Source organism: Indicator indicator, chromosome 5 (assembly GCF_027791375.1).
Source record: "Indicator indicator isolate 239-I01 chromosome 5, UM_Iind_1.1, whole genome shotgun sequence".
Classification (NCBI taxonomy): Eukaryota; Metazoa; Chordata; class Aves; order Piciformes; family Indicatoridae; genus Indicator; species Indicator indicator.
This window is the reverse complement of record NC_072014.1, coordinates 20835587-21112998: the sequence shown is the minus strand read 5'-3', so window position 1 is coordinate 21112998 and position 277412 is coordinate 20835587. Positions and strand designations below refer to the sequence as shown.

Below are 277412 nucleotides of genomic sequence, written 5' to 3'. Positions count from 1 at the left end.
TTAAATGGAGATTACCTGCTTCCCATAATAACAGTCCTTCATTAGAGGACATATTCCATCAGGAACTGCACAATATTCTACCCAAGTCCCCAGTGGGAGTTGTACTTTGGATAATAAATCTCAATTCTTTGTTCCATACAGATTTTGGGCCAGTTCTATCTCCTTTTCACTTATTCTAGTCGCTATTTTGATCTTTTTCTATGATAGTACCACAGTATGCTCAAATTCATATTGCCTAGTTATTAAAAGGTAAAAAAAAAATCCTATAAAATATCCTGCAGAACTTGTTCCACATCAAATTTTTTAACCCTCAGGGGTAGAAGATGATCCATGGGGTCAGTTGCACATATTTATTTATAACAGGACCTTTTTGAACATTAGCTTCTATTTTTTATGCTATTTTCAATGTGGTTTTTTTTTTTTTTTTTTGTTCCCTGACTGTTTCAGAGACACCTGAAGCAACACCGTGGCTACCTATGCAGTTCTAAGATTTTTGTCTGCATGGAGCTGGGAAGTAGCAAGTCAGCTTTCTTTCTTTTACACACACATGCACACAAAGACAGGTACTCTGGCGGAACACACAGCATTAAAGAAATGTTCCTTTTCTGTAGCTTCTGAGACAGTGCTGAACCATTTCCAATGAAAATTCTGTTCTCACATGGCCAAGCTTTCCTATTACTGTGGAAAGATTGTTTGTTCTAGATGACCCATGTTTTATTTCTGAGCTTTAGTGGATCCTTAAATACCCCAAAGCTCATTCTTGGAGAGCCTAGAGAAAACAGAGCAGGATATCGATGCTTATTTACTATTACTTGGAACAAGCAGAGCAAGGAAGAGAAGACAAATGGACAGGATCCTCCATCCCTCAGAACACACAGCATTATTCTACACAAGCTGCAAGTCTTAAGTATCAAAGTTACTGCTACCCATGTTATTGTATCGCCATCACTCTAACGCAACCATAAACTGACAATGACATACATGAGATTATTATTCAGCAGTGTGGGACTATTTCTTAGACAGCCTCACAACCAATTACAGTTAAGCTAGCTGTACCTAACTCCAGGACGGCAGCCAGGCCCATTTTGCGAAGTGACAGGTACAAAGTATCCAGGCTGTTTGTGAATCCTTTGTTTACATGTGGTATTTGTGGTGTTTTATGGTGGTGGTTATTCATGGCTCTTGTTACTTGGTCCTGATGGCCAGCAATGACAAACTGTTCACTGGATAGTTTCTTGGGGTGGGATTCAATAACCTGAAAGCAAAATCTACCTAAGTTTGTTCAAGAAAAAAGTTGCAATTTCTCTTTAATAGAAGCTTTCACTTTTCAGTACTGTCATTCCAAACTCTAGGCCTTTTACCTTCATATGTTAAAGGGTAAAAGTAACCCTTCTGTCAAGGAATGCTGTAGGGCAGTGGAATAAAAAAATCTATACAGGAACCAGGATGCCAATAACTGAGTCTAACACATTCAGAATTACTCAGGAGATCCCAGACTCTGGCTCAAAAGAGCAATTGCACTGTTATTGCAAAGTTCCCATAAAGAGAGTGCAGAGTTCACAACGACATTAGCTTTTTCCTGTTTTTCAGGATCAGAACTAAACTGTCACCCTGCCTTAATGCAAGTACTTAGTTATTGCTATGAATAAACTCAGAAATGCTACTTACAATCTTGTGTCCAATGTTGGGTATATTAAGTAGAATATTCAATCCCTAATCCCTGTTAGTGGTGATGGGTATTTTTCCACACAGAACTTCCTGACTGTAATTCACAAACTAGATTCATGTCTGATTTAAATATGATTTTGCTTTTGCATAAAAATCACACACAATCCCAAAACATGACAGGTCTCAAAAACCTCGTTATCTATGTCATATGTTATCCATAAATACTTTGTACAAGATACCTGAGAGATCTACACAAAACTGATGAAATGGAAAGGCACTGAAATAGCCCTATTATATAGACTTTCTACATACAGAGAAAGATTTCTCTTAGACTTCTGAAACAGTTTTCTGTCTGACCCTCAAGGCAAAACTTATGACCACTATCTGCAAGAATAATTTACTGTCAACATATACTGTACAGTAGAGGGAAAAAAATGAGCTCAGACCATTTTCACACCAACCTCACAGCTCCTTAAGACACTCATTTTCAAAATATTTTTGTCCAGTAACATGAGCTTTGTTTCAAGTTTCTTTATGGCGGGTCAGTAGAAACAAAATGAAGGCAGGCTTGCTAACCACTTGCCTTCTTTTTAATTTCTCCTGGGAATGAAAAGTATATTCAGCTTTTCCTCCTTTGGCACCACACTGCCCTCATGGAAGATTACTGAAACATGAATTTCTGAAGGCTGTTTTAAGCAGAAGCATGTCTGTATGTATAGGAATGATGTTAATTCCTGTCACTCTGAACATCCGAGCGAGATTGTTGTCAAAGCTGCTTCTAAAGGACCAAGTGAATTTGTGCCGTTCAGTTCAATGACTTTCATCACCTCTATTAGACTAAACATAAATGTAATATAGCCAAGCCAGATTCCAAAGGTTAGTCTTTCATTTAGGCGAAGTACTGGAGATGCAAAAGCTGTGCAGCATTTACAGGAATCTAACACGGATTCAATAAACCAATTGAACACGAAAGGAACATCCTTTCTAAATGTAAATTGTTCAGGTGTGATTTGAGTTCCTTAAAGGTTACTCTTCAGTTCTCTCACTCCGTTTAATAAATGAGAACACAGAACAGCTTCCTTTTTCAAAATTCTTTGTATTAAGTCATCCTGCTGCTTTTATTACAGGCTTTTTCTATAAGGAGCAGATACAGACTCTGGACTGCTTCTGCCCTGTGATTGCTGAACACTAACATTAATATTTTACTAAAGCACTTCTGAGAAGAACTGAGAAACTAATTTTAAAAAGTGAGTCTGACAATGCAGCAATGCACAGACATACCCAAGCTACAGAATTTTCTCTTTCCTTTCTTGCCAAAAGATTCTGTATTTTCCTATCCAGGAGAGTAAAATCACAAGCAGCCTAGAAATACTTGATATTAAACTTATTGAAATGTCAACAGATCTACCTGAACAGGTATGTACAATAGCTGCAGATCTGACTGTGAAATTTCTCTATGATGTGACCTTGTCTTGAGTGAAGTTGGTTCCTGTGGGTCAGAACAATATTTGTTATATCAATTTTGTGCTAGAGTTCTAGAAATTGTGTGAAGTAAATCTATTATATAATTTTTTAAATGTCAGATTAGAGATGCTCTCTACAAGGAGAACTATAATTGTGCTTAAACACCGAATAATAGCTGCCACTGACTAGGAAGCTGTTGTGAACTCTTCATGGCACTGGCATATCAATAGAGAAATCTGCAAGCATAGTTTAAACACAGAAGTTGCATTCTGTACAGAAATTTCACCACAACTGATGTAGCAGCATCTTCAGCATTAACTGGGATGACTGAAACTTCAGGGCTTTCAGATGAAGAAAAAGACTGAATATAAATGACATTGAGTTCTACAAGAAAACAAAACTGTTGGCAATTACTGATACCTAACTGGGTATACCACACTGTCAAAAACACGGGGAGGTCAATTCCACCAGAGGAAAAAAGCTCTAGCAGTTTTGTGGATACAGGAAGTATTTTTACATTTTCAATGCTTTATTTCATACAAGACTCAAATTAAATGCAGCAAACATTGGCCACGCAATGTTTGATTTTAAGCTTGAGACATGGCTATATTTTAGACAATTACTAAGATGGATTTCATATGTCTGTCTCAGCTGCATTTTGTATTTTTTCATGACACCATGCTCTCATCTATTATATACTAATGGTAGCATGCATGAAGTAGCTAGTGTTTTGAAAATTGTAGGTATAAAATAGACAAATAACAATAAGAAGTTCAATTAAGAAAAACAAACATTCCAGTTTTAATCCTGTGCAAAGAAATATCCATAATAAAGAGAAATTTATAATAAAGACTGGTAATGAAGTCACAAGTTAGTATCTTTAGCATACCATGCATAACTGAAAGCAGGATTCAGTTCTCTCCAACAAACACTTTAGAAAGTCCCACATAAAGGGCTGGATAATGTAACATTTACTGATTTTCCTCATAGTGGAACAAACCAGGACTTCCTTATTTTCTTTATACCTAGTACAGGCAACAGAAGTACACTTGTAGGTCATATATTAAGCATTTATCTTCTAGAGCCCAGAGATCTTGACTCCTATCTATATGCTGCTGAGAAACTCCAAGAACTCAGCATATGTTGCAGAGTAACAGACAAGAAGCCCACGACTCGAGGCAGGCTAGTAATAGTACCTTTCAAGTATTGGTGCAGTATTCCACCCTAGTTTAATCAGAAACATATTCTTCTCATCATCCTGCTGTAATATTGTCCAAAAATCCCCTTTTGTTGTGAAAAGGTCTGTCTTAGTTTTACACAGGTTGGAAGGAAACTGATAAAAGTGGTTTTGAGCTAGAAACAAATGAAAGAATACTAATTTCAAATTTTAACGTAAGTTGCTAACTTGATGTGGTTTTGTAACTTACACATGGCTGACTAACTTTTAAAACCTCAAACTTTGCATGTTTTAAGTTCTCATAGAAAACTGGGGCACAGTCTCACTTTGAAGCTTACATCTTATAGCAATGACTTTTTTTTTTGGAGTAACTGCATATGAACTGCCACTGTACAAAAGCAATGTATATTGGATGCAATGGCCAATGGCAAGTACTTTGTTGCTTAATGTAGCTACAGGGGTTTTGCACCCTGTTAAGAAGTTCTTTTTTCAGCTATTTCACCTACACACACACACCAAAAAAAAACAAACAAACAAAAAAAAGAGTAGATCTTGAAACACACTGTATAAAAATCTATTTTCCCTCAAAAATCTTTCCTCTGCTGCTATCCACTTACCCTTCCATTAATCCAAAAATCACCTGGAATGTAATCAATCTAAATAAAGAAGCATTTACTCCATTTAAACAGAGCCAGGCACTGGCACACCCCTGGGCTGGACCTGGCCTGACAGAACAATAAGCATCAGACCTCACAGCTTGTCCAAGGGCTCACTTTCCTGGAAGACCACGGGGAGATGGCATCTACGCTGCACATGCTCTGCAGCAGCAGATCCATGCAAAGAGATCAGGGATTGCGCCACAGCACTTTGGTGGCACCCAACAGGCACCACGGCTAAGGCCTGCCCGAGCACCACCACTGCCAGCAACGTGCACATTTAGTCAAACTGACACAACTGTTGACCAGACAGGATTTCTCACTTGCCGCCCCACATTTTTGGGTGGCAAAGCACTCAGCAAGCGTTTCTTCAGTTAGCATCTATGCAGAAGGCACAGAATGCTGTCCAAAATAAACCACTAAACCACCAATGCAAAACATCACTTTTTAAAGAAGGAGCTTGTACTATATAATACTGAATTATATAAATTTATCTGCAGTGAAAGTACAAATGCCTTTTTTTGACATTCAATATCCTGATCAGAATTACAAAAGTGACCTTTTTATCAAAGTTCCCAAACAAACCAAAGTGGGCAGAAATTAATCAGAAATAATAACCCTGTGTACTGAATGTTGTTACAATAAACCAATTGCAAAGGTAAAGTTAGTCAAATCTTCTCTGATAATTTTTATTTGGAGAACTGACGATTTCCAGGCAGACTCTCACAATCTCATGTTCCTTACTCCCTGAACACAATAGAGAAATCCCAATTGAAGAGCCAAAATTCACCCATCCAAAGGCTTCATTCTAAGCTTCCTTCCTTGGATTAGGTTTCTCTCCGGTTCCCTCCCACAAAGTCTGTTTTTTCCATGTCCTCTGCATACAGTACGAGCACATGAGCTATCTTGAAAGCTATCTTTGATGCTTAGCAGAAACTCAAATCTGTCATTCTTCTACATTTCATGTAATAATTTTTTAATTTAATTAACTAATTTTTGTCACAAGAGCAACAGTTTTCAGTAGTATGTGTAATACAGGCACAGCTTTGGTTCTGATATGAGCACTGATAAGGATGAAATCATTCAGGTCACCAAAGCTCTGAACGAGTGTACACTGTTCCCAGATTAGGACTTTAAATGTTCACCTCTATATTTAGAAATCTAAAACCAAATGGCCAACTTTCCTGATGACTCAGCACCCATACTGACTGCAGAAGAATGTGGATCCCCAGGAGGCCCCTTGTATAAAAGTGCTTAGAAAGTCCAGACATAAAAGTTACAGCTTATACACTTTTCCAGACCAAAAACTGAAAGTCCATTAATAACTTTTATTTCTCATGCTATACTACCACTGGGTTTATGAATAACTTCTAAGCATATAACCTTTCTTTTCTACCTTATGTTAAATGCCTCTTTAAACAATTTCTTTTTCCTTATGCCTGCACTTTTTTAACTTGGATGCCAGCCAATTTCCATTTTTCTACCTCCAAGACTTGCTGATGTTCTGTATGTGCTCCTTTTATTTTTATACACACATACACATATGTATGTATGTATATAATCTAAGCCCTTTAGGCTTCTGTTTGGCAATAACTGCTTTGTTGTGGTGTTTTTAAAAAAATAAATAATAATCAGGGAGCACTGAAATACTTTGCAGCACTCTCAGAGAGATAAAAAGATTGCTCTAGGCTCCTCTGGGGAAAGTGTGCACACTCATTGCTAACTCGTCTGGTAAGCTGGGGATGAAAACCAAGACACCTTCAGCTGTCACTGTTGATGCAGTTATACTTAGAGATTTATGTTAAACTTTGTGTTTATTCATTTTATGAATACAAATAGTAATACTTAGATACTGTAAGTAGTATGTAAGTAATACTTACATGGCACTTAGGAATCTCCAAAAGCTTTATTAACTTAAATCAGAAGGTAGGGTAGCTGGAAACAAGACCATTAAAATTATATGAAGCACTATGAACATACATATAGTACACCTCCACTAAAAAAATGATGGTAAAATAGCAGATAAAACTGGGCCATTCTTGATCTCACAGATTGCAGGAAAATCCACTGGTAACAACACTTAGTTAATAATTACCTATATTATCATCAACAATTTACGGGTTTTGAAGAGTGTTATCGTGTTTGTTGTCTTTATCTGATGGACTGATTTGGGAAAATAGGAATAAGCAATTGTGGAAAAAAACCGGAAGCCCAAAGCATAATGTAAGCTTAAATTATACTGCCTTCCTGGTATTTCCTTAGAAATGCATACCAATCTGCAAAGTCTTAGTCTAGGGAATGGAAAATTATAAGGAAACATTCATATGCACTTTGACTTCCTCACAGTGCATTGAAAAAGCCATTTTTTCCTTTATTGTCTTATTTTTCAATGTTATCTTCACAATATTTGTCTTTTGGATTGTTACATTTAAGAATAGACAATGCTTTCTCACAGGTACTTTCTCAAGTATTTGAGAGAGAAACATAGCAAAAATTAATGTCTTAAGCATTGTATTGTAAATCGCTTATTTTAATCAACCATTCCTATTTGGTTGTCAAGTTTCATAATACTTACTGTTAAAGAATGTTGTAGGATAAAACTTTCTGAATATCCTACACTAAAAAATAAACACAGATATGTGAACATCTTAGTCCCAAACCAAATTTCAACCTTTAAACAAAGAGTAGTGAACAAAGTTCTTGCCTCTGTGCAATTGATTTTGAGCTAAATTTTTAAATAATCAACATAGATGCTCTTATGGACAGAACATTTTTGTACTACTCTGCATTTTTATTTTTACATGGAATGCCAGGCACCAGTTAGAGTCTGGATTCTAATTGCAAGCAACTAGTTGGATCTTGAAGTAACTCCACAGACTTTAAGAATCTTCTGGAATTACACTGACATCAATGACATTGGGAATCTAGGTCAAAGATTCAAAGTTATTTTTTTCTTTCAGATTTAACCCTGAAACCAGACTTTTTATTAATATTGTTTCAAAGTAAAATAAATATTTACTGTTTCTGATACTTTGCCTCAAGCCAATTAATGCAAGAGTGTGGTTTAGTAGTTAAATATCCTTTGCAGGCTGTGTGTCATGCAGTTTCCTTTTTCATCTCCTTTCATGTGTTATTAAGTACCTGCAAAATAAAAAGAAACTAAACCCAAGGAACTTGTTGATTGTATTGATTCCTTGTAAACCTCAGTAAAATAAACCATATACATACTGCCGGTGTGATTTTGCTCTTCTCTCTTTGCATAAGTTAGCTCAGACTGTTTCCGATTTCAAAAATAGACCTTATTGCAGATTTTGGTAACTATCACTTAGAACTTATTCAACTCACTAATATTCACTCTTGAAGAACTTGATGAAATATTTGTCTAAAATATGAGTGTGTCTGTGATAATTTTTATCTCAAAGCAAGTCCTGCTCACTGACAATCACAACTTTGTCATACCAGCTTTTTTGAACACAAATGTCTTTGGTTTGTAGAACACAAAAATGTAAAAAAAGATTAAATGATTGATTTTGAACAGCATTGTGCATCATCTTTGGGTTTAGCTCAGCCCCTGTGTAAACAGGCTTAGTGTTATCATTGAGAATTACACCCATTTATGCCAGCGATTAACATGCCAGGTTCTCTCTCCATGAAATCACAGCTCCATTCTGAAGATGCACCTTCTTGCTGCAATTTTTCTCTTCATTTTGAGTAAACACACATTCAGCTACAGACTGCACTGGTAGTTTGTGGGGAAGGAGATTAAACCTGAAGTGAGCATAGAAGATTCAACTCTGCCCCACCTTAGAATAAAAACTGTTTCTCAGAGGGATTGTCACCCACATGCAAATGCCACAGTGCAAACCTCCTCCCTGAAATGCCTCACACTGTCTTTTCACTTCTCCACCCACCACTCTTTCTCATCCTCTCACTGCTGAGCATAATCAGTGTCACTGGAAACTAAGCTGCCTGATTCCTCAGAATGACATCTGACTACCAAGCAAAATAAGCCATGTAGCAGAGCCATTAAAAATGGCAAAGCTTTTCCTAGTGTAGAATAAAAGACTAGTGGTAGGTTCTGATTCTCAAAGTCCATCTGCTAAACCCTGTGCTGCACAACCCTTTTATTCAAGTTCAAAGATGCAGTTCCTCCATTTAAAGCACACTTGTTATTTGGGAGGAAATGAAGGCTAGTGTGCCTGACACTAAAGAAGCTGAAACTGCAGTGAAACCCTCCAATACCACCAATGTGACCTAAGCATAATTAATCAATTGTATGCTCTTTTGACAAACCAATCTCTTTTTATTTTGGGTCTCGGCCTGTCCAAATGTCAGTTTATAGTGATATTGTCATAAGTGATAAGAAAGTGCAGTAAGACTGATGTCTCTCTCAGGCCCTGTACTGAATTTATCATTCTATATAAAAATCACAAAAGCTGCATGATTGCTACAGACTAGATGTCATGCCAATTAGTATGCTCTCTTTTTTTCTTCTACATTTTCCCCCCCTCTGTTTTTTCTTAACTCAGTGAACTATACCTGCTAGACCATTTTATACTCAGGTTTATTCTCCAGCTATGCTTCTGAGAAACATTAGGATTTCTCAAAAGGTAATGAGAAAGACTGTAGCATGGGGGAGGGGGGTGTTGTGTTTGGGGGTGGGGGAAGTGTTTGGGTTTGGTTTTTTTACTGGAGGCACTTCAAAAATCTTAAAAGGTAAATAGGCAGATTTTCCCTTTCACACATATAAAAATGGAAAAATCCAATATAATCCATTTTTTGGTAACTCATCTAACTTTTAGTTTTATGAACACTGTGACTCCTTGTGTTTTTATAGTGCATACTGTATATATTTGCCAACTTGACTAATTTACCTTCTTCTTTGTATCATGTAAAAGAATAAAATAGACTTTCTAAATACTAAACCATGACAGTATGAGGATGGCATATGTTATTTCCCTAACCTGCCTTCCTGTCAAACTTTTTCATGTCTCTAGGAATTTTCACTGCTGATTTCCGCTGCATCTTTTTTCTAGATGAAAAGACATACAGCAGAGAAGACTATACACTGGGTTTATGCAGTAGCTACAGAGCATTCTAGTCTTACATCTCATTTATAAATAAATAGCATTCTATTTTTACATTACATTTACAAATTTTAACATTTTGGTTGCTTTTATAGCAGCATACACCAAGTCTCTTCTTTTAATTTTTAGTTTCTTTTAGTTTTTTTAGTATCAATACACAGGAATGCTCAGATTATTCTTTGAGCATTTATTAAATTGCATATGTTAACAGTAGGTTTTAGCCATCATTAAACTAACTCGCTCTCTTAATCTTTTGTGCTCCCTTCAAAACCACAGTAACATGATCAATGAAATATCCTCTGAAATGGGACTACCGTGTTGTCAGCTTCTGTTTCACAGTACCAACTCACAACCTAATTTTGGCTTACATTAAGTATATGAAGCTTTGTAATACAGATATTAGGTTTAATATTCTTGATGATGTACATTACACCTCAAACAACATAGATTTTCAGCCTCTTGGATGAGTGCTCCCCTGCAACCATATTCCCTTTCTAAATTGTTGTAATCCCAGATAAAACCTAAAGATCATTCTGCTATTTTCAAGTTATATTTCTATCTTATATAAATCCATTTAAGTTCTGTTGAACAGATGCAAATATAACAGAAACTGAGATTGGGAAGCACTTCAAGGTGATAACCTGCAGAAATAGTCTTGATTTAAATATGACAACACCAGAATATATGGAGTAAATTTAATTGTCCTACCTTAACTGAACACAATCAGGATGCAGACACTTCTGTTACTCTTTGGTATTTGCATTGCAGGAGGTAAGAAGTGTAGTTTCTGTCACTATAGAGTTCTACTTGAAAGAAGGTAAAAACATTGTTCCCTAAGGAAAAAACAAAAGCAGGTGTATCATAACCCTGCCTGCACTGTTGCAAACAAGTGCATAGCACATATAAACTGCAACAAATGGAACATTCCATCTTTGTAATAAATCAAAATACATTGTGCACATATGGATGAAAAACAAAGCCTATAATATTCCACTAAGATGTGAAAACACATTACCACTTGGGAGGAAAAGACTGAAGATAGGTCTCTCCACCTCAAATCCCTAGTCCCATTTGTTTGTTTAGCTGGGTTTCATCCTGCTTCTGTGACAGATCAGTCTGCTTCTTCCTCTTGCTACCTCTATTTCATTTCAGTTCTCACCCTGCCACATTGTCTTCTGTTATACATCTCCCTATACGATGCCCATGGTGTTCTGTTCCTCAGTTCCCTGTTCTGCATCTCCTTCTTGTTGCTTTTTTCAGTCCAACCAAGCCTTGTTTTTACCTTAGTTCCCAGAAAAAACACTCATTACTCTTGTCTGCCTTTGTGCTGCATCTTCATCTTCCTCCCCCTCCTGCCTGTATGGCTCTTGCTTTCAAATCAGGCAAGTCCTTTTTGTTGCTTGGTAATAACAAATGGTGGAGAACGATCACTGGACAGGGAAGTTCCCTTCTTGGCTCAAAGCTCAGTCTATGCATGATATGCCCGGACCAGCAGGCACTGCAAAGAGACTATTAAGATGCCCAGGGCAAACTATGTATTTCTTACTGAGTATATACTAACTGCAATTGCATTTAGCAGACAGATTTGTCCAATTTCTGGCTGATTCTTGAGGAGGGCAACTGGCACATAACTGATAGAAAAAAAACCCTCTCATGTCCAATCTTTGTTCCAAACATGAAGAGAAGTTTACAAACACTGAAAGGCAGTGACCTGTATTATTTAACAATAGCAATGATTAATATTATTATGTATTCATGGTTTATTTCCAAGGTTGTTCAACCACTCCTTATGAGAATGCTGTCTATTATCATTGCCATTAAAAACAGCATACCCTGAAATATATTTGGTTTAAAATAATAAAAAAATACAGCAAATAACACTGTATTAATTTAGAATCTATATAATTCATTTCATTCCCACAAAAAAAAAAAAAAAAAGGCAATCTGTTCTGTACAGAAGGAAATAAAACCCTCTTGCTTCAACCCTAGACATAACCCAGCCAAACTTCACTGCAAATGCCATGTATATAGCTCCTGTGGAAACTGCTTAATTGCTTACTGGGGAAATGGGTGTATGTCAACCGTTCAAAAAGCAGTGAATAAAGATCACACCACAAACCAAAAAGGAGTAGCAGTATTTATGGTAAGTGGTTTCCACTGGTGTTTAATATGAATTTCAAGATGGCTTATTAGAAATATTTAGTCATTAATAAACAGCAGAATCTGCCGATTAGCTGACTGGTGAGCAAACAAAACAGTATCACAGAAACATTCAGGTTGGAATAGACCCTCAGGATCACCAAGTCCTACTCTACAACGTAGCATTCCAATGCTTCATTGGCTATTTCTCATACAAGAAACTTTTCCCTAGTGTCACTAAGAGTCCCTGCTGTCTCTCCGTCTGCCCTGCATTTCAGTGGTCCTCTTCAGATTCAGTGGACTTGTAGATACGGCACAAGCACTTGCTTTGGTTTTGCTGGGGAACAAAAAAAACACAACACATTTTTAATAAGAGTTAATTGTTATGGACTACATTCTTAGCAATTAGCATAGGAAGAAAGGTTGGTTGCTTTCTATAATTTACGTCTGTCTTGTACTTGCTTAAAAACTAAGCAAGGTCTAAACCAGTAAGTACCATTTTCGTGTATAGGTATACATAAAAGCAAAGCAATACAAGCGTAGATGGGCAAAAATTATACACTATTAATAAGGCAAGCCAAAGCCAATGAAGCCAAAGCTCAATTCTAACAAGATTACCTAATTGCTAAGAATGTTTATCAATATGGTGATAGGCCATTTGTATACTTTCACAATTCTGCTTCAACAGCATAGAATGCTATGCTGAACCAAAATAAAAATTTAAAAAATAATCTGCAACTACCAATAAAAATGTTTAGTAGTTACATATTGTGTTTTTCTATAAATGTATACAGTTAGATATTTCAAATATATATCTGATTAAAGGAGTAACTTCAGATTTCAAAAGTGAAATTTCCAACCTTCTTCTATGCTGGAAACACTTTGTTTGACATATCCTAAATTTTCTTTCCCCCAGAAATTAATTAACGGTAAGCCACTTTAAACTGCACTTCCTCTATAGTTGTCTATGTCTGTCTTCTTTCATTTCAGTAGTTCTACTAGCCTTTCTTTTGCCATGTCTGTAATATGAGTTTTCCCAACTAATACAGATAATTAAAAAGTATGTTAAAAACATGTAATTGATTAAGATTTTTGAAAACTCAAAGGTCATGAAGCCAAAATACAGAAAGTTCTACTCAAATTCAAAAGTTCTTATTGGCAACCATGCTTTTGTGCGTTTCCCCTTCTATCAATCTTACAAGTATTCAGGCTAGTTACAGTTCACTTTACAGTGGATATGCTACAATTAAAAATAGTAGCTGATCTTATTGCTTCTAAACCAGACACCATTATTCTAAAAGCAGCAGCCAATACTTATGCTGCAAGGTATGGAAGAGATGTAGCCAGTTTTGCTCAAGGTCATACTGAATTCAGGGTTTGGTTTCTTTCGATGTCACATTTTTGTTAAATTAACAACATGGCATATTAAAATCTTGCCAGAATCAACATATCAGTGTAAAAGTCAAAGCAAACATTTCATTAGCCTCTACACATGGAAAATCTACATCACACACATGAATAAGACTGCATGATGCTCTAAAGCTTGTCATCACTATCACTCCCCTGGAAAATTCTACAACTGAAAACGCTTTGTACTTAAAGGTATTACACACTCAGAAGTCACCATTAATAGCACAGGGTAGCAACCTAGTTAAGACATAAGCAGGTATTTATTCACATTTCCCATGCAGATGCTACAGTATCTTAAGACTTGGGGGTTGAAAAAACACAGCAAAGATTGATACCATAACAGTTTTATTGCACGTTCAAGTAATACCATTGCTAACTGAAGTTTCCCAAGTCATTTAATTCATAAAACAGTATCTTACTCTAACAGGAGTTTAGAATATCCCACAAATGAAGGATCAGGCCTTAACTTCAAAGACCCCTTGTTGCATCTCTTACTTGAAACAGATCTAGGTTTATGGAAATTAAGCAGGTTCCTCATCTGTCAAAGGGGATGAAGATACCTACCATCTAAATGTAGATTTTTTTTTCCTAGAGGCCAATCAGTTCTACTTAGCTTAGCAGCTAACAACTTGCAAAAAATAAGTTGTCAATTGTGACATGCTTAACCTTCAGACTAAAACAAAAGCAAGAGACTTTGAGCGTCACTATATTAATGGTACTCAAAATTGCAGCCATGTTATGTGTTACATGCATCCTCTATCCTTACTGGAAAGATTTGGTTTATTAATTCACCCATTTCTTGTCCTTTCCTCCTTCTCACCAAGTGATTGTACAATTATATTTAATTAGCAGAAGTGGTATCTTAAAAATACTACCTCAACAGCCTACATCTGAAAAGAGTGTTTCCATTTTGGATTTCTTCTTAAAAGCACTTGATATCCTAGTGTAGCCCTGTCCTTTTACTGTCTCTCCACAGGGTCCATGCAAAAACACTGTTATTTTTTCTAAGCCCTAAGAAAGCAACCTCTCTCTGTAAAATTACCTTATAACAATACTAATAAAAGGTACTCTGTACTACTCTTTTTTGATCCTCCATCTAGCATAACTGATGTATCATAAAAATGATGCTTGTATTTATCCAGGTAAATGTTCACTATTTGGCTTCAGCACTAGTTTGGCATTTTAGTAGCTCTTTTATACATGATGTTCAGTTCACAATCTATGGCACTTTAAATATATGTCAGTAAGCTGCTACAGAAACTTGAGTTTGGCCTGCTTCTGATGAGCACGTAGATGGAATACAGAGACTTCAGAGCAGTAAGTCAATCACAGTGGAGGACACAATCATTGACTAATCTGATACCTATGCATATCACATGTGGTTAGTACGAAATGACAATTTCAAACCAGAAAGAGACTTTGTCTTCATTATTTATGCACTAAGCAATTTCCCCTCAAAGCCGAAATACAGTTGTGTATATCACTTTTTTGCCTATAAAGCATGTCAGAAACGCCTTTTTTATTTCCACACACACATACATTTAAAAAAAGAAAAAGAAAAAAACAGGGAAAGATTTTTAGTTCAATGTATTTCTCCTTTCAGTGGCTAGCACAAGATTTATAGGAACTATACATACTCAAACTTTCTTCAGTTTCTGGAGTTCATTGTACAATTATCTGTAAGTGTGCCTTTGGTGGTTTCTTCAGAATTATTCAGAGACAGCAGCAATGGTTTCTGGAATTTGCTTTGTATCCAAACTCGCTGCATTTTCACTTTTTTCTTCCTGTTTACTTGCAATCGCCGATCAACTAAATTCTGTACTTCAGTTAATCCAGCCAAGCTGAACATGTTCCATACCTCATCTATTTTCTCATATGAAAAATCATTGTAATAAAAAAAAAAAGGAAAGAAAAAAGAAAAAAAAGACATTTGTAGAATGCAGTAATTAACAACCTGCAGTCAACCAAAGATGGAATTGAATATATTGATTTTAAAGATCAAGGAAACTGCCTGTAAGACTTTTGTTAGAGATTCACTTTCTCAGCTCTTGGTTTACATTACACTAAAAAACATTATGTTGAGGTCCACTTTGGTTATTACTCATGGCATCCATAGAACCTTTCTTCAGAGGGTTCAGTATGCCACAGTTGAGGAAAACAAATGCATGCTATTTGGTCACTGTTCTCATATTATTGAGATAAAGTGCTTTCACGTCTGAAAATGACAATCCACACATTTATGCCATTATTTCTCTAGTCAGTACCTCTTGAAAAGTTTCCTTGTCATAAGTAAGTACAAAACAATAGATTCAAAAATTGAGAAGGCTCTTTGAGTTCAAGTGATTTCCCATATATAATCCCAGATTCTCTCTTTCTCACTTAAAAATTACTCAGGCTGGGATAAATCCTGATCCATCTCTACTGCTTGTAAATCTAGGCAGCAGAGGGTAAAAGAAAAAATAAAACATTAAAATGAGAAAAAAAAGTATTGTGATGCTCACTTTCACAATTCCCAGTAGCTGGGCTGAAATATACCAGTCTAAGCTTACTGCCAACAGAACCAAGGGAGTGGACAGGCAAAGTGCAATAGTATCCATAATCAGGAATATAAATTTAGCTCCTGCAGAAAGAGCAGCCTCATAGCTCATATATACCAACACTGCAGAGCAAAGTATCAGAGCACTGCTACAAACTGTCCTTCCAAGCACATTTATTTCAATTTTAAGAAAGAAATCAAGTACATCTCTAAATAGCAAAATGGAAGCATCCCATTAAGCACAAGATACTTAGACAAATTTCCAGTAATGTCTGCAAGCAATTTTGCAGGCCCCAGATGCAACGAGTGTACACATAAAGGCGATTTTTCCTTTCAGTAGTTATCTTTGGGCTTTGTAAAAGCAGAAAAAGAAAAGTAAAAGCCAGTAAAACCTTCCTTAAATTTCTAAGATGAGTTTTCATAATTCAAATAATCTTGAGAGGCACTTAACCCTTTCTACAAAAATATGCCATTTCTTACCTTTAGTAAAGAAATATACTCTGGTTCCATCTCCTCGTACATAAAAATTGTCTGACAAGCAGTGACCTAAGAGATCAGAGCAGTAATGAAAATGGACATGTAACTTTTTGATTAAAAAGTTAAAATGAACAACGAACTACAAAAACATTCAGAAATTACCTTTTTTAAAACGAAGTTGTGCTGTATCATATCTTCCATAGTCTCGAAATAACAACATTCCTCCAGGTTTCAGTAGTTTAGCCAACCTATTTACAACCCCTTGCATCCTTAGAAGATAGAGAGGATACTGGTGAAATTTGCAAACAAAACTGATTTTTTTTTCTAGATGCTTAGAATATACATTCATTTTGAAAACTACAGCTAGAAGTGCCTATATTTACTATAGAAATCCAGGCACTAGTGAACAGGAAGAACTCTTTACCAAAAATCCTATTCACCTAATTGTTGAGGTTGGAAAGAGGAATCCAGTCTGGGAGAACTGGAGATATTGCTGGTTAGAGGAAAGTCTGCATCCTCCAAAACGCTTCCAAGTTTGTGAATCTTAGTGGTGTATAACACCAGTTATTCGTCACCAAGATACACCAGCCTGCAGTATGTATGACAGGAGTAGGTACCATACAGAGTAATCTTTCTCCTTCGCTAGAACACAGAATCTTCATTCTCACTTTTTAACCTTACCTTGGAGCTTCTTATAAAATACATTTGCATTACTTTGCCAAATGTTGCTAATGAGTAATGGGTTGGCTTTGCCTCACTCTTTCAGAATAAACTGAAGGTTTTCCACATTCATGAAAGACCACAAAAGGCAGTCTGCACCTGGCAGGCTGCAAGGTAGAAAAGTTCACTTCCCCAATTCAACATGTTCTCCCACAAGGAAGCAGACAAACCATGTAGAAGATGTGGAGCCAGAGAGAATGCTAAATGAATGGAAAAGAAAGGCAGGGTGCTGTATCTGAAAAGAGTGAAGAAGGTCAAGTCCTTCTTAACTATACAAAATCAGCATACCATTATGTGTACCAAGAGAGCACCTTTATACATCACTGTTTCTCAGGTGGCCTTGCCACAAGAGTATCAGAACTCAAGCAATAATGCAATTTGGTCCTTATGCAGCACCAGTGCAGGCATCTCACCTACACTTAAGCAACAGAATTACGAGGTAGTTCAGCAGAAAAGATTGTCATATTTCCAAACAATCAAACCTAAAAAGCAGTATAGACTTTTTAAGCATGGAATTCCTTTAGAGGAAGCTAAGTGCTTTAAAAGTTGTCCTTTTCACTAATGCTCAACACAAGCAATCAAGTGTGTTGCCAGACAGAAAAGGCAGAACCACCTGAAAATAAGAGACTGTTCAAGATTTAGAGACAGATTTAGAGACTTCACCTATGTAAATAAGTTCTGTGCACACAACAAAAATGTACATTCAGAAAAAAAAAACCCACTAGAAATCTCATCCTGTAGGACTAGAGCATGTTAATTATATAGCTCGAAGAAAGCTTAATACCTTTCAAATTTTGCTACCAACTTTTAAGAGGGAACTTCTAACAGAACTGAAGTGTGTTAAAAATGGGGTATAAAAGTAGCAATTATTAAAAACTAAACACAATAGCCTGAAGAGAAAGCACTAAGTAACCATTGTTCTGAATACAAATGTGTTCCTCATGTATTTGTCAAGTCTCTCAAGTGCATAAGTTCTGCATCATCATTCTCTTGGTTTGCTTTTTAATTTCCCAAAGTTTCCAGAAAAGAATGTATACTGAGCAAGATATATCTGGATTACATTTGCTTTTATGCAGTTGTTTTAATTCTACAAGATGACAGTAATAACTAACAAATCTTTGGAAAGTAGGTCTTACAACACAGGTAATTACATGGAAATTTTTATGGGGATACACACATACACAAGCATCCATGCCAGCCTTTAGATGCTGACATGGGGAAAGAAAGAGATAAAAACATTCTCAAATGACTAATAGGAAAAGACTCAACAAAATTCTGACAAGACATCTGAATATAAATGCATTAACAACAAAAGGAGGACTTAGGAGAATCTCCATCCTTTATTGGATGAGGTGGGAAACACAGGGACCAAGGATGACAAAAAGGCCTTCTTTAATTCAGTCTTTAGTAGCAGGACCAGTTATTGGAGAACCCAGCTGACTGGACAGTGGGGACAAGGAGCAGAATAGAATCCCCATAATTCAAGAAACAATGGCCAGTGATGTACTACACCACTTAGACACCCACCAGTCTATGGAGCTGGATGGACTCTACCCAAGGGTACTGAAGGAGCGGGCAGAAGTGCTCCTTTACATCATTAATCAGCAGCCATGATCTAAGCAGGGAGGTCCCAGTTGAGGTTAGCAAAAGTGACACCCATCCACAAGAATGGGGGAAGGTTATGGAGCAGATCATCTTGAGTGCCATCATGCAGTACATACAGGACCATAAGGCAATCAGACTCAGCCAGCATGGGTTTATGAAAGGCAGGTGTTGCCTGATGAACCTGATGTCCTTCTATGACCTGTTTAGTGGATGAGGGAAAGGCTGTGCACATTAGGGCTGTGCACACCCAGACTTTAGAAAAGTTTTTGACACTGTTTCCCACACTATTCTCCTAGAGAAACTGTCTGCAGCGAAAGGAGTCACAAGCAGTGTTCTCAAGGCTCAGTATTGGGGTCAATTCAGTTTAATATCTTTATATCAATGATCTGGACACGGGAATCAAATGCACCAGCAGGAAGTTTGCAGATGACACCAAGTTAGGTGGAAGTGTTGACCTGCTTGAGAGTAGGGAGACTCTACAGAGGGACCTGGACAGGCTGGATTGATGAACTGAGGTCACTTGTATGAGGTTCAACAAGACCAAGTGCCAGGTTCTGCACTTAGGTCACAAAAACCCCATGCAATGCCACAGGCTTGGGGCAGAACAGCTAGAAAGCTGCCCAGCAGAAAAGGACCTGGGGATGCTGGTTGATAGATGGTTGAATATGAACCAGCAATGTGCCAAGGTGGCCCAGAATGACCACAGCATCATGGCTTGTATCAAAAATAGTGTGGCCACCAGGGCAGTGACTGTCCTACTGTACTCATCAATGGTGGGTCCAAATCTTGAATAATATGAACAAGTCCTCTGAAGAGTGGCTGAGGGAACTGCAGCTGTTTGGCCTGGAGAAAAGGAAGCTGACTGGAGACCTCACTCTTTAAAACTACCTGTAAGGAGGTTGGAGCAAGGTGGACGTTGGCCTCTTCTCTTAAGTAACAAGCAAAAGAATAAGAAAAAGTGGCCTCAATTTGTGCCAGAGGAAGTTTTGATTCAATATTAGGAAAATTTTCTTCACTGAAATGGTTGTGAGGCACTAGAACAGGCTGCCCACAGAAGTGGTGGGGTCAACATCCCTGGAAGCATTTATAAGACATGTAGATGTGGTGTTGAGGAATGTGATGACTTGGTAGTGCTAGATTAATGCTTAGACTTGATCCAAAAGGTCTCTCCCAACCAAAATGGTCCTATGATGCCTGCTTCTACAAAGAAATTGAATTAATGCATCTCTACTGTCCAATTTCTTCCAGGCAGCATCACTGCAATTACAGAGATCTGAAATCTACTGCTTGAATTGTTTTTGAAATCTGGACTCAGGCTTTGCATGACTCATGGGATCATCTCTGAACAAACAGGAAGGAGAATATCCTATATGGGGAAAGATTTTTCTGAAAAGCTAATCATTAATAACCTGGGCAGCAAGGCAGGGAAACAGTTCTCAGACTCAGGCAAATACTGTTCTGTTTCCAAGCCGATTTTAATGACATTCTTAAAGTAATAAATCTATTACCACACATACAGCATGTATTTCCCTTCATAAAATCTAGTTAAAGGAAGAGTTAAGGAGTTTAACTTGCATGCCCTATTTTGCATTTTTCCCCATTAAAAAAAAAAGAACATTTGCACAATCAGTCAGCCTTAAGAGTCATAAAGTGTGCTTCATTAGACATTGAGATGCATTAGTAGCAAGGCTTACAGCACTCAGCATAAGACTGCATAAAAATTAGATCAAGTTTTCTTAATCCAAACAAGTTACAAAATTCCTGATGCATTTTGGTTTAAAAGGCCTGCATGTAAGTATTTGCATGTGGCTAAATCAGCAACCTAAGTCTTTATGGACAAATTGTGAAGTGTTAAATCATGAATGTTTGGGTTTGATCACTAATTTCCTTCTAGATTTTTTTTTAATTTTATTGAATCACTATCACTTCTAATTCTTTTAATAGTTACATTACAACCTTTGTATTTTGATGGAGGCAGGAGGCTCACTAATGAATTAGCCTTATCAGCTTTTCTCTTGAAGTCTGAAAATGGGAAACAGCATTTAAAATACCTTGGTTTGTATTTAACAGCATTTAAAATACCTTGGTTTGTATTTATCATAGCTTACTAAATAATAAAGTAAATATTCAACATCATCTTTTGCTATTCTTGAAAACCTCCAGTAACCCAGTTGCTCTGCCCTTTAGTCTCCATTTACCTGTCAGGATGAATAGTAGAGAGCACAAAGACAAGGAGAATGACATCCAGGGTCTCATCTGGAAAAGGATAGCGTGAAGTATCATCACACACATCATGAACAAAGGCAGAACACCAGGCTGAATTGTAGGACGAATGTGACTGTCAAGAAAAAGATAAAAACAGGTATAGAGAGAACACTAGCAGTTAATACGTTTACTGTGACTCAAGAAACTTTTTTTCTTCCATTATTCAGCATTGTAAAACATCTCATATAAAAGCCTATTCTGTCCAGTATCTTACTCAAGCTGAGAAGCAAAGCTCAGTGATGGCATTCATTCCTCTCTGCATAGAGTAAGACTTTGTTCTTTGGAATATTGAAAACTTCACTTAAAAGTTGTCAAAGCAATCACATTCTTTTTCATGAAGATGGCTTCCTGGCAGCCTCCTGAATTACAGCTTATAATGTAGTCTAAAGCAAGCATATGAATTACCTTTACCAGCTCCACTGCTCCTGAAGCAAAATCACAACAGTACAGAAAGGTTCCAGGTGTACTGCTAGAAAACAAAACCAATGTTAAAAAAATTACTATTATAAAAGATGAAAGTCTACATCAGTGTTCATGAAACTACAGAGGGCCCTTTGGGGCTCTCCACAGGTTTGATCAAGCATACCCTATTGATGTCTAGCACATGGAAAGCCACATAGGTTGTAATGAACCAATAGGGCAGACAAATTCATACGAAAACCAAAAGGCACTTAGTATAAAAAGGAGAATTATAGCATTGTTGGGGAGGAAGTGAAAAGGAAAAGAAGGTCACACAGGGCTGTCAGGACTGATGAGAATGTCCTGGTGTTGCATTACATAAATTCACATTAATAGGTCACATTTTCTTACAGAAGCACTGCAGTAAGTCTCTATCATTAACCCATGTATGCAATTTAATTAGCAATATGATTTGGGCAGGCATGGAGTATTGCAAAAATCATCCACAGCTCTGGTGGTTCAGGTTCCCATGTGTCACCTTGCTGTGCCTTTGATTAGATGCAGTATTGGTTGTCTCCCTCCATAATTCCCTTTGTTTTGTAAGCCAAGATGAGTAACAATTTATCCTTCCTTTCCCATTCAAGAATAAGGCAGTTGCAAATTTCCTTATACCTTTCATCAGACACTAGTAACTAGGGAGAAATTTTTCTCACCCCCAAAATATTCATTTAAACAAAGTTGAGAAACGTACCAAGATTTTGATCAATTAATCTCTCTTCAGAAAATATTTGAAATCTTGAACAGAGTGCCCGTAGTATCTTGCACTATTATACACAGCTGTCCTACCAGCTTTTTCTAAAACTGGAAGCCAAGTGGATTAAAATGTTTCAGAGATTTAAATAATGCAATACAGGACTTGTGCCTTCCTTGACACTAAAACCTGACAAAATGCATCATTCAGATTCAGAAGTAACATTTCTGGTAAAAAAGTAACTTCTTACCAGTAGATCCCATGCCATTATCTACCCTCTCTGACAGTGATCTTCTGAAGAGATACCTGGTAGCTTTATGATGACAGATAAAACAAGAGCATAGTTCACCTGCCTCAGATTAACTACAAGAAATCAGTCTGAATGCACCTGAAGACAAACCTTCCCTTCAAGACTAGGGTTGATGAGCATGAGAAGTATCCTGTACTGATGCTACTAACATCTGAGATCTGCAAGGAATTCAGAATTTCAGTAAACCAGTACACTCAACACTTCCTGTAGCACTGGCCTACTAATAATATTTGAAAAAAATGAACAAGATCAGAATAGAACTTTTGCAGTTGAAAACCAAGCATACATACCACAGAACTTTCAATATAGGAAAGACACTGTTTCCAGCACCACAACCAACCTAAAATCAAAAGGAAAAAAAAATTTTGTCTCACATTATTTGGTAGGTAAAACCAATTACACTTAAGGTCTGTTGGGGCAGAAATGGGATAAACAGCTCACATCACAATTCTCAAATCACTTCTATGACCACATTTCACCTCAGTGCCTTTCTAAGGTTAAGAAAGAATCTCTTTCAAACTGCATATGAAAAATGCAATATTTTTATCCACTTTCACCATTTGGTAAGAACACATCAAGCATTTGTACTTCAAGACAGAATTTTCCTTAGGAAATCAGAAACCCAACTCCTAGTGAAAATGGAATCTGACAATCTAGCCCTAAACTCTGGTTTGGGAGAAACTGTAAAGGGAAAACAAAGCCCATATCAAAGGTTTCCCTGAAACTTTCTGCCATAAGTGAATGTAGCACATCAAATTCTAAATTTTTACTTTCTAAATGCATACTAAGCCTCTTTATCAGCTTTTGAGAAATTTGAGTTGTATCTGATGGGTAGAATATTTGTAGTGCATTACCTCTAATATTCTGTAAGTGGCATTGCTACCAGGAAAGGATTCTAGCCTACCAACTTTCTCTTCACAGTTTTTGCCCTGAGGATTGTCCGTAAGAGATTTTGCTTGGGTTTTATTACATATGTATTCTTGTACAGAAGTAGAACCACTTCCATAATTTTTCTTCTGATATTTTTCTCCTTCTTCAAGCATTCCATTTTTGTGTGAAAAACTCTTGATACTACTTATTTTTGTTTCTTCTGGAGATCTTTCTTCTGTTTTCAACTCTTCTCTCTTTTTTTCAGGAAGAATTTCTGGAAACTCCAGAAACAGCCAATTGCGATCCTTGAAAAAGTTATTTTTGTGTGTCTTGTAAAATTCATTCCAATATTGACTGGCTTCTCTCTCATATTTATCTGAAATTAAAACAAAACAAAAACTTGGTGAATATGAGTGTCTTGGTTTGAGTTAGAACAGAATGAACTCTCTTTGGTGATTTTACTTTTCAGCTCAGTCTCTTCTAAGTAACTGCACTTTCTGGAATTAACAGCACATTTTCACAGATGGTGTCTGCTTCCAGTAGTGATAACACTCAATCTCTCTACTTACTACCAAGGACTGGTGTGCAGGCCAAGGTCACTGCTAGACCTGCTGTACTGCTTTGCGGGGCAGAGCAAAAGGCTGCAACTGCAGGGAGGAGCAAACAGGACCCTAAACTGGCCAGCAAGGTATTCCATTCCATATATGTCACATGCAGTATAAAGCTGAGGGATCACAAGGGTCTAACTCTCTTCTTCAGCGGCCAGTGCCAAGGACTACTCTATCCACTATGCCTTCAATCCTGATCCATGAATACCTGAATCAAGTTCCAGAATCCAGATGCTATCTGCTGCTGAATTCAGCCTGGGACTTCTGCCACAGCATTACTGGTGATGGTGATGTAACTGCCATCCAGGGGGCTGGATTTGATAAGGGGTTTGCATATACTTAATTTTATAGTTGTAATTAAAGTAGTTCTAGCTTTCTTTTCCAATCTGTAAGTCTCTCTCTCTCTCTCTTATTCTCTTTCTTAAACAAGTTTTCCCATCTCAAATTGTAAAAGCAACTCATTTAATCAATCATAGAATCATAGAATTGTTAGGCTTGGAAGGGACCTCAAGGATCACCTAGCTGCAACCCCCCTGCCATGGGCAGGGGCACCTCACACTAGATCAGGTTGCCCAGAGCCACAACCAGCCTGGCCTTAAAAACCTCCAGAAATGGGGCTTCTACCACCTCCCTGGGCAAATTGTCCCAGTATCTCACCAATCAAAAGGTATCAATCTTTTTCCTATTTAAGAAACATTAAACTGAAATTAATTTCATGATTTATGAAACTATGAACAACTGCAGATTTGTTACTTGCTAGTCATATTTAAAAAAAAACACCATCAATTAGAAGTCCAGTTCTGTGAACTGGAGTGGTAAATGCTGCTGCATAGTCAATAGACTGTAATTCACTCTTAACATTTAATAATACAGTTTTGACAGAAAAGAACACAGTCAGAAGCAGCATATTGGCTTTCTTACTTTCAAAACACTTCAGAGAGTCTTACAATACAACTTTGTGTTAACTCTTAGTTCATAAAACATTATAAGTGAATGCTATAATGTCAAACAATAGGACTGGAAGGGATTTCACCCAGTCAGGGAATTCATGCCCTTTCTCCACAGAAAGTGTCCAACTTGTTCTTAAAATACCACCTTCATACAGATTTGACAACTTTCTTCAGTAACATATTACAGTCCTTCACCATCTGTACAGTTAGAAACCTTTTCCACTACCTAACCTGAAATTTCCCCATTTCAATTTAAGTTCAGTCATTCTTGTCACATTAACCAAGTAGATAAAGCAAAGATTATTCAATCCTCTTTGTAACACCTATATACTTATTATATGATAGTTATATACTTATTTGAAGACTTTTACTTTGCCTTCCTAAGCAATCTTTTTTCTAGATTGCCTAAATCTCTCCTTTTTTACACATAAGTCATGATTTTCAGACTTCTGAGCATTTTCATTTTTCTTCTCTAGATTCTCTCCAATTGATTTACTATTTTTTGGTGATGTATTCTGGTAAAGGCATTATCACTGCAGAGCAAAAGGAGTATTTTATGAGGCTTACAGGCTGTAATCCTGTTTATAACTCCCAGCTTGCCATTTTGCAACAGCATGACACTGCTGATTCAGCTAGTGATTCACCACAACCCTCAGATCTTCTGCAAAATGACTACCAAGTCAATTGTTCCAGAACCTACTATTTTTTCAAGGAATTATTCTAAGCAAAGCATTCTGCACTTATTTTTGGCAAACTTGCATCTTTTGGCTCCTTTTTTTTTTTTTTTTTTGCCAGAATCCTATTCTTCACCATACTTGAAACACCACTTAATATCAAGTCTCCCATTTCCTGAGGTCACTAAAGAAAATACTAAACAGAACTGGACATAGAACAAAATGTTTTTCTATCCAGCACAGCTTTCCATTCTAAAATGATCTCTAGGAATATTCATTCACCTGGAAGCAGATTCATTAGCTCTAAGCTTTCCTAACTTGCTTATGAAAATGTCACATAAAGCAAGTTAGAAGCTTCACAAGAGATAAATTTCAAGATGCCTGCTAGTTTTTCCCTATCCCCAGGGCTTGTAACCTTCATCAAGAAAAAAATGAGTTTGATTTTACAGGATTTATTCCTGAAAAATATTTGTTGGCTGCTATTCATCTCTCCTTTCTTTTTCCAAACTGCGTGTCTGCAAGCTCTGGATTATCTCTTCCAATATTTTTCCAGGAACTGAAACTAATTCTCTGATTCTTTTCCGATTTCCCCTTTTATAAACAGTAAATATTCCCTTTTCTGCTTTCCCAGTCATCCACATACTCTATGGATGTACTTTCTAGCCTGTTCTTTCTCAGTACAAGAACAAGATCTTTCGTCCTTCTCACTAGCACTGATTATGCTAGCCACTGGACTGCAGTTAACCCTTGCAAATGAAGGCTGACAAAAAAAGTTCTTACAGCTTTTTCGATGTCTCCATTCCTCCTCCCTCTTAAGTATCAAACCAAATCTTTTTCTTGGCTTTTTTTTCCTCCCTTCATTCTGAAAGCATTTACAGAACTGATGTCTCTTGCTGAGTGTAGATCATATAGTGTGTTGCCTTTTTCATTTTATCCCTACTCACTTATATTGACCCATTAATTTTTTTAATAAAATGCACAGAGTAAATATATGCTGCATTTCTCCCACTCCCATTTAAAACTTAATATACTATTTCCTAATTCACTACAGCTTTTCAGAAATAAATAAGGCTGAGAATTATCATTAGAGGCACAGACAGGCAGTGGGAAGTAGCAAGAAAGTGGCAGAATGCCTTGTCCTAGAAATCTGCATAATTTTTAAAATTCAACATTTAATACATCCAGCTGTATCATTAAAGGGCAAGACCCAGCCAAGCAGAGTAATTGTACAGACCTGTTTCATAATGCAAGTGCAGAGTTCATTGAGGTCATATACACCAGATTTCAATAGCATAAGTTACACCTTCATAGATTGCTCAGCTTCAGTATAAACCCCAAATCTTCTATTCAGAGGTTCTTAAATCATTAGAACTCCTTGTTATAGTCACTACTTTTCTACAAGTCTGCTCAGTTTTCCAGATTTCAGAACTGAAGGAAAGCAATTGCTAAAGTCTTACATAGATTCAAGCAACAGAACACTTTTTACTTTCCAGTCTTTTCACTGGTCACTCCTGCACCACTGTGCAATAATTATGCTTGCATTATTATTAGCCTTTTGTTTCCATTTTGTATATTTAAGTAGCCTGATTGCTAAATTTTCCAAAGCACGTAAAAATGACAAAACTAATAAGCGTATAACCTTTTGAGATAAAAACATCCCTTAGTCAACTGATTTTTCTCCTTAACAGAATCTTTCATACATCAGCATGTACGCCAAGAAGAAAATGGACACATTCCTAAGTAAATCAAATTCCTAAAGGCTGTATCATGAGTTCATTCAGTTTAACATCTCTTGTTTTAACAAGGCTCACCAGAACTATGCTGTTTTACTGGTATAATAGTATCATTTAAAAGTGTCTTGTCTTTTTCCCTTTACTGTAGTTTCTACAGCCCCAAAATAACCTGCTCATTAGCTTCAGCCTAGTTCATTGTTTACACAAATAGGCCAAAATGTACTTCCATTTGCAGAATGAAGCTGAAGCTTTCTGAAGGAACACTATCAGCAGTGCTCACCTATTCAAGTCCTAAACAGAGGGGCATTCACAGGGAATGTTCTTGGATTCTTGTATTTCTTGGCAAAAGACAAATGCCTGATTATTCCATTTCTCACCAGCACAAACTAAGTTCTAATTGATTGTAGATGAAGAATAAAAGGTTCCATGAGCCACATGGTTACACAGCTTACTTTTCAATCATGAGCCCTTTTTCAACTTCTTACACAAACCAAATGAAAATACTAGATGTCATTTTTGAAAAGCAAACATTGTACTCCCGCATTTAGATAAGGACTGTGAGAGGTAACAGAAAAGGGCAGGATGACAATCCCAGAACATTCGAAGTGCCACACATTCAAAGGGCACACGATCCAAGACACATTCAGAGGCAATTCCAATAAACTCCATGAGCTCTAGTTTCATCAGTGAAACTGAGTGCCGTATCACAGTGACACGATCTAAATTGAAAGGTTCAAGACACATTAAGTAAACTGAGGGACAAGACATCCAAGAATTGTTTCAGAGTATCTTTTTAATAAGGGAACAAATTAAAAATCCAGTCTTCTGTTACTATCAAGTTGATACTTCTTTAGCAGAGCTTGGGGTTTAATTTGCCAGTGTGAACTTAGTTATCATTTTTCAGAAATGCAGAATACATTAAGTTTTCCTTTTGAAGACACACATAAAATTCCTGTATGGTTTACAGAGCAGACTCTGCATGATGTAGCACTCCCAGCTCAATGTGCCCAAGGCAGTAAGTTGGGACCAGCTGGGATCAGTGCAACTTTCATGGCAGTTAACTGAAATACGGTGCAAAGTACAAACACTAGCTCTCTAAACAGTCCACAAATCATTAGAAAGCATTTGAATATTGTATGTGGGAGCTTTTATCCCCAGCACCCTAGCTGGCTGCAAATTCATTGCCTTTGATGAAGTAACAGTTCTGTGTAGCAGGAGTTTTATCCTGAAGAACTGCAAAAGGAGGAAGAACTCACAACAGCATCATAATGATGTACTGATTTTACATCAAGCCTATTACCCCCTACAAATACAAAATTGCTCAAATAAGTAACTGGATTGCTAGGAAAAAAAACAAACCAAACCAAACCACAAACTAAGACAATCTTTTGCGGCAACAAAGGTAAAAAACAAACAAACAAACAAACAAACAAAACCAACACCACAAAAAGCCCAACCAACAAATTTAGACAAAAGAATGCAGAAATAAAAAGATCATTCCTGCATTTCAGTGCATCTTAATATGCTTTAATAAACAGCATTAAAATAGGAATTTTTATGCTGTTATAAATTTGTTACCTTGGTCATCCCACTGGACTTTCACAAGTGAGTTCTCTGCTGCCTTTTGCTTGGCATTCTCCTCTTCTTCTTGTGACCACTGCATGTGGTCCCTGCAAAAGGCAATTGAAGAACAAGCCTTTAAATAGGATTTTCCATAATCTCTTTTTCCCAGGGAAAACAATCACAAATTAGCTACACTTTTTCAAATACATCTGAATGCAAACAAATGACCAGAAGGAGACTGACATTTTAAAACTAAGTTTCAGTGTACAATAGATAAAAATTAATTATTTGTTAGGCAAAAAATTCAAGTGATTAGGAAAAATCTTCCAGCTGCAAAGAGGCTGAAGTAGTATGCATTTTTTTCCTTAATAGTAGGATTAACTCATATCTTGTAAATTGAAGGTATTTATAGGAATGTAGTTTGTGTGTCCCATTAGAACTGATTTTGGATTGATATAGTACTAGATCTATTAACAAACACCCTGATGCAAGAAACTTTTCATATTACTAATGTTTATGATGAGGACGAAGGTCATTTAGCAAAGGAATGAGCTGTTCCTGAAACAAGGAATATAATCTACCTATTCAAGTGGAGCAGGTAGAACTGATTAACAGGCCTTTACTTATTTGGGTAATAGAGAAAGGAAACATATAAAAAAAGAACAAGACATTTCTTAAGGAAAACCCAAGCAGTGCTGCAATGGCTGCAGAGTCTAGGTTACCTATATTTGCTTGAAGTGGTTAACTAAACGCTTTATTATTACATTAAATGGTTACAGAACCAAGCCAGGATCTGACCCTGATGACAGAATTGCCTTCCCACAGATTCTGTTTGGATCAGGCCCCAATGGGGAGTGCCCAAAAACACTCTACTGGCAGCTTTTAACACATATCAGTTGTCCCTCCAAATTGCCCAGTCTGAACAGTTTTAGAAATCTGATTAATTTAGTAACATAATTCAAGTAATCTATTAGATCCTAATCCTACTGAAACCAATTAAGTAAAAGCCCATGACTTAAATTCCATTGGCTTATGGGAAAAGGAACAAGGTGCCAACCTGAGAAGAGTTGATTGATCTGAAAGCTAACGAGCATCTTCCTGTTCCATGCTTGGTGACATAGGTAATTTAATTGTTAGACCTTCACTGTTCCTCTTTTGTTAATTGTGGGAGACTAATTGCTACGTATTTGCTTGCCACGGACTTGATTTCCTCATCTCTACTGAAATATTTCTCATTATTGTCCCCAGGAGGTTGCCTCTCCCCTTCCTGTATTTGTTCCTATACCAAATGTTCCTGTGCAGTGTCAACGCTCTGACAGACATACTGTAGAAGAATAAAACTGAACAACCAAAGCACTACTGGAGGCAGCCATTATCTTGGAAAGACCTGCTGCCCTAGCTGCTGTTTTGACCTTGACCACTCTAGCCAGCTGAAACCAATGACTATTCTAATGGCAATACTATCTGTCAGAAGGGCTGACTCTATGATTTGCTCTGTTACAAGCTTTATCTGATCATTTTGAATCCATTATTGTGTGTTGGTCAGAATCCTTAAGGGTTCTACAGGCTATACTACAGGTGCCTTAAGTCCTCCATCTTCATCAATAACTTTTTTTCTTTTTTCCATTTTGTCCCTCCTTGGAAATTCATAAAGCTGAAGAAAGATCTCTTGGCTCCTTTCTAAAATTTTCCATATGGAAGACCCCAAACAGGAGTGCAGCAGCACTTACTGATTGAAGTCTGCAAAAGAGGGGACATAGCACAGTTTTTACACAAACAACATACACAGTTTGCATGCCTCAAGTGAAACAGCTCCTTCAGTAATATAGGCTAGATGGAACACAAAACACAGAATTCTAAGCACAGAAGTGTTTAAACACAGAAGTGTTTAAAGATCAACATTGACAGCAGCAAAGCAAGCTATCAGTCCTAACCACACCAGGAACTGTTATCATGAGTAGGCCTGACATTAGGTCAAGCAATGTTACTTTCAGTTCAACTTATTCAAGCTATCCCTTTTCCGTTAACTTGTTTGCTAACATAAGTTTTAATTATTTCAGAAAACTAACATGTTAAAACCATGCCAATTACTAACCTGAAGAGACTCACACATTTTTTGCTCCAATGTTTAGCATCATTTATTATTTCTCCCTCAAAAGGGCAGAAAAGCACCCCAGCAAATATCTAAAGCATTAGCACCCAAATTTAATTCACTCAGTATTCCTAGCAGCAATGGTAGTGGCTCTTGGCTCCCTGCCAAGTCACCCAGGCAAAAAGAAGGATGCCACTTTATAAAGTATCACAGATGAGTGGAAAACAAAAGGACACAAATCCTGATACATCAATGCTAGGGAAAATGGATCTCTTATGATCACCCTACATGATCTGCTTAGCTCAATCACCAGTCATCCTGATCCTCCTTACAGCCCTAGTGAGAATCCTGCTGATTCAGCCATCTTAAGATCCAAGAACCTATGCACTCCACCCTCCCACTTCATATCCAGGTTCTTGATTTATTAAGATCTTCACAACTTGCATGCAACCTTGCATGCTCCAACTTAAAAAAAAAAAACAAAAAAAAACCAATACAAAACCAAAAAATTGTTTCCTCTGCTTTCCCTTCTGAGCTACATAGATTAATCTGCAAATCCACCCTTGTTCCTTTCAATCCCAACTTTCAATACCAACCACCTGCATCATAACTCAGTGACTCTCTATTAGACCAAATGCTAGCAAGAAAACTGAAACTACACATCATCAGTTATTTGGAAGGAAATGAACAAATGAAGCCAAATTTGGATTTTATAGAAGTACAATGCTACAGATGGAGGGTGGGCCTTTTTCTTAAAATCTTTTTCTACTTACATTGGATAAACTACCTTTGAACCAACATTCACAGAAGTAGAAGATTTTTCCAACTACCTGGAGGCCCTGGTCTGGAATATGCTTAAAAAATACACCACGTATAGATTTCTGAAACATGGGGATAAACTTTACACTCTTCTAATATAATAACCAGCCATCTTCCAGCCTACTTGATCAAGGAACTTAAAGAAATATAGGTAACTTCAGATTTGGCCTTAGGTAATATGTGATGGGGAGCCCATGGTCCTCCCCTGGGAACGTCTAGTTTAGAGAACAGTAATAGGTGACACCTATTTGCTTATCTTGCCTCATAAAGTAAAGTCCCAATTTAAAGACTAAAATGAAAAAAATAATTTATTAACCAGAAGACAATCCTGTGTGTCACATTCTTCTTTTAAGATCTTTATATTTGTCATAAATACGCTAGCCAAAAAATGTCTTTTAAGACATTTAAGCGTATTTATGACATATTCATCAGAATTTTACTAAAATAAACTTTTGAAATAATTTAGATTAAAAAGTAACACGGATCAATTGACAAATATTACTAAAACGAGTAACATTTTTAACATACAGCAAGTTGGAAATTCCATTTTAGAATAAAAGCTTGTCCTGTAACTTCTTGGACCGTTGACAGCAGGGGACACTTCTGAGGAAAGTGTAAGTGCACATAACTTTCATGAAGTAAACTTAAGCCATGAAACTTCTCATCTGTTACTCCTATGTTATGTTACTGATTGGTTATCATCAGCCACATCTACCTGCTTTTCTAATTTTACTAAATCCTTGATCTCAAAAATGGTGTGTGGCAGAATTAAAAATATATTTTAAAATTATGTAGCAAATAATTTCTGATATAGCTTCTAAATTACCCATTTCTCTTTCAATCAAATATTCCTTGTTCTTCAGTTATGAACTACAGGAACAAGAATTCCCAGTTTACAAACATATTACATAGATATTCTTCTGCTTTCTGGATAGATTTAGATATTCTTCTACCCTCCTAACATTTCCTGTATCACTTACTGCTTTGTATTCATCTCCACTCCATGGACAAAAATCCTAGCCTTTTCAATCTCAGTTTCCCTGCTGTCTTGACTAGCATTCACACTCTCTTCTGAGCCCCTATTAATCATAAAAATATCTTTCAGAGATGGAGATGTACTGCTGCAAATCAGGGCAAATCCTATTCTTGCTAACATTTACATGCTAATGTTTTTTCTGTTATTATATTGCTTATTTATATTAAGATTCTATTTACTTTTTATGACAATTGTGCATGAAATGGAAATCTCAGCTGCACTATCTGTAATGTCTTCAATACGCTTTTAGAAGAACATAAGTAATTTACATCTTGTTTTTGAAATGGTGTCAATTTTATAATACAGCTCTAATTCAGGATGGTACTTAACTAGTAACTTTCTGCCATGATAACATGGACTGCTTATCCTCAACTCTTACTGATCTATAATATTTTGCCTTAGCTAACTACTTGCTCAGCAGCTTTTTCTCCAAATCACTAAGAACTCATAAATGTAACCTCACTTGTGACAGTCTCAAATTCTCTCTACCACGACCTTTCAACATCTATTCTGGTATATATATACACCTACCCCATCATTCATCACAGCAAGTAATAAACAAAAAAACATGAAAATCAGCCTTAAAGAAACATCTCACCACATGTTATGCTCAAAAACCTTAGCAGGATCAGCTAAAATCCGTGATCCAAGTGGAACAGCTGGTCTTCTACTACTTTGGTGCCTCTGCTGCATCTTGCCTTTCCTCAGACAAAAAGCAGAAAGCCTTGTAATGAAATTCATTTTGTTCAGAGACCTGAAAACACAATTAACTCAAATTACAGTTTTGCTGTAACTTAATTGTTCATGTCACTTACATGAGAAACCAGTCAAATCATCAGACACCAATATCAACTTTAGTAATAATTTTTTACTATAATACCAATCTCAATGCTTTTGAGAAAACAGCAATATCCCTTCAGTGTGCTGAAAGACCAAGTAATCCCAAAGTAGACAGGGAAATTAAACCAGCTGAAAGATAAATTACTTATTACTTGGTATCATCTCAAGCAAGGAGGGGAAAAAAATACATACTAAAACAATAAACCAAGTTTAACACTGTACCTTTAAAGAAGAGGAGTGAAAAAGTGAAGAGGAAAGAAAACAACTGCTCTAGCGGGTATTATAATGTCATTGAGATTGACATTTTTCATCCCTCTCACCAGGTAACCATCTTCACAAGATATTGTTTCTTTCAAAGTGTAAACATTACACACCAGAAAGCCTTCCAAAACATCTGCCGTGTATTCTCCTGATCCGTGTTTAATGCCCTCTTTGAAATGAATGGTATTCAATGTTGAATTTCCACTAATCAAAATTATAAAGCACTTGAGATTTTTCTATTACATGCAAAATTCTCTCTTGTATTTCTGTATTCCAATTTTCTTGGTATCTCTTTATACAGTATTAATAATAAAAGATAACAAGTGTGTGTAGCCAGCACCAACATTTTGTCTTGGGCTTTTTTGCATATTCTTGTTAATGTAGGCTTTTTAGGATATGAGTAAAACAAAACAAAATACCCCTCCTCTTCCTTTTACCCTAATGTGCCTTTCTTTTCTCCTTCAAGTGCTCTGCATATGACTAGAAGTTACTCTTGGTCCTATTTTTTCCCTGCTGCTTCTATAGAAATCACACATACAGATTTAATGCACCGGAAATACAAAATGTAGTTACAAAAGAACAGGTACAGTTTAAATACAGACATTATTATAAAACACTATTTGCAATTTGGTTACAAAATGAAGATTTTTATCTTGAGGAAAATAGTACTACTTGATCACAAGTCTTGTACTGTAAATAAAGGTTATTTTGTACACATCAATACAAAGCCTGGCAAAGGAATCACAATTAAATGAACAATTCCTCATTTAAGGTGTACTTCTGAATGAGTCATGCTTTAGAAAGGGCATTGTTTATTCATTTTAAGCCTACAGGAAGGAAAAAAGAAAGGAGGACAAAAAAATACAAAATATAAAAATTTCTTTCTAGTTGTCAAAGATTAAATAAAATGGGGTTTGGCTTTTGGCTGTTTATGCCAAATAGAAACACTGACACTGCAACATTACCAGGATATGGGGCATCGCTGAGGTGAAAATGTAACATTTAATCATATTAAAGAAGTAAACGCTCTTCTAATGTTAATGAGTTTATTACAACTCTTTTTTTAAAATGTGGCTCAGCAACTAAAACCATTCCAGTTTATACCTCGATTGCTACAAACCCTTCATATGCTTTGATTTTGAAAATATGTATTTTTCACAACATAATGCATAATTACTAAGATACACAGAACGTTATAAAATAATAATTATGCAACATGAAAATAAACACACCATGACAACTTCTGCAAAATACGTGATCTACATAAAGGCAATGTTCTTGAAAACAAAAGCAAACAGAAAATCCTCCAAAAGTCCAAACCACAATCTGATCTAAAATTATGATTATCAAATTATAGAAATGCCTGGATAAAGATTCCATGATTGTGTTGCAAACTATTTACAAATCCTCTTTCTCCTTCAATCATTCAAAAAGACCTAAGACAGTATCTTGCATATCCTGTGCCAATACTGATATTCAAGACAAAATACATTGAATTCAGCTGCTAGGCTAGCCACGTAATTTTTCTTGGCTTTCTAAATATCTCAGTAAGAACACGAAAAGATGCACAGATGGGAATTATAATGAGAAGACTAAGTTGATCTTACATGTGTAATATCCAGCCATGAAGCTCTTTTATGAGAATGTGATCCTCTGAGCGATAATGACACAATTTTAGCTGATAAATTCTGAAACATCAAGAGAGTGAATGGAGAGTGGGGTTGGCTGAGTTTACTGTTGCATCCGGTGTTAAATGTGAAGGAACTCCTTGGGGACACACATGTATACCCCTGAGAGTCAGAGTGATCCACAGATCATGAGATTAATGGGCAACCTGCCTACCAAAGTTCAAAAAGCATCTAAATAACTTAGAAGCATAACTTGAAGGCTTGAATCTTTCTCTAATTCATTTTGTTGACGAAATAGGGAAAACCCCCTTTCTCTTTCACAGATAAAATGATCATACCATCAAGCCATGACAGCAAGAAATGTTGTCCAAAAGAATTACAAAGTATTTCTTTGTGCGGAGCCAGGGTCGGGAAGGCTTAAATCTGATGATTAATCAAAACAATGAAACATTCATCTTTAAGGATATTACAATGATTCTCAATTACATTAAAAATGCCTATATTTTGTGGCAGAATGACTATTTTTTTCATGAAAGGAAATTTAAACAAATAATGCATGTGGTGACCACATTCAAGAGAAACATGGAAGATATTTTTTTTCTCCTTGTGGAGCACTGCCTTTTTGTCTTTACAATTTTGTCGTTATTACACATAGAGATCAGGTCCTCAGTTTAGTAACTTTAAGAGAACAGCCTTATAACTCCTCCCCTCTCCAAACAATCTAACAGTGCCTTCGGCACAGCTTTTGAAGGCAGGCATGCAGAAGTGATGCACATCAACTGCCACCTAGACCTAAAATAATACATTTCTAATTGATTTTGGCATTACAGTCCCTGAGCTGTCACATCAACAGAGGAAAAACTACAGATGTGTGAGAAAAAAATTGTTCTAATCTTGTTTCTTAAAGAGTGAATTACACACCAAAACATACATAAAGCACTTCATTGGTGAGCAAAATCCTTAAGAATTATCAGTTCTGAAACAGATGTGAGAGGAAAAAAAAACAAACCATACACCAAACCAAAATAAAATAAATAAATGAAAACCACAAACAAATCTAAAGAAACAAAAAGTAAACCAAAACAAAAACAACAAACCACAAAACAGAATAGCAATAACCTGTCATTTTGGTCCAAAAACCTAGTTCAATGAACTTACTGGATGAAGGAAACTGGTATCTCAGAAACACATTATTTACTGATTCTTTAATCCATTAATGTGAACAGAAACTAACAAAAGTGTTTTATTTTAATTGTATGGATAATATGTGGAGTCCAGTTGTTACAGGTAGCTAATATAATTGGTTCTGTATTAAACTAAACCTGAGCTCCTATTTTTTAACACTTGCAAAGCCAGGCAATAAAACATTCTGACAGAACCTTGTCCAAAAATGGTGATTGAAGAAAATCACAGTATTTTAAAGAAATGTAGAAATTCTGTTGACATTTCATATATTCAAACTTTTTTGGGTTTTTTTGAATGTTGAAATATTTTGGTCAAGTGTTTTGCTGAAATTGCATTATTTCAATTTATAGTAGAGATTTTCCAACTTCACTATCAAAGACTGTTTTATCTTTAAAATGAAACTTCAATAAAGTATTTTAATGGAACTCAAAATACTTCAACTTGTGAAGAATTTATTCTAACTGAAGCTAAAATTGTATTTTGATATCCTGCAATCATTCTTGGAATGGAATTTCTGCTTCTGTACTGCATCTATTTACAGTAGCATTTTCAGTTTTAATTTTTCCACTGTTCTGTGCTTGCAACACTTAATAATGGCACACTCAGGAAGCATTAATTTGAATACTTACTAAAATAATTTTAATAGATACCCATCATTATTAATACAAGTTTCTTAAATACTGGATAATGTAAAGATGCAAAATCACAAATAATTCTTTAGGCTACTATCCTGCAAACACCTGCACAATTTGTTTACAGACAACCTGTCTTCTCACACACCAATGGGTGTTTGTATGATGTGGGATTTAAACACGTAAGTATTCTGTGTAGTCCTTCCCCCCCGCTTATTTTTCTGCCTTTTCCATGAGGTAATTAATGTCTTTTCCTATTGTTTATATAGCAGATTACAGCATGCAACTGATTTACTAAATTAATCTATTCACAAGTTCAACATAAAGAGGAAGCCATCAATGGTAAACATAGATCAGAAATAAGGTTTCTTGGCTAACCTGTGCACCCTCTGCTGGCTGGTGCTTAGGTAGGAAGAAAGAAAAAAAAACGTTAAAAAAAGAGTAGGGGAAAAAAAAGCTGTGTTGACTTTATGTGTATATACATACACCTAAGTCTCCAAATACATCTTTCCATCAAATTGGATCATACTGAGGACTCTCGGCAGAAACTTCAATCACCGTGTTTGTGTGTTCAGCTCACTTCATCCAAGTAACAGCAAGGCACCAGAAAAAAATCACAAGAATTTGTCTTGTGTTATAGTATCAGCAGAAATTAAAGGTTCCACTCAGAGATCCTAAGAACAGACCCGGAAACACATAAAAGATTACTCGATTTGGGCGCCTGGTCTCTGGCAAGGAAGAGAAAACAGTTCATCCACAGACTTCAGCTGCTCTGCTAGCAAGTAGCTGTTGATGACAGCGACAACTTTGGGGACATAGCTCTAAAAATAGAAAAATTAAGTGTCTTACACCTCAAGAAGTTGCTGTTGGCCCTAGAGTTTTAAAGTTCTGAACAAAACCTTTAAAATCACATACACACACACCCGCCAAATCCGGGTACGTTGTGTCGGTGTGAGCTGAAATTCCCCCCCACCAACAATAACCAGGCTAGCTCAGTCTGGAAGCAAATGAAAAGCTGTATTTACAAGCAGAGTCTAAAATCTACAATGAAATGCAATGAATATGTACAAATATACAAAATTCACAACATTCACAAATATATACAATCAACAGAAAAAGCACAACCGATCTCCCTTTGCTTCCCCCCAAGGGGACCCTCCCAAAGGGGCCTCTCTCTCCCAGGAGCTTCCCCCCAGACCCCCCTGGACAGAGAAGCAGAGTTAGTTAAGCAGAAAGTTGTTAACTTAGCTGCCAAGGTCAGTGTGTTATCTTCAGCCAGAAGAGAAGAAGAAACAGCAGCCAGACAGCCCAGCAACTGCCCCCACTGCAGAACGCAGAATGTGCAGAGTGCCTACTTTGTTTTGGGTAATAGTTCTTAAACATTTCTATCTATCCAATGGAAGTGTTTAGAACAATCGTTATTTTGCTTTCTTACACCCAATAGTGACTTATTTACATTCTTTCACTTTCTCTGTTCTGAACTTTGCAAGGAAAAATTAAAAAGACAGTTTCAAACCATCACATACGTTCCATCCCATAGGGCAGGATCCAAACCCACCCGTGGGCGATGCCCTAAGCACGCTGCACGTCCGGCCGCCGCTAGCAGATGCCAGCCCGAGAGGGTGCTCACACCTGGGAGAGCCCCGCTGGCTCAGCCGCGCCGCGTCCCGCCGCCCAGCTCCGGGGGCCTTTCCTCTCCAGGAGAAAGACCCTGAAAGGAGATACAAGTAGTTTCTCTTCCTTAACTGAACTATCACTAATAGAACTTTCTTGCTTTTATTTAGAAACAGAACGCAGAAAATGCTGTTTACACCCCCACATGACAACCCGCGCTGCGTTTATTTCAGTCCCTTGGCGTAAGATAAAACAGAGCAGCCCAGAAGAGGCGGGGTCCCGGCTCTGCGGGTACCAGTGGATAAGCCACTGTAGGCGGCTCTCACCAACCTCTGCGCAGCGACCCTCCTCCTACCCCGCGGTCCTCCGCGCAGCGTTTCACCCGCGGCAACGCCGCAGCACTCCCAGCTCCCGCCCGCTGGCACCCACGCGACCTGAAGCTCGACTCGGCCCGGCCGCCCCAGAACAGCCCCCGCCCGTCCCTGCCGCGGAGCTTCATGGGAGATGTGGTCCAGCGGCGCCGCAGAATGCAGCCCACGGAAACTACAGTACCCAGCGGGCCAGGGAGGCAACGGAGGTTTGGTGTCGCTGGGCATTTGCGGTAATTCATCTCTCTTGTGGCGGGGGAGACGGGGTGCGCACCCAGTCCAGTGGGTGTCTGTCTGCGCTACGGAGCACGGTGTACTGGTCCCGCCTCGCGACGGCGGGGCTGTGGTGCCGTGGTCCCTGCGGTTTGGGTCTCTTTGGAGTCAGTAAAGGACTGCTCCCAGACATGTACCCGCAGGCAGCCGCCCCAGCCGACTCTCGGGCCCTAAGGGATCACAACGTCTTTCGGTTCCTTACCCGCAGGGCCCACGGCTTTTTTGCCAGGGACGCTGGTGTCAGCTACAGGAAAAACCTGGGACTCCTGAGGAAGCTAATATGTCAGGTAATGCTTTCTGGCGCTGGCTGAACTTCTGTGTGTGCCGGCTTTCAGCCGGAGTGACGTGAAAGCCAGTCCTCAACCCAGGCCGTGGTCACGCTGACCAAGTTTGGCGAGAAAAAAAAAGCAGCTCTGTTGTAGAGACTTAAAAATGGTTACATTTATTTCAGAGGCTATGCTGTGGAAAAACTGTGAAGCACCTGTAAGTCTAATAATTGTGCTAGAAACAGCCTATTATGAAATTTTATATCACTTACTTAGCCTAAGTTAATAACCAATATTCATAGTGTTTTAGGGAGTATCACTTAAATTTGATTGGAGTTTTCACAATAAATAATCAGCAGAGGTCCTCAGATAAACATGCCCTTAATGTGTCAGTGAAATCTATGTTATGGAAAAAATAGGAATTAAACCAATTACTGACTAAAGTGAACTTGATTTTTTTTTTTATCACAACTGTTAGCACTCTCATGCAGTAGTTGATAGAAATGCATTGAAACAATGTGTGGAGGAGTATGGACTGTTACATTAAAAATAAATTTAGTGGAAGTCAGCTAATGTGTTTTAGTATACCACTTTGATTTTTTGTTTTTGGTAAGACTGAAACCTTGGTTAATGGTGTAGAGCTCCTGATGTCTCCAGTGTATGCAAGAAACTTTGATTAGTTCACCCCATTAACATTTAAAGCACGTGTTGCAAATAACAGTAAACATTTTTCTGCCTTTCACACAAAAACACCACCAACAGAGTGGAGTCAGATGTGCAGTAAATTCGATTTGTTGCGTATAAAAGAGTTGTGTACATATTAACACTGGAGAATTTTCTCCTTGATTTTAAAAGTTGTCATTAAAGTTTAGTTGCTAGTTTCTATTACAATGCAGGCAAGTTAATGACAAAACAGTCGTTACTTACAATGTTCATAATAGTTAATATATCTTTGTAAGTGTTTTCTTTATGTATTCAACAGCAAAGATTCAATTAAGTGCTATGGTGCAGGAGCAAAATAAAATATTTCCCAAAAGCAAGAATTGTTACAAAAGCTGTCACCATTACCATCGTTGTCTGTTTTAGGAAAGTACTAAATTCAAGAATGTTTGGACTACTCATTCTGCATCTCCTATTGCATATGAAAGAGGAAGAATTTACTTAGACAATTACCAGTGCTGTATTAGCAGGTAATAAATTAATAATTTAAACTTACCCTGGCTTATAGTTTTAAGAGTGTGATTCTGGTTTAGATATGTCACTAATTTTACTCATCAAAATACCTCCTGTGAAGTGCCTGGAATTTGTGAACAAAAAATACTCAGGTGCATAAATCTTTGTTAAATTACACTTAGATGCCATTGTGTCTTAGCATGACACCTGCTTTGGTGAAAGGAAGCGTGATGTTTCTGGTGCTGTGTAATTTCAGCTGTCAGAGCACTTTAATGGGAGTGAAAGATTATCACCATTTTGTAATTTTGCACTAACAAGCCAAATGAACAGTAGTTCTTTGTGATCTTGTAACTAGCAGTGTGCTAAAGAATGTGTCACAAAATCAGTCTATGTAACAAGCTTGATACTATGTGAATTCTGTGTTAAAGCAATAAATCATGGTTCACATAGACGTACAGCATATAGCTGGGTTTTGTTAACGTATTTTGCAGATCAGTTCTCTAATCTGATGTACTCTTCTATTTCATGATTGGCTGCAGAGACACAGTTTAGGAGGCAGCACAGGGCAGGGTAGAGGTTGGTAAGTCCTGGGTACACCAGACCTTACCCTTGTCCTTGCCCATTCCTCTTGTGGGAAGTATCAGGGACTTGGAAAACTGTATTGCTAAATAAATTGTGGTCAGAACAGTTTTGAGACAGTGTCATAATGTACATGAAAGACAAATTAATCTGTCAGTGCGAACCACTGAGAGTTAATTAAATTAATGTATCACTTACAGCAGAGATCTAAATCTACTTAGCCATGTTTTATTCCTACATTGAATACTTTCGAGTACTGGGTTAAACTGTCTAACATATTTCAGGTTTATTTTTGACTTAACCTTTTCCTGACAGGAAAACCTTTTGCACAGTATGAAGCTTTTATTGTAGTAGTAGGGGTTGGTTGGTTTGTTTTCAAAATATCTGTACATAATGCTGCACCTTTATATTCTGAAAGGCAACAGGAAAAGAGCTTGAGGGGAAGGTTCCAGAATGATTGTCAGTTTCTGAAATAGGGGTTCATTTTAATATCTTATCACCGAAGTACGAATGTTACTGTTAGGTTTGTAGTTTAAAAACAGTAGCACCACCCAAAAAAACCCCACAAAACCAACCAACCAAAACCAAAAAACCCACAACATCAAACCACAAAATATAGCAAAGTTTAGCTTCTAAATCTTATGTTATACAAACTGTTGTTTATTAGGCCTTATTTTGTGAGCAATTTCAGTTTATATTTACAAAGTAAAAATAAGATATTTGGATTTCTGACCTGCCATGAAACTATATGGAATGACTTGTTGATAGAAAGTAGTTTGTAAATTTGACTAATGATTGACTATCATTTTTCTCCAGCATTGCACAAGAACCAAGAATACTTTATCAAAAGCCAAAGTGTTCTAAGTCAGAAAAAATAGAAGATGCTTTATTATTGGAATGCCCATTGGTAAGATTATTTATTACTAGACTTTTGTGTGCAAAAAACCTGAGGACTCAACAAACCAACTCTGCCCAAAAGCTGTTCTGTTTTCCCTCCTCCTTGTGGAGTTTTTCTTTTATCCACTATCCACAGATCTTAGGAATATTAGTCCTATCCTTGAGACGTCTAAAAATAAGGTAGTGTGAATACCATTCTTAGAAATTACTGTTGAGTTGCCACTGAATGTCTTATTCTGCAACACTTTGTCTCTTCAAGACTGATATCAATTAGACAGATAAACAGCTACATTTCATTTTTGGAAGGCAAGGAAGTTCTAAAAGATCTCTTTTCTAGAAGAAGTGACTGTCTTGCAAAAAGTGTGACAAGAGATTATTTATGTAGTGGCCAAATGACTACTTAGCACAGACAAGAGCTTAAGAAATTCTTACGTGATTGGTGGGCAGCTTTCCACTTACAGCCTTCGAGGAATGTACGTTAACTTCTGTTTTCTTCTTACTGTATCAAAACGTTATGTATCTTCCTTGTACAAACTTTTTTCTGATAATCTTTTGTTATATAGGGGGAAATGCTGCCAAGTCCATCAGACTATAAATCTTCCCTTATAGTCTTGACAGTGCGGAACTGGCTTCTACGTCTCTCTGCTGATAGTGGAGAAATACTGGAAAAAATATACCTTGCTGATTCCTATTGCAAATTCAGGTATAAAACTTTGACTAGGCTTTATCTAATTAGCAATCATTAGTACTATATTGCAGAAAAAATCGTGTTTATTTTAGTACTATCTTATGGCTGACTTAAGATTTGTTAGCCTAGCACATTACCTGGAGTCCTCTTCCTGCATGCTGTTTTCTACAGAAGAATTTCAGCAGCTTAAATATTACAGTCTCAAATTTGCTATGGAGTTCCACAAAACCCACAAAAACTAGGCTGCTATTGGTTTCTCTAACAATTTTGCAGCCTTTAATATTGTGATAGCAGCCTATTAGGAGAGGACCTTGTGAAACAAAGCTCATAAACCAGAAATACATCTAAGCCATTTTTAATTTGCAAACATTTCATAGGGTAGCCATTTTGCTCTTTAAAAGCAGAGCAGTTACTGCTTCTAGGAAACTGTTGGGTTTTTTTCAGTTCTCAGAACATATTACTTCGTTTAAACTGAGGGATAAGAAAGCAGTGATTTGTAAAGGGAAGGAGAAAATTAAGATAATGAGTGTTCCTGCTTTCTGGACTTTTATCACTATCCAGTATGAATTAAGCCATTCCTAGTTCTCTAGGGTTTGTGTTATTGCAAACAGCAATAACACCTCCCAATCAGATACTTAAAAGTTTGCCTGAACACAGATTTGTTTAGTTATAGTAGATTGTAATTTATGTGAAGTATTTATTATTAACTTATTTTGAAATGATCAAAATAAGCCTTTCTTGTCACATACAGGTATCTGAGCTGGGATACTCCGCAAGAGGTAATGGTTGTAAAGTCAGCTCAGAATAAGCTCCCTGCAGCAGCACGGCAGGTAAGTTTGTTAAAGCACTGCCATTCTTAAACTTTTACAAAATTGATGAAAAACAAATTTACAGGGGCAGAGATGGGGATACTGCACTTTGTTATTATGGTAGATTATCATATCTTACTTTCAATAAATACCTCGAGTATAATAAGTATATTCAGTATTGTTGTTTCTTCCCAGGCAGGTATCCAAGAGTCTGTATTGTTCTATCTCGCTGTATTCCAAGTTTTGCCTCTTTCTTTCATTGGAATGCTAGAAATAAACAAAAAGGTGAGTTAATTCCTCTGTTAGTCATGATCTGTACTGTAGTTGCATGAGAGGCATAGTTCACACAGGCTTGTCCCAAGATTTCAGGAGTCAAAGTTAGAGCTTGTAAAAGCATAGCGCCCTGAAACTTTAGTTAGTAGTAGTGTTCTTGTGTCTAATAGAAGTCCTGAGGAGAGGATTCTTAATTCAAATGCCCAGAAGAGAAAATACAAATGCATTCTGCTATTCAATTAGTCTTCAACTTCAGCTTTTACCTATAGCAACAGTAAGAATTAGGTAATCCTAAAGCGTTTGAAGATTTCTTTTCACCTCTAAAAAAAGACAGATGTACTTCTGACCAACCACTAGTAATAGTCATGTATTATCACTGATAATACATTTTGAACAGCAAAATGTAGATACATATCTTGCTTTATCAGTCATGAGCAAACAACCTTTCAGAGGTTGTTTTGTGATCTGTAAGTTAGTATTTATCTATTAAGAAGCCTCAAGCCAGATGTCAGGTTTTGCTATTCTGGTGAAAAAAAAAGTGTCTGTTTTAAGGCAAGAGAGCTCTGGATACAACTTATAAATGGAACAGTAGAAACATGCAAACTGTGAGGTACAGTCTCATTTGGGGTTGAGAGCTATTAGTGGGTTTTAGCTGGTGTTGGGTTGGGTTGGGTTGAGGCTGTAATCGAGATTGAGCTGACAAGTGAAGGAGTGAAGCTAAACATTTTTCATTTAGGATTGTTAAAGTTTAGGGCTACTGTGTATTGTTCTGTTCAAAATTAGTATTTAGGACTGGAAAAATATTACCAGTATCAAAGATATTCTCAGTGTAGTTAGGAATGGTATGCCAGATTCATCATGGTCATAGCAGATGAAAAATCTAAAAAAGTACTTTGTCAGTTGGGCCTGTACTGAGTACTTGCCATAGTAATTGTTACAGCTAGGAATGATGTCAGGGCAGAATTTGGGATTTGAGAATACACCCCCCAGAGGAAGCAAGAAGTGAATGCAGTGCTAAGCCTGATATAGATCAGTGGAATCATAGAATGTTTTAGGTTGGAAGGGATCTTTAAAAGTCATCTAGTTCAACCTGCCTCTGCAGTGAGCAGGAACATCTTTAACTAGATCAGGTTGCTCAGATCCCTGTCCAACCTGATCTGGAATGTTTTCTGAGATGGGGCATCTACCACCTCGCTGTTTAACCTGTTATAGTGTTTCTCTACTCTCATTGTCAAAGAGGTCTGTCTTGTATCTTGTCTAAATTTCCCCTCTTAGTATAAAACCATTACCCCTTGTCCTGTTGCAACTGGCCTTGCTAAAAAGATTGTCCCCATCTTTCATATAGGCCCCCTTTAAGTACTGAAAGGCTGCAGTAAGGTCCTCCTGCAGCCTTCTTTTCTCCAGGCTGAACAGCCACAACTCCCTCAACTTGTCTTCATAGGAGAGGTGCTCCAGACATCAGGTCATTTTTGTGACCTCCTCTGGACCTAGCTTCAACAGGTTAATGTCCTTCTTGTGCTGAGGACTCCAGAGATGGATGCAGTACTCCAGGCAAAGTCTCAATAGAGCGGAGCAGAGCAGAGGAGCAGAATCACCTCCCTAGACCTGCTGGCCACACTTCATTTGATGCAGCCCAGGACGTGATTTGCCTTCTAGGCTGCAAGGCTGCAAACACACGTCTGGCTTTTCATCTACCCTATTTTAATTGCTTTTTCACTTAGTGATTCAGACTAAAGAAATGAAAACTCTACATTTCCAAGCATCTTTATTTTAAAAAGTCTATATACTCAGCATGCTGTTCATTAAATATGAAAAATTAGTTTGTTGAGTTTTTCTCAGTGGAGACAGTGTTAAACAATGGCACAAATGACTGCTGCACAATTTGGATTCAGAGAGAGTTCTGTACTGTGACAGCTGGATAATGCAATTCAAGTACAGCTGTACTCAGTCATAGAGCCATGATTAGACTAGTATTTTACTCTGGTGATGAAAAAAGAACAGAAGATCTGAAATCAGTACTTCTACATTGAGTTGTTAGCTTAGCTAACATTCCTTTAGGACGCTGGGTAGTATAATCTATTCATGTATGATAATAACTGGGTAACATGATATCCTGATAGACTGAGACTTGACTAAAGAATCACTCTGCTTGTAGAATACGACTTACCTAACCTCAGGTGTTCCTGCAGCGCAAAGTAGTACAGAAAACTTCAGGAACCAAACCATTGATCATAGAATTTGGTCAGAATTAAAAATTAAAGCATTGCAAAATTAAGGATGCACTATCAGTATTTTACATGGTCTCTCAATTATTTCTTTTCTAATAGAGTATTTTTTTTCCAGATATTTGGTAATAGTGTGACAGATGTTGCTGTCTCTAATGGAATCCTGATTGTAATGTATAGCATGGGTCTGGTTAGGCTCTATAATTTCCAGACGATCTTGGAACAGGTAATAAAAAAATTTTTCACACAATCCATGTTCTTTTGGTGCAACAAATCATAAATGCCACATAGGCATACACAGAATATGTCAAAGGATAGAGTTCTTGCCTAGATCTGTTTACAGTGGGAAGATGCAAATAGGTACACCAGTAGAAAATTCTACCCACACCAGTTACAGGTAGTAAAACAGAAGAGACAGAAGGTCAGACAGGCATTTCAGTGCATTCAGGGAGGAGCTATGTAAATATTAGACCAGGGCATGCTCTGCTTTACATACCTTGTCTGTCGTTATAGGCGAGTGTTAAGGCAAAACACTGATGAGCACTGAAAACTGATCTGAGACACAACCACAGTAAGATTTTTGAGTTTCTGTCCTTCCAGTTAAAAATCAGATGTTAATTCAAAACTAATGCTTCAAGCAGTATCTAACAAGATAAAGGATGCAGTAGGAAGAGAGCAATAAAACTAAACAGCAAGTAAATAAGCATCAATAAAGCTATTTTTTTTCCACTGTTATTTTAGTTCATGGAACAGCCATTTGATTTGGGACATGAATTCAACTGGAATGGTCAAGCAGGAGTTGTAGGAAAGTATCCTTTTGGTCTTCCACGTAACATAAAAATAACAGGTATTTATGATCTTTGTATTATCTTGGTGGCTTTTATGGATTAATTATGACATATTTCACACCAAGAAAACCTTAAAAATTACTGTATTGTGCTACAGCTGTATTATTTCTGGTTTTACCTCACTGCAAAAATGTGCTTTGATTTACAAGAAATAATTACATAGGCTCTACCTAGAGAACTAGTATAGCAACTAAGCTATCTGAAAAACTTTATAAGCATATAGTGGAACCCCCTTCCTTGTTTTTTGAGACACAACTGCTCTTGGGAAAGAGGAAGGGCTACGACAGATGTTAATAACAACTCCGAAACAGCATATAGTATTTAAGCAAAAGATGTTAGAACATTTAATCTAACTTGCAGAGGGACTTCAAAGAGACTGAATACAACTTGTCCAAATTGCGTTTTGATATGTTGTCAGAAATATGCCTCAATATGTCTCAATAAAATTAATTCCTGATGAGGAAAAAAATATCTATTAAAAATAGTTTTTATCCTGAAATCATTAGCTTAAGAATGTTCTGCTTCATATAATATCTTTAATTTCTCTGAAACCAAACAATAATTTCTGTTGGTGCATTTGCTGCTAAGCATCTTAATGAATGACCAAAGCCTGAGGCTTTTTTCATTTTTTTTTTTTAATTTAAGAATACAGTCTCACAAGTTCACACTTGAGGCATTGAAAAAAAAAGTAGGTTTCAGCAATATCAAATAATTAATGCTTTGATTTCTTTTATTTTGAATGTTTTCGTATTAAATGGCTTTTACTGTCCACATAAAAAATGCTTCTGATCTTTAAGTTTGCAAACAGTGTCAGATAATAACAGACAAACTAAACCACATTTACATAAATGAAGGAAATACCCAAAGATAAAATACAGACTTATGTGGTGAATGGGATCAGTTCTAATGCAATGTTTTATCAAAATGAAGTGATAGGCTGCTATAATTAATATCTCAGAAATTGGTATTTCTGCACAGGGAAATTTCTCCTAATTTTCCTCACTGTCTCAGTCTGCAAAACCACAGCTTAATGGTAAGGGCCCCCTGGAAAACATGCTGAGGGAGCTTTAATAGGAAGCCTGTACCAGATTTGTTCTCATATCTTATGTATCATTGTAGTTCTGAGATTTAAAACCAATGTACTGGAGAAAACATTTTTCATCTTGAATCATATTCAAGAATTTGTGGTTTGGAAGTTCGGAACTCATGTCAGACGTTTGCCATGGCTGCTCTTTGCAGATAGTTGCATTCCTGTGGGTTTAGAGCTTGTTTTTTTCCAAGAAGCAGATGGCTGACTGACTATTCAGTGAGTGAGATTTCAACAGAGTTTAAGCCTGTGTCTCCTATAATCTAGCTGTGTCATTTTCTTACTTGTTTAGTCCTAGCTTTCCTACAGAAATTGCCTGAAGGGATGGCAGGTAGTGCAGTGCCAGCTTTATAGTGTACTAGGTACCTAAGTGGAACTTGGCAATCAAAACTTACATGCTGCCATGTATCTGCAACATCATTTACAGCTATTGACTGGTGAGGAGAGAAACTGGAAGATACTTTCTTGAGATTTTGGTTTGGGTTTTTTTATTTCTATTTTTCTACTTTTAGTAAAAATAGTTATTAGTGCTGAAGGCTGGAGAGCTTAGTAAATGTACAAAAAAGATCACTTGGACATTGAAAACCAACAATGCTAGAGAAAGGACTTAGAAACAATGAGAACAGAGGGGATTGGACGTGGCACTTGGTGCCATGGTTTAGATAGGCATGAGGTGTAGGGTGACAGGTTGGACTCGATGATCCTTGAAGTCTCTTCCAACCTTCTTGATTCTTGATTCTTGAACAGGAGGTGCTGAGCAAGAAGAGCAGGTGACATAGCAGGGAAGAGAGAGTTGAAGCAGTCATTCTATCTCTGGTCTTGCAATTTTTTCCAAATGAAAGTAAAAAGAAAGGCATGTTTTATCAGCAGCATGTACTGCTTAGGGCTTTTGCATTTTTGAAAGGCATTTAACTCTTTTTAGTCCATTTACCAGAATGGCTATGTATGCTTTATTTAAAAAGTTGATAGGCTAAAATTTTAACAAATTTTCTTGCTCATTTTTAATTTTTTGAGAGATTTTAGTATCAATAGATCCTCTGCTTATGCTTCCATCCTCAATATTCTCTACATTTACAGCAAATGTGCTGGGTTTTACAATCTGTACTTTGTTAAATCTTGTGCAGATACTCCCATTTCTTATGTTAGTCCAAAACACAATTAGAAGACAGCTGCTTTCCAGCCGTGGAAAGACTTTATTTCCATGGGCAGTGAACTTATTTATTTCAATCTAAATGGCTAAGTCATTGTAAACATAAATGAAGAAAAGAGAAGCACATGTAATCATAATTTCTGATGTCATGTGACATCTTAGCCCTGTTGGCTAGGATCTGGATCAGGACAAGAATAAGTCAAGATTTGGATGAGACCTTTGGGATGCAGAAGTCCAGCTAAGAACTTTTTTCTTCTCACAGTGCTTCAGCTTGAAGGGAAACCTACATAGCTTTTGCCATTAATTACAAAAAACTCCTAGATTTTAATTGGTTTTTATGAAGTCAGCTGTGGTCCACACTGTTTTGCTGTATTACATAAAAGGAGAAGGAATATTTAGATTTGAGCATCTTTATGCACTTAATTCTGTTATTTGAAATTCCTGTTGTTAGCTCGTTTCCAGCTATTTATCACTATTTTCCCAAAAAGAATAATGACCCCTTTGATAAGTTTTTTGATATATTTATATGTACATTCTCTCTTATTCAGGTGGGCTGGATTAATTTTAATTGTTTGCTGTGCCTTTGCTTATCCAGCTCATTTGAAATGAAGTAAGTTGAAAGAACAGCAGTTCAGCATGAAGATCTGAGAAGGCGGTAACCTTCCATGGGGAATTGCAAATGTGTGTCTGGACACTCGGACAGGTAGCATAGCTGGTGCTAGAAAAAGATCACAGACAACATATTTGTACCAGTTCTCAAAGGTTCTGAAGAATGAATAGCTTTATTGGAATCTGGAACTGTAGGGATCAATGGTATTATGAATGTCTGCTACTAATGGTGTTAATGGATATTTGCAGATACCCCACCTTTGCTATTTGAAGCATCTTCTCTGGAGAATGCATTTCAAATTGGAGGTTACCCTTGGCATTATATCATCACACCTAACAAGAAAAAACATAAAGGAATCTTCCATATTTGTTCTCTGAAAGACAATGCTTTGGTAATATATTCAGATAGCAGCCTCTCTGAAATGCATGTGTAACACGTTTGTATTTATCACTTCTGAGCTGTTGTGCAGTGTGGTCCTCTCACAGGGATAAACCCTGCAGTGTTAAATCTGCTGTCAGTGGAGTCGTCTAAATGTGTTCTCCTGAGTTAGAACTGCTTCTGATATATCCTCATTCCAATATAACTGTGGCACTCTCACTGCTGCACAGAAATGTATTCCCACCTTAAAGGTTAAGGTTCAAGCAGAATCTCATTACTTAACTCCTTGCACTCTAACATCTTAATGTACTCCTGATTAGCCAGCCTACCACATGGCATGAATAAAGTAATGTTTTAAGTTTTTAAAAAACTGCAGAATAAGTTTCACTAATGTTTAGTTTATCCCTGATTTGTACATTCTCTCTCCCTAGAAAGTGTTTATTGCTCAGTTTAACCTAGCATCCCTAATTATTTCTATTTATGTACCATTCATCCTACAATCATAAAGTGTGAACTCTTCATCTCAGCTTTTATTTTGGATCTGGATTTGGCCCAAAGACACTTCTGTAATACAGGCAATTTGTAGGCCTGTTAGTTCAGGGTTCTTCACTAAAAAACTTCTTTTCTCTAAAAGTCCTTTTTTCTTTTATTAGCCTGATAAAATCAATGATCCCACTCCTATCTGGTATTTTCAAAACAATCTTTCACAACTGTAGCTGAAGATCAATTTTGATTCAAAGGGACTTGTACAACCCTTTCTCACCTCTATTTTTTTATATGGATTCATACATTTGAAAATTTTACTGGCCAGGGTCTGCTAAATCTGACAAGAAGAAGCCACTGCCGAAATCCCAAGATTTTGACCAGCTTGCAGCCACAATCAAAAGCTATAGCAGGCTTACACACTCCACAAATATTTGCACAAAATAAGCTAAGCCTGAGATTTGAACCTGAAGTCAAATTTCATGCTAATGCTTTTCTTTTTGTCTTGACACACCTCATATCTTTTACAAATTGCTGGAATTGCTGAAGTGTTTGCAGTTTGTAGGCTAATTCTTTGCTTAGTTTAAGGAGAGAGAGAACCATGTATAGCTACGGTACAGGGTCATTGCTTTTTCATATTAAAAGAGCTGAAACTGTTCCATGGAATATCTTGAGAACGGAAACTCTGCAGTAGTAGTATCTTAAGAATTGGAACTGCTTATTATTGTTGTTCCACTGCCATTCTTTCTGGTTATGATTATGAGCAATACTTAAACACCTTCAAAGGTATGTGGAGAGGAGCTCTGTATTTCTTCTTTAAATAGATATTTCAAAATACAAATATTTTAATCTTTTCCTTCCTTCTTCAGGCAAAAAATGGCATACAGGAGATGAAATGCTGTTCACTGGAACCAGACTGGATATACTTCCATCCAGACATGTCAGGCAGAATAATCCATGTTGGACCAAATTTGATAAAGTATGAGCCTTTTTTTCTCAAATTTTATTGTCGTTAGAGAAAAAGTTGCATGACTGCATAAATTCAGCACTTTTTTAGTTTGCAGGACAAAACACTCAGCAAGCTATAGCAACTGTAAAATTTATTAATTTGTCAGAATCAGAAATTCTGGTAGAAATATCTTTGGATTTCTATGTGATGAATATGATTGCTGGCAGGCAACACTAGATTTTAATACAAAAAGTGTTAAAGACCACTGTGCTAAATTTTCAGTCATAACCATAAATTACAAAAATATTTTATTTCCATTTCAGTTATTTCTGATATTTTAATATAACTGATGTTTTATAAATATAGAAGTGTTGTAATAGGTAGATTTGAATACATGATAGACTTTGTAATTTCTGTTTCTTTTGTAGAGTGTTGAAGCTTAAGGAAGATAAAAATAACACAGAACAAATGGAGGTTGCAGAAGATTTTACAATAGTGACTAACAGAGAAAACTGTGTGAGTTTAGTGTCAGATCACAATGTGTGATTGTGGGCAGTTCATGGGGTTTTATGGGCTTAATTCAAAGTTTATATAAGGACATTGCACATTTTCATTGGAATATGAGCTGTATAAAAAAATGTTGAAAACAATTACACTTTCAGGATAACTTTCTGAAACCTCCAGTCTTTTCTTTAGATTTCAGCATTCTTTATGATGTGCAGTGTAACTATGTATCACTGATACAAAGCATAATTATAAGATGGTGATAGATTTCCTTCAAAAGAAGGTGCCTCCAAGTGATAATTGTGTGCATCTCTAATGTTAAGGTAAGTTGAACATACAAATGCTAAAAATATTTCAAGTCTCTCATAACTTAGAGACTTTGTTTATAAGGCAACAAAGACAATATCTTGCTTCCAACAGTCTGTTTATTTTCCTGGCTGTGCACATCTGTCACTCCCTTGTGACAGATTCATCTAACCAAATCAGAGTCAAATCAGTGCACTAAAATAACAGAATAATAACCCAGCAGCAAATGTGACTTCTCATATATTTGCTTGGAGAGCTGAACTAGAACTGGAACAGAACAGAACTGAATCATCAGTGGGTCAGAAGAATGCAGGAAGGTTGAAACAAGAGGTGAGGGGATGATCTAAACCTCACGGTTTAGTGTGCTGTTAAAATACCTTGGTTGTTTCATGATGTCTTTTGTGATAGAAAATCACAAAGACAATTTAAATGTCAAAGAAATTAAAGACCACACTCATGAAGAAAGTCTTTTGGCAGTGCCTGGAACTGTAGTTTTGCTTCAGTATAAAAGTTATGTCTTACATAAAAGCAAATTTTAATAATTTATGAATATAGTGAAGTCCCTGGAAATCTGCAATTCTAATTCTGAAGCTTCTGCAACAGGAAAGTTTGTTTATCAATAATCTACATTAACTCAGGAATAAAATTTCCATTGAAGGGATGAGCTTTGTCATCTAATGACATACAATTTCTTCTAAGGGTTTGTTTAGGTGACTTCTGCTGTGATTAGAGCAAATAAATAGGAGTTCTAATCCTGTTGGTGCTGTGCCTTTTCCTTTTGACTTAATCATTTAGACACTGATACCCCAGTTTTGAATGTTTCTGCTTGAGGGTTGGAAGGCTCTACAGCGAGTCCTGGACAGGCTGAATTGATGGGCTGAGGTCAGTTGTAAGATGTTCAACAAAGCCAAGTGTCGTTTCTTGCACCTGTGTGACAACAATCCCATGCAGACTTGGGGCAGAGTAGCTGGAAAGCTGCCTAGCAGAAAGGGATCTGGGTGCTGGTCAACAACTGGCTGAGTTGTGACCCAGCAGTGTGCCACGATAGCTAAGGTGGCCAACAAGATCCTGGCCTGTAACAAAAACAGTGCAGCCAGCAGGACTAGGGCCGTCACTGTCTACGGAGCGATGTGAAAGACTTGTGCTGAGGGACATGGTTTAGTGGTGGGCTTGGCAGTGTTTGGTTAGTGGTTGGACTTGATGGAAAGGTCTCTTTCAACAGAAGTGATTGTATGATTCTGTGGTAAGTTCAGTGAAAACAGCTGCAGCAGTTTTAAGATGGATCTTCCGCAAGTAAGAGTTTAAGAAACAAATTGGTGGTGACTTGGCTGTCTTAATTCTCATTCCAGTGTTTTGGCTTCTGTCACTTTGGTTCTAAAAATTATGGTGGCGGAGAACCTTTGCCACTCCTACAGGACTGAATATGAGTAAACATCAATAATATCTCATCTAAAGATCCCGAGTTCATGAACCCTCATAAAGAAGAGATGGCAGTACTAAGGCCATGCGTAGCTGTCTTGGGTTTGAGTGGACAGAAACTCTCTTACTCCTCCCCAGAGGAGTAAAAGAAACACACTCCACATAGGATTGGAAGGAACTGGAAATTTAAGGGGAAGTACTATTCACAACTATATACAAGAGTACAAAAACATACAAAATACATAAAAATTCATAATCAGCCTCAGGCCTGTTCTCTCCAACCTGGGCTTTTTCCAAAATTTCTCTAGGCTGAAACCTTCCAAGTCTTCAATCCCCCCTCAATACCTCCCTGCTTCCCCCCACAAACCAAGCCTGAACTATGCAGCAAAAATATTAGCCAGGCCGCTCAAGGCTGAGAGCCTCAACTCCCCCAAGAAAATACCAGAGAGAGAAGAGCTTGGCGTGCTCAGAAGACAGCAGAGACAAGAAAAAGGCAGAACAGATAGAAATGCCCATTTATAAAGGGGTTGGGAATGAAAGAACGTAGATTACACTGTCCAGTCCACCTCCTGGGCTATCTAGTGTCTGGAGGATCATACTCTATGGTTCTTAAGCCCGTAACAGTAGCTAATGAGTAAAATAAGGTCAGAGGTATTAAAACAAGGTCAGAAAGCAAAAGACATCACATAAATATATTGTCAAATAGCTAAGAGGAAACTAAAATGCTCCAAAGTCTACAGTAACATTTTTCCTTTTTCTCCAAAGGTGAGCAATACTGTTACTGTAACAGCTTCTGGTCGAGTGGTGAAAAAGCGTTTTAACTTGCTGGATGATGACCCGGAGCAAGAGGTAACTGATGTAGTTGAGGAAGAGAAGTTCATGGATTAAGATGTAGCCGGAAGTCATGCTCGTTTCAGGTTCAGTGGCTGTAACAATTAGCTGTGTTAATCTTTGAGCTGTTTATTCCTCTTCTGTGGCTTTGTCTTGTAATTAATTTCCCCTCACTGTTATTTCTTCTTAGTTGATATATTTCCTTTGGATATTCTTTTAAGAACTGATCTTATGCCCCATGATACTTCAGTGGCAAAGAAATGAGATGTTAATGTGACAAGCTATTCTCTCCAAACATCTCCTTTATTTCATAAAATGCTTTATAAGTATCAAAGAAACATATTTTTAAAAATCTGCTTCAAATTTCTCTAGTCTTTAATATATTTATATTTTTGTCTCTCAATTACTTTGATTAGATTGCAGGATAAGGTATTTAAAACTTCAAGTAACTGCTTCTTGAGAGTAAAAACGCCACATTATTTTGTATTCAGTTTTCAGAAGGTTATGAAGATTATTTTTTAGCTCTCTGTATAGAGCTGGAGCTGTAATTTGCATAAGCACAACAGTTAAAATTCATCAGTTTCTGGCAGTCATTTCTATATTTCTATTCTTTTTTCTAAGGAAATAGGTTTTACTAGGGTAAAAATACAGGACAGACCCTTAACATCTGCAGTTCATTTCTAGCCACTTAAAAAAAAGTTTTCCTTTTCTTTTTCTTTTTTTTTTTTCTTCTTTCTTTTTTGTTTTTTTTTTCTGCTGCTATACTTGATTTGAAATTCCAATACATATTTTTCCATCATGGAAGAAAAAGACTGCCTTGAACTTAAAGAGTATGTTACCAGGCTCATGCCAGTGAGACAGAGGCAGTCTTCACTGTTTGGTCTCAGTCCTTTACTCTTACATACTTTGGGGAGTGAGAGGGAGCTCTGAACAGAGCATACAGGTATTTGTGTGAATGGAACTGCCATAACATACCCATCCCCTCAAAACCAGTAATGGCTTGAAGCTATACTCTCTTTATCATGTTTTCTTCAAGAGAGAGTATGGAGTTTAATTGTTTTTTCTGCCACTTTTTGAAGTACTTCATTCATTTTCTATGTGATATTTGTAAAATATATCTAACTTGCATGTTAGGATTGCTTAGCATATCATTTTCTTTTGTCTCAAGGAACTTTGCTGAAATACATGGGACAACTTGTGTTGAAAAATAGGCTTGTTGGGTATCAGGCTGAAAAGACTTAGAAATACAATTTTTATTATTTTGCTTTTAACTGAAAGAAAAAGAGCTATGCAGTTTAGGTAGAGAAGAATGTGAATTTGTTTGATATGTAAACCTGAGGTTTTGTTTTTCCTTAGACATTCAAAATCGTGGATTATGAAGATGAATTGGATTTGTTATCCACTGTGGCAGTTACTCAAATAGGATCTGATGGAAGAGCTCACCTTGACATTCATTGTAATGAACATGGGATTCTACTTAAGAGTATTCCATTACTGGAGTCCTGGGACGTGGTGAGAATTCCTGTCTTTTGTTTACACTAAGACTTTCCCATGCCCATTTACCTACTGTTTTTGTTCAGATTTGAAGCACATACATAAATAGTGTTGCCAAGTGGATGAGATTTGTACAAAATAATAGTAACAAAAAAATTTAGTATTCCGTCACACAGTAGTTCTGAAAATCTCCATGATTTGAAATTAAGTTTAGTTTTTTGTTGGTGGTTGATTTGTTTGGGGTTTGGCTGGGGGAGGAGTTGTCCTTAGGTATTTCTGCAATATTTATGAACTTGATATTCAATCTCTGACTAGTTACAGCTTAACTTTACAGCCTGTAAGTAGTCTCACTAGCTTAACTTGCACAGCTCATGCATAGAATTAGGCATGGACCTCACTGCATGTATTTAGAGAGATGGACTGGACTGTTCATATGGTTCAAGTTTAGGTGGGCATCCAATTTAGATAATCTGAAACATGCAGCACCTTTTGGCACCTTTTTTATAATTGACTGTGTGGGCAACATAGGATCTTAAACCAGATGTTCTTAATTGCACTTAGATTCCTAAAACAGGCCTGTGGGAAACCTCTCAAAAGTTTTAAAATTCTGTCCTTTATCTGGAAAAAGCAGTCTGTGTGTATCTACACAAAATTCCTCTCTGATCACGGAGGTCACCAATGTTAAATACTTTTTTTTCTCTTAAGGAAAATGGTATAGGTACTATCAAGTTGTGAAAATGGAGACTGCAATCAGATTTTTTTTTTCTTCATTTCAGACTTACAGTCATGAAGTTTACTTTGACAAAGACCTTGTATTACATATAGAACAGAAGCCTAACAGGAGGTTCAGTTGTTATGTTTACCAAATGGTCTGCGATACTGCAAAAGATGATGAATGTTCAAGCCATGAAAAAACAGAGAGAGTGTTTTGTAAAAAAGGAGGAAGAATTTTTGAATGTATTTAAGACCTAACAACTACAGAGATTTCAATTTGGGTGTTACTTAGGGACTTCACGCATATGAATTAGTCAACTACTGTTTTTCAGGCAGGATTTAATATTTATATTTTGTACTACTACATGAGGTTTTATTTCGTTTTTACGCTGTAACATTGTACACTTGTCTGTAGTCCATAATAGATTTTCATGTATTCACCATTTTATCACTAATGCTAAATGCAGCATTTATTGCTTCTCTTCAGCAGCTGGATTTAAGTACTGGACATCAAGGAGAAAGATGTGAACCTAATCATTTGCCATATGCTGCAGTCTGTCTTACGTAGTTTTTCCCATGCAACTTTAATACAGACTGTTATTAAACAAAGTATTTAAAACTGTATAGAATAAATTTTTATATGTAGTATGAAAATGGCACCACTTAACAAAATCCTTCTATTGGTTTTGTGTGAGAAATAAAAATCATTTAAGTTTTCTTGATGTGTGTGTTTGGGTTTAAAGTATTAATAGATTACATATTTTTATCACATTTATAAAATCAAGCACCTGTACTGTCAGGATTTGTTCAGCCTGAGCCAAAGCTACTGGATGCACAGCCAGATCACTCTATTTAGCCTGCATGATGCATGGGAATTCCATGTGGTATATTCAGATCCTGCGTAATTCAAGCCGCCTTTTCAATTAAACCCCACCTACAGCAACAAAACACAGGCTGTAAGCTTCATAGTGACAATGTTTCCAAATATAAGCCAAAGGTGGGATCAGAAGAGTAGCTTTGGGACTGCCACCACCACCATTGTCATGAGTATGTTAATTGTAAACACAAATATTTTCACTGCAAGCTTTACTCAGGAAGCATGGATCATTCTAGGTGATGCAACAGTGATGAGTTGTAGAACTATAAAATTACCTATTGTGAGTTTTTGGGAAAAGTGTAGTGCATAAGAGAAATACAATTGTGGAAAGAGAAAACACAACAAGGAGCTCTAAGATGGTAATGAAACAACAGTAGAAATGAAGAGCAGCAGCAGCAGTCTACTTCCACCCTCACTTCCCTACGTTTTCACTTAGTATCCAGGAAAGGGCACCTATCCATTATCTGCTGCTGTATAAGTAATTATGTAAGAAAGATATGAGGATGAAAACCAACACGAGTTTATCCTGTTGGGCAGAAGATCCAGCTCTTTAGCAGATACTCTTGCTAATTTCTATTTGCATTATTAAAGCATTTCCTCCTAGAGCAAGACATTTAAACTTCATTGTTTATTAAACAGCGTAAGGACTGCTCATCATGCTTTCAAGTGACTGCTTTTAAGTTACTGCAGAGTTTTGCAGTGATATTCTGCTAAATCAACAATTGTATCCATCTTGAAAAACGCAACAATTTGTAACAACAAAGGCAGCCCAGAATTTAATGAAGATGATTATGGATATCATGTAAGAAGTTCTGTCACTTTAAATACACGTGTTGCTGCACTGCAGGTAAGGGCAGATGTTCCATGGAAGGTCACGCATGGACGTTTTCATTCAGAAACAGGAGAGAGGTTTCTGTTTAATTTAAAACACCTTGAAAGAAAGCTGTTTAAGCAGAGCAAATCCGGAATGACTAGCCCTGAACACTTCTACGAGTATATTCTCAACCCTAATTATGAACAGGCTACAATCTACCAGGGAAGCAGAGTCACTACATGCTTATGGGTTGTGCTTTTCCAGCTGTGAACAGTGATGTAGCCTCCTGTACTTAGCAGAGCCACAGAAAATTCTAAAAATAAGCTTCTGTTTGAACAGGAGGAAAGTCTGACCACAAACCAGTAGTTTTTTTACATTTTTTAAAATAATCCTTTATCTGAACCAAGCACAAGTGACATGCTTGGTGGCAGCTCACCTGAATCAACAGCTGTGATTTCCAAGTTAAATTTTGAAACAAAACCCATCCACCAGAAAAACACCATACTTTACTTTGCCAGGAGATTTTATATGTAAGTGTTTTTTGGTAACTGTTGCTGGCAGGGCTGTACTACTGTGCAGTATCAAATTGAAATTAAATTTGAATAAATGCATTAGATCTGGTCTGTTGACCTACAGTTTAATGTCCATGTGTGATGATTCTAGAGGACTTATTCTTCTCTTTATTAGAATGCAAATTAGGTACTTGAAAATATCTTACCCAAAGTGAGTAATTCCATAAACTAAAGAATAACAGTATTTGTAAAGTGAAGAAATTATGATGATATTCATATGGTTTCCATTATAGAAGAAAAAATATTCTTGTGCACATGCCCAGCATAATTATCACTGCAAGCACCTAAGTGTGACGTTAGTACAAGAAAAGAAAAACAAAATTGCTTTGAAAAAAACAGAAGTAACTTCTTCAAATGTAGTTTATTTCACATCTGTAAATTCAGAGATTAAGATGAATAAAATACAGAAGACAAAGATATTCTCCACTTTCCATAGAGAAGGGCTAACTGCTTTATGATCAGGAAATCCATTTACTGATGGTTTTCTGTTTTACAAAAATCAGACCAAGGAACTGTTAGTGTGAATTATGAATTCTTTCCTGTGTATTTGAGGAGGTGCTTACTGCTCCTACTGTGGCTTCCAAAGTCTGCAGATAAAGCCTCAAGTAATTAGATCAAATGCAGTGTCAAGTAACTGGACCAAGTGCATACTTTAAAAGATTAGGGCTGAAAAGCTTAGGCTTCCATTATTTTCACTAGCACTAGATGCCCAAGGAAAAATACAACTATATACCACTTATATATAAAAGTAAATATGTGTGTGTGTGTCTGTGTGTGTATATATATATATATATATATATATACATGAACTGTTAACATGAGTAAAGGTCCTCAATTTTGTATTTCAAACATAGGATAGAAGGGATTTTATCCACTTCTGCCAACATTGCCAGCTAGATAACTTTATCTAAACTTTCTGCATTTTCAGTGTGGAAAAATGTTTCTTAGTCTTTTTTTTTTTTTCCCAGCTATGTCTCATGACTTAAACAGGACAGTTGGTTTTTAATTTTATTCTCATTTGTCTTTTATTTTCTGCTTGTTATTGAGAAAAATACCATTTATATTACTTAACAGTAACTGAAGACTGCCAAATCTTAACAGCAAGAAACATTTTTTCCTTATGGAACTGTGACAGCTATCCCACGTGATGGAAGAGCTAATGAGCAAATTGATTTACTTCCCAGTTATGAAAAAGATTGGTATTGGGAGTATCTGCTAGAAAGGACACGCAGGGTGCATGTATACTGGGTGTTTTCTTAAAGAATAGTTTTGAGAAACTGCTCCTAGATGCCTCAGGCAAAGTCTCTGGGCACTCTGCCTGCAAAACAGAAAAATTTTGTCTAGTGAGTAGAGAGGTCATGGACAAGTGACTTCATGTTGGGTTTCACCTAAGGTTGTTTGATACAAGCTTCTGCTGTTGCCAGAATATACAAAACCTAAAGGACAGGAGCAAAAAAAGGGGAAGAAGGAGTCAAAATGTGGTTTCTAAGGCTGAACCACAAAAGAATCAACTGAGTTCTTTCATAACTGCCACTTATTGCCACGGTCACCAATACAAAACCTTTAAAGAGCTTTTTTTTTCTGGAAAGTGTGTGAATTGATCTGACATGTATGTAGCAGTACCTCACTAATAACAATTGGATGGCATATCTGAACTTTTATTTATCTCCATGAAATGGAGGAATTTAATTAGTCCCTGATAAAACAGAGGATTTGGATACTTCCTGCAAAAATGAATTAATAGTACAGTAACGGTCAACTAGTCCTATTTGTACTTAATAGAAGTTTCTGTGTATCAACATGAGTTCCAGGTGTCTCTGCTGATATGTAGATGGAATAGGTTATGAGTACTAAAGGAAAGAAACAAGTATTCCAGTATTTAAAATAATGTCAGAGACAGTTAATGGAACATCTTTGTTTTGCAGCTATTTTGCAATCTTAGATTTTCAGAGGGGACCGCTTGAAGCTTTCTGGTTGCTAGACTTGGCATTTACGCAACTGTAATTTTAGTATTATTTCTGCTCTACTGAAGTTACAAAACAATGGCCAAGATAACCTTCAGGAGCTCAAAAGGAATATTCTGTCAACACATTCTAATATTCATAGATTAAATAAATTTAAAGTAGTCAAACTGCTTGCTTTGGATAATAAAAGATTAACTGCAAAAAAGGGCTGGGGATTTTTTTAATTTAAAAAAAAAGGGAAAAATAAGTAATTAGGTATCCTAGCAGAGTGAGAGTTAGGATGGTACAATTGTAAAGAACTGCTTTGGTTGATGTAGTTTAACAACTTATCTAGTAAACTGGGAGTACAAATGCCTTATTCCTGCTTGAGTGGGGAAGGAATATTGTGTTCTTACGAGTATTATGTTTTTAGGGAAGAGTTAAGCACACATTCTTCTCAGGATGAGATAAAGTAATCACAGAAGGGGAAGCTAAAATCCACTGGAATTACTCCTCAGAGTGATCAAGAGCTCTGACTAAATAGAGATGCTGGAGGAGAAACAATGCACTCCAACATGATCCATAGGATTGCAGGCTCATCAGCCAGTCTCCAGTAACAGCTGCTTAATCAGCAGCCAGATGGGAAAACTACTCTCTAATATGTCTACTTGGATGCTCCACATTCAGACTCATACATTGGCAGCTAGACTATCTTCTGAATATGCAGTTATCTTCAACTTTGGTTATGTATATGTGCTGCCTCTTACATGCAACTTGCCGCATGGTTGCAGCACATTTCCATGCTCTAGGGCAGAGATCTAGGAAACTCCCAGCTGTTGACACCACACTTCCTATTTTACCCTTTCATAATGCCACTGCCCCTTCTTTCTACTGCCAGGAACCTGGCTTCATTTTATAACTGTCCTATAAATGTTTGTTTTGTGGACCAAAGCAGCATACCTCCAGCATTTTCTACTTAAAAAAAAAAAAACACCTTTTTTAATTTTTATTTTTTTCCTCCCTTCACTGTGACACCTCAATGATCAGCTATCTGGGTGGAGAAGCAAAAATGGGGTCCCAGAAGTGCTACCCCTTATCTTTGATAAATGTAGGAGGAATTTCCCGGTCAGTGCCTAAGGACTGAAAAGATAGGAAGGACTGTCTTCTCTTGATAAGGCTTGCATTGGGCATAAAGAGAGCTCACATCCTGTCTTTCTTTTGTCATGGAGTACATAGTCACTGACAAAGCTGCTGAGCAATGGGGAAGAGAATGAGAAAGCACAGGCCAAATAAAAAGTGCAAGCAACACAATTTTATAATCTCCCTTTGGCAGTTCTAACTTCTGCACCACACTTCCAAGATTTTCGAAAATTGTTATGAAATATTTTATTATAAAAATATTTTACAACTCACAGAAGGAAAATGTCTATGGATTGAAGTACAATAAACAGTTTTATTGCACAGATAATAAGGACTGGCCTATAACCAGTACCATATTCTCTCTCAGTGAAAGCTCACTCCAGGGTGGAGAATGAGTAAAGATTATTTCTAGTAAACAGGGTCCCATTCAATAGTAACAATTTTTGCAAAGATAAATTAGTGATGCCCTCAATAGCAAATTTCAAACTGTTCTGCTTCTCAGAGATGGAACTTAGTACCAACAAGGGTAAAAGGATCATTCTGATTTGTTAGTACCATTCAAACACTAATTACTTATACTCATTTGTCAGTATTACTCCTAGTAAGATAACTTCTGAGGAAGTATTTCTAAAGCTTCTACAAGAGACAGTTGATGAAAGCAGATGTTCCTTGATCCAACAAACTTGAAAGCCCTGTACAGGCTACTTTCATTTTTATGCTGGTGGGAGTTTATGTTCCAGGCAGACTATCAAATTAATAATTCATCCATCAACAGTCAGCTATAAGGTGTCACATTCCCATCCCCATGTAAATGTGCAATTCCCTCAGACATTGTAGCTGTGCTAATCAATCTGAGAGATGTATCAAGTGGGGCAAGAAGAGGTAGATGAATGGGAAACGAGAGATACAGGTGGAAGTTACTAAGTGTGCTCTCTGAAATACCTTCTCCATTACAGATGTTCCATAAAGTATATTTAGCAATGTCCAGCAATTTATTTTGCACCTTGTTCAGGTTAGATTTATTTAACTCTGTAAGATTTCATATTTCTTCAATTTTTAAAACAATTTGTTCATGGTTAACCGTCAAAACTGGGCTTCAGTTTTCAGTTCAATAAAATTCTATGTTTGCTCTTGTTATTGGCAGCTTTAACAGGGTAAACCAATTTGAGCTATAGGAATTCATGAAGGTCTTCTGAGAAGTACAGTTTTAGGCATAAGTAAAATCCACGTGGGTAGAAGGTTCTTATATGGGGCTATCAGGGTACCTGGAAGTAACCAAAGCTTGTTGAAATCAGTGGGAATGGAAGTATTTTGTAACTTGGAGATTTAGGTTCATAAAAGACACCTTAAAACAAGGTGTCTTTATGTTTGTTTGTAGGCTTTACAAAGGCAAAAGACATTTTATTAGACCAGCTCATGCAACTGGAAAGAATGGACACATTTGGGAGCCTATTATTACATGCAATAATTTAATGATTCCCTGTATGGAACTGACAAGCACTATGAAACTGATGCTTTGTGAGTTGTAACATTTCAAAATAAATCTGAAGGTTTTACGTCAGTGGCCCAGAGTCAACTTGGAGGCCTGTGGCAAGTGGTGTTGCCCAGGAATCAGTACTGGGTCCAGTTTTGTTCAATATCTTTATTAACAGCTTGGATGAGGGGACTGAGAGTACCCTCAGCAAGTTTGCTGATGATACAAAACTGGGAGGGTTGGCTCACACCCCGTCAGGCTGTGCAGCCATCCAATGTGACCTGGACAGGCTGGAGAGCTGGGAGCAGGCAAACCTCATGAAGTTTAGTAAGCACAAGTGCAAGGTCCTACATCTGTGGAGAAATAACAACAGGCACCAGTACAGGTTAGGGGCTGCCCTGCTGGAAAGAAACTCCACAGAGAAAGACCTTGGAGTGCTGGTGGACAGCAAGTTCTCCATGGAACAACAATGTGCTCTTGTGGCCAAGAGAGCCAATGGGATCCTGGGATGCATCAAGAAAGGTGTGTCCAGCAGGTCGAGGGAAGTTCTTCTACCTCTCTACTCTGCCCTGGTGAGACCACACCTGGAATACTGTGTCCAGTTTTGGGCTCCCCAGTTCAAGAGAGACAGAAAACTGCTGGAGAGAATCCAACAGAGAGCCACAAGGATGATTAGGGGACTTGAGCATCTCCCCTGTGAAGAGAGACTGAGATCCCTGGGGCTGTTCAGTCTGGAGAAGAGAAGCCTGAGAGGGGATCTGATCAATGTGTATAAATATCTGAGGAGTGGGTGTCAAGTGGAGGGGGCCAGGCTCTTTTTGGTGGTTCACAGTGATAAGACAAGGTACAATGGGTTCAAACTAGAACATAGAAGATTTCACCTCAACATGAGGAGAAACTTCTTTACAGTGAGGGTGACGGTGCACTGGAAAAGGCTCCCCAAGGGGGTTGAGGAGTCTCCTTCACTGGAGACTTTTAAAACCCACCTGGATGGATTCCTGTGCAGACTACCCTAAGTGATCCTGCTCTGGCAGGGGGGTTGGACCTGGCGATCTCGAGGTCCCTTCCAACCTCTGATACACCATGATACTGTGATACAATACTCTTTAACTAAGCACTAAATTTTTGAAAATGTAAGAGAGAAAACAAACAAAGGATTCCAGAGAAATAAAGATATTTTTAACAGGTAAAAATACCCCCAAAACTGATCAAGTGTAAATACTCTGCTGTTTAAGCCACATGACATTTATTGTGCATAAGGTGGCAGATGCTTGGTTCTATTATATGCTGTTTTTCAAGTAAAGAATAGAAAGATTCACTTAATTTAATCAATCCACATAAAACTTACTAAAATTTTTATGAACATAATATTGAGATGGCCTGCTTGCTTCATAAAGCAATGACAAACCAATGTCCTTGGAAGTTCATGCATGAATGCATTCATCAAAAGATTCAGGGCTTAGACTTTCACTTCTAGATGCTATGGCTTGTGAAACTTGATGCTATCAGTGTTCTTGTTACCATTGTGACTAGAATGAGCAACCACTTAAATCCTGACAGCAGGTCATACCAAACCTATGCAAATTAAAGTTAAACATCATTATACACGTGATGCTCAAGTTTTCCTTTAAAATGCCAGAGCCCAACATTTATTTTTAGGAGATTAGAGAGAACAATGAAGCATATTTACATCCCATTCCAATCTGTCTTGGCCTTCACATCTCTATGTAGGTGTTTCAAGAATCAAGAAGAATCAAGAATCAAGAATCAAGAATCAAGAATCAAGAAGGTTGGAAGAGACCTCAAAGATCATCGAGTCCAACCTGTTACCCTACACCTCATGACTATCTAAACCATGGCACCAAGTGCCACGTCCAATCCCCTCTTGAACACCTCCAGGGATGGTGACTCCACCACCTCCCTGGGCAGCACATTCCAATGGCCAACCACTCTCTCTGTGAAGAACTTTCTCCTCACCTCCAGCCTAAACCTCCCCTGGCGCAGCTTGAGACTGTGTCCTCTTGTTCTGGTGCTGGTTGCCTGGGAGAAGAGACCAAACCCCTCCTGCCTACAACCTCCCTTCAGGTAGTTGTAGACAGCAATGAGGTCACCCCTGAGCCTCCTCTTCTCCAGGCTAAACAGTCCCAGCTCCCGCAGCCTCTCCTCATAGGGCTTGTGCTCAAGGCCTCTCACCAGCCTCGGTGCCCTTCTCTGGACATGTTCCAGCAATTCAACATCTTTCCTAAACTGAGGGGCCCAGAACTGGACACAGTACTCAAGGTGTGGCCTAACCAGTGCTGTGTACAGGGGTACAATGACCTCCCTGCTCCTGCTGGCCAAACTATGCCTGATGCAGGCCAGGATGCCATTGGCTCTCTTGGCCACCTGGGCACACTGCTGGCTCATGTTCAGGTGCCTGTCAACCAGTACCCCCAGGTCCCTTTCCACCTGGCTGCTCTCCAGCCACTCTGACCCCAGCCTGTAGCTCTGCATGGGGTTGTTGTGGCCGAAGTGCAGCACCCGGCACTTGGACTTGTTGAATGCCATCCTGTTGGACTCTGCCCATCTGTCCAGCCTGTCAAGGTCCCTCTGCAGAGCCCTTCTACCTTCTAACAGATCAACACCTGCTCCCAGCTTGGTGTCATCTGCAAAAGTGTTTCCAACACTTTAGCAAGTATTGGATTTAAATTGGCAGATACTCTACTGAAACTATTTAAGTTCCACAAAACTGTTTCCTTTTATTCATTTAAGCATCAGCATGAGCTCAAAGACTAGTCAGAGTGAATAGTATTTTTTTCTCTCCATCAGTTAATAAATTTCTAATTCATCTGTATTTTGACAGTATATATATATTGTGACAGTAAGCTAATCAAACACCAGAAAAGCAGTATTAAATATATGCTTCGGCATACTGCTACATTGACAGGCTTCAGAGATAGCTGAATGTTCTACAGCAAAGAAAAAAGCAACCGAGTATATGACTTGACAAAACCGGTCTAATCTATTGCAATGGTCCTTTCCATGCCTATGGGAATTCTCTTGAGGTTTGCATTCTCCCTTTCTTTGCTAGTGGACATTCGATATATTTGATGCTACTCAACAGAATAATGCTGAAAGACTCTTGCACACTTAGGCCACAGTCCATATATGAAACTGGTTAGTATCTGTTCTACATTTACGGCACTTCGTGAATCAAATGGGAAGAGCATGGTCATGACAGAAGCCTGCCAAAGTGTCTTTAAGCATGCTCCAGCTCTCCACTTTCTCTGCGTTGTCTACCTCTCTATCACAGCCGCATTCCTGCTTTATCAGACCGTGTTTATGGCTATTATAGCTTATCTTTACGGCAGGTCTGTAAACTCCTATCGCCCGTCCTTGCTCCACTACAACCATGTGCACTAAACCCTCAAGCACCCGCTCCCTCCCCGCGGTGCCGGGAGCGCGGGCAGACCTGTGGGTCCGTCGCCCGGCAGGGGCCCGGTCACACCGAACCGGCTTCTCTCCGGCGCAGTTCTGAATGCGAGAGCAAGAAACTCTCCGCAAACTCCTAAAAACTGCCTGGGGAAAAGCAAAGCAGCCCCTTCCCCTGAGAAACTGGTGCTGAGATCGCCAGCAGACTCCGGTCCACGGCCGGGCAGGGCAAAGGGGCGCGGAGCACCGCCCTCCTCCCGCCCCGTCGGGTGAGGAATGGCACCACCCGCCGCTCCGCCGGCCCGCGCCCCTCCTTTGCAGAGTTCGCCACAGTGCGCGGAGCTCGGAAGATGGAGGGCTATGTGGAATTCTTGGCGCTGCTGGTCTCGGCGCTGCTGGTCGGCTTCGTGTCGGTAATCTTCGCCCTCGTCTGGGTCTTCCAATACCGTGGAGGGCTGAGCTGGGACGGCAGCGCGCAGGAGTTCAACTGGCACCCCGTCCTCATCATCACGGGCTTCGTCTTCATCCAGGGCATCGGTGCGTCGGGGGTCCGGGCCCGAGGTTGACAAGGAGCAGACCGTGGCGGGGCCGTTTGCGGCTGAGCGCGGGGAAGCCGGGGCTGCGTGGGGCCGGGGCAGTGGGGAGCTGGGGGCGGCGGGAAGCAGGGTGTGCCGACCCGGAGCGGGTGACAGCAGGAGCGCAGCGGTCCGGCGAGGGACGGCTGGAGTGGTCTAAGGAAAGCCAGCACTCGCCGAGAAGGGACAAAGAGTGCCTTGTAAGAAGCTGAAACGGCTACATATGATGGAGGGGATTTTTGTGCAAGCACTGTTTACCCTGGCCTGAGATTGCCTCGCACTTGGGAGTCATGAATGCTTGCGAGCTGTGTTTTCCTAGTCAGGCTGAATTTATGCAACTTGAGAATCGAAACGCCAGAAATGCCGCCCTAGGAAAGTTCTCTATTTTGGCTCCCTCTTTTGGCTTGCTCGTTTGTCCCAAGAGAAGAAAGGAAAGTTCAGTACCACTGAAGCTAGATCCAGGAACAAGGTTCGTGCCAGAGAAAGTGTAGCACCGTAAGCTTTCCTCTGCCCAGACTTAGGAGTAAATTATTTTGTAAAATATGTCTTAAAATCAATTCTGAATTCTGTTGCATAAACAGCACATGGTTATTATGAGGCAGTGCTGTATTTTTGGTTTGTTTGGACTTTATTTTGTTTTTATGGAGTGCATTAACTGTTGAGTACATAGAATTCAGCCATGGGCTGACTTTCAAATGTTTCCCTTTCCATTTCCAACATGAAGGTAACTTTCTTTTTTTTCTTTTATCCCATCCCACACAATTAGTATGTTAGGTCTTAAGTGCAGGTGTTATTCCTTGGGGACTTTAAACTAGCACTTTAAACTAGTGCTAAATATTGCAAAAAAAAAGGGTGCTGGATTGTACCTTAAATATCCTGCCATTTGGGAGTCTCAGTTTAGGCTAATGGCATTCTAACTAATGAGGAAATCTGATACAGATAACAACTTCCAACAGTTATTTTTAATAATCAACAAAATTCTTCCTAATTTCAACATGAAAGTGAACTATTAATAAAGTCTCCAAGAAGGGCAAATAAATACTACAAAATAATACAACAGTGGAAATTCTCCGAACAGTTTTACCACTGATTTTTAGGGGGAGAGGATAGGAAAGATTTTACTGTTGTTAAGTAATGAGGAACTTCTGGAGACTTACAGTATAAGTGTAAGCAGAAGTATTTTTTCTTTGTAATGGAAGACAAACTAGAATTTTGTCTAGACAAACTTAGAATTTAATTTTTAATAAACATGTTTATATTTTCTTCACTGCTGAAAAAAAAGCCAGAAAACTTGTCCAGCACATCCAGACATTCATTCCAGTGGAAAATGTTTACATCACATACATGCTCGCTTGCTCTTTGGCAGGAGCTTAGCCAGTCAGAGCTTGGAAGACGCAGGAGGAGAGGGTGGCTGTCTGTGTCTGTCTATGAAGAAAATGTGATTTGAACATATGCTGCAAATGTAATGTTTTTCTTCAGTGGGAGTGGGGCGTGTTCTCAGCTTTGTGGCTTCAAGTTACAAATTACCATTGAGCAATAAACAGTATTTTGAAGTTGTTTTTTTATATAATATTGCTCAATAGGTCATGGGAAGTGCAATTTCAGGCTATAAAGAAGCAATGAGAAACACCTCTTGACTTCACTAAGATATATAGCACTTACTATGCTCAAACTGTTGTATTTCATGCAGGCATAGACTTTTTGGAAGAAAGTAGGGCAAGGTTTTCTGCAGCTTTTTCCTACATGTATTTTCTCTCCATCTCAGAGACAAGGATGTTGTGGGCAACTGTTTCAAAGGCTTTACAGAAGTCCAGATAGATCATAGAATCACAGGATATTAGAAGTTGGAAGGGACCTCCAGAGATCATTGAGTCCAACCCCCCTGCCAAAAGCAGGATCACCTAGGGTAGTCTGCGCAGGTGGGTTTTGAAAGTCTCCAGAGAAGGAAACTCCACAACCTCTCTGGGCAGCCTGTTCCAGTGCTCCGTCATCTTCACTGTAAAGAAGTTTGTCCTCATGTTGAGGTGAAACCTTCTATGTTCAAGTTTGTATCCATTGCTCCTTGTCTTAATACTCTGTGCTGCTGAAAAGAGATTGGCCCCCTCCACTTGACACCCACCCTGCAGATATTTATAGACATCCATTGGTCTTGTTGTCCACTGAAGTAGTTACACCACTGTAGAAAGCCACTAGGTTGGTCAGGCAGGGCTTGCCCTTGGCAAAGCTATGCTGGCTGTCACCTCCCTGTCCTCCATGTGTTCCTGTATAGCTTCCAGGAGCATCTGTTCCATGATCTTCCCAGTCACAGAGGTGAGGCTGCCTCAAACATAACAAAACATCTGTTCAAGGGAAAAGTAGCTAATTCCTGTCATTTCTAACATCCAGTGGGTTGTGGAAGTTGCAAGAATGTGAAGAGCAAATGACTGCTGAACTCTAAGGCTCTCATCACAGGCTACTTGTGAAAAGGCAATTCTCTTTAGTTTTAGTTCCTTTGAAATCATAGATGGGCACCTGTCCATTATGTGTTACAGCAGTTTCCAAAGAAACTAGTGGGCATTCAGAACTTGCCAAAGGTAGACAACAGGACCATCCAAGGAGAAAGAGAGGAAACAGGAGGGGTGAAGAACATTCCTTCTCAGCAGCTGTGAGGTACTTTGCAGTACACCCCCAGTGCACTCAAAACCATCATCTCAGGATGATGACACCTCCCTACAGCCTGTGCAGCTGTGCCAGTCAGAAATACTAGAAAGCTAACTCTAGTTATAACTCGAGTTAGCTTTCTTTGTACATTTAGCAAAGAAGAGGTATCCCCATACATAAAGGTATTGCAAGATAGCTCAGCCCTACGTGATGCTCTTTAAAATCAGAGCTCAAAACAGCAGTGAAATCTTAGTTAAGAAACTGTTTGAGCATGCCTTGACAGTCAAGTCTCTTAATAGTAGTAGAATAGTATACCTAGAGAAAGTTCTTCATTTAGCTTTAGCTTCTCACCAGTAAAAATTCTATAATTGTGTATGTGCTTTTAACCCAGCCTGTTTTAATGAAATTACACATCACATCTGAGTCAGTTTTTAAGAGCTTGTACCACTGAAAACAGAATTTTTCTCCTCCTCTCCCCTTTGTTCCCTAGATAGTCTTGCTTCCTCCTGCTGATCAGAAAAACACCAGTAGTGACAAAGACAGGGGGAATGTAGTTTGGCTCTGGCTAGGGGCCAGATGCCCACCAAGCTGCTCTATCACTCCTCTTCTTTGAGTGGACGAGGGAGACGGAAAATATAACAAAAAGGCCTGTGAGTCAAGATAGAAACAATCTAATAGGATGAAAAGTAAAGGCTGCACACAGAAGCAAGTGCAAACAAAGATGTTATTTTCTACTTCCCATCAGCAAACAATCTGTCACTTCCTGGGAAGCAGGGCTTCAATACATGTAGCAGTTGCTCTGGAGGACAGACACCAGACAATGAATGTCCTCACACTTCCTTCTTTTGCTTAGCTTTTATATCCGAGCTGACATCATGTGGCATGGAATACTCCTTTGGTCCTTTTGAGTCAGCTGGCCTGGCTGGGTCCCCTCCCAAGATCTTGCCCTCCCTCAGCCTACTGTTGGGAGAGAAAGTACCAGAAAAGCATAGCCTTGGTACTTGGCTCAGCAGTAGCCAAAACACTGCCGTATAATCAACAGCAAGCTACATCACTGCAGAACACTACTAGAAAGATGCTCTGGGGAGAATTAACTTCATCTCAGCCAAACCCAATACAAGGAAGTACACAGAAGTGGGGAAAAAAGTGGTGATGGGGAAATGGGATTGTGTCTTTTCATAATGGTAAACAGATCTGCTCATGTTGCAATGCATAACTTATATAGGCCTCACAGAAGGAAGATTAAACTGAATTGTACTATCATGTGTCACGTCCTGGGCTGTGGCACATAACATGCTAATGCATGGTATTGTTAACATGTGTCCAAGCCATTAGTCTTTATTCCTTGCTATTCTATCATACTCGTTATGGGAAATAGCCCAGGGAACTCATGGCGCAGATAGAGATCTGAAACTATGTGGATGAGTGAGTAGGGAGTTTGATAGCAATTTTGGAAGTTAAATCAACTAGATGACAGCATCTTATGCACTAAAGAAAAGTGTTATACAGTAATTTTAGACTGGATTTGACCTTCTGAGATCAAAGATTGAAAACTGAGATCAGGATCAATGCACATCAAGTTTGCTTCAAGATATAGAGAGTTCACTACCCTGATGCACTTGGAGTAAATTATTCACAATACCGGGGGCCATATTGTAAGATGGAGCAAGGAGGATTTACTGGGAATATTCTCACTGAGGCTTGTTTGGGGCCTTTCGCTATATCTGCTTTACAAAATTAGAAGTCATCATTATTATGAAGTTTATTAATTGTCTGATACAGGCAATTGTTTCAATATTAACAAGACATAAGACTCACATAATTTTTGGGGAACTGTTGGAGGTGATCTGAATCCTACCTATGTCATACAGATTAATTACTGTCAAACTGTCTTTAAAAAAAAGGCTTCTGTCTTCCTCATTTTGTAGGATTCACTACTGTCACTTTTAAAAGTAGAAAGCTGAGAAGAACCTAACTGCTATATATTTTTAAATTCCAAGGGACGCTTTCGTTCCATTATTATATTTTCAAACAGTATGTGAAAGCATACATTGATTTAAAATTTGATCAGTTGGAAATTTCACTTGTGAACAGGCTTTTCTTTGTGAATTATTTAGTGCAGTATTGTTTCCTGGCATGCATCCAAGTAAACAGAAACATGTAAACAGAACTTTGAAATTAATTTGTCATTTATTATGATTTGTTAAAACATACAGAATTAATATCTAAATATTTTCCATAACCTATGCTTTTTTTTTTTTTTGCATAAAAAGATAGGCTTATGGAGAAGTAATGAAAATGACTGAAGTAATGAGAATCACTCGTGTAAATTCTTAACCTTTGCATTTATCGGGTAGTGTGGTTTTTTGTGTTTGTGGTTTGTTTTTTTTCTTTTGTTCCTAAAATCTATGTGTAAGTCTCAGTTGTATATTTAGAATACGCTACACTATGTGCAGGAGAAAAAGCCTTTGAATAAACTTTTTTAGAGGATTTTGGTATTTTCATGTAAATTACAATGAAACTATGTGAATGGTGCATGATCATTAAAACCTGAGAGAAGTTATCCTACAAGGCATAACATCTTGTTTCTGTTCTTTCTTCAGCTATTATTGTGTACAGGTTGCCCTGGACATGGAAGTGCAGCAAACTCCTAATGAAGTCCATACATGCTGGATTAAACACCATAGCTATGATTCTTGCAATCATTTCTGTGGTAGCTGCGTTTGATTTCCACAATGCCAGCAGCATTTCTAATATGTACAGTCTGCACAGCTGGATTGGCTTGGCTGCTGTTATATTTTATGCTATCCAGGTCAGAATCTAAGTGTATTTCTAAATAGCGTATAAATTTGAAGAATGTGTTGAGTGGTTCAGGCACAATAGGCTCTCACTAATATGCTCTTAACTAGTGGGATACCCATTTTACATTCTGTGATTTGGCAAATTAGGATGTAAATGTGCAAGTACTGAATCCTTGACTTCAACAAAAAAATTATTTTAAAGCATGTTTTGTTTATTTGCTGGGATAATAAAAGTTTGTTTAATACTCAGTTATATGGTAGTATGTTTCTAAGCTCTATAAGCTTCTGAAGTTAAAACAAGTGATTTGGTTTGTTGGCAGCAGTTAGAGCATTTGTTAAGGAAGTCTAAAATTAAGTGATTATTTTTATTTTATTCCAGCTAGCATAATTTCAAGTAGGCACTTATGTTTATCAGCAGAGCAAGTGCTGTGGGGTGCAGTGCAGATCTAAAGGCTCTGACATCTGACTAAGCTGCTACTACTACTGGCTAACCAGTTTTTCTGAATTAGCAAAAATTTGATAAATGTTGGTATGCGTGCTTTTAACTGCTCCTATCAGCAGACAATTAGAGTTACCATAATCTAAAATGAGCCAACTTAGTACATTTTGCATTTGACATAGGAAAGAAGGCATGCCCTCACATTCAATGTACATTTATTTCTTCCCAATGTGATTGTTAATTTTTTTTTTGCCAAAACACTAAAAGGAATGAATTACCTGATGATCAAGCATATGGACAAAAACCCCAACCAAACAAAAACACCCAAACAGCTGAGGAATTTGGTTTCTGGACTTTTATCCTTCACTTCTTGGGCTAGGAGCATACAGGAAAGAGAACTGAAGTAGTGTTTTTAACACTGAGAAAAAAGAAAGTATATGAAGAGACCATAAAAATTCAGTATATCACTGAATTAGTGACATTGAAAACTTATGTTTCCAGTAATTAGTTTAGTTGCAGTTTTAGCATTACCAATAAGTTTAGACAATGATTTTAGGTGGGATTGTTTATAAAATATCCTGTCTGTTTCCCAGATGCTAATCCTGCATTATTTTGGTTTTGAAAGGAAGCACATTCAGAAATAAAATTTACAGTTCTTTTCAAATTGGTACCTGAAGACATCTCTAAATGGAATTTTTGTGATGATTTTTATTGTACTTGGGAACTGTTTCCCACATAGCTTTAACTATGAATCTCTTTTGTGTTTAGCTTTTCTTGGGTTTCGCTGTCTTTCTGCTCCCTTTCGCTCCGGTTTCCCTCAGAGCAGCTGTCATGCCAATCCATGTTTTTTCTGGTCTTACCATCTTCGCAACAGTGATTGCAACAGCTCTCATGGGAATCACAGAAAAGCTTCTCTTTTCATTGTAAGTATTTTTTTTTCACTTGTTTATTAAGGTTATTCATTGCAAACTGTATTTCCATTTGCACAGAATAATAACCATCTAGTACTGGGACATTATTTTTTTAAAAAGACCTCCTACCTAGCAGGAGACTGCTGTTTCTAGACCATGACTGTCTTTAAAACAACTGACTTTTTTTTTTTTTCCCCTTTGAAAGGCAAAATCCTTCATATTCTGCATCCCCACCAGAAGCAACTTTTGTCAACTGTCTTGGTCTTTTGCTTGTAATATTTGGTGCACTGATTTTATGGATGGCAAGCAGGCCCTATTGGAAGCGTCCCCCAGAAGAGAATATTAAAGTTCTACAGCCCATTGGAGGGACTCCTGAAGGCACAGAAGCAGAATCCACAGTGACAGATGGTAGTAATGCAAATAAATCTGAGCTTAAGATGAATAGTGAAGCAGCCAGAAAACAAAACTTCAAACTTGATGAAGCAGGCCAAAGATCAACTATGTAAAAAAATGCACACAGTAACAGTACTGTTATAGTGCCAAACTCCCCTTGTTCCTTCCAGTTTAATTATATTGATATATAAATAGGTTAGGGCTTTATTTTCAGTATAGCTTGCTCAATTATACTAATATTTTCTGCATAGGAATTTAAATTCCAGTAAGTCCTGAACATGTTCTATTGATTCATGTTCAGTTCTCATTTCAAAAATGAGAGCATGTATGAAATCACATCACAGAAAAGTCACATATTAATTTAATGTTTACATATATATCTCCTGTAGTCATGAAAAGTTAACAAGACTGAGAATAAATTTTGCTCTGGGTGATTTTGCAGGCTAATCAGAGTAATGAAGTATACCAGACAGCAGAATCTGGTTTGTTCCACATAATTTTTCTGGTAATGTTCACTTTTTTAAAGTCCTGATTACTCAAGCTGATTAACACCCTCACTAGCTGCAAAGATCTGTGGGATTTGAGGTAATTCAGCACTTTGTAGAGTTGCACCACATAAATTGCTAATCTAAAATTTCAAATTTGGTGAAAGAAACTTTGGCTGGAATTTTTATTAAATGTTTCCTTTAAAAACTTCTGGGTTTTATTTCTAATTTTAAAAATCTGAATGTATCTGCTGACTTTTTAACCAGCTCTACCAAATATACTGTAAACAGGCAACATTTGGCTATAGATTATGTGCAATCATTACTGGAATCTAAGGAAATTGTAAGACATCCAAATACAGAATTTGCCTTATTTGGAAAGCTACAGATACGCACTTAGAAAAATAATGTATCACTTAAACCAAGTCTTCCTTTTATCCCAGAAGGCAGAATTTTAGTGATTGCTCATTTATACTGATTTATGGCACTAGACTAGAAATTAGGAGGTTAGGAACCAGAGAAGACTGCTAGCAGTGTCACAGAAGAAAGGAGCTTGGAGTGATAAATGCTTCCTCCAAGAAACAGCTGATCTTTGCTGATTTGATTAAAATGCTACCCATTAACTGAAAGCCAGTTTTGGTATCTGTTGATGAAAGTATTATTTAATTTATAAATGATATAGCAAATATTAATAAAAATATTAATAACCTTTTATTAATATGAAAAAAATGCCAAAATGTATTCAATAGGTTCGATGTACGGTTAGAATGTATGTTTAGGGTGGGAATGTATGGTATTTAAGCAGCTATAACACTTTTAACGATTCTATGCAAACCGGTAGGAACATCAGAAAGAGAAAATCCCCAGGAACGAAATGGCACTCAACCACAGCAGCGGGGAGAGACTCAACAAGAACCATTAAGGCAAAGAGGCAATGAATTAATTACTCCCAGCTGATTTCATGCAAGTGTGGAGTGCTGCTGCTGTGTATTAGCTGTTGAGGCTTTGGGGTGCTCTCGTGCGGCGCTGGCATGGCAGACTGCTGGCAAGGAAGCCATGCGGTCTCAAGCTGGTCTGGCTGCAGCGGATGGCAGGCAGTTTACGACGCTTCTCACAACGGGCACTTGCTTTGTCTTGGGTAAACTGAGGCACGGCAATATTCTGGTTCCAAGGGGAAGCAGGCTTGGCTCTGGCTCCTAGGCTTGTGGCTTCTCTGGCTTGCTGTGTATAGGCTTGTGGCTTTTATCCCAAGCTCTGGACCAGGTAACTTGAGAGGCAGGGCAGGGCAACTCGAAATCAGCCTCGGCCTGTATATGTATACATCTTGCCTGAGATTCAATTGGGCCAATAGGGCAACTGAAGCCAATACATAGTTACGCAATAAAAAGAGGTTCTGCCAGGCTGTGGCCATAAAAGGCAGAAACATAGGCCTGGTCAGGGAGGAGCGGTGGCCAGTACATGTGCTTTTGCCCCAGAAGTAAAGTTGTTTACCAGACACGCATGGTCCTGTCCCCTTTGTTCCTTTTCCCGCGTTCCCCTACTTTCTGCAGGAAGGAGTGGGGAGAGGGGGACCATGTCTAGACACAGGGTCTGTCTGGGTTTTGTGCTGGGCCTGTTTGGCCCTACCATGACAGTATCTCCCCACTGGTGTCAAAATTGTTGTCATGGGCATGAAGATATACTTCAGTCTATAAACAAACTATATAAACTCTAAGCCTTTTTAAATCAAATTTTAAAATAATGCAGTTTGACTCTACTGGCACTTTACTTTTTATAGCTCTTTCTAGTAATCAGACTATTAATGCATTATGCTCATTCATCATTTTCACAGATATAAGCAACACTTATTTTTTACTATTACAGAGGAAGAATTATAGATTATTTTGATTGCACTTTCCAAAATGATGAGCTTCTCTATTATAATATCTTGTAAAACCTGCAAAGCCCACTACAAGTCCAAATTTACCACTGTTCATAGGCCATTTCACATAGCATATTATTTCCAATTTTTTTAAAGACTACATAAATTTTCACCTACTTGAGCTTTTTTTAATGTTTAAACACATTAAACTTCAGCACATACGTGGTATTGTAGTTCAGTGTCGTGTTAGTACAAACAGTTTTGGCCATGAGTTATTTCAGGTCTTCTCTGGCACGAAGAACCTTAGTTGTTTGATTTGTAATAGCATTTAATAATTTGGTGAATGCAGTACAGAAAGCTAGCACAGGAAATTATTTCAAAAACTTTGCTGCTGTACCATTTGGTACTCAAGGACTACATCTCATAGTTCTATATTTTCACTTATATTTGGTTGTGGGTGACTGGGACCCACCTAGCATTGGTGTATTGTTTCATCTGAGAAAATACCTTCTTTTAAATTCCTCAATGTATAATTCAGGTATGACAGAAGGAATATTAACCTCTAGCGTTAGCACTCCTCTAGTGTCACTATGTACAATGGATTGATCAGATCTTTCCCTGTTTCAAGTTCCACATCTGTCTTTCCTCAAACTGTTCTGCACAGCTTCAGCATAAAATCCAAACAGGACTAACAGTAGCTACTGAGAATGACAGAATCACTGAACATTAGGGGCTGGAATGGACCTCTGGAGATCATCAAGTCCAAGCCACCAGCCAAAACAGGATCACCTAGCGCAGGTCACACAGGAATGCATCCAGGTGGGTTTTGAAAGTCTCCAGAGGAGACTCCACAACCTCTCTGAGCAGCCTCTTCCAGTGCTCCAGAAGCCTCACCATAAAGAAGGTCTCCTCCTGTTGAGGTGGAACCTCTTGTGTTTCAGCTTGCACCTGTTGTTCCCTGTCCTATCACTGGCCACCACTGAAAAGAGACTGGCACCTTCACCTTGACACCCACCCCTCAGATATTTATATAGACATTGATAAGATTCCATTTCAGCCTTCTCTTCTCAAGACTAAAAGCCCCAGTTCTCTCAGTCTTTCTTCATAGGGGAGATGTTCAAGTTCCACAGTCATCCTTGTAGCTCTCTGTTGGACTCTTACCTGGCAGACCCCTGTCTCTTGAATTTGGGAACCCAAAACTGGACAGTGTGGTCTCAACATGGCAGAGTACAGGGGGAGGAAAACCTCCCTAGACCTGCTGAACACACTTTTCTTGATGCAACCTGGATGCTCTGGCCCTCTTGGCCACAAGGGCACATTGCTGTCCCATGGATAACTTGCTGTCCACTAGGCCTCCAAGGTCTTTCTCCATGGAGCCATTTTCCAGCAGGACAAGTCCTAGTCAGTACTGGTGCCTAGTGTTACCAATCCCCTCATCCAGGTCATTGGTGAAGATATTGAACAATACTGGACCCAGTACTGATCCCTGAGGAACACCACTGGCCACAGGCTTCCAACTGGACTATGCACCACTGATCACAACAAATGAGCACTTTTTTTACATGACATTGGTTCTCAGCTGACACAACATGATTATTTTATGCATCCTATCACGAATTTGTATATTGAACATTATGCAGGAAGAAGGATTCGCAGTAGCTTGTGGAGAACATTAAACTCTGCTATCTTCTGATCTCATTGTGGTCCACTCAAGTCTGCTTTTTTGAAGAAATCAGTAAGCATCTTACAGCAGGTAGCTACATGTTTAGTTTTTGTGAGACATGCTCTATTAATGTTTTTGAAGTATAGTAAGTGAAGTTAATAAATGAACTCAACTGCTCCAGTAATTTACTATGTTAGCTTTCTTTATGACACTCACACAGGCAAGAGCATTTTAAGTTGGTATGTATCGGCCTGTTTCTGCATCTCATCCACCTGTGAAAATGAGCTCATTCAAACCTTCCATAGTACTAAGTTACCTAATAAATGCATGTATTCATGTGGAAGGTAGTCAACTGTTTAAGCATTGTTCTGGAATAAACTCGTAACTGTACAGTAGATTTGGAAAAACACCACAAAATCTGTGATTTCTTTTGTTACAACACTGAACTGGATGTATTGAAACCAACAGCTTTTAGGTGAATGCTTATGTACCATTAAGCTTTAGTAAGCAGTATGCCTTCTGTTTTCCGTTTTATCCTATGTACTGTTCAGGGGTAATGACACTTGAAAAGCAATGGTGGCATTTCTTTGTATTACCAAGAATAGGGAAGTAAAACTAATCGAAAATCAAGGATTAGCAACCTTTAGAGGGTAGTCTGCCAGACTATATTTTTGGTTTTCAACTTTGAGGTTAAATGTGATAGAAGCTCAGTGGGGTCTGGAAAATTCCACTCTGGGAAATTATCATAATTGGTGATATCTATTGTGGATGGACTGTGGGCTTCTGGTTGCCTTGGTCTTTGAAATGTCCCCATGAGATTCAGTAGCTGCGAGCTCCTAAACTGTGTTCAGCCTTCGTGTGTGCCATTTGAAACAGAGAGAACATGCTAAAGACTTTTGATTTCTGTTCTAAACGGATTAAAAAGGTCTTTAAGTATCCTTGCAATACATAAGATTAGTTCAAATGCTAAATAAAAATATATAGGACTTTGGAGGATAATTTTACGAGGGGAAAAAAAAAACATTCCTAAAGCTGCTTCTTAAAGTGGCCTTCTATTAACTTACCTATCATGCAGCTTTTCTTGCCTCTATTTATGTGTAATAGTAGTGGATATAGGAAATAAAAAGGTGTATTTTCAAATATATAAATGGAAGTTAGAACTCTGGCTTTCTAATCAGAATTTTTCTGCACATTTGGAAATCTTCTACATTGTTATTTCTACAGGGGCATAATTGTAGAGCTTACATACCAAGTTTGAATTCCTATAAAAACATAAGAAGTTACGAAACCTAACAAGTGCTTTTTTTTAAGATGCCTGGAAAAAAAATGTTTTTAATGGCATTTACACACTGTCACGCAGTACTGCACACAGTAGCAGAACAGTGTTTTTTCCAACAAACTGAGAAATGATGGCACAAATTAGATTTTAAAATTGAATGTACATTAATTATATGTACAATTCTTAATACAAGTAACCAATAAGATTACATATGCTATTCTAAATAGGGATTACTTGTTTACATGTATATTTTATTGTGAGACTAAAAGATGCTGCCAAATATTTTCTATTTTATAAAACTTTAGCTTCTGTTTCATAAAATTCCTTTCTGTTTTTAAATGTTCACAAGAACTTAAAGAATTATTTTATTGTTTTATTACTTGCAGTAAATATTTCTAGATGAAAGCACATGTTTAATTACAATGTCTATTTTCCTTATTCTTTTTTGTATGTTAATAAAAATGATTTTTCAAGCTTATGATATCACTGAATACAGATTTATACTATAGTACTAACACCCAAGTTTATAAATTTGGCAAAAGATCAAATTATCTTTACAGTTACTTTTTTAAAAGCAGGAGGACAGTTGTACAAAAAGTATTTCCTAATTCCAAGTATTCCTGATGATCTTCCTGATGAAATTCATATACTCTGTACTGTTAGGAGGATAATCAGTATATTATAGAAAGTGAAGGAATTCGCTGTACAAAGAAATTGTATTTCACATTCTGACCATAATGCAAATTCCCAAGAGCAGTTGTTAGAGAAGGAAAACAAATTAATTTATCCTCAGTTGTGAGACTGTCATAGCAAATAAATGGAGATGATAAATTCTGAAGGTCACATAATGTGGTATAAGATCGAGGTACCCTCAGATAAGTAACAGCCAAACTGAATGCAGAGCAAAGGTTTTGACTCCATGGAATCTTCTGACCCAGATTTAACATCTGCACATCAATTTACTCATCAACAGGTAACTGAACATAATATGCTTTAAATGGCAAAACCATCTCTATGAATGTATCTGTAACAACAATTAAGGTACGTTCTTGAGATCAATTGAAAACCTTCCAAAATGTAAGGCATACACTGATAATTCCTGAACTTTCCAACATCATCATAATGAAAAAGTAAAACATACCATTACAATCAGTATAGCAGAAAAATTGCTGTATTCAAACTCAACAATTGCCTGTGGCTGATAGCTGCTCCTAAATGTTTCCAGTAGACTGGATTTTTTTGGCAAAGTTCTGGTAAAAGAGTTCACATTTCTTCAATACCTTGATTACTACAAAGTTCAATTGTGATAGTTTTAAGGCTGTGCCTTTAATTTTTTTCTCACAGAGTTCAAGCAGAAAGGTGAAAGAATGTAAATACATCACAACTGGGTGTAAGAAAGCAAAATAATTATTATTCTAAACACTTCCATTGGAGAGAGAGAAATGTTTAAGAGTCAGTACTCAAAACAAGGTATGGGCAGCCTCTCTCAGTTGGTCTGTTCTGCATTTCTCTTCTGCAGATAACATACGCCAATTATATTCACACTGCAAAAAGGGGACTCAAAAATTTGGCAGGAGGACTGCATTTGTGTGAAGTGGTCTTTTTGTAATTATTTGACGGAACCTTTGAAACTTACGTACAGATTCTTGCATCGTGTTACAGTATGAGCAACACTTGATCTGAGACAAGTGAGCAGTTACATGGTGTAAATACTACACAGGAAGAGAAGTCTAGGTCAGAAAATGGATAGGCAGCCAGCAGAAGAGGTAAAGTTGGGAAAATCCAGGTATTACTGTATCCGTATCAGAACCCTTCCAGCTCAAGCCATATTACGATTCTATGATCCCATGCTCAAACAAATGGAAGCTGCCAGATAAAACAGGCAGCCAGCCATTCCCACTCCAACAGGCATTCAAATCTTCCACAGTAGTGTTACTTCACTTTGAAAAAGGTATCTTCAAGTAAGAGCTGCCTCCAGAGTTTTTAGTGAATTTCAGAGACAGTGGAGTTAAGTGTTACTCAAGTCTCTGATTGTACCTGTACTCTATTTGTACATGCTTTTTCTACCAAGTCAAATATTCTGACAAAGAGCTACACACAGTACTTATTATGATTTCTTCCTTTGTAGGACTATATCAGTGATCAGGAGTCTTGAGTACTCTGAGCTTCTTTGCAATTTTTAGTTGTAACTCAGGTACTAATGCAGAAATGGATACAGGAACCTCTGTTGGGGTATCTACACATGGTTGGAGCTCTTCATAGCAATGTTCAGGTCTCCTTCCTAAGCTGAGAGGTGATTACAATCCCATGAGAGAGCAAATGTTTCTTGACATTTTCTCTACACATTTCACTATTTTGCACTTACTAACATTAAGTTTTCAAAGTCACTGAGTTACATGAGCTCCATTCAACAAATAACATTTCTTTCTTAATCCAAGGTCCCTTCTCCAGTTCCAAGGTTCCTTCTCCAGTTCTAAGGACATTCATTTCTTAACTCTGTATTCCCTGAACCTCTGCTCTGGCAAACAAAATCCTTCTATCTGTGAGGTAATCATTGTCTCATTGTGGGGAGGGCAAGTCAATTTAGTATAATGAAACAGTTTCTCCTAATGCCTTAAGGGACTGATTCACTCTGAAAAAAAGCTCCTCCAGAATGTAATAACCAGATACAAGGATATTTTGTACATCAGTCAAGAATCAAGAAGGTTGGAAGAGACCTCAAGGATCATCGAGTCCAACCTGTCACCCTACACCTCATGCCTATCTAAACCATGGCACCAAGTGCCACGTCCAATCCCCTCTTGAACACCTCCAGGGATGGTGACTCCACCACCTCCCTGGGCAGCACATTCCAATGGCCAACCACTCTCTCTGTGAAGAACTTTCTCCTCACCTCCAGCCTAAACCTCCCCTGGCGCAGCTTGAGACTGTGTCCTCTTGTTCTGGTGCTGGTTGCCTGGGAGAAGAGACCAAACCCCTCCTGGCTACAACCTCCCTTCAGGTAGTTGTAGACAGCAATGAGGTCTCCCCTGCGCCTTCTCTTCTCCAGGCTAAACAGTCCCAGCTCCCTCAGCCTCTCCTCATAGGGCTTGTGCTCAAGGCCTCTCACCAGCCTCGTTGCCCTTCTCTGGACATGCTCCAGCAATTCAACATCTTTCCTAAACTGAGGGGCCCAGAACTGGACACAGTACTCAAGGTGTGGCCTAACCAGTGCTGTGTACAGGGGTACAATGACCTCCCTGCTCCTGCTGGCCAAACTATGCCTGATGCAGGCCAGGATGCCATTGGCTCTCTTGGCCACCTGGGCACACTGCTGGCTCATGTTCAGGTGCCTGTCAACCAGTACCCCCAGGTCCCTTTCCACCTGGCTGCTCTCCAGCCACTCTGACCCCAGCCTGTAGCTCTGCATGGGGTTGTTGTGGCCGAAGTGCAGCACCCGGCACTTGGATTTGTTGAATGCCATCCTGTTGGACTCTGCCCATCTGTCCAGCCTGTCAAGGTCCCTCTGCAGAGCCCTTCTACCTTCTAACAGATCAACACCTGCTCCCAGCTTGGTGTCATCTGCAAATTTACTGATGATGGACTCAATCCCCTCATCCAGATCATCAATAAAGATATTGAACAGGATGGGGCCCAGCACTGATCCCTGGGGGACACCACTAGTGACAGGCTGCCAGTCCAATAGGTACAAACTCAGACTATATTACAAACCACATTTTTAGTTTTATCATGTTGTCAAAATATTTATATGATAGTTATTGTTATTGACTAGCTCTAAACATTTAAAACACCCCTAATTAAAGTACTAGTAATATTTTCTAATATGTAGAAGTGTAATAGTAAAGAATACCTTGGGGTTTTGATGCAACATACTGAATTTCCAACTGAAAAAAGTTTTTGGCTTTAGAATCAGTCTGTATGTAAAATATAAAATTCATTCCATCAGCTACATCCAACCATTTTTGGTTCTTTTTAATCTGCAATTTGAGGTCTGCCTCACTTTGAGAGAAGACAGCTTGTGTAGAGAGAAGACAGCCTCGATGCAAAACACTAAGAAAAGCAGAAACTTTATTTTCATAGATTTGCTTTTTCAGAAAGAAGCTTTTAAATAAAAGGCTTTGAAAAACTAGCAAGTTTGCTGAATAATGAGCTGTTATTCTTTGAAAGCACATCATCTTAAAAGTTACAAGAAAACAGCATTTCTAACAAATAAAAGTCTTATTTTTGAGAGAAATGAAAGAGTTTGAAAGGATACTTTTTTGACAGGGGGGATTGGTGGGTTTTTTGTTTGTTTGGTTGTTTTTTTGTTTTATTTTTAATCCTGGGGCTGCCTGTTGCTCTTATGTGGAAGTTTCCTGCTGATTTGATTTTTTTATTCTGCTGTGAGACTGATGCCAAGATTTACATGATTGCTGTGGATAGGAACTGGATTTAGCATAAGCAAGATAACCGCTTTTCCCCTAGGGAGAAACACAAAAAGGGAAGACAGTGGGACACACAGACATTATCTGGAGCTATATTCTTGGTCAATTATTTTATTCAGCTTCTATTTTATAGTATGCTGCAACTAATAAAAGGCAGGAAAGCTACTGGTCTCAACCTAGGAACACAAATAAGCAAAGGAACTACTTGTGTTTTAATGCAAATGTCCAGCTACAAAGAAAGCAATATACTGGTTTTATACAGAGCTGATTATAGTGCATCTTGTAACATGAGTAATTAACAAAACCAAATTTGCCAGGTAGAGATTTGCCTTATATGTAGGGTCTTCCAGCAGGGAAAAAAAAGGGTGACTGTAGAACTGTGTGTCATTACAGTTTCAGCAGTTCATTGTCTATAGCTTTTTGCATATTCTTTGTTTTGGGATTACATGCTCAACCTTAAAAGTCAGACTAAGATTTTTGCTTATAAACAAACTTGTGCAACATGCAATAATTTACAGCCAGCTGTCAGACTGTCGTTAACTGACAGTACCTACGGCAAATGCAGTGTTTTGAGATACTGAAATATGTTTACATCACAATGCAGGGAACAAGCAAAGCAAGGCTCTACAGTAAGCAGACAATAAATGCTGAAGGCAACTTTCAGAGAGTTTAGCACTGAGTACAGGTTTTCAAATGTAATTATTAACAGCTCATTTAACAAAATTTAAGTAATTTTTCTAATTAAAGCATATTCACTGAATAAATACAATTAAATTCCATCATTAGTAATAAATCAGAAATAAATATTATCTATTTGATCAGTATCATATTACTGAGGTAAATATTTTTGAGTTCTGTAGGTATATAATAGAAAAATGGATGAGAATTCCTATCATTCCCTTTTCCTTCAGTTAGTTGCATGGACAAGAGAGGTGATTCTTCCCCTTTACCTTGCCCTTGTGAGACCCCACCTCAAATACTGCATCCAGTTCTGGTGTCCCCATCATAAGAAGGACATCCTACATGTATTGCATATGTCTTAACTTTCAGGACACCATACTACATCACTTCACAGCAAGGAAATTATCCATGGATAATGAATTGAAGAGAAAAATATATTTTTATACATCTTTATTAATATGGTATAGAAAATATGAAGAACTGCTGAACAATGTAATATTAACAATGTAATGACAAATTGGACATTTTTGTCAATATATTCTAGCACCATCATTTTGGCAGGTCCGTCAATGCAAAATCAAATTTGATTTATAACTAACACTGCTATGGTGCAGCCTCAGAAACTTCTTTCTCCACGTCCTTAGTCTTTGGACAATCTCTTTTCCACTTCAGACTAAATCAAGAATCTAGTATTTCTCCTTTCTCTTCTCCTGTTGCTACTATTCTGTTGCAAGCTTGCACACTTGGTAGTGTTTTAGAACCTTCTATTTACCTTTCAATATTTTTCTTCTTATTTTAGAACATTTGGAAAATCATAACTTCTTTCTTGCATTCAAATGCAAAGCAACAGCAAAGGGAACTTAGCTGTACTTTTAAAAACTCAAAACATCGAGGTCTGATTAATATGCTGAAAGAAGTCCTTTAAAAAAGGAAATCTGGGGAATGTGCACTACACTGCAGAGATGTGTACTCAGAATCTGCAGATTCACTTTTAGCTCTCTAGGGAGTCCTACAAATTTCAGATGTAGTAGTCCATGGTTCAACTTCTTGCTGGAAGGGATTCTTCACAAATAGGGATAATCTTTCATTTGATGTTTACTCACTTGGATATATTCTGTATTCCATGTTGGCCATATCAGGCTTTTCAATGCTTATTTTTTCTTTCCAGAATGCACTCCTGCATTACCTGACTTTATTACACTTTCTTTTCATTAGCTTAAAATAACTTTTCCAAGCAGTTACCTCTAGGTCAATACTTCTGATACTTCTTCTCAGACAAATAGTGACATTTTTATCATTTTTAGTTTGAAGAGAATACATTCATAAGTTTTCCAGGATCAGAGTTTCAAATACATACAGATACAGTTGTTTTTATTAAATATTTACCAACTACAATAGTTCCTTTTTTCCATTTAATTGTTGTTGGGTTTGGGGATTTTTTTGTTTGTTTGTTGTCTTTGGTTGGTTGGTTGGTTTGGTTTTTTGCCCCCCTTTTTAAAAATTTTTGTTCCTCCCCCTAGTTATAAATAAGTAATATATATTAAATAACTCCTCAAACACCAATTTCAAAAATGTTTTGTCTGGAAATTCTTCCTGGAGTTTGTGTTCTCTCTGGTTCTGTTAAGGTTGTAAGATATTTAGAGCATCTTTTGACTTGATTCACTTCTGAACTAATTAAATAAAACTAATAATAACCTCAATGTATTTATTGGATGAATTATGTGTGAGTTAATATATGTGCTATATGCATGTATTGATATATTACCTACATTACATAATTTTTAATTTATATAATCATAAATACACTGTATTATAATATCTCAGTTCATATGTCTCTTAATTACACAAAATAGATGTTAACACTGAAAATTTTAATCTATAGAAGCTATATAACTAGCTAAAATCTCAAAAGACTATGCTGTTCTCTAGGTAAATACAGCACAGTGTAACATAATACATAACACACCATTATATAATCTCATGGTCAACATAACATTTAGCAATAATGCAGTTTAAGGAAACAAGATTACTGAGCCTGAAAGACAGCAGATGAAGATGGGAGAAATGGAAAAATTAGTTTTATGCAAACCTTATGCTGTACCACCTGCCAGCTTGTGTCACATACTCTTCAGCCATCACTGAATCTCCTGTGAACAACAGAATATTAACAATCAATTCAAGTCTGAGCAAGCCATGGTTTTTACATAAAAATTACTTAGTTTTCCTTAATGCTTATATTTTGGGTTAGTCACTATTACTGAGCAAGCAAATTTAACATTGGTTAAGAAACTTCTAAAAGCATTTCCAACATTTTCTTAGCAGACATTGAATTGGAATTTTCAATTGTCACAGTAGCATATCAAAAGTCTATTTAAAATGTATTTCAGCCCAATGCCTGACATTGCAATTTCCCATCTCTCAGCTTGCTAGTACCAGCACTATTCATCGCAGTGCAGAAGCAATTCAAATACAGAGATTCACATCAGCATTCTGTTGAGTCCTGTATGTTTCAGCAAATAAAACAAGGCGAGTTGACCAATCCATCTTTTTGGATAAATAAAAAGCCATTATAGTAAACCATTTCCTTTCATTTTACACAATATCACAGAATTTATTTTAATAAAACAAACTCCAATGTCACATTGATTGGTTTCCAACAGTAATTTAAAGACAGATTTTCAAATGCATGAAAGCCTATTAAGAATGCATGTAACTGATTTTCTGAGAGAGTTGAGGACTTGATCCTGCATTCTCTGCAGCTGTCAGTGAAATTTCCATCAATTTAAATAAGAGCAGGTTCATACCTGCAGAGACTAGCTGCTATTTGTGACTTTCACATTATCCTTTACATAGCTAGAGATCTCTTCCCATTCTTTTGCAAATAATCTACACACTTTATGTGAAGTGAAAATGCTAAGAGCAATATTCATATCAAAACAAAAGAGGAAAAAAATCACCTATTTTTACATATACTCATTATAATTATCTTATAAACAAAATAATAAGCCAGTTTTGCAAAGTAAGGTAACGAAAGTTTTAACCCTGCAGATGAGTGAACACACTGCAGCTGCTACTGTTTTATAATTCCTGTCTTCATTGAAGTCAGCAGGGTTGTTTATGAGAAAAACAAGCAGAATATTGAATACATAGTTTAGTTTCTAGGTATTTTGAAATAAATAAGCTTACTCAAATTGGTTTATGTAATTATATATAGAACTATTGCTTTACTGCTGCATAACTGAGGAAAACGTTATCAAATACTCATTTACATGAAATGATCAATTATACTACCAATAAATGGAATACTGTGATCTTATTCTGTTATGTTGTAGGATTTTTTAATAAAAAAATGCAACTGAATATTTTAAACCTAGGGAGTAACTGGCTTTTAAAAGAACTGCCACAATGATACATGCAAAGCTCACAAAATGGCAGTAGTGTTAGCATTCTAAATTCATCAAGATGAAACAATAAGATAATTAGGTGTAAAAACTCAGTTTTGTGTGTGTTCAACACAGTGAAGGATCAATTTCATTTAAAGGCAAGTGGAATGTACACTGTATCATTTGATCCAAAGTAGTGACCTTGATTCAAATGCAAAATGCCTATTCCTATTGCAGATGGAATTTACCAGGACAAAATGTTCAATAGAAAGATTACATCTCCAGTGGGGCAGAAAGGTATTTGTCAGTGTCTTATTACAGCTTTGATACAAACATCTTGGATTTCAATTAGCTTTGAGATGCAATGGCAATAAATCAGCATTGAGATTACAGATAGATCTTTGTTTCTTATACCCTTACATGTGGATTTTTGTTTCATTTGCAGTAAGATACTGTAAGATTTCCAAAAGAAAAGCAATAGAAGGAAATGATGCTCCAGTCATTTTAATGTCAGAGATATCACTTAGTGATGTCTGTCTGATAACTTTGCACTAGGAGACAGGGGTGATGTCATTTACATTTTTTCCAGCACAAAGGAAAACTGCTGAATTCCTTGAACCGTAAGTGTCCTATCAGTTCCTCTACCCTCACTGTCCTACCTCCTATGATTAACATACCATCCACTTTAATGCTTTTGATCCCTTTACATGAAAAGTAATTTGCCTTCTCAATGGAAATAAATATGAAATCTGCTTTAGTACATTTCAAGAGTTCAACAAATGACCCATAGAAATTTCCACCCTATAGAGATCATCTTTTAAATTTACAAATTTAAAATGTTTACCTCAAAATATTATTTAAGAAAACTAGTATGTAGATATGAGCTGATCATGGAACTACAAGTTGGAAGGGCAATTTTTAGCTGTTGAATATACTTGTGACTGATTTTGGGTTAACTCCTGTAAAACTCTGGATAATATTTGTCACCCTTACTTTATACCTGTATCATGAGGATTACAGCCTGTGAAATGTAGGAGGAGGAAAATATCAGAAATCATGCACATATGATTCAGTTGTTGATTTCTTTGTTAGTCAAGTTAGTCTATGCCATACAGATATGAGCTTAATGACAGTCAAAATTATATATGGTGCCTTCCTTTCAAAACCTTCCTTTCAAGCATCAAGTTGCCTTATCTCTAAGAAATATTGTTACAAAAATAAATATGGTTAATCTGACACATTAAGAAACTGAAACTAAAAGAAAATTAATTGTAAACTAAGAACCAGTGGCAAAACCTACTCCACTTTTCCTCCTTTGATATCAGAACATGACTTATGTTACTTGTCCTCACAATTCCAGGGCATCTATGTATTTTAGAGAAATTCTACAAAATGATTGATTTCTCAGTAAACATAAAAATTATAAACATAAGATTATAAAATTTCACTGAACTGTATTTTTTACTTTATAGTGATCTCTAAACATTACAACAGCTGGTGGGTAACTGTCTGTTTACATATACAATGAATTAAGCTAGTATCTATAATTTTTTCCCTCACTCCTGAATAGCAGCCACATTTAGGGTAATGTATAGCAAGAAAAGACATAATATTTTATAACTACCGTGAAATGAAAAGTAATTGTCCTGACTGGTGAGAGTATCACTTAAATATCACATACTTCCACAGACTTCAAAAACAGTTGTAAGTAAATATATGTAGCATCCACCATACTAAGAAAAATTTAAAAAATAAATCTTCCTTTGATGAATACACAAAACTTCCACAAAGGTTAATGGGAGACAGGTGCACAAACTGAGGGTAGAATATAACCTGGCACACAACATATCTGAAGAGAGTTTCTTTTGACTGATCACTTGGCAGTTTTCATACTCTCTTAAAACCATTACACTTAGTGCAGGTTTTGGTGTGTTACAAGACCCCTTAAGGAGCTTTCATTATCTTCTCCCTTCTTAACCATGTAATAGAAAAAAACCTGAGACTACTGTACAAAGATCACAACGAGTAAGGAGAACTTGCCTTGAAATTTTTCCACTGGTAAACCCATTTTCCATAATGTTTAGTAGTCAATCACTCTGAAGTGCTGGATCATTCACTACTGTATGTGTTTTGTGACAAAGGTTATCAGATTGCAAAGGTGTTCTCATCACAGAAAGGACCATCAGCTTATTCTGACACAACAACAACAACAAAACATCTGTCTAGCATAAATTTGAAAAGTGGGAGAAGGAGAGAGAGAAACCTGTATGACCAATGCAGCACCTTTTTTAAGGGAAAAGTGCAGACTACTAAATGATACTAAACAAGTTCTATCTTTATATCGTGCAATGAGATTTTCCTGCTTATTTTAATTCCAGTAAGTCTGTAAGATGGACTTTTAATTTTCCTGAAATATGAGAGAAAAAGAAAACTAAAATGGAGCCTTGAAAGAGGAAGGTAGGCCAGATGCCTTTTCCTGGTTGCTCACACTGCTAAAGAGGACAGTGCAGCAATGGCAGTTACTTGAGGAGGGAACCACTCTCCAGAACAGATCTTGGGCTCATGTTCCAGAGCAAATCACTGTTCTACAGTAGCATAGGTGAGTGCCTACTTGCCTTTGCTATCTACCTTTCTTCCAATTCAGGCAGGACAGAAGTCTAATGATATCCAAAATTAGAGGCTCTGTCTTTTGGCATTTAGTCTGGATTCCTGCCCATTTGCAACAGAAACATGATTTGTCTTTATCATTCCTTTACATGCCTCAAAATAACTTCTGTAATAATACTAATTGTGTTTCACAGGCACAATCAGTGTTAAAGTTGATGTTCACACTGAAACCAAACCATGCTCATCCTAGATCAAATACACAGGATGGACGCATAAATCTACATGCTGTCTTCCCAGTCCTAGATAGAGGAAGGGTCCACCTCACAGTGTAACTTCTCCACATTCTTATAGAATACTATGAAACTGGGGTTCACTATACCAAAAGATACTGTCATGAGAAAGCTGAGGCTGTAATACCTGCTTGTAAACATCTGCAAACAATATGCTTTCTCAAACCTGTCATCCCACCGTATACCTCATGAGCCTTTAAAATATTACTTTGACTGCTAAAAAAAAAAAAAAAAATCACGAATGTATTTTTATAGTCAGCATTCTGCCAGTGTTTGTGTCACTGACAAACTGACACAAATAGAACTCTTTGAAAACTATAACTATCTTTTACTATGGAAAAGAGGGATGTCAGTACCGCAAAAATTAGCTATTGTAGTTGCTATGTTCTAAAATTAAGGACTAATGTGAAAAAGAATATCATAACTTTCAGCAGATGTAGGTAGGTTCAGGGCCAAGAAATATACTTCAGTGTTGAATATAAATGATAAAAAAAAATCAACTGGCTAAATTAATTACAAAAATGACATTTCTGGTTCCTGCATTCATAATTTTAAATGCAAACTTGAAAAATATTACTGGAAAGCTTCAAATACAAAATTACAAAAGACAAATACAAAAACAAGAATGTAGATAAAATACAGAACTCAAAACACATTCCTGTTCTTAGGTGCACACATTATTGTAAGTGATTTTAGAAGATTCTGGCAAATAAATTCAAAGACAACAGCTGTTTGTGGAAGTTCATTACTATGATCTTCCTATTTCCATCTCTGAAGAAAAATGCAACCCCTTGTCTAGCACATGATACAATTTTCTCTGACAGTTTCACTTATAGTTTTTCTGAATGGTAACACCCATACTCTTGTGAAATGTATGGGGGTTATTCAATCATCAGAAGCTGTCTAGACAACAGATAGTTTTTCTAATTTTTCTTAAGAAATGGTATGAACCCTGACTCACATGGAAGACTACAGCGGAGTAAATAATCAACACTGATTCCTACAGCAAAGGAAGTTGTCCTGGAAGCTAACCCAGCAAACTACCAACCAACCTGTTCAGTTTATGATGCAGAACAGAATTGCATTCTGACAGAGCCTGACCTCAAACAATCTTTTCCAGTGCTTTTCAGCAGGAGTTCCCAGATATACTTACCAGACATAAATGTTTGTAGATCCAGTGGTTTTAAATATATCATTCCAATTTGTAGTAGCAGAAAATTTAACCCTCTCTGGGACTGACAGTTATTGCCTCTAAATTTTTCATTTGTAGATTGTTGTGAACACACACTCCACTTGACCTATGTGAGTCGTCCATATTAATTCTCCTTTGGTAAGCGCAGTTTGGGAAGATCAGCAGCCTGAGGAGTCAAGCACTTCATTTAGATAGTCTGTAGCACTAGCTCGGCAGTTAGGAAAAAAAAAAAGGAAGAAAACTTGAAACATGTTTTCACAGTATACAAACGGCAAGATATATATATATTGATTTAGGAAGACGGAGGATCAGCAAGGCCACTTACTACCGATTGGTATCGGTATCAAAATGATCTGTGTGACTTCAGTGGCGCTCACTGACGCAGTTTGGTTTTGACACAGCGCCATCCTGTACAGCACACACGGTGAAGCAGTCTCCTAACGTGTAATGCCGTTATCAACCTCGCAGTCTCACTCTGCTTGCTGACATCCCCGAAAAGCAGGTTTAGCATGGGTAATTTTGTCCCTAGCCTGACACTCATAACAAATCAGGCTTTTATACATTTTATCGCCGGGTCACTGAAGTGATTATGGCTATGAGCTTATGACTAAAATCACACAGTTCAATCAGTGCCTGGCATCGGACTGACTCGTTTCACTGCTGGCACGGTGGTGCCTGGCACGGATCCCCGGTCCCCGGGAAGTCAAAGCGAGGGAGAAGGCGAAAGCCCGCGCAGGCCCCTCTGGGCCTGCTCTCAGAGCCGGCCGCTGCCCTGGCCGCGCGGCGCAGCGAGACACCCACACGACCCTGAGCGATCCCGTCAGGGCCACCGCCCGCGCGCTCCCGCTGCCAGCTCACCACCGCACAGCGCGCATGCGCGCGCACCCTCTGGCCCCGCGCCCCAGCACGCGGTGGCGCTCGCTGCCCTAACTGCGGCAGCTGGACGCTACCCGTATGCTCCCCAAAAGACTACCGCTCCCATCATGCAACGCGAGGCAACGCTACACTCACGCAGCGGGGCGCTGAAGCCGAGGATTGCCTATCTGGGCGCGTTGCACGCTGGGCCTCGTTGTCCTGAAAGCTGTATAACTAGCACCCTGCAGGAGAGGTTCGATGGTAGGGCCCTGGAAGTGCCCCATTCCTACGTCGCTTAATTCCTGTTCCCCATATGAATTCTTTTCAAATCACTGCCCTGACGGTGAGAACGGGTGGGGCATTGGTGTCTGAGCGCACAACCGTCCTTGCACAGGTCTCCGTGTCCTGCAGTTCCCGGAACTTCCCGCGTATCCTACAACGCTGTCGCAGCTGGTTTGATCCTCGGCGCCTGCCGTAAGCTGCTGCTTGTCAGCGGCCGGCGCCTTTGTGGAGCGGCGGAAGTAGAGCGGGTGCGGTAGCCGGCTGGAGCAGAAGGAGGTCCCGCTGCAAGGTGCGCGGCGGTCCCGCGGTAGCTGAACTGTGCCTGGCGCCGCTGCTCCTCCTGTCTTAGCCAAACTGCCTCAGAGTGGGGACTTTCATTACCGAGTGAGAGTCGCGGCAGCAGGGTGGGGCCAGGAGGCGGCCCGCGCCGCGGATTCGGCCTTAATAAGTGGGAGGGGGTAGGGACGGGCTTTTGGAGGGGTGTGGTAGTATTGCCCTTTTCCGGGCTTTGGGGTGTGGTAAGGTCTTGTGAGGGTAGGAGAGCACTGCTAGGCTTCCTCTCCGATACAGCCCAGGTAGGATTTGGGTAGGGAGACTGCTGCTGGCGGCACCTGGCTCGTACCGTTGTCATCTCAAGGTGGGGTGAACTCTCCCGTCCTCGGAGGCGGCTCGGTTTGTGTAGCTATGCTTTCCTGGCTCGGCATTGGAAAGATTGATGGGGGCGGGGAATTCGCGGTGTGGTGACAACGCGCCTTTTTAAAGCGATACGGGAATGTCATTTGAAAATGCCTTTTTGTTTTGTTTATTAGCACTTAAATGTTCATAGACAACATGGATACATGTTGATCCATACTATCCTACATATTAGGGTAGATATATGAGGGTTGGATCATTTTGCATCCTCTTATGTGCTTAGATGTGTTATGTGAAGACTGACATATTCTTAATTTTGAATTGTTGAATGGTTGTATTACTAATGATTAACCTAGTATCTGTGTTATCAAGTTTATCGTAAAAACATTTGTGGATTCCTCATCTGTTGTAGAACCACTTTTGCAGTTTCTTTACTGCTTGGGCTTGCTTAAAACCAGAAAAATAAGCTTTGTTTCTCTAATGCTATTCATAGTTTTCCATACCTGTGTTCCAAGTCTTTGTTTATATCTGTGGGGTTTTTTTTTACACCCTTTGTTGCTAACCTTCTTGTCTGTTTTTGACCGAGTTAGTAATATATTTTTTTTTCTTTAAATATGTACTGATTTCTTAGCAATGTACCAAAAAAAGGGGGGGAGGAGTGTATAATGCATGTTTTAAAAGGGTTTTTTTGCCATCAAACTGACTTTGCCTTGCAATCTGTAGTAAATCTTTTAGTCTGTGTTTTGAGTCGTTTACAACTGTATATGAAGGATATATTGCTTATGTACTGCTAAGTTATAGTATGCCAATAATTAAGCTGATGAAGTAAGAAGTAAAAGATACATACCTTATTGGTACCTTCCTTGCTGTTTTCAGTCTCTGTAGCTGTACAGAATCCTTTGGCAAGACCAGACAGCCCACCTGCGCTGCCTAACGTTTCTTTCAAACCAGTTCCTTCAAACAGCATTAGAACTCCTTGGGAATTAATGGATGCTGTCATCATGCCGTAGTTGTCTCTTTTAGAATCCAGAATGTGTTAAGTGAAAGAAATGTGGAAATGGAAATGTGGGGTGGTGGTTTTGTTTTTTTTAAATTACTTTTCACAGTCTTGTTTTAGAAAGTTAGTGTAGTTTCTTTAATGATAGCTTAGTTAAAGGAGAGCTGCTTAAAAAAAATCACCACCAAAATATTTTCCCATAACCAGCCAAACAGAAAGCCCCCTTAAAATGAAAACACAAGCCAAAATCAAACTGTTTCTGTTGATCAGTTTCAGCCATGTCTGACAAAAGTGAACTGAAGGCGGAGTTGGAGCGCAAGAAGCAACGATTAGCTCAAATCAGGGAGGAGAAGAAAAGAAAGGAGGAAGAAAGAAAGAAAAAAGAGGCAAGATATAATTATCTTTTTGAAATTTGACTGCATATGTAACTTGTCCAAAATGTAAGGGTATGCATAGTCATTTTGCTGCATGCTATTCAAGGAGTGTCTCTTTTTAATGGTGGCTTGTTGATGCAAATGCAGCACTTTCATTTTCTGATGAGAGCAAATGTCTGCTGTTTTCTTTAAAATTATTCCTGTGGTAAGTTAGATTTTAATACTGCTTTTCAGTCCTACACATGTATAGTTTGGATTCCTAAAAGTGCTTATGTGCATGGAACATCATTAATCAAATCACTGTGACGTATTACACAGAAGCTCTGTTTAATGAGTTGTAATACTTAGAGAATTCATTTTTCAAGTGCCTTTCTGAGGATGTAAGTTTGGATTGTCTGTCAGTATTATTACTTTAGAAACACTGTGCTATGTCCCTCTGCTACTTGACTCACCTTTAGTCTGAGTTTTTAAATCAGAGCAACAGTTGGGATGTATATGCTGCTTGTGTGTTACACAGTTGTGTTTAACAGTCTTCTGGATTTCTCTCTGCTGAAGTATGTAATAAATGGTGATTTATTACTATGCTTCTCCTGAATGCAGATTATATTTCATAAATTAAACTTTTGCTGGAATATTTTTGTGGTTTGGGCTGCTTTTTCTGTATTTTGGTTATGATCTTGTTCTAAGTTAGCATATGATTGGAGACTGAGCAGCTGCCAGCTACATAGAATGCATTGCGTTGGAAGGGACCTTCAAAGGTCATCTAGTCCAACACCCCTGCAGTAAGCAGGGGCATCTTTTAACTAGACTAGGCTGCTCAGAGCCCCATCAAGTTTGACCTTGAACATCTCTACATGATTTGGGAAAAGAGAAGGAAATACCTCTAATTATGTTCTGATGATCTTATAGTAGTGCATTGCCTGAATCTGAGATTCCACACGTTAGGCAATAGCTTATCAGTTGAGAACTTGCTCTAAAATTTGGGAATTCATTTTTTAAAAGGAAATGTGATATAGTTTAGAAACATAATGTACAATTGTGAAACAGAATAGAGATAGAATATACTGGTCCAGATTTTGCTGTTTCTATTAAAAACCTGTATTTGGTGTGTTCATATCATCAATTTTTATATTTACAAAAATATTGACTTGCCAGTAACTGAGTTGTGAACACTAAGCTATTAATTATATAATTGAATGAGCAGTTAAGAGTGGAAAGATAACGGTGTTCAGTGTCTTTCACAGTAGAGATTGTGTTATGTCTAAATGTGGGGGTGGGAATGTAGTTCGTGTTGGGTTTTGTTGTTTACTTTTGGGGTTTGTTTTGTTTTGGTTTTTTTTTATGAAATCTGGAAGATGGTAAGACAAAAGTATTTAAATGCCCTGTAAACCTAAAGTTACTGCAAAGTTTTTTAAGACTTCCTTTTTTATATTTTTTTGGTGTGTGTGTGAAACCTGCTGTCCAAAAGCAAGCTTTCTCACTAAACAGCCTGTTGGTGTTTTTGTTTCAAAAAATAGCTTAAAATGCACGCATTGGGTAATGACCGCTTTCACATCTTGCACGTGTTTTCTTAATTGCTACATGTTAGCACATGCTTACACCTAATACTTTTTTTAGTCTGCATTTGACAGTGCTTAGCATTAGTGTAAAGAAAGGTTTGACAAAAAAGACAACACCTTTTGCATGTTACATGTCTTCTAAAGATAGTGCCAAAATTTTGTGATTCCTGTTATCTGCAGAAAGAATGATCAGAATTACTAGAATCCAGTTTCTAACCTGTATGTTGATAGGTTTCAGTAGAAGCCATGAAATCTCAAAAAAGAAATTAAACTGGTTTTAATACCTGTTAAATGCTATAACTTTAATAATGGAATTATTTTTTTAGACTGATCAGAAGAAAGAAGTACTTCCTGTACAGGAAGAATCTGATCTTGAAAAGAAGAGAAGAGAGGCTGAAGCATTACTTCAGAGTATGGGGTTGACACCTGAGTCTCCTGTTGGTAGGAATGTTAATATTAGTTTGGGGTTTTTTTTGTTACATTTTTTGGGGTGTTGGAGGGGGGGATTGTGGGTTTTTTTGTTTGTTTTTGCTAGGATTGTGGTATTAATGTAACTAGAATGAAAATTCTTTGGCCATTATTTTTGGGGGTGTACATGTCTGTTTTTAAGTACTGTTTGGAGTCTTTTAGTTAAAACAAATAATACATTTGTTGGTTGTTTTGTTGTTCTTGTTTTTCCCATTTCCTATTTTTCTTCTCACTATTATTCTTCTATCCTTTGTTTTTCCTTTCTCTTTTTCATACTGGCAGGTTTTAATTCTCATACTTTCGGCTTGTTTCCTTTTTGCACCTTTCATGCCCTTATTTTCTGTATGTCAAACACCTGACTGACTTTGATGGAGTAATAGTAAGGCTAAGTAAGAAAAAATCAACTGTCAAGGGTGATGATTCATATCTGTGCCACTCTTGTATGGGTTAGCATATTGGTTGTTACTTTTTGCTCTTACATAGTTGCACCTGTCTCCAAGATGAAAGCCGAGAGGGTAATAATTCAACTCTGCTTTTTGTCTCTAGCTCTGAAACCTAAGGGGTTTCAAAGTTATTTTTCAATTTTGCTCAATGGTGGGGGTTTATTTCAATGGAATTTGCAAATAAAATTGTTATGGCTGTAGTATATCTGTTACTAAGTCTTTGTAATTGCTTTTGCATAGTCCTCAAGTATTTAGAAGTGAATGTTGAATAAACACTGTTACAGCTGTTCCTGTTCCCAGTAGCCACAACAGTCACTTTTAGCAGTTTGAACTGTTCTCACAATGTAGTGACTGTATTTGGGCTATGCTGTGTAGTAATTAAGTCATTAGTTCTTACCTACTAGAGATTTTGTTTGTCAGACTAATAACTGAATGCTTCCTTGTGAGGTTTTGCTAAGGCAGCTGATGAGACTCTTGCAGTAATATGCGTAGTTTTTATTGTTTCAGATCTGTGAGAGGCAGTCTAATAGGCAGTCTTCAGAGCAAGTAATTTCATGGACTTAGAGTAGCTGTTCGTGAAAAGCTCTTTAAGGTTCTGTTTTGTAAGACCATGGCATACCCCTAGGAGTATCGTGTTTGATTCTATTAAACATCTACTTAATCACTCCCTTCAGCATACAGAGATTCACAGGGATTCATTCCATTCCCTTTCAGGATACCTGGGTCTGATGTGGATCCTAAAATCAAGCTAAAATGACCTATGCACTACCTTACAGTAGCATGCCTAAGGCCCAGGCTTGTTCTGCTGACTGAATTCTCTTGCAAAGTATCATAGTACAGTGATCAAATACTCGAACTGAAGCTAACTCGCAGCTTACCAGCTTGGTGTACTGATAGCTTGCACTCACTTTGTTGGTGAAGGTGGATAGGTTGAGATTAGATTTCTCCATAGAAAACTAGATTAAAAAATTCCTAAGGCAATTCCTACAGAGTTAACTGCTGGAGAGAAGTAACTCTCATATGGGCAAAGGGACCCTAACAATGTTTTTGGTGTCTAGTATACTTGTTATATAAGAAGACAGAAGTTAGTGAGCCACAATGACTTTCAAGAAGGTATTATAGTTTCATCTTGTATTGGGGCAGGTAAATTTTACCTGGACTTTTAGTAAGACTGTTGGCATTTAAAGTAGGTTTCATGTCACTTACGGGAAGACTTTCTTCAGAACAGTTGGTCCCACAAGAGGGCACTGTGGCATCAAAACCAGGCGCCTGGATGCTTCTGGCCTTGCAACTGCTGGAGCTGACTGACTTTTCTAAGTGGCAATCAAGATGTTTGTAATCTTATGTCTTCAGTTAAGAAAGGGTGACATCAAAATGTCGTCATTTCTGATAATACACAAAAAATGCCTATGAGAGTTTCCTTTAATATAAATGATTCAGTAGATGGCAACGATGAGTTGAAGGATATATGTCTCTAATTTTGGGTGGGTTAGAAGCATTCTTCAGAATTCACAGTATGCTTGTGATTTCAGGAAATTCTCTAGAAATGCTGCAGATCTAAATTCAGAATTCTCCCTTGCATGACTCTACAAAATGAAGTGTATAAGGACCTTCAACACATTCTTATTCTTAAGCATAAACCTGTTTCATTAAATAATGAGTTTCACTATTTCTAAACAGAAAAGTTGAAAGAAATACCAAAATAGCTTTGTACTTATATCAGATTGCATGATATCATTCACTGTTATGTGTCAGTTCCAAAAAGCATGTTGCTTTTTAAACATTAAGCGCAGTCCTTCATCTACACCTAGAAACTGACTTTTAAGAAAAAGTTTCAATAAAACAGCATGTGGTTTTGTCAAATGTAAATAAAGAAAATGTAAAAATTCCCCCAAAACCCAACACTAGAAGCATCATAGCAATAAACATGATTTATGTTGATTTGATACAACCTAGAACAAAAACAACAGTATGCTGTACGAAAAAGCCACTTTTTCTGGTCCATACTTCAGTGATTGTATATTTTGAAACAAAATTACAATTAAATATGTTCAGTATATAATTTCTAAGAACAACTAATGTAAAAGCTTTGTTAACAACTGTCTTCATTTTATGTTTAAGCAACATGATTTAGTGGAAATTATCCTTTGTAAATTGATGCCATCATTTGTCAGAAATTCAATTAAAAATATATTTTCAATTCATTTTCTTTTAAGTGTCTTCCCTTCCATATCTTTTTGTATGCTCCAGATGCATAAATGCCAAAACAATTGCATGAAAGTCCATCGTGATTGTTAACACTGTCTTTTCCCCTCTCTCTCTACTGTTCATTTTCATCCATGTATTTTTTGTTTGCCATTGCTTTTTTTTTTGATACTTCATGTTGAATTAATTTGAAAACATCCTAAGCTGTGCAACCTCTGCGAATAGTAACAGCGGATACCTGTCTGTTTCACTATTTAGTCCCTCCTCCTACCTCTCCGTCTTCCAAATCTGTGAGTACACCAAGTGAGGCTGGAAGTCAGGACTCTGGAGATGGCGCTGTTGGATCTAGGTATGTCTCTTCCCTTGTCATACTCCCTTGCTTAATGCTTGTATTCTGAACAATTAATCAAAGTTTATTACTTGAACATAATATAATGGTGTGAGGTTACAGTGTTATTATTGAATCTGTGAACACTGACTGTTATAGGAATACTTCAAAATTTGAAGGGTAGCCACACTTCGTAATTTGAAATTGCTATTTAAACTTGTAAATTTAAAGTAAAATGAGCCTGAATATCTTGTGGTGACATTCTTGTAAGCATGACTGTCTCAAGACAAGAGAAAAACTGGAGAAGTCCAACTTCTGGGCTCTTCCCAGCTTTTTCTGAAAAAAAAAAAAAAGTGTGCAGAAGATTGGCTCTTTCCTTTTTCTCTCTATTCTACTTGCTCTAATAAGATACTGTCTACAACAGTAAACTTGGCCTTGCATACGATGTTGTGGTTTATTGGTGGGGGTGGTGTTTTTTGTGGGTTTCTTTTTTTGGTGGTGTTCTTTTTTTTTGTTGTTGGTGTTTTTTTCCACTCCCATTGCTTGGAACAGTTTTTCTTGTTATTTCCGTTTGCAGCCATCCCTGTAACACAGATATACCCCTCTCAATCTCTCATTTGGCCAAAATACAGCATTGTGTTAGTAAAGCCACATGTTTATTTGTTTGTTTTTCAGTTCTAGTGCTTGCCCCATTGATTTGACTTTTTAAATTTTGTTTTGTGCAAGACAGTTGGAGAAATGCTGCTCTAAAGAGAGTCAGATAATTATTTGTCTTAAAGTAGGAAATCAAGGTGGCAATATATGGTTGATAAGATGAGAAACACTATTTCCAAAGGATGCTTCCACTGTTTCCCATGCAGAGTCTGAGTCAGAGCAGTGTTCACATAATTGGTTTTGGGAACTTACATTTTCTCAGCAAATTAAATGAATGCATTCAAATCTACAGAGTATGCATTGTGGATGAAGTTTAGTTGAAGCACATTTGCTAAAGTAATTGCGATCAGCTACTTTAGTGCTTATATGAGCAGTTCTGGAGAAAGTTAATATGCCACTTTGAAACAAAAAGACTGCAGTAACTTCTGGTATATACTACCTACATAACTATGTATAGTCTTAATCTGAAAATACTTAAGGTTTTAATGAACTGAACAAACATTACAAGGTACTTATTTCTAAGCATTGACCATTAAGTTAAAACAATACATCAGGCAGCACATATGAGCTCAAACTGTTTTTTTCTTCTTTTTTTTTTCTCCCTCTCTTTAACAACGCATAGGGTATTCACTATGCAATTGAAGTTCACCTGTCATGTTAATAAAGAATGAATATAGTTGTTCATTAGCTGGGTAAACAAAGTTTTAAAAATTATTTGAAATCTGTGATTATTGCTTATCAAAGTATCATTTTATGTGTTATTTTACTGCATTTTAATTCACTTCTTTCTTTTCTAGAAGAAACAAGAATTGATTAAGTTTTAAAAAAATTTCTTTCCATTCATTGATGATGTAAATTCAGTGTAGGTTGTATATCTGTAATTGAGCACCACACTGTGTACTGAATTTTTCTCCAACTCAGGTGTACTGTGCGTTCTGATTCCATGTTCCTTGGACATAGTAACTTAATGTTGTACGCATAGATTCTCTTAATGAAGCCTTAAGAAAACTCATATTGTAAGCCTCTATAGTTTCATGCATTTGCAAACTTTGAAGCTAAATCTGTCTCTTGACAATCTCCAAGATGTGGAAGCATGAAAAGATTGTGGTACTGAAGGCATGGAGGTATGAATTTACAGCTAAATTGAAGACTGTATAGAGTCACTGTTAAAATTCCCATGCTTCTATCTCTGACTACCAGATAACATTCTTCCCCTCCTTCAGAGAACAAATGCCTATATGCTAGTGTGTTAGCACAAGTTCGTACACCGTTCTCAATGTCCACACACATGCACTGCACCCTGAAAGTTGATGGGAAAAGTTGAACTGTGTGATCCCCTAGCATTATACCTGGCATTTCACAGGTGGGTTTCATAGCAATATGAGATGTGTTAGGAAGCCCAAGTTGTACCACTGTGCTTGATAATCTTAAAACAAACCCTTTCGTATTGTTAGTCTGTGGTTGGTTGTTCTCTGGTCATGCTGCAGCTATACTTTACAAAGATGGTCTTTCTTAGTTTAGTCTTTTCTCCTCTGTGATGCTGAATCTTGACAGTAACTTGACTTAATAATCAGCAGGGCAGTGTTCAGAGTGTGTTCCTATTGTTACTTCTCTCTTGCTGTATTTTAATTAGTAAAGAATTTTGCTTCCCAGTTTGGTACTGTTCTTTCCCTCATTTCATCAGTTAAGATGAAAATTCAAAATGTATACAGTTGTTTGGAAGCGGATATAGTTGGTTTGCTTCTAGGTTGGCCGGATGCTTCATGTGATTGGTTTAAATGCAGAAAATACATTTGAGAGATCTAGGAAGTGTTAGAAATATGCCAGGTTACAAAGAAGCTTGGGCATATGTGGAAAAATAGGAATTTCTGTTCACTGAAGCTTGTAGGTAAATTCATTTAACTTAAGGCATAGCAAACAACAGGAAAGCAAATGGAACAGTATTTTACATCATTTTGGTACACATATGGTAATTTTATCTCAGAATGTTACACTTTTATTTTAAAATAATGTCTCTAAGGGAAACTTAACTGTGTTTAAGCACTGCTTATTGACCTAGCCTGTTTTCAAAGGCAGACTATCCTTAGTACCACTGAAGCAACTAAATGTTGAGAGTTAAAACAGTATTTTGACATCAGGAAAGCAACTTCAGTAAGGGCTACGTCTTAAGCAGGTACAGAAGTTTGAGCCTTTCAAATTTCTATCCCTTTCCCTAAATTGCTCTCAAGTGGGATCGAAAAAGTTGAGAGCTTAAACTCTCAGGCACCAAATTAAACTCCAAGAAAAAGAGCAGAGACTTAAAGAATAAGTATACTCAAAGCAATTAGCTTTATGTAAATTGGTGTATTTTCCAATGCACAAAGACAATGAAAGGTTTTAGAAATTTAGTTATTAAGGTACAGCTGTGGATGCAAGGGCAGCTGTGAAGAATGATTTGATAAATATGAAGACAGGGGCTTTATAATTCATAATCGAACTGTAATTTAATTTGTAGTGCTTGGCATACCTGTATTTTCAAATTTTTGTGGCATTGCAACTTTACCTTTAGGAATTCTGCACCTGGTTTGTAAGAACATTACTCTGTATGGGATAGAAAAGGAAAATTATATTTTTTGATAGTAAAATATTACTGCTTTGTTGTAGTTATAAAACACAATTTAAAAGAATAAGAGCATCAGAGAATGTCAGAAAAAAACATGCAAGTTCATCTCTTAAAACAAGTTTATAAAAGAGATTAAAATTCTGCCTAAGCCTGATAGCAGGTGTTAGACTAAAGGAAAATTTGTGAAGAAGAGATTAAGGCTAAAAATGAAGGACAGATTTAATTGCCCCTTCATATTTCTTGTGATACAAAAGTGGCTTGAAATGGATCTGTTCTATCATTATTCTATATGACTTTGAAATGTGTTATTAATCTAAAGCCCACTATTTCGAAGAGATTTAAATATTTTTCAATGGAGTTGGCTCTAAATCAGACGACAGCTATAAGCCCAAGGCAGTGCTTAACCCATAATTACTGCAATGTCACATCTTGGAAACTCTAGTACTTCTCTATCCCAGTGGAAATGCGTTTTTGCCCCTCTTCCAAAAGGCTTGTGTGTTGACTCATTTCCTTTGCCAATATGACAGTTTCCTCATGTTTACTGCTCTGGGCAAGATTGCATTTCATGAACAAATCTGTCTTCATATGACATGAACAAATCTGAACAGATTTTTTTAAAAGGAATTTGAAGGTTTTAATGGTTATTTAATTGTCAGCATTAAATAATTTTGTTTGCCTCTCATAAAGGCTGTGTTTGTTTGCAGATCTTTAACTTTCAACCTTTAAAATAATTCTATTCTTTCCTAATAAGCTCTGAACTGTGTTTGCTTTTTAACTTTTTGTATTTACTGCATGTATTACTCTACTGAATATTTGCTGAATTTCCCTTAACTGATGTTACATTGCTTTGTTTCTCACAAACAATGAAATGACTATAAGCTTACTGCAACTCTAGCATTTCATAGTGTGTATTTGCTTCACTAATCTCTGGCCTTTTTTGCTAATGCTGCATGGTTGTTCAACCTGGGGTATCAGGACGCTGCATTGGGATACTGATCCATCAGTTCTTCAGCTCCACTCTGATTCCGATCTGGGGTATTGCATAGATTTCTTATATTCCATTTCACGTACTTATGGATAATAAGTATAAGAGCTTATTTTATTTTTTTTTTAAGACTCCAAGTTGTTAAGAAACTGTTCTGTAAGTAGCAGAAATTCACTATCCTTAGACTTAGTGCAGTTTTCTTGCAAAGGGGAATTTATATTATTTAGCATACATAAGACGCATGTTTTTAATAACAAAACTTACTTATTCATGCTTTTCTTTGAGTCTTTTGTTGGTAAAATTAAAGCTTTTTGGTTTAGAGTTTTTTTTAACTGTACTTAAAACCAGAATTACTCCAATTTTTTCTTATAAATATGTTTATAAAAGCTGTAGCACATTATAAGCACTTATGAAAACCCATATCGTGCTATTAGATTTATGATTCTGCTCACCAAAACCTTTCAAATGGGGTTATTTTTTCCTTTGCTTTTATCTTATTTAGGAGAGGGGTGGATAATAAGAAACCAAGTTTGATATAGGCAAATTGATTTTGGATCATTGCAGTATTACTACAATAGATGCTGAAATTAGCTTTTATAGAAAGTTACAATGACTGAATTAATGTTGTGTTTTTTGGAAGTATGTTATGTGTTGCAGGTTGCTGCTCTCTGTATCTGTGTTTACAGAATCTTCTATAAGCTAAAGTCGGGAAACTCAGAGGCTTTCAGCCTCATGTTCTGGAGTAATGTTTGGTGGATAAATCACTTATTAGTGTGTGAGTTTCAGATTAGACTTGCAGTTCTACATTCGAAATAGTGTCTTAGAGGTAGATAGAAAAGGTCAGCAGAGTTAAAGGGACTGGGGAGTTAGTTTTTCTTCAGAATAAGTAATCTAGTTTTTAAGCTTTAAAATGCTAGAACCATTACTGTATGAACAAGACCTGTGAGCAGATCTGTTCCATTGAAAACAGGGATATATTGTATGTAGCAGTACTCTACTCCACCATAATCCATACATATATTTGTACATCTTTTTATTGCAGATGTCTAAATAGCAACTGATTTTAAATAATAATAAGAAAATATTAGTCATAGTCATGTGACATCTTCAGAGTTAAATTTCCACTGGATTAAAGTTTGACTAAGCAATGCTGTGACATAACTTGAATATTATTCTAGGCAAAATGTGAATTAATTCATTAAGTTAAATGTTCTTTCTGATTTGTCTATTAATTTTATTTAGACGTGGACCTGTTAAACTTGGAATGGCCAAAATTACACAAGTTGACTTTCCTCCTCGAGAAATTGTTACATACACAAAGGAGACACAAACACCTGTTATGACTCAGCCAAAGGAAGGTGGGTGGTTAACTTGTTACTATATTTTTCTTTCTTTTTTTCTTTACAACAGCAGCAACTGACTCAATTAGAATGAGCATTAGCAATCTTCCTAAATTCATGTAAGCCTTGCTTAAGAGTTACTACCATTCTGCATCTTGTTTAACCATGCATTTTCTCACTCCTAGTAAATGGTGAGATCAGACATTAATTAGCTGAATGAGCAGACAACTAATAAATGGAAGTGGGATATACCTTGCATTTCTGACATTTACGAATGCACACACCACTTACTCAAAGGCTGTGTATTCTTACAACAAACTTGACAGTTAAACCTCTAACTTTGTAAGAATTCCAGTTTTTGCACCTGGAGCAAAAACTGATTTTGAGATACAAAAGAAGAAACTAATGTATTTATTAACCCATGCAGTTTCTCTTCTCAGCAGCTGAATAGGTGCCTTCTTTCAGTCATATTTCATTGGCTTTTCAGAAAAAAAAGATTTAAAAAAAACCCAAAACATAGTTTGCTTTTCAATGTTGAAATGCTTGAATTTAGATACAAATGAAAATAATAATCTTGACCTTGTTTGTATGTAGTTCCACAGCAGAATTTCTTAGTTGTTGAGTATGACTGATTTTTGAGTATGTGTCTTTCATAGCAATTTTAGGACCTAATTGTACGTTCATAATTTTGCATTTTCTTACTTAGTATGTGAACTTTTGGGTGTTTATGCAAAGAAATAAAAGTACTTTTTAAAACATGAAGAAAATACTGAACTGAAATCTTATGCTGATGTTCCCAGAAACTGCATAATTTACCTGAAAGTGTAATACAGATGATACAGAGTGTAAAGTGTAATACAGGTGATGCAGAATTGTTGTTGCTCCAGTCTACATCAATATGCCACTCTTGTCTGGAGTGTCTTGGAGTCACTTTGGCAAGTTTAACTAGATTCAAATGACACTATGAATGAATTTAAGTGAGGGAGGTGGGGGAGGAGGAAAGGAAAAGAAATGAAGTAAATTGCAGCAATACTTACCATACTATTTCTGTAGCAGCTGTATTTATTGTGTACATGAAATAATGAAGAGGTTCATTGTTCTAGTCTGAGGACTACAGCAAAGACAATACATGCACAAACCCCTCCTTTTTTTTTTTTTTTTTTTGGTTTGGGTTTTTTTCCCCTCCCCACTCCCTTCTCTTGGCATGTCCTGTTCCTGGTTTTTTGGCTTTTGTCATTCTGTGATACAGTAGTGATGGCCATCTTTTGGTTAGGGACCAAATAAATTTATTTGGGCTTGAGAAGTGTTGTGTCATACTTGATGCTGTTCTCCCTTATCTTGTAACAAATAAGCAAAAGTGTCTGAGTCTCTATACCATTACTACACTTTGGTAACTTTTGTCATCATTATAATATGGGCATCCTGTGTTTAGGCTGCACCATTCCCCAGCACCCCTCTTCTGCCATCTCCTTTTCTACTCTCTAAATCCATTTGTTGCTTCCTGTGATGCTATGTATAGCACTGCTGCCTGCTTCCCTCATTGTCCAATTTTGGTGGACATGTGTTTTTTTTTTTTTTTAGTTAGTGTGGTCACCTGGTTACTAGGGATTATTCAGCCTCTATCTGACGTGTTTGTTTTTTTTCAGGCAGCAGATCTTTGGATCTACTCTCTGAGAACAGTTTTGAAACTGTGCTCTATACACACTCACTTCTTTCTATTAGGCAGCAAAAGCAGTTTCAGCAACAGAGATGCAATTCACATGTGAACTCTAGTGTATGTCTTCATTTTCTGCAGGCTCCATGTTGTCCACTACACAGAAAACTCTTTATTGTTGCTGCTAATTTTTTTTTTCTGCTATTTGTACTTCACTGTTCTCTACTATACTGTTTGAGCTCTTCCTTTGTGATTTGCTAACATGTTCAAATTCACACAGAAAGAAATTAGTCACGAGAAAGACCATTAAATACGTATTACGGGTCCTTGAAGTAGCTAATCCAAAGCAAGGTAGGCATGCAGAGGATTATGATTCTGCTTAGCTGTCAAAATCAAGGCTTTTCCTGGGCTAATGAATCACCTGTTTCTTAGTGCTGCTCTACATTATTGTGCATATGCAGCCACAACTAACTGCAGACAGGATTTATTATTGCTTTAACTCCACTTGTTGTATCTGGTAAAGTCTCCAAGACACAGTGGAAATACTAAGCATTTTTGTCCTTGTCCTTTATGACTTTAAAAGAGTAATAACAATTTGGTGTATAGGATTGGCTTTTGGATGCTGTTACAATACATGTAGCATTTTTTGGTATTTTAAAAGGAAATAATGGACCCTTGTATATTCATGTATTTTTTCTGTACATTTCTTCAATATACAGTGAAATATAGATGGGGAAAACTTGATATAAAGACCTTCAGCTTAACAAAATCTATCCATTTCACAGATGATTTAACTTTGATTAACCTACTCTGCAGCAACATATTACTCAGACAACTGGAACTTCACTCTATAGTTACTGTTAGGTGCAGCCTAATTTACAGCACCGCTTTTTCTGTCCTGTCTTGCCAAAATACATCACAATTTTGATGTTAACTCAAAGTATTCAGTGTTTCATTAAAGCTACTTTTTTAGCATTCATTGACAACGATTTTGTCTCTATTAAAGTAGCTGCTCTTTCTATGTAATCATTACAGCTCAATTTGTAACCTTAGGTTCCCTGATCACCTGTTAGAAATAACATGGAGTTAATCCCTTATCATATTATAATGGATATTCACCAATGTGTTGATGTGACATGGAGTCCTATTTACTGACTTCATGATGGTCTTCTAAATCTTAACAGCCTTCTTTAAATATGAAATTGTATTTGAAATATTGACAACTGAAGTGGCATAAATGGCAGTAGGTACAGTCAATACTGAATAAGGAAGAATTTAGGCAGTGCTTTTAAGATTTCCAAATTTATTCATGTGCCTTGAAATAAATATGGTATACCACTGTATCATGTGTTCTTCACTTACTAGATATGGAACTTTTTCAGAAATAGTTATGTCCAATCTTTCAGTGTTTCCTGGGTTATATTTATTGTTACACCAATTACTTGCAAATACCAGCACTTGGCCTATTATTTAATAACTTTAAGATAAAGGAGAGACGAGAAGTAATTCAAACATTTCTTGTCTTCTCTTTGGCTGTCCAACAGGTTCATGCTGTCTTTTGATTGTAAACTTCTGAGAGAAAGCATCCTAATTTCAGATAAGAAAGCATCCTAGTTTTGGATAATGAGGACAAGAACTTGTACATGTGAATGTGTTTTGTTTTGTATTGTGGTGGTTTTGATTTTTTTTTTTTTTTTCCCTCCCCCCCGTAGATCCTTTAATGAGAAAGTTTGCATATGACTTTTCTCCAGAGAGAAGGTTTTAGATTCCTGTAGTTACAGATAAATCACAGTGAGATGACATGTTCAATTTCAAGTCTGATACTTAGAGAATATTAAAATAAGTGCTGTATCCTGTATTTAAATGCAAGTCATATCAGCTGGCTGTATGCAGTGGATGTACTATGAAGGAATTCAGATCTCTGTATAATATATGCCATTTATGTTTCAAACATTAAAAGGCAGGAGCAATCAGCTATATGATCTTTTGAATAAAATATGTAGATTAGAAGGTCACTTAGCACTAAGGGGTTGACCATCCGCATTTGACAAGAATTTGACTCCTGTCACTGAAAATGGTACTTAGAATCAGTGTAGTATGACTAATGGGAGGTTGGGCTGAAATTTCTAATTTGGGACTTTCAAAGCTAGAATAATGTATCCATGGTGACCCAAAACTGAATTTCTAAATTTGAAGGCATCATTTAAATCTGCAAGATTGATTGGCAGGGTGAACAAGAGGGGGATTTTTACCCAAGTGGCTGTAATTTGAATATGGGGTCCTGTATTTGTTGTTCTCAAAATCACATGTGTTAACTCTTACTACATTTTTTTAATTACTGTGCACACCTATAGCAATTAGACATTAAGAATTCTAGTCTTTGGAATTTCTACAAGTTGCAGAATTTTCAGATTAGGAGTCCACTGTCGATGCAAACCCATCTAAAAGGAGCAGTGTCTTTCTGCTTCTCTCTGTGATTATTTTTCCCAAAAAAGCTTTCATTTTTTTTTAAGTAGCACAAAAGCTGTAATTGGCATGCTTTGTAAGGAAGTGTCAATGTGCAAGAGAGTGGAGATCACTAAGAATTCTTTTAGGCGTTCTTTCCCCTTTGCACCACCGCCTCCTCAGCAGGGTCACTGAGATCACTAGCTTTTCTTGAAATGGCCATTTTCACTGGCAGGTGCATTATACCCTGTATTTTCAGATTGTTTTTCCATTCTGAATGTTTGGCAGGTTGATTGCTCTGGCTGCATTGACGGAGAAAGGGCTGACAAATGCGGTTGGGCTGGCTGAAAAGACAGTGATTACTGTTTTCCTTTGTGGCTGATTGAGGCCCTTGAAAGGAAAGATTTTAACCTTCACCATTTGGTTCAAAAGTATGAGCATATATTGAAATCATTCATGCCATTTATCCTAGTTCTGTAAACTTGTCAGAACGTAAAAATCGCTCAATTTCAAGTAATGTGGGATTGGCATACGTCATTATCATTTTGATTAAGTTGGAGTTTGTATTATTGTGTGCATTATACAGTGGCATTTAAAGCTTGCTTTCCTGCAGGTACAGTTATATTTTTATTGCCTATACTATGGAGTTAGAAAGATTTTCAGACCTCTTTAAACCTATCACTATGTGTGTGGTTTGGCAGCTGGTATGGCCTACAAGCTGTATTTTGTTTGCAGGGTAAGGGCTTGTCTATAGACCTCCTGGAGTGCTGGTAATTGCACAGGCTTGCCATTGGGTAAAGACATGATTGGAAGCAGTCAGGCAGAAAAATGTTGTGCCATCCCATTGCCACCTTATATCAGAGAGACAATCCTAGCAGTACCATCTGGTTGTTGCTATCTAGTCAGCTGGCTGGGCTGCTGGGACCATGGCTTGGCAGCTGGTTCCCATCCCTTGACTACTTTTTTTTTTTTGTGTCTGTGTGTGTCTGCATGCATGTGTTTTGTGGTGGTGTGTTTGGGGTTTTTTTCTGCTTTTTTTTTTTCCTTAGATAACTTTGAACATGGGTCAGGGAGATGGCTGCAACAAACAAGCCTAGTCCCTGTTGAATACTGTCTCATTACTTGGGATGAGGCATGCAGCAGATTACTGCTGCCACTCCCTTATAAAGAAATGTCATAGCTGTTTAACCAATAAAAATAGTTTTTTCAGAAGGTTATTGTAGAAAGTGAATGAAGAAAAGCCAGGAAATGCATATTCCACAACACTGGTTTACAGTATTCAAATAACAAAATGTAGACATGCAGAAAGTGCTGTAAAACTTGTCAGTATTCCTGAACATTAACATTTTATGTTATTCATTGCAATTAAGGAAAACACATTTTGCTGTAAAGTTCTCATTGCCAAACATGATACAGATAATGAGACTTGCATTTAGAATGACAGAAAGAAATGTAATCTCCCTGCTATTATCTTTAGCAAAATTTGCCTCTCGGAATAGCAACCTGAAAGCTAATGTAAGCCATCTTCATGCCATGTGAAGACCCATTAGACTCTGATGGTTTCAGATCACAAGTAAGCAGCTGCTCTGTAGACTATTTTAGACATTTGATTTTTCTTTTTTCTGCAGCATTAATGTGTCAGGGTGTTACACAGAACATGCATCCACCACATAGTTTTGTGTGGAATCATAAATGCTTGTAAGAGAGATTTTTCCATTTTGGATTCTTTACAGTTTCTTGTGTCTTGCTTCAGTTTATACAACTGCGTATTTTAGAGCAACTAAAATCCAGGCGTAGACAGTGTTCCAATGATCCTTTGGTTTGAGATAAATGTTATCCTGGGGACTGCATTTTACAAATACAACAATTTTGAGGTAAATGGTACTAGTTATTTGAGAGTCATATGGAATGTTACTGTCTCTCTTTTAAAATTATTGACAGTCTCACCATAATATTTCTCCTTAGATGAGGAAGATGAAGATGATGTGGTTGCACCAAAACCATTAGCTGAACCTGAAGAAGAAAAAATATTAAAAAAAGAGGAGGAGGAAGAAGGTACAGTTCACCTCAAGACATTCTGCATGCTCTGTAAAGAAAGGCATCAATAAATTTAACTTTTCTTTCCATTAAGTTGAAGCTGATTCAATTTTCATATTAACAATCAGCTAGCAAAATTTAAAAATGTATTTAAAATTGATACATGTTAGGAAACAGATTTTCCAGCATTGCAATAAATACTCTGCTCTTCTTTCTTGGAAAGAATCAGTGAAAGTATGCAGTCCAGATAATGTACATATAATTTTTTTTCCAGCTGCCCCACATGAACTTACAGAAGAGGAAAAACAACAGATTTTGCATTCTGAAGAATTTTTAAGTTTCTTTGACCACTCCACAAGGATTGTTGAAAGAGCCCTTTCTGAGCAAATCAACATTTTTTTTGACTACAGTGGAAGAGACTTAGAAGACAAAGAAGGGTAGCGTGAATGATGAATACTTTACTGTGAATGTGCAATATTTGTAATTGAAAAAGTGACCTGAGGTTAATATCTGCTAATTGCCTTTGTAGAGAGATTCAAGCAGGAGCAAAACTGTCCTTAAATAGGCAGTTTTTTGATGAACGCTGGTCAAAGCATCGTGTCGTCAGTTGTTTGGACTGGTCATCTCAGGTACTAAATAATGCTTGCTTGAAGCAGTTATCTTTGTAAATTCTTCTATCTTGACCCTTCTATAAATTCAGTTGATACAGGCTGGCTTTCTAAGTGTGTTTCTTACGTGCTTCATAGTTTGCAAAAAGTAAACAGCTGTTAATCTTTGTGAAATGTAGCACAAGGTTTGTATTATGAAGAAAGTATTTGACATATTTGTTTCTGATTTATGGACTGCTTTGTAGAGGTATCTGTTAACTTCACTAAAAGACCTCATTTTAAAGTACTGGGGTTTATATTTAAATGCAAGTTACGATGGAAAACAAGACTCCGATGCATGTACATTATGAGCTAAATTTGAAACAATTACAGTTTTATCTGACAACTTCTCTTTTGTGTGTAATGTAAGGTGGCATTTGGGTTTTTACCCTGTGGGGGGTTGTTTTGTTCCGTTTTTTAACCCTGTTTTGGCAGAAGAAAACAATTACAGGATTGTCTGGACCATTAGCTAATGAAGTTGCTCACTTTGCATTTTTTTTTTTCACTTCTTTTACAGTACCCAGAATTGCTTGTTGCCTCTTACAACAACAATGAGGATGCACCTCATGAGCCTGATGGAGTGGCTCTTGTATGGAATATGAAGTACAAGAAAACTACCCCAGAGTATGTCTTTCACTGCCAGGTATGATGCTGTCTCAGGAGGCTAAAGATATTATGCTGATCAACTTGGACAAGTACCTTCCTTATGCTTGTCAACATCATGATTTCATTGGGCTGGCGTTCGCTTCAACCATCTGTATTTGCAGACAGATGTTGATAGCTAGAGATTTAAGTTTAGGAACATCATCGTGTTTCAGAATTTCTGAAATCATTCAGAATTCAGTTTTGTTGGAGAGTTCAATTCCTTAATTTATTTAAAAAACAAGAAGCCTTGTGTAATGATTGAACCACAAAAGGTTTGTATGTAAAGGGATTGACTGGGATTGTGTACTCTTAGAGCTTAGTTTACTGAATAAAATGAAGATGGCCTGAGGAGATGGAGCAGAGATGGAAACTAGAAACATATGTCAAGAAAAAGACAGATGGAGGTTTTCTAATAGTTTTCTGAAAAACAAAAATGTGCAAATGTCTTCCATTATGTCATGCCTAGCACAGCTGCTTTATTTTCAAAATGCCGTAATTCTTAAAAATACATAGTTGCATCAAAATTGTCAGATTACTGTCAAAGCCCAGGTTGCAAAAGTAACTTCATTGTATCAAAACTGATTTGTACATTCTCTAAAAAAATAACCACAAAATGTGGCAAAATGTTATTAAAATCCTGTGTCTTCTCTTGCTAACAAACTATGCCAGAAGGGAAATATATACACACACATATTCATATATCTGAAAGAAGAGAGGAGAAAGTCTGATTTTTATGAATAAAAATTTGAACTACAATAGTTGGGGCTTCTCAAAGGGTTTGTGAATCCTTAAGTAGTTGGGCAGTGAAATAGCTTATGCAGTAAATCTAAGCAAAGAAGTTACTTTGATGTTTGGTCCCATTTTATTTATTTCTCATTGAATTATAGTTTTTTGTGTATTTTGTTGTTTTGTTTGGTGATTTATTTGTGGTTTTTTTCCTTTCAGTCAGCAGTGATGTCAGCTACATTTGCAAAATTTCATCCCAATCTGGTGGTTGGTGGCACATACTCAGGCCAAATAGTGCTATGGGATAATCGCAGCAATAAGAGAACCCCAGTGCAGAGAACTCCACTTTCCGCTGCTGCTCACACGGTAGGAGTTGAAAAATCTTCAGGGAATGTTCCTTATTGAGATGTATTGAACCTCTAGGAAACTCTGTCCAGTGCACTTGATTGATAATTCTTAAGTGTTGATGTCCATATGTGGCCAATGCTGTTGCTGAAGAACCAGGCTATTCATACAAGCAAAGTGTCAGAAAAACAAGTATCAGTTTCATAGGGGAATATTTGTACCATATTGGGATCAATCTTTTATGCTTTAAATGGTGAAGTTATATATTGTACTGTATGTTTATTATGTCAGAATTGGTTGTTACATGGAAATTCCTTTTTCTCATAGTATTTTGCATTTCTTAGCACCCAGTGTACTGTGTAAATGTCGTTGGGACCCAGAATGCTCATAATTTGATTAGTATCTCAACTGATGGGAAGATATGCTCTTGGAGTCTGGACATGCTTTCCCAGCCACAGGTAAGATAATATATGATATTATATATATAAAATAGTATGGATATATATATAATATCTGTTCTAGATAAATATTTTGTAAAAACTTCAATGAATCTAAAAAGCATTGATTAAGTTTTTCTTAGCACACAGAATTATACTTAAGGTAGCTTGATAAGTATTTGATAAAGAATTTCCCTACCTGCTGAATCAAATATTGTCTGCTAATCCTCTTGTATGTTTTTTGGTGCACTTGTGTTAGTGGTGAACACAATTTTAGTAAGAAATAATTTTCTTATTCTTGCCCAATTCTGTACAAGTAAAATTAAATAATAATTTTTTAAAAATTAAAAGCAAGCAAACAAAATCACAACCAAAAAAACCCCAATACCACATTAAATTCCACATAAAAAAAAAAAAATCAAGCAAGCAAATAAAAATCCCCACCAAAAAAAAACCCCGAACCTACCAAACATCCTACTGAGAAACCTAAATGACTTTGTAGGTATTACTATTTCAGTTTTGGTGTTTTTTTTTAAGTAAGTTGCTGGTATTTTCACTACAGGATAGCATGGAGCTGGTTCACAAACAGTCAAAGGCTGTGGCTGTTACCTGCATGTCCTTTCCTATTGGAGATGTCAACAACTTTGTGGTTGGCAGCGAAGAGGGCTCAGTGTACACTGCATGCCGTCACGGCAGGTGAGTACAACCTTCAGTTATTCAAAGGAAATACAAATAGTGAAAGGATGACTCCCTGCATGCTTTACACTCCAAGATTATTTATAGCCCATATTTATTCTTTTGTCTTGAAGTTTAAAATAGCTGAATTCCAGGGCATGCTTTTTCCTGAGTGAGAAATTGATTAAAAAAGAAGTTGGAATATTGAATGGGTACTGTGCTGTCTTCAGTGACTAGGAGTTGTTTGTGTTGATGAGGGCAGTGTAGGTCACTGTGGTTTTATTCATTTGAATTGTAGCAGGACATTCCAAACGTCCTATGGGTTCTGTGTATAATTGTACAGTAACATCACGCACAAATCTTGAATTGGCTGCCTTTTCTCCTGCTGTTCAATCTATTTTGAAATCATCCAACTGTATCTTATCAATTGCTTTCTTAAATATAACTGAGTGTCCAGGTTTCATCTCAAATACACATCACCCTTGCTGCACAGCTGTTTGGTTCCAAAATACCTAAAATTGTATCACTTTTGTGTAACATCCTTCCCATCTGTTCTCCCCGCTTCTTTTTCATCACTTCTGATAGAAGGCTATTAGGGATATATAGTTACTGGTTTATGTCTGAACCCTGTGTCCATAAGGTACATGCTACTACTCTTAAGCCATTGGGAGTTCTGTGCTCATTCCTGAGGACTGGATTTTCTTCTTTTTATGAAGTCTTGGCTATTGATTGGAGAACAATGTATTTAAATGTGTGGACTGGTACCTGCTGAATGAGGCTCTTCTCCACGTGGTATATTTCAGCACTTGAGGTTAACAGAAGATAGGTGTTGAAGTTAAGGTCCATATTCAAGCCTAGTTTTCTGTGATCCTGAAATGATGAAGCCTTTTGCAGTGGGGTGACATCCGTACAAAGCAGCAAAGTCTTCCTGTGGCTGTATTTAAATTGCATTTCAGTGTTATTTGTGTCTGCAGCTTTATGGTGTTAACCTTGCTTATGTATTCTAAAACAGCAAAGCTGGAATCAGTGAGATGTTTGAAGGACATCAAGGACCAATCACAGGTATCAACTGCCATGCAGCAGTTGGACCTGTCGACTTCTCACATCTGTTTGTCACCTCTTCGTTTGATTGGACAGTAAAGCTTTGGACAACTAAGGTAAACTTAGTTTAGTGGTTGTCTTTGCAGTCCGTAACACAAGGTGGAGCTATATTGTAAGCTACTAAAGAAACTTGAGTAAACCGAGTCGAATGTTTGGAGCTCTCTAGGTTCCCAGCAGCAGTCCTGCAAAGATGAGAGCTGATGAACAAGGCTACAGTTGACAACCTAAAGCTTTGCTTGCAGATGGTACATCATTTGTATACTTCTGATCCATTCAGTTCATCCCTTTGCCCTTTGTTATCAACCAGGATTGCAGTGTAACAAAACATAAATCATGTTGTAAAAGCAGTTACTTTGTGTTATGCATAAGGCAAATGTTTTGCTTACAGTTGAAGTATCTGTCATTCTTATTGCCAGAATTGCCTCTTTCTCTGTTAGTTTGATGGTCTGAGGAATACAAAGCAGAGGAAGCAGAGTTATAATCCCCCAAATAGTCTTAAGTGCCGTCACTGAATTACCATTGGCTCAATATACAAGATCTTAATGCATTAAATGTACAATCTCTTACAATATTGGCTTGCTTTATAGCTTGTTTTATATCAGCAGCTGACAAAAAGCTGCATGCTTCAGAAAGCATCCCTTTTAATAATAACATTCATTTTTTACTTCTTTTTACGGTGGCTTTTTTTAAACAAAATATGAATCATGTTTTAGTTACTGCTGATAATGCTGTTGAGTTCTGTATTTAGCTTTGTCTATTAGCTTTATAATTTTGAAGTGCAGCGTTTAGACATTGCTTTATGTTTGCTTTTTTCAGAATAACAAACCTCTCTACTCCTTTGAAGACAACTCAGATTATGTTTATGACGTGATGTGGTCTCCAAATCACCCTGCTTTGTTTGCTTGTGTGGATGGGATGGGCAGGCTTGACCTGTGGAACCTCAACAATGATACTGAGGTGAGGCTGTCAGATGTAGCTGGAAAAGTGTTGGTACACTTTGCAAAAAAATGTGAGAAGTTTACCATACCACTCTGGGGGTTTGGTTTGGTGTTGGTTGGGTTTGGGTTTTGTTTTAATTTTGATTTGGGGATTATTTTTGTTGTTGTTGTTAGATACCACAGTATCAAATATTGTGTAGTTTCAGTAGTTTTGGTGTAATGGTGATCCATGTTGTGAAAGTGATTATAGACATCCCCCAATATGGCCTTGGCAGCTTACAGCTTAACTGTGTGAACAAGTGTGTTACCCACACACCTCTCTTGTTCCCAGTGCCATTTTACTATTGCCATAGTAATACTGCAGTGACCTTGGAATTTGTTTCTAAACGTAGTTGGGTGTTTCTTGTGTGAGTTGTAAACTTAGTGTAAGTCTTTTCCAAGACTTAAACTTGCTGGAGGCAGGTGAGAGGAAGAAGTTTACACATACTCAGTACCTTCTTAAAATTGCATATAGAAGAGCAAGCAGTTGAATAGGACCATATGCCAGCCTAGGGCTTCAAATAGGAATTACCTGGATCTAGATGTTGGACAAGATTTGACCTGCTGCCAAAGTAACTGATTTCATCCCTGCCCTTTTGTCATAATCTTTCTTGAGAGCTCAGGGCTCCTTCTTCCTGTCTAACTGAATGCATGTCTGTGCATCCTGTCTCATGACAGGAGAGTAGATGTGTTTTTTGATAGAGGATGTTTGTCCTTCAGCCAAGGACAGCACAAATGCAGGCTGGGCAGTGACTGGCTAGAAAGCAGCCCTGAGGAGAGGGACTTGGGGGTGCTGGTGGACGAGAAGCTCAACATGAGCTGTCATTGTGCACTTGCAGCCCAGAAAGCCAACCAGATCCTGGGCTGCATCAAGAGAAGTGTGGCCAGCAGGTCAAGGGAGGTGATTCTCCCCCTCTACTCAGCTCTAGTGAGACCCCACCTGGAGTACTGGGTCCAGTTCTGGAGCCCCTATTACAAGAGGGATATGGACATGCTGGAACGTGTCCAGAGAAGGGCCACCAGGATGATCAGAGGGCTGGAGCACCTCTCCTATGAGGACAGACAAAGAGTTGGGGCTGTTCAGTCTGGAGAAGAGAAGGCTCCAAGGTGACCTTATTGTGGCTTTCCAGTATCTGAAGGGGGCCTACAAGAAAGCTGGGGAGGGACTGTTTAGGATATCAGGTAGTGATAGGACTAGGGGGAATGGAATAAAGCTGGAAGTGGGGAGATTCAGATTGCACGTGAGGAAGGAGTTCTTCCCCATGAGAGTGGTGAGAGCCTGGAATGGGTTGTCCAGGGAGGTGGTTGAGGCCAGGCTGGATGAGGCTCTGGCCAGTCTGATCTAGTGTGAGGTGTCCCTGCCCATGGCAGGGGGGTTGGAACTAGATGATCCTTGTGGTCCCTTCCAACCCTGACTGATTCTATGAAGATACGTTGCCTTGGTCACATCACTGGTGACGTGTCACTGTCACAAGCTTAGGGCCACTGAGAGACTTGGAGATCTACATACCCTTCATCAGTTAATGCTGGGCACTTCTTTCAATACAACCCTGAGCAACTAGGTATGTTCTGTGATCTACAGCTTTTGGATTCCTTGAGCATTTTTAGCAATGTGTTTTAAATGGATACAGGTACCAACTGCGAGCATCACTGTGGAGGGCAATCCTGCTCTGAACCGTGTGAGATGGACACATTCTGGGAGAGAGATTGCTGTAGGTGATTCAGAGGGACAAATAGTTATATACGACGTGGGAGAGGTATGTGTGCTATGTGTTAGGCAAAAGATGTGACAAAACACTCACGTGTATTTTTTACTGTTGCTCCTAGAAGCATTTTTGTTTTCAAATTAATGCTTGCTTTTTGTCTCTATTTTGGGTATTGTAGCATAATTTTCTAGCATGCTATCTGGCAGCCAATCAAAAAGGAAAAACATTATTGGAAGTCTGGTCAAATAAGATGGGAAGAATCAGTGGTTTTGTTTGTAGAGATGTTACCTTCTTCCTAGCTGTGGCATGTGAATTCTGACCATAGCATGAGAAGTACCAAACAAAAAATTTTGCTGTGTATCAGTCCTTACGTCATTCTTACAGAGAAGCTGCGGTTATTGCAAGTATGTGTACTGCAGTAGTAGGTAGCTAATTGATTGGATGAGGGTATGGTATTAGTATTCCTCTTTGGAGGCAGTCTCTCAGGTGAAGACCTATCATGCAAGCTTGTAATAGTGTCATTATATAAATGCCGGATTCTCAAAATTCTGTTTCTTTTATTAGTTGGAGCTTCTGATGTGCAGACTATTTTTAAAGTTACAATAAGTAAATGTGAGCTTTTCTGAACATTACTGAAGCTCTCTGCTGCTCAAAATAAGCTCAGTTTTTATTTATCAGTGGGTTTCAATAATACTGTCTTTGCCAACAGCAAATTGCCGTTCCTCGCAGCGATGAGTGGACTCGGTTTGGTCGAACGCTGGCAGAAATAAACGCGAACAGAGCTGACGCAGAAGAGGAAGCTGCAACCCGCATACCCACCTAGAGCTTTAAAAACTGGCAGTAGTGGTAGTGATTTGGTGCAAATCTTAAAAGTATAAGCATGTGTCAGTTCAAATAATAGCTTAAGGGAGGAATATATGGATTCAACTATGGACTTTGGAAAAGTATAAGGATCATTGAAAATTACTTTTTACAAACACATTCTTGGATTTGTGTAACTTTTAATACAGTTAACTAACTGTAAACACTAACCTGGTGTACATTGGCTATTAGGCTTCTAAAATTTCCACTTTGTAACAGTATCTATGTCTGAAAAAGCGAGGTTCTGTTTCTAAACTAAACTTCCTGTATTACACAGAATAACCTTCATTAGGTAGTAAAGCTCCGAAACATTCTTTAAGTTGAACTTTGCAAATTACCCATGGATCTGCATGCATGCGCTCAACACTTCATTGTTTATCTATATATAAGCCGCAGGCTCTGGTAGCGGGTAATAGACGTGAACAAAAATGTGTCTGTAGTTACAAACTTACTTGATAATTGGACCTGAAATAGTGAAATGCATATTTAATACCACGTTCTTTTGTTTGAATTGGTACATTAAAAGCTGAGATTTATTCACAAATAAATATTGTATGAGGACATGTCAGCTGCCCTGACCCCTGGTCTGTGTCCTTTGGTAGTTTGAGTATAAAGTTCCTGGGAGCTGCTGCTTTCATTGTACTACCAACATCATAGAGCTGTTTGCTAACTGCAACCTCCACTTCCTACCATGGCAATGAGCTAAAAGGAAAAAGGTTACTCTTGTCAAAATTTTTCCTGTACATATGATACAGAACTCGACATAATTTCTATAGCATGGTGATTTGCATTCTTTTAACTACAGACTCAGTAACAATTTTCTGTATTTTCATTGCTTTTTAGCGTTTTTATTGAAACAAAACCTCTTGAACTGTTGGAATTTCTCTTGAATTTTTTTTAGTACATCTTTTTAGATCATTGTAAAGTTTTTTTTTATCAAGACTGGTTTTAGGTTGGGTGGAGGTTGTATTATTTGGGGTTTCTTTTAGTAAATATTCTGACTTGTGCTAATTAGGCACTAAACCAGTATTAATGCCTTTAACTTGAGATTTTAGGTTTGTTTCTGGTGTTCTTAATCTGCTACAAGCTTATTGTTTTGCCAGAAGAGCCATTTTATATGCTTGGAAGTAGGAAATGTGTTTATATTTCTTAATCAGCTTTTTGTCCAGAAGTGTTCATCTTTGTATTTTAAGGCTTGAGGTTTTTATCTAATTTCTGCTCATCTCAATTCTCTTATGAGCAGCTCATAAAGACATAAGCAGCAGTAACAGCAGTTCTGGCTTCAGGAGATTCTCTCTTTGAGCGAGTTTGAAAGTGAAATGTATTTAGGCTTCCACTAGATTTGGCTTGTGAAAAGTCCCCCCCACGTTTTTCATGGCAAAGTCCTGCTGTTCAGTTTGACATTTACCCTGCATCTTTTCCTCATCCTCACACCAGCAGTTTCCTGTTGAGAAACACGTGAACTGTCTAACAAATAGGCGTGTGATAATTTTTACCCTTTGGACACAAGAATTCTTAATGAGCAGAATGTTTTGTTGTCGTGTTGGTTTTAGGGTGGTTCTGGTTGTTTTGTTTTTTGGGGTTTTGTTTGTTTTTGTTTTTTCTGAGATTGTTACTTCTCAATAATACTTCAGACTTGTATTTTCAGAAAACTAGTAGGATAAAAGGGTTTCATTCAAGGGATTGTGGAATAAAAATATAGGTCATATGGCATTTTTATTATGTCATTTCAGCCTTTTAATAATTTTCAACAAATCTGTTCTGTATTTTTTTCCTACTTATGTTTCTTCCTCACAGGAGGAATAGGTTGGAAATGAGTACAGGTTGAAAATATTCTAAAACTCATACCTGCAACAGTAAGAGACCAACAGTGATGCTACGTATCATAAATGATCATCCTGGGAACCACAATGTCCAGTTTTGGGTCTGCAAGAACTACAAGTGCTATCTTGCATTGTAAAGTCTCCAAAGGCCTTGATCAATTCAGTCAACAAGCTGTGACTAAGATGAAATGCCAGTGGGTACCTACCATTTTTGTACCTATTTAGAAAAGTGCAGAACAAAATTCATAGATATGGGAGAGAGTTCCTGGGAAGGTCTGCTCTAGAAAACTGCACAGAAGTAGTAATTCTTTAAACAGGGGAGGGGGAAGGCTCAACTAATGAAGACAGGAAGCTTTTTTAATGGGGTTATTACGTATGTCTGTCACAGAATAGTGATTGAACTCCCCAGTTCAATGTATTGTAACCTCTAGCTCACTAAATATTACTCAGCACCAGAAGATTTTTCATAGAGATTACAACTGAAGGAAGAATTGTCTGATTGTAGTGTTTGGTTTTGCAGAAGCCACCTCAAGCTCTTCATATTGGCCTGCTGTCACCTGAGCAGTAGAACCTCAGATCAGTTTATACCATGGTGACACACTGTACTCCAGGATGCTTAATCCTGAAAGAAACATCTAAAACTAAGGATGGGAGGTTGCCCTACTTCAATAAGCAAGGCTTCTCCTCTGTGACTGTATGGGTAGTATGAGATGTACTTTTCTGTGAGGATAACAGAATTCAAGGCTCCCCTATTTCTTCTGAGAATTCTGCATTTTAAACTTATACCAGATAAACTGTTGGTAGATATTGAACCAGAAATAGTTCAAACTTTTCCTTTCCCTTCTCCTTTTATTTATCATCCCACTCAACTGGAAGTGTAAAAGGAATCAGTTTTTTTTTTGTTGTTGCTGTCATCTCCTTCCCCCCCACCCCGAATAACCTGTTTTTTCGATGGTAGAACACTTTTTTTAGAAAAAAAGTTTTCCATTCTGGGAAAAAAGCACTCTGAGTAGTAGATCCTGAAAAGAACTGAGTGAGAACTGGCAAATACCTCATCATGTTTGAAATATGCTACTGTAAAGGTAAAGATCCTACTATACTTTCAATATTACAACATATTTTGAGGGTATTTGTACTACAAAATAAAATACTGCATGTGCTTGCTTAATTACTGTGCTCTCTTACAATTGTAAGCCAGCACATTGCATTTAAATATGTTTGCTGTAACTAGCAGTGAAATGCTTTCCTCTGGAGGCTCTGTACATGGATTAAATGGGTGCTTCTAAGCTTTGAATTTTAATCTGTAAGCTGTTCTATGTGTGTAGAAAAAAAATTATCTCATTGAAGAACCTTTCTATAAGCACAGAAAAATTAATCGCCTTAAGTGTTTTTACGTATTTTATTGTCACGATTGTTAACAAAACGCCTTCAAAACATTCTGTACATTTCAACCTATTTTGAACTGCACTGCCCATTATATAAACGTACAGGTATGGATGCCATGATGTCTCTGTACAAAGATGTACAATATGTACAGTAACATTAAATGCAAGCTGTGCAAGGTAAAGTCTAGGCTACAGATTCATGCCACTGGTTAAAACAAGGCATAGAACCACAGCTTCAATCAGTTCCACGTGTGCAAATAAACAAATCAATGCAGGTATATATTAATATTAGGAAGGAGTAATTAGATTTGCAAGCTCAGTTCAGCTAGAACAACATGCCACCAACTGGAAAAAACAACAGGACTGTTCCTGTTAACTTTTTTCCACTGCACTGCTTTGCTGGGTTGATCGAGCTTTCCAGGTCTCAGCTGCTACTTTTCAGTTGAGCTGAGGTGATGTCAGAAGATCGAAACTTTGGAAGACACAACCCAAATTTATTTTCTATACCAGCAAATGTAGCTGCAGCAAGTCTGTATCCACCTATGTGCTCAGGATTGACAGGAGGAAGATCTGAAATTCGAGTTTTTGGTGGGGGTTCTGATCCAGAAGGTTTGCTGTTTGAAGAAAAACAAGAAACAAAACAACTTTCCTGTATTTAAAGTGTTTTCTTAAGCCTGCATAAGTTCATGAAATCTAGACTAAATACTTAAGGCTCGCGTCTGGGGATGGAAGACTGTTAAAGCTGGCCTTAATGCCCTTCTATGGACAAGTCAAGTTGGGTTCAGACTACTACTTAATGGGAAATCAAGGACAAAACGGAAGCTGCCTTTTTACTGATAGATTTGGAAATTTGTTTAACTTCCAGTGATGGGGAAATGGACAAAATACCTTTTTACAATGGGAATACAAATTTTACATGTTCTATTGAAGTAAATATGAAATGGTTCTTTAATCTCATCTGTTCGGAAGTAGCATGCAAGTTTGTCTTAATTGTGTAGGATGCGGAGATGTTTTGCATACTGCCATTTTAAGTACAAGTGCTCAAAGTGACCAAGTTTAAGTGGTCCCAGGCATGAAAAAAAAAGGAAGAGATTGAGGGGTTTTTTTGTTTTAAACTTGGCAGATTTTTTTTGTGCAGACTAAAAAGCAAATATTTGACTTACAGGCCTCCAAAATCGACATAGAGCCATCTCTGCAGAAGTTCATAAGTGACCAGAGTAACACCAAACTGGGGTGAAGATCTGAACACACGAGCTGGTAAACAGTACAAAGAAAAGAATTTCCCAGGAAAGAATCTAATGTTTTGGGCAAGATGTTACATTTCTCAGAATCAGGCTTTGTAAATACTTGTAAATAATTTTAGCCTCTATCAAAGCAAGAGCTAATTTTCAAATTCAGGGTCAGCCTTAATATTTAGAGTACATTTCTCACCTCCAGCTCCCTTCCAAAAAGCTGAAGCCCCTTCTTCCCTCAAAATCTTTCTAAAGCAGTCAATAACTCCACTGTATGTTGTCTGACCAGCGCGAGCTGCCACTTGCAGTCTTGTCTTGATGACATCAGCAGGGGTTACCAAAGAAGCAGCAGGCACACCTTTTAGAAGAAAACTACATTTAATTCGCAGAAAGAATCTTGTAAAAGATGAAACAGTTCTAACTGAAAAATACAACTGCAAGCTTTAAATTTTTTTTGCAAGGATTACTAAAACTGCAAGTTCTTAACACTAGACGCTAATACAAACTGTTGTGCTTGATATGATTGAGTTTCTCCTAAAGTTAAAGGCTGTAACTGATAGTAAAGAAGAAAATAATAAATGTCAACAGCAATTCTCTCAACTTCTTCTAGTGGTCTGTCATTAACATAGTTTCAAAAAGATAAGAGGCATTTTTAAATTCATACTTATGCTATACAAGAGATATCCATGGCAAAAAAATAGTTGTGCAGCCTTACTGACTTTGCTAATACCCTACAATATATTTTGCAAATGATGCAGATGATTGATTTGGGAACTTGAATCCTACACATCTGTTTACTGAAGATGTTAGTAAGAAAGTTACCTCTTAAAATGCCTGTTCTACAGAAATATGCCTGCCCTGCTGTTTGGACTGCTGTGTAGGAGAATAGATGCTGCTTACTTCAAGAGGCAAGCCATAAAAAGACTGAGAACAATGGAGGTGTTTTACAAGTCTGCTTAGTACCAACAGCATGATATTAGCCAACAGTGATAGAAGAACAAGTCTGCACTTCCAAGACACCACTCTCAGCTTTCTAGTCAAAGGAAAGGAGAAAGTTTTCAGAAAGGGACTCCACAGTTTGTAACTGGGCTGAGATATTTCTGAATACTTTTGAATGTGGTAAAAATTTCATCCTTCTGAAAAGAGGAACCCTCTTCTGTCTTAAAATTTTGAAAATTATTTTGACTTCTGTTGGACTTTTAAATTTGGTTAACATTGAAAAATTTAAGAAATTACTGATTTGCATAGGTGATCTTAAAGGCAGAAGTGTCACTGATCAACTCAGGAGGTTTTAAAGGGAAACAGAAGCAATGTAGTTCAGCTTACAAGCATGCACTAATAGCAACCATATGCAGGTTTTCCTTTACAGGCAGATAATGTTCAGACTGTTTTCTTCCCTTGCTGCACATGTGTAACAGGAATAGACTGAGCAATCAGGAAACTGAAATCTGCAATTCAGAAAGGCAGTCCTGTTCATGTTGATTTCCACATTTTTATTATGGTTCATCACTTAGTATGAATGACCCAGAAAAACTAATAAAACAGAGAGGAGCTCTGAAGTCTGCAATCTCAAAATCAAAACAGCAATTCTTTAGATGAGATACAAGTTAAATAATATTATTTATATGTGCTTTTATCACTACAGTAAGCTAAATAATTTTCCTTTTCTGGCAGTTCTGTATTACCTGAGAACAAACAGGGCTATGACTGTGTTACTAGTTTCCTAACTTGTCTGTCCCTTCCCTCTGGGACAAGGAACATACCAACAGGCAAAGGGCAGGTGTAGCCAAGCTCTGTACCAGGTACAATATGGGAAACTGCTCTTTACACACGGATGGCTCATCACTCGTAGATGTAGTGATTCCTTACGGCTGTAACAAGTAACAAAAGGTCTGTTCAGCCCCAAGGTGTTTCTAAACTGCACAGATTCCACCACTGAATTGTTCATTACGGAGAGGCTGCAGATACCTGGTTTTCATCCTAGTGACCTAGTCCTTGGCAGTGCAGAATCTGGCCCTTTGTATCCACACTTGTAAATATCTGCCAGTACAGTTCATACATCGATTATACCATTTGCCATTTAGTAAAAACAACTTCTTAGCACAGCTGCATATTGACTTTATATCAAACATTTTTAAGAAGACTTAAAATATTTTAAAATTCAGAATATGATACATTAGCTTCTTTACAAACTAATGCCCTATTTTTAGCACTTACATTTCAACAAAGTTTCTTCTCAGTTATTCAGGAATCCAAAACTAGGTAAGTCATTTTCTTCTTAGCTCTTATGATCTCTCATTTTATGTTCATCAAAGATTCAAATTAGCCTTCAACTCTGAGAGCACAGTAACAAGTAAAACCCCATTGAGACAGACAGATCAAATTTGACTACAAGTTGCTGAGCTACATTACGCTGTTTATCCACATTATGCAAATGTAATTAGCTCTCATCAAAATTACATTGCCTCCCACTAAGTATAACAGTGATCAAATTTAGATTAAATCAGATAGAATGGTACAGTACCCTTCCTTTATAAGGGGCTACTGAATGACTATTAAATATTACTAACTGAAAGAAAAAAAAAATTACTTCTAGAGAACATTTTGCAAAATTACCTGCAATGGCTCCAGCTAAAAGGAGATTAAGCCCTCCCACATGGCCATCTTCATCAGCAAGCATCAGTTTACTATGAGCATAAACAGGAAAGTAGATTGCAGAAAAGGGAATGTCTCTGAGGAAACATGCTTTGGCACCCTGTCACACAGAAAAGAGACAATACAAATACATTTCATAAATAAGCTTAAAACTGATAACCAGCAAGCAGACTGAGCCCAGGAAGTACCAACTTGTTTGATCTACCAGGTTAAGTAACAGAAAATAAAATGCCTCAAGAAACTGAAGATGTAAGGTTGAACACATCTAAAATAAGTTTCTAGAGTGAGGAAGAGTTGAGGTTCATATTTGATTTGGGTAAGTAGTATGTGACATCAATCATCAGTACTTTGGATAAATACCTTCTACATAAGATGTGTCCAAATGTGGTGAAGGAAGTGACAAATGTCTTTTTGTCTTGCTGACAACACTCCACAAGCACAGAAGTTGCAAGATAATTCCTTGTGTGCCATTTTTCTCACCAAACACAAAGGCACTACTAAAGTATCAGTAAAAACTGTTAAGACCTCATGCTGATCTTCACTGATCACCATGTGGTTGACTGAAGAAGCTGAACTCAAAAGGTAGCAAAAAGAGGTAAATCGCAGTAAAACTGGAGCTGTTTTAGTAAGAACAAGTATAGGGAGACAAAAATAGTGGCCCATAATCCTGCCAGGAGTTGCTCCTGGTCACCAACTGGCATATAAAAGCAGAACTTTTTATACTGTATAAACAATGGAATAATTGCAATAAAACTTACCTAATCTTCTTTTAGTAATTTCAGTTATCAGTTTGTTACCAACTAAAATTGCTTCAGTACAAAGCTCAGACTAGCTCTTATATATCAAAAAAATCTCAATTGCATACCCTGAAAGGATGCATGTTACAAAAACACCACTCCTTGCCTAAAACCCCAGCTGGTATACTCCAAGCCAGCAACCTCCACACAGAGGACCCTCCTGAGGCCAGTCACTTCACAGTTACATTAACAGACAGCTCGTATTACAAAACCTATATAGCTTAGCACTGATGGAGTAATCTGTTCCTTTGATTATTTTCACACAGATACTTTATGGCTCTAGAAGTTGTTCTTAAGAGTTATTCACAAATAAGAATGCAATTTGAAAGAACAGCAGAATGTGTGGTAAGCTCTCTTACTTAATTATGGCAAACACAAAGGGTAATTTTGTGCCAGGTACCAAACACCTGTGAACTTCAGGAAAGGTAATGGTCATGAATCTCATCTGCAGAACTCACAACAAAAGCTTCAGCTCCAAATGCAAATTTGCATATTTTTATAGCATTATTGCAGGTCTATGGACGAATCAGGTAAAATGACATCTGTAAGTACCTAGGTAATGTAACTGCTGAATTTACACACTACCTCTTGCACTGGTAGAAATTCAGGAAGAAATACTCTTCCTTGTTTAAGAAAACTAATAGCTTCTGCTCCATTACATCTGATCTGTAATGATGGTAGCAAGTATACCTGCGGGGAAGGAATCTCTTGACTGGCATTCTGCTGAAGTACGTACAGTACAGAATGGGCTTTTCTTAAGTGGAATTTGTTATTGACAAATCCCACCATTAACTTCTTAAAAATCTGAATCCTACTAAACTCCACTACTGTTTCACTGCCATCAAATTATTAAGACAAAGAGAATATCCTGCTGTAAAGACAACAATAGAGATAACAGATTCAAAATAAACATAAGAAAAACACAGAGGGAAAGCTAAAGAAACTTCTCACAAAACCCCACCAAATGAAATGATTGGTGCCAGAAGCCAGCAGGTCTGCAATACTGGGCTCCCTGTAGCTTGGCATAAAAGCCCAAAGGATAGAATGGGGGAGTATTTTTTTGTATCCCACTGCCATTAATATAGAAGTGGGTTTTCTTCAGTTTTCCACTGTGGGGCTGCCCTGCAGGAAGAGATTGGTTTTAAATTCAAAAGATGTCTCTCTTTTAAACAGGTTTTGTTTCAACAATGTAAACATCCAACATAAAACGATGAAGCCACTAAACCCAGAAATACGTACCTTATAAAGACCAAGAAGGCCTAAATCTTTTATAACAGAGAGAGCACTGACTCTGGGTCCTGTAGTAATTTCTCCTGCTACCTGCAACCGAATCTTTACAATCTCCAGAGGATTAGTGAAGATGACCTGGGAAGCTCCTGCCTGCAAACCCCAAGAAAAAGAAAGTAACTTGCATTACTAGGATGTGTAGAGACAATTTGAGTTTTGCAAGGTGCTGAGTCGCTTAATTTCTCACTTCACTGTCTGATATTGTCATGTAAAAATACATGAGAGATATTTAGTAAAGCACCTGTCTGGAAGTTAAAAATCCCTGAATTAGAAATAATGTGTTTGTATGAAATAAAATTTTTACATTTACATGTTTATAGTCCACAGAAGTGGATTAATTACATTGGTCCCTGCTTTTCTCCTTGACATCACTTTCTAAAAGTTATGGCTGTGTTTAAGTCTTTTAGATAATACATGAAATGTTAAATTAAAATAATCATTAGACTTGTGTTACTAGAGCATCAAACACATACAAGAAGACCTTATGTTTATTCAGCAATAATCCATCACCAATGTGTAGACACATTATTCGCATTTAATGGTGTAATTTTAAATTATTAGAAAAGTTGTTTGAATTTGTTTAGCAGCCTTTAATTGTCCCAAGGGAAAACAAAATATAAAATTTAAATAGGAAGAGTAACATTTCACAGTATGGTAGCAGATAGAAACAGGAGTCCTATCTTTCTCTGAGCAGAGCATGAACACATTTTACAAGCAGGAAATACTTTGTTAGATGTGCTGAAGGACCATCTTGCAAACTTCTTAACAGTGTTGCAGAGCTGCTTCAGAGCTGCTTTCTAAGAACTACATTTCAGATTTGAGAAAGATTCAGTTTGACAGTTCAGTTTCAGAAGCAGGTAAACCTGTTCAAATTGACATGTTTTGATTTCTCGCTGGTTTGCTGTAGGTACTACCATTCACTTCTGGAGAAGTTTGTGGTTCATCACAAAACAGATAAATTTTACTAAGCTTCTTTTTTCCTCTCCTTCCTAAGCCACCTTTTTCCATATAAAAATAAAACTACTTCCTTAACGTTTATGGCATATAACCAACTTGAATATAGCCCACTTTAATGAGCATTTCTCCCGTCTACAGGCTCCTCTTAATCCTGATCTATTCCTCCAAGCCATCAAATTTTAGTGGAGGAAAAAGGTGAAAAGTATTTGCAATTAAAACTTTTTTCCACTTCTAAATTCCCAGGAAATAAACTCTCTTTGTGATGCTGAGGGTGTCTGTGTGTGAAATAAAATCAATAGTCTGCTACAGCACCTCCTGGACAGCATGCATGGTATTCTCTGCTAATGGATTCAGAACTAATGAAAGCTAATCCTTTCTGTCTTTAGCATAATCTTCATCTCCCCAGCAGCAGGCAGAATAAACTTGAAATTAACCCTGAAGCACGCCTTAGAAGTTGGCAACTTGAATTATTCTAGATTTGAGACGAACACTGAAAACCTCAACAGCTCTTACTGGGAATGATCAAGTGTCTATGGGATGGGAGGGCATGAAGCATCAAAACCTTCACTGACCAAGCACCTGATATTTCACTAACTTTTACTGAGCACACTGCCCTCCTTTTATTGTATTTATTTACTTCACTCAATATGGAATCATTGTTATGGCTTTGCTGAAGCACTCTGACCCAAACAGTGGGAGATCAACCCCTGCTTTTTTCATTATCTCCACTGTATTAGTTGCTGCCTTTAACATTTCCCACTCAATCAGTCTAGGTTCTTAATCTTTATTTCCTTGCTTCTTCGTCTTGCTTGGAAAAAAAAAAATAATAAAATCAAAGCCTACATTTCTGGGGACATTTATTGCAACCATCAGGAAGATCACTAGAACTCCCAGACCAGCCAAACTGGTATCTCTGTTCCTTAGACTTACTGCACTTGTGTTTACTCAGTTATCTGACACCACTTGTGTCCAAAGCCATTCTTCAGACTCTCTTTAATCTCACCTTTTCCTTCCCAGTTCATACACACCTATGCATGCAAGATGAAATGGCTGTCCTGCTAGGCATAGTTCCAATGTAAGTAAAATTTATGAAATTTGCATCTGGCAAGTTCTGTTAAACAACAATGTTTTGCTTGTATTGCATTAAACAGAAAATCAAATTACATTTATCGTTTCCCTGCATCATTTTAAAAGTAATTTTAGTAGATAAAACACAAAGCAGAATGCTCTTACTACCCAACAGAACCAACCACACAAAAAAATTCAAATAACTTTAAATTTAGAGGACGCTAGGAATTAACTCCCTCTAGACAATTACCATCTACCTGCCTATTAAATATGCATTCTTTGTTTACACATACGTGAAACTCCATTTTTTATTTTTAATGTTCTAAATCAACACATCCTGCCGAGCAGCTAAAATAACTCTTCCTATTTGCCTAACGCCAACCACAGAAACACAAATAGGCCAATTTGTAAACATTTCTATTTCCTACCCTGAATTCAATCTTCCTGCAATTAACATTCTCCTTTCCTAGGTACACAACTGCCTACCTTTCTATAAAAATCAGAAATGAAAGGGGAAGACTCTAAACACAACACATTTTAATAATTCAGTAGCAATACTAACTATATATATATATACACACAATGTTACACATTCTATATAGTTAACACAGAATCATATCACAATATTAAGATTAAAATATTACTTTGTCAGGTTATTGAGCAAAATAAAAGGAAAACCCTAACATATGCTTATATTATCAGTAGGAAAACATTTGAAAAGCTCTTTGATTACATTATCACTTTGAACATTGAGCATGTATAGTGTTGACAAACTTTATAAACAGGCAGCTTTATCAAAAAGAGATGCAGTTGTCAAGTTAAATACTCCCTCTACATGATATGTACTTTGATCCAAGTCTTGACTTCTCATACTCTTCTACACAGAGCTTGGCAAACTTTTCTGCACAGTAGCAGTTTGATTCATGAGAAGAAGAGCACTGACTTCACCGGAGTTGTGTGAATGCGTTAGGTCCTTAAACACACTGCAAGTCCAGTAAAGACAAGTATTGATTCAATACAAAACATGTAACACAAGAAAACTTACTTTTTCACCGTCTTCTTTTCTATTATTATTATTAATGCAAGGTTGGGCTTTTTCTTTTGTTTGTATCAAGTAAATGGTTACTTATCTCTGTGAGGAAGAATGTGTGATGCTGAGAAGTGCGTTGTCTGGGGAGACGAAGAAGAGCACTCCCAGGAGAGGGTGCAGAGGAAAATGACACAAAGGACCTCCAAGTAAAAATGATCTGGCAGTGTGCAGGGTTGCATGAAAATCCCCATGCTATTGTGCAAGTCATTCACAATCACTGTCATTCTTTTTCAAAATATCTTACTTCAGCTGTCAGCTTTGCTAAACACACATGTACGTGTATATGCACACAGTATATATTGCGGTCCTTGAATTTCTTTTGGAGAAGGTGCACTAAATCTAGATTTACTCCTCTTCCCACCCCCAAAAAAACCCCAAAACCTCCCTTCACACATAAATTACAACAGACACTTTAAAAAAGTTGACAAATCTGTTTCTGAATGGAGGTTATTCATACACATCAAAAATACCAGCAATAAAAGCTTCTACTTAACCTTAATGTCATGTAAAATAACTCTACAAGGAGCAAATAAAGGAACTAAATCTGACAGCAAAGGTTATGAGAGAAAAGATGTAGTTGAGATCCCACAGCAAACGCCCCATGACATGCCAAAGGCTGAAGGAAATACACAAATGACCCCGCAACATGAGACCTCTTGCCCTTTCCAATTCCACCCGAGAGGCATATGCTACAAAGGGGGAGAGGCCTACTTCAAGCCCTTCCTTCCTTCCTCTTTTGAAGCCACCACATCCTGGACCACAACTATATCCCATACAAGCAGGTAAAATATGTTACTTTAGACAGTCAAAACATCAAAAGAACTTACACTTCTTTCTCAAGGCAAAGCTGTCATTGCTTGTGCACCTACAGTAATCTTGCTGTTTCTAAGAGTGAATTTTTCCCTAACTTTAAATATCCACAGTTGAGATCAATATAGAGCAGCAAAGTTTTAATATACTTTAAACAAATAGAAGGAGAATTAAAGAAGTAGACTATCTTAAAGATTTTGAAGGAAAACTACTTACATATGTAATTCTGTATTTCTGTGTTTGTTAAATAAAACCAGATGCATTTAATTTTTTTAAATAATAATTTTACATATTCCTGTTTGCCTGATAAGCTTATAAATACGTTTGTGGGTATCAATGTATAAACACTTATGAAAATTATTTTTCTATAAATACAGCAAAATAGTTAGACTAAATGTTATATTTAACATTAATACATATAGGATTTTTAAAATCAGAGATAAATTTAGACTCCAGGGGTATGTATGTGCAAACATACACACACCCTCCACCCCTAATCATCAGCAGATGTACTGCCTACACCTCCAGCAAAGGTTCTTAGACCTTTTCTGCCTGGCACCCCACGTCCTCTTCCTTCTTGCAGCATGATTCAGAAACATCTTTCTGATAAAATAGGATTCATCCATTCAAAACGCTCAGCACCGTCACCGTGTTGATGGGAAGCATCCCTTTTTCTGCTGTGTAACTCATAGGAATTACAGCTCAAAATCACAGCATCTTTGCCTGTAACAGTACTCATGAATCATTTACATAGCATTAGATGTCTACTTCAACATCACTTCCCAGCTGAGGACCTACAGCCGCCCTGCAGCACCTTGCTCTTCACCATGTACTCACATGCGTCATGCGTGTAAGTTCCTTTGAGAAGCACTGTCCGTATCAGGTATGCGCTCTCTGCTTCTCCAGCTGCTGCGGAGACACAGGAAAGCATTGCCAAAGCCTCACTCAGTCCCCTGCAACTCAAAGCTAATGGTAGCTGGAAGCTCCAAAGGCAGGAATGCAGGCTAATCACTGAATTACAATGAAATGTAATTCGATTAATTACAGTAACAGTAGGGAAAGAAATTGTTTGCCATGAACATGCCTAAGTGCAGATAGCACTGCTGATGATTAACAAACCAGTATAGTCTCAGAAAGGCAGGAAGACAAGGATATCAGTTTCCATCAGGGATCAGAGCCCTTTCAGTGACAGGTATGACCTGACTGCTGTAACTGAGCTGCCCCATGTAGCTGTCCTGCAGATTTCAAATACACATACAGCTTGAGAGCAGCTGGGAATATTTGGGCTCTGACAGAGCAGACCCTCTACTTCCCAGTGACATTTACATTGCCCAGCAGCGAGCAGGTGGGTTTCAAGGAGCACAAGGGCATGGGCTGCCTTACTGTGGGAGGTCCCCGCCTTGAAGTAAGGAAGGAAAGACAACAGACAGGCAGCTGACCACATAAACAGACCCCTGCATGTGCAGATGTCTTTGTTAATGACTGTGAGAATGAAGACACTTCCTCTCACTGGAAATGGGAATTTATTCCATAATGCTACAGGAACATTAATTGGAGCCTGAGAAGCAAGATTTTGGCCAAAGGGATGCACTCCCTCAGTTACCATTTCTGGAGGTGGCCATATCTGTGGGCAGCCCCTTTGCTGGACGCTATAGCGCTTCCTGCAGACACCACAGAGCTCAGGATACAAATAGCCTACACAGCTTCTCTTGAATCGCTACTGTCTTAATGTCAAAGGTTTCACCTGTTCTCATGTGTGGGTCTTAGACAACTGTAACACCGTATGCAGACTTTGATATGGCACTGCCATCCAGAGAACAGAATTTGGTAGGTCTGCTGAAGCCCTTCCCAAGCTGCCTCCACTTCCTCCCAGGAATTCTTCTTATTCCTGGTTGAGGACTACGGCATGCACAATGTGCTTTTGCATGGTTCACAAGAGGGTGGGCCTTGAAAGGTCAGGAAAACCTCTGCTGGAAACTATAAAATGGCTGAAAATATAGCTTGCTCCACTTGCTCATCCACTACCAGAAATGATGAAAAGCTGCATTATTTCTAGTAATCACAAGGTTCAACACTAAACACAGGCAAGTGATAGAGATAGTAATAAATAAATCTGAGAAATACATACAGGCATAATGTTGTTTCTCCTGATGTTATGACAACATGAAAAGTATGTTTTGAATTTAGCCTATACTTACAGTGTACTAATAGCAAAATATTTAAGTGTCGAAAAACAAAGAAAAGTCTCCCAAATTCAAATGGTGAAAATAATTCTGGCATATAAAAAAAAAAAAATAGTGTCACAGTAACCTAGCATTTTGTACTAACAGAGAGCAAAGGAATAGAATAAAGGGAAAACTAAAACAAAAAGTAGAATCACCCCAACAGAAAGTCCTGTGTGCCCCTGCATATAAAAATGGACTAAGCTTGGACGTAATTGTTGGGTACTCATCATAATATTTTGTATATACGATCAACGCCAGAAGTACAAAGATCAACACTATTTCCAAGCAAGTCAAAACAGAAGAGCTGTCACAATGAGGATGAAAAGGACTAAGGATGAGAAAGATTTAACATATGAACTTGCTGGTGCTTTAATCAACTAATACTTTCAAACTTTTGGAATAAACTTAAAAAGTTTGGCTTGCTAATATAAAGCTTATAAAGGCTTGCTAATAAAGCTTCTGATATTTAGGAAGAAGCAAAATTGGTAAAACAGAACTATGCCACAGTACAGACAGAAAAGTTATCAAATTATAAGATATCACATGGTCCAGAGTAGGCTAGCAAAGAAATTAGCATTTCTAAGGTTGCTAAACTGTGCCCAACTCCTCTCCTGTGAAAGCCAGCTTTGTTTAAAATTCTCCCAGACTGGTTGCAGTAGGTATTATCTTGAAAAAGGAGATATCAGCTAGGACAGTCAGATAGAAGGAAAGGGTTGTGTTTGGACATTTTATAAATCTGCTCAGCTTTGTAGAAACATCCAAATTTCTGAAAGCTTATCTGAAGCTCAGATTTCTCCCCAATTACTGCATGTTCACTACTGTAAGGCAAAAGGTTATTTTGAAAAAGGAGCACCTATTAAGAGTGAAAAAACCTCCAGAGTAGATACAATTTAGTTATTATGCATTTTAGTACAAAATAATGTAAAGCAATAAAACTCATTATCAGATGTTTGATTTTAACTATGAATTTAACCACAATATAGAGGAAACCACCAATGAATTATATTCACTTCTCTTACAAATGACCTGTATGTGCTTTCTGTGTTATTGAGCTTTCCAGAAAAAGGTTAGTCTTTTGCTAGTTATACATCACAGCTGCTTTCTCACATTTCTCAGAAATAAACTTTGTGCACTGACAGGTGAAGACTCAAGCATGTACCAGGCTGCCAAATTCAATCAGGGAGAACTATAAGCAGTGTCCCTTCAGGGCTGCTTCTTTGAATTAAGAGTTTGCAGAGGTCAACAACCTTTCTGCCCTAGGTTTTGTTGTAAGTTGAGGCGGTTTTATACCAGCTTGTCAGCCTACTCAACTGGAAGTCATTAGTGTTCTCTGCTACAAAAGAACCCTAACTAAAGCCTTAAACATTTTATAGGGCTAACAACTGTTGGGGAATCCCATAAATGAAATTAGCCAATGTGCAAAACAACAACAAAAAAATCTATCATCAGTATCAATTATAACCATTTACAGATCCACTGAATTACAGCCCTCATTCTCAATGAAAACACTATTTTTTTAAAACTCCATTTAGACGATGTTGTAATGCAGCCACGTTTTATACGAAGTAATTTAAACAGAAAATTCACTCATACCTCTTATCTGTAACAGTATACAGCTTAGAATTTACATACTTTCACAAACAGAAAAATTTCACATACAGCACGTTGGTATGTGTGTTTCTTTTTCTTCTTAAAACTTTCAGTAAGAAATAGATTCTTTTAAAAGTGTTCTAGCTCAATGAATTTATCTACAATCCTTTCTCAAGGACTATCTGTATCTTTCCAAACTAACTGTGAATGCCAGCCCCAGAAAAAGTATGGAAAGGCAGAAAAGTCAACCTCTCTTCAGCCTTTTGTGATTAAAACCACCACTGAAACTAAAGTTAGAAACTGGATTGAAAGAAGTTTTTCAAGCACATAATTCTAAGAGAACCCAACTCAGAAGTACACAAAGCTTTCCAAATAGAAAAAGTACTTTTTTTTTCATTCTTGTGACTGGGAGGAAAAAAAATACAGTTCTGTGCAAGCTGACAAAGCACACCCATTAACTGTCATTCCAACTACACCGCACACGACTGAGATTCAATTTTTCCTAGGAATACAGGACTGGTACTTACACAGCCTCCAGCAAGGACCTCTGCGGGGAGTGGAATGGAACCATCTTTCTTAGTAAATTTGTCTCTGACAAAGTCATTAACCTAATAAAGATAAAATACATTACATAAAAGTTTAAGTTGTTTTTCCTCTTTATTAACATATATCAAGTACATCTGTAACCATATATATTAAGAGTGTTTGTAAGTGGTCATCTTTCACACATTTTAGGAAATAAACCCTGTGCGTGTTAACAAACAAAAGGATGCCAGGAAAAAAAAGAAAAAAAGATACGTACAGTCAGCTTAATAGCCTTTTCTGGAGCAACACCTATCAGCTGTGGTAACAAGCCTATAGAGACAAAGACATTGTAAGGCAACATTATCTTCCTAATACAGACACTAGCATTTTATAAGAGCTTTACAGATATATACTTCTGCACATGGGAACATCCGTTGAGGTGGATGGCATTTACATATGTGATGCTGCTTGAGCACTTCATATTCATACTAATACAATTTCATATTAAACTTTCTTTGGAAAATGGTAATTAAAATGACGTGATAACCAAATCTGTCTTCTGCAATGAAGTCAAGACTGATGCTGTTGCTATACAGATGGAAAAAAAGGATAAAGACTGAACAAGTACCTTGTATATGTCTACTATGCAAGAGGTCATGCAACTTTTTTTGTCCCTTAGTATCATTGTCCCCCCAAAGCCTGCAGTTACTTTTTAAAATAGGAGAGTAATTGTGAGATATGTACGTGACTATGATAAATTACCAACTCATTTAACTTGAATCACTAATCTCAGTTTTCTGAAGGCTCCAGTCAGCTAAGGATATGAAGGATTTTCTCTTATTCAGTCCAACATGGTCACACGAAGTTCTTTAAACCCCATTACTTGGGGGTATTTTTATCCCACCAAGAGTAAGTATTAGCAGACAGAAACCAATTTTGAAAAGGTCTTGCACCTGGAAAAGAGCTACTGTTAATATGAACTGCCATTGGACAAAAGCACATACACATTTCTAGGAACTAATAGGTTTATGAAAAAAAATCAGTAGATGGCAGTCTTAACTTCCTAACATAGAGGATTATAAATCTTTTGGCATATGCATATATTATAAAACTTAAAAGTCTTTTTTTTATTACGTGTTCATTTCCTACTGTTATTCCTTTGTTAGGGAATAACAGTTTGTCGAGTGTGTTTGCCAGTTAACTAACATAAAAATCCCATACTAACTACATCAAATACCAGATAAGTGACAACACTGTATTGACACAGTTTTCCACTATCCATTGAGTGGAAAGAATAGTAGCTAAAATTTAATTTTAACATGTTCAAAATGACCAAAAGTACTCAGCCTGCAGAATTTTCATACTGCTTCATTAAAAAGAAACTCAGAGCAAACATACTTAAATAGAAAATGCAGCTGTCAATATATGCAGTGTGGTGTCTTCTTCCAACACAGTGCTTTCTGTATGATTTACAGACTTCCTATGCTGAGGAAAGGTAATTATTAAATTTTAAAAAAAGGTTGACAGTAACAAAAAGAAATGCTGCCCTCCCAGCCTGAATCTCTGATCTATCTTGTAAAGAAAATCCAGCTCCACAGTGCCTACACTTTAAAAAACCAAAATTACCAGAGAAAACACCACAAGACAATCTCCCATGCCCTTTCACGCAGCTGAACTCATTGGGCACACACATTTGGTGTGCCAGAGAACCTAGGACCCTTCATGGTCCTAGTGAGGGACATTAGACTGTACTTCATCAGTTCTGAGGTTAGTTGCCAGTATTCAAAATGTCCTAGTTTTCCTGATCAAAAATTCAAAGCTTTTATTTAAAAACAAAGTTTCCAGTATGCATCCAGTTCTCTTTTTAAAAAATGCAGCAAATTACTACATTGTACTGCCATATTACAATACAATCAGGATAATCCATCTCAGGAGTATAAGAACCCACTCAGTAACAGACCCAGAGTCAACTCCACAGAAGTTTCTGTTGTTAAGTTTAATGTAATTCCACAGACCATTTAATTCTATGAGTTCAAGACCTTACTACACATGGTGACAATTAATTCCAACATTTTCAAAACAACTACATGAACTCATGCTATATGGTCTTAAAGACAGTTTTTTAAAAAAAACTATTAAAATGTTTAACAAGCAAGCACATTTTTTTCTCAACTGTAAAGCATTGTTTTTAACTTAGCAATTAAATCATTCAAAGTGTTTGAGAAAGGTTATAAACCAAAAATAATAATAAATGATGAATTTCACAAGCTGCCATGGAAAACCATGCAGGGGAGGAGATGGGGAGGTGGGAAGAGAAAAATCAATACTGTAGAACAGCACTGTAGAAATGGTCTCATAAATGTAACTCAAGGAGTATTTGCACTAACAAAAAAATGACCACTATTTCCCGGCAATTGTTTATGATGAACAGTGCTCAAGGGAAGATAAGTATTGTGCTCTATGAAACAGAGGGAAAATGGTATGTGATATCAAGGTTCCTGGTTTTCCCACAAGAAACCAGCCGTTGAAGTATTAAAAAAAAAGAAAGGGCCAGAAAATCCTTGATTTGAAATATGTAATTTTTTATCCACTTACCTCTGTAAAGACCAAAAAAGCCTTCAAAACGCAAAACCTTTTTAAAGCAGTCAAAGCTGTTTTTATACATCAACTCTCCCACGACTGAACCAGTGGAGCGTTGATTCTGCATACGAGTTTTCACCAAGTCTATGGGATACACCGCAGTAGCACCAACAGCTGTAAGAAAATAGCTGGAGTATTATTTCTGCAACACCATTGCTGGTGTAGTATATAGTTACTATGATGACTTTCCACAACAGTTATTTAAACACAAAGAATATATAAAGCTGGTGGGATCTCTGATATGTGTAAAAAAGGGCAGTACTGAAAGCCTACAAGTAAGTTGCAAGGAGAATATATTACACTTATATAAAACCAGGTGTGTAGAACAAAGAAAACCAATCTGCATTACTAGTAAGGAAATCTGTTACTGGACTAGCATTTCAGAGGACATTAGAGGGCTACTAAAGCCAAAAGTGGTAAGGAAATAAAGGGAATGGCACAACCAAAAGCAATTCCACTCTACAATTCTTCATATGTATAGCCAAGAAATGCACTTCAGATGAGACCAAGTAGTCTGGCAAAACAGTGTTTAAACTAACCAAAGCCTGAAAACACAAACCAGAAATATTACTCACCTCCGGCAACTGAGCCCAAAGTGAACCTGTAAGCTGACTCAGCTACCTGGAGCCAGACAGGCCTGCCTAACTCTCCAAAAGATTGCTGTGCGAGGGAAAAAAAAAAAAAAAGCTTTACATTATGGCAAGAAAAAAACTTTTACTGTTTAAATTCCACTATGCCTAATTGTCTTAGTTTAGTTTTAGAGTGGACAGAAAATATATTTCACCCTTCCCAAAAGGAGTAAAATAAAAATGCTCCACACATAATAGGAAATTTAAATGGAGATACTATTTACAATATTTACACTATTTACATGAATGCGAAACACCTGAATTCGCATTTCAGCTTACAACCAGCTCATTAAGCAAAAAGCCTTCCAACAACCCAGGCTTCAATGCCACCCCAGGCTCCCCACCATTCCTCCCTACAGCACATCTCCAAAGACAAACCTGTTTTTCTTGAAAGCGTCCTGTACTGTTAATCAGAAGCACTTCTGAAGCACAGTTAGAATGTATACAGCCCTCAGAGTGCTACAGGAAGCTTTGGTCTGATGCACATTATGAATTCTTCAAGACTATCACACACACACACATGTTTCTTGACTAAATTATGCTCATCTTATTGAAGCTCTGGAAAGTGGAATAGCCACAGAAAGACAGCATGTACCTCAGTATCTGGACTGGCATTACACTGGATATGCAAAACCTGTCTTGTGTAATGTTGCACTGTATGTGCACAAGATAGGGCAAAAGACTATGAGATTGAGATGGGATTGTTATCTGTAGATTTTACGCAGATTTTCCAAAGAAGAAAAAGATATAGCTGGTACAATTGCCTTTCACAAGACGTTTTCCTCCCTCAGTAACAAACTTTTACAGAGAAATTCTGGGTAGCACCAAAATAAACTGTACATATGGACCAGCATAAAAAAGTGTAAATCAAATATATTGCCTTGAGAAGCAAAGAGAAACAATAAATCTGAAGAAATGTCCTCAGTAGTTTCAAAACACTAACTTTTCCTAAACTTAAAAAAAACCCAAACAAATCAAAACCACAATAAAAACAAAATACCAACAAAAATAAATTCTAAAATACAGAGATATTTCTTTTATTTCATGTAAACAAAACACACATGCAATAGTAATACCCCAAAAAAGCTTAGAAGCAGGACTATTTCTTCATTCAAAAATTTCTCCTACTTAGCACACCTGCTTCATTTGAGCTGGTTTAAGTTTATTCTTTTCCATCTAAGCTCCACAGAGTTCTCATCAAAATCCAATCATTACATTCAGACATTAATCTTAATGAATATGTCACTGGATGTTAAAAATCAAATTCTTTGTGAAGGAAATGGCACTCTTATATTATTAAATAAGCACCCACAAAGTTTGCAGTTTATTTGTGTGTTCAGATGGATATGTAAATGAATGTAATTAATGCTATAACTTTCAAATCATGAATATTTATAAACAGAAAATTACTGTAGCTGTCATCCCCATAGGATATTCAGCTGCTAGGCTTTAAGAAAATCTTACACAATGAAAAAATTGACAATAAAGTAAACATGGCTGAAAGCAGACTAATTTCCATTTCCAGCAAACCTACAAAGATAGAGTTTATGCAAAAATGTAGAATTTTCTTTAAGAAGGAATTTTTAAGTAATAAAAAAGTGATTAGAAGCTTGTTTTCATTTTCTAGGAACAGCTGGACCTCCCTGGAATGATATTCTCTCTTCCACAAAGGAATAGCTTTAATTTTATCAATCCCGTTAAATAAGGTAATCTATGGTTCACTTAGGATAAGGCTGCTCCTTATAAAACAAAGAAAATTAAACAAATGCTTTCTTCTGACCTCTCAACATAGGAGTAGGATGAAAACACAAGGTATTATGAATGTGAAAAGAGTACATTGTATTCTAGCAATGTGTGAAACTTTTATCAGTGAGCTCATTTTGTAACAGTGCCAAGCTACAAAGTAATTCTGAAATGTAAACCAAAACAAATTAGGGTTCTTTGTCAACTCAAAAAGGTGAGAGCCACAAAGACATCAATTAAAAACGAAGCTGGCAGTTAGGAATGTAATTATAAAACTTCATCAAAAGTATTTCTCGTTACTCTGGGCAAATGTATACACATTTCTGCATCAATCAATTCCACTGTTCTTGTCTTCAGGAATCCATAGGAAGATTACCACTGTTACCACTAAGTGGGATTTGGACACATTTCATTGTCCCTGATACATCTAATTGGTAATCTTACACACTGGTAAGATTAAGAGCAGACCAGAGACCATGTTTCAGACCAATTTGTTTGAAAGCCAATTGAATGATCAAATCCACTTGTAACAACAGTAACCAAAATACACTTATATATGGAAAAAAAAATACACTTACCTATGGAAAACTTGCTGTATTGCTTATAGGCAAATTTTTCAACCATTGCAACTGAGTTAATTAAAAATCTTTCTGTCACTGATACATATCCTAGATTTTATAGTGGATTTACCTGCTTAAAGGAACCTCTTTGTAATAAGTCTAAAAAACGAGCTGAGAAATAAAAGGCTTTACAAACACAAGCTTTCATTTTCATACAGACTCCTGGGACCCCTCACCCACTGGCATTCATATGGCGAACAAGGCACTGGCAACTCTACCACTGAGCTGCTGCTTTGTTTCAGCCCATCCTTGCAGAGGTACTATGTGTCACTGGCATCACCAGGGTGTAGAATAGGAATTTCACTTCAAGGGTGACAGTGTATCTTAGGATGGCCAATAAAGGTACTCCTGCCAGCTGCATGTCCTCCTACCCTAACAGCCCAGATGGGTGAGTTGCTTGGGAATCAGTTGCTAAATCACCATGACTCAGTAGCAGCCTTTTAACATGACTTATCGCCAGGGTCAGACTGCCATAAATCCAAGATGTGGCCATTCAGCAGCTGATTGGTAAGAAGCTCAGCTCTCTGCATAACAGGAAAGGTGTGGGCAGCTGGGAGCAGAACCCAGCCCAAACGAGGCTATGCCCACTTGGGAATCAGAGGCCTTGGATGTCTTAAGAGGCACCTCATGAACTTTTCAGACAGACAGAGAGAATTGGAGTTGTTTAGACAGTGTAAGAAAATGGGAATCTTCAAGATGAGAAACTGTATTTATCTACTCAACACAAATATGTATTTAATCAGAACTATGGGATATGCTTATACCATAATCTTACATATTAGATATCCTACTTCCTTTTGTATATTACAGAGGGAAAGGGGATGTGGAGATACTCTTGCAGCAAAATGTGCTGGTTCAGATGAACACTACTATATTTTCTTGTAAAGCTTACTTGAGAGTGTAAAGCTCTATGTGGAACAGCAGTTTCTAATCAAGTTTTAACAGTTAAAGGGAAGATTTCTCATCAGAAACTTTTAAGACCAGATCCTATTATTTGTTTCATTTTGCATAATAAGCATCAACATGCAAACATGTAATTCACCAAGTATGTATGCCTTTCTTCCTGCATCTGATGTGTAACTGTTTCAAGGATTTTCTCAAGTGCATTATTATCTTCTACATTATTAACAGTTGAGGTAATTCCTCCTGAACTACTTTTGTGACAACACTCACCTACAAAATGCTCCACGAAAAGGATTTCCCTAGAACTAATGTGGAATGGATTGGAATTTCTATTAGCAGCACAGCAGATAACATATTATGTTGCTAGCTTCAATATAAGCAAAACTTCAGGTTCAACCTCAGATGAAGGTCAAGGTAAAATTTCATTCACAACTCAACTAGCATCAAACAGATCTTGCAAAAGAAAACCTCTTGGATGAGATATTGAACCAAAAATATAGTGATGATAAACCCCCGAAATCTACATCTACTTTTAGCACAAACTAGCAAGCTACACTCCTGAAAGTGAGCAGCATGGTACTCAGTAACTGTGGTGGAAATACTGAACACCTCCATATTGTTTGGTCCTAAATCTTCAGTTCTTACTTTGATGTCACTTTTTACAACTGTAAGAAACAATTTATATTCAAAATCTGACTGCACAGTCTGGGACTCTTGTGTTGTAGTATACAGGTATATGTTTACTAAGGAAATTATGATAAAAGTAAAGCTAGCAAACATGAATGTAAAGGTTAAAATGGTTAAATTTTACTGCAATATTTTTCATCTAATTCTACTCATCAGTCCCAGTAAACTGGAATTCTCCTTCTATTGTCTAGGTCAGACAGCCAAGAAGTACAATGAAATTCAATACCCAATGGCTAAGCTCATCATTTCATCTATTTTTTTCAAATTAAATATTCCTATCTTTTACTATCTAAAAATAATTTCATAATTATACAGTTAGATTACTAGAAAGGCCTTTTCAAGAATTAAAAAATGTAAGGAATCCAAGCCTCTACACATGCTCACATCTACACAGGCCATCCTTCATTATGACATCTAATGCCTTGTTTGGGCACATTACTTAAATAGTCTGCCCCATTTCTACCTTTTTAGCAATACACACAACTTGTTTCACTTGTTAAGAATCTGTTTAAAACATATTATTCTTCTTTTACATGTACATGCAAGTACATGTAATCATTCACTTGACTTCAGCAATTGTATATATCACTTCTACCTACCTGCCTCTGGAGTTCTGCCAAGTGGTAAGGTAATGCACCTTCCGCCAGCGGTGCTATTCTCTCAATATCTGCCAAAGTCAACCGCCTTTACAAAGGAATGCAGGGAGAAGTAAATTACCAACAGATAAAACATTAAACATACTCATTGCAGTGCTACTGGCCACACCCCAGAAAAACCACCTGTCATGCTTCAATGCACATGTCAAGAAAGTCTGCTACACTGCAGTAAAGAATCCCTGGAGTTAGAAGGGCATTCTGTTCTGGTAGCTCACAAGTGGAGATAAAAGGAGCTGTGATTATTCAGAAGCAAATTCTGCATTATTAGTAATAAGGGACATAATCACAAATTAAACTGTTTCTAAGTATTCCTACCTAAGCTTTCACATGCATTAAAGACCAATGCAAAACACCATCAATACCTAAAAATAGTAATAACAGTACATTGTAGTCTTTTGCAACTATTCTAACGTATTTGACAATTTCATATGTATATCTATGACAACAATAGTGCTTGATCTATATAATTCACTGTTGTGGTGCGGTGTTAAGGCACAGCCTTAAAACTACCACATTCACTCATAAAACCCATGCATACACCAAAGTCACTACAACATTGAATAAATTACTGTAATGAAACATAATGGAACAGACAACTTTTGAAAATTAGTATTAAAATAAGTAGTTTTCACATAGAAAATAGCAAAATAATTATTTTTAAATTATAACAATAATTATTACGTTACCCAGTAACACTGTATAAATCTGCAAGCTGGTAGAGAATATCTATTTCCAGTGGTGTAACTTGTCCAAATCGGATTGCAGCATGAGTAAATTCCTCTGGTTTTAAAAGAGAAAGAGAATAAAGCAATTGTGTTATTCACCAAATTTCCTCTTTAAATGCTCACAAATAAATTCAATATCATAAAAACTACATCTGTCACTTTTCACCAAGGAGCAAAATCCATAATGGAAAAGGTATCTTCAGGAGAACATCTCTCTTAAAACAGGTCTTTTCAACACAGAGCAAGGCTTGTTTCCACAACTTTGATTTATGGTAAGAGTTCATCAAAGTCAACAAAAATCCTCATATTAGCAACCTTAATAAAACTACACCAACAATTTGTGATTTTGGTTTCTGAAGTTCTGCAAAACAGAACAGAATAGAATGATGGTATATTATTCATAGCCTTAAGGGTAACTGACTCACCTATCGCTATCATGTCCAGATTTCTTTCTCTGACAACTCTGAATGACCCCAAGATTCATCCAGCCAAATGACATGAGATGTTAATGACATAATTGCAAGCTACAGCAGTCAAAGTCTGAGCAGTGAAAATATGGTAGCTTTTTTTTTCACCACACCAATCCAAGGAGAGCGTACATACGCAGAAAACTTCGCTAGGTAATTTGTCAGCACAACTTAGAGATTGAGAACTGGCATTTTATGCTTTCCTTTACGGATGTAAGGTATGCAGAGCTTATGAACGTAAGCAAAAAAAGGAAGAGGGGGGCAAAAAACCCCACCCAAACAAACAACAACAAAACCCAACAACTTAGCATGCTTTTTACCACACATAGGCTTAGCTGGTCCCATCCATACAGGTAATAAAACCAGGGATAAAGACTTTCATAAATTGACTACAAAAGCAGTCCACTTACACCTGCAGCAAGACTGAAATCTGGCAACCTTTTATGTGCACAGGGATTAGCTATGTCCTAACAGACAAAAACTAAACATAAAATCACTCAGGCAAATAAGCATTAGGAAGTGAAAAAATATTACCTTTTTCTGAAAAATATTTATTCATGCATAAAGTAACAACATAGACATTACTGATGATGGATTTTCAAACTTAATCCATTCTATCACATTCCCCAAGTACTTTCTTTCTCTAAGCAACCATGTATCCCCTTCATGGAGTGGAAAAAGCCTCAATAATATACTAACTTGACAGTTACCCATTCAAACTAAAGCAAACAAATCTCCTGCCAGAATCCCAATTTGTCTCTTTGATGAGCTAGCTGAAAATCATTATTAACTTACAAAGATGAAAATCACCCTTTAAACACTTTCACAGTAACCCTAACCTTGCATACCATTGCAGCTTCTGACTTTCTGTAGCTCATACCTGACATGATTTCAAAAAAATAGATTAATAAAATGTAGAGAATATATTTACCTTTTGTGACTTCAACATCTTTTCTTGTACCTGCTATATTACTGTATATCTTCCTTACAAGATCCATGTTATTCAAAAGGGCATTAAATGCATTGAAATAGGAGAAGCTGACCTGATGTGAAACAGTTCCACCAGCTACCTTTAAAAATGAGATGATAGCAGTTAAGTGCCTTAAGTCCTTTAGCAACATCTTATTACAAACTACAGAAACATCCATTTGGGCAAAGAAGGGAAAACATAAAGATATATTTATAGTCCCGTATTTTTAAGATATTTTTAATAGAAATATGAGGGGAGAATTATTAGACAGGATACTATTTTTTAGTTAAAATTGAACATTAGAAAATTATCAGCAAACGATCATGTAAGTATATTATTATTCACTTTATCTGATACACTACATGTATGATTGCATATTTTTCTAATACTTTTTAACAGAGAAATGCATGTAAATGCTACTTTAGATAAAGGCACTAAATGATTTCTTGCAGAACACACAGCAGTGACTGCTTATTTTAAAGTCTAAAGTTAGCTGATGCTATACATTTTAGGGAAAACAAGGTACACCTTGTTAGACAAGGCAAGATTTATAGGTAAAACAGTAAGATAGAAGTGATTACTTTGTATTTTATATAACTTTCATCCTTATATACTTGTAATTTGTAACTTCTGTGTCATTACTTTACCTATGGATCTTGCCAGACTATCACAGCTGTAACTATTCTACCTGTAGAATCTACATACTGATTTTCCAAATTTTGATCTGAAAAAGAATATAAGAGTATATAAAAGGACAAAATGGTTAGGAGTCTCCATCTTTTGACATCTGTCATATATTCCAATGTAAAAGTTACATTTGTCCTTTTGTCCTAAATGAAAGTTCTGTCTGTGCCAAGTACAGTTTGCCCTGCTTCAGTGGAAAGCATATCAGAATAACTCAAACTATTTCCAACTGCACTTTAGGCATATTAAGCATACTGACAAACTTTTCCACTGCAGCCAAGGAGTGCTTCCATGTTTCACCCTGCCCATTCTGTTATGAAAGTGATAATCTCTAGCACCAAGACAGTGATAAAGAGGTAGGAGAAGACAAAGTGAGAAAGAAGCACTAACATCTTAAGACATTACAGCTACCAAACGATGGTTTCAAGGCACTGTTCTTTACACTTACTGAAACTAAATTTTCTTCCACAAATGGAGTTAGCATATGTGAGCGAAGGGTAACCATGATGTCATTGAAGTCCAGCCCAGTTATCATACCAATTTTATTTTTGTCCTTTATGGAAAAGGCTTGCCTGGCATGTTCTGACTGCAGCTCCTAGAATGCATATTCAGAAACAGCAGATTAGAAGCAAATTCTATAATTCCATTTTCATATTCTTACAGCTTACCTCAATATGTCTGCGTAGGTAGACCACAGTACAACTGCCATTTAAAACTAAAATGCCAGCTCAACTGAAACAAGAAGCCTGCACATTGATTCTACCCATAGATTCATTCCTTGGTCAAAGAAAAGCCTCAATTCAACTGTAAGGAAATAGCACTTTCACTAAATGACTTGGGAAATAAACTTCACATACCTACCTCCTGCTATACATTCCTTTATTAAATAGTTAACTGCTAGAGAAACTTCAAAGATGCAAAATGAGCTGATTTCCTACACACTCAAGATGAAACATGACAAGGCTATTATAAACTAACTCATTTAAAAGTACTTGAAAATAAACAGGAGGACAGTGAAGATTACGTAATATAGATTTAGACTGCCCCCAAGAGCTACCTCCCATAATGTCAGAAATGGTCACTCATTTCAGGCAATTTAAAACTGCTATACAATCTGTAAAAACCTTTATATAAAGCATACTGCAGTAACCTAACCTTAAGATAATGATGGTTGTAAATTCTACATCCAGAAAAAGTTGTTTCCTTATATTCAAGCAAACAATAAAGCATACTCAGCTATCGATTCAGACTTCTAGAAGCAGTAAAAATAATAACCATGTTCTGTAAGACAGTAAGAGGGGGGCAAACTATCTAGCTTGCATCACCTTTACAGTGATTTCTCAAGTCTTCTGACTTCAAGATCAAGGTTTTCTAGATCACAGTGAACAAGCCTACTCTGATCCAAACGCCAGAAAATTGTCTTAGATCAAGTAATGAAAACAACCTGATATAAAAGGAGAGGCAATGATATCTAACCTGTGCACATACTGAAATTGCCACAGTCCATACTACCCTTCTCTGCCAACGGTTTTTATTATATGATGACAGGAAGAGGTTACTGTATCTTGCATGATACTCTCTGGGAACAATACAAACTGAAACAGATATTTGTCATTTCCCCCTGGGTTCCTAACATTAGATTCTTCTCACTAGCAGTCTTAATTTTTTTCTGCACTAGTGTCCCAAATTCATGCCTGGGATCACAAAATATGCAGTCCCAAATGCATGACACAATTTATTCTTTGAAAGTAACTTAAAAGTTATACTGCAGCATTCACAGAATCACAGAATGGTAGTGGTTGGAAGGGATCTCTGAAGATCTAGTCCCACCCCTCTGTGCACAGCAGTGTGTCCAAGCAGGTCTTGAAAGTCTCAAGAGAAGGAGACTCCACAATTTCTCTGGGCAGCCTGTTCCAGTGTTCCACCACCCTCACTGTAAATGTTTTTCCTTATGTTTAGACAAAACTTCCTGTGTTCTAGTTTGTGCCCAACTGACCTGTCTTGTCACTGAGCATCACTGAAAAGAGTATGGCCCTATCCTCTTAACATTTGCCCCTTAGCTATCTAAAAGTATTTACAAGATACTCAGATTTTTTTTCTCCGGTCCTAGGTCTCAGCACCTCCTTGTGATGGAGACACTCCAGTCCCTAATCATCTTTGCAGCACCTTGTTCAACTCTCTCCAGTAGTTCCCTGTCTCTCTTAAAAGGGAGAGGCTGGAACTGCACAAAACACTCCCTGTGTGGCCTCACAAGGGCAGAGTAGAGGGGCAGGAGAACCTCCCTTGAAATGCTGATCATATGCTTCTTAATGCACCCCAGGACCACTGGCCTTGGCCCCAAGAGCACACTGCTGGCTCATAGACAGACTGTGCCAAACTCTAGTATCTTGATTTACAATACAGACTTCAGATAGTATCTAGTTAGATGTGGTGTTTTTTTCCTAGAATCTGCTTTATATCTATTGTTATCCTGGAAAATAATTACAGGTGATATCAAAGCACATCTATCACTCCCTACTTTTAAGACAGTATGTCCAAAATCATTTTGTACTGAAAGCCAGCTCTGGAAATGCTTAATTTACTTTTCTTCAGGTCTAGTAGACAGAAAACTCTGGTGATCACTAATTTATGGAATTCAGTATAATTATGTACAACACTGCAAACTCCTCCTCATTAATTACGATACAAATTCCTCCTATTTTCCTCTTCCTCCATCCTTTGTAAGTGATGCCTTCCTTCTTTCTAGTTTAATGTTCAATTTATAACACGTTATTAGCAGAATCTAGTTCGAGGAGTGAGATGCTTCAAAACTAAGACTTTTATATGGGAGGTTATATAGTTAACAGCAATCCTTCTCTGGTAGAAGTTAGTTTTGCCATTAAATTTGTATGACAGAAAAAGTAGACCCTAAATTCAGTTTAACAAAAATCAGTAAAATGGTTAGTTTCATAAACAGTATATTTAGCCCCATTCTTTTATCGGATGGTATTCAAGCTAAAGTACAATGGAGAAATAACAGTTCATCGTAACTGTTAGGATTAGAATCACGTAGTGACTATGACTACCATAATAAACTCAACATTTATATTACTATTAATGTACTATTAGAAGCAAAAATTAATTTCAGCCCTGCTTTGGAAGAATGTTAATAACTGACCTGAAGAAACTGAGTGAACTCTGAATAGTTAAGGTGCTTCTTCCTGTTATGTCCAAAATGCATTCGAATGAACTCACAGTCCCAGTTGAAGGGGATTTGAAGATGAATAACAGTTTGTTCAAATATTTCTTTGACATTTGCTTTGGGAGAGGGAAAAACAACAAGTAAGCTTTGGGTCACAGTAAATCTACAAACATTCCAGGAAGCATACAGACAAATTATATTACAAGCAGTTGTTTCAGGAAGTGTTTTAGTTTGCTAAGAGTAATTGCTAACCAAACCTTTACAGCCCTGTGTAAGAACACCTTTTTGACACAACATGATGCTTTTTGCATTACTGCATAAAACCTTCGAGTGAGTGTTTTACTCATTTTTAATTAAGAAGCAATTTCCCTCATATATAACAAATAAGAGCCATTTTGCATTCTGATTTAAAAATCAACAGTGGTTCTCTGTCTCTGCTAGGAGTCAAATTAAGCCCTTTATCAAGAGCACGTATACCTGCATTGCAATCTCATGCAGTATTTGTCATACTAAGTATGGTTTGATTGAAACTTGATTATTACAATCACACTGTATGAATATGTCTACTGAAGATAGGTATAAGAAATGCTATCTAAAACATATCATTAACTCAGCAGAAAGCACCTTATTAAAAGCTCTTGATAAGGTCTTAGCACAAAAATCAAATCCTATAAAACATAATTGGTAGTCACAGTTATTAAAATGTTTTAAGATAAGTGAAGATAGAGATGTCCTCTTTTAAATGAAGCAAAGAAAAAAACCTGTCATTTCAGAACATGGAATTCTTTGTATGTACACTGTACAGCAGAAATGTCAATGCCAAACGTATTATCAGAATTCAGTAAAAAATCTTGTCTGAAAATGGTTTATTCATCGACAGCATTGCCATGCTTCAAAACAAGCAGATTATCCAGGCACATAAACAGCATAACTGGACATCTATTCATACCACATGAACAATTTTCAAAATCTGCCTCAATCTATCTGAATTGTTTTTATCAACTAACTTGAGTCTCCTAACAACCAAAACAAAATGTGACATGTAGCTCAAATGTAAAACAAAGTATAAAATAGTTTAGTTGAAAACACATCTCCTCTTTTACAGGTTTAAATGGTTCTGCTAAAATACAAACTGCAAAGAGGTTAAATATGATTTGGTAACTCCATCAAGAGCTCTTTACTTGGAGTAAATATACTGCTTTCTCTACGTTTAAAGACTATTTGATTCATTCATGCTTTCAATTCTATAGCCATTCTACTAGTTCTAGACCAAATCTAGGCAACTCCCTATATGGTTTATCTTTTCAGTGAGGAAAGGAAGGGGAATATTCAGGATAAATGTGTCTCTGAAACACAGAAAGGAGGATACCTTGGCTTTATTATCTGCTTCACGGTCAATTTGGGATTACATCTTCAAAGGGCAGATTATGGATACTAAGTGATTTCGTAACTTAGTCCTTACCTAAAGGTCAAACAGTATAGTCAAAACCCTGCAATTTAAATCACTTTCCACTGCAATATATGCTAAAAGAGTTGTACAATTAAGCAAGAAACTTGACAAATGATCCTAACTGTCTGTAACTGTCCACAGGTATCTATTCTATGCAAGGTGGGGGTTAAAAAAAATGAGAGATAAAGCACCCAATACAGAGTGCTAAACAATTTGATTTTGCCGTACTTCCTTCCCCATTGCTGGAGACCACAAAACCAGCAGATGGAAATATAAATTCCTCACCTACCACTGATTCACTGCAGCTTCTGACCACACTACCTAGAGTCTTCATGTACTAAAAACCTATCAGTGCAGCTCACTACTGAGCTTGCAAAAGGGCACCGAACTATGAACAGAAGACAGGCCTGCTTAATTGTACTGACTGGCTTGTTTACTAACACACAAACAGGGTGTTAAGTAGTGACTACTCACACATCTGTAAAACTGAGTTCTAAAGAAAACTTAGGAAAGAACGTGCCAAAGTAGCCAGCACATTTAATTTGTATTTTTAACTGTTTCCAATGTTGCCTTCTTTTAACCTTAGAGAAACATTCATACAGATTCACTATAGAGTTTTCCCAATTACTGAGACTAAGGCCCCTGGCCTTTTCATAAGTTCTCATTCAAGCATTTAAGCGTATACTAACAACCAACAACTGGTTTCCTATGCTACTGATTTTTTTCTTCTTAAAAATGTTTACAACTAGTTGTCAACACACCTCAAGCTACTTCAGCACAGAAAAATAAAGCTAGTAACTTAATACATTTATAAATTATATAGTTGAGTGTACTTGAAGAATCCTAGTATCCAGATTAGCCTGTTGCTTCTCTGAAAATTGACGTGCCTTATCAATTTTTCTTGCCTAGGTAGATAAGCATGTTATCTAATGCTTAATTAATTCAATGTTGGCTTTACTTATGAAACATTTGGGGCACAGCAGTAAAATCATGTCCCTAGTGTGAAAAACTGACACAGTTAAAACCACTGAAACTCTAAATATAATTTTCCAAAGCCATTTGAGATTTTCAAACTTACCTAGATAAGCACTAGAATTTGGTACTTCTACTCAAGAGCAGCAATGCTTTCTTCACAACATATCAGGAATACCATTTAATCCAATTTTGCAGGCTATTCTCTTAAAGGAAATAGCCATCACAAGAACTCACGTGTTAAAAAGCAAACAGTTGTGATCATCACCTATACTTTTACCACTTTGAAGATTATCAAGTCTTATTTTTGGTTTATTGTTTTCACAACAGAAGCAAAGCACTGACAAAAACAACAACAAAAATGTAACATCAAGGTACAGGTACTGGGGGTATTTGCTTGTTGGTTTGGTTTCTCTCTCTCAGTCGAAACCCAGTAATGCTTCTAAATTAAGATAAACTGCAAGTACTTCAGATTTCCAACTGAGCTATTCTGCAGGGGGCAAACAGAAAATTCTCTTTAAACCCTGCCATTTTAGTATGACATTTTACAGAATGCATTCACTGTCCCTGTTGATACATGCTGCTCATTTACTAATGTCTTTTCCTACTCCTTGCTCACCTTTTCGCAGTGAAATTCTTTCCTACTGAGTTGATAACTTTCTTTCCAGGCTTATAGCAATGCATTTTCTTCTCAGATAGGCATACAAGTCAGCAGCCTGATGACATACTCAACTTACCATCAGCCGCAGGGACAATAAACCTACTACTCTAGTGCACTACTACATTACCTCCAAGGCAACCTGCATTCTCTCAAGACTGCTTCAGAATTTTCCCACCCAATCATTTTAAACAAATTATAGATGCCTGGAGCAGCTATCTACAGGCAGCATACACGACTGGCTCAACATCCATCAAACATCGTTACCTAAGACATAGGTAACGAAAACGATGTAAGAAAAACAGAATCTGCAGGCAATACTGAATTTCACAGAAGGAATAAAACTTTAAGTTATAAACACTATAGTCTTGTTGAAGGCCCATGGTGGGGGTGAGTTCACTACCTCAAACAAGCCTTCCTAAATTTTGACTTATCAGCTCCCAAAGAAGCCAGTGGAAACCTCAATTCCAGTGCCATCATTAACAGTTTGTACCAGTGATGGAACACCTATCATACTTGTGAGAGACTCAAAATATAAATCTGATAGTTTTAAGTACCAGCATAACTATGCTAAAGGTTTGTTGCTTAATAGGGTTGGGGTTTTTTAATCTGTTTACTCAGTCATCTAGAGTCTCACTTGTACATATTTCAGCCTTTATGTACATTAGTATATTCTGTGTTGCTATTTTTCCCTTTCTGATAACAGCAAATTCTACATATTTCTACTTTCAAGCACAAAATATCACAGTTAGAGGCAGAAAGACTTTTTTTTAAAATCACCTGATGCAACAGAAGTATATTCAGAGTGATCAAAATGTAAATAATGCAATTCTTACTCTGACATGAGAGCAAAGTGGCAAGTGGCAGGAAAAGTGAGAAAGCTAAACTAGAATAGCTCCATTGTATTTCTACTCTTATTAGTGATTAGTGATTCTGTCTAAGGTTCATGACAGACATAATGACAAATTGTCAATACGGGTAATTTTTTAATGTGTAGTTCTTCTATTCTGTTCCCTCTTGCTGAACTATGGTTTTGAATTTAACACTCTATTATTATCACTGTAAAAAACGAGGGGCTCCCATCCTGCACTGCTCACAAATGTTTAAAACTGATTTAAACCTGAATCATACAACAGGAAAGAAAATAAACCCAAGCAAATCAAGACAAAAAAACATGAGGACCAAAGTCATAAAATACACTGATGTTTCCTAGAGTATCTGCATGTGCTAGGTAAAACACGTCTTGAAAGTAAGCAACTAACATATGACTACTAGGAAGCAAACACCAGCCCTAGTTCTAGCAAACCTGATAAAACTTGGTGTTTTTCTTACAGCCTCAGATCTGTAGCCACGTGATTCTGAGATTTTTTTTTTCTGTTTACATTTCAAATGTTTTCCAGCCTTTATGGTTGCAAATAATATTTTACAAAGCAGGAGTCTCAAGATTTAATCCAAATCCTAGCATTTTCAGTCCAATATGAAGTACCAGGGGTGATCCACGTTTCCTGAAAAATAACACTCAAAAGCAGATAATAACTTATATTCAACTCCTTTCTCTTGTACTTCTCACTCACCTTCTTCCAGTGTTCTCAAACTCTATGTCCTGATTAAGGGAAATCTGAACTTTCTCTCCCAGATTAAAATTTGCTTAAGAAAACAGATGGACAAGATTTCAGCATCACTGTATACCCACGTTATGAAACTATTACATTGATGTTTATTGTTTCAGTTCACCAATCATGGTAACTTTCACACTGGTATATTAGTAGGTGTCCCTCACTTTCCTAAGTGTCTTTTAAGAGGTCATCACATTCTGCAAAAGATTTTTATTAGATTTTGAGATGTAGGATGTTTTTTAAAGTCTTATGTTCAGTTACATAAATTATCTCCAAAATAATGTAAAAATTCAGAATACAAAAGAATCATGAACATGATGGCAGTAAAATTCTTTTTAAAATCTCATTATTTGATCTCTAGCTCTAACTAAAAAACTGTCTGTGAAATTCTCCAGTTTATCAGAGAATGGCTTTCTTTGTGGTGACTGTACAAGGAAGAATAGCCAGAAAAAGCCTTGAATTGTACATTCCAATTAAAAGGCATACAGTCCAGATCATTGTATGGTTTATCAAAGGGATAAATTACAAAGAACCTTTTTACTTTCAAGTTAGACAACCTATCTTTAAGAGATAGTCATAGACTTCAACGTTCAACCACAGTAAGAATTATCAGCTGACCTTGAAGCAAAACAAATCACTTATCACTGTTACCATTTAAATATTCCACAGTTAAAGCATTATTATAGGGGCTCATCTGCAATACATTTCCCATAAAATATTCACCTAGTTATCATTTATGAAGGCATATAAGAATTTAACCAGGAAACAAAATGCTTTTTTTCCCTATTTCTCCATTATTAGAAAGACATTTAAACTATACCATCACTGTATCAATGGATTATTAAAATAGTCATTTTACTGCTTTTTATTCACCAAGGTGATACTAAGACCAGCACAGCTGAAATGTGAAATACTCAGGTGACCATACGGATTGTTCATATAAAGTAGGTCCAATGTCATGTTCTAGCAAGGGACCTACTATACAAACATTACAGCATACTATCTGCAGATTTATGGCAGTTACTCATATAGGATTTCTGGATGTCTAAAACTCCTGGAAAAATGTTCCAAAGTAGTAAGAAAGTAGATGACACTGAAGTGACAGAAGGCTTCCTGTTTCAACAATCTCAATTAATATAAAATAGTGCACAAAGATATTGTATTTCTGACAAGTATTTCTACCAAATAGTTTCTAAAGAACCATTAATTTGTGTCCTCTTCCATTTTTCAGCTTCTAAGACAGTAATACAATTTAACTAGTAGTTTCCTCATTGGAGAGTTGGAAGTTAAACTTGAAGCGACAAGTGGAAGACTGAGGCTAAAGACCACAAGAAACTAAAGTGCTCAAGCATGGTACAAGCCTATTGTCAGTAAACAAATCCTGAAAAGGAAATGTAAACCTAACTGGAGCAGCTTGCTTTCAAACAGAGGCAGCTACAAAACCCAGCAAGCAAGTATACTTAACTTTCTCCAGATAATTGAAACTTTGATTAGATCAGGACGATTTTTTGAAAATGAGTATGATACCCATAGTCATACCCAAACAACTTTGAGAGATTATCTCCAGTAAGGCCAACACTGGGTTCAAGATACCGAACCTGATTCTGTGATCCAGTCTCCAGCATCTCTGTTTCTTGTCTAGATGCACAAAAAAACCTCAGTAAAACCATGTCACTTCTGACAAACTTACTGGCTTGAGTTAGCTTTGGAATCAGTGCAATCACATCCACATAGCATCACATCTGAGACACAAAATCTTATTTGATCTCATAACCAACACGGTTTATCCACAGATCTGAGAAAGTCTTACAAAAGGAAGCCAAACTGTCTGACAGCAATTTTCCTATCAATTAGCTAAACTTACTCTAATTCAATGTATTTCTAATAATTCATTACTTGTATATGTTTCTACAAAACAAAATTCTGTGCCTGTTTATGTGGTGTGAAAGAGTGCAGGACTCATCTATCAACCAGCCTCTACAGGCCACAAGACTGACTTGTAAATTGACTGCAGTTACCAAATTCTGAGCATCTCATGTATTATCATTACAATTTTTCCCACATGCATTAATTTGTATGACATGCCTATGAAGTAAAAGTAAGTAGCCTGTGTTAAAAACACCAACAACAAAAAGCAGCAGTAAATGTGGAAGCTATGGCACAAAAATATGTCCAACTGGTATATTATATATAGTAATAAATGCAATTTGATTAATTTTGTAAAACCAAGAAACCAATACTAAATTTTAAATTCCCTAAAGAGTTTCCTGTTCAAGATTTAACAGCCTTATAAAAATAAATCCAGTGAAAAAGATATAGGAAAAAAATTATCAGTTTAACAGTTTGTCTTGAGTTCTCTTAGCCTTTAATAAATGATGTGCTCGTAAAGTAACAATCCTTCATCTGAGGAATCTGTACACAATCTGATATTACTTCTTGTTCACGTATGAAACCAGCTATTTCAAATGTGTTCATGAGAGCTACAGAGTGCATATCCCTGTTTTGTGAGATTATTAAATATTCCACCATTAACAGAAGTTCTTTTCAAGATTTTTGTATCCAAATTGCTCAGTACTCAATCATTCACTTAATGTTATTTAAGACCATAAATCTAGTGGTTTGTTTCCATAAAAAGACTTTTTTCTTTTTAAATGAGTTGCAACAGTTTTCATAAGAACAAAATGGTACAAACAGAAAGTGGTTACAAATTCAAGAATAGTTTGTATTTTCTTTATTGAGAGCTTTATTCTTTTAGATCGAAGTAACATTTCATTCTCATTTCATTAAAATTCTTATCATTGATTAATCTAATTTTCATAAATATATGAAGTTTTTAAAATAGAACCTAGTTATCCTTAAACTGCAGTGTTAGTAACATTTATTTAGCAATATTATAAAGCAATATAGTTAGCCTAAAAACGTTACCCAATTACTAATTTCTATGATTAGGAAAAAAAAACAAACCCAAATAACTTAAAGGCCCTATTTTCTTCCTAATTTTTCAAATATATGATCTAGCTGGAAGTTACAGTCATAACATTACAGAATTTCTGCTCAACACTAAACTAGTAATTCAAAAGATTAGACCTTCTTGATTTCTATATTGACCTCTAATTATATCTAGCAATTCTTCAAAGGCACATAGAGATACAGAACACATTTTAGAAATCCCTCATCACTGCAGGAGTTCAAAAGACCATGATGGAATTTTACTCAGGATGACACTGAACAAACCAGCATTGTATTAACTACTTCAGGAACATGAAAAATCTTGATTTAAGACAGAGCAAAATGTATTTTGCCTCTGTGTACTTTTAAAGCTTGTTTCACTTGAAAGAAAAAAAAAGTTTTACTCAAGCAAACTCTTAGGAAATCAGTATGGTAATGTACAATGTGCATTTCTATGGACCAAACGGTGGTGTATAATTATAAGATTTGTACTATTATAATCACTTTCTTAAACTGTTTTTCTTTAGATATTCTTACCAAATGTTATTTCTCCATTGCCATTCTTGTCAAATAACTGAAAAGCAACAATGAATATTGCATCTGGAGTACACAAAACAGATTCAAATGCCAAAAATTCTTGATAGGAAATGAGCCTACAAAGGAAAATACAAAAGTTATGAAGATTTCAAAAATTATTCACAATACCAATTATTTTTTTTGTTTTGATGCTCTAGAAAACTGTATCATCCAATTATGAAAACACAATTATAATATAAAAAAAATTAAGACTAATTTATTTATGTATTTATACTGCGAAAGAAAACCTTTTAACCCAAGTATAGGAATATGTTATACAATATACATATTTTCTTAAAATAACATATAATGTTCATAAAAACAAATAGGTTCAGAAAAAGTTATACTTTACTATGTATAAAGAAAAATACTACACTTTGAATATAACATGAACTGCATAAGTCACGTAATTGAAGACAAGAAACATACTATAAGAACATTTGGACATAAGGACAATTAGACATGAATAATGCAGGGAAGGATCTGAATGTAAGGTAAGATCTAAGCCAAGAAAAGATGAAGGATGTTGGCAGAAGAACAAAATCACATATCCATAAAGATATTTAGAGAAGGCATATACTGTGGCCTTTCTAGAATATTTCAAGCAAAAACCTTTTTGCTTTTAACAGCAAACTTGGTTTATTGAAACTACTCTGTGTTTTCATCCTTGCAAAAATAGATGACTTAGCTTGACTTAGAATATCTCATCCGGTTATAGGTTTCTTTATTTATTTGTTTGTGGAAATACATGAGGGGATATCTATCTTGGGATCAAATAAATTATCAGTGGGAATAAGAATTTTAATTTATTTTTTAAATTAAAAAAATACTCTTTCAGTAGATGCTATTAAATCAGAGACTATCACTGTAGATGGTACATTTTCCTAGAAAATTTACATGACTGGTCCAAATGTAGTATTCTTCATAGGAGTTCATACTGACTACTTCACACATACACTGCTTACTGCCAATGAGCCAAGTATACATTGTTCCCTTGAGGGAAAAAAAAAAAACAAAACCCAAGCCACATAATTTATTCATTTATCTACTCTGTGTCTCTTAAAGAACATATAAAGCAGGACTGAAATATTTTAAACAGGGTTATCACAGGATCACGGTATCACAGTCCATTAGAGGTTGGAAGGGACCTCCAGAGATCATAGAGTCCAACCCCCCTGCCAGAAGCAGGATCACCTAGCGCAGATCACACAGGAATGCATCCAGATGGGTTTTGAATGTGTCCAGAGAAGGAGACTCCACAATCTCTCTGGGCAGCCTGTTCCAGTGCTCCGTCACCCTCACTGTAATGAAGTTTCTCCTCATGTTGAGGTGAAATCTTCTATGTTCAATCTTGAACCCGTTGTTTCTTCTCTTATTATTGCGCACCACCGAAAAGCGATTGGCCTCCTCCACTTGACACCCACCCCTCGAATATTTATAGACATTGATCAGTCTTCTCAAGACTCAATAGCCCCAGGTCTCTCAGTATCTCTCCATAGGGGAGGTGCTAAAGTCCCCTAACCATCCTCATGGCTTTCCATTGGATTCTCTCCAGCAGTTCTCTGTCTCTCTTGAACTGGGGAGCCCAGAACTGAACACAGCATTCCAGGTGTGGTCTCACCAGGGCAGAGTAGAGGGGGAGAAGAACCCTCCTAGACCTGATGGACACACCTTTCTTGATGCAACCCAGGATACCATTGGCCCTCTCGGCCACAAGGGCACATTGTTGACCCATGGAGAATTTGCTGTCCACTAGGACTCCAAGGCTCCATGGAGCCACTTTCAGGCAGGGCAACCCCTAGTCTGTACTGGTGCCTAATGTTATCAATCCCCTCATCCAGGCCGTTGATAAAGATACTGAACAAAACTGGACCCGATACTGATCCCAGGGGAACACCACTGGCCACAGGTTGACTCTATGACACTGATGACCTTCTGAACTCTGTTGTTGAGACAGTTTTCAATCCACCTCACAGACCAACCATCTATGCCACATTTCTTGACCTTTTCTATGAGGATATTATGGGAGACGGTATCAAAAGCCTTACTGAAGTCAAAGTATGACTTCCACTGCTCTTCCTTCATCTACCAATTTGGTCATGGTCTATCAGATTAGTCAGGCAGGATCTCTCCTTGGTAAATCCATGTTGGCTATGTATGTTAGCATTCTTGCATTATACAGAAAGTATGGGAAAAAAAATGTAGTGATCTTGAAATTACTTGAGGTATGGCAAAATCAAAATTATCATATTCGTCACACTTTAGCCACAAAAATCAAAGATGTGAGAATGCTTCTTCAGATGCAAGGTCAATTTCATCCAAAATATGATCTGGATAAATAGCGGTTTAGAAACAGAATATCCTTTAAAATAATTGTAAGTACTGTAATTTCAAAATACACCTCACAAGCATAAACTTGACAGACAAATTCTTTCCTAACCAGGAAGCTTTATAACTGACAGAATCAAGTGATGATCTCTGTAGAATGCATTCGTAGAAACCTGAACCTGAAAGAAGGCGTCTTCTTTGCCTACAGCAAAAGGAAACAGACACATTCAATTTCCTTTTCATATATTCAACTTGCAATGCCTAAGAGCAGGGATATCCCCTGTGATCCTCCACTATCCATTAGGGCAGAGATAACAGGAGCTGGATTAAACACAATGATGGAGCTTCCTGTCCAATTGCTAATCAAGTACCATTCAGTGAACCTGCTGCATTAGTGTCTGGAACAATCTCAAATCACTCACATTTCATTTTATCTGTAACATTTATAAAATTTCTTTTCCCCTTATTTCTTCCATACGATTATCCTTCAAAAGCACACAAAGCCAGCCATGTGTTCACAATTCTTCTCTGCCTTTCCTTTTTTTCTACTACAACTTTTTGCTCTTCTTTCCCCACACAACATAGCTCTCAGATATTATCTATAGCTCTGCTGTGACTCTCCATTAGGTGACACATCAATTCTTTATTCAGGATTTAGCTTAAGAACACATTTCCAAATTTTAACAACCATATGTTGATTTTAAAAAAAAAATAAAAAGAGTACTCATCAACAAGCAATTAAAATAATTTTGAATGACTACTGGGAACAGAGAAGAAAATCTTTGATTTTAAAACTGCAATACCTTCTAATGCTAATTGACTTACATAACTGTGAAACTGGTTTTGACACACATGTACAAGTACACTGTTCAGAGAGGGTATTTATCCTAATTTCAAAACTAGTGCCTCTGGTCTGAAGATACAGGAACACTTACACGATAAATGAAATCCCATTGTATTACATAGCAGATAAGGCAGTTTAGACCAACTTGTAATTCTGAGCTCATTGAATTAATTCCTCAGAACATGCATTTGTAACAACGAGGAATAAACATTTTGAAAGTGAATCGTCATCTGTTTTAAAAAGTACCTTACAGTTCCGATAAAGCAAACCAGTCTTGTACTGCAGTAATGGGAGAAGGCACTCATATTCCAGAGAAGTTAAGGATCAAATTACCAACAGAAAAAAAAGAGTAAAACCCCATTTTTTCAAACATTTCTGCCCATTCCAAAATGTGGTGGGTTTTTTTTTCCTGAAGTGCCAAACGTAAACTTAAATGAAATAAAAAATATTAACAAAGTTACCAAGAACACTGAGTGATTATCTGAAAGGCAAGCAAGGCTAAGAGAATAATAGCAGATACAGAACACAAAAATAAATTAAAAAAAAAACAAACAAGAAAAACTTATATCCATAGGGAAAGAAACAAAAAAACCCAATCCCTCAATGTAAAGTTCTGTAGTAACAATAAAAGCAACTATTGATTTCTTACTCTCAGAAAGATCCTGTTATAAAACATTCAGAGGGGTTAGAATTAGGTATCTTTAAGGTCCCTTCCAACCCAAACCATTCTGTGATTCTATGAAGAAATGTACACCAAAGCTTTCAGAAAAACAAGACATTTCACATGTTGGTTTACTAGTCATCAATTAGACTATTATTTCAACAGATACATATAAAATAGCCTTTTCAATCCCTACATCAAATAGGAGATCCTACGTTTCTTATTCATGTAAACTGTATACATCATATCCAATTTAATTTGTAAAGCACAGATATCATGCAAGCTGCTCAGGATACTATAGACACTAATAAAATATTCTAAAGCAAAATACAGGAAAATAAAAATAGTTTAAGTGATGTCAGAGGTCAGATTTAGACTCACAAATTGAAGGAATTTAAGGGACTTTTGATATAAAATAAATTACATTTAGATATATTTACAAATGTATTGTATACTGTTTTAACTGCAACTTTCCCTGTTTCCTCTATAAGAATACTCACTCTCTTCTACATCCTTGACCTGTTCTCTGATCCATCTTAACCTTCTCATTTTAACAATGTCTATGCTTCCTACTACAGTCCAAGGCCAAAACCAGAAGCCTGCACATAGCAAGAGAAAAGGTTCTTCTAACATGTGAGTTAGAGAGTACTACCTCACTGGAATGGCCATTACCATCTAAGAGCAAGTAATAGAATCTGTAAATTGAGTTCAAAAAACATTATACAGTGTATTCCTACATCTTCATTAGGCAAGCACCTTCCTCCTTCATAGAGTCATTACTGTCTCACAGCACTTTTAAAAGAGACCTCAGTGGTTTGACTTGAATTGCACACTACAGAAATAAGAAAGTGTTCCCATGCTTACATGTTTAATTATACATAATAAAGACTCTACAAAATATTTAACCATGGGCATGAGTATATAGAAAAGAAGTTTTTCAAGCCAATTATTCTACATTAATCTTATTTACAGTTCAATTTCCTCTGCATTTGCAGTAACTGTTAAAACACCATTAAAACAAATCTAAATTTAAAAAATGCAGGTTAAACATTGTATTTTTTCCCAGTTTCCAGAGATATATAGCCCACTGTATCTGAGAAAAAAACCCTTACTCTCTAAATAAGCTTAAAGTGTAATAAATAATGTTTTAGGAGATTAAATTACCAAAATTCATTCACTCATGCATTGACCAATGCACTATAAGCTTCTAAAGGAGAGCAAAATTCTCACCCATCCTTAGTTTGATCTGCTACTCCAGCCAACAGCTGCACTGTTTTAGGATTGTAGCGTGGATCTGTATGAAGTCCCAGGTATTTCTGAACAAAATCTTCTGGGGTCATATAATGCTCACCATCTTTCTCAACGCTGGCATACTAAAGATAAAAAACGAAACCACAAATCCAAAAATGAATGAATTTAGATGCTAATTATCAGTGATTACCAAACTAGTATCTTTAATGCATAGCAATTAAAATAGGGTGCATAACTGCCCACACATAACTGATCTGAAATTAAAGGATGTGATTAATCATGTTACTGTATTAGCTGTGTCCCACAATCTCATTATCCCTGTAGAATAGGGATATATAATAGTTCATATGACCAATATCTTCTAATATAAAAACAATTATGCATTTTCAGAAAGAGTTAGATAATTGCATACATTTATAAAAATTATAGCCATGCTGTAGCTTTCTATTTGCAACTACACTGTGAAAACACAGCACATAAATTTTATTAGAATTTCTAGTAGCAGATACTTTTCTGAGTAATTGTTCCTGATCATCATTATAATTAATTTGAAAAATGCGCATTTTTTATTTTCTCTTCTTGTGAGAAACAGACTTTCAGATCACTTTTTATCCTGTAAGTAATGGTTTGGCATTTTTCATTTAAGTAAAAATTCATAGAGATACATAAAGGATTTCAGTCAACTTGTATGTTTTGGAGTTTTAATTTTATTAAGTTTTCTAACAAAAATAATGAAGTATTAAGAAAACTAACTAAAATAACCAAGTACACCTTTATCATCCATATACCAAGACAACTGACAAGTCTGCATCAGTACTCTTACTGACAACTTTTCTGTTTCAAAGAATTATGCACTGTTTTTTAACTATAGGTCAACTTTAAATGTGCACTTCTTAGCATAAATTAAATTGCACATCCCAGCTTTCCAGTTATGCTGGGTAATATCAGTCTTGAACGTGTGGAGGCAAAAGCAAAAAGCATCGCAAGTTCTGAATAAAAGGGAAATACATTATTGAAGTTCATACCCCTCATACTTTGTTTCAAGGTGTTTTATATAGACTGCAAAGTTACACTATGTTTGCATCCTGGGAAAAAACGAAAGTAGCTCACAGAAGATGTCTACTTCCTAAACTACTGAAATCAAACCCAGTTTCATGACTGAGTTTGTTTCTCAGCATTTTTGCTCTCAAAATGTGTAAGCAAGCTTATTTAATAGTTTAAAATCCATTCGTTCTCTATTGTACAGTCTACTTGTACACGCAATGATTTAGATTCAGACCATCAAACATATACAAAAAATTGTGTCCATTCTCAGAAAATGAAGTTACACGGCTGCTTCATTAGAATTTTGATCTGCAACAAAATACTGACTTTTAAATTGATTTGCAAAAACATAATTCACCTTTCTAGGTTCTAGCTGTAAATTATGACTATGTAAGCATTCTCTGCAGCAAAAGAAATGCAAACGTCCCTCAAGACCCATAGTGCAACATCTGTAAAATTTAATTCAAACTTTGATGACCTTATCTTTATTTTGTAACTTTTCCATTATACACTGCAGTATCTTGATTCAGCTGACATATGTGAAAGAGCAAAAAAAAACCAGACTGCCAGGGACCCACAGGAATTAGAATATTAGCCATAAGACCTACACACAATACCTGTTAAGGTGTAACACTCCATTTAGATAAAGCAGATCATTCACATGTCTCGTGCTTCTGTCAGCTGTGTGCAACCCAACCAATTCAGTCAGGATGCTATTTCAGCATAAACGAGCTTGCACCAACATCAATACCTGCATATAAGCATTTCCTGTAGCTCTTCTGTAATGCCAGTCCCTCACATCTCCTCACCTTCTTCTACCCCATAGCTGTGATGACAGCTGTTTGGAAGACTGCACTATAAACCAGATTATTGAACCAATGCAGAATTAAATTATTTCCAGAAAAACAGGAACACAAAGCAGTGGACAGGAATCCATGTAATAAAACTACGGCTTCACTCAACTCAGAAAGGTTCTCTTCTCAGTCATACATGCAAGTGACTAAAATGTGTATTATGAAGCACAATTCTGCTGCAAGACATGCAATCCAAAGAAAGTTTTATGTAGAAAGGATCATCAAGCATGCAGGGTATGGAGCACATCTTCACGAATAACGTAATTCAACTGTATGACAGTAGAGTGCATATCAAAGACAGTCAAAATCTCAACAGATTTCCTCTGACAACAGTTTATCTGAGTTAATTACAAGTACTGAATTGTTTTACAGTAAAAACTGTGTGTGGGAAGTTTTGCTAAAAAATTTTTGAGACAAAAATAATTAACTGAGAGCTACAATCAGTTCCATATGAAAAGGTCATGGTATTTTTAAAGAACTTGGCAGTGAGTCAATAAATTAAGGCCTGAGAAAGAAGCCAGGCTATTTCATTTCAGCACGTATTTACATTTGTCCTCAAGTTATCTTTACACTATAAAACTTGAAGAGGCTTTTAGCACAAAATAAGCAAATGTAAAGTTTATCTTAATTTGCATCTATCAATTAAATCAATATTTTCCCATCTTGAACTCTATTACTTTTTAACATAAAATTCTTACTATACATTTATAGACTGTCTTAGGTAAGCACTTTGATGAACTTACATGAGACCTTTTTTTTCAAAACATCATCACATAATATAAACATAAAAAAATCCTCTCTAGTTGTACAATGGAGGTAGGTTATCACCAATTGCTCACAAACAATGCTTTCTTTGCAAAATTGGTTAGTTTTTTACCTTAAAGCTTTTTTATATCCCAGTGGTGTTATCTGGGTAGAGGAAAAGTACATTCCAAAACAAAAGAGACCTATGAGTACTACTAATACTTTTTTTTTTTAATTAAGCTAAGCTATGAGCCAGAGACTCAGGACATTCTGAAGGCAGAAAGAGGGATAAGTTTCTTGTATTAAAATCAGAAATTTAGTTTTGTTTCTTTCTCCGCCTTGCTGTAACAGGTTCCACTTACATTCAGTAGGCAGAGAATAATTTAATTATGTTCCCCAAGGGTTGACTGTATCTTGCCTAAGAAGGAAGGCTCAGTAAGTAATTTGTTGTTCTACATAACTCTTTCATCCTTCAGTGAATTTCTGTTTTGTTCTTTTATGATTACTACTGAAATCAATGGCTAGCAAACACCTGATTTATTTAAGATGGTGCATAAACATGCAATTTAAACCCCTGCATTGCATAGTTACAGGATTACATAGTAATAATAGCACCTCTTTTTAATACAAATAAAATATAATACTTTAAATTTTAAAATTATTTTAAAATATATACACATATCAAGGTTGAGAAATTCTAAAAGATAGAGATATATAATGTCTCCATTAAGATAAAACTTAAACTGGATGGATGGAGGACACACATCACCCTAGAGGATATACATGAACAGAAGGAAATTTAAGTACACTCTCTATGAATAAGGTGGATGACGAAGAGGTCTAGAGTTCACATCTTCCCTTTCACTCACTTCTAAGAGAAGCCAAATTTAGGAAGGAATGCATGACCTTTAGCTGAAGCTCACAGAACAGGCCAGCACTCTCATCAAAGAGCACAGTCTATCTGACCCCTCATATGTGTACCACTAGCGACATTTCACAACAAGGCTTTCTACAGCTTAGTCTTGAAAAGAGTGGGTTTTCCTTAGATTTTTTTTAAAGTCTGCAATTAAGTTTGCTTGCTACCTGTCAAAAAAAAACCCCACAATTTCAAACTCAATTATAATCAGACATAATCCAAAATAAAATCCTTCTATGCCAGCGGTGTCTCTGTTTCTCTCTTCTCATTGCAAATCTCAGATACTCAAGAGAAGACTGGAGAGCTTTCATTTTTTTTCTTTCCTCAGAGAACAAAAAAATCCACAACTTAATTTGCATGTTTCTTTGAAGATTACAAGACAGACATGGAGAAGACAGAAAAGTGCTTCTAAAACCAGACTGACTGCTTTCTAGGTCACTAAAACATGGACTGTCAGAGAGTCAATTTCAAGATCCAGTTGTACAATGTTCTCTCTCTTTTCCCTCTATGATCAAAATTGAGGACTTCAAACAATTACTTATTTCCAGAAGCAAGCACTTCTAGTGGCTGGAAGTAGAGAATAAAAAAATCCACACTTACAAGTTGAATAGAATATTTTGACACCACATCTCACTTTTTGCAATGAAACATGCAAAAAGTTGGAAAATAGCCATGTGACGTTCTAGAACTGCCTATTTTTATATTTTGTTTATATTTTGGATCATATTTTCATGTTGCTCATTCTATTAATATTAATGCCATTAAATTATTAAAATTAACTCTATTAATACTGTATTTCTTATCTACAAAAACTAAACAGCATGTCAACAATAAATGAACCTTTGATGGAAGACCTTCAATAGAAACTATATGCTGGGCTTTCACAGTTTGATTCCAACATTCTAACTTTTCATACTCCAGCAGTGTTACCGCTATTGTAAGCCAGTATGCCAAAGTAAAAACCCACCAAAATTATGGTTGGGATATTAACTCCTCTGTTTCAGGCAAAAAACTATGAGAAAATACTGTAGGACCAAAAGATACAGGTCAAAGATTAAGTAATCAATTTTATTATTTATGGTATTAAATCTAACATTTCACGTTATATTCCTTTGTTTTTCATGGAAGAAAGCTTCTTGAGTATGTTCGGTAATACTTAAGACAAAGGGAAAAGAACAAAAGGTATTTTAATGATTTTTGAAGTATCAGTAGCCCAGCTACAAACCTAAACCATAATTGTTATTCCATCTGCCTGATTCAAACCCTACTGTTAAAGGTTTTAGGACTGATTGATTTTTCTTTCAGACCATGCTATAACTAAGGAGAGTGGAAACAGCTTTATACTGTTATTTATATATGATAATTATATGGCAATCTGGCGGGTAATTTTATGAAATGTACCAATCATAACAAATACATTTTCATTTATTAAAAAAATATGTGCATCCATTAGGAAAAGGAACAAGGACAAAGCATATAGTCATGGAAGAAATTTTTTTCAAATCTTTCAACAATGTACTTACAAAGTAACAGTTCTGGTTATAATTGTTTTATAGGAAATCAGAAAATACTTCAGAAAATTATTTAAGACTATCATTTTGAAACGGTTAATCATGAGTTCTGTCAGGAGCAGTTTCTCCTCACTGCCTGTTGGCCATTTCAACACTGTTGCCTGCAAAGTGAACTTTCAAGTGTCCCACAGCACGACATGTGTATGATGCTATGGCAAACTGCTGGAAGGGCAAAAAAATACAAGTCTGTCAATCAAACAACATTAGACATCTCATTTTACCTGCAAGAAAATATTTCGTAGTTCAGCAGGATCCGCCCTTTTGGTGGATTGCACCTGTAAACACAAGCAAGTTAATGCTTCGCTGGCTCGGCTACTAACAGCGCAGATAACACCTGCCGTGCACGCTGATAAGGGCAGCAACACAGGTCTCTTATCTGACCGGCGGCGAGAACCGCAAACATGACCCCGCGGTGTTTACAGCGGGGCTCCATCGTGCTGCTGTGCTGGTGACAGCTGTCAGACCGCGGAGCTGCACCGGGCTGCCGTGTCGGTGATAGGTGTCAGATCCCGGGCTGCCTGCACGACGCGCGGCGCCGCGGGTCCGTTAAGGGCCCTCTGTCCGCGCCCGCTGGGCCAGGCCGCGCCTGGCCCTGCCCGCCCCGGGGCTCCCCGTGCTCGCAGGACCCTGGGCTCGCGCGTCCGCGGTCTCACCACTTCACCTCAGGAGGAGGTGGCAAGCCACGCCGTGCCACCCCTTCCCCGGCTCGCCCCACCATCCCCCCCCCCCACCGGCAGCTTCCCCTGGCCCCCCGGAGGTCTCCCACAGCAGCAGTGGCTGCCTTCTCCTGTCGCCCGCTATCCCCAGGGCCGTCCCGCGCGGGTAGGCACCGGGTCCGCCCGTATCCTCCTGCGACAAGCGACGGAGGGATAGAGTCACCTTGACCGCCATGCTGCACCCGGCGAGGAGAAGGAGGAGGAGCCGCTCGCCGCTACCCACCCGCCGCGCCGCCGCAACAGCCGCCGCCTAGGCGCAGCGTTGTAGTAATGAGCGCCGCGCCCTGCCCTGCCCTGCCCTGCCCGACCCGACCCGGCCTGCTCCCCTAGGCGGGCTCCCCTCAGCGGCCGCCGCAGGTCTCTTAAGACAACGAGAATGGAGTGGAACCCACGAGTACCAGCCGTGGCCCTACCTCCTGCCCGCCTGCTCTCGGCCGGGCCCTCGGCGGGCGTCCAGAACACGAGCTAGCAGTCAACACGGGCGATGTTGGTTACCTACATTAGTGCGGTTTGGACGGTGCGTCACCCACCTCACCAAAGGCACCAGGAGCATGGTTGTAGGTCCTTGCCGGGAGCTGCTGGTAGCACCTCCATAGCTCAAACCTGAAATATAAAAATGCTGCTGAAACTCTTTGCTGCTGTTCACTTGATGGTCAGCAAAACTATACCTGTCGATACCAAGTGCTGAAACAATTTATAGACTGATACTCTGACAGCATAGCTGCAAGCAGGCAGTAGACCCATAGTTCAAACAGGCAAACTAAATAATCAAACAAAATAATCAATTATGGCTGAACTTCAGTAGTTTCTGACAAGCTCTTCTAATACTTTAGAAGTAGAGCATGATGCCCTGCTTTATACCTCAATTAAAAACATGCAGGCCAGAGGCTCAAGAAAGAAGAAATTTATACTTTGGGCAGTTGAACCACAGCAAGTGCTTATAAAATACAACTTAAATAATAATTCATGTTTTGTCTTGCTATACTAGTTCAAGGGTCCTACAAAATCTCTTACACATCACTGGAAAACAAGAATCACTTCTGGTTTACCTCAGATAACACAAGTGATACGAAACTACAGTAGAGAGTTTATAATGGTAGTCACAAAACAATGACATACATCTCTACATTTTAAACAGCTGTTTTCTCTACAAAGAGATACTTATCTTGGGTCAAGAAAAACTTCCTTAAGTTCACATACATATGTGCCTATGCGCCGTCTGACAGCAGAAATAATTTTGCTACGAAACTTCCTGGTTTTTCTCAGTGTAATAGTGGTATTGAGCCATAAGGTCTGTATGAGAAGAAAGTGAAAGCAAAAGAGATCGCTCTGCCTTCTCCAAAGCTGGAAGGGCAGACATATTTTATGCCTCTTCATACAAGGTAAAATTCGAGTTAGCCCACGGTTTGAGGCCCGGTAGAAACGCCCGTGTCCAAAAGCTCAGCGCTCGATGGGCACTCCTGCAGCTGAAACAGAAGTAGCAGTGCGGAATCGACCAACCCGCCGCAACCACCGCCCGTCGCCGCGCGGAGAGCTACGAGGCTGAGACAGGGGGCACTGCGCATGTGCACCGGCCAGGCCGAATCAGCCCGGGCTCCCGGGGCGGGGCTAGGCAAACGAACAACCGCACGGATGCTCGGCTGAAAGGCCGTCTCTGGGCAGCACTGGGCATGTCCATGGGTCACTCGTGCCGCATAGTGTAACTATTGGCTCCTGGGTTCCGGCGGGCGGAAGCGGAAGTGTGTGTATGTATGCTCATTTCCGGTGAGTGGGCGCGCGGGTTGATTCGTTCTGCCCGGGTGACTCGGCCGCCGTGACCGCCGCTATCGCCGCTCTTCGGAAATGGCAGGTAAGTTCCCGGTCCTGCTCTACCCGGTACTGTTTTCCTCCGCCCCGAGAGCTGACAGGGCCTGCCCTGCCATTGTGAGGGTGGAGGGGGACGTCGGCTTGCTTGCTTGGAGAAACGGTACTGGGCGCTGCTGGCGCTTCTCCGTGAGGGAGAACAGGGCCCCGGGGACGGTCGACTCTTCTCCCTTCTGCCAGGCTCTCGCGGGCGCTGGCGGGGCCCCGTTGCTGCCCCTGCGTGGAAACGCTGTGGCCGGGAAGTGGGGCAAGGAAAGGGAGCGTGAGCTCGGGGCGGCCATGGCGGGACCAGCGGATGAGGATGCCGGTGAGGGTTAACTATATGGTGAGCTCGGAGGGTCGGGGAATCAGGTGTCTGGGTGGAGAGCGGCTAACTTTAAGACCCCTGTTGGTGGCATGCTGTTGCTGGGCGGGCAGGCAGGGAGGCTTCCTCTGGTTCACGGGCCCCTCGCTTTCTAGGGGTAAGTCGGAGTATACCTACATGTCCACGAGTTCACTAGTTTAGAGGGTTGGGGAGGGAATCAAAAACCCAAACATGTTTTGGCTTAAGATTAATATCTGAAGATAAAGAACTTTATGATGAGGCTTTTGGAATGAAGGGGGATCTGGATTTATAAACATTTGAAAAATTCCGTGATAAAAGAAATGTCTTCTGGATTTAACTTTGAGAAACAACTAGATACAATTTGCTTGTTATTTCCTTCCTTCCGCGTCCACTCTGCAGCAGAAGTAGTAACTAGATAATTGCTGATGGTATATATGCCACTGTAATTCATGAACACCTGTTTATGAAATTACTTAATGCAAACACTTGAAACATTTTACTTGACATGTTCTTTAAAAGAAACATCTGTTAGACTGAATTCTTAGTTTTTACTTACAGCTTTTAAATAAATATTGGTAATGATTTGCATTATTGTAATACTCTTCATTCTCAGAATCTAGAAAGAAGAGATACTTACCACCTATTTTCTAGTTCCAGAACAGTGATTGAGATAAATTTCTGTATTCCTTTTACACATTGTAGCATACTGTAGCAAGTTTAACCTGCTTCTTCAGTAGAATTTGTGTTGTGACTTTTCTGATTTTTCTAAACATGAATAATGGCAACGGATAGACTGTACACCTCTTAACTATTTTTTTAAAAACATCTTTTTCTTCAGGACTAACTGCTATGGAGAAGAAGCTGGCCGAATACAAATGTAGTACAAATGAAGCAATTAATCTGAAACTAGGTAATGTAACTTTTTAAATACTGTATGCTTGATGTTGGAATATTTTAGTGCCTTCTTAGGAAACGTCCTTAAACTTAAATTCACCCAGGTTTTAATGTGTACTTTTAAGAAAAATAACACAAGCACAATAGGAACACGTAGTCTAATATTGCTAATGCTACTACAGTTAAAGTACAGCTGAAAAAACTCAATCTTGTCTATGTAATAATGTCATCAGCAATTTATTAGCATGTTACTAGAGTGCATTGGAATTATACCTTATTTTCTTTAAGTATTTGTTATGTTCTTTTAGTTCCTGTTTTCTTCTTTAATCCTTATGCTATGGTGCAGTCCCAAGTATGTGTCTTCTTCATTGTGACCACAACAACAGAACTAATTTGCTTAGTATTATAAATATCTAATGATACATATTTTTAACATCTTTCCTTTCCTCTTTTTTTTTCTTTTTTTTCTGAGGGGTGAGGCAGGCAAGAAAGATTGGAAAGTGGTGTTGAATCGGTATTTTTATTACCCTCTTGCAAACTCCCCAAGATCTGTATCACACAGACATTCTTAATAAAAATTGTTTCAAATCTAAGTAGAAAATATGTCTGTCTTTCAAAAACTATGTGTTGCTCCTTACAGATTGTGATGGTTTGAAACTGTCTTTTTAATTTTTCCTTGCAAAGTTCAAAACAGAGAAAGTGAAAGAATGTAAATAAGTCACTATTGGGTGTAAGAAAGCAAAATAACGATTGTTCTAAACACTTCCATTGGATAGATAGAAATGTTTAAGAACTATTACCCAAAACAAAGTAGGCACTCTGCACATTCTGTGTTCGGCAGTGGGGGCAGTTGCTGGGCTGTCTGGCTGCTGTTTCTTCTTCTCTTCTGGCTGAAGATAACACGTACTGACCTTGGCAGCTAAGTTAACAACTTTCTGCTCTAACTAAGCTCTGCTTCTCTGTCCAGGGGGGTTGGGGGGGGAAGCTCCTGGGAGAGGGAGGCCCCCTTTGGGAGGGTCCCCTTGGGGGGAAGCAAAGGGAGATTGGTTGTGTTTTTCTGTTGATTGTATATATTTGTAAATGTTGTGAATTTTGTATATTTGTACATATTCATTGCATTTCATCTGCTTGTAAATACAGCTTTTCATTTGCTTCCAGACTGAGCTAGCCTGGTTATTGTCGGTGGGGGGGGGAATTTCAGCTCACACCGATACACAGATAATTTTCTTATAAGAATACTCAGAATGCAGACAGAACTTGATAGACTTGTTTATATGTCCAATTTACATGGAGGAGTAATCCTTTCAGCTCTTCAGTAATTTGTTCCCTTGAACACTATAAATACCGTAATTTATTAAGAAAGCACGAAAGTAATGGACATGTTAAGCCCTCTTCAGAACTGCTACTTGCAATCTGTTCCATATAGTTCAGTAGCAATTTTAATACACAATCACCTTTGGCTTGTGAGCCAAAATGCCATTATAACCATTATCTCTTCATTTTGTAAGCCACTATAATTGTGAAGTCTTTCTTTTCCTGTTAAACATTATTTCAAATAAGGATTTTATGACCAGTCTTCCAACTTTCTGAAACCATAGGAAAGAATGAGAGATAATGACATCTGAGTGAATTTTATCAAGAAAGCTGAGGAGCTACTACATCAGGTTTCAGGGAGTCTGCTAGACTAGAGGATTTTTAATTAAGGTACCCATTGCCCATCACAGCTAGAACTTTTAACTTCCATTCATTCAGAGTGTAGATGTTCCACAAATTATGTTAAAAGATGAGAAGCTACAGAGCTGTAGCATTTTTTTAAAAGGCATGTACTTTTCCACATGCATCTGAAAAGCAGTCATACATGGTCCTCTTCTCCAGAGTCCTAATTTCTTCCATGGTGTCAGTTCAGAATTACTCTTTGGTTTTTGTTTTTTGTTGTTTTTTTCTCTTGTGGTTGGGTGGGGTTTTTTAACACTGCCACTGTCTTGAATCTCATGATCTCTGAATCAAACCTGAGAGGACAGGAACAGTCCTTCTCTTTTGCTTTGGAGAGGGATAGACTTTTATCTTGTCATGGGACACTCCTCATTGACATTTTCATATTTGAATTCCTGCCTAATATTATCAGAAAACCCTTCTCTTTATCTCTAGTTTTACTGGACTAAAGCAGCAATGAAGCTGTAGTTCAATATCCTACATGCTTTAAAAAATATTAACCTCTGTAATGCTTCATGATCATGCTAATGCAATGTTAACTGTTGTTAAACTGTTGTCTTGAGATACTTGTGCTTTGTTAATGTAGCCAAACTATCATTTTAATGCTTAGATTAAGAGTTATATCCCTTCCAATTGTAGATAATGTTTTAAAACTGCCAATACACAGAGGATGTTTGGGAATTAGGTCTCTCAGTCTTCAGAAATTTTTCCTAGAAAATCCTACTTTAATCTCCAATTCTCATCCACTAATACATCATCTATTTTATGATGGAAGAAATCCTGTTGCAATTGCTGGGAAGCAACTGCTGTAAAATGCTTGACTGAATGCCAGTAGATGCCATTATAGGGAATATTTTTACATTAATAGAAAAGACCTTGTTTAATATTAGGCTTTGAGGATAAGTAAAGAGTCAGGAAAAAAAGATCACTAATTATTTTGGTAATATTGGTACGAGTACCAGTCTAGTATTGACACAGTTGTTTTGTATGTATTCATGCTGATTCTCAAAAACTTTTACATGAACATAAATGCACATAAACATTTGTTTCCATTCATCATTTCATGAAACCCCCCTACAGTGAAGTGTTCTCACCTCTGTGTAAGAGAAGAATGGCAAAATGGGAAGGCAACATTGATTGTGTGATCAATCTGGCTTACCGGAGGAATATCCAGCTGGGCTATGTCTTCAGTGTTCAAGATAAAGTTAAAGGCAGTAACACTCAGGAGATACATACATATATGCATTTCATATATGTGTGTGTGTGTGTCAGTGTCTCAGCTTTATTCTGCTTAATGATTTGATCTCCTCAGATCAAATAACATGTATCTAAATTGCACAAGATGTCTTTATTTCATTTATATGCCAGCCTAATGTAGATGGGTTCATAATGAAGTTGTCTGACTCTATGGTGGAAGAATGCATGAACGTTTAACAGGTCATCTGTGGATAAATAAACAAACAAATGACTTGGTTGTGGGTTTGCTTTTTTTTTTTTTTTCCCTTCTCAGTTCGCTTTCCTGAGGATTTGGAGGATGAGAACACAACATTTAATCCAGAATATAGCCATCAGGTGTTTGGGGATGAGTAAGTTGAAGTATCTGTATTAAGTTAATAGTTATGGAAGGGGAGAGTTGCTTCCAAATTATTGGAAAACAGAAAATTCTGCTATACCAAGCTATTTTAAATGACACAGCAGTACTTCTGTTTTATGACTGTATTCTTAAACAACGGCCTTACTGCCTAGCTTGTAGAGTTTGAACCTGTAGTCCTTTTATATGCTACTTTTACATGTATATTGAAGAATGAAATACCTGATTTTGCAGTCAGAATTAGTCAAGTGAGTATTGTTTGTGGCATTTTTCTAAGAATAAGAAAGAATTGTTAATTCTTGCTGATAACTGTCACAGTAATGTGTATCCAAAAAAATCTAGCAAGAGTATATACGTTTATTTTTACTATCACATGGAATTTTTAGTGGAAAAACTCAAGCATTAACTTAAACTTGTTTTGTTGGCTCTTCTAGATTGTTGAATGTTAATGGTATTGATTTTTAGGTGTTTATGTTCTCTAATGTACACTTGTAACCAGTTAGATGTGGAGAGGACACAGAAACTATAGAAGAGCATTGCTTCTTTTTTTTTTTTTTTTTTTTCCCAAGTATGCTGATTTTCATTAATACTGCAGGGAATTTAGCTACCATAAAAGAAAAATACAAATAAAATTATTGAAAAAAGGAACCTACTTGTGCTCATTACTGTTGTCTGCAGCTCAGTTTTTCTACCTGAGACAAAATTCTCTATAATTTACAAGAATATAGTGTATATCTTTAGGCAACTCATGTTTCCAAAGTGTAAATACAGCTTCTGTTGTTTTTTTTTTTTTGTTTGGTTTGTTTTTTGGTTTGGTTTTTTTTTTTTTAATTTACTTGGTTCTGGTTAGATTGGATAACTATATAGAAATGGTCCACCTAAAACACAACTGTTATGACTGGTTATTGATCTGTGGTTTATACAGTGTCAATTACAGTACCATATTCCAAAGTATGCTACACTGCAAAGTAATTTTTAATAAATGTTAATGATCAATTAATATAAGCATTAACTATCTAAATACATTGAAAAACATTAATGTGCTGTCAGCTATTTCAACGTCTATTTCTTGAGCTGTCATAGTAAGGGCAGGTTCACTGCCTTACTGAGTTCAGGAAGATGTCCTATTTCTCCACTAGAGGAGCAAAGTAACTGGTGGAAATAGTGTAAGGCATTATCTCTGCCTAGATAGCATGCATTCAGTTTGATTTCCTTTTCCTGTTAGGAAGCTGTTTATACCTCACTGGAAAAGATGATGAGAATTTAAAAGTGTATTAAATGACAGCTCTATAGTGTGAATGCTTTGCTGTGCATAGAGTTTGTGATTGATCTTTTCTCCTTCCTTAGTGAAGTTGCTTTTGGCTACAAGGGACTGAAGATCCTCTTGTACTACATCGCTGGTAACCTGTCAACGCTCTTCCGCATCGAATATGCATCTAAAGTAAATGAAAAGTTTGACTGTGTGGAGGTAAAGACAGAACCATACTGTACTTGAAATATTTTGAAAAAGGTTTGGTTGGCATGTGGACAAGAATTCTAGGTTTAGTAATTGCCCACCTAAACGTGATGTATGTTTAAAAGCAAACAAACAAGGCTTCATTCATTACTAAGCTGAAAAAAAAGCTTTGACCTTCATCTATAAGCTTTCCCCATTGTTCCTTCTTTGACTACAGTACCATCATGTCTGACTGTACCATTGACACAATTTTGAAGTGCTAATACCAAAGCCAGTTTCACAAAACCCACAGATTAGAAAGTCTGCATTTTTATGTCAAGTGTCTCTAGGAGGAGGACGAGCACTGGGATTTTTTGCACTGAAGCAAGTTCAGTAAGAAGGAAAAGGAGATTTCTGTAAAAACTTCATGAGGCAGGATACCTGACTGCACCTCTTTAAATGGCAAATGCAGACAGCAAGGCTGGTTATGTGTACTTTACATCGCATGTATACAGTAATACAGGATGTTTTGTTACAGGATTGCCTACAGGTGTTTCAATCTTACAGAATATTTATTTGTAGGAGAGGTTTTTTGATCACTGTTTTTGGTTGTTGAGTGGTTTTTGTTTGTTGTTTGAGTTTTTTTGGTGTTTTTGTCCTTCTGCCTATATGCTTTCAGAATGTTTTTGAGAACTTTATAAAAGCTAAAATAATCAGTCTTTCTGCCAACTGAAGATGCACAGAACTTAGGAATAAAATACCTTCTTAAAGCCTTTAACTTAAATATTTGTATAAGTACCTGTACAGTTCTGAAGAAAAACTCTTGTTTCTGAGTGGTTGCTGATGAATTAAAAAATTAACATAATCTGAATTTTACATGGTTATAAGGAAGAAAAAAATTGAGTTGATCTTTTCAAAAGAGCTGTTCATGTGGTTATTAATGTATATAGTATGAAATTATATACTTGTACTGACTTCAAATTATATGCCTAATTTTTTTTTTTCTTAGAAAAAAGTAAATATCTTTGACTTCAAGTTGTATTTCAAGCTCCTAGTTTATTGGAGTTTAATGAAATTTTCTCATGGAAAGGCCTATTGTAGAGCAAAAAACATTGGGATGACTTTGTTAAATGAATTTTAAAGATTTACCCTTCCTTGTTCTGAAGTTTTATTGGAATATACTTAGTTCAACAGGCTAAGTCTGGACATGTCTGAAATACTTTTGAAGCTAGGGGTAACATACCTTAGTTGAAAGGTCATACTTTTCGATCTTCAGGTTTTTAGAATTTAGGATAAAGGAAAGTCTATTGCAGAGTAGTAATCATATTAAAATCAAATAGTCCAACCTTTCACCAATATAATTTCAAAATCATGTAACAGCAGGAACTGGCGCCATAGCACTTCTTTACTCACAGTCTACTTTCTGTACAAATGGCAAAGCTACTCTACTTTTCTGGTGGTATAAGCAAAGTAAACAAGATCCATCTTGCCCTAACCATACTCCGCAACTTTTTTAATTGCTCAGAATCCTTGGTTCTTTTGAGCCCTGTTTCCTATGCTGAATTATTCCTCAAAATGCTTAAGGGATTGAATGGGGACAAAAAGAATCTTTTTGAGCAAGGCTTCTTGTTCACTTTCCATAGTATTTACAGGCTTTGAATCAGAAGGATGTGGTGACTTACCCTGTGCTTCCCATGGTGTTATTAACATTATGTCCAAATACACTGCTTATTTGGCTAGTTCTAAACCTATGCAGAAAAACAGTTGTCATCAATCTTGTTCTGCCTTTGTATTTGCCATTAGTTTAACCACCTTAGGATACGATTGCATTTACAGAGATTCAAACAAGCTGTCATTACAGCAGGGTGTTACTTTAAATGCATGTTAACATTTGCTCTTCTAAGTTAACTGTTGGGTTGCTGATCTTAGCTCATTCGGGACAATCATACTAATATGTGATCTGTCTGACATACATGACAGGTAATCTTTGCTGTGAATACATAGTGTTTAGGAAAGTACAGCAGTTTCTGCCTTTAACATAACTGGTTACAAGTGCAGGTTAGTTTGAATGCTCTGCAAAGTTATTCAAAGCTTAGGGTTTTTTATCTAAATACCAACACAAGCCCATTCAACAGCAGGTGGGTTTATTCTGTAATATTAAGTTTGGATCCATTATTGCTAAAATAGCTGCTACAGTCTCCACTATGGCATGACTGAAATATTCATGCCAATACCACTATTCTATTTTCTCTTTGTTGATATACTTTCAAACATGAAGTAAAAGATAATCCTGACATTTCCAGAGCCAGAACTCCAATCATATTTATGCATCTGACTATCTCCCTAAAGGTGGACCTAAACCATGTTAACGGTGAAGGCTCAGCAAAGTATGATAATGTTTTGGGTAGAAGTCAGCACTTCAAAATGAAAATAGGCAGAATTTATCCCCTGGGTGGAGTTGCTTCTTTCAAATATCTGAAGAGACTGCTTTCTTCTAGTATAAATATTAATAGCATTGACCTCTGAATTGCTTGCTGCTTTGAGATTTGCAGCTGTTCAAGAATGTTCCTTTTCATCATACATTTTATGATTGGGAACAGGAAAGTATTTCAATATCCTCTGAAACAGCCTTTACGTAAATGTATGGGTTTTGTGCTTTGCAGCTGGTCTAATGCATCTGCTTTACAAAAGTTAACATAAACATTTTATTTTAGTGTTGGGCATCCTTTCTTTAATATTACTGATCACTCCATTGCTCCATACACTGGAATGAATACATACACTTGTTAGAGAAATTCAGCTTTCAAATGTTTCTGTAATCTTTTCAAGTCTCTTTGATACAGCATGTACATGTTATTTAAATGTCATAACCGTTTTCTACAAGAATAATCTATATTGAAGTTATTCAGAGTCAAATGCGATGTACAATGACTGCCCACTGAAGTAGTCCTACTACACGTAAAGTTCAGTTACAAGCCTATGCTAAATTTCTCACATGATTCTGTTTATGAAAGTTATACATCACAGGCAGAATTTCCATGAACTATAAGCTCAACAACTCTTGGCTGATTTTTTGCCTGGAATTTTTTGTGCTTGATTTTTAAGTGCCTTTGTCTGAGGTTAACACTGTTGTAGTAGCCAACTGTACTGGGTTTTTTGAACACAAACTAGGATGTTATGTGCATTTGTGTCAGTCTGTAAGATTTCAGCTCCTTGCTCTGATAAAAGAAACAAACCTCCTTGAATATTAACAAATACACAAGGGAAAGGCAGTAAGCAAAAACTATGGGGTTATGAGCATCCAGAGAGAAGTGTTTGGAAAATGCCTACCAAGTAATGGATGTTTCCATCACAAACTGCTTTGTTTCATTAATACCTGTATTTTTTTGTGTTGACATTTCAAGAGTCCAGGGCTTATGGAAAATTGCATCAGTTAAACTTATGCCACCGCTTTGAGGATTCTGAGATTTCCTGTTATAAAGGGTGATCTTGTTATCCTTAAAAGTAACTGAAGAATACAGTGTGTGTTGTTTTGGTTTTCTTAATATGAAGCCCAGTTTCATGGGGAGAGACATTTTAGGAGGCAGTAGGTGAAAATATGTTGTCACATGGAACTATGAAGATTATCTGCTGCTTTATCTGCTAAGCCTTTGTTCTGATGATTTAATTATTTTAATTTTATGGAAAACATTTTTCTGTGGTGGCAGCCTGTGATAGATGCATTATCTTACATACTCTGGACAGGTGGAAGCTTCTCGTCTTGCTACTAAAGAAGAAACTTACAAATGTAGGGGGAGCAAAATTACTTAAATGCTACTTATAGAATACTTCATACAGCATATTTATCCTTTTCAGAGATCTCCACATTGAATTATTGAGCTGATGTTTGGAAGTATAGTTTTAATTCTAGATTATTATACATGCCTTTTTCAGATACATGAAACAAAAGTCACTACAGATTCATAGCTGCAGTTTCTTACAGCTTTGTCAGCAGTGCAGATTGAAGATCTGTATAACCAATGCACTTGCACAGTTAAAAAGATAACGGCATTTCCAAAATGTGCTCTGCAGAAAAATTTTTCCTTTATGTAATTCATCGATTCTGACAAAAATGGCTGATTTTGGGTAACGTAGTTAAATCAGTAAGTGTAAAGAAAATAATTAACTATTTACTGCTTTAAGAATAGCAAAGGTTCAAATAAATGCATGTCCTTTGTTTTGAGAATGAAATGGCTCTGAAGATAGTACACATTTTAACTGGATTCCTACACCAAGTATTTATAGAGCTATATTTTAACTGCCTAATAGCTCTCTCTACAAATATAAGTATAAATGTTGGTAGTACCAAACCATTAAGAATAAAACTTGTTTGTACTAAACTACATCCATCTTTTTCTACACTAAAAATGTAACTGAATGATAAAGTGCTATTCATTTGCAGGTGCATTGCTTCTACTTAAAGAACCATGGTTGAAAGGACAGGAATTAGTAGCATGTTGTATTAGCCTTTTGTAGTGTATTTTGTTCTAAGCATCTTAATTTCCCTGTTTTGAATGCTAAGTAGCAAGGGTCTTGGTTTTGAACTAATACCCATCATGCATGTAAACGGTGTGAAAGAGCTGCTTAGTAAGTTAACACAAAGTGTTCTTGTGTCAGTCCTTGTGGAAATAGATACAATACAAACATTACAGCTGAACTCACGGCAAACTCCATTAAGTAAAAACCTGGATTCATTGTCCAGAGGAAAGTTTGAATTGAATGTAAGCTCATTTTGTTGAATGTAATGTCAGGCTTTTAGGGGTTGTATTGAGGAATACGGTTTTGTTAAGTTGAGACCAATTCATTAAGTTTTATTGCCTGGTGAGAAGCAGTAATACGTTATTGTGAAACTTCATCAAATATTCATGGTTAAAAAGAAGTAGTAAATGTATTCAATCAAGTGGTCTTTTTGGGGTCTGAAAAGGATTATGAAGTCTGCTCAGCTGATAGTCTCTAACTTTCACTTTGGTTATATAAAAAGAGTAATTTTAATGTCTATATTTAATCTTCCCCTGTATGTTAAACTACAGGTCTGATTTGCTGACAGTATTCTTGTTATTTTTACTATTTGTCGTCAATCTTAGTTTTCAAAACATTCTTTGATTAGAATGCAGAATGTTGTCCTCTTAGTATGTAATGTGTTTTGCAGTTAATCTCATAGGCAGGTATTTGAAGCTGGGAGACATAAGAATGCAAGAGTGTGCTAGCTGTCGGTTTTCTGTAACTTCTGGGAACTACCATTTTTGATCTTTGTCCCTTTTCTTCCATGTAGTTCTGCACCACTTAATACCTCTTGCAGGCTGATTGATGGAGAGCCTGAGTTCCACAAGGCTATGTAGCATAGTCTTGGAGAACTGCTGGCTAGAAAGTGTTAACTTCAATTTTACTTGAACAAGCATAATAATCTCTAAACATGAAAGTGCTCATGAACTTACACTGCAAGATTTTTGATGCCTACAGTGGCTGGATTGTGGCTTTTCTGGATCTCATCAGTACAACTCCTTTAGGTGCTGGAAGGTCACTACTGAACAACATTAATACTTGCTTTTATTACTGTTAGGCCATAGCATCTCTCTTATTCATTTCTTATAGCAGAATAGTGACATCAATACTGTATTTTTCTATTCTTTACCTTATCTTGCCCCTTTTTGTAATCCCCAGGCAGATGACATTGAAAGTAAAATTAGAGAAATCATTCCTCCTGGTTTTTGCACAAACACAGATGATTTTGTGTCTCTGTTGGAGAAGGAGGTCAACTTCAAGCCCTTTGGGATGCTGCTACACACATACTCTGTCCATAATGAGGAAGCTGGTGAAGATATAATATATCAGATCTACAAGGTATGAAAAATCAGTTAAACTGCTGCTTTTGAGCAACTACATTTCATTTTGCAATGATATGCTTTCAGGGATGTTCCAACTATAATATATGTAAATTCTATCACTTTATCTGTTTATTAATTATAAACATTAATTATAAACATTCTTTTTTATATTGGAGAATTTAATTGGGTTTTGCATACTTTATTTTCTGCTTGCATCTGGGTAAGTTTCACCTGACTTCTTCTGGCTTTTTCCCTAGGCTGACATGACATGTCCAGGCTTTCGAGAATATCATGAAAGGCTTCAGACGTTCTTGATGTGGTTTATTGAAACTGCTAGCTTTATTGATGTAGATGATGAAAGATGGAACTACTTTCTAGTGTAAGTACAGTTCTAAAGCAACAGTGGACCTTATTACCTCCACAAAGCCTGCATTTTAATTGTGGCTGGCCAATTATTGGAGAAGTATAATGATATTTTTCCCAGGAAAGAAAAACCATTGTTTATGAGGCTTGAGTTTTCCTCCATTATGCTTTGGGAAAGCTTGAGAATAGAGCTGAATTAAATGCTGTTGTCCGTTAGAGTCCTGAATGTAGGCTTAAACAGTAAAATGAGCTTTGCCTGTGTTTTCTTTTACTTGCCACCTATTCATCTTTATAATAGGCAAGTGCACTGAAGTGCTGTAAAGAGGCCTGATTTATCCAAGTTGCTGCACACCAATTAAGTGAATTGTACATTCAGAACATAGCAGGTGTACCCATTGGGCCCTCACAGAGTAGCTTGCTGACACTGAAAATTCAGATGGAGAATGGAAAAGAAAATGGACACTGCATGGGAGCGCGACTGTAATTGACCTGCTTGGCTTTCTGTTTTATCTGCAGATTTGAGAAGTATAATAAGGATGGAGCTACGCTCTTTGCGACCGTAGGCTACATGACAGTCTATAATTACTATGTGTACCCAGACAAAACCCGGCCACGTGTAAGGTAATTGGCGGCGTAACTCGTGCCTTGCCTTTTATTTCAGAAGAGGGAACTGCTGAAGTTCCCAATACTTGTTTACAATGGTGTTGGTTTGTTTAAAAAAAATCCCCATTATTAGCTGGCTATGCACTGATTCATTTCATTGTTCCCTTCTTGAAGCAGAGGGAATCTCAAAACAAGTTTGGAATATTTAGCAATTTTAAGGCTGTTAAATATTATATTTTTAACGTGATTGCTACGTGTACTTCAATTTAAAATGAAATACCATTTTGGTTTTAATACCATAATGTTTGCAAATGCGTGCATTTGAGCTGAAAATACATTCCTTTGTCTGTAGTCAGATGCTGATCTTACCACCATTCCAAGGAGAAGGCCATGGTGCTCAGCTGCTTGAAACAGTTCATAGATACTATATGTCTTCTCCTACAGTACTTGATATAACAGGTTTGTTAAATTTTTAACTTGGTTCACTTACTTTAACAAGCAACTGGTAGAGTTCACAGGTTGTTAGCCTGTGAACTAACTTTCATGTTCATTTGTCACAATTAAATGGCCTTTTGAAGATTTAGCTTCAGTTCAGGATTAATAGTATCCTGGTTTACAGAAGAACTGTATATAATGTAGCTCCTTAAATCCTTAACAGAACAGCACACCAGGAAAATTCAGTCCCTCGTATGAACGGATTACCAGCTAATTAGCCATTTTATTGTGAGATACACAGCCAAGTTTGCCAAGAGATCAAGCTTTGTCAGATTCCTTGTTCAACTTATTCCTATTAGCCAAGACTCAAAACTAAGGGGGGGAGGAGGGTAGAAACACACCAAAGTAAACCAGCACGTTAATATTCACATGCAAGCCAAAATTTTAGCCAGTAAACACTGTAGAGAATTTGTGCTGCAGGAGAATGTATTGCTGGCTGAAGACACCCATGATATTAGGAGTGTATGCACAAATACCTAAAAATAAAAAGTAATTGAGGAAAAGGCAGAAGGAAAAAAAGGTATAAAAATACATTAATAAATTGCTACAGACATAGTATCTCTCCCATGGCTTCAAGTCCAGTGTAGGAAGAAATCCAGTCCTAACATGTGACCTGAGCATTCAGTTCTGGTGCTGTCTCAGACCTCATCTTAGTTAGAAGCAACTCTCTCATTCTGATAAAAATACAATAGGATTATCCTGCAGCAATGTATTCTAAGGAAATAATCCACCTCGTAATTTTAATCCAATTCATAGGAACCTAAATAAGTACAACTTCATTTGTGCAACAGCAGATCATGTGCATCGTGTATTTATGTTTTAATAGATGAGGATAAATAAAGTATTAACATGATAATTCATAAATCATATGAAGTATGCATGGCTCAGTGCCTTAATGTAGGGCTGCAGCAAACGGTAAATGTGCACAAAAAAGAGGTTTTCGTTCCTTTATGGAGTGAAGTAGGAGGAAGCTTGCAATATTCTCCATTGCCCTCAAGTTGTGGAACTTAAGGCTTTAACAAAATTACTTGTTGTCATTTTTGAGGGGAAGATCAGGCTGGATAATCTAAATAGGCCAAAATACTTAGATAATGCTTGCTGTACAGAAACTGTCTCATCTTTCTTTTAACTAGCCTGAGTGAAAAGGACTGGAATCAGTTAACTTTAATACAGTTTCTGTGGAATAAATGCTATAAGACTTGCCATAGGAGATCAGGCCTCTCATGCACAAAATGTTTTAACTAATACAATCATAAGTGTTCTCTATCCCCCCCCCGGCACTCCCCTCCCCCAAAAAATTGCCAGTTATTCAGCACTGCACATAACACAGCAAAAACTTGTATCCCAGTCTTTCTTCTTGGTAACTTACTAGCTTTTGATCATCCTTAAACTGCAAATTTCAACTATTTTCAGTGGTTAAAACTAAAGAAAAACACAGCTGGAATATAAGATGTCTAGCAATAAATTCCACAATGCTACTCCATGGAAAAATGAGTGTTGGCAGGGAGCATGACCCTGTTACTTAGTTGTAGTAAGCTTTGTCTAAACAAATAAGGAAGTAGTAAATTACATTCACAGCTTTAAGTATTTTCCTTCTGCATAGTTCATAAACAGGAACAAGTTGCATATAGACCATGTAGGTATTACCCAAAGCTAGTTCTCAACTTTGGTGTTTTCTTCTAAAGCCACAGTTTGGATAGCTAGGCTACCATTTTAAGCTAAATGGAAGCAACATGAAATTGTGATCAGCTTTGGTTTAGGTGCTTCCAGCCTTTTAATTTTTCATGAGCATGCCCTTTTAGGTTCTTGTACCTTTCCCTATCTTCTTTGCTAACAAAGTACATGTCTTCAGCTAGATGAGCTGCATACAGTACAAAAGTCTCACCAGTCTTCCTCAACATAATTAGTTTGTTCTAGTAGTTCTAGTAATTCTACCACTTTGTCAGAATAGATGGAACATAGAACAAAAGGGTTCATACATGAGAGTAATTTTCTTTTCCCAAGGAGTTAAATTGGAATAAAAATGTGTATTGTCAGTTTCTTAAATGCGCATCTAATACACAAAATATTAGATATTTTTCTTTCTGCAGGCTCTCTAGTACCTACTGTCAAACATCTAAAACTTTGGCAGCAGTCGTTAAAATGAAGTACAGTTGTTCATATACTGTATCTGCTTTTGTTTTTCACAGTTCTTTGTAGTTACATACCAGAGATGAGGAAGGAAATACTGCTAAATTAACTACATGCTTTTTTTTTTTTTTTTCCCATTTCATTCTAGCTGAAGATCCATCTGAAAACTATGTGAAGCTAAGAGACTTTGTTCTTGTAAAGCTCTGTCAAGATTTGCTCTGCTTTTCCCCAGGAAAGTTAATGCAAGGCTTCAGTCAAGAAATGGTGATGGAAGCTCAACAAAAACTGAAAATAAATAAGGTATTAAATTGGAGCAGTTGTAGTTGACCATATTCTTATCAAACTACTAGAATAACAATTTAAACATAGAGGTGGAGACTTGGAATTTACACACTCTTGGCTTATTTCAACACGTTTTTAGGATGTCTCTGGAAGACAGATACGTAGCTCATGGGTTTAGATAAATGCCTTTAACGTACTAATGCTGCTGATAGAATTTGACAGGGTTTCCATTTCTTTTGAGAATATACAAATAACAAGTTATTTTGGAAATGCGGAACACTGAAGTAGCAGGCAACTGCTACAAGGACAGTCTGAACACTTTGTGAACTGAACAGTTAAACTGAACAATTCAATTTGCTGGAAATCTCAGTGATTAGTGAGTAGTGAAAAGGCAGAGTTGCCTTATTAAATTTATTTGAATGCGATTTAATGAAAGCTCTGAAACTCAAGGGATGGGAGGTGTGAAGCCATATTCAAATGTGTTCACAAAATGGTATAGCTATATAGTTAAGAGTAAGGAAACTACCTCTTAAGCCTCCAGTGTCCATTATCTTAAAACTGAAGGGATAAATACGAATGTTTAGGTTTTAACAGTATCTAAATATGTCCTAGTGCAGCAATCAGTCTTATTTTTGTTCTGTTGCTCAGCAAAAGAATGCTTGGCCTTAAATTCAGTTTTCATACAGATGCAGTTAATAGTAATATAATAGCAACATGATTTATTTTCTGCTTCCCAGGTGTGACATTAGCTGATCCTGGTTCCGAAAGAAGTTCAGTTTTCCCATTTACTAATTCTTTCGTTCCCTTCCCTACTAAACAGAAAACTTCAAATATTGATGTTTCATTCTCCTATCTAGAACTTGGCGGGTGGGGGGTGGGGGTGCTTGTGAAAGGCCGTAAGTGTATGTATGTTAAAATTAGCAAAGCAGATAATGTTTAGAAAATATTGCTTCATGTCACTAGTTAAAATCCTTCAATTCTTGGAAGTACTTTTGCATTCTGGCTTCCGGACTGTCCTTGAAGCACATCTACAGCTAGCACAACACTGAGACATCAGAAGCTGGCTGCATGGAATAAAATGGTTTTGAACGACAGCTTCATTTAACCTATCTGATGGGAGGATAGGTTTGGCAAAGGATTTCCCCATGCCTCTGGCTGTCTTTCAGCAAGCTGAAATACTACAGTATTTCAGTATTCCTGCACTTTGAGTTCTATTGAGTGACCTCTTTATTCAGACATGGTTTTTATCCTTTCTGTTCATTAGCAACACACAAGACGAGTTTATGAAATTCTCCGATTGCGTGCAACAGATATGGGTGATGCAGAACAATCCAGAAGCTATCGGTTGGACGTTAAAAGAAGACTGATTGGCCCCTATAAGGTGTCTATGACTTAAGTATCATTTAACACTTTGCAAGGATAATTATACTTGATTTTACTTTAATTTCCATAAATGTAGTTGATGCCAATTATGTTGCCAGTTAACTAATATTAGTTATGCTGTGTTCAACTGACATGTATATAGATGCAGAGAACATTCATACATATAACACTGAAAGTCTTCTATTTGGTTCCTGACTGTTTCCTGCCCAGTTCCAGCAGGAAATTACTACTGTTATCTAGCTACAAGTGGCATTAGGTCCAGGTAGCTTAAAGGGAAAAGGAATATCTGTTTCTTGAAAAAGTTAAAAATACCTTGGACAAGCCAAAAATTTGGAGAGAGAAATGCTGCAATAAGTTTACACTGTAGACTAGGTATGGTTTAGATTCCTGTTCTACTTGTTAGCTAGGTTTTAACAAAACAGCTTGCTAGAAGTAATTTAACCATGTCAACGTAGAATTCCATGCGGATGGAATGTAAAATAACTTCAGCAGTGAACTTCAAGCAAGTACTAAACTTAGAACAAAGTGATTTTCTTAGTTGCTATGCTTCTCAGGATCTTCAGTATAGTTGGTTTGTGTTGCATAAACTGACCCTTTGAGATACAGATTTAATAAAACATTCTAGTTGCTGGTGGTTATCAGTCTTTGTATTAAGAGTCAAAAGACCACAAATAAATGTAGGTTTATTACTGTAACTAACATGTTAGCTATTGTTTTCAATTGAGTATTTACTAAGCAAACCAAAACCCTGTTTGAAAAGTTTCACAAAGCATGAGAAGTACCTTGGTTAGCTTGCAAGTCTTCCTAAAGCAGCACCTATGCTGTTATACCAAAATAGCAAAAATTTGATGGTACTCATGGTGAACTTAAGCAGCCTGTTAACAGAAATGAGAACTCAGCACTGTATTAAATACTTGCTTGATCTGGCAATAACACCAAGTCTTGCTGAGTGGCAGTACCTTAATCAGAACACTTTCTATTATTTCCTGAGTGTCTTGTCTTGTTTGCTGAATTTCAGTGTCCACTACAAATAAGACCATGATGTTTTAGCTAGTAGGACTGTTAAGTGGTTTCAATTTATTCATTCAGCACTGAAGTATTATGGCAGAAATCCAAAATTCTGTAAGCAACTTCAATTCTAGTACTTCTAGCAGTTGCTTCCACTGCAGTCTTTGCATGCAAGAAATGTGTTAGTAATTAATAGATGGTTTTATTTGTAGATACACCATATTACATTTTTAATTTTTCAATTATTTCCATAAGGATTCAAATGAATCCTTAAAGCAGCCAACACCCTTTCCCTAATTCAAAGTTTCATATTCTGAAATACAGCCAATTTGTTTATGATGGTTCTACCTAGTAAACAGCTTACTTGTGCATGAGTTTTAAACTATTTCCAGTAAATTTTAGTCATGGTGTTGTTTTGAAGAACTTTTCAAAACTGCAATTAAACTAACTTTGAATATATATCTAGAATAATTTGGAGGGGGAAGGAGAAGCATGTTCTAATAAAGAATCAGGAATATTGCCAGCATCTTCTTTATAAAGCATTTGATTAGCTTCATTGGAACAGTGATGTACAAATGCAGAATGATTCTTAATTGTCACTACCTTAATTTAGTAAAAATGGTTATTTCATCTTGTAGCTATTTCTTGGCTAACAGTAGCAGAAATAAAGCTGTATGCAGAAGCTTCAGATGAAAACACCTATAAACTATTTCCCTTGAAGCTCTCATATGAGCAAGGAGGCTGTTGCTAAAAATACTGAGATTTTAATATATTTGACACTACAAGATTGGAATGGCTGATACAGCCAACTATGTTGCCCTCTAAGTATTGAAAGATGCATCTTAGTGAACAGGGCATCACAGTAAGGTAGTTCAAACAGTAAAGAGCTTGTGAAAGTTTGCTTTCACTGTGGATTCTTGATTTCTGAAGAACTGTGCTGTTTATGTAGAACAAATTTTCCTTTGAAAAGAATTGCTATATTAGAGAACGGGTTTGGTGGTGTTTTTTGGGGTTTTTTTGGGTTTTTTTTTTTTTTTTGAGACTGATGGTAGAGGTACAATAGGGAAAATTGTTTTTAAAAAAACTACAATTCCATAAGCACTGCAAATGGTTCATTGATAAGAAGCCTAGGCATACTGTGCTGCTTTTTTTGTTGTTGTTAATGAAATGTTGAATGATACTCTGCTTTTACAAAGCAAGGGAAGACTAAAGAATGGAAAAGTAACTGGAAATAAGCACTTCAGAAATAGGTATCAGATGTATAAAAGTATACGTGGGAAAAGGAAATAAAAAAGTATTTTGAGGTTTTAAAGAAACTGATAAAAGTATTGCAAATGTGACACAGCAAGGGGAACTTCTCATCTTCTTGCTGTACAAATGTTTATGCTTGTAAATAATCTTAGTGCATTTCAGTGCTGGTACTACTAATCCCTGGTAACTTTTGAATAATTTAACAATTCATTAAATGTTTTCTGTGTACAAGAGGCTTAAAGTAAATTTTTGATAATTGGTTATGGGGAAATCAATCCCACTGTTTTGCTTGCTTTTCAGGCAATTAATCAGCATAGAATTAAATGTCCTGGTCACTTTTCTACAGTTGGTTTTTCATGCCATACATTTTCAGTTATAGAATTACCATTAGACCTAACCTGTCTTGGTTAAGGAAAAACTTTGAAACTATTTTTCATTTCACCAGTCCCTTGGTAAAATAGAAAGTAAGAGACCTTAGCAGAAAAGTGGTGCTAATCAAACACTTAATTTTTTTTTCCTAGGATTAGGGACATCTTAAAGTAGATACTGAAGTTGAATGAATTTAAATATCATAGTCTTGAAGATTATTGTGTTTAAACTGCTGTTTGTTTGATTGCTTAGAAAAAGCAGAGAGAACTTGCCAAGATGAGAAGGTGTCTGAGACCAGAGGAGCTGACAAATCAGCTGAATCAAATAGACCTAAACATGCAACACGAGCAGTTAGAAGAGAGTTTCCAGCAACTTGTTTCAGAATACCGAAGAGTCCTAGAACGACTTGCACAAGCATGAGGATCCTGCCTATACAGGAAACCTGCAGATTTCTATACAGTATTGTAAAGCACATCCTTAATTGCAAAAAAAATCTTATGTGACTTTTTAATCACATTAAAGATGACTTGTGTTTCTGTGCATTTTGAATATTTCCTATTTTTATGTTGTAGATTTTTCAATGTTATACTTTAGGTTTGGGGGCACTTATTGCTGAAATAAACAATGTAGATTCTCACCTATAGTATCACTTCAGTCACGCTTGAGTTTTCACACTTTTCCTCAAGACTTAAATAGCTGAATGGCAAGTTAATACATAACATCTAGGCAGTGTAAATATTGCAACTCTCCAATTTCTCAACTTGATCCTCCTCAGGTTGTTTTGCTTGGACTCTACTGTACTGTGCAGGCCCTGTGCATTTTTCAGTTTAATATCAAACGAGCAGGTTACAAGACTGGTTTTGTGGTCTGGCTAGTATGCTTCCTGAGTACAGGCTCTCTAACCTTTCTTAAAAGTGGATCCTGCTCCTATAAGCTATCAGACCCATTCTGCTTAAGCCTCCAAAGGGCCTTGACCATATTCTTTTTCAAATTCTGAAGTCCTCAGGTTCATGGTATCAGAAAATGCCTCATATCTGGGGAAACAGCCAAGATGTTAAGGCCTCCAAAAGCACTTCTACTAGTTTAAGAAACATACAAATCTGTAGGAAGCAAGTGCCTTCATGTAGTTCCTCAACTCTATTCTGCTATCCATTACTTCTCAGAGTTTAGCTTAGTTCTTAAATACCCTAGCTCTCCTCCCTCTTTTATTGTTTAGACACTAGAATTGATTTGGCTTGGCTTGTAATTGAGAGGACTTAATAAGGATCATTGAAATTGATTAACCATTTTTCATGGTCCTAATGGGACCATGGGATTTCTAGACTGATAGTTCTCTATTACTGTCTGGTATTAGTGGGGTTTTTGCTTGGTTCAATTTGGTTTCATATTGAATATATTCAGGTGAGAGAAGAGAGAGAAAGCTGAACTTAAGTACTGCTTAAATTTGACTTCTGCATAGAAGTCCAGGATACTTCTTGTGCTTTTGGGGAAGTATGCACTAATAGTGTAAACTTTTGCATTACTGAGGCTGAAGCCACTCACAAAGAAGCTTAAGCCTTTTAAGAAACTCTGATGACTGAGAAGAGAAAATGCTGTCTAGGAGGCTGTTCCCAGTTGGAGAGGGCAAACATTGTTTCTCTCTTCACAAGTTAATTTTCTTGGGTAGGAGTGAGCATAAAAAGGCCACAGAATCTTGCACTGTTCTTTTCATCCTTCTAGTACCTGATGTGGGAATGGAAAGGAAGTTTGTCTGCTATTGCCCCCAGGTTATACAAATGTCCCAAAAGGACTGACAAATGTCATGACATGTAGGCTTAATGCCAGAGGTAGTGATGGTTGCCATATTCAGATGGTGCAGGATAGATATGAAAGAAACTACTGAGCCAAAAGGATAAAATTGCTTTCCTTAGACAAACAGTGAAACTTTCTCACACAGTGATTAGAGCAATTTTCTCATAACCTATTACTTTTTTTTTTTTCCTTTATATGTTGACACTGTTGAAACAGGTGAGATAGTGCCTTCAGTTCCATTAATGGGGAAGGTGCAGTCTTAGGCTGAGCATAGTTTCTTATTCCAGTATGGTTTGTGAACATTCTAAAGTGCTGAGATATGCCTGTAAACAGCAGAACTTAAGACCTGGTTCATAGGAACCAGTTTGTTACTCATTCTTTGCACCAAAGATATTAATAAATAGGCTCTTAAGAAATCTAGAAACTTTGAATCTTGCCATTCTGCAGCACTGCTGCCAGGAAAGGCCATGTGAGTACTCCCTAATCCATTACAGTTAATTAAGCCAATTATCTGAAATGAATTTTACTGGCAAATTAAACTAGCCCTGCTGACTTTGCCTGAAGTGGTCTAAGAAGTGTTTGAACTATCCTTTTCCTTGACAGAGAAAGAGGCAATAACCTCTTTTAACAGCTAGAAAGCTGTCAGTACTGCTTGGGGAGCACATGCCTAATCAGTTCAGTAGGCTTCTGGGGTGAGTCAGAATTAACATTTTAGAGACTAATGGTAACAAAGTTGACTTAAACATTCCAGTTTCAGTGGATACTGCTAGACAAAGTCCTAGCTTTCTAACATGCCAGTCTGCATGTGTTGTTCTACCATTTTCAACAGGAAACCAAGTTACACCTACAAGTGAGCTGCTGGATTCTTGTCTCTGAAGTACATGCAGTAGCGACTCAAGCTGTTCATGAATATGAACATAAAACTGAAATAGAGTTTAATACTATTTATAAAGGTTTTGTATACCTCCTGTTTATATTCCTTTATTAACATAGGAACAGGGATCTCCTACTATGTTTACACAAGTACCACTGTAGTATAGAAAATAGCATAGCTGTCACAAGTGGTATCTGACTTCTGCATGTTAAGAGAGGATCTGCAAATTAGTAACAGCTGTCTATATAGAATTGCAATTACATACTGGGAAGATCTAACTGTGTGTTTGTGAGCTGACAAATGAACATTGAGGCTTAGTGACAACTTTTAAACTCGAGGTGTTGGTGTAGGAACTGGATAGCTGAAGCAGAACACTATTGGAACCCTCCCCTATTCTAGGCACAGTATGACACTGAAGTAATCCTGGATAAAAATCACTTTTGTTCAAACATAATCCATTATTGTAGCACATGATCTGTTATCGTAGGTTTCTTACCTTCAGCTGCTGTTGTTCTTTGGAGTCACTACATACTAACAAACTTGGAGCAAGTGCTAACAGGTTTGTGATGTACATTTTGACTTTTTTTCTGCATTCTGATTAAATCCAGATTCTTCAGTCCCCTCACTCAAATGTCAAGTGAAACTGTGTACAACATACTGATACAGCGTTTAAAATAATTCTGTGCGTTTGAATATTCTTTTCAGAATGTATGTGAGATCTGCAAGTGTATTTGAAGTTTCTCATTGTTGGTGTTGCTGGCATGATTGCTGGTTTGTCCTTCCATCACAAATCCAATCACAGCAACAGTGAATCTACTTCAAGAAAATTCAGTGGAGTTATCTAAAGTGGTAAATATAGTTCACCACAGAGGCAAATGTAGAGGGAAATTTTCATTCCACACAAAGCTATTGTTAATGCTGCTAATCCAAGATTTTTTCCTAAAGTGTAAATCAACCTCTGGGGGGAAAAAAAAGTGCATGTTTAGAAACCTGGGTCAAACTGCTTCCTTTCATATACTCTGAAACGTAAGAATTACCTACTGCAGATAATAGAAAACAACTTCTAATTCAACAACTAATAACCTCAAGAAATACAACTAAATACTTTTAGTTTCAGAACTGAGAAAGCAAGCTACCTGAAGCTGCAGGACTTGAAGGACACTTGAATTGCTATAGTAGAGGGAATAAAGGTCTGTGTACCTGAAGCAGTATCTTGGGCAGTAAATGTCTGTCCTTCCCATGAACAAACACAAAGCTGCTATGTGGCAGTTTAGGCAATTCAAGGCTGACCTATTGTCTCTCTCTGTGATGTCAGCAGGAGGGTAAGCAGCCCATAATGTCTATATGAAGGATTTGCATCTGCTTATATAGATAATTTTTTTCAGTTTCTTTTTGTCTCTTACTGACATTTTGTTGCTCTTTATGCTTTTCCTTTGTCACATGGTATGACTGTCAGACATCAGAAGGCTTGAAAATCATGTTGCAAAATCTGCCATTTTACCTTTTCTCCTAGTGTCAGTTTTGACCTGATTTCATCAGTATCAAACTGTTAGAGCTAGAAATATATTTGTAAGCCTATCACCTAAAAGCTGGGGAACCTCAGCTTTCAAACTGAAAACTCTGGTTCTTCAATGCTACTGCTTTGTGAAACATTTGCTTGCTAGGATAATTTGGACTTGAAGCTGACAAAAAGCATGGTAAAATATTAAAATCAGTATCTCATAAGCAAGTATCTGTTGCAGATACTTCTGTTTTCTCTGAAAAATCAAAGTCATGGGGAACATTTTTAACTTGTGCTATCAGTATTTCCAGCCATTTTACACTGCTGTTTCTTTCTCCAACGAAGAGAAAGATTTCAACTGAATACTGAATTCTATCTATTAAAATGTTTAATTTACAAAAGGCTGTTAACCACACCAGTGGCAGTATTTGGAACTGCAAGGCTAAAAATTTAATGCAACCAGTGAAAATGGAAGGATGTTACACAAAGCAATACAAATACATGCAAGCTCTGCACGGGAAGGACACACTACCTGCCATCATACTGGAGGGAAAATTGTAAGAATAGGCTTGCATCTCTATCATTCTTTTTTACACTGTAGAAAAAAAAATGCAAATATCAGTTTCTACTCAAAACTACTAATTCAAATACATGCTTTCTAGGTTCTTTGTTACTCACACTAAAGCTGCCAGAAACGGGCATTGCAAAAAAGACTACAGATACTGGATCTGAGCTCCATTTTAGATCCATAATGGTACAAGCTACTGGAAAAAGGATCATTAATATAACAATTTCCAGATCTCAATGTTCAATTTATTTTTAAATTCTCTGGACTAGAGAAGCAAAGAGAAGAAAAAAAAAGGAAAATTATTTCTTCTTCCCCTCTTCAAAGCTAATTTCAGATATAAGGCTCCCACACAAATAGAAGGAATTCATGATGAAGCCAAGTTTGGGAAGAGCATTTCAGAATTTCTTCGACATTAAAAAACAAAACAAAAACATAACAGAAGGTGTACTGTGCAGTCTTCTTCCAAGAGTAGTACTAGCTTCCTTAGTAAACAAAGAATATGAAATGCTGTAAACATTTCTCATACAGGTATGGGCTTCATTTACAGTTGTCGCAGTTGGAGCATTCTTGGAGTTTTAGCATCCCTTTTTGTTTCTAAATGAGCAGAAGGGACATTTTCATTGTTTGGTAGGTGCTCTCTTTAGATGCTTGTCTTTGTCCCAGTTAAGCCTTCCTCAGAGCTGTTTATGTTTTTAGAACTCTCATAGTTTCATGGAAAAGATAACATTTTGCCTAGAACGAATTTATGATGGTAGGGACTATGAAGATACCATTTTGCTCTCCCTAGAGCTGTGATGTAACAGTTTGGCATAGCTTCACCTGATTATATATACTTTGTATTACTGATGTAGCAAGTTTTGGGGTTTTTTTTTTTTGCAATTTCGGGACTCCAAACTACCTCCCTGCAGACCAGTGCTGAGAAAAGGACACCTATTTGTGGTTAGAGCAGGACCCAGACAACGCCAGTTTCATTAGCAACACCTGATGTGGAACTAAATAGATTTTTTTAAGACAATCTTGGCCTAACCACAACATTATTCAACTGCTCTACTTAAACTAGAAGCCTATTTCTGTATTGCTCTCTATAAAGAATTCATCTATACACCAAGTGTACACCAAGTTTTATAGACTGTTACAGACAACTGTCAAACTTGCTTTTAAAAGGCTAGCCTGACTTCTTAGCCTATCTTTTGCTTATTTTACTATCAGCTTGTCAAATCTTGGAAAGAAATAAACCTGAGATTCTACACTTAAAAAATGCTGACTCCAACAGCACAGAGCCACTCTAAGTGAGACTGGATGTTAACAATTCCCTGTGAAGAACCTAACACAAAGGTGCTCAAAAGACCCTGCGCTGAGAAGTGTTTTTTCCAAAACTGTCTCTCCACCTGAAGTTCAGGACAGCTTGAGACATCACTGTCCATCCTAAATATTTCAGACGATTTGCCAAACATAAACAAAAGTCATGAGGAAAAAGTGATTTTCTTTTGGCGACGGAACTTGAACATGGCTACTTTCATGTGAAGTGTTGATGTTGTCCTCAGGCAGACACAAGCACACTCACTCCAGCATACATCTAGCTAGTTAGGCCAAACAGCATCATATGTGATTGCTTTACGCTATACATGATTGTCATAGAGATTCAAACTCCTGAAAGACCATACCATGTTGTAGAACTGACAAGGTAAAAATAGGAGCATTTCTGCCCTGCAAATGAAATGTGTGCACACCTCTCACCAGTGAGCAGAGGGTAGTAATGCCCATGAGGAGTAACTGGACAGTTTAGCAATGCTGTTTCCTCATTTATTTATAGCTCTGTTTTAATTCTATTTAAATCCTGTCATTCTCCACTCACTGAATAATAATGAAGAAACATCAGTTGGTGCAGGATATGGCAAGAAGTGGATTGCTTTAATTTTTGGAGGCAATGCAAGGTATTGTATTGAGCTGGTTGAACTCAGTGATCTTAAAGTTCTTTTCCAACTAAAACAATTCTGTGGTTCTGTGATCTTTAAACTACTGTGTAGCCTGGATATAAGCTATAAAATAGCTGGGCTTTGGCAGGTGATTAAGTGATGTACTTTTGCTAGTAATGTCTGCATAGGATCACAGCCTTTTTTTTTTTTTTTTCCCCAATCAGACTTGGAACTTGATCCTTAAAGGCAGAAATATTTGCAGTGTAACTTTTAAGTTCATACATTTTGGGGGCTTTTTTTCAGAGAAGTAAATAGTATCTGCTTTGGGCACATTTTCAATTATAAAATTTGTACAAATGAAGTTAAAAACTACTAACTGCTGTCCTAGGAGATAAAAAATTTGCAGATGAACAGTCAGCCTCAGTAATTATTTGAGAATTTGTGTACTTACCCCACAGGTTACCTCTATGTGTGTATAATATGTGCATTTGTGTAAGGATACAAATACCATTACATGTGTGTAAGGATGTAAGAAAGGACATTTGTATTACATTTTGGTTTCTTCCATTTACTCTTACAATCACTATACTAATGCATTCTATTCGTTCTTTCATTGGGTGATTTGATTCTGTTACCTTAGTATTTGCCTGACAGCTGTTGGATTTATGCCCTGTAACAGTGTTTCTACAACTCTCATTAGCCATAAGACTGTAATTTTAAAATCCATTTAATTGTTCACACAGGCAAGTCAAATGCAGGCAAGGAAACAGAACAGTGGAAAATAAAAATGATACATGGACATGGTAAGTTTAATTTGATTTTTGAGTGAAATGAAACCTGTCATACGGTGTGTAAGATGATCTTTGGATATTTGTTTAGGGTGAGATGATACAGGTACCAAAACAGGCTGGAAAGACACTGCTCTACTGAAAAGTTTGCACTTTTAGATCTTTTCTACATGTATGAGCAACAGAAACTTAGTTCATAAATAGTAGTTTATCATTTTATTAAAAAAAATCCAAAAGTTTTGTTTCTTTAGTAAAATTTAAGAAAAAAAAAAGTGAGACGAAGGGGGCAAGACATTATGAAGCAGCTTCAGCACTCATAGAATAGTATGACTGCGGCTCTTCTGAGGCTGAGTCCCAGTTTGGGAGGTGCTGTCTCGCTGCCATGTCTCTTGCTGGTGGAAACAGTCTCCGTGCCTGCCGGGCACGTTACAAAGGTGAGCAGGATAGAGACTACAGACAAGGACACTTCAGCTGTACTTCAGCAGAACAACTCGAAGGCCGCCCGTTCCGCCGTAGTACAGGCCCAGGCTACCAGTAAATGCAGCGCGGATCAGCACCGACAACAAGGTTCTCACCTACAAACCCTAGCCCAAGGGGTTGGTGGCAGAGCCTGTTGCACCCCACGCCGCCCGCCCCACCGCCTGAACAATCCTCGCAGCCCCACACCGTGGAAGAGCGGGAAGGGGGCGCTGCCGCCCCGCCGCCACAGCCGAGGAGCTAAGGAGCTGCACCCTGCAAGGGGAGCGAGAGCAGGCTGCACGGCGGTGACAGCGCCGGCTCCAGCAGCAGGTCCCCCCTGCGGGAGGGGCGGCCTTGTCGCAGCCCTGCCCAAGACCAGCGGGCGGCACTCACCTGCCGGGCACCACCTCCGGCACCGCCGCCGCGCGCGAGTCGACCCCACGCCTCCACGTCCCTCGTGTAGCCGGCGCGAGGCAACCAAGACTCCCTCCACCCCCACGCGCCTGTCCGCAGCCTGGCCTGCCGCGTGCAGCCACGTGACGCCGCCTCACATGAGCAAGATGGCGGCGCCCAGAGCTGTCAGCGTGCTGCGGGGCGGAGGTGAGTGCGCGCTGCCGTGGAGCGGGAGGGGGACGTGTGGAGTGCGGGCGCGGCGGGGCGTTTGGCCCTCCTTCCGCTCTTCCCGCAAGCCGCCACGTCGCCGCATCTGAGTTGGGGCCCTCTTTGAAGTAAAGGAGAACTAGGTCCAGCCGCCGCCGCCGCCGCCGCCGCCTCAGAGGGGAGACCGCCGCTCCTCCGAGGAGCAGCGGGAGAGCACTCTGCGGCCGCAGCCATGTGGCGGCGCGGCCTGTCGAGCCGCAACGGGGTTCCGCAGCAATTGCCGCAGCTGTCAAGTCTCGACTTTCATTAATGCTTGTTGCCTTGGCGTTGTAGTGGGACATGATGCCGGCCTGGGCTCCTCACCTGGATGACACCTGCGGTCGTAGTGGTGATGGAACAGTCCCCAGGGCCGCACAGCATGGGATGGGGGCTGCAGGAGTGTTGTGCTCTAGTTTTACTGGGTAATTTTTGCTGTTACAATTTGTGTTTGGCAGGGGAAAAAAAGTAATCTGACATAAGTATACGTGTTCCTTTTACCATGCCACTCAACTGCAGAACTTTTCACATGTTGACATATCAGGGTATGTAGTGGCTTTTCAGGTGGCATTATCCCACATTCACCAGGGTACCTCTAAAAGCACCTTTTCTATCACAGAACCTTTCACAGGGGAATCATTGTAATGTGTCTTAATGACTAATTAATGCATAAGAGTAGCTGCACGAGATGGTGTATTATTCTGGAAAAATGCATATAATGTTATTTACCTCTCATTCCTTCCCTTTAGGGTTTTATTGTCTTTCGCTAAGTAGATTAGAAGCTCTTTGGGTCACATCTTTCATTGAGCGTTTCTTTTAAGCTCTCATGGTAAAATCGTATGTGTGACCAGAAGAAAATGCTTACAACGATCTTGATGAAAGACTTGTATGATTAAGTTTTTTGTAAGACTATTAAATATTTAGTGTAGTAATAGGAGATGAAGCGATCCCAGATATTTAAACATCAAACTGAATGCTGTGTGCTTTCAGTTAAGGCATAATACTGCAGTGCTTTAGAGCTGGCATGACAAAATTTCAATCCCTTTTCTTATAGTACTGATTCTGGACTTCTACGGTACTTTTATTTTTCATTGTGTCTAACTGTCTTGAAAAATACTGGAAAATGTAAAGGCCTTTTCTTCATGCATAATCCTGAATTTTGCAGAGACAGATGACAATTTTTTTTTCAGTAGCAATGGCTCATATCCATGAGCAAATTCCAATCTGGCTGGAATCTGAGGATCTGCTTAATTCTGGGAAGAGCTGCAACACTCAGCCTTCAGAGTTTCCTATTTGTTTTATTTATAACAGCTGTCAAAACCTTCATTCTTTCATGTGTGTGGAAATACATGGAACAAAATCACCATTTTTTTCGTATATAATACTACACACGATAGAGTGTTTTTCTTGACTCTCAAATTCATTGAAATTTAGTGTGCAGCTTCATGCTATTCTTCATTGTTTGCTTCAGCAAGTTCTGCCACCTTTTTGCTCTGGGTATTGTTTTGGTCACATGTCCAAGTTTACCACTGCCTCCAGCCCCCTGCACACCTAGAAACCCCATGTCTGTCATCCAGTTAAAAAACCAAAACCATTTAAATTCGTTAAGCCTTCATACCTTCCCTTAAAGCATTAAACCTTTTTCACCTCCCCTAGTGGATATGCATTTCCAGAAGTTGAAAAAGCAGAACTGTCATTGTTCAGACAAGACTGGTTAAACTAAATCAAATGTTATCTGAATTGGACAGTTTAGTATAATTTAAATTGCAATACTGAAAGACAGAAGTAGTTTAAATTAGATTTCTGTTCACCTAAGGGAACTTTTTCTACCTAAATTGAACAAAAATTACTTTTTTGTAGCCTCTGTTGTGATTTTTTTTTTCATATTTATGGTGTTCTGTTTTTATAAATGAGAAAAATTTTCTTTATTATGGAACTCTTTCTAGATAAGTGCATTTGAGTGGCAGAGGTCTCAGAAGATTTTATACTGGTTAAAGACTTCCTCCACATATCAGAATAACTTAGGCTAGTGTAGAAAATCGATGCTATATTTGAAAAAAAGAAAATAATGTGAGTGAAAGCTTATAAGTTAAAAAGACAGTTTGTGCCTTTTCAGTGAGCACATCAATAATTTATTTGAATAGTCTCTTTCTTGCTGGTGTTAGAATTAAAATAAAATTTACCACTTCTGTAACTACAATTTCACTACACTCCTTATTCTGGTAGTGAATAAGCAGTCTCTTTTACAGAAACTCTACTATTTCTGACGAAAATTACACAGCATTTCTGAACTAGAGCATACAGGCTTGAAGTGAACTGAGGCAGAAAAAATTATGATGAGGGAAATATGATTAATGCAGGGGTTATGCAATACTCCCATACAAAAAAAAAAAAAGCCTGATTGATAGCTGGCTGAACATGAGCCAGCAGTGTGCCCAGGTGGCCAAGAAGGCCAATGGCATCCTGGACTGCATCAAGAATAGTGTGGCCAGCAGGAGCAGGGAAGTCATTCTGCCCCTGTACTCAGCTCTGGTTAGGCCACAGCTTGAGTACTGTGTCCAGTCCTGGGACCCTCAATTTAAGAAGGACATTGAGATACTTGAACGTGTCCAAAGAAGGGCAACGAGGCTGGTGAGAGGCCTTGAGCACAAGCCCTATGAGGAGAGGCTGAGGGAGCTGGGACTGTTTAGCCTGGAGAAGAGGAGGCTCAGGGGTGACCTCATTGCTGTCTACAACTACCTGAAGGGAGGTTGTAGCCAGGAGGGGGTTGGTCTCTTCTCCCAGGCAACCAGCACCAGAACAAGAGGACACAGTCTCAAGCTGTGCCAGAGGAGGTTTAGGCTCGAGGTGAGGAGAAAGTCCTTCATGGAGAGAGTTGTTAGACGTTGGAATGTGCTGCCCAGGGAGGTGGTGGAGTCACTATCCCTGGAGGTATTCAAGAGGGGATTGGATGTGGCACTTGGTGACATGGTTTTGTAGTCATGAGGTCTTGGGTGACAGGTTGGACTTCGATGATCCTTGAGGTCTTTTCCAACCTTATTGATTCTGTAATTGCAACACTGACAGCCAAAGGAGAAGGTACGCAACTTTATAAGCGTGCATGGCTTGCACAAACCTTTGGGAAATTCTGTATACCCAAACTGCATTTCAGAAAGGCCTTGCAGTGGGTGGAACTGCATTTTAGCTGCCATCCCTTTTTGGAGCAGTATTGAAAAGAATTTTATGGGTCATGTGTGGAGGTGTGAATTGTGTTTACCGTTTTGTAAAAGACCAAGAAATACCCAGAACATCTACACATCAGATCTGTGTGTCTTGTAATGGTTTGTACTTATAAACAGTATGGATTATATGGTGATTCACTGGCTTGTAAATGTTTTAATCATGTATTAATACAGTTTCAGGTATTACAATAATTGCATCTGGGATACTTCATTAGTAGTAAGTAGAAGATATCGAAGAACTGCATGCGTAAAATACAACTTAGATGACTTAAGCCTTAGTCTCTTACTGTTTTATTCATTTTAGGCAAGTAAGTTCTGTAGAATAGACGATCCTAATTTCTTGTAATGAAGTTTCAGGACACCGAGCCATGGGAAAGTAACTGATGAGAAGACAAGCTTTGTAAAACGAGCTAGTTACTTTATTACATACTGATATAAGTGATTCATGATCTTGCTTCGCCATCATTAACAATGAATAAGTATTCTGTAATAATCTATGTGGTATATTACTGGACAGACTTTTAAAATTAAGTCACTGTAGGCTGACAGTGTTGGATATATCTCCTAGGCATGTTGTCTGGGTTCTCCTAGGCACATCATCTGTGTTTCAAGACTGTCCATTTGCTTGTACACTGCCTTGTTAAAACTCCTTACAAAACTGGGAATTCATGTGCAGGCTCCTAATTGGGTACCAATAAACCTGGTAACTGCTGACAGGTAGAGGATGTAGGTGTCTCCAGCAGCACAGTATATAAGATGTTGTGAGATACTTCCCTTCTGCAGATGCAGAGCATTTAGAAATTATTTTCATTTTTTTTCTTGAGAATGTTATTCTTTTCCCCTCTATTAGTATAATGAAGGGGTATCACAGAATGATAGGGGTTGGAAGGGACCTCTGGAGATCATCTGGTCCAACCCCCCTGCTAAGTCAGGTGTGTCTAGACCAGGTGTTTTTAAAAAAGGAGGGAGGCGTAGCTGGAGTTTGATTTTTTTTTTTTTTTTTCAATATGGCTTCAGAGCCTCTCACTTCCAAATTTTTCTTAAAGTGGTGAGTCACATTAGAAATCAGTCTTTTTAATATTACAGAGCATTCTTATTTGGACCATATAGATCCCATGTTTGGTTCACAGGTCAGTAATACATGGTTGAGTATTGTCTATAATTTATAGTTAGTCTAGAAAAAAAATTAGTATTTCAAAGAAATAGTAAACACTCTCCATTTATATGAAAATCATTAAACTATTCTGAAGCATTGAAGAAGTCAGAAGTAAAAGCTTGAGTAATGCAAGAGAGTGGACTAGTAGAAGATGTAGCAAGTGACTGAGGCATTAATATGAAGTGATTCACTTTACATCCTTTATCTAAAGTACACATATATAATTTTGTATTATTTTTGATGATCAGACATGGCATTGCCATTTAGGATGGTAAAACTAATAGCTAACTTTTAAATTACTGGTTTTTGTTGAAGTCTAGTAACAGCGTGAGAGCTGAAATCCCCCTCCCACACCGACAATAACCAGGCTAGCTTAGTCTGGAAGCAAATGAAAGCTGTATTTACAAGCAAAACTACAGTCTATGATGAAATGCAATGAATATGTACAAATATACACTATTCATAACATTTACAAATATGTACCTTCAACAGAAAAACACAACCAAGCCCCCTGGCTTCCCCTCCCCTCGAGAGGCTGTGCTTCTTCCCCAAGGGGCCTTCCCCCCAGACCACCAGAGGGACTCCCCCCAGACCACCTTGGCAGAAGGCAGAGGGGCTGTTAGACTTAGCTTGTCAAGGTCAGTATGTTATCTTCAGCCAGAAAAGAAGAAGCAGGCAGACAGAAGCCGAGCAAGCTGAGACTGAGACACTTTGTTTTGAGTACTGGTTCTTAAACGTTTCTGTCTCTCCAATGGAAGTGCTTAGAATAATCATTATTTTGCTTTCTTACACCCAATAGTGATTTATTTACATTCTTTCACTTTCTGTGCTCGAACTTTGTGAAGAAAAATTAAAAATTCAGTCCTAAAACCATCACAAGTCTGCATGTTAGCATACAGAAGCATGCTATGGAACCTCCAGCTAGGCGTTGGTTACATAACTAAATAAAGTGCCTGGTGGCTCTCTTCAAGCCTCCATTTTCATGCCTTTTTGATTTCCAGAAACATTGCTATACCTCAAGAGAGGACTAGCTTCATTTTCTGGGAATCTTTGGAAGCAGTTCCTGTTACATTATTGCCATTGCTAGCCCACTTCTTCTATAGGCAGGAACCTGGACTTGACAGCAGGTCACCACACAGCCTGCTACAGAGAATACAGCATTTTTTCCAATAGTTAGCACAATCGGTATCACAGCTGTGTAGGGACATCTTTCCTGAAGCGTGCTTAGTTTTCTTTTCTTTTATATTTCTGAAAGAATTGAGAAATGGTGCTTTTCATGAGACATCCCTGTGAAAAATAAAGTACTGAACTGTATTTTTAGGATCACGTAATTTCCATTACCTTAATTTGGAGTCAGTCTTTATCGTTATCAATATTTAACTAGTTTGGCACCTCATATTTTTCTACTCCTGCATTGAATTTGGAGTTAAAACATGCAACCTAACTTAAGAAACTGAGTGAATTTGGGTTAGAAGGTGGAGCAGTAACGACTAATACAAGACTCCTGTCTTGTTACCCATGTTTTATGTTACCCATAAAAACTTGAATGCATCTTTTCATACCCATAAAAAAAAAATGAATCTTTTACTAAACAGTATTTCTGGTACACACTGTCCAGATCTTGCATTTTGTTTGTCTTCAGCCCTTGATAATGCTTATAGTCACATGAAATGCAAACTTTTCAATATTTTAAAGACAAATTGAAAGAAGCATTCAAGATAAGGTAATTTTATTTTTGCTGAAATCAAAGCATGCATGCCAAATATTTAAACTGCTATGTGCTACTGAATCAATCTTTTTCCATCTTTTTGATGATGTGTTTCAAAATAGGAATTACATTCTTTTTTTCAGTCATTGTTTCTTGCTCTTTGATAAGTGTGAGATTATCTCCTGTTAAGAACAAATCATAAGAATCTCCCTAGCACTATTAATATTCAAATGATGAAAGCAATAAAAGTATCTCTTAATCCATCTTTCCATCACCATTAAAAAAGACACTTAAAGCATACACCTCAAAAAATTAGTCCTCATGTGGTAATTCTCAATACTTTTAAGCTAATGTTTTTTTTTTTTAAATTAAACATAGCATATACAACTAACAGGTTTGGGGAAACTTGACTAAATGTTTTCTGGTATTCCAGACTGACAATGAAATATGTTCTGTAATTCTGAGGGTTTTTTCAGCAGATGAGAAAAAGTGATTGAAAACTTCCATGAGAGAAATTTCAAGATCAAATGGTGTTTGGCTGCACTGTACAATATACAAGCTGGGCAATTAGCTGGAAGAAAATACTAATTCACATTTTCCATTAATTTGTAGACAGACTTATGTCTCCAGAATTTAACATTAGCATTATCAGCTGCAAGTGATGCACAGTGGAAGTTCAAACCATTTGACTGCAGTACACTTTTAACGTTTTTCAAATGATCCTAAGGTAGTTTCATCCCTGTCTTGAAAATAATCAGGCAGACAAGGAATTATTCCCATTTCAACAGTGCAGCAATGAGTAACTCTGGGGGAGACATGCACTTTCATGGTTGAGACACAAGAGAAAAAATATTCCCCTTTCAATAAAGTGTTTAATTGTTCTTGCAGTTGAGAGGTAATGTATTGTTGGCAGCACACAGTGCCTTTGTTCTGACAAGATCTATCTATCTCTTCTGTGGGTGGATTTGTAGGGTATGGTTTCTCCGTGAGCTTAAGTTTCTCTATCAGCATTAACTACAATCGCCTATAAATGAAAGTAAGTCATTAACAGATGTCCAGCTGTGGTGTGAATCGGATAAACTTGTTGATCTACCTGAAAACCAGATGCTGTGGGGGAGACTATGTTTAGGTCAGCAGTTCCCCTGTCCAGTTTGATGCAGGAGTGAGGGCAGCTTATAAAGCAGGGTTTTCAGGTGTGGCCACATTTCAGTCATCTGTCTAAGTGACTTTAGGCATTACATGAGGATTTTTAATTATTGTCTAGCTGCTGAAATTCAGCATTTTCTACCACATCAATAGCTTTACTGACCTATGCCTGCTCATGTAGCCATTAATTCCAGAACATAAAAAGACTTCTCTTCTTTGTAGGACGGTGCACGCTAACCTTCTGCTGGAGCACCAAGCCAAATTTGTGTAGAGACAAAATTAATGACAATTTCTGAAGAGTACATTTTTTCCCCTTTTGTGTGAATGCTTTCTCCACTCTGCATGCCTTATATCTTGAGTGGGCAGGTCCTGGCTAGTGTCCTACATCTGCCAGTCCCTAGTTTCTGGTAAATATATTGGACAGGTACATTTTTAGATATGAGAAGTGAAGTGAGGTAAGCCTAGCTGTAATCCTTAAGGCAAAATTGAACTTCTTTGGAAATATATTTTATATGTATCGCTTTTCATTTTACAGAGTTTTCCTAAAAGCTCACCTGGGCCTTTCTCTAAGCAGAAAGGAGCTGCTATCTTTTCCTATTCCCATTGCACAGCTTTAAAACTTTTCCACTGTCTGCAGCAGCCCACCACCCTGGTATGACAATTCACTGGTAAGTGGCTGATGTCCAGCTGCATGTGTAAGCTACTCACCCTGAAGAAAAATACTAGAAAGCTCTGGGAGAGCCTCTACCAAGAAACCAGAATGCCCTCTCTTAGGTACTTGGCTAGCTGCTGTTTCCAGTGTTTTCTCAGGTCTTCAAAGTTAGATGTGGGGATGTCCGTGAGCAAGGAGCGCTCTCTGTTTGCATGTACTTCTGCCTTGTCTGCCAGAGGCTGTTGTCCTCATCTGGTGTTTCCTTACCTGGCTTCAAGTATAGAGGATAAGGCTCAACATAATACCACATAATAAGGTGGAAAGTCTGAAACAGGCATGTCTGTGGTTGTAATTGCAGGTGTGCAGTTCAGTGCTGCCTTTGGGCAGTACAAAACCAAACTTTGTGCCTTGCTCTCTTCAGGCTCACAAATGCAGTGTTAATTAACACACAAATCTTTTTGTTGCTCTGCAAAGAATAAAATTACTGATTTAACCTCATACAGCAAATCAGTGGAATAAAGGATACCATTTCACAGTCTCTAGGGATTAAATTAACAACAAAAAAACCCCAAACCAAACAGGCTTTTCAAATCTACGAAAGGAGACCCTGCTGAGTCTATGTACAGTATCAAACTGCAGGTGAAGTCTCTGGCTTCTTGGTCTTTGCACATTCTGCTGCTTAAAACATCAGGAGTAGTGGTAGAGTGTATCACAGCTCTCTCGTGGTCTCTAGGCTTATTTACTGTAATATGTAATGTTTGAAGAGAAAGAATAAAGGGATGAATCATCCCTAAAGAAATTCTGGATTTCAGAAGGACTTCAGATTATGAGTTATATTGTGTCTTAGAGCAGATTGGTCTACTAACCAAAATAACAGCATCAGTGTGCGAGCATTTAGTATATAACATCTTTCCTTCTCTGAGAGTTCACAGTGCAAGTCGCAATGGCAGACAAAAGGGACTGAAATCATGAGCACTAGCTGGTGGATGCAGAAACTGTAGCACTGAGGAAGTCATTTGTGGAGGGTCTTGTGGCAGTGTGGCATCAGCAGGATGAAAGAGGCCTAAGGCTGCCCTGATGCCTGCTGCACCTAAGCTGCCAGGCTAACAACACACAGTTCAACAGTTGGACACATGTGAGGTGGCTTTCTAGATTTAGATAAGGTATTCTTTTTATTCAAGCTTTTGCACTTAATGTCTCTACCTAGACCAGAAGCTGGATTTAAGGCATACATAAAAACAAAGTACCAGTTGTCCATGAAGTAGAGGAATTGTGTGTTGTGGCTGTTCTCCAGCTGCACAGAGAAAAATGAACTGAGCCAGTCTGGCATGCTTCCCCCAGTTTCTTGCATGGTTTCCTGAATGTAACCAGAGTGGAAGTGTTAGGCTGTGGCTACCAAAAAAACGTTTCTATAGTGTCATGGTATTTCTCTCTGAAGGGTCCTGGGTTTCTGCTGAAGTCACCTTGAAGACAAGCTACTTCTGATTTCGAACCTATTCTGGTACCAAAGCTCCAGCAGAGATCTGTGTTGCAAAATTTCAGCTAGTTTTCCTTTCCATGATATTGGGACATACTAATATGATGTTTCGATTGTGACAGTTGTGAGTCATGATGAAATTTAAGTGAAAATTTAGGAGTCTTTGAGCATTTTTCAATGTCAGATCTGCAGGTTCACTGCAAACTATGATTTCAAAATAGTGCTTGATGATGTTTGCAGTCTATAAAAGGCTTTTGCTGTGCTAAAATCACCTGCAGGGTGCCAAGTTACAATGAACTTCCTAATTCATGATTGTTTAACATTCCCTCTTTTTATTTTTCCTTTTTTTTTATTCCTCCTTCCTTCTGTCCTATAGCACTTGAAAATGCACATCTAGTGAGACATTCTGCATCTTTCTCTTTGTCAGTTTGACATGATGATATGCCAACCCTGCACAGCTTACAGTCCTTCTAGACACCACATCCCAGTGCTGTCGATCTAGCAATATTTATTAGCATTAAAATTTAATTTGAAAATATTTTGAAACAATGAATGGGAGGGAGATAACAATTGCCTTTTTTTTTTTCCCTGGTGGTGTGTTCAAGATATGTTCCTTTGTGGCAGTAGGGTGTGTTTTTTCCTAAGTTTTACAGTTATTGCATCCTGTAGAAAGAAGCTGGGTGAAGCAGTGTTTTAATTTCATTTTTTAGTTTTCAGTTACACATTTCTGGAGTCTCCCTGACCACTGCTGTTACCTGATGGCACCTATATTTCATCAAGTTTAGACAAACAGTCTACCTGGACTTAGGCCCAGAGGAAGAGCTGCTGTAACTGATGAACATGATCCCGTCTACCTGGGACCTGTAGTACCACAATTCCCAAGGGAATTGAAAGAAAACTGTGTTCAAGCCTCACCTCCTGCTTTTTTTAACTTTTATTGTTGTTTTTATGTAGTATTGCCTAGTATTGGTGGGTAGCATACCTCATCATGACTAAAATCTGGTATTAGTTTATTGACAATTAGGAGAAAATATTATCTTTTACCCTAGACTGAAAACAGAAGCAGCAAAGATCAAGACACCTCCTGATTACTGCTTACAAATGAAGTGACAGGTTACTAAGCAAAATAACAAAAAACATTGCAGCACTAACATTACCATGCTGGGATGTTGGGGGGGTTTTATTTACATTATAATTTTTATGCTTTCATGGTTTAGTGTGTGTATTTTTATTTTATTCTTGCATGTTTATCAGGGTCATTCCATTGTAAAAGCTGTGTTATATTTTAGCTGCAGAATATTATCAGGATGGACTTTTTTATTTTAGATTTCTTTTTAGTGATTGCAGAGCAAATGTTAGTGTTCAATGTAATTAAATTTAATTGCATTTCCTGATGTTTTATTTTTAGTTTGCTCTTCTACACCATTATTTTCATCAGGAGTTGTAAATTTTTCTTAGAAAAAAACAAACCTGGAGTTGGCAGTCAGGTACAAGCCCACCTTAATCCAATGAAGTAATGATCTCAAAATTCTTCTAAATGTGGGGAACATACAGTTTCTGCTCAGTGATCAAGAGCTTTTTCTTCATGTTTTGGATTGTGTGTCCTTGTTAGTTTTTTTGCTTTTGTAAGTTTAAAAAATTAAGACGGGGAAGAGTAATTGAAAGCTGCTTCTTTCTTCCTAATTCTAGTTTTTATGTCCAGGTTGATGGGAGAGGCAGGAAGAACATATTAATTACCCTTTTACCTACATATATTTTTGATCATCTGTCTTTCATTGTTGATGTTTACATAACTGACATGATACACCATAACATGTAGAGAGATTTTTTTTCCTTGATTAAGAAAAACTGTGGAAAAAATTGCCTTCAACTATTTTTTTTTTGCTGTTATTGTAACAGTTTTTATGACTTACTTATTTTTCTAAACATGAGCTGTTTACCCTGAGAGGAACTGCAGTGGTGAAGAACTTGTAAAGATCTGGGTTTATGAGTATGGAGGCTGAACAGATAACAATTCTCAGATTTACTTATTTAAATCTAGTGACTAATAAATTTCTTAAATAGTGGTGTCATTACTAAAGATGTATTATTCTTTGTGTAAGGAAATGCAGAGTCTACTGTAGTACAGTACAGGTGTTGTATTGCAGTTCATATCTTCCAGGCTTCTTGTCTGCTCCAGGTTTATCATTCCTGGTATTTCTGAATTGTGCTGGGGTGGGGTTTTTTTGATTGGTTGGTTGGTTTTGGTGCTTTTTTTTTTTAAACATCAAAAAAAACCCAACAGTTCTGTTTAAACCTCAAAAATGTAAAAGTACAGTCATGTGGTATGATCACATTAAGGTGTTTTATTCAGGTCACAAGCAAGGGAGAGAGTTACTGTTCTTGCTAGACAAAGTTTATTACAAGCTGGAGTTGTTTTCTGGCATCGTGGCAGTACTTGGAAGCCACAGGCTTCAGGTTTCTCTTTTCTGAATATTAGGAATTCTGTGATTCTGTGATCTCTTACAGAGATGATAGAGCTTATCCAATACCCAACATACCTGTGAGCAGACCACCAGCCTTCAATTAGAGTCAGACCCAGTTAATGAGACTCTGTGCTTTGCTGAGCAAGCTCCAGAAAAGCAGATTCCTGTCCCAAGAGTCTCTTTGTCCCAGGAATCTCCTTGTCCTCCTCCTCCAGGCTGGTTCTTTGGATGGAGCTGGCCTGAGCAGCAGGTATGGCACTTCTGTGTCTCTCCCCTGCCTTAGAAACCACAGACAAACTTCTCTTCATAACCTCCAGGGACAGGCTGAGAGAGTTAGGGCTGTTCAGCCTAGAGAAGAGAAGGCTCCAGGGAGACCTTAGACCAACATTTCACTACCTGATGGGGACTACAGGAGAGCTGGGGAGGGACTTTGTACAAGGACTTATAGTAATAGGAAAAGAGGGGGAATGGATTGAAGCTTGAGGAGAGGAGATTTAGACTGGATATTAGAAAGATTTTGACCAGATGTTAGACCAGATATTAGAATTGTTTACAGTGAGACACTGGAACATGTTGCCCAGGGAGGCTGTGGATGCCCCCTCCCTGGAGGTGGTCAAGGCTAGGTTGGATGAGGCTTTGAGCAACCAGGTCTAGTGGAAAGTGTCCCTGCCCATGGCAGGGAGATTTGAAATAGATGATCTTTAAGGTCCCTTCCAACCCAAACCATTCTATGAATCTCCTGCCCCAGATTGTGCAGCAGTTTGCCAAATAAAGGAGAAAGGTAGAGGCTTTTGCCAGCACAGAAGCTTTCTCAGCCCACTGCTCAGTTTGAGTACCTACATCATGATTCTCACCTTGGTGTCTCGTGGACTTCCCAGTTCCTGGGCTTGATGGCCCTGGTAGGAGCTAGTGGTCTTTGGGTACTCTCCTCCTTTAGAAACAAGAGGCTCTCCTGCCAGCCTCCCACCATCCTTCTCACAGTAAGACAAGTTCTCACTACAATTGTGTAGCTGAAGAGAAGGCATGAGTGGGGCTCAGGTCCTTCATGGGACTAAAGGGCCAGGAGCAAGGGATTTAGAGGCTGATGGTGTGCATGGCCTTGGATTAGCCATTGAACTTTCTGTGTCTTTCTCCACCTACAACACAGATATTTATCTACCTTGCAGGTGCATTGGTTGAGATTAATGAGATGTTTGTAAAGCACTTTGAAGATGAAAAGCACTATAAAAATGCTAAGTATTATTATGTATGAGCTCTTGAGTACATAATGGCTGTTTGCCTGCCAGTATTTAAAGCAATTTGTTCCACACTAAGTATGAAAGGCACTGTGTGAAGCCAAGTTCTAGTTTCAATTTAAGAAAAGTCACTCATATTTTGTGTTCAGGAGTTCAGGTCCATACTACTGGTCTTTGCTGTTATCTACAGGGAAAACAGACTCTTGAAGATTTTTTTTTTTTAAAAAAAGAACCTTTTAAAAACTTTAAAATTGGACTACTTCTCAATTGTTCATTTCTTAGCCTTTTTATATGTTTTGAGTTTCGTTTTCCAAATTCCCAGGTCTTCTACTTTATTCTATTTTGCCAGATGCTTCTGTCCCTTCTTATGGTTGTCTGAACTGCTGTAACTTTTGTTACCTGACATTTCCATCCATCTCTGCAGTTGTCACCAAAGCTCCTGTCCTCCCAATGCTGCTTCTCAGGGGCTCTTGCCATATTGCACAAGTTTCTTCAGGCTTTTATCTACCCATCTTTCACCCAGGCTTCCCTTGTGCTCCTGCCCCAAGGAGTCTCCCACCCCAGGCACTTAGTGCTGACTAGCGATGCCCAGTATGGTGCTGTTTTTCAGGGTGTTTCTCTGATGAGTGTAAAGAGTAAGCTGCCTGTCAGACAGGCAAAAACATCCACAGAAGGGGCAACACACCTGTGTTTAAAAGCAGACATCCCTGGCTGTGACCTGTTGGTACACTGATCTTCAAGATTTTTCAGCATGGGTTTGTCTAAGCATCCTCTAGCGGTCCTGTAGACACCCATGTAGGGAGCTGAAATAAACTGATAATGAACCTGCTTTCTAAAAAAAATATCTATTTTCACAGTCTTTGGATGTGGCCATCCAATTCCCTTCTTTTCTTGAATAACAAGATGATAACAACTGCATCATGTTTATCAGAACCATATAGTCTGTCCAGCTTGGATAATAAAATACTCACTTTGTCTCCAATCTTGATTTACTGCATCAGATTAGAGATGTGAAAAAAATAAAAGCCCCATCATAAATAGATCCATGCTTATATATATGTTTGCTTAATTGCAGTCCCCTTCACTTTATAAGGTGTGTCATATAACCAGAATAGCACGTTTTAATTGCAGAAGTAAAATATGAGAGTAGGCATGAAAATTCATATACAGCAGAATAAGGTGTTGTAGTTTATTGGATGGATGCAATTAAGGCAGAAAAATACAGTATGTGAGTATGTTTAGTATCATAAGAAGTGTCAGAATTCTCTGTTTTGTCTTAGATATTCCATTATCTTGCTACGGTTTTTAAAGGATCTAGGAGAAATCTTCAAGTTAATATTTACAAGCTGAACTGTTCCTTGGCATAAGGCTTTTTCCACATGATAATGGGCTGTTCCTTAGAGGTAGTTACCACAGGTGTTCCTGGACAAGGGAAGTTTGAATACTCTTATTTTTAGTCCTTTAAGATAGCTCATATTAAAAACATTTGTTCAGTCTAAAATAACCTGGAAGTGTTTTCTGACATAGAAGCAAAGTATGTAAAATGTGTTTATTTTGTTAAATTATTTATTCCCTGGGGAGTTCTTTTACAGCTGTTGTCCTTTCCAAATCGGTAGATGCCTTTCCCTTTGCTTCTTGAGTTCTGAACAAAGAGGGAAATGTTGGAAACCAAGTGTTCAGCAAACTACCCTGCTGCATGGAAGCCTTAGAAAAGTGGAATAAAGGGCTCTTCAGAGCTCCTCTTTTGGCAGGCACAGTGTGTAGTGTGCAGCCTGAGAAAACTTTCCTGAGTGTTTTTGAAAGTTGCACTGTTCTCTTTCTAGTTTAGATGATAAATAACCAGGTAATCTTACCAGCTGTATAGTCACCACATTTTAAATATTTTTACTTTCAGATTTTTTATGGTTAAAATACCTGTTCAAGGCTTTGTTTCAATTTTGGATCAAGCTCATTTTAAACGTAGGACTATTGTAGTAATGATCTAAATTTATACATTAATACATTACGACATATCAGATGTTCTCTAAAGGAATGTATACACTTCTCACATTATCTGTTTCGTGTTTAATTGTACATGAAATTAGGTCCTGCCTTATGTATTTTTCAAATAATGAAATCAACAGATGCAAAAAAAAATCCAAAACAGTGAAAAAAAATGACAATTAAATTATTTGCTTCTTACATAAACCCCAGCTGTTCAATCTCAGATTTTATGATAGACACAGGTGAAAAAGGAGTTGGAAAAAAGGAACATTGAGCTCCTCACCTCCTTTTATAAGTTGTAAAAAATTAAGTGCTTTATGTAACAGGTGATGCGGTCACTGCAGATCTGCTTGTGTGCTGCTTGGGTTTGTAGCTATTGAATGTGCTTGTAAACTTATTCACTAGACAAAGTGATAGTCATCTTGCAGAGCCATCCTTGTTTGACACTGAGATTGAATGCTCCCCACAGTGGTTTGTGCAGGTCTGAGAACCAAATCACACTCGTGCATTGTAGATGAAATGGCAGTGACGAAGACTAATTTCATTGCCATGAGCTTTCTGAACTAGCACCAGTGAGGTCGCTAGGCCTAGAAATGAGGGTTCTTTAAAGAAATAAATAAAGTAGTGAGATCTGTCTGGGTTTATAAAGTTTTATTGATGCTCTAGCACACCCTACTATTTCACCAGAAGCTCAGCTCACAAGAAGAGTTCTCTTCTGGGAAAGCTTAAGTCAGTTCTTCAAAAATGTCAAGTTGTACCAGCAGGAATTATTTTGCTGGTACAGCTCTGTCCCAGTGGTTTTCTGAGTGCTATTGTTACATTGTCTAAGAGTTTTGGGTTGTAATGTACTCAACTAATACATGTTTTCAGGCAAAACTTTAATTGCAGAGCAACTCAAAAACTGCAGTAGAAGTGTCTGTTTCTAAAGCCAGCTTCACAGAATCACAGAAACATTCAGGTTGGAAAAGACCCTCAGGATCACCAAGTCCAACCAATAACCCTACTTTACAAGGTTCACCCCTAAATCATATCCCCAGGTACCACATCCAAACGACCCTTAAACACATCCAGGGCTGGCGACTCAACCACCTCCCTGGGCAGCACATTCCGAGGCCTGACCACTCTTTCTGTGAAAAAAAATTTCCTAATGTCCAGTCTAAACCTTCCCAATTGCAGCTTGAGGCCATTCCCTCTTGTTCTATCACTAATTACCTGTAAGAAGAGACTAGCACCAGCCTCTCTACAGCGTCCTTTCAGGTAGTTGCAGACAGCAATGACATTTCCCCTCAGCCTCCTCTTTTTTAAACTAAACATCCCCAGCTCCCTCAGGCACTCCTCATAAGATTTATTCTCCAGGCCCTTCACCAGCTTCATTGCCCTCCTCTGCACTCGCTCCAGCACCTCCACATCTCTCCTGTACTGAGGTGCCCAACACTGGACACAATACTCAAGGTGTGGCCTCACCAGAGCTGAGTACAAGGGGACAATCCCCTCCCTACTCCTGCTGGACACAGCATTTCTAATACAAGCCAGGATGTCGTTGGCTTTCTTGGCCACCTGGGCACACAGCTTGCTCATATTCAGTTGCTTGTGGGTTACAATCCCCAGGCCCCTTTGTCCCAGACAGCTCTCCAGCCACACTTCCCCAGGTCTGTAGCATTGATTGGGGTTGTTGTGACCCAAGTGCAGGACCTGGCATTTGGCCTTGTTGAAGCTAATCCCATGAACGTTGGCCATTGATCCAATCTATCCAAGTTCCTCTGTAGAGCCTCCCTACCCTCGTGCAGATCAACACTCCCACCTAACTTGGTGTCTTCTGCAAACTTACTTGATTAAAACACTCTTGCTTTTGTTCACTAGGGGTCTGTTTTGTTCAAATAACTCTTTTGCTCAAACTGTTTCATAAAATCAGAATAAGGTAGCAAACTTCAGCAGCTATTGCTGCAACAGTATCTCCAGCTTTGGTAACCAGATGGAGGTTGCAAACTGGTTAGTGGGAAGTTGGCAGCTGGAAGTTCAACCAAATGAAAATTAGCTGCTGGGGTGGCTAGGGTAAAGGAACCAATTATCACCTGTTCTCTCCAATGCAACAAGTGATGATTATGGACTACCAAGCACTGCACCATTAGCAAGCACAGCAGAGGCACAGGCATATCACTTGTGATGGAGCCATTACAGGGGGAGCAGCCACATCAGAATCAATTTTGCTGGAGCTGTTTACTCAGTGAATGTGAACCAGGAGCCCTGATGTTTACTAAGTTGTGACCGCTGCCATAAAATTTGAATTCATAGTGACATTGCTTTGCAGTAGGCCATGTGGGTGGATTGAAATGGACTTCACATTGTCCATGATTAAAATATGCATCAGGATTCTTAGTGCATAATGGACTGAATTCACTGATTTGGGGATGACTACTTAAAGTCAGAAGGATTCCTGTACATGTCTCAGCTATGATTTCATCCATACATATAACTTTTGTTATCACATCTTTCATATATTTTAGCATCAAAGCTTCTCACTCAGAGTTTGTCCAAGTGTTGGACCAAAGTCTTCCAAGAGACAGACCAAAGATGCAGTCAAATACAGAAGGTGCCTGGTTCTGTGCTGATCTGCAGAAAGCTGTAGAAATACTGGCACTAGCTCTAGAGTTAAGACTTTTATTCTCTCTTTCCAGGTCTGTTTTGTAATTCTCAGAATAATTTGTAATGCATCATGAATCACATCTGAATAGGTGTTTAATAAACAACTTCACTGGCCTGATTTTTTAATTAGAAAATTAGTGCCTTTGCAGGTAAAATCACCAGTAAAATTGAGACATCAATGTTTCCCTGTGCAGATCTTCAGTTACTAAAGCACTGTCAAGACAGGTCTGCACTATCATCAAATTCAGCAGGGGCTACCAGGATAGCTGGCCTTTCTTAATGGCACTGATGTGTGCTTCTTGCCCTGTATGTGGCTTTACTAATAGCCTATTTTTTATTTGTTTTTTTCCAGTCCTTCCTATGAGAACTGCAATATGTGCACATCTTGCATGACACACAGACAGCTATGCAGCATTCTCTTCCAGTCACATTAAATTTTACTTAGAAGTAAAAATGCCCTCTTTTTTTTTTTTTGTATGAAATTGAGTAGGAAGTTTTTTGGGGAAAAAAAATCTTTTTATGCAATTTATATCTTTACAAATTTTCTCTCATGTCAGTTCTGCCTCCTGAGTTTTCTTCTATCTAACCAAAGCACCAAATAAATAAACACGTGAGTGAGTTGTGTTCTGATTTAAACTTTTCCTCACTTGCAAGCAGGTGGCTTCTATCAGAGCAACAGGGAGATCTATGTAGGCTCAGGTTGCTTCCCATAGAAGTCTGTTTCTCCAGTGCACAATAGTATTACAAATCTGTATATTTAAGCATAACCTGTAACAACCACAACACAACAAAAAAAGAAAACTGAGGTGTATGTTGGACAAATCATACAGAACAATCTAAAAACTCTGAGCTGAGTTTGCAAGCTAGTAATTGGTTAAGTGGGATGATGTCCCCATGGAGAATTTCATGGATTAGTGCCCAGATTTGAGAAGGTAGCTAAGCCTACTCTGAAGAAATGTCTGTCATATTTAGTTGGCAACTTAGATTATCTTCAGCTTGTGGAAAGCAAAGCATTCATTGCTTCTCATAGATTTAATGTCTCTGCAGGTAAGAGCCGTGTAAACCCTTTTCTGTCTAGAAAAAGGAGTTGGAGGCCTAATTTATTGCAAAACTTCTTTCCTACTCTACCTATCTTATTAGACAATCAGATGGTGGAGTAGTCCCATAAACTATAAAATGTGCATGAACAGCCTGGTGAAGATTGTTTAGAAATTAACTATTCTATTTCTTTTAAGTTGGCCTTTGTGGGGAGTGGCTGTCATGGACCTTGCTGGACCCATCCTTGAAGGACTTCAAGGATGCAGTAGGGTGGTGGTATGTGCGTGAATGATACCAGCAAAGTGTGCATCAGAAGAAGTGACTGGGAGTGAAGCCAAGACTGGGGGTGAAGAGGTGAGAGGCATTGCCTAGAGTGCAACTGGACTGCACATTCCCCTCTCTAGGAATTAAGCTGTAATTAGTGATTTACTGTCTTTGTTACAACAGGGTAAGTACTTCTTGCAGTTCCTCCAGAAAATCTCCTGTAGCAGTAGCTGAAGTGTTGACTGTGGGATATGGGACAGTGGAGAAACCTAGAGGTTCTTTCTAACTGCTCAGGGCTCCCAGCTAGCTCTTGGGATTCAAATGTGACAGTTTTGCACTGGAAAGCAGAAGGCCAGATGGGCAGGGCCTGTGCCAGTCCCAAAGATGTGCTTTAGGAATCTCACAGATGTTGAATGTTAGTTGTCTTAATTCCTCCTGATGTGCATTACCTGGAACAGGGTGCAGGGGAAATGAGCATGCCAGATGCTGGCCTGCACATGGGTTGTCACACCATGGAATATGCTGACCTCTACTCCATGTTCCTAACACTTAGGTAAAGTTCCTAACACATGCTGAAGACAGAACCTAAATTATCACCCTAGAAGGCCCAGCTGGGTTCTGGGCTGCATCAAAACAAGTGTGACCAGCAGGGATGATGGAGGTGATTCTGCCACTCTGCTCTGCTCTTGTGAGACCCCACCTGGACTACCGTGTCTAGTTCTGGTGCCCCTAGCACAAGAGGGACATCAAACTGCAGGAGCAGGTCTAGAGGAGGCCACAAAGATGATCAGAGGGCTGGAACATCTCCCCTGTGGGGACAGGTTGCAAGAGTTGGGGCTGTTTAGCCTGGAGAAAAGAAGGCTCTGAGGAGACCTTGTAGTGGCCTTCCAGTACCTGAAAGGGGCCTACAAGAAAAACAGGAAGGGACTTTTTACAAGGGCTTGTTGTGATAGGATGAGAGGGAATGGATTGAAGATTGAGGAGGATACATTTAGACTGGATATTAGGAAGAAATTCTCTACAGTAAGGATGGTGAGACACTCAAACAGGTTGCCCAGGGAGGTTGTGGATGCTGCCTCCCTGGAGGTGGTCAAGGCAAGGTTGGATGAGGCCTTGAGCACTTGTCTAGTTGAAGATGTCCCTGCCATGGCAGGAAGGTTGGAACTAGATGATCTTTAAGGTCGCTTCCAACCCAAACCATTCTATGAATCTATGAATCATAGTGGTGCTTACTGTTTAATTTACTGTAAATTAGCCACCAAGTCGGTGCCCATGGATGCCATATCTCTTTGCAGTAAACACTTACTGTATACAGTTAAGGTGAAACACTTGTCCTCAGAGCATAAGTATTGCAAATGAAGTCTTGTGAGGTCTGAATAGGTGGAAACCCCCTACTTTGACATGTTAATTAGTTTACTTTAAAAGCTGAAGCTTAATTCCTACCCCCTCTTTAATTTACATTCTTGGATTGGAAGAGGAAACACAGCAAAGGCTTGTCAGAGAAAGCTGGTGGCCAGTGCCCGAGTCATATTATTGGTTTACATATCTCAAAACCAGTAACTTAGGGTTGCGTTGGAAAGTGAGTGACCAGTACAGCTTCTGGAGAAGATGTTATGTGTGGTTTATCACTGGGTGCTAAATCACCTATTTAGCAAATAAAAGCTACTTTCAGCTGTAACCAGTTTCAAGGGTTTAGATTTGTTACTAGAAAATACACTGAAATATCAATGGCTGTGCTATCAGTTTGTCTAAATAAGGATGGATGTAGAGAGCAGTCACTGGTAAAAGCTTAACCATCCATTGCTGGATGTCCAGCAGTGATAAGGGAGGAGGTAAGGAGTCTTATAGCCCATGCATCCCATCTCAAAGAAGCCTGGGCCCTCCTTTGTGTTGTCCAGCAGAGTCTGCTCCATAGTATGAATAGTATGAGGTTTCCTAAGCCAGCTTTGCCAGCCGTTTTATGCCATAATATAATCAAATGTGTCATCACTGACATTGTAGAGATTTTGTGCTGTGGCAGTACTTTTATGTTTGAGGCAATCTCAATTGCTTCTTTTTTCTAATCCTAATAATACATTTATTACGCAAATCAATCTGAATGTTTGGTACCTGATCATCCTGTGACTTTCTGCCTGTTTTGTAGTTAAGTTAATTCCCTTTATTATTTATTGGAACAGCTTTCTTTTCCACAGAAATGCTACGTGTTTTTATAAATTACCATTTTAATTGCAATATGCCATATATTAAATGGGCCGTAGGTGATGGTTACATGGCTTGAGAACAAAGCCCTTAATTTTGATGTGTTTTTTAAACAATTAGCAATAAATGACCTAATCTTGTGTCCTTTCACTTTAGTGGGAGTTTTCCAACAACTGTATTTATGCAAGAACAGCCTGGCTGCCAGTGCAGCGTCAGTGGGCAGCAGCATGCTTTTGCATTCAGCGTAGTTGCATGTCCTTGTGCCAAGAGCGAATTTTGCTGATTCAGATTTTCTCAGTTTGTCAACACACATCTCCTACTGAACTTTGCAGGATGAGAATCATTCTTGGCATGGAGCCGCTGGCAGCTTCAGGATCACTGCCTGCTGCCAGCACCAGAAGCAACAGCCTTAGCTCCCCAGTTTGTGAGGCTCCCAACTCCTGCAGCATGTGTTTGCTGCTGTTGGACTAGTGGAAAAAGTCAGTGATAAAAAGAGATTTCCTAGGTTAGTTTCCAAGGCTTCTTTTTTTTTTTTTCCGGTGGCTTCAGTGGCTGTCTGCATGATTAATGGGAATAGGAAAATACTGTTGACCCATTTAAATCATATTAGACGATACCCATTGCTCTTCTGCATAATGAAATACACACTGAACATTACAGCCTAAGAGCCAGTGAACTACAAAAAAATAGTATTTTACTCATTTAGATTATGAAACAAAATATAGGATATTAGTACTAATCATAGTATTACATTTTAAGCCATGAGGATTGTAATTGTCAGTGAAAAAGAAATATAAGTTGAAAAGGATATTAACATTTCAGCTTCAACAGTTAATTTGAGTAATTTTTTTTCTGCTAGCGTGCAGCTTAGAAAAATCTATAGGCAAAACATTTAATAGTACATTTAATAGTACAGGAGTGTTTAATATAATTATTGTTATTGTTAATTGATATAATTATTTAATTGTTAAATAAACATTAGAAATACTAATTTGCACTATTAAAATATATTAACAATTATATTACAGAGTAAGCTTCAGCCTTTACTTGAATAAAATCAAATATAAAAGGCAAATTATTAGTAACCAAGAGATGAAATAGCTTTGAGCATTTATTTAAGTACTAAAGCAAAAAATGAAGCCCTTAGAAATACAGATTTCATCAAATAGAAACATCATTTTCAGCATTTTAAACTAAATACAAATTTTAAAGTATTGCATTTAGGCTGTCAAGTTTCTATGGTTACCTGCCTTTCCAGTAGTTTGGTGAGATGTGTAAATATGCCTATGAGTCACTTGTAATTATTTGAGTTTTGTTTGTTGTAGTTGTAATTCTGTGTTCAGTTTGAATCTAATATAGTTCACACCGCATGCTTTGGTTTATGTATATTTTAGTGCATGTGATTGACAGTGATTGAGCATTTCTTATGGAGTGCTTGTTTTTTTTGTCAGAAGTGATGTATGTTGGTACTTCTGAAAACATAAACAACTTCTTCCTGTATCACTGTTTGATAAACAGGGACTTTTATGATAAGAAAGAAGTCTTTGTAAAATGTTAAGCAATGAGATAAGACGAAGGTATTAAAAATAAAAGTAAATTAAAACAGTTCCCAAACCATACTCTTCCAAATTCGATCCATAATCCTATCGTTATAATTCATTCAGTGACCCAAATGTCATATATTTATGAATAAACTTCCAAGTTGTGCATTAATAGCACATACTAACGACTGACAGGTTTAAAAATAAATGTTTTAATAAGGATGCTTCAAGTTATCTGCAGCAAGCTCTCGATTGGAACATCTCTGTGCAGAGCATCATCTTGAAAAAAAATAAGAGCCTATTTCCACAGTAGTTTAGTAGAAACAGCTGTAAACTCTTACACCTCTCTGCTGATATAGTTTGAAATCTAGGTTATAGGATGTAAATCCCCAGCCTTACACTCTCCACCCCAGTGAAGGACAGGTACGTGTTTTCTCAGTAAAGACTAACTTGTGTTTTTTGTGTAAAAAGAGGACAATACAAATAGTTAACAACATTTAATAATAGGCAAGGAATATTGCTGGCTGTCATTTTTCCAGATGAGTAGTAATGTAATTTTATGAAGGTATTTTTGCCAAAAGTGTGCACTGTTTTTTGTTTTGTTTTGTTTTATTTTGAGATGAAACTGGCTTATGATTCAGAAATCATCTTGTATCCTTAGAGATTCAGCTGCAAGTGTATTGAAAACGTTTGTTGCAATGGGTCTTATTTTTTGTGCAGGGAACTCTTCTGACTGCTCTTCCTGTGTCTCAAAGCTACTCAGGAATTCTGATACAATGTTCAGGAGCACTCCTAAATTTTCTCTTCAAAGATTATTCATATTTCAGTAGCCTTCCTCACTCACTGGAAGGATTTCTGTGGGAAATGGGGGGGGGAGGTTTGCGTTTGTTTTTTTTTTGGTGGTGATTCAGATATATTTTTTCCATCTCAGGTAGAAATTTAAGAGGTTAAAGTAGAATTTATTTTTAACATTTAATACTCTGTCAAGCATATCTATAGGACATAAACATGCCAGTTGAAAAACAGTTGCTTCACCAAGCACCTGAAAAGATTTTATCCCAGTAGGATTCAATGAAATGTTAAAGCTGTGGGTGGGTGCATATTAACAGCAAGATTTGGTATTGTGTGTGTGTAAGAACTGTCTGAATAGCTTATTCTTTTAATCTGAAACAACTGCTTTTTTTTTTTAAACTAAGTAACTTGTTCTAACAGTTGTTACTTCCCTACAAAATCAAAATGATGAATACAATAGCTGATCTTTCAAGCTAAAGTAATTTTTCTGATATTTAAAAAAAAATAATGATTATTAGAAAGTTCTATTTAAATATGCAAACCTGAGCAGATACATTTCTTGTTCTAATTTTTTCACATTGTGATAAATTAATTTACTTAATTAGGAATGCAGTAACGTAAGAGGAATGTTTCTCCTGACAGTCACAGAAGTTGAAACTTGCCAGATGCTGTGATCTGGAGCCTAAATTCCCCTGACATTAACTGTGTGTGAAACTCTTAATATTGCCTTGTCCAGCTTTTGTACTTGACTTGTTTTATTTTGCTGTGATACTGCTCTAGGCAACACTTTCTATTTATTTTCTGTTCTGTTATCCTACTGCAGAGAGAAAAAGTAGTAGAAATAACAGTAGGATGGAAGGCTCTATTGGAGAACTCAATTGCCCCATTTCCAAAACTGAACCTGTGCAGCCCAGTCCCGTTTTCTGTAATAGACGATGAATTTCCTTTGGTATGTGAATGAGCATCATTGAGATATAGTTAGATTGTATTGTCTGGTTTTTAAATCCTGTAATAAAAAGAGAAAATACTGCTTACTGATACTAGAATTTTACTCAGTCAGGAAATGTATTTCTTATGCCAGCTTGGGGGGGGTGTGCATATATATACATGCACAATTGCTCAATTAGTCAAACAGGCTTTTGAGGCTATAAAATTAATTTTTCCTTTTCTTCTTGTTTGTTAAAGTTGCGTTGTCAGTCGCTGCTGATAAAAAGTGGCACTGAGCCAGCTTCCTGAAGGAGGGTCATGGCTTGTCATGACCTGGGCACTGTTACTTGAATGTTGTTATTATTGGGATGAAGTACCCTTAGGCTGTCATCCTTCCTACAAATAGAAGAGATTCTGGTTCTCTGTGGTTTCCCAGTTTACCAACTTGTAGAAGAGCTATTTTGTTGGCCCTAAGTTTGACTGAATAATGAATCAGAAGAACAACACTGTTCCAGAAGGCACCAATTCATCATTGTAGTGTGCTGATCTAAAATAAGTCATAATATGTAAAGGCAAACAAGAATGTATTTCCATACAGTTTATACATTTACACCCAATTGAGAAACTCATTTATACTGACATATGGCAAACAAATTGCCCAGTTCAACTATCTGTGAAGCAAGAGCAAAACTGTAACTATATTAGGGAGCTGAGCCTGACTTTTTCCAGTATTGTGGAGGTATCCCAGTGGAGTTGGCAGAGGGACTTACTCTGCTCCCTTGGAGTCGGGTGGCACTTGGCCATTGCTTTGCTTTATTGCCTCTTATGAGAGTAACAAGAACAGCAATTCTGTTAATGCCTTTATTAACTAAACAACTTCTGTTGTTGATTTCTAGTTAATTTCAATAATTAAATAAAACAATGACAATTAGAATAGAATGTTTGCAAGATACTGGCCCATGCTTCGGTTTGTCAGGGTAGTCATAAGCATGCTGTTGTTAAGGCTTTCTCTGGCATGTTACTGTTTTAACTGAAGTAACATCTATCCTGATAAATATTTCATTTCCCCAATCATGCTAATAAAAACACAGTGGGTTTACCCTTTCATTTATTTTTTCTCTTTTCCAGTATCATCATGACAGTTGTGGCAGTGTCCTGTTTACATATTGCTGTTAGTCACATTTTCAGTAGTCCTTGTGGGGTTTTTTTCCCCCTGATATGGACAATTAGGAGGAAATAGTTCTCATGAGCATGGACTTGCTCTTCTCTTTGTAATGACATAGTCCTGCAATCCAGGAAACAGTGCTGCATGGTGTCCATGTCCACGATTTCCTGATGTGGGAAAAACGTGTGGAAAGCATCTGGAGAGGAGGAGACCCCCTTTACCAGCTTGTTTCCTGTAAGCGAAATTGGAAGACCTTGTCTGTGCAAATAGATTTCAAAATAGAGTCTGCCCTTTGACTGTCTCCATAATTACACAGTGCTCTCTGTATTTTATTTGGCTGCCAGAGCAGTTAACCCCTGGAAGTAAGGGGCTGATGATGGCGTGACCAGCACGGGTATGCAGACATGACCATGTGAATACACTCTTGTTTGGAGAAGCCTGTCGTTAAGACCTCATTACAATATACTTTTACCAAATTTAAAAATTATTATGTGTTGGATTATGTTGATTAAGATAAGTTACATCCTTAATGTACAGAAAACACAGAGGTATTAGTTGCAAAACAGGAAAAAAAACCCCACAGAAAAAATGTTCCTTCTTGGCTTTGATGTAATCAACATCTGTCAACAGAATGAATTTGCTTTTGTTTAATTTTCAAGGGCTCTTGTCCTTCTACTCTGCCCAATCAGTTTCAACTTCTGCCTCAGGCATTTCCCTATGTTGTTCTTCTCCCAGTCTTTTCTTTTTTTTTCTTTTTTTCTTTTTTTTTTTGGCAAATGCACAGGTTATTGCTTGTGAAATGTGAGCTACTCTTCTGCTACACAGGTTACACAGAGTTGGAGAAAACCTTTAATCTTTCCCATCCTATTTTTGAAGCTTAGACCTTTGTAACATCGGGATTACAAAGTCAGTGTTTTGTTATGCAGTTAGAATTACAAGTAAAGATCTTTCAAACCACAGCTATTATTTCAGATTGAAAAGTGGGAATATTTGGTAAGTAACAGTAAAAAGCATTATATTCTTACCTAGTTGAGTTGGTTGGATTCTACATATTATTTCCAATAGTGATTTTTAATACTTCAGTTTAAACTTTATTCCTCTGACATTTCAGTAAAATGAGTATTTGCACAGGAAGGTAAATTATGACACCCTATTAAAATGATCTGACAAGCCAAATTTTACACAGCTTCACAGACTGCATTAGGTTGGAAAGGACCCTCAAAGGTCATCTTGTCAAACTCCCCTGCAGTGAGTGGGGACTCATGTTTTAGCCTCAAATGCATAGATAGTAAGAAAATCTCCATAGTAATTCTTCCAGTTTAAAAAAACAATTAAATCACACATTTTGAAGAGAGTTGTCTGGGCGATGCTCTTGGTTTTATTAATTGTCCATGTGCTTTATCAAGAGCAAGTTGATTTTATTTCCTAAAGGAGTTGGATATTAATTCTTGGAATCATCAGTGATTTTTGGTACTGTACTTCTGTTGATACTATGACTAAATTATTTTAAAATCTGTTATTTCTTGTCTCTTTTGAGATGTATTTTTGTTTTTATTGTAGCTTAGAGCTGTCATGGAGTTTATCCTTTGGTAACGTTTTTGCTAATTGCTTGGAAATTTGAAGTCTTTCATAAATAAATACAAACAGACAAAAAAAGCTGATAACAATCACATTTGATGAATCAAGCAGATCAGCAGATTTTTGCATAGCTATCCCACACCTCATTTGTTGAAAACATATCTGATAAATTGCTGTAACTGTTAAAGAGGCGGCATTAAAAAAGAGCTTATGTGAGAGTTAATTTCCAACATCTCCCTTTAAAAATACTTCTTGACCAGAGGAAAATCACATTTAAATGACTAAAATGAACTTAATTAAGGGTCATTAATAGATATACACATAAAAAACTCTCTTCTCTGTGAGTGAAATGGGAGCATTTCATTATATGGTGTAGCATGCATGAACAGATAACAATTAAAATAGACCTAGAGTAAAAGGCTAATAAATAGAGGGCACATTGTGCTGCAAAATCAGTCACTTAAAATGCTCCCACCCATCATCATACTTTAATTCCATATTCAGCCCCTTTGGCTGACTCATTTGGAAAAGAAAAGAAATGTAATTTCTACACAAAATAAATTCATCTGGTAATTCACAAAAGCTCACAGTGCATATTTATTTTATTAATACAAATTAAAGTCTGTAAGGTATACTGAGGAATCCAGCAGCTACAGCAGGACAAGCATGCATACAGATTGCACAGTGTGATTCAGAGTCAGAGGAGCAGTTGTGTGTAATTTTCTCTGCTCAGTACATTGTATCTGCAGATGTGATTCAGTAACGCTGGTAAAAATTCTCCTTATTGCAGCTGATAATAAATACTCTGTCACTTGTGGCAAGTGACGTAGCCTTGCTGTTAGGGAGAGAAGAAACACAAAAAGGGTCAACTTTGCATCCTGTCTGTGCTGGTGTTACCAGGCTACTCATCCTCAAGCTCTGGGCTCTCTCTGATGGCTGTGGCTTCTGCTGGAAGCTGCATAAATCCTGCATTTATGAACTATCTCACAGTAGTTAGTATACACAGAAAGCTTAACAAAAGAGATGTGCTTGAGTACCAGTGCTCCAGAAGTAAATAAGGCACTGGGAAAAGCTTTGATAGGTGTAAGGGATGGGGAGAAGACAATATCTGAACCAGACTTGAAGAATACAGCCAGTTTTTCCTGTCTCTGGTGATTGATGATGTTGCTATACTGAATTAGCTGTGAATGTGAGAGCTTAAAAAATAAGAGGAGCTGTGGAGGTATTAAGAAGACCTTCTTAAGGAAGGAAGTGTGTGGATGGAGTCCAGATTTTCATTATGAAATAGTAACTTCATTATATTTTAATGTCATTTTATTTAATTTTATTTTTTCTTTGAAGGAGAATGTTTTCTGTTACATTTTCCATATTTCAAATAATGGTTTGTTGTTCTGTGCTTCTAATTCTTCTGGTGTATTTTAGGAGTCATATTATACTGTGGTGATATTTATTTGGTTGTTGCATTCACCTGTTCAAGCAGCAGATATTTTTGTATGTGTCTGGTTTATAATGAGTAGTTAGTAGAATAACAACAGTCTACAGTACCTTATTATCCTGTTATCTTGTGACAACAGCATATCTTTGGGAGAATGGAGGTAAAAATTTTATTCCAAATAAAAAGGTATCCCTTCTCAATGTGGGATAGTCAATAGATGTGGAGCCATGAATATAAACTGGTTTAATGTATTTAAGAGTCTGTATTTCAGACTTTTTGAGGGGTTTTGTTGAATAATTGACAACCACCTTTTCCTCCCAGATTAAACTCCTATGTAGTAGACAAGGTGCCCAGGCAGCACATGTTCACTTACTGATGTCTGCATGGACTTTAGCTGACCACATCAGTGTGTACAGGTCTTCTAATGGTCCAGAAGTTGATGCCTCAGTGGATTCTGTGCTTTCAGCTTCCAGAAATTGGTGCAAACCAGCCAGGAAGTTTGGAGGATGCTTTGGGCTCTTTGGATTTATTTAAACATTGTGCAGGTTAGATAGCCCAGATTTTTTTTTTTTTCTAATCAGACAATGATTTTTTAATTATGAAGGAGACTCTAGGAAAGCAATAGATGATGAGGTTGTTGATTAAATTGAAATTAAACCACCACCAAACCAATCCAACCCTCTATTAACTGGTCAGCTCCACTTCTGTGGAGACATTTTCTTCCCTTTTGAAAAAGGCAGCTTCCATTGGGGTACCTAGTTTATATTGAGAGCTTGATCTGATCCTCACTCTCCAACTCTGCCTTGTTACTTATCAACAATTTTAAAAAACAGTAAAAATTTGCTTACATTAAATAAAAGTCTCTAAAACCTTTCAGATAATAGTAACTAAACATTGCACTAGTTATTAGTGTGCGAAGAGACGGCCTGGAACAGTTCTAAAGCAACCCCCTTGCAACTATTTCGTTCATTCTAGGTTTTGGGGCTCCAAAAGGGTGTGTAACTTGAATCTCCTGTGTATGATGGAATGCTGTAAAAAGGCTGTCTGTGAAGCTGAATGTGTATGTGGAAGGATAATTTCTGCATCTGGACATGATAAATGCATCCAAAGAAAAGGAAGGAAGGTACAATAAAATAAAAATATACCCAATATGGCAGAAACTTTAAAGAAAAGAAAAGAGGAGGGGAAAGCCCACATCATTATAAAATATGCAGTGGATTAATTTCTGAATTTCTGTGATATAAAATTGTTTAGTTACTTCTGTTTAAAGAAAAATACTTCCTTTTTGCTCAAGAGTAATTATTCGTATGGGTTGCTTGTCACAAAAGATTGCTTTTGTGTTTGTATACATGTGACATTTTTAGAAGCAGATTAACTATTATGTAAAATTTAGGTTTCAAGAAAACCCTCTGTTTAGATTGTAGAATATTTAAGTAATGGAAATATGCACTACAGTAATTGTAGTTTAATTGGGCAGTGTCAATAACCCTTTTGAATTTAGTATACTTCCTGGTTTTGAAGCTAGCATGCTCTTTTGTGATGCATTATTTTGGTTTTGATGTCTCTGACAACCTCTAGGGCTTAATGCCTTTTTCCCCCCTTTTCTTCCTTTTTTTTTTCCTGTTTTGAGGGGAGCAAAAATATGTCTTTGCCCAACAATTAAGTTTGAGCAACGAATACTCTGATGAACTGTCATCCCAAACCCCCATGTGAATTAAATGAAAATCCAATTCAAGTATTCCAAGTCAATGACAAATTTTAATCCTTTCAATTACCTGTGGACAAGATTGAAAATATCTCTTGACGTTTGTTCTATTGCCCTGCTACACAGAAAAAATTGAACCATCTTCCTTATGTCTTGGTGCAAATGACAACAGCAACATTAACATGGTTATGCTCAAATCTGTGACCAATTCTGCGAATGTGCAGCAGAAAATATTGTCTGAAACCAACATTAAATCATTTTTTCTCCCCTCTTTTCTTGATGTTGCCCCTTATTCACCACTTCACCAAGACTAGAACAATGCACCAAGCTGCTCTGAGCAGGCACCAGTTGGAGCATCACTCCTGGCTATAAGCTTTGGGGAATTTACCCACACTACTTTTTAATGTGTCTAACCAAAACAGATCTGGTATTTTATAAAGCTCTGAAGTACTGTTTGGGGAGATGTTTGTTCTCATTGCTTCTCCATATTAATGCTTTTACTTTAATGGCATAAGACTTGGACTACCCCTGGCTATACCATAGGTTCTGTGGTTTGTTTTCTATGATGCCCTTCTTTTTGCATACTCTCAATTTTGTAACGTTGTAGTGGGAAAAAAAGTTAACCATTTTTAACTTGCCTGTTAACAGGTTCTGTAACTGGATGCCACATAATCTTTTCTTTGTGCAATGGTATCTACCTGCACAGGCAGTCAAGCCATCAACAGCGAAGATTCTTCTTTTCTCAGGGACAAAGAAATAATGCTTATAGTGTAGTTTGGCCAGCCACCGTTTCTCCAGCTCACCCAGTTCCCAAGGTACTGCTATTTCTATTATCTAATCTGTTCTTCGGTCAGTGTAGAGTTTGACTGCAGGCATGATCAATTGTATTCATTGGTTGACAACTGAGGACCTGGATCACCATCTTGTTGCTTGATCTGGTATTTGAAATAGGTGCATTGGTGAGAGAAGTTTTTAGCTGCCTACTCTATTAAACACTGTACTATGTCTCGTTATTAAGGAGTTTAAACCTGGAGTTTGTTCAATTATGGTAGTATAAACATGGAATATTACAATAATCTGTCAACATTTAGTATTTCTGGGTCCAGATTCTTGTTTTAGACAATTGTAGACAATTCTACTGAAAGCCAGTAGGAATCATTCATGATCATCTGAGTCCTTTTCTGTACAAATCTCTAGCAAGCTGATTATAAAAATGTTTAGATTTTGCTGAAGGTTTTCTTAATTGGTTATGTCATATTTAGGAAGAGAACATAGAATACTTGCTGGTAGTTACCCTTCAACCCCACTGCACATCCTAAACTTGTCTTTACTGTGCCTGAGGGTTTTTTCCTTGCAAAGTATACTTTTATTTGTCTTTACTTTAGAGCCAAAAGGAGCCCTTTCATGCACTTTTAACATGTTTTCTGCTTCTGGTTTCCTTTTTCTTTTTTTTTTCTTTTTTTTTTGCTGTTGTTGTTGGTTGGGTTTGGTGTGGGGGTTTTTTTATTGGTTGGTGTTGGTTTTGTTTGGGTTTCTTTTGATTTATTGTTTTTTGGGTTTTTTTCTCATTTAATTACAGCATAGAAATTCTTTAGTTAATCTTTCCTTTAGAATACCAAAGTAGCCTATCTAAGCAGATTGTGTATTAGTACTTTTAAAATTTTTTACTTTTCTTTTTATTACTGATTTCTTACGCAAAATACACACAATTTTCATGAGCCAGGAATAGTAAAAAGTTGTTCCATAGGAAAGCAGATAAGGATGCTTGATGTAGGACTCTTATACTTAAAAGGCTATGGAAGCTCTGTGTGCAGGGGTTACATCTTTTAAAGTTTAAAACTTGTAGACCTTAAAACCTTTCTTTTCTGTATTTAGATGCTTCTTTTATAATAAAGGGTGAAAAATCTATAGTCATACTGAAAAGCTGTCTTCACAAATCAGAAATGTCAGGCTGTCTAAAAATCGATCCAATTTTTCAACTTATAAAACTTGAGAGAAAAGTTATTACTTTATATGAAGTATGCCAGAAGTCACATTGAAATAATGTGATTTTTTTCAGATGTTGGTGTGAAACTGGATACATAGACATTAGTATGAATGCTGCTTTGGGCTTCTCCCTTAACAGGTCTTGCAGATCAGCAGGGTCAGATCTCAGCAGTTCCTAGATAAGTCTACTACAAGAAGAAAGCAATGGTACTACTGCATATGGAGTTGCCAGTCCATTAAATTATGTGTTTTTTTCTATATTAAATCCCAGACTACTGCAATGGGACGTTGTTAGGATTGCTATGCCATTAATTTGAATTAAATAAAAATCTGAAATTTTGTTAATGTAAGCCCAGTAAACACAGTGTCACTTTTTATCAGAGTAGAAATTAAATACCCATAGGAGTAACAATAGTCTTCCTATTTGAAGTACCACTAGACCTAATTAGTTGACCCATTCTGCTTCATGGTCATCTTGTATACAGCCCAAGTGCCACTTTGTTTTCTGCTTGACAGCTTGATTCTGTATTTTGTGAAGTTAGTGCAAAACTCTCCCTGTGGCTGATGTGGCAGAGAATCATCCCAGCTGTGGTGGGCAAAGGGTCTCTTCTCTAGCCCAGGACCCTCCAAGAGAAAGTGCATTTCCATGTCTGTGCAAGATGTTACCATTACTGTTAGTTTGTTGTGTTTATACATGTGCCATGAAGTTGTGAATTGGAAAAAAAAGAGAAATTAAATTTCTTCACCGCTATACTGGGGCTGGGAACTTTATGTGGGGAAAAAAACAGGAAGCTTATTACATTTTTCTCGGCACAGCAAATTGGTATACCCTTGCATAGTGTTGTACATGGACAAATTTGGGCACAGCATATGAACTAGATTGATAAATAAAAGCCTCTAAATTAAAATAAATGAAATCCTAAGGTTCTTAGTTAAAAAGCAAACTCGTGGAAGTTAACAGTTTTGTTGGAACCTGAAAGAAGAGATAATTTGATTGGTTTGTATTGATTCCTTATGTCTGTCGTGTCAGTTCCAGTGATCAGATCCCCTTTGTAGAAAATATGCCTCTTTGCAAAAGAAAATTAAGAGTTTTTAAGTCTCTTTCTAAGAGTTTCAAAACTTGCTCCTGTGCTGTAAATCAGCTGCAGTATCTGAGGTTTCAGCACTGGAAGACTAACAGACTGTGTAAGTCACTAGTAAGAGGCAATGTTAAGTTCAAAAGGGCAGTGGAAGAAACACTGAGGCAGCCTTGAGGGTTTGCCCTGATGGCTTAGGAAGGTCGATACTACGACAAAAAGGGCAAGCTGCCATGAAGCAGGAGGCAGAATCTGAGAAAATGATCCCATTGTCATGCTCAGTTTTCTGATCTTCATTTTCAATCCTTTTTCTCCAAGCACATAAAGAAGCCAGACTATGTGACGACAGGCATTGTACCAGACTGGGGAGACGACATAGAAATTAAGAATGAAGATCAGATTCAAGGGCTTCGTCAAGCTTGTCAGTTGGCCCGCCATGTCCTGCTTCTGGCTGGAAAGGGCTTAAAGGTAACAATTACAGAAGTCCTATAACAGCTTAGATGTCTTTTATGCTTTCACTTATTTGGAACTATTTTCTACCTTTTTTTTTTCTTTCTTTTTTGACTTTACCTTAATATGCATCCAGCTTTTAGTTAGATCCTGAAAAAAAGGAAGGAGTTATTAACTTTTATTTCAGTCCCTGATACACTTGTGTAACTATTTCTGTACTTTGCACTGATGTAGTAATTATAGTGAGTTGCTGGCTCAGGTGTAGAGTCTCTTTGTCTATAATCTCTCTCTGTTCAGATTATGCCAAATCACGTGAGTTTCTAATAAGGCCCACACTACATTTTTTTCTTTTGTTTCATGGCCCCTATTCCTTGTGCGTTGTGCTTTTCAGTCCTATGTGTGTGCAAATCCAAAGGGATGGGCTACCTCCTCCATTCCCGTCCATGCTACAGCCCCTTGCCGTCCTGTGGGTTCCAGAATGACTCATAGAGCTGCCATTCCAAAAAATAGCTGCCAAATTCCATTCCATTTTCCAGAGTGCGTTGGTAATAAAGCCTCATGGTTTCTATAAATGTTTTTATGGTATGCTTTTTGGGATACCTACCAAGTTAAAACTTACTGCAAGAAGCACACTACCAAATTTTGCAGATGAAGGAGTGCTTTTTTAGCCTTGCCTTGGTATTTCATGTAATAGCATACTGGATAGAGTAAAATGAGTTGAGTAGCTATGAGATGCAGAGATGAATAGGGACTGTAGGTCAATGCCATTGACTTAAAAGGGGGGGGAATTATCAGTTTACCATGCATTTTTCATTCAGCTATCATCACACTTTTCCAGAGGTTTAGTTCTGGAACTGGGGTGGCCAATGACAAAACTGCCTAAACTTTTAGCCTGTGTGCTTTGAACTTCTTTATGTACAATTATTTCCCGGTACGGTAAAACTTGCTAACATAACGTTAAGGCTTATGCATGTTTCTGAAGGATCAGGATGCAGTGTGAGTTTTGAATTAGAGCAGTCCCTCATTAATACTCTGGTTGTTATAATGTGTAAAATACATATGTTTGCTGTGCAGTTTAGCTTATGACGCAGTTCATAGTGTATGCCAAAAGTCTGTAAGGTAAGAATTACGTGACCAGAAGCTGTGGACTGGGGGAAGGGTGGCATTTGGAGTCACAGCGCAAACACTGCTACGTAGGTCAGTTGCAGACAGGTGGTGAGCTCTGTTTTAAGCAGTAAGTGTTTGACCAAGACTCCCCTGACTGGGAGGATGCTCCAAAACTTTCCCTCGATGACAGCAAGCGTCATCTGCTTTCTAGCCTGACACTGTGTGGCCAGTTTATATCCATTTGTTCTTGTGTCAATACCATTCCTGGGTTTGAAGTAGAGATTAGGGAATGAAGGAGCAAATTCTATGACGTAGATGTATTTTGTTAGCTGCCATCAAGTTGCCCTGTCCGAAATAAGGGATGAGGTACAAAGTAGGTGCCTCCTCAATCTTGTCTGTCTGTCAAAAACCTCCTTTTAAAGTAAGGCAGATACTATTAAAAGCAGAACTTTTCACAGTGTGTAAGCCTGCCATGCAGAGAGCACTTCTGTGTGCTGAGTATCCAAAAGCTGTGTCAAAATCCTTGAGTAGAGCAACAGCAGGCAGCACCTAGTCTGGTACATAGTGGTTCAGTCTGTCTGTGGGCTGAAGATGATAGATAAGTGAGCAAAGGCAAGAGCAACAAACCTGTATTTATCCAGAACCAGTGGCTGTGGTATCCTAGTCAGCATGATGGGGCTGTGGCTGCCATCCCAGCGCAGGGGCTGCAACGGCTACTGCAAAGCAGAGTGCTTGCACAGTAACCCCAAACCCTGGTCTTGAGTGGGTTCATCGCTCCTCATCATGCTGAACAAGATGCAAGCTGAGCAAATAGACCCATTTTTATCCTCAGCACAGTATACAAGTGCACTCTGCTGCATTCACTGTGTGTGATCACTAAATATTCCAGTATGTGGATAAGCATACCTCCTGTGCCACAGCCTACCTGTATTCCACCTGACTAAAAATTCCTCCAAAATCGCAGCCACTGTAGTGTCTGTGTACAGAGTGTGATTTTCAAAGGCTCAAAACTCATTGAAATCAAAATCAATTTGCAGGAACCTTCAAAGGCACTTCTTCTCAATGAGGGAGGTTTCCCTACCAAATTTCAGATTTCAGCTCTAACCATTCCAGAGGCAGAGTCAATGCAAAAGAAAAGTGAGAAGGGTGTTATTTTAAGTGTGTGCATTTTCCACTCCATGGATACTCAGCAAATGGCTGAATGACTTAGGGAGGAGGGGGGTTAATGTGTAAAATTGTGAGAAAAAGATTAATCTAGAAAATGTCAAGTGTAAAAATGAAGATTTCTAAAAACAATGGATAAGTGCTGGTAGATTCACTTTGATCATATGGGCTATGGCAACTTTAAGTAAAATACCCTCAAGATGATGAAGACAAATATTTAAATATTTTGTAAAATTAAAGAATACTTTGGAAACAATTTCATAAAAATGCACAAGTACATTAGGATACATGTGCTGAGCAGTTTTATTTTAAAAATAATAAGGGAAAGGACTGAAAGCATTGAAACCGAACATTTCTACGGCAGCTACTGAAACAAGATGCCATGGAAAATTGGTGTCTTTGAGAAAGCAAATGTGGAAAAAACACCATAAAGGAAGTAAACAGTGCTTTACGTTTTCTAGGAACCTCTGAGTGCTTGTTTCTACTGCATGCTTTATTTAAACATTTTCTCTTTTTCTTTTTTTTTTTTTTAAAGGGTTCAATATATCAATAAAGCGTTATCAGTGTTTTATATCAAAGCAACATATTTAAAATACCCAAGATTTCATTGAGATGCTTAGATGCAATTACCTTCAGTAAACATGAGAAACTATCTTTGTTTTTTTAACAAGATGTTATATTTGATATTTTAGGTTGGCATGACAACTGAAGAAATAGATTTCATTGTTCATCATGAAATAATCAGACAGAATGCCTATCCATCACCCCTGGGCTATGGAGGCTTTCCAAAATCTGTTTGTACTTCTGTAAACAACGTGGTATGTCATGGTATTCCTGACAGGTATTTCCCCAATAATACACATTTTACCACTGGGAATTAACATTGTTAAATTGAAATTAATAAATTGTGTTTAATATTGAACATACTTCAGTTTAACTAAATGTCATATGTAAACATACTGCAGATGCATATCATGTTACCACACAATGCTGATAGATATTACAGAAACATATGTAAAATAGAAAAAAATATTATCCCATTTGTCCAGACACTTTAAAAAAATAGCATAATGTCTTTAGAGCTTACTGCATGAAAAAAATACCTAGTACAGTCTGGTTTTTTTTCTCCAGCAAAATAAGCATAGGATAATAATAAATATATTTGAATTTATGTAGTTGTTGGGGTTTTGTGGTTGGTTGGTTGGGGTTTTTTTTTCATTTGCAATACATTCAGCTACTCACAAAGTAAAATATGAACCCTAGTGAGAGAAAAAGAATGAATACAATGGTAGATTTCTCAGATGTTGATATGTTTTTCTGGTAGTTGTTTCTCATTATTTTATATTCAGCTGCACTTGTTCTCTAAGTAGTGAGAGCTGAGCATTAAAAATGGTTATTCTGTTTGCCTCTGCCTTCCTCCATCACAAAATATCTACCCCCTGGTTTTTTTATGTATGTGTCATTAGGTGTTTATTCTTTTATTCCCTTTGTTGGGAACTGTCTGTCACCATTTTTTTTTTCTGTTTATGTTTCAGTCGACCTCTTCAGGATGGAGATATTATCAACATTGATGTCACGGTGAGTAATTCATATAAAAAATAGTCTTTGATCAACTTTAGAATCACTAGTAGCAACAGGAAGAATAGTGGATTGTAGATGGGGGATGCACAGATGGATGTTCTGTTTACTTCTGAGCCAGGGCACAAGCAGCTGGTTTCCTTTTTTGTTTTAAACTGTGTGTTTATTCCAGCTAGACCCAGGCCTGACTTGAATTTAGGACTGGAATCAGATGCACTGAGATCAATGTTGGCCTAAGTGAAATGTCAACCCAATCCTGCTATGTGTCATGTTTTTGAGAAGGTGTAATTGTTATTGATCCACTGTGTAGTTAATGCAGAGCACCACAGTACTGGGCAGCAGCTGAAGATAGATATGTATGAGATGAGCTAACATGAAGAAAGCCAGCATTTTTCCTTCACTCTGCCAAGATTGATCTTCCTCTTCCTGCTGATTTTGAGTGGGGCCTGTCATTATCTTACTCTGTCATTAGAGGCTACATTGGCCTGTGTATGTCAGTCTATTTGGACAGCAACTCTTTTGCTAGCAGTGTTCCCTACATTCATTAAAATCCCCGAAGGTAGTGTTGTGTTCCATTTCTGGTATAAAAGCCCTGAACCTTTTGCACAGAAACAGAAATAGTGTGATATAACTGTGACTTAATATTTCCAGAGAATGATCAATTATAGATATTTAAATAAACACTTGTTGGATTTTCTTAGGAGCAAGAAAGTACAAAAACTGGAAATGTAATAATAATTTCATTTACCAAAAAAATTTTAAAAGTATTCCTTTCTTGCAGAAGTTTTTTTTTGTTGTTGTTTTTATTGTGCATAATATTTTGCCAAATTGCCATTTATTTCTGATATGAATACAGACATCTTCTGATCTCACCACTATTTTCAATAATGTCATGTACAAGACAGTTACATCTCATGAAATCAAGCTTTTTTAATCATTAAAGAAACTCTTGATAACTTGATACCATTTTCCATGGGACCAAATTTCATACTGGCAGAGTCAAGGAAGTCTCCAGCTAGCATACTTCTGAGTGTGAGATTCAAGCTTTCTAAAATATTTTTTCCATTAAAATTAGGGTCAGTGACCTTTTTCCTATGGTTTACTCACATGTATTACAGAAATGCATTTGTTTGGTTTTGTAACCTTTCTAAATTTTTCTCCATCTCCATACTCTCTAGTCATAGAATTCTGACTATCAGGTTTATACACTGCAATCTATAATTTTTAAAGTATATTTTTATATGCTTTTTAAAGCATATTTTTACTTTGGTGAACTGGTGTGGCTTTGCTCATGTTATTAGACTTCTTCAGTTTGCAACAGCTAAGCATTTAGCATCTGATTTCTTTGTATCTCATTAAGGTTCATTTTTTTCATGTTGTGTTTTTTTTGTTGTTTTGTTCTATCTGTCAGGATAATAATGATGCCTTAGATTAAAAAGTAGTGTAGATTCGTATTACAGATACTTTCCATGATGAACAAAATGAAACATTTTTATATTAACATGATATGCATATCTTGGCCACTCTACAAATAATGTCTGACTAAACGTTATTGGTCTTTTTGAAGACATATCTTTATTTATTTTCTGTTTACCCTCAACAAATAAAATGTATCTTGATGTTTCTTTGAGTGTGGAGATTCCTGAAAAGATAGGAATTGATGATTATCTTTGTAAAGCTTTTATCATTTAAAACCAAACTGTGCTGTGTTTGATAATTGCTGAGGAAAAAAATACTTTTCAGTGTTGCTAACTGATCTTTTAGCTTATTTTAACAAGCAAAACCAGGACATTTCACAGGTGGACAGAACAAAAATCGAAGTAAATATTGCACAACAAATTGTTTATAACTATGTATGGATTCTATAAAATTATTAAATAATATTCTGGTTATTAAGTGTAAACACTTCATGCTATGTACAAATTATTTGAAGAAAAAAATCCATTTTAGCACAGTTAAGATAGTAGAATTTCATAGGTGAAATACAAGTTTTATTGGCTTGAATCACATAGGCTTTAAAATGTATTTTAGTGTAGAAATTATAGCATTATCCATCAATGAATCCTCAGCGCAGTGCAATTTTCAGCTTGCCATTACCAGGTTAATGTTTCTTACAACTTGGTTTTTCATTGACTTTTAAGGAGTTAATGTGTTAGAGTTGCTGTGGTTGTAGCTTATTAATGTCCAAAATATGTAGTTGCAGTTGATGTGCTGCAGTAAATATTGCTATTAGTATTTATAATTATTATTACAGTGGTTGTTATCATTGTTATTATTAAACTCCCCTGTGTTTTAAATCCATATTTGCTTTTCCAGGATGACGATGTTTAATGATGGGGTTGTGTATATCGTACTTGCTAGAACTAAAAATTAACCAGTTTGGTTTAAATATGAGCTAGCAATGGGCATTAAATTTAGAAAAAAAAATTTACTGCAGTCTGGACTGGCAGAGGAAGGTGTAGAGCAGGGGATCACAGCTGCTCTCTGATGGAGCAGTAGCATCACAGTTGGGCCCTTGCTGGCACTCACCTTTCTTTAGAATACCCTTTACTTCACACTGCCTGTATTTTCTTCACATCTCTGCCTGAACACAAACCTGGCCTTGGTATAAACTGTCTGTACCTATTTTTTTTATCCCTTTGGTTTGTTTGGAATCAACTAAAATGAATGTGAGTCTGTCTGTCACAAATAACTCACTAGTGGCAAAAGTTCAGTGCTTCGAGCTTGGTCAGTTATTAGTTGTAGAAGGATAGTTGCCCACTGTTTGAGGGAGAAAAAATGTTTTAGAAGATCAAAACTGTGTACCATTATAATTTGTCTTTCCATAGGGAAATTTGAGCCTTTTTTTATTTGCCTGCCTGCCATACTTCAGAGTGGCAAACCCCATTTTAATGGTGCATTGCAGAGCTCCATAGTGACTGGCAAAGAATTTCTTAAGAACTGAGGTTTAAAACCTATGATATGTCAAAAAAATAACCCCAGAAATATGTAATGGATTCAACAGTGTGCTCTGTTTTCAGCATGTGAAACTTTGCCGTGCGGGAATGCTTTATTTATTCTCTTTCAAAATTCGTCTCTGGAAGTAAGAAGTAAAATCCAGTGTTAATGCCACATGATACTTTAAAAATGAGATTAATGATAAAGTCCAATGTCTGGCAGTGGATTTGGCCCACACTTTCCATGGGGCTCCCTCTGGGTGTTTGTAGCAGGGTACAGATCTCACACAGGCATTCACAGCATCACCTCGAAACCCCTTCTGTGCAGGGGATACTGGCTGTGGAGATACAGATGTCCCTGCCAGCTGCCAATGGGTCTCCCAGTGCCTGCAGCCAGCAGTGGGGCTTGACACCCCACTCCTGTGAGGTGCAAGCATGTTGCTGGCTCCAGAGGCAGATGTCCAGGGTGGGTGAGCACCTGAAGGCTCCCAAAGCCCCCTTTAGTGGATGCATGAGCCCCACTTGTCTTCTCAAGTACAGACCAGTTAGTCCCACATCCTGTAGCTGAGCAATGGCATTTTCTAGTGCACTGCTAAGACAGTAATGCACAAATTCTGCTTTTCTCGAATTTTAATTGGCAACCCTTACACACCTTGCAGTCTTTCATGCCATTTTTTTCCCCTCTGCAATATTTTGCTTTTCCCATCTTATTCTCTCAAATACAGCTTACCCATGGTCTGTCTGTTGCAATATATAGCTCATTCCTAGAAAGAATGGATTTAATGAAAGAAACAATCTGTTTCTGGATGCAGAATGAGAAAATGTCTTTACATTTCTGCATATGTTTAGGTGTATTACAATGGCTACCATGGTGACACTTCTGAAACCTTTTTGGTGGGCAGTGTGGATAAATCTGGTCAAAAGTTAGTGGAGGTTGCCAGGAAATGTAGAGATGAAGCAATTGCAGCTTGCAGACCAGGGGCTCCCTTCTCTGTAATTGGAAACACAATCAGGTAAGCCTTATATTGACAAGTAAAGGGAGGGCTGGCAAGTGGGACAAAGGTTATTGGTGGTTTGGTATAAAGCTGATGACATGTTTTATGATTCAAAACCATCATTTCAGTCTGATATGAGTATGTGAACTGCCAAGCTATAATGTTGTTCTTTAGGTAAGAGATTTTTCTTTAAGTGAATTACACAAGAATCAGCAAAGATAACTGAAGAAAGAGCCACAGATGTTCATAAGGTAGATTTAAATTAACAGATGTAATTTACAATTTTTTGTTTAATTTTTATTTGTGTATCAGACACATCTAATGATGTAAAAGGGTTAGAAACCATTGTTTTCATTGTATAGCAATGATGAATGTTACAAAAGAATTAGTCAACATAAATAAACCTCTTTGTTTAAAAAGTACAAAAATATTTAACTCGGAGCTTCTAATCATACAAAGAGTAGTGCAGGGTAAAAAGAGCTCACGTTCAGAGATTTTTTCCTATTTTGCATCTCTTCTAGCTTTGTATAAATGCAATCATGACTCTGCTGCTGCTGGTGGTTTTTAAATAAAAACACGGCTTAGTTTTATAAAGGTACATATGGATTATTTTAAAATGTTTGGGGAAAAAATAAGACTTCTATCATATACATTTCATTAAGCAATACTTCTCTGGACTATTAATGGTCCCAACATGCTATTGAATACATTCTGATTACTTGAAAGCTGCAAGGCTTAGTCACCTTGAAAGGATGCAGCTTTTTTTCTTTGCAAATCTTCAAATACTTTAAGGAAAAAAGAGAACAGCAAAATATCAGTTAGATGTATTTATAGCTTTAAAAATATTGTAACAGAGTCTGAATCAAACTTTAGTAAAACCTCTTTGGGTTATATCTGAGAAGCTTTTATTGAAGACTTTGTATAAAATTGTGTTTTTGACAGTTTTAAATTATAGGCTAACTAGCCTGGAGAAAAAGGATAGTGTCTTTCTGTTCTTTCATAGGAAATGTTGAATCAGACCCCTACTGGGAAAAGAAATTTAATGCATATCTCACTATCTTACTGTCCATGAATATAATAGAAGTGAATTCAAATGTAGTTTTATTTTTGCAAATGGGATGAGTCGATAGATGCACCTCATATTTTTGAACACCTAGGGTTCAACAAATTTACTGGTGGTGCTCTTGCATTTTAACAAAATTTATTCTTGAGTAGAAGGGGGCACAGAACACTGGATTCTTATTCAAGCATTCTATCGAGCTCTGCATTCATGGCTGTGTCTAAAGGGCATGTCAGCCTTTGATTCTCTCTGAGAGGTAATTATCCTTTTCCTGTCACGGAACAACAAATGATAGCTAACTACAGAGGCACATTTGCAGTAGTCACATTCATCAACTGCAGAAAAAAAAATTCAATTTAATTGTGCAACACAGCTGCACATAGGCTTTTTGAGCATTTCTGTTGTTCTCCCTGTCTTGCTATTCCTCCCTCCAGATCTATTTTTTAAACTTTTTTTCTGGTTATTTTTTTTCCCTTTTTTGTCTCTTCTTCCATTTTTACTCTCTGTACTTTCTTGTTAAAGTAATTTTCCTTTGTGGCTCTCATTCTTTTTTCCCCATTGAAGGCTATGAATGTAGAAAATTATCACAATTACTCATATAATTGAGCCTCTTTGTAGCAAGTGCAACTCCAGTAGCCTTTCTCCATCATGAAAATGGTTTCATTATAGGGTTTTTCATATTCTCTGACACCATCTACACAGAGGAACAGGCGTACAGATGAGATGTACTAGGAACAGGGTAGATCAGTAAGGTCACAGTAGGAATAATTAGCTCTGCTATGGAAAGAGCATCTAGGCCTTTTACTGCTACATAAATGTACTGTCCGTGGCTTTTAGTCACAAAAAAACTTACTAACAAATGGAGCTCCCGCCTACTACTTTGAAAAAAAGATTTGTATCAACACTACAATTTTCCATCATTAAGACTAATAACACAGAGCCTAGTATACATCAAGGGGAATAAAAAGAAAAATCTCACATTCAAGTGGCGGCTGGGTGCTGACCTTTGTTCCCTTTTTTTGTGTTCAACTTAACTCTTCACAAAAAAGAGCCACACGCCACACCAACATGCAGGTGAACTCCAGCTAGTGCTAGCAAAGCATGGCATTCAGTTGGAAAATCTGGTAAATCTCCATGCAGAATAATGCATTTCATTACAGATTCACTACATTAATTCTAGCTGTAGTTAAAAAAAAAAAAAAAGAAGAAGAAAAAGAACAGAACTGAATGTAACATTGGGTTTTAGCTATGTTGGTACAGAGGTCAGTTTACTTGCAAAGTGAAAATATATAGTCAGCGCCCCCTTTACAAAGCAGATTAATCAAAGCTAGTAGCTGTTCAAAACTACATATGAAATAGCAGGTCATTAACTTTATTTCTCAAGATTTTATCATGTTGATGATTTAAATGTGATGATTTATTTAGAATTACTGTAACACTGCCTCTGCTGAAAGATGGCTTTGATTTGGTGAAGCTGTGTGTCGTTTGTTATTCAATTTGTTGTCATTTGCATGCAGACAGACATATATAATACATATTTCCATCAAAATCTTAAGGTTTCAGAAGAGTTAGATATCATAGCTACCTGGGAACAGGCACCTACAAGCTGAAAACATTTAGGCCCATCAGAATGAAAATGCATCTAGGTTTCTTTCATCCATATTTCTATAAAGGTTCTCAAGTGAAAGGCAGAATGTATCTTACACACAAATAAACAGAATATTTCCTTTCTACAATAGATTTAGGAGTAAATGTATCTTACACACAAATAATCAGAGTATTTCCTTTCTACAATAGGTTTAGGAGTAAATGTGTCATAGAGGTGAGATTGCATTCAATATTCTAACATAGTCTTTGTTACAGAAGCTCGATAGCCAACACTGTTCCTTCTCCCACCAGCTACAAGTTGCAAATAAAAGACTACATGGGTTCCTGAGTACTTTGCTTAGGAAATCTGAATCTTTGGTAACCTGCTGTTATTGAAGGTGGTGGCCAATCTGTCAGTCAGTGGAAACAGAATTGGGCCCTATGTTCCATATTCTTCTACTGTTTCTGACACTAGTCTTTCAGACAGAAACAAACCTAGTTTGAAATCTACTTTTTAGGCAGTGGGTTAAAGGACCTGAAAGTTGTGAGTGTAGCAAGCCAAAAAAAGGTAAATGTGATATTGTTAAATAAACCAATTTCCAAATCCTAGGAAAATAGTAGTGATGAAAGTATTAATAAATGGTTTAAAATGTTTCACTTCTAAGTATATGTTTTGATATTAATTTAGAACAATATAAAGCCAGTTAAAAAAAAATCTGTTTCTATCAGATTATGCACATTTAAACAATAAGTGGCTCAGGCAAAATAAGTCATTTTAATGTCATCTGTGATAGATTTTCCTTGACAGCTACTGTAAATTACAATTACACTGCTTCTCTCTGCACTTGAAAGTAAGCATTGCAATAAATTATCTTTTATTTCAATCCATCATGTCTGCTTTCAGAAAAAGAAAACCTCAAATAAAAGTTCAGCACTATTGTAAGAAAAAATACAGTAATTTATGTTACAGTTTGAAATTAAAATGTACCTTTCTTTCAAAAAGAACCCCAATTGTTGGTTTTCAAAAATATTGCTAATTATACCTCAGCACTTATTTTCATTATAGGGAATCCCTGAAGCTGTGCATTCCCTCAGTCTGGGATTACCATTTAAGAGAAAAATACTTCAATATTTTCCCAGTATGATTCTGTAATTTCTCAAATTAGACAATATGATACTATTCAAAATAGGTATTTTTATCATGAACAAGTCTAGGTTAGAGTGATGCTGTTTTCAAGGATAAATAAAAAAACAAACAATAAATAAAAAAATAACAAAAGGCAGGATATGTCATTCAGTGGGTGTTTTGCTAACTACATCTAAGAAAAATATGATTGCTTCTAATTAAAAAAAAAAATCAGGTCACTAGGAAAGAAAAGTTATCATAGGCTTGTTACAGATTTCATTGTTTCCCAAATGTATTCACTGCCCAGAAGTGTCAGACAGGTCTGTTTAGCAACTTCAGCCATTCATATTGTGCTGCCCTGCAAGACTATTGTTGATAAAGTTTTGTCCCAGGGAAGAGTAGCTGGAGAAGCATCCCTAACTGAGGATCAGTTCACCAGGATGTTTAGCCTGGGTAGTGAAGCAGTTTGTGCTGTCTTGTCTGATCAGCCAAATTCTTCCCTTGTGCCACCAGAGAGCCCAGAGAAGCAATTACTGTCCATGCTGAAAATGGGATTTGTTTCAGTTTGTTTCTCCATTGAGAGCTTAGAATACTGGACCAGACCTACCTTGAGGAAGAAATGACAAAATTTCATCTTTAAAAAGGAAAAAAAAAAGGTGTTCAAGTCCTGAGAGAGAGTGGTTGTTTCTTCCTGTTGAGCTGAGTGGGATGCCTGTTGTCCCACAGATGCTCCTGGAAGCTATCTGCACAGGATAAGGAAATTCTAAGGAAATTCTGAGTCACCTAAGGAAATTATTTCAACCTGCTTTTCAGCTTCTTAGCAGGAGGGATTTATCACCCAAGAGCTTCTTTCAGGGGAGGCTTCTGAGTATCAGGGAGAGCTTTGTAAAGAGTCTGCCTGTTGCTGTTTTGTGGAAGTTCCCCTGTTGGGCTGCTGAAAGGACAGCAGTGCATGTCTCCGCAGTCATCCCTTCTTTTGGAAAATTAGCTCTTGTCTGGCAATGTGAGGAGAGGATACTCAGGAGGAAACTGATACCAAACTCTCCTGTCTCTGTCCAGTCTCAGAAGCATGATACCACCATATAAAAGTCTCTGCCTATGGGTTTAGGTGGACAGTCTGGCCCTCAGTGATGTTCTTTTCTCAGCTTGGCCACTGCCAGTCCATCCCAACATTACGCTTTGCCTGGCTTTGCCATCAGCAAAAGAGAAGCAGCACTGCAGGTACTCTTGACTCCACAGCCACTGGGCTGGAACACGTGGCCATAAAACATAAAATCAAATACTGGGATCATTAAATGATTATGTTTTTAATCCTGCCCAATTCACCTCTGCCAAGCATGCAACATGGATCAAAGAATAAAATGTGTGACGATAAGTGTTGTCAATGGATATTTTTAACAATGATAATTTCAAATAAACTCTTTTCTTCTCCATTGATTCTGTTGGTGTGGTGTGGCTCTGCTGCCCCAGCCCTTACTCTTGAAGTGATTTAACTGGAGCATGCCCTGTGGCAAAAGAGAACTGGCAAACTGGTACATCCACCCAGCAGTGCAGCTCTCCTTTTCCACAGCAGATGCCAGGCAGCCTAGCTCAGCCATGCCAACTCCTGTCTCCTACCTTCACTGCTTTCCCACTTGCAATCAGGACTCCTCCAACTGCCTGATTTTACACTGCATGTTTGCAAGAAGTAACACACAGAACGGGAGCTCCAGTCTTGTAAGGGTGCCTTTCAGGGAAAGCTGGAAAGAAAGGCCCATCACTGGCAGATCCTGAGCTGGGAAATGAGACAGCAAGACCAAAATGTTGAGCTGTTGTCAGCAGCAAATGGCAAACTTGTGCAAAAATGCTCCACTCCATGGCATCCCTATTTTTTAATTGGATTCCACAGCCTGGGAATCCTCAGGGCTAGAGAAGATGACCAAAATCAACATTTCAATTCACTCTTCTCAGAGATGCTTCAGAATTCTCCCTGACAGCGTTTATAGCCAATGTGCACACTCTCAGGACTACTTTGCAAGTTGTAGCTGGGGTTAGTAGCTGGGGGTTTTATGAGAGCTGTGTGTTTTACTGTAATCCACAAGGATCTAAGAGCTCACAAGGATTTTTAAATATTCCAGAGTAAAGCTGGTAGTTGTGAAGTTCCCCATAAAGTGCTTCTGAGGCAAATGTGATACTAAAACTAAATTGAACATGGCTGAGTTTCATATCTGCAGCATATTTTCACTACAGTTTTTCTCTGTGTTGCTTCAGGTTCATTGACCATGTAAGATTTTATATAAAGAATACCCAAGCTTTTTAAGTAGACATTACTAAGTGGGAAGGAGGAGGGGCTTGGGTGTCTGTCAGTGCAGATGTCAAAGCCCTGTGAGTTCTAAGATCCCCTATTTTAATCACAGACAGTAATTGCTGAAGTATTGGTGCCAACAAACTTGTTTTGAAGCTCTTTGACAAAACAAGTGGGAGAATTCACCATTGAAACACACAAGAACCACTTCTTTCACAATGTAAGGACAGGATACTGTCTTAATGCTGCCTTCTGTGTGCCCTGGTACTCATGCTCCCAGTGCCCAGCACACAGCTGCTTATGCTGCTGCCCTACTCAACAGCAGCTGAGTGCTGGGGCAAGAGCTTCCCCTGGCGCAGGAAAGTATGTAGTTGTGATGCTCAGAAGAAAGCTGCACAGAAAATAAGCTTTTGTTTTCTGTATGTTTCTAAGTAATCTGGCTTCCTAAGTCCTTTCCATTCCCTGGGCTTCTTCCTTGGCTTTCAGCACTGACACAGCCAGTGGGCCAAGTCCCTGACCCAGGCATGGGTGACATGATAGAAAGGCAGGGAAGAAAGTCTTTTCCATCTGTAGGAGGACTTTTTGCTGCATAAACTTTCATAATTTTTTTTTCACATAAATGATGTGTAAGGTAAAATCCTGGACTTTGAATGCAGCTAAGTGAAGGCCAACTGCTAGCCATATTGTGTAGCACTCTTTGACAGTACTTAGGAGTTTGAGGGCACCTAAACTTGAAATTGCTATTCTTCTCTGGAGCTAATTAAATAAATATTACAAGTCTTTGGATCAAGGTAAAAGCTAATATGCAAGTCCTGTTAAAAAGTGCTCTTAAGGTCTGAACACTGCAGCATTATCAGCTGTTGACTCTCCTCCCTCATTGCATTTTCATTGTAGTAGAGCACTATGTCCCTCAATTGTAGTGATATTAAATTCCAGGACAGTGACTGTGGGCACTGGAGTCATCACTACAGGGTCTGTGAAGCCTGGTGTGGAAAAGGATTACTTCATACAGCAAGATGAGGCCACTTTGCACTGAATAAGATCCTCCCTGTGGTTTAACATGTTTTAATTTCTTTGAGACCATACACTTCTATCTGAGTTCCTTAACTTTTTTTAATGTTCTTTTTTTAACATTTTTAAGTGCCTACCCTGTTTTAAAACAAACAGATGAAGCTTTTTATGTTGTAGGTGAAATCTTTTCAGGATAGGTGTCTTCCTGTCTTGCTCCTGTTTGATTTTAGAAGTAGCATGAGGATGATATGCAGGGATAACAGTAGCTTCCTGGTCACTTCTAATACACCTCCAGGTCAAATCTTCATGTATTTCTGTTTTGGATGTGGGCAGCCCTCCTGACTGAGCTTCTTCAAGTCACCCCCTCTACCACTACATCCACCTTGAGTAATAGTAGAGCCTGAAGAGTGAAGCCTGCAGACATGGGTTGATCTAGCAGCTAGAGGATACCCCACATATCTCCAGGTCCTCTATTTATTTAGGAATCGAGATAGGAATTTGCTTTCCCGACATGGGTAAGGATCAGTGGTTGGCTGCAGGCACCTCTCAAGGATGCTCCTCCCTGAGGCAGGCCATGAAGGACAGGGCAGATGTCCCAGGCAGAACTGAACCAATGTAGTTATGATTTGGATTTGCTGCTGTGGTGATGGATTAGTTAGAAATATGTTGTTAATTAGTGTAAACAGATTTGCTGGAGTTTCAGTGTGTTTTGGTCTCAATGTTTGCAGTATCCCTCAAGGGAAGGGCTAGGGTTCTTAACTCACCCTGCCAGCAGCAGGACTCTCATCTCCTGCAGAAGAAACAGTGCTGGCAGTGGGTACATGGCCCAGCATGGGCTCTATACCTAGGGTGGACTCTGCAGAGGTTACAGTTTGGTGGTGTGCTGGGCTGTGTCTGTGGACTTTGCTGCCATTATCTGTCCCATGTTAAAATGAGTTCCCAGTGCACTCGTGAAAAAGGTTACCCTCAATTAGACAAAAAGACAATACACTGCCCTCTTGCTTAGACAGCAAGGCTGGCACAGAACCTACCAGCCTGCACTGGCAGGTAGGCATGTTAACTCTGACACTTAGCAACAGCTCACCAGTGCTAGTTCCAATGACTGCTGTCTTTCAGCATGGGCACAAAGTGGTGAAGCAGCACTGGGGCAGGAGTGAGAGCATGCATGAGCCAGGGGATGCCACTAATGTGGTGGCAGGGGCCAAAGGTCAGTTTGCAAGTATGGTGCTCGGGGCATGCTGCTTCACCTTGTCCTCTGCCCCTTCAGCTCTGTGGCACAGCGTGGTGGCTTCCAGGTTTGCCCTTCCTTCATTGGCCATGGCATCGGGTCGTACTTCCATGGGCACCCCGAGGTGTGGCACCACGGTAAGCCTGCCAGATCCGCCTTCCCCTGTGCGCACACCGACACCGCAGGAGCGGGGAAGAGCGGTAAAACGCGTGGAGCTCCCCCCACATCCGCACACGCTGCCGGTCCCGGCGGGGCAGCTTTCCATGCTGGGAAGCTGGCAGGCAGCCTTGGCCTCCTTTACCGAAAGCTGCGTGGGTATTTTTGAAGACAAAGTGATCGCTTAACAGACTGCTGCCCCTGGCTCGCCGTGTCCTGCGTACTCCTGCACCCCTCATCCCGCCCGCGCCCCAGCCACGCCGGCAAAGTTTGTCACGGAGCAAAGAAAAATCCCCGCTGAAACGTTAAAACTTCGGGCCCGGCATGGAAGAAGCCGCCGTAGGGGCGGTCCCTCAGGGGCTGGGGTGGGAGCGCTTTCGGTGGGTGCTGCGGTTCGTAGTGGGGACCGGCATGTGCAGCACCTGCGAGTCAGAAAGGGGTTTCAGTCATTTCAGCCAAGTGCTGGTTGCGTTTACTCCAAAACAAATAAAAAAGCCACAACTGCGATTTTATTTTGTTTTGCAGCCAATGACAGCAATTTGCTAATGGAAGAAGGAATGGCATTCACAGTAGGTTCGTAACGCTCTGCTCTGGTTTCCTTTTAAACGTTACAGAGCAGCCCAAGTCTACCTCACCTCTTTATTGAGGCACAGAAACGCCCGTGCCGACAGGGGGGTGTTTGCAACACTGAACCCTTAGGAACCTTACTAGAGTATCATTTTTTCTAAAAGGCATTAAGGAACCAATTGTGTGAAATAACTTCCAAATGACAAAATTTAGAAAATTAAATGTTTATTATAAATCTTATTAAATTGCGTATTTGACATTATTTTTGGCAAAATGGAGACTCTGCAGGCAGACTTGGGCTGTGGAGGATGAGAAGGATGCGTTGTCCCCCAAGTTACGGTTTGCCAGCAAGCAGCCTGATGGCTCTTCTGTCATTTGCTGCTGTTTGGGTTCGGGGACTGCAGTGCTGGTAACCAGTCAGAGCCTCGCCCCACAGACTGAGCTTGCTAAATACCAATCCTGGAGAGCTGACGGGGGAAAGCCCTTTTTCTCACTGTGTGGCTAAATGGTGCAGCAATTAGAGGGAAATAAGAAAATTGTTGTTTTGCTGGTTTAATGAACATTTTAAGCCTGTTTAAAAAATTCAGATATTTAAAACTATCTGCTGCTTATAAGTGTGGTTAGTGCTTTGGTTGTTATCCACAGGATCTTAATTAAAGTGTGATTAAAATTTCCCGCTTTCACAAGAGAGGAATGGGCAACTTCCTGCTCATCATCTTTAGTTCACATTTTAGTGCTGCAGGAGAGTGCTGGCCCAGGAAGGACGGGACCTGTTCAGAAAGGGAGCTAGCTGCTGGGACAGCTGCACCTTGCTTTGTTGTTTCACAGTCCACATAGGAGTGCAACTAACTTCAGTATATTTTGTTTTTTTCTTTTTACTGCAGAGCCAATAATAATGGAAGGGTCCCCCGAATTCAAGATTCTAAAGGATAAATGGACTGCAATTTCTATAGACAATAAAAGGTGCCTGATTTTATTTTTCAGTCTCTCTTAAACCATGGAGCTGATCTCTAACAGACAGAACAAAAAAACCCCAACCAACCAACCAAAACCAGGTGAGTTTAAGAGTGTGGAGGATGCATGACTCCTAATAATTGCTAAATGTGCATTTCAGATCAGCGCAGTTTGAACATACCATTGTGATTACCTCAGAGGGAGCAGAAATCCTCTCTAAACTGGTGGAAGAAGCCTGAAGATGGAGCAAGAAGCAGAGGAACCTGCTGTACTTCTGGATTTTCGAGTTTCACTCAGGACAGAGAGGAGGTTTCTATAATGTCTGTGGGCAATGGGTGCTGCCTAAGTCGATGCAGGGGAGAGAACAAGCAGCTTGAGGGGTTGGCTCTGGACATAGTCCTTTTTGTGTTTTACCTGCTGAGTATTTAATAAAAGACTCATAACTTCTTTGTGATCCTGGAAGCAGCCATGCACAGCCTGCATGTGCAAGGGGTTTAGGTTATTGGGGATGAGGAGCAAAGAGTCAGCCCTCTCTCTTCCAAATCCTATGTGGGACAAACACATATCAGATGACATAGGAAAATAGCATTTTCCCTTTATAGTTGAGCTATAGAGTCAATTTGTCTTTACTGCAATTAGCACAGTGCCATTTCCCTGGCTGTAACTTCTACTAGGATGGAAAAAAAGTTTCCTGAGGGTGGCAGGCAGAGGCAGCAGGCTTTTCCCCCGCAACCTTCTTAGCAGCAGTACTCTGGTGTCCTGCCCTGGATAATTTCTCTTTACACAACGCACACCAAAAATAGTAATTAAAAATTAGATGCAAAATATGCTTCTCTTGAGATCAGTAATTGCACCGGTTAAAGAATTAGCCAGTTTGGGGTAATCGCTGCTCTGTGGTGCCCATGTTAAGGGAGAGGCACTCTGCAGCTTAGGCATTTAACAGAAATGGTGGAGTTTGTGGTCTGGAGAATGAGTCCTGGCTCCTGCTCAAAGTTTGGAACTCATGGTCCCTGTGAGCTGTTGGGTCCTGCTCTGCCCTGTCGTCACCATGCCCCTGTCCTGGGCTTGCTGGGGATGGAGGTTTTGCTTTGCAATTCTCTGGTTGCTGATGCCCTGTTGGGACAGATGGGTCCAGCCTTGGTACTTAGAGGCAACTGGAGTAGGATCCCGTCCTGTGAAATGCAGGGTAGCCTTGGAGAAAAACAAATACATCCAGAAGTGGCCCAGACGTGCAGCGATGCTGCTTTGTAGACAGATTAAATGCCGTGCTGAGGAGGGGCCAGTTGCAGGGGACCAGGGCCACTCAGCACTGGCATCCTCCAGTGGTACAGGACAGGAATAAGCCACCTTCTTGCTCTGATGTTTGTTTTCACTCGAGTACAACGAGCTGCCAGCTCTAATAGTGTCTAACAACATCTTTTCAAAAAGCAGGACACCCTCCCTCCCCCTCCCCCCCAACACGGCAAAAACTGCGGAGCAGCCGCTCAGCTCCCTCTTTCCCGAGAAGAGTCAGAAGGCCTGAAACCTGGAAAACAACCCGCGCAGCCAAGTTCACCAGAGCAGCAGGGTTAAAGAGTGGGGGACACCAGCCCTGCTTGGGGGGAGAGGGGGGAGGGAGATGTGTTTTGTTCCCCAAGGCCCTGCCGCCGTGCCTCCTTCGAGGGAGGCTGGGAGTGATTTGGGGTCCCGCGTGTCTCGGGGGGCACACTGGGGCCGCATCCTAGTGTTTTCGGCGGTGCCGGGAACCCCTGCATTGCACTGCAGATGCTAAGCTGCTCCCCGTCCCCTACCCCTCCGCCGGCCGCCGCCACCTCCCGTTCGGGCGGGAGGGGTGAGGGGATACAGGGATCGCGGAGCAGTGTATCACCCCCTATCCGCAGCCCGGCGTAAGGCGATTGATGGCAGCTTCTGGTAGGTCTCCTCTGAGGTCCCCTCGGTGACTAATATGTGACTGTGGGTTTTACCGGCCGCTGCGGAGCGCTGTCAGTGATGGCACAGGTCTGTAATCCTAATTCTGAACAAGACTAAAAAGATACCTCGGCTGCGCGGGAAGAGTCAACGAGCGCCTTGCACAAGCCCTTCACGCAGGAGGTTTTGAAGGGAAAGCGCGATGAGACCCCCAACGGGCCGATCGCCTTCGCGGAATGGGGTCCTGCCGCGGTCCCTCTGCCCTTGACGAAGCCGCGTTGCATGGGGCAGAGATGGCGCGGAGGAGCAGCGGCGGCCTTGCGCCTGAAGGACGAGTGTGAGGATAGTCGCGAAGTCCGGCCTACGGGGATTTGGCAAGGGGCCGTCTGCGCCCAGCAGACCGACAGATCCGACGAGCACCGAGCAGACTGTCCTCCCCGCAGCCTCTGGTCTCGGGGCCGGCGAAGTTGCCGGAGCTGCCGGGAAACCCATTCTTGCCACAGACAAGCGCGCATACCCGTCTAGGGTGGTCACTTACATGGCCTGGGAACAGAAATGAAGCTGAAGGAGTCCGTGTGGGGACACACCACCCCTGCCAGCGCCCAGCCGCCGCGGTTTGGGGAAATTTAGCGCTTCGAGAGCAAAACAACAAAAACAAGGCGGGGGGGGGGGGGGGGGGGGGGGGGAGAGAAGTAAAAAAGGCGTTAGGAAATGGGCAATTAAACCCGACAGAGATACTAATGAAGGCGGGGGGGGGCGGAGGGGGGGAAGAAGGGGGAGGGAGAGAGTGTGTAAAGACCAGGAGCAGAGGGGCCCGGTCTTGTCAGCTTCGCACATGAGTCGGTTGCTTCCAGGATTGTCGCTGACGAAGGAGCCCAAGCACCGTGGGGTCACGGCTGGGGATGGCCCAGCCCCGCTGCCGGGAGCGCCTGCCGTCGCCGGCGGAGGACGGCAGACGGCAGGTCGGAACTGACACCTCGAGCGACACCAGCACCGCGATTTGTTTTGAATGTTCACTTTTATTGGTGTTCTCCCTTTGCCAAAATGTGCTTGATTACGGAGATGCGGGGCCGTGATAACTGTGTACCCTAGACAGCCTAGGTGTAACCGGTAAAGTTCAGACCAGGCCAGATCAAATCCCAGGCTGCTTAGTGCTGGAAGGCTGCATGTTGCTATTAGTGTTAAATATATGGCTAATTATGCGTATGAAAATTAAACATCAGTGTTATGCTAATGGGGCCGCCTTCAGCTGTGGATCAGAGCACTTGAGACTAGCATTTAATCAAATGAATCAGTAACTAATACATCTGCACGTGTGAACTTTCACAAGATCATTTTCCTGTTACAGTCACACCGCTGAATTATGAAAGAAATAATTATCAACACTTTCTAATTATCTAACAAGTAATTTGGGATTCATCTAGGCTTTCTGGGGAGGATCTCCCAAGTCCCACCTCATTTACCGCTCAGGCGCGCGGAAGTTTTATTTCCTTTTAAGCTCAATGCGCCGTTTGGCACTTTCAGGGCCAAATGGTTTTGTTGTTGGTTGGTTGGATGGGTTTTGTTTATTTTGTTGTTGGGGTTTATTTCCCTCTTTAATAGCAATAGTGACATTAACCGGGCGGCGCTGGGACCCGCGATCGGAGTGGTAAGCCCCTGCGCGCCCGCGGAGCGTGAGAGGCCGGGCAGGCGGGTACGGCCCACATTGCCTGCCGGAATGGGGCGGGGAGCAGGATCCGCACCATGGGCCAGCACCCCCGGGAGCCTGCCGGGCCCAACGGCGGGTGGCTGCCAGCCCCACGGCGCCGCTTGCGCGGCGAGGGGCGGAGGGAAAGGGCGGAGAGAGAGACGCTGCCCCTTGCCAGGCTCCATCTCGCTGCCTCCCCCAGCCGGCGGCAGGAGCAGGAGGCCCGCGATGGGAGCTGGGAGCCCAGGCGGCCTCCCCGACCGGGGAGCCGGCAGAGCGGGTCAGAGGCCGCGGCGTGGTGCCGGCGATGCCGTCGGGGCGTGCGGCCGGTGCTCGAGGACGCGCGGCGCTGCCAGTCCGGCTCTCCGCGCTCACCGGGGTCCGGGCGAGCCCCGAGCGCCTTGGACCAATCCAAAGCGATTATGCAAGACGGCGGACCAATCAGCTCCGCCAGCTCATGAATATTCATAGACTTGGCTGAGTCAAAGCTTTTAGGCGAGTTTGTGTAGATCTACAGCATCATGCTTAGACTTTTCAAAGAGACAAACTCCATTTTCTTATGAATGGAAAGTGAAAAACCCTGTTCCGCTTAAATTGGGTTCTTTCCTGTCCTGAGAAACACAACAGACCCCAAAAAGGCAAGCTGAAGAGAGAACACACACACAGACCAAGCGACAAGAAATGACCATGACTACCATGCCAGAGAGTCTAAATAGCCCCGTCTCAGGGAAGGCTGTCTTTATGGAGTTTGGGCCGCCCAGCCAGCAAATGTCTCCTTCTCCCATGTCCCACGGACACTATTCCATGCACTGTTTACACTCTGCGGGCCACTCTCAGCCTGACAGCTCGTACAGCACAGCTTCGTCCTTCTCCCGACCGCTGGGCTATCCCTATGTGAACTCGGTCAGCAGCCACTCGACCAACCCCTACATCAGTTCAGTGCAGTCCTACCCCAACAGCTCCAGCCTGACTCAGACCCGGTTAGAGGAGACAGGTAGGTGCACTCGGGTTTGGGAAGTTGGGGGAGTGGAGGGAGGGAAGGAAAGGAGGGAAGGAGGGAGCTTGTATTAAAAAAAAAAAATCTAGCGGGGGGAAAATTAAATTAAATTACAAAATATTAGTGAGAAGAGCCTGAGGATCACAGGGGAGCAGTACACAGAGCACACAATGCCAGGCTGAAAAATAAATCAACCCAGATGTGCACGTATTAGTCTTCGTAATTATTTATTGCGTAGCACTATAAACAATGTATGCAATTAAGGGTAATTAAACCTCAACTGCAGCTTGTAAAAATAGCAAACTTTCTCTGGGAAGAAGCCTAGGCTGCCATAATCGCCCGCAGCCTTTGTTAGCGTTAGTCGAGCTTCACTTTTCTTCCTTCTCATTATTGTTATTGTTGATGTTGCTACTGTTATTGTTGCTCTTGCTGCTGCTATTGCTGTTACTGCTATTGCTGCTGTTATTTATTCTGCATCGTTTGTTGTTTGTAGGGGCCGAATCGGAGAAAAGCACTGTGGTAGAAGGAGGGGAAGTTCGCTTTAATGGGAAAGGGAAAAAAATCCGCAAACCCAGAACTATTTACTCCAGTTTGCAGCTGCAGGCTTTGAACAGGAGGTTCCAGCAAACTCAGTACCTGGCTCTCCCAGAAAGAGCTGAGCTCGCAGCATCTCTGGGACTCACTCAGACCCAGGTATAGCTCCCACTAAGCCGACCCCTCTCCCATGTCCTCTCTCTATCCCTGGTACCGGCGTGGAAGATCCCACGCATGCTGCAGACGGGTCACAGCCTCAGGCAACAGCACACGGCGCGACGCCCACCTCACCGCGGTGCTGCCGCCGGTGCCGGGGGGACCGTGGGGCCACCGGGGGGACCGTGGGGCCTCCGCGGCACGGGCAGTGTCTCCGCGGCGGGGCGGGCGTGTGGGGGGGACTGTTACCGGGCGTTTTAGCACAACAAAATGGCAATGGGCACAGCAGTCGTGAGAAGGATAATGGGAAGAAGCTGGGAAGCCGCTGGGTGTAGGGGTTCGTCGGACCCCGAGGGTGGGAGTGGGAATGCTGGACCGTACTGAGGGATGCTGAGCCTTGCCCTGTTCCCTTTGCAGGTGAAGATTTGGTTTCAGAACAAGCGCTCCAAATTCAAGAAGCTGATGAAGCAAGGAGGGGCCGCCCTGGAAAGCAGCGCCTTGACCAACGGCAGGGCTCTTTCAGGCAGCTCGCCGCCGGTGCCCCCGGTGTGGAATACTACCTCCGCATCCGGTAAGGCCTCGTCGGGGACCCCGGGCACCTACATCCCCAGCTACACGTCGTGGTATCCTTCGGCCCACCAAGAAGCAATGCAGCAGCCGCAGCTTATGTGATTATAAACCCTTTTTACCCTACTGCAAGCACTACCGGTCATGAAAATAATTTAAATTATTACGAAAAAAAAAAAAACAAACAAAAGAAGAAATTAAGGAAAATAAAAGGAAGGGAGGGGAGGGGGAAGAAAAAATAAAAAAAAAAGGGGGGGGGGAAGAGAGAGGAGAGACAAAACCCACAAAGAAACCTAAGCGTGCAAACAAACAGGAGGTCTCTTGCCCATCCAGCCATTAGGACGCTGCACTGTAGCTCAGTGCAGGAGAGCACAGATGTGATGCGGGCCGGTTCCCACCGCTGACAGCTGACGGAGCGGCCCTGAGCACCGCACAACAGCCTGGGAGCAGAGCGAGCGGCGGCCTCGGCTTTGTGGGACAATCAGAGAAAGATGTTTGTGGGGGGGAAGTCTTCTCCTCTGTCCTGTCTGTCTGTGTCTGTTGAAATGTAGGTCATTTATTTATCACCCGGACCTGTCGGTCTCTTCAATTGTAAAGAGAAAGAAAGCTGTACAATTTCCAGAGCTTCTTTCCCTCGGCGTTTTCTGTATCTTTCACTCTCCATCTATATATTTTTCGTTGTTGTTAAAAGGGGAAGAAAGGGGTTTTATTTATTGATTTAAATTACCACTACGATAATGCTAGAGACAAACGGACAATCCGGCTTGAGTCCACTGTTTGGACGCACAGATTACCTTAAACATAACCCCACACTCTCCCCCGGCCGTGGTCCTCCCTCCCCCAATAAATCACCGCAAGAGAAGAACGCGATTTTTAACTTTTACAATAACTTTTATACTTCGCTGGCGTGGAGAGGTTTGTTCCGAATGGTTTGCATTTCTCGCGTATTAAACAAAAGGAAATAAATAAATGCACATTGTTTGGTAGTCTGAAGTGGAATTGCAGCAGCTGCTGAGTGCTTTGCTGAGGTGAAGCAAGGCATGGAGTACGGAACGAGAGACACGACGGCGACAGCGGGGGAGGACCCGCCGGGCGGGCGCAGCTGCGGCGAAGCTTCCCGCGGAAAGCCGAACCGAAATGGAAATGCAGAAACCGACGTGCAGGAGCTACTTGCTGTACATATTTTATCTTTATTATTATTATTATTATTGTTCTGTAAACATGTTGCACAAACTTAGCCCTTTTTTTAATTATTATTATTATTTCCGTTCTGTTTTGTGTGGCTGTAAAACATGATGCTTTGTGTACTGAGATCTTGACATTTTACTTGTGAAACTCGAAAGATGTGATAAACTGAGTTCGGCTGTGTTTAGTGTTCTATATGTCAAAGTTTAGTTTTATATCGAGAATGTTAACTTATTACTTTGTATCTGGGGAAGGAAAAAAAAAAACCACAAGCAAACAAAACCCCACAAATCTTTGTATATAAGTTATAAAGTTTCTTTGAGACAGTAAAATTATGGTTTGGAAAAAGAGACACGTGTGCTTCCTGTCTGGTAGCGCGGCCAGGAATAGGGCCCGGGCCTCGCTCCATGCTCCTCGGCGGAACGGCGATGGCTGTAACCAGGAGGCAAGGAAAGGAAAGACGGCGTCGCGGTTAGGGCCGGTGCGCTTTCCCCTAATGCGGCCGGCCGAGCCTAGCCATGCAGCGGGGACACCGCGATAGGCTGCGGGACCCCCCATGGAGGGGCGGCTAGGGGCTGGGGGGCACCCGGGAACATTTCGGAGTCAGGAACGGGGGATGCGGGTGCGCCGGCACAGCCCCGGCCCCCACAGCAGGGCCGGTGGCCTGGACCGCACATCCCCTCAGCGTTGGAGCCGTCCCGATGCCGCCGCCGCTACCCCACCTCCGGGCCCAGCCGTGCTCGCTCCCCGGGCAGCGCAGCGCCGGGCACGGCCCGCAGCTACTCTTTGGAAGCAAAGTACTGCAGAACGGAGGGCTCTGCCCACTGGCCGTGCACAGCTCTGCGCGCAGGATCGCGGTGAAGCGGGTGCGCAGCCCCTCTGGGACAATGCTCACCCGCCCCGAGATACGCACCCGCTCCACGATGCGCGACGTGGACGCGCAGCCGATGAGCCGCAACACAGCATCCCCCTGGGCGCGCAGAAGCGGCGCGGCGGCCTGCGGGGGTGCTGAATCCAGCCCGGAAAACATTTCCCAGCTCTGTAATTCCCCCGGTGCCACGGCTCAAGGCCGATCCCGGACCGCTCGAAGCCCCGAGCGGGAGCCGGGAGACCCCGCAGCGCCCCAGGACCCTAGCACCTTTCGCGACAACTGAGCCAGAGACCAAACGCCTTTGACTGGACCGGAATGAGGTGGTCAGGTAGCCCGGAGAGCTTTAAAGATATATTAGCTCCTCCTAATTCAATAACGTCTTACTAACAGTTCAAATAGACAAATTATTAGTTTTCTCACAGCGAGGCGGTTTGAGTTAGAGTCTACTATAATTGTATATTTGAAAATGTTAATCTCAATACTGGCCTAATTAATTCTGCCTTGTTGCTGACAAGTAGTTCATCAAATATCTGATTCGAAGATTTTCATAATGAGGATATTAATTAAACTATGAATAATCCAAAGGTGCTTATATTGAAACAATACCTCATTACAATGATTAAGTCCTGATTTCGAATATTATACCTTTAACAATTGTCACCCTGCAAACACAACCTTATGGATGAGCCTGTAAATGGCAAAATGTAATTTTGGGATATATTTTTTCCTTGTTGGGGGGGAAAAAAATGTGCCCCTCATTTTCAAACACTTCTGAAATAGGTTACACACAGCTTAATGATGATCAAAATGACTCTTTTCTGCAAAAAAAGACCCCAAAGTGCGCGTACAGCTGCAAACCCAAGAGGGTCAGCATCATTTCACTGTATTCTCTTCTTGATTACAAGCCGAGCCCATCAAACACAACATAATTACAGTAATTTCAGGTTTATTTATTCTAATGCAGTTTCCCCATCTCTCTGGTAATTATGAGCAATTTTTTCGCCCAGGGAATCTTTTTGCATTAACAAAAGAGATAACGCACTGAAAGCCAAATTTGCTGTGCATTGAGAAAAGCGAAGAAAAAAAAATAAAATAGGTGCGAGCTGCCATCTCTGCAATTCTCCTATATTGGAGCTCTGCAAATTGCTTGCAGGTGTATGGAGCAGAGCTGTCAATAGGAAGGGGCTTCCAAATTAGCAAATGCACAATGTTGAAGTAATGAAGACAGACTTAGCAAAATTGCCAAACAACAGATACCTCTTTAATATCTTCTACCCAAAAAGAAAAAGGAGGGGAAAAAAATCCCTTTGGAGTATCCCTGCGAACCCCCTTGAATGGCTGGGGATGTTGTACATGTGTCAATCTAATTGCAGAGCACAGAGCAGCCCCTGAAACTAGGAGGGGGGAAAAATCAAATATCAGAGCCCAAGACCGTTTGCATTCTGTGTTTGCTCCCTTCGTGTGACAGAGAGGAAAAAGCAGTCCCCGCCGCCGCCCTCTCCGCGCCGCCGGCCGCCTGCCCCGCTCCCTACACCGCCGATGCTCTCAGGCTGGTCAAAAAAAGTGCTATGTCCCCCCCGCACCGGTGCCCTCTCCTCCCGCCTCCTAGCTGGGAACAGAGCAATAACTTTCCCCTTTCCAAGGAACCAACAAGCTCACACCGCGAAACCACCGTCGAAATCGAGCGCGACCAGGGCCCCGCAGTCCTCGGCCCCCGCGGAAGCCCAGGGCGGCCAGTGCCCCCTCTCCGCCTGGGCGCTGCTTCACCCGCGCAGCGCTCCGCGGCTCGGCCCGAGGGATATCTCGGCGCGGCGGTGTGCGGCGTCCCCGACGCCCCGCTCCCTTCCCTCGCCTTGGCGCCGCGGCGGAAGTTTTGCGGGAAGACTGGGCCGGCGGAGCCGCTGCCGTTGCTTCCTCACCACCACCCCCTCCGCGGCCCACGCGGGGCATCCGTCCACGTCGCGCCCCGTGCACTCACCTACCCCCGCGGGAAAGGAGCCTGTGCCGCGACCCTCACCTTCCGCCTCAGTCCCCGAGGCTGTGGACACAAGTCTTTGCTTTACAACAAACCAAAGGACAGAAGCGGCTTTTAGCTACGAAAGTTACAGGAGCAAGAGAGTGTGAGAAAGACGGGAAGAGGTTTGGGAAGGGAAAAAGAAAGAGAAAGGGAAAGAGATAGGCATAGGTAAAGGTAAAGGTAAAGGGAAAGGGAAAGGGAAAGGGAAAGGGAAAGGGAAAGGGAAAGGGAAAGGGAAAGGGAGGAAGGAAAAAAAAACAGAACAGAAAAAAAAAAGAACGCGAACACAATAATAATATCCTTAGAGTGTAAATGTGGATGGAGATCCCCCAGAGATGCACATGCCTCTGAGCGCAGCAGCCTTTTTGCAGCTCTGCTCTTGCAGAATATGACTGAAATTTTCTGCTATATAGCCTCTGTCTTTATAGCTGATGAAAAAAATTGCAGATTATTAGCATAAATGTTTACTCTTCATTACGCTGATGACATTGTGCACTCGAGATCTTGGTAATCTTTGGGAAAATTATGAGTAATTTTTAAAAATTTTAAAGCAGCAGCAGTTACCATGCAATTCAGGCTAATTCTGCGTAGGCTCCGAACGGATATAATTATCGAGGAGTCAAGATGTTATGCTAAAAACTATGCATTGATATTCCCATTTATTATGTACATACAACTTTGACAATGTTGATGCTTGAAATAGCAGGAAATTGTCTTGCGCAAAAATTACAGTCCATATTAGGACATGTGAAATTGCGAAGAATTATATAGTAATTGCAGGCTTTCAGATGGGAGAGCCAGAATGCTCAAACTAGTGCAAATGTGGATAAAATTACAGATCAGAGCAAAAATTAGGGAAAAAAGGGGTCTGGGATTTTTCAAGTTGGCTATAGGATTCCGGAAGTGTCTAATGCCACATGATTGCTGCAGCTTTAGGGGAGACATTCATGCCTCAAATAACTCCTTTTGCCAGAGCCGCTTTAATTGAATTTCTCGTGCTTTTTCTTTTCACCAGGGCAAATGAGTAAATTGCCTGCCCACGGCACAAGCCCGGCCAGCCCCGCCCGTCCGCCGGGGAGGCAGAGGGTGCCCCTAGCTCGGGCGGCTGCCGGGCCGGCCCCCCCGGACCAGACTGGCCACGGATCAGTCACTTACCCCTGCTGCCCCCGCGGGGACGTCGTGCTCAGCCGGGGCCGGGCCTTCCCGGGGGCTATCGGCGCTGGGATGTGGGGCTGAATTTGCCCAGCCTCCATACCCACCCTTCTTCCCCCCCTCCCCCCGCCCTCCCCCCGGCTTTCCAGACTGCTGTCGGGGCAGAGGTAGCCCTTGTTGCCCGGCTGCCCTGCTCACCGCCACTCTTCCCTGACACTGGCGGTGGAGCCCCGAGTATCTGCCGCTGTGTGTGGGACACACTGGCTCACCGTGGTGCCTGCCCCACCTTTTCGGACAGGAAAGGAGCGTGAGAAAAGCGGTTGCAACCCTATACATATCTATACGTATGCATCTGCTGTGCCTGCGGAGGTGCAGCGTTCCTGTTCACCCTCCTTGCTTTCGCCGTCCCCAAGCACGGTGTGAGCCGCAATCCCGAGCTCGTGAGAGCAGCGGGCAAAATGCGGAGCCTTGGAGGGCTCAGGGAGATGAGATGCTGTAGGGTGAAGCACGAACACTACCACGCACACGAAAGGTGCAGGCAGCCCAGGGAGAACTGCGGGTACCAAGTAGCAAATAAATGCTAACGAATCTGTAATAAAATAATAACTAAATAGGAGAAAGAAAGCGAGGAGGTCCACAGGGGTATCCCGCGGAGCAGACCGTTACGAAGAGGGATGCTCTGCTCCCGGACCACTAACAAGTGTCTCTCGATTTGTCAGGACCCCGCCCCGGGGACTCCACGCCGTTTTCCGCATTCTCCCGCCCGGCGCCGGGGGCTGACCCATGCCTCACACCTTGCCGCTGCACCGGGAGGGAGCCGATGGACTAGAACGGATGGCGGGGAGGAGACGGAAGAGGTGTTTGCGGGGACAGTTGACTTTAATAGCGAGAAGCGCTTGTGAAAGCAACGGGGCGTGTGGGGTCTTATCCACATCCCGGCTACGTCCCTCGCCTGCGGTATAACTCTTGCATTCCGGACGAGGGTGTCCCAGACACTCCACCCTCTTCCCCATTGATGCCCGGAGGGAGGCACTGTGCGCTGCCGGGAGCACAGCCCCTGCCAGCCCACGGGGGTGGAAGGCTCCGTGGTGGCCTAGCCACAAGTGACCTTGTCTCTGTAGGCGGCCCCGCTGCTTCCTATCGTGTACCGTGCCAGTCGCCCCAGCGCTTCGACGCCCGCCAGCGGAGAAATTCTTTCCCCTCTGCCCGAGCGGGCGGTCGACGCTGCTGTCGCCGGCTCTCCCCCGAGGGATGACATGGGGCAGAGGTGCGGGCTGGGACGGTCCAGCTGTTTCTCGGGCGGCTCTGGACTGTCCTCCCCTCCCGCGACACTAGGGAAGCGCCGGGGCCGGTGGGCAGCAGCCACTTCCCCCTTTGTCTCTCCGGCTTCCTCCTCTTGCCTCCGCAGCCGCTTCTCTCGCCCTCCAACTTCCCACTCCTCCCTCCCCCGCCTTCTTCTCTTTCCTTCACTCCTCCTTCGCCCCTCTGCTCTCCCCCCTTGTACCCAGGTTTTCCCCAAGCTCTCAGGAGCAATCCGCCCTTTCGGCTCCCCCCAACACCTTTCCTCCTTTTGGGGCCCCGCCCGGGGTCCTCGTGCCATGCTAAGGTCGGAAGAGTCCCATCCGGGCTTCACGTTCCCTGCCCCGGGAGCGCTGGCCTAGGCCTCTTCATCATCTTGCCTCTGCATCGGTTTCTCTCCATCCACACCCCACCCCACCAAGCTGGCAGGGCCTTCGGGGTGACAAGGGGCAGAAACCACTCTCTCACCTCTCTCACATCCCTTTTACTTCTTCTATGGGCCAGGACCTCCGGGACTGCAGTCTGGAGGAGTACACTCCTCAGGGACACAGCTTGGAGGGGTACAGCCAGGAGGGGTATACATCCCGAGGAGGGTAGCCTGAAAGTGTGAACCCCAGAAAGAGGGTTCAGCTCGGAGGGGTGCAGGGAGGGGTACGAAGCCTCCCAGAGGGCTACATGCTGGGGTCGTCCAACCCTCGAGGGATACATCTCAGAGGGGTGCAACTTGGATAGGATGCAGCCTGGGAGGGGATTCAGCCTGGAGGGTTACACCCCAGAGGGGTACAATCTGAGGGGTCCAGCCCTGCAGGAGCACATCCTGAAAAGGTCCATCCGGCGTCTCCAGCCCTCGAAGGACTGCCATTCGTAATGGTTCAAGCAAAGCTCTCACACATGCTACCGACCTGGGTGCCACAGACCGAGGCATTCTCGGGCACCAGGCTGAATCGGCTGCAGGAGTATTCCTGTCCGTGGACACAGCCCTGCCCCAAACCCCTCCTGCCCTCCTGGGAGACTGAGTGACGGTAAGAGCCAGTCCCAGGCGAAATGTCGCTGGCGCCAGTAGGCGCGGAAGGGGGCGGGAGGGTCGGCTCTAGCGTTTTGCAAGCAGCAGTGAGTGATTCATGTGCCCGTCGAGAAGGCTGGCAGGGGCGAGATTTTGTTGTAGACGGGGAAGGAGATGGGGGTAGAAGGGGAAAGTTACCAGACTAAGGCAACAGTAGCAATAGGAACGAAGTAGTAATCCCTCCCAACGAGCACCGGGGCCCGGGATCGACACCCACACCTTCCCCCATGCGAAGAAACTCATCGCGGGCACCGTGGAAACAATAATTTATTTAAATAATCTCTGCTTATTGTAAAAGAAACATTAAAGAGTGTTTATTTTTCCATAATAAATAACTAAAAATACCTTGGTTGTTTTTTTTTTTTCACGTCTCTAAACATCAAACGGCGCAGGGGCAGGTTTCTGGCAGAGGGGGCGGAGGGGAGGGTTCGACGAGGCTCGATGCCCAGTTCCAGAGTAGCCTGGGGGCATCGCGCGAGCGGGAGCCTCCCGACCAGGGCAAGCAGAGTCGCGCCAGCACCGCCGCTTGCGACCGGCCCCCATCGCCATACGGTTTTGTTCACCATGAAAAAGGGTAACTTAAACACGAGAGGGTCTTGTTTTAAATCTACTTATAAAAATTATGTATCTTTTTTTTTAATTTTATTTTGTTTTAATCCCCAACATCAAAGTGAGGTTATCTGCAAAGGCACCTATCAACTTTAAAAAAATAAAAATAAAGTTAACCAAAGTTCTGCACCGGCGGTTTGATGCAAAAGCCGGGGAGAAGGAAAAGGGACAGAGGGAGAGGAAGGTGGGTGCTTGCTCCGCAGAATGGGTATTTTGGTGGCGGCAGAGCCGCGGAGACCTCGCGGATCCGCCTCTGACGGCGCAACAGGATGGGGTGCGGAGCTGTTCTTCTCATCCGGGACGGCCGGAGACAGGCTTCATCAAAACAACAGTGCTGCACCTCGGTCCCCCGCGGCTGCCGCGCTCGGCACCGCGGGCTTAAGTCTCTGCGGCGCCTAGAAGATGCTACCGCCGTGGTGATGTGGTGGCTGCGCTGGCTGCGGGAGCGACGCGGCTGCCGGCGGGTACCATGAGTAGCTACCGAGGAAGGCGGCGGCGGGGCTGGGGCTGGCGGTGCCGGCGCCGCCCGCTGTGCGCGGGTGCGGGGCGAAGTCCCAGGCGGGGGGCGAGGCAGGAGGAGGCGGCGAGACGCTGCGGCGAGGGGGCGGTTCTGCCGGGATCTCTCCGCTCTTCCACATCTTTTTAAACTTGGAGCGGCGATTCTGAAACCAGATCTTCACCTGGGGTGAGACGGGTGAGGCAGCTTTCTCAGCCCCGAGCGGTCCCGGAGCTGCCTTGGTGGCGCAGCCACTTCCCCAGCACTCCGGGGCCGTCGAAGCAACGCGGGACGGTCTCCCTCCCCCGCCCACACCCGACTCTGCCGAGGGCTAGTGGCCGTGGCGGGGCGAGACACTGTGGCCCGCAGTGGGAGAACCCTACCTGTGTCTGGGTGAGACCGAGTGAGGCCGCCAGCTCCGCTCTCTCCGGCAGGGCGAGGTACTGGGTTTTCTGGAAGCGCCGTTGCAGAGCTGCCAGTTGGAAGCTGGAATAGATGGTCCGGGGCTTCCGCACTTTCTTCGGCTTTCCGTTCACGATCCTGATCTCCGGCTCGCAGTCTTCCTTCTCTGCTGCGGCAGAAACGGCGGCCCCGGTGAAGAGAAGCGCCCCCTCCATCCCGGGCCCTGCCCGCCGCGCGGCTTCACTGCCCACCCCATCGGGGCAGCCCACCGGAGGCAAGCGTCCTCCCGGCCCACCCTGTGTCCCGTCTGCCTCCTCGATAGGCCTAGTGTCCGTCCGGCTCCCTCGAGCCGCCCTCTCCCCTGCCCCGGGGCTCGGACGTACCGGAGTCGTTGTTGGCCGGAGAGGCCCTGCTTCCGTAGGGCCCGTAGGATCCGTAGGCGCCCACATAGCCCAGGTCGTAGGCGGCCTTGGTCGAGTACGGGGCAGTGCCGCCTCCTGTGTAGGGGTAGGAGCCCACTGGGCCGTAGGGAGGCCCGCCCGCCGCCCCATGCTGCTGGTTGTTGTAGTAGCTGCTGTCGGTGGCCGTGGAGACGGGCAGCGTGGGGGACTCCTGCGGCTTGTGCAGGCCGCCGTGTTGGTGATAGCTGCTGGCGGAGATCTGGCTGGCGTGCATGTCCGGCACCAGGCTCTCCAACACTCCGGTCATCCCGCGCCCCTGCCCGCCGGGGCACAGGCCGCCGCCGACCCGCAGACGTCCCCACCGGGGGAAGCGGTCAGGGTCGCGCCGCCATGCTCACCGCACTGCTCCGTGCTCCGTGCCCGCGGGGTCGGGCCGGGGAGGGCAGCCGCGCTCCCGCCGCCGCCAGCGGGACGGGCTCTGCGGCGCCGCGCGCCGCCTGGACGGCATTTAACAACAGTCACGTGGCGCGGCGCACGTCACCTAGCAACGGCCAATGGGACGCCCGGCTGCGCCGTATCCCCGCAGCTTCGTGGGGCGTGACACAGGAACGGCGCCGGGCACGGGCACGAGCGGCCGCGGGGTCGCACCCTTCGCAACGCTGAGCAGCACCATGGAGAGCCTGGGCTCTGGTGCCGGTATCGGTACCGGTACCCGTGCCTTCTCCGACCCCATTGTACGGTTCATGCCTCTGCCCCTCTTCGCCGCCACTGGCGCGGTCCGACGGCGCGGTCCCACTCCCGCCCATGAGCGCTCGAGCCCGGCCGCTTCTGCCGCTCTGTCCCCGGTGCTTGCTCCCGCTCTGCCAGCGATCCCAGGGGCGTCCGCGGCCTTCCTCCTTTCTTGAGCGGCATTCAAGTGCGGCTGCGGTTGGCGCCGGTGGGACAGCAAACGGCGAGCAGAGCTCGGTGGGCCGCGGTCGGTGGGCTGGGTAGTCCTTCCTAGGGGTCTCGGCTTCGAATCACCGGGCACATGGGGAGAGCGCTGCCCACCTTCCACACACACACGCGTATACTCCCCAAATTGCCAAGGTGGTAGCCCTTTCTGGAGAAACCGCATCAGCGTTACACGCAGAGAGCCGGCGCTCCACCTGGTGCACATGTACATGTATTGTACACAGCAGCTGCTAACGGCACCCACGGGACGTCCCTCCACGGCGGCAGCCGAGAACGGCGCGTTTTTGCAGCCCCAACACGGCCGCGAGAGCAGCGGTGCCGGGCACCCCCGAGCGGCTACCCGTGTCCTTGCTCCGTCCCTGCCAGCTTGCGGCTGCACCGAGGACTGCCCTGGCCGTCGGGGGCAGATGTCAGGTGGGCGCGGCAGCACTGCCCTCGGCCGCCCTTTGTGGTGGGGAATGCCACGAGACATCAGAAACCGGTGTGGCGACCGTGGCCAGCTGGTCTGTGCGGGCGGCTACCGTCGCCAGCTGGAATGGCGTCTCGGAGGCGCTGGGAAATTACTTGGGAACTGTTTTTATCTATCTTCTCGCTCGGCGGACCCCTCTGCGGAACGCAGCCGCTCGTCAGGCAACGCGGGGACTCAAAACGCGGCCAATCTTCGCGCTGCCCAGGAGGGTGGGAACCTCACGGGTGCTTGTCTTGGGCCACCGCGGAGAGGGCAGGGAGGGAGGAGGCGCTGGTGAGGGGGTGGCTACAAATGGGACAAAAAGGGGTAATAAGGGGAAGTAAAGAATAGAGCTGCGCTGTGTCGTTATTTTCAAGGTCCGGGGGGTGTCGGATCCGCGCGCCCCTAAGAGCCCCGCGCGTGCTGACCGCTTGCCCCGTCTGACGAGCCGCGGCTCGTGCCCCTTCAGGACTCGCCCTGGCGCTTTCTCTGGCCCGAGGGGACCCGTTCCCTCACCATGTCGGTGCTGGCAGTACCGCCCCCGCCACGGAGCGGCTTCGCTTGCGGTTGCTTTGAAGCGGGGCGCTGCTGGAGCCTGTCCGTCTGTGCCCGGCGGGGCGGCGGCTGAACGCCGGGCACCGAAGGTGAGCGGGGCCCGGGCGGAAAATAGAAGCGGCGCTAGGGCAGAAAGCAGGGCGCCCGTACCAGCGCGCTCACGTACTGCTGTCTCTCGGAGATGGGGGCAGCGTTCCGCGAGTGCCAGCAGAGATCGCGGCACCCTGCTGCTCTTCGTTACGCACAATTAGAAGCCTGCGAGATAGTTTTAAGAAAGAAAAATACAGCGGAGAAAGGATAGGGCACCTTATATTATCTCATTCCGAGGACTTAATGCAAAGGACTTTCTTGGCCATTTGTCTTGCTATGTGGCAAAACGTCCTAGTTTTGTTGTTGCTTGGTTTTTTTTAGTAATTATTTTAGTGATCTATAGCCCTTTGCATGAGCGTGGTAGTTTACACAAAAAGTAAACGGCATGTTTTTTTTTTACTTCAGTAAATAGTCTTTCTCGTACAAGTTGTTCCTCACAAGTTAGCACAGTGCTCACAAATGTAAGTGAATTGTCACATGGTAGCTGCTTCAGAGCCTTATGGCAATTTATTTTGCCTGCCTGGAGGCACAGACTGCTGAAATGACCACTGGAGAGTTATTTATGCATATATTCACATGGCTGATTTTATTGTTTGTCATTTACTTGAACTGTGCTCGAAAGTCAGGTAATTGTTTAAACACCAGCTTGTATAAATAAGAACATGACTTTCTGTGCCTTGAAGGTGAACAGGTTATGATGCAGGGAGGGAAGACATTAACAGGAAAGGAGGATTGTATTGAGGGCACCTTGATTACTGTGAATGTTCTAAACCCACACTTCTTGGAATCAGTTTTGAAATTAGGAGTTTTTAAAAATAATGGCATTAGGCTAGCCCATGTTTATATTTCATGTTTTCATGCTGAGTTAGTGAAACAGAGTGAGAGCTGAAATCCCCTTCCCACACTGACAATAACCAGGCTGGCTCAGTCTGGAAGCAAATGAAAGCTGTGTTTACAAGCAAATCTACAACCTATGATGAAATGCAATGAATATGTACAAATATACACTATTCACAACATTTGCAAATATGTACAATCAACAGAAAAGCACAACCAAACCCCCTTTGCTTCCCTCAAGGGACCTTTCCCAAGGGGCCTCCCCCCAGCCAGAAGGAATCCCCCCAGGCCCCCCTGGCAGAAGGCAGAGAGTCAAGAAGCAGAGAGGCTGTTAGACTTAGCTTGTCAAGGTCAGAGTGTTATCTTCAGCCAGAAAAGAAGAAGCAGACAGAGAGAAGCCCAGCGAGCAAGCTGAGACTGCCCACCTCCCCAACCTTGTTTTGAGTAGTAATTCTTAAACATTTCTATCTCTCCAATGGAAGTGTTTAGAATAATCATTATTTGCTTTTTTACACCCAATAGTGATTTATTTACATTCTTTCACTTTCTCTGCTTGAACTTTGTGAAGAAAAATTAAAAATACAGTCTCAAAACCATCACAGTTAGTAATTTTAATTCTACCTTTTTTGTCTCTGCTTTGGGAGTTGTGAATGCTGTCTGAGTGGGTAATAAGAAAGGACCTGGGGAGGCTGAGGCATGAGGTAAAACTCATAGGAGTATTTCATGTACCAGCTATCACTACTCGGCAGTCTTGCTTGGTTTTGGTGTAACAGATCATGTGTTATTATTTATGTCTTGTGAGAAGGAATATTTGGATGGTGCAAAAAGCTATTAGTCATTCAGCTGGGCATGGGAGAAAGATGCTTGCTTTCATTGCACAGCGATTGAGTATTCAAAAGTTTTGGTTGTGAGATTTATGTAAATGTGCATTTATATTTATTGCCAGAGGTTGCAAAACAACTGAGTTGGCTTTGTTGTTGTTGACTTTTCTATTTTAGAAGCATCATCATGCTGCTAGGACTGTGGGTGTATTTTGCTTATCAAGTATACTAAACATAGTGTGTACAAACACAATAAAGGACCACCAGTCTTTGATATCTTTATCTCTCCAGCTGATAATTTTGTATTAATTTTTTTTTAAACAGGTCAGTTGTATATGACTCATGGAAATGGCTACAGTAACTCCTGCCTGGTATGTTGTTTGCTTGTTTTTGATTTTGATTTTTTCTCCATTAACTAATATTTCTGTGATTCTCTTCCTAAAACAGACTTCATCTGAGAAAAGTGTTAAAGCACTGAAAGGGTGTGGTACTCAGTCTTTATATACAGAATAGGTTTAACTTGGAGATCAACAGAAGAAGTTGTCCCATGAGGCTTTATCTCAAATTTAACTTGAAGAGAACCACACTCAGCATTAAGAAAGAGATCATTTTTTAATAAACTCTAGTTGTTACAATTATTTTATCACACCTACCTGAACCATTTCATTTACTTCAGTGGGAATGTGGTGAATCTTGGGAAATGTGCCTGTTACTCTGATAAAGTTATAAAGCAGTAATTGTACAATAGTCTCTACTGCAGTGGCATGTTAAGAAGTATGGATTTCTTTTCATGGCTGTGAGAAATGCTTTCTAGTAGCTGTATGGTGATATAATTCATGGTATAGTTCTGAGTGTTTGCCTTCATAATAGAAGGATCATTTAAATCATATGCCATAGGAAGACGTGAGGAAGGTTTATGCTTGCATTGTACCTATGAGATCTGGTATTATGGTCTGGAGTAATGGTAACAGTTAAATCTTCCTTTCCTGAGGGATTACAGATAGCACCTTTCAGGAAATTGTATGAGTCTTTTCAAAACCTGTCCAGAAACTTGTACTTAGTTTCAGAATAGAGCATTATTGTTTTGATCTCTAAAAACTGTCTCTAAAAAAATGTCTTATTATCTATGCAATAGATTACTTAATTCCGAAAAATCACAAAACTCCTCTAGGAAGAATACGCCCCCTTGCATGTCTCCCTGAGGTTTCTTTTCTTAGCCCCTTATTGCAAATAGCTTATACAAGCACGATAGAAGACATAGGTACTGTAAAACCCTTTCAGAGACTTAGCCTTGGATTATCTTTCTCAGTGAAGGTTATCTGGCACCTTTCTTCAGCAGAAACCTTTGCAGGTTGCAGCACAAACTGTGACTTTTAACAGTGGATTTATCTGGTGTTATTTAGCACAGGTGTTTCTCATTTGTTTCCTTGAGGAAACAATATATACTGAGGAAATGTACAGCCTGCTACATTGGGGTGAGTGTCTAATATCAGTATGTTCTTGGGTCTAATTATTGCAACAGTTGCAGTGGAGAAGGAAGGTCAGTGGCAGAAAGCAGTAGGGCATCAATTCTCCATGCATGGCATGTGGATTTTGGAAATAAAAAAAAGCAGAGCATGCCCAAGCAGTCCCTCCTGCCTCCTTTATGGCTGTGAAATCCCAGCCAGTGTTTAAGCAGGGCCTTTCAGGCTGTTCTGACCACCTGTTGTTTTTCGTGGTATTTATTTATTTATTTATTTATAACCAGCGGTTTTATAAATAACAGCACTGGCAAGAGTTATACACCTTTTATAAAGAAGGCAATTGGTAGAACATCTAGAAAATAATCTTTTTAATAGTGTTATGTGAGAATATTAACCAGCCACAGGCTAGTAAACCATGGCTATAGGTATGTGTGCTGTCTGGAACAGGTGGTTATGATCCTACTTTATAGTGTATTTGAGAAAACTCAGGTTTAATTCATAGGTGAATTTTTGTTGAAAGTGTAGTGTGTGAATATTTAGATGGAAATTATCTTTAAGAAGAATGTGCATGAAAAATGCTTTCAAGATTCATCATTGAATAATTTCTAATATGACAAGTGTGAGAGAAGCTGAAAAGTGTGGTTTGCAGGGGCAGATTTGGGCTGAGTTGATATTGTGTCATTATGAACTTGTTTTGCACAGGTATGGAAAATAGATTCTTTTTGCCTTGATTGTAACATCTGAGCAACCTTTGCCAGTGCAGTCTAAGCACAATTTAAGCAAACTGTTTGACATGGGTAATAACCTAGACTGGTTTGGTTTTAGTTGAAGGTGATTATTTTAAGGGTTCAGTTTTGCAGACAATGGTGTTTGGAGGTGGGAAATGCTCTATCACATTGGTTTGTTTGGATGAGTTTTGATTTGTAATGCCAGTGAACTGCTTGAGACACATAGTGCAGTTTCTCCTTCAGCATTCTACTTGAGCTGATGCTTCCTCTGTTCCTGCTGGTAAATGTGTCTTCCCTGGAAGGATGGGATATTTGTTTTTCTTTAAAGAAGATATGCTCAAGAACAGACCTTCTAAGTGGATTATACTGCTGCAACACACTCAGGGCTGCATTTCCATCTGCAATGCCATAATGAATGGACTCAAATTGTGGGCCATGCAAACTACAGACTCTTCCTGGAAACATTTGGACATATGTTCTGGGATTTGGCACTCATTACCCCTAGCCTTCATAGGTCTCTTAAGTAGAGAAAGTGAATTGGTTGAAGATGTATATTTAAAAGAAAACAATAATCTTCTCTGTAGTGAGAAAATATGCACATACAAATCACACACACACAAAAATTGTCCCTGAAGTTCATTAGCTTTTTGCTTTTAAAAGTGATGTAGTTATCAGGAGTGAGTTTAGATGATATTGACTTGTGAACCACAGCTCTCCTGTGAACTGTCTCTGTGGCCTTTTCCTTGAGCTGTATAGCTGAAGTCCATCATGCAAATATGAGAACAGAGGGAGTTCTGGGCAGTGAGTTGTACATAAGGAACACTCAATCTTACAGTCTGCACACATTATCTATCTTGAAATTGTACCTCCCTCAGAGGGAAGAGGATGAAAAGAACTGTTCAGATTCACAATAATTATTGACTGTTCATTTTCATGTGGTTGCTTAGCTTACAATATTGGCAGGTACTTTATACATGCGTTTCATCTGGTAATATTTTTTCTGTTGACAGAAAGCCTAGATCTGAGAATTATATGCCTTTTATGAACATTACTATAAATGAAATTAGAATGTCACTTTTTAGTTGTATTAATGGCCACCAGTGGTTAGTGTTGCCACTTAGAGCAGCTCATGCTTCTTTTTTTTGTTTTTTTTTTTTTTTACTCGGAAACTATATAACTGAGAAGAAGAGATGATACTACAACTCAGCAACTGTTGAGAAGAGATTATACAAAGGGGTAGGGTGGAAGTTAGGTAAGCAAATTCTATTGATTTCAGATTATTTTATATTATTACGTGGCTTTGTATCTAATTTGCCGAAGTGATCAAACAAACATTAAAAATAGTAATGGGAACATTGACGTGTAAAGAATCTAAGTGGCCACAGGATGTCCCCACTGTTCCATGCTAATGTATCCTGATAGGTCATTTATCCTGTGGTACGAAGCTTGACACATTTCTGAAGTGTGATGTGTTCTATGTCGGAGGTTTAGCATTGATTTTTGTATTCCCAATGCTTATTAATTGTCAAGGCAACCAATTAACATCTAGTCCGATGAAGAGAGAAGAGAAAAAGGAGGATGTTTTGCTTGACTTGCTTTGCATCTGAGTTCTCTTAACTTCCAAAGATTAGGAACAAATGAGACTGCTTGATTATTTTTGAAGCATCTGTTATTCATTCCATGTGAATGTGATTTGGCCACTCAAATTAGAATGAGAATTTATTCAGAAATGTAATTTTCTGTCCACTTTAAAAAATCTGCTGCATTTGGTATGCATGTTGACTAAGAAAGTGAAGGGACATACTTACCTAAGGGTTTGTCTGAAAAAGGCTGGTGGCCCTGAATAAACTAAGGTGTACAGGTAGTGGTTTGGGACTGTTAAGGTAATCTGCTGTGGAAGTGGTTTAATTTAAACAGAAAGGAGGCATTCTGCAAAACAAATGTATACATGCATGATGGTGCGGAACATAGCAAGGATGATAAAATATATATTCTGGCTTCTGAATAACAAGCATGTATCAAAATTCTGTGTGTACCATATGTGACAAACCAAACTGTGGCAGACACTGTACAGATATATGTGCAGGGAACTTTATAGAGCATAAGGAGCTCTACATTAGGGCTGGAACTTTGGAAAACAGACTCTCGAAGACCATGTTGTTGCATGTAGGCTGTGGCAGTAATATTTTCCTTAGTAATAGCTCCAACAACTACATCCACTTGCTTCAGATTTTCAGCACCTCTGAAAATCACAGCCTATGATTTGAAATCAGTATCTGTGATAAGGAACAGTAAGATTTTGTAGACCATATTGTGTCTGGAAAACTGGCAGTGAGGCTTTGTACACTGGTTGTAGACAAACAGATGTTCACATTCTGTTTACATGCATGTTTACATGCATGTGCCCATTCAGCCTTCTGGGAAAACCTGAGCTGGAGACTCTTCTTCCCTGAGCAAATTGCTGCTTTTGATTGTCTCTTCTGCAGTGTGGGAGCTGTGGATTGTGGTTTTGTATCAGCGGCACACTACCTTTTCTTACTGAACTGAATACTGCAACACCAGCAGCGTTCTGCAGTCTTCTATATCTGGTAGCTTTAGGGCTGGGATTGTCCATCCTGTTTCAAATAACACTGTAGAGCAGACTTGT

General features: G+C 38.8%; 9 protein-coding genes across 10 annotated transcripts; 6 read left to right on the top strand and 3 right to left on the bottom strand.

The window, feature by feature from the left end:
• Positions 1 to 12453: 12453 nt before the first annotated feature.
• METTL8 (methyltransferase 8, methylcytidine) lies at positions 12454 to 33756 on the bottom strand. Its single transcript, XM_054381111.1, has 10 exons — positions 33608 to 33756; positions 29078 to 29169; positions 23519 to 23910; positions 22955 to 23004; positions 21610 to 21673; positions 21138 to 21277; positions 16777 to 16883; positions 16618 to 16683; positions 15239 to 15464; positions 12454 to 12528 (listed from the first exon to the last, which is right to left on the bottom strand). Exons 1-9 carry the CDS (start codon positions 33748 to 33750, stop codon positions 15250 to 15252), a joined length of 1269 nt encoding a protein of 422 aa, XP_054237086.1. The 5' UTR covers positions 33751 to 33756; the 3' UTR covers positions 12454 to 12528; positions 15239 to 15249.
• A 5618-nt stretch (positions 33757 to 39374) lies between these two features.
• DCAF17 (DDB1 and CUL4 associated factor 17) lies at positions 39375 to 58141 on the top strand. Its single transcript, XM_054381221.1, has 14 exons — positions 39375 to 40097; positions 41163 to 41266; positions 42645 to 42735; positions 43289 to 43428; positions 44165 to 44243; positions 44418 to 44507; positions 46839 to 46946; positions 47462 to 47567; positions 50664 to 50806; positions 52146 to 52255; positions 52654 to 52741; positions 55220 to 55303; positions 56642 to 56797; positions 57556 to 58141. The coding sequence occupies exons 1-14, from the start codon at positions 39375 to 39377 to the stop codon at positions 57742 to 57744; spliced, it is 2211 nt and encodes a 736-aa protein (XP_054237196.1). The 3' UTR covers positions 57745 to 58141.
• A 9921-nt stretch (positions 58142 to 68062) lies between these two features.
• LOC128967119 (plasma membrane ascorbate-dependent reductase CYBRD1) lies at positions 68063 to 75596 on the top strand. Its single transcript, XM_054381148.1, has 4 exons — positions 68063 to 68261; positions 73543 to 73751; positions 74948 to 75102; positions 75296 to 75596. Exons 1-4 carry the CDS (start codon positions 68075 to 68077, stop codon positions 75594 to 75596), a joined length of 852 nt encoding a protein of 283 aa, XP_054237123.1. The 5' UTR covers positions 68063 to 68074.
• A 19116-nt stretch (positions 75597 to 94712) lies between these two features.
• On the top strand, positions 94713 to 121883 carry DYNC1I2 (dynein cytoplasmic 1 intermediate chain 2). Its single transcript, XM_054381164.1, has 17 exons — positions 94713 to 94774; positions 96386 to 96501; positions 98375 to 98489; positions 101423 to 101513; positions 105724 to 105783; positions 106976 to 107091; positions 113138 to 113227; positions 113484 to 113646; positions 113739 to 113838; positions 114374 to 114499; positions 115447 to 115593; positions 115917 to 116030; positions 116572 to 116705; positions 117697 to 117841; positions 118602 to 118742; positions 120394 to 120519; positions 121178 to 121883. Exons 2-17 carry the CDS (start codon positions 96394 to 96396, stop codon positions 121289 to 121291), a joined length of 1890 nt encoding a protein of 629 aa, XP_054237139.1. The 5' UTR covers positions 94713 to 94774; positions 96386 to 96393; the 3' UTR covers positions 121292 to 121883.
• Positions 121884 to 124537: 2654 nt separating this feature from the next.
• Positions 124538 to 172381, bottom strand: SLC25A12 (solute carrier family 25 member 12). The gene is made up of 18 exons (XM_054381414.1): positions 172359 to 172381; positions 171334 to 171387; positions 165963 to 166105; positions 160861 to 160976; positions 152655 to 152794; positions 149946 to 150092; positions 148775 to 148913; positions 147338 to 147431; positions 146595 to 146679; positions 141989 to 142073; positions 141369 to 141527; positions 139051 to 139103; positions 138776 to 138856; positions 130461 to 130601; positions 128386 to 128524; positions 125969 to 126127; positions 125701 to 125791; positions 124538 to 125151 (listed from the first exon to the last, which is right to left on the bottom strand). Exons 3-18 carry the CDS (start codon positions 166070 to 166072, stop codon positions 124962 to 124964), a joined length of 1929 nt encoding a protein of 642 aa, XP_054237389.1. The 5' UTR covers positions 166073 to 166105; positions 171334 to 171387; positions 172359 to 172381; the 3' UTR covers positions 124538 to 124961.
• Positions 172382 to 173314: 933 nt separating this feature from the next.
• Positions 173315 to 193861, top strand: HAT1 (histone acetyltransferase 1). Its single transcript, XM_054381113.1, has 11 exons — positions 173315 to 173337; positions 174853 to 174926; positions 178134 to 178209; positions 179562 to 179682; positions 185350 to 185529; positions 185771 to 185892; positions 186393 to 186497; positions 186832 to 186938; positions 189253 to 189404; positions 190651 to 190767; positions 193650 to 193861. The coding sequence occupies exons 2-11, from the start codon at positions 174866 to 174868 to the stop codon at positions 193815 to 193817; spliced, it is 1209 nt and encodes a 402-aa protein (XP_054237088.1). The 5' UTR covers positions 173315 to 173337; positions 174853 to 174865; the 3' UTR covers positions 193818 to 193861.
• A 7984-nt stretch (positions 193862 to 201845) lies between these two features.
• METAP1D (methionyl aminopeptidase type 1D, mitochondrial) lies at positions 201846 to 253764 on the top strand. Of its 2 annotated transcripts, none has more exons than XM_054381297.1 (10): positions 201846 to 201894; positions 232909 to 233075; positions 235641 to 235790; positions 238736 to 238884; positions 239579 to 239621; positions 243407 to 243570; positions 251888 to 251985; positions 252530 to 252577; positions 253456 to 253534; positions 253686 to 253764. In XM_054381297.1, the coding sequence occupies exons 1-10, from the start codon at positions 201846 to 201848 to the stop codon at positions 253762 to 253764; spliced, it is 1026 nt and encodes a 341-aa protein (XP_054237272.1). The 2 variants fall into 2 exon arrangements, with proteins under 2 accessions (XP_054237272.1, XP_054237271.1); XM_054381296.1 differs by lacking the exon at positions 201846 to 201894 and adding an exon at positions 227713 to 227776.
• Positions 253765 to 257801: 4037 nt separating this feature from the next.
• DLX1 (distal-less homeobox 1) lies at positions 257802 to 259479 on the top strand. Its single transcript, XM_054381174.1, has 3 exons — positions 257802 to 258114; positions 258611 to 258810; positions 259225 to 259479. Exons 1-3 carry the CDS (start codon positions 257802 to 257804, stop codon positions 259477 to 259479), a joined length of 768 nt encoding a protein of 255 aa, XP_054237149.1.
• An 8486-nt stretch (positions 259480 to 267965) lies between these two features.
• DLX2 (distal-less homeobox 2) lies at positions 267966 to 269176 on the bottom strand. Its single transcript, XM_054381167.1, has 3 exons — positions 268852 to 269176; positions 268450 to 268637; positions 267966 to 268250 (listed from the first exon to the last, which is right to left on the bottom strand). Exons 1-3 carry the CDS (start codon positions 269174 to 269176, stop codon positions 267966 to 267968), a joined length of 798 nt encoding a protein of 265 aa, XP_054237142.1.
• Positions 269177 to 277412: the final 8236 nt, after the last annotated feature.

Bases quoted from the DNA above. Each gene is read 5' to 3' on its own strand.
- DLX2 (XM_054381167.1), bottom strand. From the start codon at position 269,176: ATGACCGGAGTGTTGGAGAGCCTGGTGCCGGACATGCACGCCAGCCAG. The intron at 268,638-268,851 runs GTACGTCCGAGC...TTTCTGCCGCAG, and splicing joins TCCGGCCAACAACGACTCCG to CAGAGAAGGAAGACTGCGAG. The intron at 268,251-268,449 runs GTAGGGTTCTCC...GTCTCACCCCAG, and splicing joins TCGGTCTCACCCAGACACAG to GTGAAGATCTGGTTTCAGAA.
- DYNC1I2 (XM_054381164.1), top strand. From the start codon at position 96,394: ATGTCTGACAAAAGTGAACTGAAGGCGGAGTTGGAGCGCAAGAAGCAA. The intron at 98,490-101,422 runs GTAGGAATGTTA...TTCACTATTTAG, and splicing joins GACACCTGAGTCTCCTGTTG to TCCCTCCTCCTACCTCTCCG. The intron at 101,514-105,723 runs GTATGTCTCTTC...CTGGGGTATCAG, and splicing joins GATGGCGCTGTTGGATCTAG to GACGCTGCATTGGGATACTG.
- SLC25A12 (XM_054381414.1), bottom strand. From the start codon at position 166,072: ATGACCCCAGAAGATTTTGTTCAGAAATACCTGGGACTTCATACAGAT. The intron at 130,602-138,775 runs GTAAGTACCAGT...TGGGGTTTGCAG, and splicing joins AGGTCCTTGCTGGAGGCTGT to GCAGGAGCTTCCCAGGTCAT. The intron at 128,525-130,460 runs GTACGTATTTCT...TCTGTGTGACAG, and splicing joins GCCTTCTTGGTCTTTATAAG to GGTGCCAAAGCATGTTTCCT.
- HAT1 (XM_054381113.1), top strand. From the start codon at position 174,866: ATGGAGAAGAAGCTGGCCGAATACAAATGTAGTACAAATGAAGCAATT. The intron at 174,927-178,133 runs GTAATGTAACTT...TTCCCTTCTCAG, and splicing joins AGCAATTAATCTGAAACTAG to TTCGCTTTCCTGAGGATTTG. The intron at 186,498-186,831 runs GTAATTGGCGGC...CTTTGTCTGTAG, and splicing joins AAAACCCGGCCACGTGTAAG to TCAGATGCTGATCTTACCAC.
- METAP1D (XM_054381296.1), top strand. From the start codon at position 227,713: ATGTGGGAAAAACGTGTGGAAAGCATCTGGAGAGGAGGAGACCCCCTT. The intron at 235,791-238,735 runs GTAACAATTACA...TTGATATTTTAG, and splicing joins TGGCTGGAAAGGGCTTAAAG to GTTGGCATGACAACTGAAGA. The intron at 238,885-239,578 runs GTATTTCCCCAA...TTTATGTTTCAG, and splicing joins TGTCATGGTATTCCTGACAG to TCGACCTCTTCAGGATGGAG.
- DLX1 (XM_054381174.1), top strand. From the start codon at position 257,802: ATGACCATGACTACCATGCCAGAGAGTCTAAATAGCCCCGTCTCAGGG. The intron at 258,115-258,610 runs GTAGGTGCACTC...TGTTGTTTGTAG, and splicing joins GACCCGGTTAGAGGAGACAG to GGGCCGAATCGGAGAAAAGC. The intron at 258,811-259,224 runs GTATAGCTCCCA...TTCCCTTTGCAG, and splicing joins TGGGACTCACTCAGACCCAG to GTGAAGATTTGGTTTCAGAA.
- LOC128967119 (XM_054381148.1), top strand. From the start codon at position 68,075: ATGGAGGGCTATGTGGAATTCTTGGCGCTGCTGGTCTCGGCGCTGCTG. The intron at 68,262-73,542 runs GTGCGTCGGGGG...TTCTTTCTTCAG, and splicing joins CGTCTTCATCCAGGGCATCG to CTATTATTGTGTACAGGTTG. The intron at 75,103-75,295 runs GTAAGTATTTTT...CCCCTTTGAAAG, and splicing joins GAAAAGCTTCTCTTTTCATT to GCAAAATCCTTCATATTCTG.
- METTL8 (XM_054381111.1), bottom strand. From the start codon at position 33,750: ATGAATTTCATTACAAGGCTTTCTGCTTTTTGTCTGAGGAAAGGCAAG. The intron at 29,170-33,607 runs GTGAGATGTTTC...TGCCTTTTGCAG, and splicing joins GTTTTTGAGCATAACATGTG to GGACCACATGCAGTGGTCAC. The intron at 23,911-29,077 runs GTAACAAATTTA...TTTTAATTTCAG, and splicing joins AGTCCAGTGGGATGACCAAG to ATAAATATGAGAGAGAAGCC.
- DCAF17 (XM_054381221.1), top strand. From the start codon at position 39,375: ATGACAACCCGCGCTGCGTTTATTTCAGTCCCTTGGCGTAAGATAAAA. The intron at 44,508-46,838 runs GTGAGTTAATTC...TTTTTTTTCCAG, and splicing joins TGCTAGAAATAAACAAAAAG to ATATTTGGTAATAGTGTGAC. The intron at 56,798-57,555 runs GTGAGAATTCCT...TCTTCATTTCAG, and splicing joins TACTGGAGTCCTGGGACGTG to ACTTACAGTCATGAAGTTTA.